This window comes from Macaca mulatta, chromosome 7 (genome assembly GCF_049350105.2).
Source record: "Macaca mulatta isolate MMU2019108-1 chromosome 7, T2T-MMU8v2.0, whole genome shotgun sequence".
Taxonomy (NCBI): domain Eukaryota; kingdom Metazoa; phylum Chordata; class Mammalia; order Primates; family Cercopithecidae; genus Macaca; species Macaca mulatta.
Window position 1 is genome coordinate 97,886,353 of NC_133412.1, and position 288,358 is coordinate 98,174,710.

At 39.4% G+C, this 288,358-nt stretch overlaps 1 protein-coding gene, 1 long non-coding RNA gene and 1 pseudogene across 4 annotated transcripts; 2 read left to right on the top strand and 1 right to left on the bottom strand.

Moving 5' to 3' along the window:
• Nucleotides 1-46,360: 46,360 nt before the first annotated feature.
• STXBP6 (syntaxin binding protein 6) lies at nt 46,361-223,672 on the bottom strand (the record flags this gene model as incomplete). Its single annotated transcript, NM_001260925.1, is given in 5 exon segments — nt 46,361-46,979; nt 53,336-53,493; nt 92,793-92,958; nt 93,776-93,906; nt 223,484-223,672. Coding segments are annotated over 5 exon segments (633 nt in total). The 3' UTR covers nt 46,361-46,955.
• Nucleotides 53,430-87,102, top strand: LOC114679542 (uncharacterized). 2 transcript variants are annotated; one of them, XR_013395373.1, is made up of 5 exons: nt 53,430-53,561; nt 56,351-56,429; nt 82,238-82,363; nt 85,419-85,524; nt 86,807-87,102. It is a non-coding gene; the product is annotated as an uncharacterized LOC114679542 (long non-coding RNA). The 2 variants fall into 2 exon arrangements; XR_013395372.1 differs by lacking the exons at nt 53,430-53,561; nt 56,351-56,429 and having other exon boundaries at nt 78,502-82,363.
• Nucleotides 108,186-108,778, top strand: LOC106999371 (large ribosomal subunit protein eL21 pseudogene; annotated as a pseudogene). Its single transcript, XR_001446176.3, has one exon. The product of XR_001446176.3 is annotated as a large ribosomal subunit protein eL21 pseudogene (transcript).
• Nucleotides 223,673-288,358: the final 64,686 nt, after the last annotated feature.

Below are 288,358 nucleotides of genomic sequence, written 5' to 3' on the forward strand. Positions count from 1 at the left end.
GATCTGGTGCCAAGATTGGGAACAGACTACAGAAAAGAGTTTTCTGGTTATATCTTGATCATTCTCTCACATTGCTACAAGCGGAAAATTTATTGCCAGGTAGAAAAACAGTTTTGCTGGCTTAGCAGCAGCTAGAAGCATCAGGGTAATGTCAGGGCAGTGTTGGAGTGCACCTGGGTGGAGAGCAGATAAAACTGGGTCAGGCAGAAGTCCTGATGCCTTCAGAGCCCGTGCTCTTCATCTTTATACTATGGAATGGGAAGGGCTGGAGAAAGGGGGACCCTCTCTCATACACTCACTATCAGCCAAGGCGGTTGATATTCTCAGGTCCCTCTTCTCCAACCCTCCCCACTCCATAGTGTAAAGATTAAGAACATGGGCTCTGAAGCTAGACTGCCTAGATTTTAATCTTGTCCCCATCATTTACATTTCTGTGACTTCAGGAAAGTTACTTTCTCTCTGTCTCTGTTTCTCATCTCTAAGGTGGACATAATATTACCCACCTCTTAGGTGGTTTAAAAGATGCAATACATGTAAAAGTACTTAAAACTGATACATACTAAGTGCTCAAGCAGTCTTAGCTACTATTCTGAAAACTGGAGGATGTAGTTTGAGGTTCAAAGTAACTTATTTGGGAGTTGAGGAGTATCTAGGAAATGGTGCCCAGAGATTTTGTGTTTTTTTTTTTTTTGCACCATGCCAGCTCCCTAACTCACTAGGGACCTGAGTCTTGGGCCCCGAGCAAGGACTCTTTCTTTCCTATGCCCACTATCAGCCAAGGCAGTTGATATTCTCAGGGTAATACAAGTCTTAGAGAAAAGGTAACAATATATCTGTACCCTCAAATAAAGCAACAAAGGGAAACCAGAAAGCAAAGACTCAGACTTAATAAACCAGACAGAAACAAATTTAAAATTAAGTATAGGAAGTACTCTATACTAGGATAATAGGGTGTAAGATAATACCCTTTACTAGGGTAAAGGAGGATTCTGGAGACAGGAAGCAAAAACAGTAAAAGAAAAACTGACTGAAGATGCTAGGCATGAAAAATATAATCGTTAACATAAGGAACACAACAGATCACTTGAGAACAAAACAGAATGCACGTAGTCACGACATGAACACGTGAAGTAAAAAATCAGGTCAAGAACCCTCCCACAGAGATTAAAACAGTTAAACTATCCAAGTAAAAGTTAAGAGAGATGAAGGAGAAAAATAGAAGTTAATATTTCTATGTTAGGGATCTCAGAGAGAGAGAGCAAAAGTAAGTGTTGGTGAGAAAATACTTGGAAAAGTCATCAAGATTTTTTCAGAATTAAAGGATGATGTGATAGATTTTGCAAAAAGGGCCCCCCCGTTGTTTCACCTCCCTAGAGCCATGCCCGTTGGCTCTCCCAGACCGCACTCTAGGCATAGTCAGGTGACTTGTTTTAGCCAATGTGAAAAGAACAAAATTGATGCCAGCAGAGATTTGAAAAGTGCGGCACACTGGGACTTACCATCTTTCATTGCTTTTTGAACTGAGCCACTCTGTGAGTGAGCCCAAGCTAGCCAGATGGATGATGAGAAACACATGGCCCAGTGGCGCTCATTATTCTATTATTCGCTGACTGTCAATTGACACTAGAAGCAGAGCCATTTATCTGACAAGTGGCTGTGAAGAGCCATCAGCAGAACCCAGTCCAAATTGCTAACCCATAGAATCACAAATAAAGAAAAGGTTGCTTGTTAAGCCACCAAGTTCTGGCTTGTTTATTACATAGCAACGGAAAGCTGATATACAATATGTTAACATCTCAGGTTGAAAGGGCTTGTAGAGTGTTAAACAAGATATATTTTTAAAATCCATACATATTTAGAAGAAGAACACAAAAGACAAAGAAAAAATTCTAAAACCTTTTGGGTAGAAGAAAAAAGCAGATCATCTTCAAAGGAAAAATAATCAGACTGACATCAGAAGTCTCAGTAACCCTGGATATAGCACAACTGATGATATTTTTCAAGTATTAAAAAGAAAAGGAACTTCAAAACCAGGATTTAAAAAAATTTTTTTTTGGTTAATGGCTGTTGGTTTGAACAAATCCAGATGTTTGGTTAGATATAAAAGTCTAGATTTGTTTGAACCAATCATTTAAATAGGATGGTGAAATAAAGATATTCTCAGGCGTACCAGGCCCCAAAAGTTTTATCATATAAAACACTACTTGAATATTTATTAAAATAATTACTCCAAGAAGAAGAAAAATTAAAACCAAGGGCTAGGGATATAAAATGAATAAGTTAGCAAATTCAAGTTATATCCAAATAAGTACTGAAAAAATGAAGAAAGAGTGGAGGGAAGAAAGGGAGTGTTGGGTATATTCTTAGTAATCAGAGAGAAAATCCTGAGTGATAATAATTAGGGAAATGCTAAATGACATTGTAGTTAAGCAGTAGGACTCTAGAGATGAACACTTTGGGTCTAAATCATGGCTCAGTAATTCTGGCTGGATTGCCTTCAATAAGTTATTTAACCTCTCTGAGCCTCAGTGTCTCACTCGCTTAAAAAGGGGCTTGATGAAATGGAACCCATATAACAGGCTTATTTTGAGCATTAAAAGGGTCCAGTTGTAAATCCTCTGGATTCATACAGTAAGCTTTCAATAAATGTTTGATGTTATTATTAATATGGGGAGGAGCTAAAGGAAGGTGGGAAATAAGTAATCAAAATCACTGAACCACATTAATTTAGACATAAATAAACACTTTAAAGATAATAATGAATATGCTAGGAATGGGGATGATGTATTAGGTGGTCAGGAAAAGCCTCCCTGCAGAAGTGACTTCTCAGCTGCAACTGGAATGATAAGAGGATCATGATGAAAATTACCAAGGACAGAACCCCACTCCCTTAAACCATTCCAGGGAGGGAGCAGGTCCTCAGTGAGGAATGGTTCCTGATTTCCAGGAGGCACACCCCAGATGCAGGGCTTGCAGGTGCAAACGTTCCTGAAAGCACATATGATGTTGCAGCGAGTCTCTCATTTTAATGGAGCTATGGAAGCTTGAAATATGACAAGGGACCAATTACCAGGGGCCTTCCTAAATAGGCTGTTCTGCAGAGGAATTTCAGGACTTTTGTGTATCCTGGGGAGATGGTAGAGAGGAGAGAAAACTCTAACAGTGACTAAAATTGAATTTCCCATCAATTCAGAGGGATGGGGATCTCAAAGTCAGCTTCATTAAAGAACACGCGACATTTCTTTCAAATTCTAGTTTGTGCAGTGAGATTCACGTGTTTACTATAAAAGCGGTTCTTGGGCTTACTTGTTTCTTCTACATTCCTTTCTCTTCCTTCAACCCAGCCTTATATTAGTCATATTTGAAGTTCCTTTAGGAAAGAATGCATATTCATTTGATGAAATTGGGGAAATGGTATCAATTACTAGAGCCCCTGGAACCACAGTTGAGCCTTTTTTTTTTTAAAAAAAAATTTATTTCGATTACTTTATTTGTTTTTTATTTTTTATTTTTATTTTTTAATTTTTATTTTTTATTATACTTCAAATTCTAGGGTACATGTGCACAACGTGCAGGTTTGTTACATATGTATACATGTGCCATGTTGGTGTGCTGCACCCATTAACTCATCATTTACATTAGGTATATCTTCTAATGCCATCCCTCTCCCCTCCCCCCTCCCCACAATAGGCTCTGGTGTGTGATGGTCCCCTTCCTGAGTCCAAGTGATCTCATTGTTCAATTCCCACCTGTGAGTGAGAACACACGGTGTTTGGTTTTCTATTCTTGCGATAGTTTGCTGAGAATGATGGTTTCCAGCTGCATCCATGTCCCTACAAAGGACACGAACTCATCCTTTTTTATGGCTGCATAGTATTCCATGTTGTATATGTGCCACATTTTCTTAATCCAGTCTGTCACTCATGGACATTTGGGTTGATTCCAAGTCTTTGCTATTGTGAATAGTGCCACAATAAACATACGTGGGCATATGTCTTTATGGTAGCATGATTTATAATCCTTTGGGTATATACCCAGTAATGGGATGGCTGGGTCAAATAGTATTTCTAGTTCTAGATCCTCAAGGAATCGCCACACTGTTTTCCACAATGGTTGAACTAGTTTACAATCCCACCAACAGTGTAAAAGTGTTCCTATTTCTCCACATCCTCTCCAGCACTTGTTGTTTCCTGATTTTTTAATGAATGCCATTCTAACTGGTGTGAGATGGTATCTCATTGTGGTTTTGATTTGCATTTCTCTGATGGCGAATGATGATGAGCATTTTTTCATGTGCCTGTTGGCTGTATGCATGTCTTCTTTTGAGAAATTTCTGTTCATATCCTTTGCCCACTTTTTGATGGGGTTGTTTGTTTTTCTTTCTTGTAAATTTGATTGAGTTCTTTGTAGGTTCTGGATATTAGCTCTTTGTCAGATGAGTAGATTGCAAAAATTTTCTCCCATTCTGTGGTTGCCTGTTCACTCTGATGGTAGTTTCTTTTGCTGTGCAGAAGCTCTTTAGTTTCATTAGATCCCTTTTGTCAGTTCTGGCTTTCGTTGCTGTTGCTTTTGGTGTTTTAGACATGAAGTCCTTGCCCATGCCTATGTCCTGAATAGTATTACCTAAGTTTTCTTCTAGGGGTTTTATGGTTTTAGGTCTAACATTTAAGTCTCTAACCCATCTTGAATTAATTTTCGTATAAGGAGTAAGGAAAGGATCCAGTTTCAGCTTTCCGCTTATGGCTAGCCAATTTTCCCAGCACCATTTATTAAATAGGGAATCCTTTCCCCATTTCCTGTTTTTGTCAGGTTTGTCAAAGAGCAGATGGCTGTAGATGTGTGGTATTATTTCTGAGGGCTCTGTTCTGTTCCATTGGTCTAGATCTCTGTTTTGGTACCAGTACCATGCTGTTTTGGTTACTGTAGCCTTGCAGTATAGTTTGAAGTCCGGTAGCGTGATGCCTCCCGCTTTGTTCTTTTGGCTTAGGATTGTCTTGGCAATGTGAGGTCTTTTTTGGTTCCATATGCACTTTAAAGCAGTTTTTTTTCCAATTTTGTGAAGAAAGTCATTGGTAGCTTAATGGGGATGGCATTGAATCTATAAATTACCTTGGGCAGTATGTCCATTTTCACAATATTGATTCTTCCTATCCATGAGCATGGTATGTTCTTCCATTTGTTTGTGTCCTCTTTTATTTCACTGAGCAGTGGTTTGTAGTTCTCCTTGAAGAGGTCCTTCACATCCCTTGTCAGTTGAATTCTTAGGTATTTTATTCTCTTTGAAGCTATTGTGAATGGGAGTTCATTCACGATTTGGCCCTCTGTTTGTCTGTTACTGGTGTATAAGAATGCTTGTGATTTTTACACATTAATTTTGTATCCTGAGACTTTGCTGAAGTTGCTTATCAGCTTAAGGAGATTTTGGGCTGAGATGATGGGGTTTTCTAAACATACAGTCATGTCATCTGCAAACAGGGACAATTTGAGTTCTTCTTTTCCTAATTGAATACACTTTATTTCTTTCTCTTGCCTGATCGCCCTAGACAGAACTTCCAACACCATGTTGAATAGGAGTGGTGAGAGAGGGCATCCCTGTCTTGTGCCAGTTTTCAAAGGGAATGCTTCCAGTTTTTGCCCATTCAGTATGATAATGGCTGTGGGTTTGTCCTAAATAGCTCTTATTATTTTGAGATATGTTCCATCTTTACCGAATTTATTGAGAGTTTTTAACATGAAGGGTGTTGAATTTTTTTAAAGGCCTTTTCTGCATCTATTGAGATAATCATGTGGTTCTTGTCTTTGGTTCTGTTTATATGCCATTTATGTTGATTGATTTGCGTATGTTGAACCAGCCTTGCATCCCAGGGATGAAGCTCACTTGATCATGGTGGATAAGCTTTTTGATGTGCTGCTGGATTCTGTTTGCCAGTATTTTATTGAGGATTTTTGCATCGATGTTCATCAGGGATATTGGTCTAAAATACTCTTTTTTTTGTTGTATCTCTGTCAGGCTTTGGTATCAGGATGATGTTGGCCTCATAAAATGAGTTAGGGAGGATTCCCTCTTTTTCTATTGATTGGAATAGTTTCAGAAGGAATGGTAGCAGCTCCTCCTTGTACCTCTGGTAGAATTCGGCTGTGAATCTGTCTGGTCCTGGACTTTTTTTGGTTGGTAGGCTATTAATTATTGCCTCAATTTCAGAGCCTGCTATTGATCTATTCAGGGATTCAACTCTTTCCTCATTTTGTCTTGGGACAGTGTAAGCGTCCAGGAAATTATCTGTTCCTTCTAGGTTTTCTAGTTTATTTGTGTAGAGGTGTTTCTAGTATTCTCTGATGGTAGTTTGTATTTCTGTGGGGTCGGTGGTGATATCCCCTTTATCATTTTTTATTGCATCTATTTGATTCTTCTCTCTTTTCTTCTTTATTAGTCTTGCTAGTGATCTATCAATTTTGTTGATGTTTTCAAAAAACCAGCTCCTGGATTCATTGATTTTTTGGAGGGTTTTTTTGTGTCTCTATCTCCTCCAGTTCTGCGCTGATCTTAATTATTTCTTGCCTTCTGCTAGCTTTTGAATGTGTTTGCCCTTCCTTCTCTAGTTCTTTTAATTGTGATGTTAGAGTGTCAATTTTAGATCTTTCCAGCTTTCTCTTGTGGGCATTTAGTGCTATAAATTTCCCTCTACACACACTGTTTTAAATGTATCCCAGAGATTGTGGTATGTTGTCTCTTTGTTCTCATTGGTTTCAAAGAACATCTTTATTTCTGCCTTCATTTTGCTATGTACCCAGTAGTCATTCAGGAGCAGGTTGTTCAGTTTCCATGTAGTTAAGCAGTTTTGATTGAGTTTCTTAGTCCTGAGTTCTAGTTTGATTGCTCTGTGGTCTGAGAGACAGTTTGCTATAATTTCTTTTCTTTTACATTTGCTGAGGAGTGCTTTACTTCCAACGATGTGGTCAATTTTGGAATAAGTGCAATGCGGTGCTGAGAAGAAAGTATATTCTGTTGATAAGGGGTGGAGAGTTCTATAGATGTCTATTAGGTCTGCTTGGTGCAGAGTTGAGTTCAATTCCTGGATATCCTTGTTAACTTTCTGTCTCATTGATCTGTCTAATGTTGACAGTTGGGTGTTAAAGTCTCCCATTTTTATTGTATGGGAGTCTAAGTCTCTTCGTAAGTCTCTAAGGACTTGCTTTATGAATATGGGTGCTCCTGTATTGGGTGCATATATATTTAGGATAGTTAGCTCTTCCTGATGAATTGATCCCTTTGCCATTATTTAATGGCCTTCTTTGTCTCTTTTGATCTTTGATGGTTTAAAGTCTGTTTTATCAGAGACTAGGATTGCAACCCCTGCTTTTTATTTGTTTTCCGTTTGCTTGGTAGATCTTCCTCCATCCCTTTATTTTGAGCCTATGTGTGTCTCTGCATGTGAGATGGGTCTCCTGAATACAGCAAACTGATGGGTCTTGACTCTTTATCCAATTTGCCAGCCTGTGTCTTTTAACTGGAACATTTAGTCCATTTACATTTAAGGTTAATATTGTTATGTGTGAACTTGATCCTGTCATTAAGATATTAGCTGGTTATTTTGCTCATTAGTTGATGCAGTTTCTTCCTAGCATCAATGGAGTTTACATTTTGGCATGTTTTTGCAATGGCTGGTACCTGTTGTTCCTTTCCATGTTTAGTGCTTCCTTCAGGATCTCTTGTAGGGCAGGCCTAGTGGTGACAAAATCTCTAAGCATTTGCTTGTCTGTAAAGGATTTTATTTCTCCTTCACTTATGAAACTTAACTTGGCTGGATATGAAATTCTGGGTTTAAAATTCTTTTCTTTAAGAATGTTGAATATTGGCACCACTCTCTTCTGGCTTGGAGAGTTTCTGCTGAGAGATCTGCTGTTAGTCTGATGGGCTTCCCTTTGTGGGTAACCCGACCTTTCTCTCTGGCTGCCCTTGACAGTTTTTCCTTCATTTCAACTTTGGTGAATCTGACAATTATGTGTCTTGGAGTTGTTCTTCTCAAGGAGTATCTTTGTGGCGTTCTCTGTATTTCCTGAATTTGCATGTTGGCCTGCCTTGCTAGGTTGGGGAAGTTCTTCTGGATGATATCCTGCAGAGTGTTTTCCAACTTGGTTCCATTTTCCTCCTCACTTTCAGGCACCCCAATCAGACGTAGATTTGGTCTTTTCACATAATCCCATATTTCTTGGAGGCTTTGTTCATTTCTTTTTACTCTTTTTTCTCTACACTTCTTGTCTCGCTTCATTTCATTCATTTGATCTTCAATCATTGATATTCTTTCTTTCAGTTGATTGAGTCGGTTACTGAAGCTTGTGCATTTGTCACGTAGTTTTCATGTTATGGTTTTCATCTCTATCAGTTCTTTTAAGGACTTCTCTGCATTGTTTATTCTAGTTAGCCATTCGCCAAATCATTTTTCAAGGTTTTTAGTTTCTTTGTGCTGGTTACATAGTTCCTCCTTTGGCTCTGAGAAGTTTGATCGACTAAAGCCTTCTTCTCTCAACTCGTCGAAGTCATTCTCCATCCAGCTTTCTTCCATTGCTGGTGATGAGCTGTGTTTCTTTGGAGGGGGAGATGCGCTCTGATTTTTTGAATTTTCAGCTTTTCTGCACTGCTTTTTCCCCATCTTTGTGGTTTTATCTGCCTTTGGTCTTTGATGATGGTGACGAACTGATGGGGTTTTGGTGTGGGTGTCCTTTCTGTTTGTTAGTTTTCCTTCTAACAGTCAGGACCCTCAGCTGTAGGTCTGTTGGAGTTTGCTTGAGGTCCACTCCAGACCCTGTTTGCCTGGGTATCAGCAGAGGAAGCTGCAGAAGATAGAATATTGCTGAATAGCGAGTGTTGCTGTCTGATTATTGCTCTGGAAGCTTTGTCTCAGGGGTTTACCCAGTCATGTGAGGTTGAGGTGTCATTCTGCCCCTAGTGGGGGATGTCTCCCAGTTAGGCTACTCAGAGGTCAGGGACCCACTTGAGCAGGCAGTCTGTCCGTTCTCAGATCTCAACCTCCATGCTGGGAGATCCACTGCTCTCTTCAAAGCTGTCAGACAGGGACATTTACCTCTGCCAAGGTTTCTGCTGCTTTTTGTTTAGCTATCCCCTGTCCCCAGAAGTGGAGTCTACAGAGGCAGGCAGGCTTTCTTGAGCTGTGGTGGGCTCCACCAAATTCAAGCTTCCTGGAGGCTTTGTTTACCTACTTAAGCCTCAGCAATGGTGGGCGCCCCTCCCCTAGCCTCGCTGCTGCCTTGCAGTTAGATCTCAGACTGCTGTGCTAGCAATGAGGGAGGATCCGTGGGCTTGGGACCCTCTGGGCCAGGTGTGGGATATAATCTCCTAGTGTGTCATTTGCTAAGATCCTTGGTAAAGCACAGTATTAGGGTGGGAGTTACCCAATTTTTCCAGGTGTTGTGTGTCTCAATTTCCTTTGGCTAGGAAAAGGAATTCCCTTCCCACTTGGGCTTCCCAGGTGAGGCGATGCCTCGCCCTGCTTCAGCTCTCACTGGTTGGGCTGCACCTGTGGGCCAGCACCAACTGTCCAACATGCCCCAGTAAGATGAACCCGGTACCTCATTTGAAAATGCAGAAATCACCTGTCTTCTGTGTCGCTCACACTGGGAGCTGGAGGCTAGAGCTGTTCCTGTTCAGTCATCTTGAGCACACCCCCCAGTTGAGCCTTTTAATCACAGCAATGTCCACATGGGGCCCTGCTCAGTTTACATCATGAGGATCAAGTCTGAATCTCTTTGGAGTGAAAAGCTCTTTCTGAATAGTAACTTTGTGGTCAGATAAGGGAATGTTTCTAGGTCTTAGCTCAGTAGGAAAGGTAACTGGCATCAGAATTCCAGACCAACTCTCATAGCTTCTTGAAGAGGTGACAATCACTACCATCACCATCATTCCTCTGGCCCTACCTGTGACTCAGAAACAGTTCTGATATTTTGACAATGCCAGTTGGCACTGAACACTTCCCTCCCGCGTTCCTAGTTTCACTAGTGACTTTATATCTCTGAACACTCTGACTGTCACGGTGGCGTTTTCGACCATCACTAGGATAGAATGGCTATGGTTTTGGGGAGATGCTGATTCACTCTAATCTCCCACTGGGCTCTCAAATGTATTACCATGGAAGAACATTACCCTACTGGTTAATTTCATAAAGATATCCTGGTTCTTAAGGTCTATGATGTGACAAATCTTGTTGCATGGCCTTGGGCAAGTTTCTTAACCTCTCTAAGACTCAGTCTCTTTATCTGTAAAGTGGAGGAAGTAATAGGATTGATCTTGAAAGGTTATTATGAGGAGTAAGTGAGATAATACATGTAAAGCACTGGGTCATAATAGCTTATAGTAAGTCCTTAACACATTTTTGCTATATACATGGTATTGGTGACAAGAGAGAAGTTTATAACAAATAGGATCCAGTCTGTAAAATAGAAGCCATGCTATGCATCCCAGGAATTATAAGTTTTGACCTAGAGAACTAGGGGTTTACACAACTACTGGAGAAGCTGGGGGAGCCAAGCATCAGAGAAACCATTTCTCAAATCTCAGCCTGAAACTCTGGACTGGGTGATCCTTATGAGCTCACCAGAAATCACTAAAATTTCTAGCAATTTCTGGGGTACCTCCACCAACAATCTCAGTCTGGGTGATGATGAGAGTGCAACATATCCAAAGCTTGCTGAGAGAGGCTGTAACTGTCAGTCTGTCTGCCTCTGGTTGCCACTGTCATTCCTCACCTCTTCACCCTGAGTAAGGCCTCAACTTCTATATTGCTTGCATGTCTCAAGTGGGTACCCCTCAGTGGTAGACTCCAATCAGGAACCATGTGGTGGTGGAGGTGGGGGTAGCAGGGGATGATATAGTTCCCAGCTCCTTGTTTGCATCTCCTTCTCATACCAAAGCATTAACCACTATTTCTCTTAAGGAGCAACCAAACTGAACTGGTTAGATTTCCTCATCTATTTCTACTCTGGATAGAGATGCTAAAGAGCAGGGGAAGAGTTCAGAGTCAAAAAGCAACCTGGGTAATTGAGTGAGTAATCCTGGAATAACTGAGGTTGTTCTGTGACCCATATTTTTTTTTTTTTTTAGAAAGAACTCTTCATATATCCCCAGGGTATATTTCTTGTTAAAATAACAACTACATGAATTTATATAACATCTTTTAGTTTGTAAAGAATTTCTATGATCATTATCTTCATTTTTATTCTCACAACAGCCCTATGAGATATATACTACTCTAGGGTCACAAGTGTGAAAACCAAGGCTCCAAGACTCTCCCAGCCTAAATGTAGACCTCCTAAGCCAGCCCTACCATCGTCTTCCTTAGCGTAATAAATATAGAAGTAAATAAATCAATAAGCAAGTATCTGGAGAGACTGTCCATGCCAAAAGTAAAAATAATCCAAGTACAACATTTAAAAACTATGTTATTGATGTTAAAAATGTTTCAACTATATGATACAAATCATAACGGTCTTTTGACAAGTCATAATTAGACCAACAGAATATTAAATTCACACAGGACCTTTACAGCCTAGTCTCCTCGTTCCAGAAGGCTAAACCACTTACCTAAGACATATGACTTGATAGTAATGGATTTAGAATGGGAGTTTATGTTGCTGAACTCCAAGACCCACTGGTGATTATTTTCATGTTGACATGGACTTGGTACATTACAATGTTAGTTTTAGTTCTAGAGATTACCTCCTGTTTTTAGTACTGTTCTTTCCCCACTGCCTATAGAAATTACGAATATCAGAAGCTTTTACACTAGACAGTAAGTCTTTGATTAAACTTGGGAGGCCCAAGCACAAAGTTTTGACTGACAATAATGTAATCCAGGGCAGGAAGCAAGCCTGAAATGGGTTCTAAGGAAGATAGTTCCGATATGCCTCAAGCATGCTGAAGACAGCTGCGCCAATTAAAAGGCAATTAAATGCGTAATAAATGGAAATTCTACAAAATTGTTCCATAAAAAACTCCAAGTGGGAACTGCTGGGGTGTACTTGCTGAGTGAGAAATGTGTGCCAAGATGAAGGTTACCCATTTTTTAGCTGATGTGCTGCTCTGCAATGCCAGCAAGACATTGTTAAAAGCGACAACTCAGAAACAGTTCTTTTTGGAGTTCCACTTCAGAATGTGAGAATGGTGCAATTTCTGCTGGCTCCATGCATGAGAGAAAAAGGAATGCAAAGCACACAAATGAAGGTGGGCAGGAGATAGAGGGAAACAGGGAGAGTGAAAGTGCTTGGCAGTTCTGCCACGGCCTGGAATCTCTGAATCTGAGCATTCTGTGATATGAGGGGCAGCACAGAAGAGGACAAACATGACAATGATGTTCTGAGCCAGTAAGATGAGCTAATGAGCTGTATAGACTCTAGCAGCCACGCCATGGTCCAGAAAAAAAGATGCCAGGGTTGAATCCTGATATAACAAATATTTATCATCCAGTCCTATATTACAGGCCTCTCGGGTACCAGATAACAGGGTGAATCATAATCATGGTCAATTTGGGAAACAGAATCATTATTTGCCATGGGATAAGGAGTTTCATATAGGAATTAGACCTAGCTCAATTATGAGAGGAGCTGGGGAGATGACGGTGGAGGAGGGAAGTGGGAGGATCAGAGGAGTCAACATCCAGTGTGACTGAGAAGCTAAGAATGTCCAGCATCCAAGATGGGACTTTGCAGACAAGAGGGTCACAGGAGGCCTCTGTGGGTGACTGTGCCTCTGCAGGTCTGCTGACAAGCATCTGAAGTAGGACCGGGGCTCTCCTTGGTCAACTGGATGAAAGGTGGGGAAGAACTGGAAGCAGTGAGGAGGAGAGTGAGGACAAACTGGATGGAGCTCCCTGGTACCTTGGCATTTTTTGGTCACTGCATCTAACCTTGATGACCTTCAGCCAGAAACCACTGCTGCCTCACTTTTGCCTTCTATATCCCATACAAGTACCCTTTTGGCTAAGTCTCAACCAGAAACATACAAGGATGGGGATCTTAGGAGGTGACTTATTGGATTTGGCACAGGACAAACTACCCACCCAGGGTGAGTAGTGATGACTGGAATGATCTGGGTTGAAGCTGAGATTCAGGTTAGCATGCAGGGTAAAGGAAGAAGAGAGAAGAAAGTGGGGACCCAGAACCCGCTTAAGAACTGAAAAGACAGGGCATGGGAAAGTTCTGTGGTCTGAACAAATACATTTCAGGGAAAATAAAACTGGCTTTATTTCACCTTGGGTGCTGAAGCCATGCTCATATTAAGCATTCAATGGACTAGACTTGAAGGTGGGCATGAGGCTCCTGAATTTTAAAAGGTTTCTCATTTATTAGAACATTTCTTAATCTGGTCTGCATAATCAAGACTAGTCTTGTTCAAAGCACCAGGACAGGAACTCACAAACATAGTTGGCTGCAGCCACCCAAATTCAAGTATTTCTCCTTAATAGAAATGTTATCTACTTCAAGTTTTAGGGTGACAGTAAAAGAAGCTGCTTAGAAGGACTCAGTTACATTCTAGATGAATTTTGTACAGGCCTACCAAGATAGGTAGGTAGTTATAAAGACTTACAGATAAAATAAGCTGTCTACAAAATAAAACTACATCAAGGATCAATTTTTCCTAAATCAGGTGTTAATTACTAACTCAGGTTACATTCTAGAAGAATTTTATACAGGCCTACTGAGATAGATTGGTATATATAAAGACTTACAGATACTTAAAATAAGTACTCTACAAATAAAACTACAATGTGTTTATCAACAACCACTTTTTCCTAAATCGGGTATTAATTACTAACTCAGGTTATGTTAGTAACTTGAGTGTGGATATATACTTGCCCAGGAATGGATAAAGAAATATCTTTATAGGGGTTTCCTGGATCTTGCAGGTAGTAAATAAGAACGCCAAACCCACATGAAGGTAGGCTTAAGGATACAATTTCTTACAGGAAACGTTTTACAAAATTTCCAACCAGAATTCATGTAAAAATAGGCCAGCTTCCTTATTTCCCTTTGCTGGTGAGCTGATTTTTTTTTTTTCTATTGTGCCTTTTTCTAGGCATAGGCCTTTGAGGGATCTGAATTTCTGTGGGGCCTCCCACTGCTCAATTTGTAGGGCTCAAGGCCTTGTCTCCTTCCTTCAGCACTGCCATTGATTCACAACCAAACCTCTTGGTTCCCGAAATTGGTTCCTGTTTTGGCTTGCAGCTCCACTTGTAGCAGGCTGTTCATCTCCTGTTCTTCTCCGGTTCCTTGAAATTCCCTTACTTTCTTCTGAATCTAACCATGCATTTAAAACTACTTGTTATATTTTATGCTAGATTTCTTGTGTTTTGTATCAGAGTTGTTCAGTGGTTTTAGAATTCCAGATTTAAGGAAAAGGAAGTTGCCAAGATGATCACTAAAATTCCTTCTGGTCAACAATGTGCTACACACTGTAGCACTGTCAGACTAGAATTCTCAGTATTACCCAGAATCCAATAAAAACAGCCCTAGCCAAGAAAGGTTTCCTCGTCTTGTCTTCTAGGAGTCTAGGGGTGGGAGAGTATGCCCATCCCATTATCCTACACTCATTATATTGTTGGAGCTCTTTGAAATAGTGAAAGTAGTCTTTTCTTCTTGGACTTTTATGCTCTTTATGTTCATGGATGGCGAGAAACCCTAACATTACCAATCTCTTTAAAGGCAAAGGTATCTTAGTGCTCAGTTGTGATTTTGAAGCTCCAAATTAGTGATCTATTGAATAATGGAGATAAACTCCCAGGAATTCCTAGATCCAGCAAACCATCTGCTCTTCTCTTTGGTGCACTGAAGATAACTCAAACTCACAAGTCAATGTGCCTTTTTCAGATTAAGAACCAGTAAGTACCTGGAATAAAGGAAGAGAAGTAGAAAATAAATGGTTTTTTTTTCACTTCTAGTTGGAAACATTAAAAGAGAGACTTGGATTTGTTTTCTTTTTCAATTATTTGGATGCTGCTTCAATGAAAGTTATTTCTTCAATTTCAATGCTGCTTCAATAGAAAGGTATTTCTTACCTGAGAGAAAGTATGAGAGTGTAGATAAAATTTGTTCACTCAATATACATTTATTGTGCAGCTTCTATGTCAGTATTAGGTATGGAAAGGGAGGCCTTCCAAAACAGTGAGAAGATCAGGCCCACAGTGTGGGCTGCTGAGACCCACCAGTCACCTCAGCAGAAACTAGACAACCAGGCATCTTTTATTAAAGGAGAGATAATGGCAGATAATGGGCTACTCTGGATCTATATTTGCTAATTGGGGTAGACGTGGCTCACAGATAAGACTGAGTGCCCCTACTGAGTGCACTCTTGCATATGTGCAGCATCAGAGAGTTGGGACAGGTATGCAGAGACGGGAGGCAAGACTGATGGGCTCTCCCAGGACAGTCAAAAGACTGGCTGGAAACCTCAGGTCACAGTCAAAAGCACATGCACTCAGGTAATGTGTGAAATAAAAGTCGTAATTCTATTCATTCTATGACAGCATAAGGAAATCAAGTCTTCATAAGGATAGAAAATAAATACAAATGACATAAATACAAAGCAGATAGAAAAGAGATACAAAGAAAGAGGAATCTTGTTCTTTTAAGTTATAACTCTCATTTTTTTCTTACCATTTTTATTCCCTAGATGTTTGACTGGTGGGTTAGTATAGACTTCTCATTTCTCCCATGCTGTGACACTAGCTCCTGTCTCCCTACCATCCCAATGCCACCATCCACTCTCCTTTTTAACTCTATCATCTTTGCTTCCATATGTGCTCAAGCAATGGTAGGTATTGTAACAAAATTCTTGGGAGTACAGACCTTTCATATTGAAGGGTTCTAGAACACTGTTTTTTCTCCTAAGAAAGGAGTACTTACGAGTAGAAACAACATCAGATTAAGCAATAGTTAGGGTATGATCTTCATGAGGGCAGAAACATATTATTTTGTTCATTGCTGTATTTCCAGGACTGTATTTCAGTGCCTGAAAGTAATAGCTGTTCGATAAAACCTGTTGCTACATAAATGAATAAATGAGGGCATGAGTGAGGAAAGGAGGAGAATTGAAAAAATGTCTTTTGCAGAGAAATCTGTGGGAGTCCCAGCCAAGAGAAATTTCTTCCCCAAGTGGGCTATTTAGGGATAGATACCTCACTTAGGGTATGGATCTGCTGCCTGCTAAAGATCGATGAAGCTCTTCCAAGTCCCTGACACCTGAGAATAGCAGGACATAATCTCAGGCCCTAAAAACCATGAACATTAAAGAATAAAAGGAATTAAAGCTGGCAAGAAGTTAAAAACAGTGAATGGCTATCAATGTATCTTCCTGCAATGTCATCAGCATCATCAGTGGTCTTAGGGGCAGCAGTACCACAAAGCAAAATGTTTGAAAAGTTTATATATTGGACTATTGTGCTGAATATTGCAGAAAGGAAAAGTGACTGGCACTACCAGTCTTTCCTTCTGGAAACTGGGAGAATGCCTCTGTCATTCCACTTGATATGGACTACAAACTCATCATCAATAGCTGTGCCTGCACTTGCCAACCCCTTTAAGAGGTATTGCCAGCCCTCTCCCTTTCCTAGATCTCAATTAAATTGTAAGTTACATCTGGCTGAAATTTATAACAGATAAATACATATAATTTACATATATAAAAACAATATAAAAATACAAAACACAAAGAGACAAACATATAAGTCATCCCTCCATATGGAGAGGGATTCTTTCCAGGACCCCCATGGATACAAAATTCTGCAGATATTGAAGTTCCTGATATAAAATGGCATAGTATTTCCATATAACCTACACACATCCCCCCTTATACTTTAAATCATCTTTAGATTACTTATAATATCTCACACAATGTAAATGCTGTGTAAATATTTGTCATGCTATATATATTTAAAATATATATATATTTATTGTTGTATTGTTATTTTTTACCATTTTTTTCCAGAATATTTTTGATCCACATTTGGTTGAATCTGCATTACAGAATCTGGGGATATGGAGAACCAACTGTATATAGTTTTGCATCCAGACAAACAAATATTTTCCAGCTGCAGAGGTGGGAGACAGGAGTGGTTTGGGGGTGCGGAGATGGAAAGGAAGAAAAGTCTCTAATACAGTAGGAGGTAGGAAACCCAGAACTGAATAAAATTTGCTCAGTCATAAAATTCCCTAATGCTGGGCTCTTTGAAATATCCCCATTAACAAAGATAAAGAGCCTACAGATGTTCAGTCAGTCTAAGCAGTTGACTAGCAGAACCTCTAAATGCCTCCACTACGAAAAGTGATACTGACTCATTCAGAAGAAATAATGAGCTATTTCTTATTGATTCCCCTGGGGGAGAATCTAGAGGACTTCAATATTTTTTCCCTCTATGTGTTATTGAATGTTAAAGTGAAAAGTTAAACGTTAATGTTAAAAGTTAAAGAGAAGCCCATTCACCTCTATCCACCTACCCACTTAATGGCTGAGGTAGCCTTTGTGCCGACCTCCCATAAATTCTCACTTCCATAAATTCCTCACTTTACTACAATCTGACTTGTCTTGATCAGTTACCTCATGAAACTGTTTTAAGATATACTAAATTGTTTTTAAGATTATTATGACCCTAACACTCACCAAATACAAAAAACCACAACACATTGTTTTGAACCTCTCTACACAATTTAACATTTCTCATTTAAATTCCTCCTCTCTTGGCTCTGTCAAATCACTTCTTTTGCTACCTCAGATAATTTCACATGACTCCTTTCAGAGGGTCTTCCTTTGCTGGCCCTTAAATATTGCTCTTCCCAGGTGCCATACTTGACCTCTTTTTTTCTCATGCTGTTCACTGTCTTCAGGTGGTCTCATCCACTCCCATTTACTCAGTCACCATCTCCATATTAGGTACTCCCACAAATTCAGCATCATAAACCCAACTGTTATATTGTTATTTTAAGCTCAAACTCAAGATATATAAAAATATGTACCATCATATTCTTTCCTAAGCTGGTTCTCCTTGCAGTATTTGCTCTCATTTTTTTTTAACCTCCATCCATCCAGCAGCCAAACTAGAATTGTGGTAGGCAACTTTTGTTCTTCCCTCTCACTGTCCATCTAGCGGTCATTTCCCTGCTTTCCAAGTATATAATCAGTACATACATGGCACCTGGTACTTGGTAGAATCCCAACAGTTGTTCCTTGAAACTAATTCCCCCTCCAGACAACATAGAAAATAAAAAATATTCTTTTTCATGGGAGAGATTAGTACCACTCTTAAAGAACTATAGAATGCAGGGTTAATGGACCCCATTTAATTCACCAGTATGGCTTTGACACACATATAAAAAAAGACAGTTATTAGATGCATGAGTACTGCAAATTCAATGAAGCGGTACGCTATAATTGTTACCATGCTGGGTGAGATGTGGTACCTTTGCTATCTAAACAGCATATTAACACAGCTTTAGCACAAGTTTTGTGTCCATTGATCTGGCAGTGTGCTCTTTTCCATCCCAGTCGGGAAGGAGAACCAGAAACTTCACATTCACATGGTATGGACAACAGTACACGTTTATACTGACATATTCATTCCCCCAACTCTCAATAAACCACCTGTATGCAAATCTCTGCCTCTGTCTCAGAATTTGTTTCCCATGAAATCCCATTCATGACAAACACTGAACCATTGGCATGACACCCACATGGATCACTGTTTATTTCTTCAGTGCTTTCTTCTGTATAGAAAACAGATATAGCTGCCCTCTTGTGATAGAAGCTGGTTTATTATATAGAAGCTGATTTATTGCCCAGATTCCCCTCAGGAATGAAGGACTGATTTCTCCAGCACCCGCTGCTGGAAAATAACCCTTAGCTGTCAGCCTTCTTTGGAAGAAAATGGCAAACCCTAAGTCACACCTCTTTCCAGGGGCAGCCCTCATTTGGTGACTGACCATCAAAGTGGTATAATGGCCAGGCTCCCTCACTCCTACTTGGAAAAACTCTGAACGGGCCACCTCAGCTCTAACCTCTCACGGGATTGGTTGAGGCCTTTGAACTGTATTACAGCTCAATTCCTCCTTCACTCCAATCCTGTGTCCTTTCCCTCCCAAGAGCATTTCTTAATAAATGTCTATGTGCTAATACCCTTTTTAGAATCTGTTTCTTAATGAAACCAACCTGCAATGTCTTTCTCTCCCAAGATAATTCTTACTTATCCTTAAAGAACTCAGCTCAGAGGTCCCCACCTCTGGAACCTCCCCCAGGCATGTCCCATACCCAATTTCCTCTTCCAGTCTCAGTTAGTTTTCCTTTGACGGTGTTTTCATAACCTCCTGTATATGCTTCCATCGCGTCTATCATAGCAGTTCTCACTTTCTTTTAATATTCATCTACATATGTGGTTTTCTCCTGCACTGAACTGTATGCTTTTTATGTTGCCCAACTGATCATCCCAGGGACAGAAGAAAGAGCACTGAAGTATGCTTCAGAAATCTGAATTTTAGTCTGAGTTCTTCTAGTTTTCTATATGTCTTTTCCTCTTCATGTGTCAATTTGCATAACAGTAAAATGGAAACGGTAATCTCCGTCTTTTTTCTTTACTCAGCGAGTTTAAAATATATCATTATAGCTGTGGTTTGGGAAACCCCAGGCAGTACTCCCTCAGAGATGCTTAAATATACTCTCCACTTAACCATGTCCACCTATTTAATCTTCCACAGGGTCAACGTAAGAGCTAGCTGCCTGCAAGGAGACTGGTGCAGAATAGGAGTTTTGGTTCTCAGGCCTGGAATACTAATGTGAACATAGCCCCGGGAATTTCTGGGGCAGCCTCAATTTAATTTTTTAATCAAGATAATTATTTAACCATATTTAAATATAATTAACATTTATGCATTTATAGCACTTTGCATATGAGCAAATGCCTAAGCCATGAAAAGAAATCCTTTATTAGGGCATGTGACCCAATTCAGGTTTGGGAAATCATTATTCTATATAAATACTAAATCAACGTAGTAAATTGGCATTGTGATTTATATGAATGCCTCTTATGAGTTTGATTAGCTGAATCAATTCCCCAGATTCCTGGTCATATCTATGAAATGAAACTTAGTTGCCAAAATTTGAAAGCTGAGGCTCTGAACTTCTTGGAGTGCTCAGCATTGTAAAGCCACTTCCTAAGGCCCAGCCTACAATGATAATATGTAGGGACAATTTATTGAGCTCCTAGGATGGGTAGGCTTTGTTTTGGTAACTTTGCAGTTATTGCTTTAATCTTAAAAATGACCCTACAGGGTACTTTGTCCTTTTTGTACAGATGAAGAAGCTGGGAATCACAGCCAGGGATGTGTTAGAGCCTGCTTATATGGGTTATGAGAGCCAATAGTACCAGTCTCTTACCAACTTTGCATTCTACCAGTCTCTTACCAACTTTGCATGCTGCATCACATGGTAGCTCAAAATCAGCCATGGTGGGTGTATTTGCATCACAGAAATTGACATGTTATAAATGAGGGCTTTATTTATATATTTTGAGATCTTTGTGTTTAGCCATTTGCCAGAACAGCACAGCTTACAGCTAATAACCAGGCCAAGATCCAAACTAAGGTCTGTCAGTCTCCAAATTCTTGCCTGTCCTCCTGTGTTCGAAGAAGCTAGAGGCTGAGTTTCAGAGCTCAGCACTTTCATAAGACTCTGAAGCTCTCTGCCCAGAGCCCCACTCCCTGCCCCACCTTCCCCAACTAAATTCTGCTAACTCAAAATAGGAAGCAAAGTTCAGCCAAGGGCCATCCCCTTTATTCAGTTTCAACTCTTGCCAAAAGAAAAGTCAAAAGATGAAGCTGCTAGAGAAAAACCAAAAAAAAAGACAAAGACAACTTGGCTCCTGTTTGTTCAGTATCCGTGAATAAATGCAAAGGAGGAACTGAATAAACCATTAGTTCCCAAATGCTTTGAGGAGCCCCACTGGAGAGCTCTTTCACTTGGCAGTGAGGAGAAGGACCCCATGGAAGCCTTAATTGACACCATCTAATTACAGGAGATGGAGTTAATCTCTGGGCCAAGTGTCCATCTGCTTCTCATTTCCAATCAGTTAGCACACATTAAAAGTGAATACAACATAAACTCAGAACAACCTCAATGATGCATTACATTTCCAAGACAGGAGTAAGACAAGAAATAACTTCAAGGAAAATAACAGCAGAATGGGCCAAGTGCCCTACTAAAATCTGGCATGGACTAGAGTCAGATATTGAGAAAATAGCCTTTAACAAATAATTTAGTTTTTAATGACCCTGGACTCCCCACTGGCTATGATGACATCATCAATCCTGAAGCAATATTTAACAGCCTTGCATATTCATTTTGCACACATTTTACAGTCCTTTTCTTTCTGTATTTGTTTCATCTTTGGTTTTTAATTGTTAATCCTTTGGGGACAGAGATAATATCTATGAAGCCTTTATGATATGGAATGGTGGTATTTACCCAATGCCTGTACTCCCATTGTATCTAGGAAGAAAGTAACTTGCTTTTGATTTTACAGGCTCATAGGCAGAAGGGACTTGCCCCGTCTCAGATGATACTTTGGACTTCGGACTTTCGAGTTAATACTGAAATGAGTTAACACTTTGGGGGACTGTTGGCAAGACTTGATTGGTTTTGAAGTGTGAGGTCATGAGATTTGGGAGAAGTCAGGGGCAGAATAATATGGTTTGGCTCTGTGTCTCCACCCAAATCTCATCTTGAATTGTACTCCCATAATTCCCACTTTTGTAGGAGGGACCCAGTGGGAAATAATTGAATCATGGGGGTGGTTTCTCCCATACTATTCTCGTGGGAGTGAATATGTCTCACAAGATCTGATGATTTGATAAGGGAAAACCTGTTTTGCTTGGTTCTCATTCTCTCTCTTGCCACCGCCACGTAAGAGGTGCCTTTCACCTTCCGCCATGATTGTGAAGCCTACCTAGCCACATGGAACTGGAAGTCCATTAAACTTCTTTTTCTTCCCACTCTCAGGTATGTCTTTATCAGCAAAGTGTAAATGAACTAATACAACCACTATCAAAAAAATTAAAAGGTAACAAGTGTTGGCAAGGAAGTAGAGAAAAAAAGAACACTTACACACTGCTGGTAGGAATATAAGTTAGTGTAGCCATTATGGAAAACAGTATGGAGGTTCCTCAAAAAATTAAAACTGGAACTACCATATGATCCAACAATTCCACCACCGGGTATACATCCAAAGGAAATTAAATTAGTATGTCAAAGAGATATTTGCACTTTTATGTTTATTCTGGCATTGTTCACAATAGCCAAGATATGGAATCAACCTAAATGTCCATCGATGGATTAATGGATAAAGACAATGTAGTATATGTACAGAATGAAATGTTATTCATTCATAGATAAAATCCTGTTATTTGTGGCAACACAGATAAACCTGGAGGATATTATGTTTTTTTTTTTTTTGTTTTTTTTTTTTAATTAATTTATTATTATTATACTTTAAGTTGTAGGGTACATGTGCATAACGTGCAGGTTTGTTACATATGTATACTTGTGCCATGTTGCTGTACTGCACCCATCAACTCGTCATTTACATCAGGTATAACTCCCAAGGGATATTATGTTAAGTGAAATGAGCCCAGCACAGAAAGACAAATACCACATGATCTTGCTCATATATGGAGGCTGCAAAGTTGTTCTCATAGAAGCAGAGAGAAGAGAATCATGGTTACCAGAGGATGGGTAGGGTAAGGGGAAAAAGGGGATTGTGACAGATTGGTCAATGGGTACAAAGCTACAGTTAGATAGGAGGAATACGTTTGGGTGGTCTATTGCATAGTAGGATGATTAGAGTTAATAATAACGCATTGTATATTTCAAAATCGCTAGAACAGAGGTTTTTGGATGTCCTCATCACAAGGAAATAATAAATGTTTAAAGTGATAGATATACTCATTACCCTGATTTGATAATTACACAATTTATACATGTATGGAAACATCATGTTGTACCCCATTAGTATGTGCAATGATTTTGTATCAGTCATAAATTAAAAAAAATGAAAAAAATGAAGGGATTGCACGAAAGCACCAGAAGGTCTAACCTTCTATGGTTCTAAGGAAAACTGCAGGAGAGAGCCAGGATGGTGGGAACTGTCCTTCTCAGTGGGTCTCAGAGACACATTTTTGGTGGTGGTGGTGGGAAACAGAACAACTACTTCTGTCAAGAGACTTTAAGCCAATTAAAGCTAAGCTCTTTTTAAAATTTTTTGAATACTAAGGAGATTTTTAGGTGGTCTAGCTCTCTTGGAATACAAACTACAATCTATTTTCTTTGGCTGCCTCTTCACCTCTTGTAAGTCAATGAGAGGATTAATGGTAAAAGACTTTGTTTCTGATCTTTGAAGGACAAGGGAAAGCTAAACAGGAGAACTACATCAATACACCATTGTTTCTGCTCAAATGGACTTAGAATCACAGGGCATTAAATATGAGAGCCTTCAGTGTCACCTGGGCCAAGTTTCATATTTTATAGCTAGAAGTACTAAGGGTCACTCATACCACTAGTTAGAGGGAGCACAGGGGTTAGAATCCAGCTGCTTTTTGGCAGGATTTTAAACTTTTCTGTGTAGAAAGAGGACTACTTTCTTGGGTCTGTGAAAACTAAAATTTGAAAAACCATTTCTGCTTTTAGGGTAAACAACTTTAGGGGTATCTGCCTTGCTCAAGAATTAATTCTTCTCCCCTTTTTCCACAAGGCTGCAGTATGGCAGTGTGGTGAGAGGTGGGACAACCATCTTAGCCAACCTGATGGTCTCCCCTGGGGATTGGGAATCAGGACTAAGTAATTCCAGCTCAGTCAGGTCTTCTCTCTAACCTTAGAGCTATACTCGATGGTCTTTAGGAGAACAGGAGATGGGAGATATAAAGGGGGCACTCTGTGGCTTCAGGGACTTTCCATAACCTGGGCTAGTCCAGCTGTCCTGCCCAGTTCTGGGCCTGACCAACTGGGCAGAACAGCTCCCGCCATCTTGGCTCTGCTGCCTTTCATCTCTAGAGTCTATGACACACCTGCATGTTAATATGTAGCACCTTCCTATTCTCCAGCCCCACAAGCTAGTTTCAGTTGAATTGTTGCTGTTACATGAAACTAACAATTTTAACTAACATGGTTCCCTCTTTTAGAAGAGTCATCTTCAGGAGTTGAACACATTTATTTCCATTTACTTTAATGGACACTCTATCTCATTCTCTTCAACTCGTTCCAAAGCCAACACATTAGAGCTGTTCTTCTGTCCCATCCAATCAGTTGCTAAGTCAGGACAGTTTTTTTTGTTTTTTTGTTTTTTTTCCACGGAGACTCCCAAATCTATCGTTCTTATCCACATCTAATGCCATTAAATTTAGGACCTTATTTCTTCATGTTGGTCATTTGAAGTAATCTCCCAATTCATTGGCTTGACACTCATCTTTCATTTTTCATCCATTATCCCTTCAAATCTAATCCTGAAGCTTGCCTTGACTATGACCCTGCCTAAGTGCTACAGTGTCAGACTTTGAACCACAAAACAGCAGAGTGCGGGGAAGGGGCTAAAAATATGGTATTACTTTTCCATTGTTGCACAACCAATTACTATAAATTCAACATCTTTAAAAAGCACCAGTTTATAGTCTCACAGATCTGTGGGTCAGAAGTCCAGCAGACTTGGCTGGGTTCTATGCTCAGGGTCTCTGAAGGCCAAAATCAACGTGTTGGCCAGACTAGACTTTTAACTGGAGGTTTTGGAGAAGATATTCAGGTTGTTGGCAGGATTCAGTGCCTTGCAGCTGTAGGACTGAAGTCTCTGCTTCCTTGCTGGCCATCAGCTGGAGGTCTCTCTGCTCTCAGTGTCTTCCCACGTTCCTTCCCACCTGATTTCCTTCACCTTCAAAGCAGCATTAGTGCATCAAGTCCTTCTCATGCTGTAACCTCCCTGACTTGCCCTTCTGCCACCAGCTGGAGAAAGCTCTCTGCTTTGAAGAGCTCCTGTGATTGGAAGAGGCCTATACTGACTGATTAATAGTTTGACATACATGCATAGGATCTCTTTTGCCACATAATAACATAGCATCATCATGGGAATAGTATCTCATCATATTCGTAGGTTCTGCCCACACTCAAGGTGGGGAAATTATATGAGGCTGAGGGTCACTGAGGTTGTCCTTAGATGTCTGCCTGCCACAAGCAGGGTTATGTATGGGATTACTCACCTAAGCAATGTGGAAGAGGTCAGAGGTACAAATTCAGGCGTGTGTAGTGTGATGGACTGTTGCATGGTCTGTGACTTGAGTTTAAGGCAGCAGCAGGGCCAAAGCTGAACACAGCAAGGAGACTTCTGCCGTGTATGTTTATGGGGTGGGAAATGCAGCGTGAGAAAGGAGAGTAGTGAGCGGGGACCATGCCACAGGGGAAGGTGGTGGTGAGTTGTTTGTTACTGTACCAGCCTTAGGAACAAAGGGCCAGATGTGTCTAGAAAGAATATTTCCTTTCTTGGAGCAGCCAGAGCTCCCAGTCACTTCCCTACCCCAAATACTCAGGAGCTTCCTCTGCTTCAGTCTGGCATTTAAAGCCCTACCTTTACAGGCTCACACTTACATTCCAGCCTTTATTATTATTATTATTACTATTATTATTGTTTTACAAATTCTTCTGATGCATCTTCTGCTAAAGTTTTAGTAGAACTGGTATTTAGTGAAATCAATACTATAGTGAAAAGATTGACGCCTTCTCTCCAGTTGTTTCCCAAGAGGTGTCAGGGGTGGTGCTGTCACCTTCGTGAATATTCAGTGATCTGAGGTCTGTCTGCAGTCTTCAGGTTCGGAAACTTGATTTTGTCAGCATGTCAAAAGCAGGCCCCTTCCTGGGGTAGTGCTTTAATGGATGCTAATTATATTTGCTGTCTGTGTTTTCTTTGCTGAATGGTCTGATCTTTGTCTTCTCCACTTGCTGATCTCTGTTAACTGTGGGCTTTCCAGCCTCTTAACTTTGGTTCAGAAAGTACTCCCTCCTGAGCCCTCAGCAGTTGTATACTTTTCCAACAGTTGAAGTAGAACCAGCTATATAATTTGTGGAATTCAGTGCAAAATGAAGGGCTCTCGTTTGAACATGTTTAATTATTTCAAGATGGTGACTGCAGAGTGTGAAAGGGAACATGGGTCCTGGGTCACTGCGCAGGTTAATGCTTATAAAGCCAGCCCTCCTTTGTGAGATCTCTCCATTTCTCCCCACTCTCACTCCTTTTCACATCCACATAGTGAATTCTCAAAAATTACTTTTGAATGACAACCAAGGATCTCAGATGTACTGAAATGATATGGAGCTCTTAAAGGCTCTCTAAATCCATACACATTGCATTAAGAGGAAGCCTTTGGATTAATGCATGCTATAAACATGATAACAGAAGTGTATGGCGCTTTAAGTAGAAAATGGCAATGGGATATTGGAACAGTCATCCAGTCTTTGAAATAAATACCGATGGGCCAGATCATGGAAGTGGTGAGTAGTAGAAAGATGAGGGGCCTCTTTTTGAATGTGCAAGAGGGAAAGAGTACAGATTGAAAATATTAAAACAAACAAACAACAAACAAAACAAACAAACAAACAAAAAACCCCTCCACCTAGCAAACATTAAGGCTTTCAGACTTTGGAGATCTGCTTTTTCTAAGGGTGCCAAAGTCCTGAATGCACTTTGTGGGAGGGGGTTGGCACATTGGGGCTGGAGGGGAAGCACAGGACAGGGGTAGGATAGGGGAATCATCTCAAAAAACAACACTCTAATGAGCTTCAATAATTAGCAAGGCTGCATTCTGCCTTCCCATCCTGGCCTGACAGGACAGTGAGAGTTATGAAATGGCTGCCAGCAGATGAATGGGGTTGCCTCCGCCATCTGTCTTCCAAATGATCCTGTAGGTACAGCTATTATTTCAGTCAGACACTGGCAGGCGAGCAATTGTTCACAGGCTCTGTGAAGAATAGCTGTTGTCAAGGGTTTGGTGAGTGTTACGACTTCCCACAGACCTGTTTTCGGCTTGTCTGAGACATTAAAACATGGAAGCGACAAAGGACCTATGACTGATAGGAATCCTTAGTGGTCTTATCCCCTCACCTAGGCCACTCTGTGCTCCTTCCCTCCCTTCCCCCTGCAACCCCTCTCCTTCAAGTTGTACCCCTCCCCACTTCTCCTTGTGCCCCTCACCTCAGGCTTCCCTCCTCATCAGTTGTTCCTCCTTTCTCTTTTTTATTCTTCCTCTCACAAAACTACATAAATATCTTATGAGAAAAGTGAGGAGGAAGTGAAAGGAAAGGGAGTGTTGAGGTAGGGTGTGCAAAGCAAAGGGAACTAGACTAAAATCACCTGCAGGCTCAACCAGAGGGCGGCCCGGGAGTCACTAGTGGTATTATCCCAGGGAAGGAGAGATATAGGAGAGATATAAGGAGGAATTAAAAAAGAAAAAAGAAGAGATGCCCAAAAAAGACATCCAGCATTAAATGTGGTATTAATACTGGTTAATAAGTTGGTCGGAAGATTAGAAAAAACAGCTGGAAGAGGGAATCTCACTTAAATCTCCCAAAGGTAGGTGTGAATTTGAGCAGATTAAATAGCTTTCAATAACTTGATGTGCTCATTTTGTCAGCATTTTAATTCTCATCCCTTTATGGATTAATTTGAGTGACATAACTCAGCCCACACCTGGTTTGACGTGACAGATAGATTCGAAGCACCACACGTTTTTCTAATCTTTACACTCCTAAGAAACCTACTAGAACAGATTCAGAGTTGAGTGAGTTGCGCCCCACTCTTTAACCTCCCACCCAGGGCATGACATGTCTTTGAAAGGACAGCACTTTGAGAATCAAGTTCAGGGGCAGAATCAGTGATTGCTCTTCAAGCCTAGTAAATATGACAAGATATCTAGCACTGTCTTTTCTTTTCTCTTCAACCCTGCTTATATTCTTATATTCTTTCTCTTAAACTCTTCCTCTTCTTTTCTTCTCCAACCCTCTACCCACTACCACCATCCTGCTCATAAGCATTGCTTAGAAACCAAACCAAACAAAACCAATCCAAAGCAAACCAAAGGCCTTCTCTCCAGCTGCTTCAGTTGTAGAAGGTGTAGTGTATTAAAACTGCTGTATCTCATTAGGTAATGTAATTTAAGTTTCCTCGCGTCAACTTGCCAGTAAGAGAATCTAAGAACTGTATGCCAATGCTATGGTTAAAATGTGTTCCCCAAAATTCATGTATTGAAAACTTAACTCCAAATGCAGCAGTGTTGGGAGGTGGGGCCTAATAGCAGAGCCCTCATGAATGGATTAATGCCATTAGCTGGGGAGTGGATTTTTTACAGTGGGAGTGGTTTTGTTATAAAAGTGAATTTGGCCCCCTCTTGGTCTCTTTCTCCCTTTCCCTTCCTTTTTCTCCTCTCCCTTCACTTATCCTCCCTTCTTGTCCCTTCTCTTCTCCTCTCCTCACCTCCTTTCACCTCCTCCTTCCCCCCTCATTTTTTCTTGCCTTTCCACTCTTCTGCGATAGAATGATGCAGCCAGATACGGTGCCTCAGTCTTAGACTTCCCAGCCTCCAGAACCATAAGCCAAATTAATTTCTGTTTATTGTAAATTATTCACTCTCAGGTATTATCTTATGGCAACAAAAAACAGACTAAGACAGTCAAGTATTATTGAAATACCTGTTTTACTCATAATCTACTGAAAGTGTTTCGTCCTGAGACTTCAGTGACACAAAAACTTGGGTATCATTTTTGATACTGGATTGAAATTCAAACTCAAAGCTCTTCCTAACAGGGCATGGTGAATCTAGTGGCTTCCTGTCTAATGCCCTATCAGAGTGACCATGGGGTTTACCATGAGGCCAGGTACTTTTGAGAATGAAAGGAATCACTACTCATGATTGCACCAAGACAATTGATACAAACCTGAACTGTCCTTTACAAACATGATGCACAGTCCCATGCCTATTGTGGAAAGGCTAAATATGAGGAGCAGCATTTTCTTGCAGTCATGCATGGCTCCATTCTCTGAATGCCTAAAGTCCTAGATGAAGTTGTCACTCTTTTGGAATTTAGCATAGTTCGTCTTAAAATTTTATTTTTCTTTATAAGAAACTATCCTTGAGATTGAGGTCTGAATTCACATTTCCATTTCCAGGAGAGATCCACAAATCCTCAATACATGTTTGTTGATCATGACCAAGGTTGGCCTAAGAGGAGCTATTGGTTCTCCCTGGTTTTGAGGGGATACCACTACCCCACAGCTTGTGAGCGAGTCCTCCTGAATGCTTATGCACTTCCCCTTGAGGGTTAAGGAATGTGTTGGTTTCCTATTGCTTTTGTAACAGCTTAGTACAAACTTAGTGGATTAAACCAACAATTTATTATCTGATAGTTCTGGACATCAGAAGTACTAAAACTAAGGTGTGAGTAAGGCTGCCATCAAGTCAGTTAAAGAAGAAAACATAAATTCTTCCCAAGTGGCTTAGACCGTCACCTGCTGGGGTTGCCTACTTCCTCTCAAGGTTTCTTCTGGCTCTTGGCTAGCACACCGTGGGGAAACTACATGCATGATCCACATACATACATCTCCTGAGAAGAGTCTAGGAGGAAACCTTCAGCGTACAATTGAGATATCTGGAATGTAAGAGTTCATCGCTGGTACCCTTTCCCAGGTCCAAGTCTTCTTCTAAAGGACCAGGCGTATTCTTCCCATTCTCTGCCCCAGTTCCCCCGAGCTGCACTCCACCTGACAGTAAGGAGGTACTAGCTGTGCTGCTGGCATCTGAAAAAAAAAAAAAGTAAAGAAAATCTGCCATACTTCTATCAGCTACTACCACACAAAGTTTCACTGGTCAAAACTGTTGGTGTCACTTCTGTCTTAGGCTCTCACTCACACCATGTAATGGCCTTCTGTTCCAGGGAAGTTATGCTTTCACCTTCTTTCTTCTTCATGACCAGTTAAGGGTTTATAATATTCTTTGGAAGACATGCATTGGCATAGGTCATAGGGGCCTATATTTTCAATCGTCTTTCAAATTTATTTCATTCTGAAAATGAAGACTTCAGCTTTCTCATAGCCAAACATACATATAACCACCATGATCAAGTTAACATGCATTGAATGCCTGCAGTATGCAAATCACCATGTTAATACTTTATACCTACTGTCCCATTGAATCCTTACAACAGCCCTATGAAATAAGAATTAATTTCTAATGTTATTAATGAGGAAACTAAGGTTTAGAGAAACGTCTTGTTTAACATGCGCATGCGCACATGCGCGCACGCGCGCACACACACACACATTTCTCAATACAGTTTAGGCTCAAGAGAAAAAACATCAAAATTAATATATAAATAGAAGCAGTAAAATGATGTTAAAGAGAAAAATAAAGTTGATCTTTTCTTTAGTTAGGGGGTATCTTAGTTCACTTAGTATTGTAACAGAACGTTTGAGGCTGGGTAATTTATAAAGAAAAGAGTTTCACTTGGTGTATGATTGTGCAGGCTGGAAGGTTCAATATTGGGCAGCTGCATGTGGTGAGGGCCTCAAGCTGTTTCCACTAGTAGTGAAAAGTGAAAAGGGAGTGGGCATGTGCAAAATGATTGCATGGTGAGAGAGGAAGCGAGAGAGAAAAACTGAGGAAGCCACACTCTTTAACAAGCCATTCTCACGGGAACTAATCCACTTAAGAGCAAAAACTCACTCACCCCGGCAGGAGGATGTTAATCTATTCATAAGGACTCCACCCCCGTGATCCAAACACCTCCCTCTAGGCCCCACCTCCCAACACCACCACGTTGGGGATCAAATTTCTTTCTTCCTTTTTTTTAAAATTATACTTTAAATTCTAGGGTACATGTGCACAACGTGCAGGTTTGTTACATATGTATACATGTGCCATGTTGGTGTGCTGCACCCATTAACTCGTCATTTACATTAGGTATCTCTCCTAATGCTATCCCTCCTCCCTACCCACTCCCCACATTGGCCCCGGGGTGTGATGTTCCCCTTCCTGTGTCCAAGTGATCTCATTGTTTAATTCCCACCTGTGAGTGAGAACACACGGTGTTTGGTTTTCTGTTCTGTTCTTTCAATAGTTTGCTGAGAATGATGGTTTTCAGCTGCATCCATGTCCCTACAAAGGACACGAACTCATCCTTTTTTATGGCTGCATAGTATTCCATGTTGTATATGTGCCACGTTTTCTTAATCCAGTCTGCAACTGATGGTCATTTGGGTTTATTCCAAATCTTTGCTGTTGTGAATAGTGCCGCAAGAAACATACGTGTCCATGTGTCTTTATAGCAGCATGATTTATAATCCTTTGGGTATATACCCAGAAATGGGATGGCTGGGTCAAAAGGTATTTCCAGTTCTAGATCCTTGAGGAATCGCCACACTGTTTTCCACAATGGTTGAACTAGTTTACAGTCCCACCAACAGTGTAAAAGTGTTCCTATTTCTCCACATCCTCTCCAGCACCTGTTGTTTCCTGACTTTTTAATGATTGCCATTCTAACTGGTGTGAGATGGTATCATCATTGTGGTTTTGATTTGCATTTCTCTGATGGTGAGTGATGATGAGCATTATTTCATGTGTCTGTTGGCTGTATAAATGTCTTCTTTTGAGAAGTGTCTGTTCATATCCATTGCCCACTTTTTGATGGGGTTGTTTGTTTTTTTGTTGTAAATTTGATTGAGTTTTTTATAGGTTCTGGATATTGGCCCTTTGTCAGATGAGTAGATTGCAAAAATTTTCTCCCATTCTGTAGGTTGTCTGTTCACTCTGATGGTAGTTTCTTTTGCTGTGCAGAAGCTCTTTAGTTTAATTAGATCCCATTTGTCAATTTTGGCTTTTGTTGCCATTGTTTTTGGTGTTTTAGACATGAAGTCCTTGCCCATGCCTTTGTCCTGAATAGTATTACCTAGGTTTTCTTCTAGGGTTTTTATGGTTTTAGGTCTAACATTTAAGTCTCCATTCCATCTTGAATTAATTTTTGTATAAGGAGTAAGAAAAGGATCCAGTTTCAGCTTTCTACTTATGGCTAGTCAATTTTCCCAGCACCATTCATTCAATAAGGAATCCTTTCCCCATTTCTTGTTTTTGTCAGGTTTGTCAAAGATCAGATGGCTGTAGATGTGTAGTATTATTTCTGAGGGCTCTGTTCTGTTCCATTGGTCTATATCTTTGTTTTGGTACCAGTACCATGCTGTTTTGGTTACTGTAGCCTTGTAGTATAGTTTGAAGTCAGGTAGTGTGATGCCTCCAGCTTTGTTCTTTTGGCTTAGGATTGTCTTGGCAATGCAGAGTCTTTTTTGGTTCCATATGAACTTTAAAGCAGTTTTTTCCAATTCTGTGAAGAAAGTCATTGGTAGCTTAATGGGGATGGCATTGAATCTATAAGTTACCTTGGGTAGTATGACCATTTTCATAATATTGATTCTTTCTATCCATGAGCATGGTATGTTCTTCCATTTGTTTGTGTCCTCTTTTATTTCACTGAGCAGTGGTTTGTAGTTCTTGAAGAGGTCCTTCACATCCCTTGTAAGTTGGATTCCTAGGTATTTTATTCTCTTTGAAGCTATTGTGAATGGGAGTTCACTCATGATTTGGCTCTCTGTTTGTCTGTTATTGGTGTATAAGAATGCTTGTGATTTTTGCACATTGATTGTGTATCCTGAGACTTTGCTGAAGTTGCTTATCAGCTTAAGGAGATTTTGGGCTGAGACAATGGGGTTTTCTAAATATACAATCATGTCATCTGCAAACAGGGACAGTTTGACTTCTTCTTTTCCTAATTGAATACCCTTTATTTCTTTCTCTTGCCTGATTGCCCTAGATAGAACTTCCAACATTATGTTGAATAGGAGTGGTGAGAGAGGGCATCCCTGTCTTGTGCCAGTTTTCAAAGGGAATGCTTCCAGTTTTTGCCCATTCAGTATGATAATGGCTGTGGGTTTGCCCTAAATAGCTCTTATTATTTTGAGATACGTTCCATGAATACCGAATTTATTGAGAGTTTTTAACATGAAGGGCTGTTGAATTTTTTTTAAAGGCCTTTTCTGCATCTATTGAGATAATCATGTGGTTTTTGTCTTTGGTTCTGTTTATATGCTGGATTATGTTTATTGATTTGCATATGTTGAACCAGCCTTGCATCCCAGGAATGAAGACTACTTGATCATGGTGGATAAGCTTTTTAATGTGCTGCTGGATTCGGTTTGCCAGTATTTTATTGAGGATTTTTGCATCGATCTTCATCATGGATCTTGGTCTAAAATTCTCTTTTTGTTGTTGTATCTCTGTCAGGCTTTGGTATCAGGATGATGTTGGCCTCATAAAATGAGTTGGGGAGGATTCCCTCTTTTTCTATTGATTTGAATATTTTCAGAAGGAATGGTACCAACTCCTCCTTGAGTTTTGTTTGGCAGGAACAAGCTGCATCCAAACCAAAGCAGGAGGGAAGAACTGATAAACCATGATGGTAGCAGGTTGCCATCAATGCATTCATTGAATCAATGAACACATATTTATCAAGTTTCTACTAATATGTGCCCTTAGATACACAGACATAATTGAGATTTAGTCTTAGTTCTCTACGAGCCACCTGTTTAGTAAGAAGACAGATCTCATCTGTGATATACAGCAGAATGTTCTAGAGTGCCAAGAAAGGCAATGAGTATGAATAGTAAGAAGTAAGTGATTACTTCAGCCTGGCAGAAAATCAGGGAGAATTTTGTGGGAAGAAGAAGTACTGAGTGGAGCCCTGCAAGGTAAGTAGAATTTGAATGAGTCTGTAGGGGAAAGCGGCCCAGGCCCAGCATCCAGTGTGACTCAAGACATGAAGGTAGGAAAAGTGGTATCTTCTTAGAGCAGATTTATTTATTTATTTATTTATTTATTTAGTTATTTATTGAGACACAGTCTCATTCTGTCATTCAGGCTGGAGTGCAGTGGTGCCATCTCAGCTCACTGCAACCTCCACCTCCTGGGTTCAAGTGATCTTCCAACCTCAGCCTCTCGAGTAGCTGAGACCACAGATGCATGCCACTACCCCTGGCTAATTTTGTGTTTTTGTAGAGATGAGGTCTTTTGTAGAGACGAGACTACTCAGGCTAGTCTCAAATTCCTGGGCTCAAGTGATCTTCCCAAGTGCTGTAATTCCAGCACTTTCTGCTTCCCAAAGTGCTGCGATTACATGTTTGGGCCCCTGCACCTGGGTCCTCAGGGTAGAATTATGATTGAGCTATCAGGTGTGAAAGTGAGGAGTGAGTTGGGAAAGTGGCTGGGGTTAGATCATGTAGGAATTTGCATGTTAGACTATGGAATTCACATTTTATTTTGTAGATAATGAGAATGCCCTAAAGGTTTTTGAGCAAGAAAGTAACATAAATGAGGGCTTCCAAACAGGCAGCCAAAGGACGAGATATTATCTACTGATGTGTTTTTTTAGTTAGGATGGTACATTTCACGTAAAAATATGTCTATCTTGGCTTCTCTTTTAAAAAGTTGGAGGGTCTGGTGGCACTGGCCTGCTTCCCTACTGCCACCCACAATGTCTGAAACAGAGCAGAATGTCCTTTTAGGACACACACATGCAATTTCAGTTTGCCACAGTCTACGCCATTCCTAATTGCCTTCTACAAACCTATTTTACTTTGTTTGATACCCTGTTTGGGCTCTGTTGGGAGAAAATTTGTGAGCTCTGACATAAATGATCGGACTGTTTTCCTGAAGTTGGACCTGATATACTTGCAGGCAGGTTTGCACAGGGGAGGTGGGAGAATGCTACTGAAATCTCTAATCTCTGGTGCAGTCCTCACTTTAGTTACATTGTATTTCTACCACAGTAGAAAATAGGAATATTCAGACTGGGATGAATGACTTTAGTATCCCTGTTTCCTGGGAATATTCTCACAAGAGTACGTACAAAATACATTGCCTACAGTAGATTATTGATAAAAGTTGAGCAACTTGAGTAGTTCAGCTAAACATTGGTGAGATTAGAGTTAGATCAGTCACCATGATGAAAAAACACACGTAGAAAAGACTGTATCTAAGAAATAGAATTGTTAGGCTTGTAACTACTCAAATGGTTGATATTAATGAAAAAATAACTCTCCTAATGACTTTACAACAAAATTTTAGCCCTACACAATCTCTTGAGATATGTGCAACTATTCCCACTTTATAGTTGAGGAAGGGGAGAGAGCTTAGGTTTAAGCTGATGTAGAATGTTAAGAGGGGGATAATAGTCCTGTAACAAGAGAAAATGAATTCAGATTTGAACATACTGAGCTACATGGAAATTTCCAGCAGCAAAGTCAGAAATTCAGTTCTGGAGTTCAGGAGAAAGGTCAAGGCCAGAGCAGTATTTTTGTATAAAAGTTAAAAAAATCAGCTTATGGAATAAATTCATTGACTTGCAAAAAGTATATAAAAACAGAAGAGGGGGCAGGATGGCATTATTCGGGAAATGTGCTCTTAGGGATTGGGGACAAGGCAAGTCAGAGAGCTAGAGTTTAGAAGCTTCTGGTGCTACTGCAGGGAACTGGCCACTGGATGTTTGACTGGGACATCCCGAGAGAGCAGTCACAGCAGTGTGACTGGGAAGGACACCAACTTGTAAGGGCTAGGGAGTCAGCACCATTCTCTCATGGTGTTTTTTTTGTGCAGAGTTGGTGAGAAGATGGTATGTTACAGATTTCACAATGGAGGATACAAGCATAGACCAAAGACACAAGGAAAGGGGGGCTCTTGTTGATGGAACAAGGTACTGGAAGCAGCAGGAAGAGAAGGGGATGAAGGGCTCTAGAAGAGGAGCCCTCCTCATTGTGGGCAGCTATTACAGTTGGGCATGCAGAGATCCAAAATAACTTAGACAAGGAAGGAAGGGAAAGTGAAATGATTTTGTGTGGCATAGTCCTGATCTTAGCAAAGTAGAAAATTAGATCATTTGCCAAAAGTAAGGGATTTGCCAAAAGATGCTCTGGTGAATGGTAAAGGTCTGGCACAGGGGCTACGCCAAGTTGACTGAGCATCTACTGAAATGGTGTATCAGGCAGGGCCAGGCAGGACTAGGAAACCATGCCAGTTGTGTTAACAGGAAGATTTTAATATAAGGAATTGTTAATTAGTAAAAGGTAGTTAACCTTTAGAAGCAGCAGGCGCAATGTTCACAGAGTCCAGCTCCAGCATAACACAGCAGGGCAAAGAAGGGCAGATCTGAAACTGGGAACGGTAAAATGATAACTGGCATAAATGAATAAAAAGATCACCCAATACAAGAAGTAACTTTGCAGCTTAGAAATCCATTATTTCTTCTTCTCTCCCAGATTTAGAATCCCAAAGAAGAGGAAAGTCCTGAAGAATAAGGGAAGATATATGGCTGCAGAAGTTGAATGGGAGCAGTGGAAGAACCTGCCAATATCAAATATGAAACAGGACAACAACAAGCAGGGTTTGTTTATTTATTTATTTATTTGTCTTGGGGAATTAAGTGCCCTCTGATGGCTGCTTTCTGCCTTCCAGAGGTTGGAGAAACTTGCTGTTACGGAGCCGCCCTAATGAGGGCAAGCTCGGTAGCAGCATGCTGTGTGGCAGGCAGTGCTGAGCGGCGGGAGAGGCTGGCGGCTGGAGACCCGCAGAGTGCAGACCCGGAGAAGGGCTGAGTCAGGAGGGCAGGCCCAGGCAATTTGAAGCCTGAAAAATGTTGATGGTTTCAAATGTTTTGCCTTCTAAAATGTGGTCTCAATTTATCCTCCCATTCAATAGCATTTGATTGTCAAGTGTAATCAAGCTTTTGAAAGCTACCTTTTACAAAATTTGCATTTCTCTATGAGTGAGGCTGAATATCGTTTCATATATTTAGTTACTTGGGGTTTTTTTTTTTCCTGTAACTCCCATTTGTGCCCCTTCTGCGTGGGGGCTTTAGCATAGGGCAGGTTTGTTCATTTAAAAAGAATCTATTAAGTGCCTGATAAATCTTAGCAGCCTGGTGAACAAAATAGACATGGTTCCTCGCCTGTCAGAGCTTAATGTATCATGGACAAAACAATAAAGAAGTAGACAAATGTACAAACACGCATTTCCTTAGGTTCTGTGGAAAGAAAGAAGGGCAGGTCATGAGGAGGGAAAGCCATGAGGTCTACTTTAGAAGTGATGGTCAGGGGAAGCCTTTCTGAGGAGACATTTAAGTGGAGACTTGATAGTCCAGAAATGATCAGCTGTGTGAAGGGTCAGGGAAAGAAGTGTTCCTCACACAGTCACAGCCGTGCGAAGGTTTTCAGGTGTGAAAGTCTCGCATGTTTGGAGAACTGAAAGATGGCCAGGCCAGGTAAGGGCTAATGAGTAACGGGATGGTGTTTGTTTATGGTCCTGATTGAACTCAGGGGCGTGGGAGGGGCATGGATCTCTCTCTCTAGGCATAAGCAAACCTGAGAACTATAATTTAAGGCTTTTTTTTTTTTTTTCCTAAAGAAAACCCCACGATAAAAAATTAGGCCAGCTGGGCGCTGTGGCTCACGCCTGTAATCCCAGCACTTTAGGAGGCCAAGGTGTGGCGGATCACTTGAGGCCAGGAGTTTGAGACCAGCCTGGACATCATGGTGAAACCCCGTCTCTACTAAAAATAAAAAATAAGCTGGGCGTGGTGGCGGGTGCCTGTAATCCTAGCTCTTAGGGAGACTGAGGCAGGAGAATTGCTTGAACCCGGGAAGCGGAGGTTGCAGTGAGCTGAGATTGCACCATTGCACTCCAGCCTGGGTGACAGAGTAAGACTCTGTCTCAAGAAAAATAAAAAAAAAAGAAAATAAAAAAAAAATAAAAATTTTAGGTCAGTGTCTCTTGTGGGTTTGCTTATGGAATTAAGGCCTGTGGGAAGTGCTGGAAGCCGTCATCTGTTGACAGACTGTTGGACGGGTTTGAATGGCTTCTGAAGTAGATTCAGCAATTTCCCCTCCTTGCCCTTTCCTGCCGCTCATGTGTTGTAAGGATAGCATTTGTTAGAGCTCCCTCAACCCCTCATGTGGAAACCTCAGCCTCCTTCTGCCTTCCTTCCCCTCATCCCACCTCTGCAGAGAGGACTTGAACAAAGGGAGAAGCAGGACAGGGACCTGTGGGAAGCCTTGTTGGGGCGGGGGGCTTCTGGCTCGCACTCCTTCCACCTGTGGTGTCCACATCCAGCAGATTGGGTGGGTGGTAGGTGCACAAGGGCAACCTTATGTAGGGAGGGTGGCTCAGCCACCATGGAGGATCATGGCGGAGCCAGAGGAGCAGAAGCATGAAGTAGACAGCTTAGACCAGCTCAGCATCAGGCTGAGGGGAGACAGTTACACCTTCTTCCCGTCCTTCCTTCTGCTGTTTCCACGAGGAAAGTGAGGCCAGGCCGGGCACCCTCACAAGGCAGCAGAGAGCTGGCGGCTGGGTCTTCTCTAGTCAGGATGACAGTGCTGCCCTCAGGGAGTGGTGTTTAGGTGAGCCGAGTCTTTATCAGAAAGGATGGCCTTGGATTGCATCTTTCCATGCGTATCCTGTCTCCCTGGGATAACTGAGTCACCATTCCTTCCACTTTTACCCAGTGAATTCCCAAGACTTCGGCCATTGGTGTGGCCCCCTCTATGTGACTCTCACGTTAGATGACCAGATGTAAGGACCTGAGTGTGCCTCAGTTCAGTCCCCATGCTGGGGGAGAGGAGGTCCACTCTCCCTGGCTGCTTTCTAAAATTTTATAGTTTGTTTTCAATAAGTCTTCCCAAGTGGGTAGAGATCAGTTTCTCCAACAGTATGTCAGACTCTGAAGAGCTGTCAGGGACTCTGGGGTGGACTGCCTACAGGCTGACCGTCTGGCATCACACTCTCCCTCAGTCCCTGGAATGCTCTGAATCTCTCCCTCCCCGGGATGGTCTCCAGTCCAGCTGTCTCCTTCCCCGAGCAGGTTGGAACTGTCTTCTACTATTGCTTTTGTTCTACTTCCCATGATGGCAAATAGAGTCCAAGTGTCAGGAGATTTTTTTCCTTTGAGGGGGAGAAGGAAGTCATGATACTATCTAGTACTTCAGGGATGAGCTTGTAGGGGAAGGGGTAGAGGTAGATAAGAGATTCCTCTAAATGTTGAGTGGGACCAGTGAAAGATCCAGGTTTTAGTGAGTAATGCACACCTCCTCAGCACTTTGGACTTACCAGAGCTCTTTCACATTCCACAATCCACTTTACTCACCAGGCCTCCAAGGCATGCAGGGTGGGGACGATTTTCCTGTGCAACATAAAGATCCAGATACAGATTAAACTGTATCATTTGCTTAAGAACACAAAGCTAGTGACAAAGCCAGGAGGCTCTCTGCTAGAAAAGATCCTAGTTAGTTTCCTTTTTCAAAAAGAAATTTGCAAACTGGCTGCAATGGCTCATGTCCATAATCCCAGCACTTTGGAATGGGAAGCAGGAGGATCACTTGAGGCCAGGCACAAGCATAATGCACAGTGCAATATTTAGAGGAGTAGAGTTTGATATTTTGGTTGGGGCAGGTCCACTATTATAAGTAGCATGATCCCCCTTGCTTGGACTGTCCTTTCCAAATGACCTAATAATAATGTTGGTCGTTAATAGCATCAAGGCAACTATGGGAGAACATGGTATGCTGACAACATAGAATTTCTGAGACCTTCCTTTTAACTGAACACCTCAAGATGCTTCCATAAAAGGTATGTTATTACAAATTTACACATTAGTGAGATGTTAGTCACTTCCTTTTTTCTCTTAGAGCTATTTTCACTCTAGACCCAGGTTCAATTTGTGGAGTAAATGGTTCTCTTTTAATTACTATCAACTTAAGTCATTTGGGAGTGGCTTATTTTTGAGAAAGGCCTTCCAGCATCCTTGGAATCACACCAGTATATCTGTAGAACAACCTTAAACATTGTTTTTCAAGGGGAGTATGAATTATTGTCCAAAAGACATGTCCAATCATCTCCCAGATCATAAAACCATTCATTTCCATCCCCATAGTTGATGACAGACATGGAGGCCAATTTGTCTCACTTCTGTCTCTTGCAAATTTAGCCTTTTTGGAATTTTTTTTTTCCAGAAAGTGCCCAACACTGGGTTCCTGCAGTCCAGGAGTCTCTCCTTTATCCCAGAGCGGGCATCTATGGGATGTCAAGGGGTCTTCATCCCTGGGCCATAAAAATGAGTGTACCTCGGTACAATAATGTCTGCCCCGTGTGTCCTATGCTAACAGGAATTTAAGGAAGGTTTGTCTATTCTACCAGCCAGCAGCACAGTGTGGCAAGCATCCAGGCCTGTAAAGTTTACTGCTTTGTTCTGGGTCCATTACAGGGAAGTAGCCCACTGCCAAGCTGACATACATGGAGCCCTTATGTGTCAGGCACGGGGCTAAAGGTTTTACATTCATTATTTCATCAATCCTTATAATGATCACCCCCATTTTAAAGAAAACAGGCACAGAGAGAGTCAGTAACTTACTCAAGGCCTCACACGTGGTAAAACTGGAGCTGGATTTCAGAGCAGGGCAGGTGAACCTAGGTCCTCATCTTAAATATGATGCAATGCTGCCTCCAGGAAATCACCACAAGGGGGCTCCCTGTCCTCATCCACGCCTGCTAAAAGGCGATGCGTTTTATTTTTCCACCCCAGGAGGTTCCAGGTAGGGCACAATTCATACATTCTTATTTCCCTCATTTTCCTTCTGTCCAAATGCCAAGGCTCCTTCAGTATTGGAAGGTTTAGGATCAATGCAAATGTGTTTACCAGTATCAGTCACTGTATCTCCAGTTCCAAAAACACAAAACATCCCCTGAAAGAAGCCACTGTACTATGAATAAAATGACATTTAATAGTAGAAACCGGATTTATCTTCCTGGGGCAGTAAAAGAAAGGAATTGTTTTAAGGAAAGCTAACAGAAGGCTTGAGGCTTCAAACACTAAGGATGCAGTGTTACAATTAAGAGATTTTCTTCAGATACTATGGGTCATCCGTGGCATGTTTTAAATCGCAGGGTTAAGCTCAGAGAACTCATGGGCTCATTTTTCTTCTTTCCATGTCATCTGACAAAGTGGCAAAGCAATTGTGATACAATGTCGTGGGACAAAGGCTCCATATCTAGTGCTGACAAGTGACACCTGGGACTTGCAGGACTAGAAATTCCTGTCCAGCTCTTGACACATCTAAGTCTGGATGTGTGATGAGGCTGGGAGCCATAGAAACAGGCATCCTTGGGCTGGCTGAGTATGCAAAAGACAGGAAAATAATGTACAAAAATATCTCCACTTTATCTGAGAAAATCAGTAGCATTTAAAATGTCTAACAGACAAAATATGAGAGCAATAATAATATACATCGGCAAACAACTCAGCATCATGTAGGTCTGTCCATTAGTCCCTGTGGGCTGAAGGAGGCAAGGCAGCTTTGCCTCATCGAACTATGTCCATCAGTGGCCAGTGAGATGGACCACGGGGGCAGACACTGTTATGCCCAGGTTCATGACTCGTGAGCAGAAAGAAGAAAATGTGTCAGAAAACTTTAGGGGAGGGAGAGAGGTGGGAAGTGAAAATAACAACTCTGGAAATCCTGAGGTTCCAGATGAGGCTCAAGGGAGAAAATAAAATGGGGGTTAAGGCAGGTTACACTATAGTAGTAATAGAGCTTAAATGCACATTATATTTAATTTTCTCGATGGTTTTTTTTTTTTTTTTTTTTTTTTGACAAGGTCTTGCTCTGTCACCCAGGCTGGAGTGTAGTGGCACAATCATGGCTCACTGCAGCCTCAACATCCCAGGCTCAAGTGATCCTCCCACCTCAGCCTCCTCAGTAGCTGGGACTATACGTGTGCACAACCACGCTTGGCTATTTTTTGTATTTCTTGTAGAGATGGGGTTTCACCATGTTGCCCAGGCTGGTCTTGAACTCTTGGGCTCAAGTGTTCTGTCCACCTCAGCCTCTCAAAGTGCTGGGATTACAGGCATGAGCCTGGCCCTCAACAGCTTTAATTTGCTGGTTTAAAATCTAGTAAACATCCGGGGAAGCCAGGTGCCAGATCATCCCAGACCTGCTGGAATTTTTTTTTTTTTTTTCCTTTAGAAAACACAACATGACCAACGACATCAAAATGGCAAATTTGGGAGTAAAATGTGTTTATTTCTAAAAGCTCCCCAATTGGTTGTGGCAGGCAGCCAGGGTGGAGGAACTGCTCTAAGAAGCCACTGTAAACCAATACTTTATTTACGGGTAACGCCTTAGGGAGAGCTAAAGCAGGATTTAGGAAGGGCCAGGAAGCAAGGAGGGCATGAACAGGAGAAAGAAGACTGTTCAAAAGGTTGGGGCAAAGGTATAAATGAAGGCAAATTTACCATCAGGTTGGTTTGGTTATACAAAACCATTTTAGATGTATTTTCTAGATTTTAAGAAAGCAAACCACAAGAAAACCCATCCTTTGCACCATCTTGTTAAAGAGGACTGTTAGTGCATTCACGTTTAGAGAATGTGAGACTTGCCTTGTGGGTGGGATGTGTCCTTTTTCCATGTCTCTTACATCTTTGCTTGTCTTCATGCTCTGATAATGGTCCACCTGTAGCACTGCCACAATTTCACTGGCACTAGGAAGTACTGTCCCCTGCCCACCCGTGCCAAGATGGGCAGGAAGCTGGCATAGAGTGACTCAGGGGGCTATGCAAGAGCAGTGCACAGCTGTCTTCTCCACGCCTGCTGAGAGTGCTTAGGTGAACATGCATACGTACTTCCGGCTACCACACAAGTTATCCTATGAAAGGCACACAGAATGGGTAGCAACAGAAAACAATACTCAGACATTTGCATCTTGAAATTTATTTCTGGTGTTTTTCACCGCGCCTCCCCTTCTGTTTCCCCACGTCTGCCCCAATCTGCTTGTTGAGGCAGATGATGATTATGATAAGTCAATCATTTTTCCTAAGCATGTTCTCATTGATGCAGGGGAAAGGCACCACCGATTTCTTATATTAATCCTCCCGTAAAATTTGAGAGTTGGTTGTGGTGTAATCGCTAATAAAAATTATATTAAAAAAGGATAATCTTTGCAGGGCAATCGGCTTATAATTTAGTTCACAAGAGCAAGTGCCTTTAAATGCATAATTCACTTAAGGCTGGGTCCTCATCTACCCAAACCATATCTCTACTCATTCTTCTCTGAAAAGTGAAGACTGCAGTCTTTCCTTTCCACCTGCACTCCTCCCAGGAAATATCTCCAAGTCCCCCTTGCTTTATTGAGCGTCCACGCCAACCCAGAGACAGCTGTTCTGCTGCAGTAGTCGCCCAAATCACTTGCCTTGAAAACAAATGGGGCGATGCAATATGTTGCATTTGCTTTCCCATAAAAATAAATTGACACAATACAAGCAAGTCTTCTTTCCAATTTAACAGGGCATGAAACTAGTTCGCTGAATGAGGGCACATGCTATAATATGAACTCGAATGGCGCACATCACTAATATCAGGAGAAAGGTAATTATTAATCAGCTTAATTGCTTCACCCAGGAGAAGGAAAAAAAAAAACTTGCTGAATAGATGCCCATTGTCTAGATTAAGGTTAGCTCTTTAGTCTTTATTACATTCCAAGCTTTTCCATTAGAACATATGTAATGACATTTTATCATCATGCTAATACTAGTTCTGAGGTTTCCCCTTAGGCACATAAGATTTTCCTATTAGTATAAAAAATGTGGTGACATGTACTTATCTGTTAGTGTTTTATAGATTTCATAAATAACTGCAAGAAACAAATTTCATCACAGAGTTAAAATATTTAATGACAAAATTAGGATTTGCTGTAATAGTGAATCAATAGAGCAGGTGTTACTTATCTCTGAATTAAACGAAAATTGTATTTGACATCTCAGAGAACTTCTGAAGAATTAATAACTGTACGACAGACATCAGGAGTGTCACAATTTCTAAAATTAAGAGCTAAACCTATCTTTAATGCCCTTTATTTAGGGCATCCTGTAAATAATTTTAAATAGATACACAACCTTTGCTAGCCACAAAAGTAGTATTAAAACAGATTTCACTGTAATTTAAGTCTAACACGTAATCTGAACTTCTTCAAAGCTTGAAAAAAGGTAACTACTGATCATGTTACATTTTACAAATACATTCTTTAATATGAAACATTAACCTGAATAACTGCATACTTTCTGTACACAGGTATCTAATAATACTAGTGAGAAATACTATAGCTATATTCCAGGAAGAAGTGGTAATACTGGAAAGTTTTTTCCTTTATGAGTTGTCCATACAGTAAGTCCTTCACAGAAATATAGTATCCCAAAATTCATAGAGAAGTGCAGAAATGAAACAAACAAACGAAATGTCTTCTGACAAGCTCAGCCAAACAAGCTGGTCCCAAATGATGAGAGTTATTTTGTCTAAGTTAGACTGTATTAATACTTTGTACTGCAGCACCTTCTACAAAAGGATAGCAAAGAACTTCACATGTGTTATCACTGGGCTCCTCTGCAAGAGGCTGGGAGGTAAAGGAGGGGCAGGGATTGCTGTTACAGCCCTCTCTGTTGTGGGGAAGCCTAGGTAGGACTTTTGACACTGAGAGGTCAAAGGTATGAACACAGCCTGGAAACTAATCATTAGAGGGGGCTAATAAAGATTCAGGTGGGCTTTCTTCTAATTCAGGCTATTTCCAATGAGACTTAGGTCTAAAAGGATAAGCAGAGAGGAAAGAGGGCAACTCATGGAATAGTTACATGTATCAAGAGTAACTATTATAATTCTACCAGGGAAGAAGAATCTTGGGTTTCACAGTATGCTTATGACCTCATCCTCAGTTACTTTAGAAGCAGCTTCCCAAACACTGTTGTTAGAGATTTGGCAACTAATTCTGTTCTTGAATTTGGCGGATTGTCAGGGGGTTTTAGATTTATCCTTTCAATTATTTATACCAACTCTCTCTCTCTCTCTCTGAAACCAGAATCCCATTTGGAAAGATAAATACATCTCTCTCTCTTTCTCTCTCTCTCTCTCTCTCTCTCTCTCTGTGTGTGTGTGTGTGTGTGTGTGTATTCTGAATTGAGGTCTGCAAAGTCTATTTGGAGTGATATTTGGGGCTTTTCCTAGAAATTAAAATAGCTTCCAACAGTACTCACCAAATGGCATGTTCCTCACTTCTTTAAACTTTTAAGACACCAAAAAGAAAGTATAAAATATTATAGTTAACTTATATAGTTTATTAAATTTTATAGAGGGTTTTCTTGAGTTGGATCATCTAAAAGGCTTCTAAAATTTGTCTCCAACAAATCTCATCTCCTTTTTAATGTGCACCGTCTGATATTTTTTCCCCCAACAGACAAACTTTCTCTCTCCCTGGGAATGCTTAGTTAGGAGAACTCAAGCTATTTAAATCAGTATTAACAATCCAAAAATCATCTTAGGCTCCTATGTAAGAGGCTGCAATACACATCGACTCAATTGGCAAAATGGATAGGATGGAATAGATAGGGGTCCTGAAGATTCAGGCAGCTTAAAAATCAATGCGCTGCAGTGGTAGGCTTACAATATGTCTGAGATGTGCAGCTTGTCTCCTTGTTTCATAAAAAAGCACGGCTTTTTTATGTTTAGCATTTTAACCCTCTAGGAAACAAAACTTCTAGACTCTAAGCCCCTTATTATCTTGAGTAATAGAAAATCACGAGGTGTGTGACTAACTGTATTGAAACTGACTGCAATGTAAAGGTTCGTGATTGTGCTGTTTTATATCAGACCAGGCAAGGTGCAACTGCCATGAAATGCAATTTGTCAAGAAACTCACAGGTTAAATTACATTAAATAAATAGATAGCAAAAACAACATCAAAACCTCCAAAATCCAGATACCAAGAAACTAAAGGCCCTTTCCCAAGGACATTATGAAGGTGTCTCTAAAATAGGCGTGACTGTAAAAAGACAAGACAAATATTTTAAATGTACTACTTGTTCACATTATCATTGACACAGACCTTTATCTGGACAAATCAATTTTTTGATAAAAATATAAGCGCTTTTCCATACCAGTGACCATCACTATGACAATGACAAGAGAAACATCTGTGAATACACAGAGGGTTTTAGGTAGGCTTTTCTTTAGGCCTTTACTCTCAAATTTTTATCCTTCATATGATAATTCCAAATAAACACCCTGGATACAAGTAGCAAGAGTATTTAAGCTGTAACTCAGGAAAGAGATTTCTATCTGTGATTCTGATTTTTTTATTTTTGAATGCAAGTGATGGTTCATGCAAAAGATTACTATGTAAGGAGCAAAATCTAAGACTGCTGTTTTCCCCAATAAATCCAATTGTTTTCTACAATGTAGAATTTTAATCTTCAAATTAAGTGTAGCTAGGACAGTGAGTGAAACTAATCACTGCTTGACTTTCATTTTCATCTAGGAAAAACAACATCTGATGTCACCACATTAAAATGTCTTCCTGCTTAATGTCAGAGAAAAAAATACATGTTGCCAGTTTAGACCCAGCGCAGTTTATCATTTGGTCCAAATTTCACATTCAAACTACAAAAAATATTTTTTAATAAAGAAAACATATTCAAAACATACATATACACACATACACACAGTGGGGGGGAGGGAAAAACCCAAAATGAAGCTGATGCTATTGTAGTATTTATTAGCAAGATCATTAGGGAAGTGTAAAAATGCAACACCTTTTCTTTCACATTAACATCTGAAAAGAAAACACAAAAACCACGCTAAGTGTCCAAATATTGGAAAAAAAGAAGCAAGCGGAGGTCCCGAATTCTTGTAAAAACTGCTGAACAAACTCTTCAGTTTCTCTTAAGAAGGGTCACCAGGATAGGCAGTTTCTCAACATTTGTGCTTCATGGCGAGCTAAGGAGAGACGGGAATGAGAAAAGTAAGACTTTATTAGCAGGGAGATTTCACTGTGCTGCTCCCTCTCCACCTCCACAATGCGAAGCAGCACAAAATTCTACTCTCTGTGGCAGATCACCATTACTAATTACAGTAGCACCTTTAAATGTGCAACATTTTCTCAAATAGTTCCTGGGACATTTCATTTGTTACTCTTCCTTATGACAGCTTTGCCGGTGTATGCATCCAGGTGGGAGGGAGTGCTGTGTGGTGTTCTTTCATCACACTGAAGGAACAAATGAAGAAACAAGTGGACAGGCAGAATGAGTGAATTACCCTAGGAACAGCTGGGGTTCCCAGCTATCCAGGAGAAGTGACACCCCTGAATTATATTTACTGGCATCTCATGAAGTATTAAAAATCAACAGCTTTTAGTGAGACAATCTACAACCATCTATTTAATATGCAGCCTGGACATTCAACCAAGTCCACAGTCCTTCACAATTTAATTGTGTTATTGACGAGGGCCAAAACACACCAAATCCTGACTTTGATTTATGCCTTTCCCATTGGTGTTTGTAAAACATAGTCTATTAAAATACTAGGTCTTTTAAATGGGAACATAAAATACCACAGTATCAGTCAATATTTTCCCAAGCCCAGCCAGCCCACGATAATGTATTTAAGGAAATGATATGCAGGTGCAGAATATAAAATTAAATTTGTCTTTACTTTTCTTAGCCAGATCTTTCCCAAGGAGTCCATACAGTGATGTGAACCAGAAGGCAGAACAGAGGCTGAACTGTAACTCCTCATGTATCCAGAGTTTGATATCAGGGACTAATTCCCGTGGTTGGGGCTGGGAACAACTGGGGTTAGGGTTCTGTGGCTCAGAAATCCTTTGAGCAAGGACTCTCTGCAGGCAATAACTTTGCAGAAAGCCCTGTCATCTGCATCCTGACCAGGCTCTCTGCCTTTTAAGAATTAGTAAGGCCGATCCTACTGATTTCACCCAGTGGTGCTCTGCATCATTTTGGAAGATGTCATTAATCCATTTCTCCAGCAAAATCCAAGGCAACCTGAGTCTTCTCTTTCTCTTCTTGACATCTGCAACAAGTAAGTTATAACCCTGGGGCTGCCATCTCAGCTAAGCCACCAGCAAAGGCAGGGTCAACACTCACAAGCAGTGCCCCCGGCCAGGTTTGCATGTGATAGAGGGGACCTTTGGACCAGTCCTCATGTTGATAAGTTAATCTCTGCTTGGGAAACCTCAGCTGAAAGAGCTCCTGGTACCTCTGTGTGGTGATGCCGGTGAAGACCTCCACAGATGTTCTGCAATGCTGAAACCGATAGTCAGTCAACTGTCAGACACAGGGCTTGGGAAGTGCCAAATGTGCCCAGGCTGTCGTGTTGAGTGATGTGGGTTCTTGCCAAGAAGGGTAGAGATGGCTAAGTACTCCTGACCTCGAAGAGTTTATAGTCCAGGAAACATATAGTCCAGGTTGGTGCAAATGGCAGAGCCAGGGCTCTAGCTTAGATCTGTCCCACTTCCTGGCCACACTCTGAACCTCATCACTGCATGGCCTCTATTTCTTGCTCTGTTTCTAGTTTTTATACATTAGTCAGCAACATGGACCATCACATCAACACAGAGCGGTTAAGTGTTGTGCATAATAAATACTGACCATAAATATTTGATCAGTGCTGCTGTCCTGGTATTCAATGAGCTGTTAACTTTCAACTAATGGGCTTGTGACAATTTACCCACAGCCATTAATCTTCAGTACTGTGATTGTGCTGCTGTTCAAACCAGACCCTGGTAACCAGGACAGTGCATCTGGAATGGAGCTAAGGGGAGCCCCTGGCCCACGACCAGCTGAGATTTGCAGAAATACAGTTACTGGACATTTTGCTATTTGAGTATTGCCATAGTCCAAATGTTTGTGTTTCCCCAAAATTGTTATGTTGAAACCTAACCCCCAAGGTGATACTATTAGAAGGTGGAACCTTTGAGAGGCAGTTAGGTCACGAGGGCAGAGCACTCATGAATGAGATTAGTGTCCTTACAAAGTGGCTGAAGCGAGACCCCTCACCGCTTCCACCATGTGAGGACATGATGAGAAGGTGCCATGTATGAACCAAACAACAGGCCCTCACCAGACACAGGATTTGCCAGTTCCTTGATCTTTGACTTCCCAGCCTCCAGAATTGTAAGAAATAAATTTCTGTTGTATATAAATCACCCAGTTGATGGTATTTTGTTATAGCAGCCTGAATGTACTAAGAAAGTAGTATCATTTTAGTTTTCATTTAAAAATTCCCTAGGAATTAGGAGTGTTAGAATATGGAAGGCAGGGAGGTAGAGCAGAAAGAGCACTGCCTGAAATGAGGTCAAGATACCTGCTGCTACAAATCTGCTGTATGACCTTGAGCTCTAAAGTCACAGCTGTTCCACACCTCAGCCTCCTCTTATGTCTATAAAAAAGTCTCCAACTCTAAATGCCAATGGATAAATTTAGGTGTCAGAGTTGTTAAAATTTAAAATTTCCTTTTGATATGTTTTGTGTTCTTAATATCTCATGGAAAGAGTTCTCTTTCAACGCTACGCATGTAACCTACTCAACCTAAAAAATGATAATAATAAAATCGTGACTGATACCAGGGAGATATAGTATCAGTATATCTCCCTGGTATCAGTCACGATTTTATTATTTATCAACAATAATAAATAATAAAATCATGTATTTTATGTATTAATATAATGTATTAATATAATAGTATTATATTATAATAATATAATAGTATAATACTATGCATTATAAGACCTGTGCTCCTAAGACCCAGACCTGAGCTCCTTAGGTAGTAAGGATAGAGGCAGCCATTCCCTCCCAGTGAGAGATATGCCACACGCCCTTTCTTCCTCCACACACATAGGCTAGTGAAAAACAGGGCGGGTCAATGTTTTTTTCTGCAAGAAATGTCATCTGAAGATGTCTGAGTGTGGGTAATGCTCTTGTCTACTGACTCACTGCCTATGGTGGGGCCGTCAAAGCACTGCACCTGCTGCAACATTGTGCTTTTCGGCAAAGGAAAGTGAGCAGATCTGATTCTGTGACTGCGGTCACTTTCCTAAGGTTAACTTTGCATGAAGTCAGGAGCTCAAGAAAGAACCACACTTCCTCAAACCAGGCTCACCAGAGTGGAGGTAGGGGAGTCAGTCTGGGGAGGCGGAGGGGAAAGGATCATTTTCTATCTGCACTGTAGACGACAAACACCTGCATATTTTGAAGTCAGGGTTGTACAAAAGTGATTCACTCACTCTTGCACCTGGGTCATTGCAGGAGTCCTGGAACAAGTTAGAAGGCCAAAGACCCTTTTCTACTGGACTCTACAAAGGTGTGCCAAACTCTCCAGCTGGGGTTGGGTGCCCTTATTCAACTGGGAGCTCTAGGAGCTGCCACCTGGCATTGCCATTTTCTGCTCAGGACTCTGCCATGTGTTCTGGCCCCCACTTGTAAGCACAACTTACTCCTTCTGAGTCAACAGAGCCATGCTTGTCTAGTGGGTAGAATGCCTGGGTTCCATCTCTGAACTCTCCCCTCAGCAGCAGGCCTGGCTGTGGCTTGTCCAGTAAAATGACATCTTCATGGTCAGCCTATGCTAGCAGGTCCAAATCAAGAGTCCTAGGCCCTGGGAAAATAACCACACCTTATCTAGAGAGGTCAGTCTGCTTGTTAGGAATACTGCCAGTGCCAGTGATTCATAGGCACACATCCCAGTTTCAGACAACTGCAAGTCTGGCCATGACGCTCTCCAACTCTCATACACATTAACAGACACTAGTAACCCCTCCTTTTCCCCCTGAGATTACCTAAGGGAGGGGAAACCAAAATAAACACAAGCTGTCCATGCCTCACCTCTCCCGAGTGAAAGCAGGTAACTGCTAGAAATACATTTTCCCACTGGTCAAGCCAGAGACCCCTTTGCCTTTGGTGGCTGCATTAGTTTCTATCCTGATAGGTCCTGTTTCAAGGGCTGATCTGTGTTTAGAAAGTATCAACATTTAGCAGGAGGCCCTCCCACACCCCTTTCCCTTTGGGTTTGGGAGGTACAAAATCTTCTCCTCCATTCCTTCCCTGTCCCTGTGTTGAGGATCCTCAACCACCAGTATCAATTCTCCAATCCCTCAACCATGCTCATTATGTGACTGAATAGGACAGGGTCAGTAAAAAAAAAAAAAAGATATATATATATAAAATATATATGAAAATGATTACAAATAATAGTAATTTAGATTTATATGCACTACATACTGTGCTAATAGCTTTGAACTCATTCAATTCTCTGAATACTCTAGGAGGTACTTATCATTCTCATAAAGAATGGTGCTCTATTTTACTGATGAGAAAACTGAGGCTTAGAGAAATGAAGCATTTGCCCAAGGTCACCAAGATGGTAAATGATAGAGCTATACTCAAACACAAGATGTTAACTACTATTCCATATTGCTTTCCCAACTACCTAGCAAACTTGGCCAGAGTATCAGGGAAACAGGGCTACCAGGGTCAAGAGTTCAGGCCATCTGGTTAGGTGATCCAATTCAGTGTTTGTACAGCCCCCTCTGGGAGGGACGCCTACGTGGATGACATCCAGGTATTGTCTACTCCACCTTAGGAAGAGCAATTTCACAATCTTCCTTGGTAACCTGGTTCATGGTTTAATCATTAACCTAAATTCTTGTTTTAGCAGAATTTTATCAGCGCACTATTGATTGCTCTATTCTGTGTAGGAAGACATGAAAGATAAATGCCTGTACTATCACCCTTCCTAGAACTGAAGATTGTTACAAAGTTATTCCCTTTAGCCTTCTCTACCCAACTCAATAACTTAAATGTTTCCCCAGATTTCCACTATCCGTTCTCCCACTGAAATCACGGAAGCTGCTGTTGTTGTTAAAGAAGCTGACGCTATAATGCCAGCATTTCCATATCATCATTATCTCTGTGTCACAGAGACTGGAGAAAGGAGGAAGGAACTAGGGAGACCTTAAATCCAAGTTCACTCTCTCTGCATCTGCACCAACAGCAGCAATCTGAGGCTCTGGCCTCCAGCAGGGCTGTCTGCATTTTCAGGCAGATCTGGCCGATTCTCCTTGAAGGAACTCGAAATGGGCCCCACAGACAACAGTGCATAAAGACCCTGTCACGACAGAGAATGAATAAGACGACAAGACAGGGTTGCACAAAGGGGATGCAGGAAGAGAAAGCAGGAGTCATCCACTCAGAGCTGGATCCCCAACTGGACCTGAGCGTGAGCCTCCAGAAGAGGTCACCGCAACTCAGCTGGGGATATTTTTCTCATTGCTTTTTAGGTTATCCATCTTTGTTTCCTCAGCAGAAGTGGGGTTTCTGTTAAAGCCAGTTACTTTTTTTTCCCAAAAGGTCACCCGAAAAGTGTATTTTAAGGGCCAGATCGTAAGTCTGACATGCCAACACAAGTCATCAGCAGATGTTGTTTCTGGGAGCCTAAATTCAAACCACTAACCAGAAAAAAACTGCCCTTTGATCTGAAACACAAGAACAGTAATAAATCCTCTTTATCACCTGACCAACAGGGCCTCTCTTTCCTTTGGTTTATGACTGCCTTAGATAGCTGGCTGCCAATAAAAACTGCCCCTTTCCCTTCTAAAAGGCGCCGTTCTCAGCCAGTATGAGAATGTGCAGAGTGCGCACTCAGTCAAGCAGGAAATGCCCTTCTCTGGATGCAGGGGCTGCAGGGAGTATTGCTGGCAGCTCAGCGCTGGTCCGGTCAAGCTCAGAGCCCCAGAATTGAGGCCCTGAAATAACAACCCACCCCTCTCAGAGGGAAAACTAGCCCCGAGGTGCATAGTTCCCTGGGACTAGGGCTTGCTTTGTGTCTGGTGAAGAGATACGGACACAATGGCAGACTCAGGATAAGAAAGGGACAGGATGGAAAAGCAAGCACGAGCAGCCTCACGTCCTCCATGTGTTGGCTAAGTGGGGCAGGGATATTCGAAGACCTGATCTCTTCTCCCCCACCCACTATTCTGTGCCTCGATAATTGAGCCCTAAACTTCTGAGCAGGAACTAAAGATGGTCCATAGTTCCTAAAGATCCAAGATCAGAATGTCAGAGAAACGGATGAGGACATCAGAAAAGAGCCAAAGAAACCAGGTACAAGAAGAAATTTTCCACGACTCAGGTGTTTAGTAAGTAGCAGATGGGAATTACATAACGGGGAAATAAAAAGCTTAATTTTGTATCTCATGACAGGAAAATACTGAAATAAAGTTTCTTGGCACTGTAGCTCCCCAACACCCCAGAGCTGAGAAGCCCGCCCCTCTCTTGGCCCACCTTGTGCGCAGTTTCTGCAAACTGCTGGGCACTGTTCTTCAGGTCTTCTGTCTTCTCCTCTGCTCGGCCTAATCTCTCTCCGCGCTCATTCAAGGCCTGGCTTGCCTTCTGCACTGCGCTGGTCACGCTGTCGGCAGCTGAATGGAGGATGCTGTTTCCTGAAAGGAGGAGAGCAGGAGCATCAGAAGCTGGCTCGGCTGACCCACAGTGACCAGACTCCTGCAGGGTGAGTACCCTGTAAGAGGAAGGCAGGTCACACTGCAGAAAGCCTGCTCCTCTAGTGTCTAGGAAACAGGCCGACGACATTTCTTTTGATTGGGTTTGACTGACGCACTTGCAGCAAGAACAGCCATTGACTGCAGGACCTAGGAAAATCCTAAATGCTTCTTTATAATCCCATCACTAACACGCCAGTTATTTCCATTCTGCCAGTATCTGATGAGGCTCAAAAGGATGGGGCCTGTCTGGATTTACAACTTGGCTTGCAAAGATAAATGAAAACATTGACAAGTTCACAGAATTAGGCAAGTTCAGTGAGACATATCTGGATCTTATGTTATTTCCTTTTGACCTGTGGTTTCGGTGAATAACCATAGGAAAACTGGGACCACAGAACTTTTCTAGACAGAATGCTCTATATATTCCTTCCAACTCTTCTTCTTCATTTTACCCCTTCATCCAGCAAGTAAAGAACACCCCAAAATGTACAGCTTCATGTACGAGCTATGATCCAGTCTCAAAGCGCAGAGTAGATGTGTCTGCTCCCAACCTTGAATTCTGTACCATGGCTCGGATGCTTGGGACTCCTTACCTCTGATCTCTAGTATGTGAAACACGGAGCCTCAGGACCATACTTAACCAGCAGGTACAAAACAGTGACAGAAACCAGCCCTAGAAGAAACGTGGCACTTCCAAACTCAGGAGTGGTGATACCAAGAAAGTTGAAAGCCATTGCATCTCAAAGGGTCACACATTCCTGACATCCCATTTGCCAGGATTGGGCAGCAAAATTCAATAGTGAAGAACTTGCCGATGCATAAATCACTGAGAAATAGCAACTTGCAAAATGACAACCAAAGGAAATTTATAGCTGTATTTTGTTAACATTAGAGTGTGAGATATTTAATGGCATTTTATATAATGGCTTTATGCCTTTGAATAAGTTTATTACATCATTTAACTTTGCACCTGGGATGGATACATCCAGCCACAGACAGCTTTTAATAGAAATGCAATTTCCACTGGTCTCAGCGGCAAAGGTTTCTTAATTTCTCCTCTTTGGGCACTGTCTGTGGTTTGTGGAAAAGGATCTCAGGCAAAGAAAGTGCCTTGACTGGAGGAAGCACTTAGTAAATGTTTTTCTATTTTTCTTCTTTAATGATGGATTTCAAGGGATTCAATTATGCACTAAGGGGAGGAGAATGGGGTTAACTCAGTGTTACTCAGTTGCATCAAGCACTACATGAACCAAGATAAATCAGCACAGATAAACAGGGAGCAGAGGAAGTGCAGGTTCTAGGTAAATCTGGTTGAATGCAAGGTTGGAATGAAAGGTCTCGGTCTTCAGAACACATTTAGGAGGAGAAATCTTGGTCCCCTTTGCTTTCATATCATACTCATAACTATGATAATAACCTATCCATATGCTCAACACTTGAATAGCACTTTGCAATCATACAGCACCTTCACAAATATTATCTCACTTGATTGTCACAATTCTACTGACAGGATTGAGACTAGCAGAGGTTAAGAGGCTTGCACGAGACTGTATCACTAGGGAAGTGACAGGGACAGAACTTGAGCCTGGTTTTCCAGTGACTTTTCCTTATTCTCTACCTTGTTCTTTGCAGATACGGTGTTGGTCCAGAGAAGCAATCACTAAGACAGAATTGTGGGCAGACTGGTATACAGATAGGTTTTGACAGGTTATTTCCCAAGGTAACGCCTGACCGTTTCTGTCCTCAAGGTACTCCTCTTGGTAAATTAAGAGTTATTACCCATGCCACATCGAAAGTCAAGTTTTCTCAAAAAAGGAAGAGGCCAATGGGGTGGAACAGGAAGATGGAGAAGGGCGCAGAGGAGTTGGGAGAGGGCACAAGAAAATCTCCTTTTTCTGTCTCCTTCCATTTATTCACAACTTAGCCACCAGGGGACTGGGAAAAGATATGGCAGGGAAGCTGCAACTTCACCACTAGGAATAGCTGCCTGAAATCAAAAGGATTTTAGAATTAGCTACTATAAAATCAAGAGGGTGTATAAGCAAGACTTGCCTTTTCCCACTGGAATTGACCTGCATGATCTTCACATCGTGCTTCTGGAATGAACCCACTACACATAAGCCTTGCTGCTTTGTTATTTGAAATTAATCTTGCACGTGATGTCAGGTAACATCACACTCAGTTTTATATGATACTGTTTAGCAGGAGTCATTATAACTCATAGAGAACTAGATGCTGTCTTCACTGTTGAAAGATGACATTGCTGACTACTGCCAATAGGAAATCCACCTTCAGTTATTTTCAGGCATCAGGATGAATTTGAACAAATTTCATTTCCTCAGTTGAAATAACCTCTTCCAGTTTCAATTCTACCCACATTTTAGGCCCAGTTAAGTCCCATCACCTTTATTAAGCTTCAGATCAATTCTAATCTCTCCCTCCACTCAACTCCCTAAATAATATCTATATCCTTCTTGGTTACTTAATTAAGTACAATCACGGGCAACTCTTCTCCTACTTGACTTTTTCACCTGTAGATACAATGACTTCCCAGCTGGATTACAAATTCTGAGTATATCATTTCGCTCTGTTGACAATTCCCTAAATCTTTATTATTTCTCTTCTATTGACCTAGATCTTCTGCTGACTTATTTTCTTCTATCTGGGATCTTCTTGCTCAAACTGTAATCCCAGGGTTCTTCCCCTCACTCTCTTCTCTTTTGCACTCTACAGACTCTCTCTGGAGCAACCTCATCCAGCTCTTGACTTCTATAACCAAATCCTTATCTTTCACTAGGTCATGCTGCTGAGCTCCAGGCCCATAGGTTTTCTTATGGAAAACTCCAACAGAATGACCCAAAGTCATCTTGAGTTCAGTAAGTCAAAACCTCATCTCATTATCTTTTCCCTTCACACCTACTTTTCCTTTGGGTCCCCTGCTTAGTGAACAACCCCAATATCTGCCCAGGTCCTTAATCCAGCCAGAAATCTGGACACCTTCCTCACAATTAAAGGTCACCTCCTATACAGCTCTCTACACTCTGCCTCTTTACCAACCTCCTGCCTCACATATACACACAATCTTTACCACATCTATGATAATAACTAGAAATAAAATTGCTGGTTCAAAGCACATATAGGCTCTTGGTGTACGTTGAAGATTGCTTCCCTGAAAGATTTATTCAACATTCAAAACCATTCATGAAGTACATACTATGTGCCAGGCACTATTATGTTGACACAATTGGCAGAATGACTTTAAGGGAGTGATTTAATTTTTCTTATCTGTAAAATGTGGGTTGTACCATTTACCTCATGTGCCTACTGTGGAGATGAAGATGTACATGCAGTGTCTGCAGGTACTCAATGGAAGTTTGCCCTCCACCCCCCCTTAAGACTACATCTTCTATGTAACTTTGAAAAAAATGGCACATCGCACCCAATTCCATTGCATGTCACTCTCTCTTCTCTACTATCTTGGGGCTAAGTGTTTTGAAGCTTTCAGGAGATACTCCTTACATACCTTTGTATATCCTGCTATGTGTAGCACAGCATGTTGCTCAGAGAGGGAGTTGAACACATATTTATTAAATCACGCATGTTTTGTAAATAGGACGCCTAACTCAAAAGTTGGGACTCATCATATTGTACTGAATTAAATCTGGAAATAAAGCAGCCTCCTGAGGCAGACGGCATAGTAATTCTTTCTAAATAGACAGGAAGCATATTAATACTCAAATTTATTCAAGCAGTCTGAGAAGCTGTCAACCACGGCAAATAAAGTCAACTACTTTTGGAATTAGTCTCTGGAGAGTACAGCAGAGACCAATCTTGCTTCATTGATCTTGCCTTCATATCAGTTCCACTTAATGTGTGCTTTTAAAAAAATATATACGCTGACATCTTTTACGTTAAGTGATTTAGAAGACTTCATTGAGAGAGCAACTGGAGATAAAGCTATAGCATTGTGTTCAGTCACTGAGAATACAATGGAAAGAAATTTAAATGTATAGAAAAATGAGAGAAAAGAGTAAAATATATTGAGAAGTGATAAGTGAAGAGAAAGGAGGAAACTTTTTAAGAAGCACATAAAATACACCAACAGTTCAATTATCAACATAATTTCATTTGATCACGCTACACATCAGGGTGTATCTTGGTAATTAAAATCCTTAATTCTATTGCTAGTAAAAGGCAATTTCAACAGAATTTTCAGCAGCTACTTCTATGAAATACACATAGAGATATTTGAAATGTAAAATATTCATCCTGTTTGGAAAATAAGGCAGCAGGAAAATAATCTAAAATATAAATAATATGCCCATCTATACTCAGTGCTGAGTCAATGTGCTCATTTAAGAACACTCTTTTAAAACAGAGATTTCTTAATAGTTTTGCTTGAACTACTTCTATTCCATAATCAATTTAACCACTTAAGAATAACTATCCAATAAACCCCACTTATCTAAACTTAGAGGAAAACCAATTTGAATTTTGGGAAAATACGTATGTATAAAATAGATAAGAGTTCTAACAAACACAAAAATTGGCAGGGAGACCTATTATATTTAATCTGTATATAGGCCAGGAACATTAGTGACTCTCATATAACCTGCCAAAAGTATTCAATAATAATTTATTCTCTGCACAGATGAAGTAAGCCCTATTCTATTCACATCTACTGAGTTATTTTTCTTAGCAAAGTTATTTTCATGGGTAGTACCTAAGGTACAATTAAGTCTTGTTCAGTATAAGTAACATGCAAATTAATTTCACAGGATACAAAAAGGTAGGATTCACCTGAGACGGTGTTTTTTTCTTTTTTCTTTCACTCTGTGACAATTTTATTGCTCAGTGTTTCTACCACTAGAACACATATTAGCAAAAGAAAAGTTACATAGAGATCTGGCTCCCTGAGAGCCTGGTCTCCTTTCAGTCCCAAAGCCACTCAGTGCCACTTAGACACTGTTTTGCTTCCTGTGATGAGTGGCTCTACTTCCGCCCCATCCTTGGTAATTCAGTTGCATGATAATCATGATGCTTCAAAGGAGGCTCTGTTTAGTACTGTGACTGTCACTAAATATTTTATAGATGAATAATAATTTAAATAATAATGATGATACTAGCTTTTACTTCTATGAACAAAGTCCATTAATTATCTGTGAACTTTGGCAATACCAAGCTCTTTCTATATTACACTGACTAATCAATACTAAATCACATTGAGAGGTGACAATGTGCTAGCAGCCTTCGCTCACTCTTGGTGCCTCTGCAGCCTCAGTGTCCACTCTGGCCACGCTTGAGGAGCCCTTCAGACCACCGTTGCACTGTGGGAGCCCCACTCTGGGCAGGCCGAGGCCGGAGCTGGCTCCCTCTGCTTGCAGGGAGGTGTGGAGAGAGAGGTGCCAGGGGGAACCAGGGCTGCATGCAGTGCTCGCGGTCTAGCCTGAGTTCAGGGTGGGCGCAGGCTTGGCAGCCCCGCACTTGGCGTGGCCTGCAAGTGCCCCTGGCCCCAGGCAGTGAGGGGCTTAGCACCCAGGGCCAGCAGCTGTGGAGGGTTTGCTGGGTTCTCCAACACTGCTGGCCCGCCCTTGCCGTGCTTGAATTCTCACCACCTCAGCTGCCTCCCTGCGGGGCAGGGCTTGGGACCTACAGCCCACCATGCCCAAGCCCCTCCACTGGTGGGCTCTGGTGCGGCCTGAGCCTCCCCAACGGGTGCCCTCCCCTGCTCTAGGACAACCGCCCAAGGGCTGAGGAGTGCAGGGGCGGCAGCATGGGACTGGCAGGCAGCTCTGCCCAGGGTGCTGGAGTGGGATCCACTAGGGGAAGTCAGCTAGGTTCCTGAATTGGGTGGGGACTTGGAGAACTTTTATGGCCAGCTAAAGGATTGTAAATGCACCAATCAGCACTCTGTGTCTAGCTCAAGGTTTGTAAATGCACCAATCAGTGCTCTATGTCTAGCTAACCTAGTGGGGACTTCCAGAACTTTTCTGTCTAGCACTCTAGGTCTAGCTAAAGGACTGTAAATGCACCAGTCAGCACTGTGTCTCGCTAAAGGTTTGTAAACACACCAATCAGCACCCTGTCAAAATGGACCAATCAGCTCTCTGTAAAATGGACCAATCTGTAAAATGGACCAATCAGCTCTCTGTAAAATGAACCAATCAGCAGGATGTGGGTGGGGTCAGATAAGGGAATAAAAGCAGGCTGCCCTAGCCGGCAATGGCAACCCCCTCGGGTACCCTTCCATGCTATGGAAGTTTTGTTCTTTTGCTCTTTGCAATAAATCTTGCTGTTGCTCACTCTTTGGGTCCGCACTGCCTTTATGAGCTGTAACACTCACCGCAAAGGTCTGCAGCTTCACTCCTGAAGCCAGCGAGACCACAAACCCACCGGAAGGGATGAACAACTCCGGACGGGAGGAATGAACAACTCCAGACGTGCTGCCCTTAAGAGCTGTAACACTCACCGCGAAGGTCTGCAGCTTCATTCCTGAAGCCAGCCAGACCACGAACCCACCAGAAGGAAGAAACTCCAGACACATCTGAACATGTGAAGGAACAAACTCTGGACACACCATCTTTAGGAACTATAACACTCACCGCGAGGGTCCGTGGCTCCATTCTTGAAGTCAGTGAGACCAAGAACCCACCAATTCTGGACACAATATCACTGTATTTCAATGTTGGATAACCTATACTATCTTCTTTTAAGATGGAGGTTCTTCCAAAAAGTTAAATTTCATCCATACTTTTGTGGTAATGACTAACCAGAAAAATTCTTTTAAAAATTCTGGTTACATCAAGCCTTTCCAAAAGGAGGAGCTGTTAACCCAAGCTGGGCAGGATACAGTGTGAACATCGGTCAATCACAATCACAGAACAGCTACCATACTAGGTGGCAGGTACTATGGTAAGATGTTACATTCCTCGAAGGGAGATATTCTTACCCTTATGTTATAGTTAAGGAAACATATGCACAGGGAGGTGAAGTAGCTTACCCAAGATTAGCCACAAATTGACTCCAAAGCTCCTAACATCTATGTCAGCATTTGCCAGAATGGTTCTGTGAGTTACAGTGCTCCAAGAAAAGCTCAGTTCTATGACAAAATGACTTCGTGAAATGAGATCTAGCCACATTCCTTTACTGCAGAACTTTGGAAAATCTTTAATGTGTTAATGTAAACTGAATGAAAAGGAGGTAGGGGTGAGAGCAGGAGAAGTATGGTATGCAGAGCTTCCAAAACATATTTACTCATAGGGTTTTTTTGGCCGAGTATCTTAGTAGGGTGAAATTCTGCAGAATTTGCGCTCAGAAATGCTACAATAGACTACACTGACTCCTAAGTTAAAGGAGGAAAAATAAATTCAGGCTGTCCTCATCAATTTAGTAATAGGTCATGTAATTACATTAAAAAGGCTTGCTTTATAGAGGATACAGAACAGATAGCATGCTCAATGGTGGTTTCAGAATTATCTTTTGTCTCAAGTTGGCTAATTTCAAGGAGCAAGAAACTTACTTGTTTGTTGCCTGGAGCTGGATGACAAAGAAAAATGGACTCAGTGCTCAGGAATACTTTGTAAGCCCATAAACGCAAAAGCCTACTTGAAGGACACCTTGGAATTATCGATTGCTGTTGTTACCAAGCGAAGAATGGACCATTCTATTAGGTCTTCTTTTAGCATTGTGAAGGTAATGCAGTGGAACCCCAGCCTATTCCCAAGTCACAAGCATGTCTGCCCTAGTGGCTAACTAAAGCCTCAGAAAAAAGCCCAATGCCCCCTCCCTGTCGTATAGACAACTATGAGCTCATACACTCCTCTCAATTCACTGTTTCACTATTCTCATTGACAAAGGTCAAACATTTAGAATTTTATTCAGGTATCTTTAAACAATTAAATTCAGGATATGCATAAACACTCACGGGTATCTTTAGGATTTACTTAACCTTGGTTGTTATGAATAGTTATAGGGTATCAGGAGAATGAATTCAATAATACTTCTTCTGTGTCTGTTTTGTTCAGAGATTATCAGACTCTCAAAAAACAGGCAACACTTGTTCTGAGGTTAAAAACCTAACGTGGCTCTAAATTTGGTAAAATGGATTTTGTTCTGTCTTGGGTTATGTTCGCTGACAAACCAGCTATGATGTACAGGTCTCTATTTTTATTACAGTTGGAAGCTAGGGACTTTTACTCTAATAACTGTAATTTCAAGTCCTTATATACACAAATTGAAAACTCTCTACACAATGCTACTGGTTAAAAAGCAAATTCTGTTCAACATACTTGCTACTTACCAGCTGTGTTACCACGAACAAATTACTTACCCTTTTGTGCTTCAGTTTCCTCACCTGTCCTAGGGATTGGTCTAGTATCTATCTCATGAGGTTGCTGTGAGGAATGAGGTGAAGTGCAAATGGGGCATTTAGAACAGTGTTTGGCCCATAGACACTGAACCTTAGCCATTGCTAATGAGATAAACTTGTTATCTGGCACTGGAGAGTCTTTCTGTTAAGCTCTCTACTTAGCTCATCTTTCTTTCCCTACTCTCATCACCATGAACATTCGTGAAGGAGGAGTCTCCCCTATTGTTACTCTCATATGTCACAATTGTTTTGAACTTCCAGTGGACTACCCTACCCCATGCTAACAACACTGTTCTCTCAAACTCACCAATGACCTATCAAGTCCATTGCCTATTTTAAGTTTCCTCCAGTTGGCCATGGGACCACAATTTGACTACTTCTGAAGGCTGTTCTTTCTATTGGCTTCTAAAACACATTATTTCTTGATCCACCCCCCAACCCCTATCACTTTGATTCTTCCTTAATTACTACCTTCCTGATTAGAGATACAAAGTCAGAAACGTCTAGGATTGAGCCTGACTTTGCCAAATATCAACAATGTGGCCTCAGATAAGTTACTTAATCTCTGTGAGCCTATGCTTTTTCATTGGTTTAATGTCAATAAAAAACAGTACCTATTTTTGGCCAGGTGTGGTGACTCATGCCTGTAATCTCAGCACTTTGGGAGGCCCAGGTGGGTGAATCACTTTAGCTCAGGAGTTTTGAGATCAGCCTGGACAACATGGGGAAACCCCATCTCTATAAGAAATACAAAAACTAGCTGGGCTTGGTGGTGCATGCCTATAGTCCCAGTTACTGTGGAGGCTGAGGTGGGAAGATGGCTTGAGCCTGGGAGGCAGAGGTTTCTGTGAGCTAAGATGGAGCCGCTGCACTCCAGCCTGGACAATAGAGCCAGACCTTGTCATAAACAAACAAACAAACAAACAAACAAAAAACCAGTATTTATTTTTCATATGAACTAGTGTGAGAAGTAAATGAAATACATATTTAGCATAGGGCTAATAACGTAGTGTGAGCTCAATGTACTCCATATCATTAGTAATAACTGATTCATTCAGCTCACTTATTATAGAACAAATATGTGCCAGACACTGTCTATATTTGTCTGCTTCACAAATTAAAAACCTTCATATTAGCCCAATCTTTTCCTTCCCGCCCTTCTTCTGACCTGCTCCTCCTAAATTCATCGTGTCAGTTAATGGCTCCTCTGTTCACCTAGTCTTCTACTCTCAATTGACCTGACTCTTAACCTCTCCATCATATCCCACATCAAAATGCTCATGGAATCCAGGACATTCTCTCTCAGCAAGGGCTCTTCACTTAGCCCTCCACATTATTTCTAGCCCCCATGGGGCTAGAATTAGGTTCTATTTCAGTCGTACTGGACAAAGACAGCAGCCTGGATGGTGTTCCTGCCACTAGTCTCTAAGTCCTCTAGTACATGATCCTCTTTCTATACTGGTAACCTGATCATGCCACTTTCTCATTTCCATGCTTTGCTGCTCACCCATAATACAACACAACCAAGAAGGCCTTTCCTAATCTAGTTCCAGGCTATTCGCTTGCCACCTCTGCAGGACCCCCAACAATTATCTACTGCCTCAATGTTTCTTGACAGATTATAGAAAATCCTTAAAGTTTTATCAGTTTCTTACTATGTAGAACATATAATAAATGAATTTGAAAACAAATCCATGTGAACAAAAAGCTTAACAAAGAACACTGCATCCAGCTTTGTCCCTAAGGGTTTTCCAACATCAGCAGTAGCACATTTTTTTTGTTTGTTTTCAGCATCAGTATTGAAATGCAAGCCTCTCACTCAGATTTAGGTGTCTAGCAATATTTTCTGCTAGAAGAAAGCAAACTTCTTTGGGAAGCAGCAGATTCCAAAACTTTGGGCAAGGAAAACTCAAATAGGCCTAAAATACCTCATTATTGCCAGACAGCAAGGATACCTCTAAAGATGATAGGGACAGTGCTAAAATGAAAAAGAAAACAGTTTAAAGGAGATCACTGGGCAAGATCACTGATGTGATATTTAGAACATCAGTGTAATAAAAGTTATCACAATAAAGATAATTACAGTAATTGTATATGACTGTGGAAGCCATAATTTCTTAATGATACATTAACATACATTAACTCTCATTAAGAGAGTTAACATAAAATGTACAAAAATGAAGTTGAAATACAAAATAAAATTGATTATAATTGGATGCTTTATTGATTTTAATTAGTAAAAAGTATTAAATATCTGGGTATTTTAAGTATTTATCTACATACATGTATGTATTTGTCTCTATCTGTGTGAGTAGCAGTGGGCAAATACACAAAACTATGAGTAAGCCAAATAATTTCAGAAAGAGTAGAAAGTTACAGAAAGCACTAATGAGCATTAATGGTCAAACATATCCACTAGGTAGAAAGAATGACAATGATGCATTCCAAAGTAGTGAATGCGTTCCCCTCTTTAGAAATTCGGCTATCTGTTCAGATCCGATTGCATCTTCCAGGGGAAGAAACTTCTAGACAACGTGACAAATTATAATAAGATATTAATAAGGCATCTGTATGTTCAAAGTAATGCTACTATACCAGAGCGACGCACAAGAATGACATAGAGGATTATGTAATGCTGGCCAAGCAACGTAAAAGATGCACCATTTTGGGAGAAAGCCCATCAAGTTGAAATCACTGGGGGGATGGATGTGAACAATACGGCTTAAACGGTGCTACCGAGGTGAAACATGAGGTTCACATGAAGACCCAGTGAGATATTCAGGGACTCAAGTTTGAATCACCTTAGAAGAATAAACCAGGCAGTGTGCCCCCACTAAAAATCAACTGATTACCAACTCAATCCTCTACACTCAGGAAATATGGAAATAAGCACTTTGATTGGAGAAGAAAATAAATAATGAAGACAGAAATTAAACCCATGGCGTTGCTAGTTCATTACAGGTTTAAACATGATATTCCTTTAAGTACTGTAATTATTATTTTTGCATATGCCTTGTCTGTTTAAAGTAGCTAGTCAAAATAACCAGTCCTATTAAACTGTGATTGCAGTTTAAATTGTTTAACTTCATGAACTAAGTTTCATAAACAATGTTTATAAAAGTTTAAGAAAATTTGGCTTTTCAAATTATTTAGTAGAAATATTTAATAAACTGAGCATGAAACAAAGTGCAAATAAAAGTGTTTCCTTTCCATGCATATAATCTCATCAGTCTCCGAGGAATATAATCAGCATCTTAACAGACACATCTCTTTTCTTGCCTCTGAGACTTTGCAGACACTGGTTACTCAACCACTGATGTCCTTTCCTTCCATAATCACCTGGTAATTCATACTCATCAGATATCATTCCGCCTTTTACATTTCCCTGCAGGTTTGTTTATTCATTGAACTACTTATTTATTTATTTATTTAGGTTACCTATTATTTGCAATAGGCACAGCAGTAGGCTGGGAACACAGTTGTAGGCAAAATAGACATACTCTCCACACACACTGTCCCCACCCCACGCCCGGCAAGGGGCTTATGGTCTAGAAACAGGAGGCAGGATGTGTATGGTTAAAAAAATATGTGTAGGGGTGTGTACGTATAAAAATTTGTTATAATAAAAAATTCAATTGCTGAAACACAATAATTTTCCAGGCTGTTAACAAACACCGCGCTGTGATAGTTTATTCAAGGGAAGAGGGACTGACTTAGAATCAGTCTGAAAGCTGTGTCTGAAGACGTAAGTTGTGTGCGAGGAGATAAGCTGGGGAAAAGTACATGTGCAAAGGCTTGAAGGGGGAAAACCCCTTTATGTGTTCTAGAAAGTGAAAGACCACCGGTGTGGCCATAGAAGGGGGAAAGTGGCTTGAGAAGAGACTGGAGAGCTAAGCAAGAGAGATTAGATAGGGGCTTATAGACCACGGTAATGAGAACTCTTAAGTGCAAGCAGAAGCCATTGGAGTGTTTTAAAATAGGGATAATCTGGACCAAGATCATTTTGAAATTATGATGCTGGTGGTAGTTTGGGAATAGGAGAAAGAAAAGAAACAGAACAGTTAAGAAGCCATTGCAGTAATTCAGGTAAGAGATAAAGGTGGCCTGTACTAGGATGATGTCAGTGGAGATGAGATGTATTGAAAGATTTGAGATACATATTAATGGGCTGAATATGAGAGGTGAAGGAAAAGGAAAAATACTGAGTGAATCCCAGGCTTCTGGTGTGAGCAATTGGGTAGATAATAGTGGTGCAATTTACAAGATAAAAAAAGCTGTCAGAAAAACAAATTTTCTTGGAGGGTGAACAGACAGGAGAATCAAGTATTTCATTTTGGATAAAGTTATGTATGCTTAAGTTGTTTATGAGACATGCAAGTGGAGTCAGTAAGTCAAATAAATATTCCTGTAAGAAGCTCTGCAGAGAAGTCTGGGGATGGAGATAAAATTTGTAAGTCATTAGCATAGAGAGAGAATGGGAATGGATCATCTGTAGGGAGCATCACGAAAGAGAGAAGGGAAGGGGTTTGCAAATCCTATCTTTAAGAATCTTAACATTTAGAGTAAGGTGAAAGTAAAGGAACCTGCTAAGGAAACTGAAAAAGCAAAGTGAATTTGGCACAATGGAAGTTAAGTCAGAACAATATATCAAAGAGGCAGCTATAAGAGTGTTAAGACAATTTAATGGGAAAAAATTGTCTTTTCAACAAATGATACTGGGACAACTAACTGCATATCCACATGCAAAAGAGTGAAGTTGGACTCCTACATTACATCATATACAACTTTAACTCAAAATAGATCAAAGACCTGAACAGATGAGCTAAACTGTAACCTCTTAGAAGAAAGCATAGGTGTAAATCTTCATGACCTTAGGGTAAGCAATAGTTTCTTAGATATGATACCTAAAGTAAAAGAAACAAAAGAATAGATAAACTTCATCAAAATTTAAAAAGAAGTTTGTGCTTCCTCATTTCCTTGGAACTTTGTTCATGTTTCTGTTACTACATTTAATACATTATATTGTAATTATCAGTTTAAGTGTCTTTTTAGCCAGTTAGACAGTTAATTTTAAAAATTTCCTTCACTGTGCCTCATCCCCATTTGTATACTTGGTACCAAGCAGAGTACAGGACCATACATCACATGTATTACGTGGCTGGTACATGAAAGTAACAAAGTTTTTTAAAATAAGAAATAAAAAGGGTGGAAAATACAGAGAGTCCTTGCCAAGCAGAAAAAGTTCACCAAGACTAATTTATTAAAACAGGATGGAAAATTAAATGGTTTTGTGTTAAGACAATAAGATGTTAAGTTGTTTGAACCTCTAGGAGTAAGGAATGAGGTATGAGGCTTACTATCCGTTACAGTAAGAAAAAGTGAATTTATTGTACTCTTTGACTTAAGAAGATATGTGTGGAACACTTAGTATGTGTCCAGCCCAAATTGGTTCTTAGAGAAGTTTTACCTCAAACATAAAATTCAAATTTTATCTGAAACCTATTGTCATGAAGTTCTCTGGGAGTGTAGCATGATTTCCTTCTGTAAAATAAACCCACATCCCCATTGTTTTAGATTGGAAAGCAACTTAGGGGTCAACAAGTTCCTCGACAGAAAACTGTGGTCAGAGGGGCAAATGAAGGATTTGCTCAAGGTCACACCTAAGGTAATAGGAGAGCTGGCCTAGAAGCCACGTCTGCTAAATTAGAGCTCAGTGAGGTTTTCAACTTACTCTAGGTCTTCAAGCCTTTTTCTTGAATATTCTCTAAAATTAAAAAAAAATACATGGAAGCTGAGGGTCTGGCAGTTAATTTCCTTAAAACCATCTGTGCTTATTTTCCCTTTGAAGGCACTATGCTTATCTCTTGGAGAACTTCGCCCCAGTGAGCATGTACACATGCACCAGTTTATGATTTCAATATACAATACTACCTAGCTTTGGTTTCATTATCATGAATCTATAAATTTCAAAGTTTGGGTCAATTATTGCTTTAGACATTGTCATCAAGGACAACAGAATTCAGCAGACAGCTGAATTATAGCTTCTCTTTCTGACTGTGTTGTGCTGGCATCCAGATGAGCCTGAGCATCACTTAATTTCTTGTTTAAATTTGGTGAATGTAAAATTGAGCATCTCACCTCATAGACAGATTGGGTATTTGGTGTGAATGAGTGGCTATGCTAACACAAATCCAATTTCTGTCGAGGCTAATAGCTGTAGGGGAATTTTTACCATCTCTCTGGTGTCAATTTTGAAATTGATACAAAATCCCAATGGATATCATGACTATTCATTAGTCATTCTATGGTCTTAATGTATCTTGTTTGGTTACTAATGAATTCCTGTGACACATTTTACTTCCCAAGAAGGATGCTCTAAAAACTCCTGCCAACTGGTCATTAAAATCCACTACAATTATCATCAATGGAATCAAATTACTATCAATTACATAGAGGAGTTAATCCACACTGAATAATTTCAAACACAAACATTTTCAATTCATATTAACAAGATACAATCCAAAGGAAAGAATGACCAACCAACTGTATATCTGGTGTCTATTAGCAAGGTTGCAAATGCAACCCATTTCCATTTGTACTATTATTAGAAACTATGATTTGCTAAGTGCCTACCATGTGCCAGGAACGATGCTAAATACTTTTCATTCATTATTCTATTACTCTCAATGGCTACTCTACAAGATAGATATTGTTATTTCTCTCTTAAAATGATGAAACTCAGAAACACACTTAAAATTACACTGTCAGTGATAGAAATCTTGATTTGAATTCCAGTCTGGTTGACTCCAAACATCAGTCTTCTCTTATGTACCATGAGAGTTTCCATGGTTTCTTAGAGGTTCACCCTGTGAGGTGAAATCTGAAAGCACAGGGAGTGGATCTGCACTCATGACATTGTCTCATGACATTGCAGTTACACTGAGGATATGAGCATGGCATTTGCACGCTCCTTTCCTCTGCCTGATGTCTCCTCCCCTTTCATGAGCTTGGTTACCTAAGTCACAATTCCTCTTGTAGGAATCTGGTTCTGATTCCCTGAGGTGGAAAAGAGGTATTCTACTTATGTTCCCCTAGCACCCTTTACATTTCTCTAATGGAGCATTTATTATAACGCATTAAAATTGTTGCTTGACTTATTTGTACAGCTCATTAAACCAGGAGCTTCTTGATTACAGGAGTAGCCCCTTCATTTTTTGCATTTTTTGTTATCCCCAGGCACAACGTCTACAAATTAGTAAGTGTACAATAGTGGCATGCTGAATGGCTAGTGAACTGATAAAGAATGGAAGATATATTTGGTTTTATAAGGACGTGATGAGGTTCCTATTTATACCTAAATCCTTATTTTCATTGGCATTCATCTTGGGTTGTGCTATTGTAATCAGCATACAGAAAGAATCAACTTCTGGACATGGTGAATAAAATTGCAGTTATGCAGCATTTTCTTTTAATTTGGGGGGATTTAAAACAAATTCTGTCAAAGATATAATCATGTACAAAATAGATCAAGTTGTGGATATTTGATTAATATGGAAAAACCTGTTTTCAATAAAAACACCAATATTTCCAAAATTGTTGTTATGGTCTAGTGTGAAAAAGATGACATACAAAATGAGTAAAAAAGCCAAAACAGATTTTGGTTTTTCCTGTGTTTATTCCATTTAGAATATAAAGGAAGGCACATTTTTCACACCTCCTCTGTTTAAATACCACTTTGAAAAAATGATCCATAAGTGAAAACTCGTTTTTTTTTTTCCTTTTGAGATAGTATCTTGCTCTGTTGCCCAGGCTGGAGTGCAGTGGCATGATCATGGCTCACTGAAGCCTTGACCTACTGGGCTGAAGGGATCCTTCCATCTTAGCCTCTTGAGTACCTGGGACCGCAGATGCGCACCACCATAACTGGCTAATTTTTTAAATTTTGTAGAGACGAGGTCTTGCTATGTTGCCCAGGCTAGTCTTAAACTCTTGGGCTCAAGTAATTCTGCCATCTCAGACTTCCAAAGTGCTGGATTATAGGTGTAAGCCATTGCACCCAGCCTAAGAGAATAAACTTTTAGTATATTCTGTCTCTAGCCAACTTACAGGTTCAAATGTTAACAGAATCACACCTAAAAGATAAATATTTCTGCCAATTTAAAAACATTTAGTGTTCCACTCATTGGGTTTTCAATTATAAATGGCATTATAAGCCATTTATAATCCTTGTTGTAGGAAAGATCCTTAGATATTGAGGAATGAAATCCTTGTTGTGGGAAAGATCCTTAGATATTGAGGAATAAATAATCCTCACACTTTTAAGGTATGTGACTCTTAGACACCATCCAATTCAGAAGCTAATGCTCCTGGGAACTTACAAAGTGGAGAGGCCACACAGTGCTGAAGATACAATGATGATCTGGTTGGGGTGGGAATAATGAGAGGAATTAAGGTACTAGTGATTAGACCATTGTAAATATTCTATGAAAAGATGAGAATGGCCTGAACTACGAGAGTCAAGATGCGAATGGAAAAGAAGAGTTTTAAGAGACACTGAGGGAGATCCCTGGGGGAGAAGGGCTTGGTAGAGATGACTTGTTTGCAGATTATGTATTATGGATTTCTAAAGGGGGAAAGCCAGAGTCTGATGATAAGATCAGATTCAAGTTACCTGATTTGAGATCGGGAATTTCAAAAAGTGCTTCTCAAGAGTTTTCCTCCATGTTACACATGAAAGGTTTGGCAGAACTAGTGCTAGGTGTTCACAAAATTGTGCCATGTTTTTCCTCCTGAATACATAGAAGGTATATATATTTAAGACCTCCTTGCAGTTAGATTGGTCATATGGCCAGTGGGCTCTAAGCAGAGGCAATGAGTGCTACTTCTAGGCTGAGGTAATAGAAGACCCTGGGTGGCCTTCCAGCTTTCTTCTTCCCTGTTTAATTTGAATCTGGAAAGCATGTGTCAAGATGTTGAAATGACAAAGATTCAAGCAAACTGGATCCCTGAATCACCACTTAGAAGCTGCTCTAGAGAGGCACTAAACTCACAGATCTTCTTGGAGTGAAAAGTAATGTTTTATTTGTTAAGCCACTGAGACCCGGAGCCTTGTTTGTTATTGCACCATAACTGAGTGTTGTTTTGACCAGCAAAAGAGGTGATATTTTTAATTTCAACACATTCTGAGGAGAGTACGCAGATTTAGAAGACACTTTTGAAAATGTTTTCTTTAACAAAAACAAATCGAGTCAATGACATTGTTTTTTTTTTTTTGTATATGAGGGTGAGAGGCGTGGAATTTCATACATGCATCCTAGAAGCATGTAATAAATAAAATTAGCCACTTAAAAATTTTTAGAATATTGTTTTAATAGCAAAAATAAACATAGATCATCTAATTTTTGAAAATGGAATATTATTTTTTAAGAAGTTCTTTCCTCCTCACCTCTGTAAGAACAAAAAAGTAGGTGCTATTAAAAAATAGGCACTATCAAATCTAATTTTGTGGTTTGGAATAAAAAAAGTAGACGGTACAGATTAATATGCTAATATAAATATTCAATTTTCTGCTTTGGACTTATAACCATAGCTACGCTTAATAACAATATCCATAGTGTCATTTTCCTTCTCTCTTACCTAAAAGAGGTGTCCATCTTTGTGGATGGAGACACCCATTTTCTACTTCCCTTCGTTTTAAAAATGTATCTATGGGTAAACGAAAAGAACAAGAAGGCAGTAAGGTAAATGTTGTAGGAAACCAGCATGACTGCACACCGTAGTCACCATGACTATTAGGGGGACCAGAAACAGCTGCAGGGAGAAGCAGGGCAGTAGCTCTCATTTCACTCTTTTCACTGCTGCTCAAGATAGCCAGTGGCAACACTAGTTAATGGGCAATAGCCTTCAGGGTGTGTATGAAATCATACTCATACTTTGGTAGTTTACTGAGTTTCAATAGGATGATTGGCAATATACCTTTAATGCTAGTAATACTTGATTCAGTACAGAAAGATATTCTGTAAGTGTAAAATATTTATTTTGGACTCAAGACCTGGTCAAACTACTAAAGATAAACAGCATTTGAAAATTTACAACTAGAAGTGAAAATCAGACTGCGCGTGATGGCTCACGCCTGTAATCCTAACACTTTGGGAGGTCGAGGCGAATGGAACACCTGAGGTTAGCAGCTCAAGACCAGTCTGGCCAACATGGTGAAAACCCCATCTCTACTAAAAATACAAAAATTAGCCTGGTGTGGTGGTGGGCGCCTATAATCCCAGCTACTCAGGAGGCTGGGTCAGGGAGAATTGCTTGAACCCAGGGGGCAGAGGTTGCAATGAGCTCAGTTCACACCACTGCACTCCAGCTTGGGTGACAGAGCAAGACTCCCTTTCAAAAAAAAAAAAAAAAAAAAAAAGAAGCGAAAATCACCACTCAAAAGGGTAGCTATTGACAGAGTAAATTTTCCTTATGTTAGTCCCTGTAATAGGAAGAAAGTAGGGTAGCAGGATGGATAAAAATCAACAAAAGAAAAAGAAAAATGAATGGAAAAAGGTATTTTTTTCTTAATTCTTTAAATCTTCAGTAAAAATCCTGCTTCAAGTAAAATTTTACATGAGTCTAATTAAGCACTTTTACGGCAGGATAGATCTATAATTGAAGCCTTACCTTATATGGCTTACTAACTTGCAGCTGCAAGCTAAATGTTTTAACATATCATCAAATTGGCATTAGTTTGACAAAATGTAGTAATCATTTCCTTTTGTGGACTAAAAGACACCAAGAACATGAATATTTTAATTCATATGTTAGCTGATACAGACATAATTATTAGAGGTTACAGGGTATATATGGCATTGCAATTTTTTCTATTCCTTTTTTAAGTAATTGAATGCTTTGCTTAGTTTGAATAAATGTAACTTGACACAAATGATCTAAAACAAGGGGCAGAAACAGCAGGGAGGATGAAAGAAAATAGGACAAATTCCTAAGTTCTGTGGAACACAGGAAAATTTGTATTTTTAAAGATGAAAAGTTGTCTAAGAACTATGCAAACTTGAAGGTCAACCAGACAACTATTTTCATCAAAATATTTAAATTCTTACTCTTGTTAAGAAGCTAGTAGCATCTATCTTTCTCTTACTTAAGTTCGGGGGTAGAATCATATCCATTATTTGAAATCTGAAATTGCTACCTAACTATCTTCTCAAACTGCATAATCACAAGTTCAGTTCTTCCTGTGGACACATTTGTGTATATGCTTCAGTCAAAAGCAGGGGGAAAAAAGGCCAGCAAAATGTTGCTCTGTGGTTTTCGGAGTGATGGGCAGGAGGAACTGTGTGAGCAGGTTGGAACTCTCAGGTCCCAGGACTTCAGGGCTGAGTACACATAGAACACCTAACACCACAGTCAAGTTAGAGCTCTGCTACAGGAACTTGTGCTCATTTCAGCAAAGGCTAGGACAGAATTAATCTCTGCAAAATTAAAAATTAAGAGTCAATAAATAGGGCATATAATACTATTATTAATTAAAAGGGTCTAGGACACAGCTCTAACACAACGAGCTGTATGACCATCTCTCAGACTTTCCCATCCTTAGAGATGTCTGCCAGACTGAGTCATCTCCAGGGAGGGTAAGTGTCAGAGATGCCCTGGTGAGCTGTGGATGGCTGAAAATAACTGGAAAGGAAGAACAACAGCTAACAATCTCCTGGAGTTTGGCTGCCAAAAAGAATCTTTCCTTCTTATTAAATTCTGATCAAAGATCTAGATTCAGTTTCCCAACTGAGAGCTTAGCCAGCTTTATTTTTATTTTTATTTTTTGAGAAAGAGTTTCATTCAGTTGCTTAGGCTAGAGTGCAGTGGCACAATCTCAGTGCATAGCAATGATCCTCCCACCTCAGCCTCCCAAGTAGCTGGGATTATAGGTGCATGCTATTCCTCCTGGCTAATTTTTGTCTTTTTGTAGAGACGAGGTTTTGCCACATTGCCCAGGTTGGTCTGGAACTCCTGGGCTCAAGAGATCTACCCAACTCAGCCTCCCGAAATGCTGGGATTATTGGTGTGTGCCACTATGCCCAGCAAGCTTCACTGGTTTTTAAACAAGCATCAACATATCTGCTGTGGTCTGTAACTGCGGAATTGAAGGAAATGTGGACATTTAAAAAAAATGACCAGGCTGGGCGCGGTGGCTCATGCCTGTAATCCCAGCACTTTGGGAGGCCCAGGCCGGTGGAATATGAGGTCAGGAGTTCGAGACCAATCTGGCCAATATGGTGAAACCCCATCTCTACTAAAAATACAAAAATTAGCCGGGCGTGGTGGCGCGCGCCCATAGTCCCAGCTACTCGGGAGGCTGAGGCAGAAGGATCGCTTGAACTCAGGAGATGGAGGTTGCAGTGAGCCGACATCGCACCACTGCACTCCAGCCTGGGTGACAGATCGAGATCCTATCTAAAAAAAAAAAAAAGAAATGGCCAGTAACTTAAGGGCCCTTTCATGTCTTATTAAGCACCTAGAGGCTAATTCATTTTAGAAATGTTCTGAGGGAGAGTGAGCAAGATTGAGCATAAACAGCTATATTCATGGACAATTCAACTGCCCTTCCTTATATAATTCCTGCTACTTCTTATCCATTTAAAACTTTCTAAGAGATTTAAATTGTGATGCTTTCTGTAGGCTGAAATTAAAAAGTCAACCAGGCTAAAGAAAACGAAACAATAATAATAACAAAAAAACCCTAAACCATTCAAAAAGAAAGGTAAAAGAAAGTCCAGATCATACAAAGTCCAACAGGCCATAAAAATGAAGGCTGGAAATGTTACAAAATCTCCCTTCTCAACTGGGAGCCTGGCCAAACAACTACACGGGAGTTGAGTTCTATGATTGTGAGTGAAAGTTGCATTGTCTGTCCCCGCCTGCCCTCCTTCTGTTCTGATCTCTAATTTTAGACATATCTGTGTTGACAGCATCCCTTAACAAAAGATCAGCAGCAAGCTGTTCAAGTCCTAATCTGACATTTCCCACACTAAGAGAAAGGAATGGAATTCCTTTCTCTTTTGTGGATCTTTGCTCTGGGGTTGTAACTAATAAGTTATCACAACTGGCTGGTACCAGCACATCACCAATTTATACAACACATGCTGTTCATTTACCTTAAAAAAATGACTATCCATGAGCAAAAGAGAATTTGGTCCATGATTGATAGATACACTATCCCATAGTCTCCAAATTAAAATTTAGAATATACAATTGAGCAATAGGATATTATACCCTATGTCTTGAAAAAAAATTCAGTCAAATTTTGATTCTGTGTTTGAATAATCACATCTCCGAGGTGACTGTCCCTAAAAATGCAAAAAGTATGGTAATCTTGTATATTGTGTGACTTGTCATTCTTGAAACATGGAAGTACTAATAGCTAATATGTACTGTATTTACTCAGTGCCAGGCACTGTTCAAAGTTCAAAGTGCTCTGTGACAACTCATTTAATCCTCCAAACAACATTGTGAGATAGGTACTATTATTATCTCTTCTTTACAAATGAGAAAACTGAGGGTCAGATAAACAATTTGGCTGAAATCATAATGGTAGGCAATAAAAGAGGTAGGATTTGAACTAGAATTCTTGCTACTGAATCTGTGTTCTTAACTACTGCTTTCTAGAGAGGAAGAAGACAAGGAAGGCAAGTCAGTTCTCAGCCCTGAGAATTCCACCTGGCTGATCTTTGTCAATCAGTAAATATTTACTGACTCCTTATCATGTGACATGTTTTAGGTATATTACGCCTAGTGTTTTAGGCATGCCTAGTGTTTTAGGTATATTATGTTATTTAATCCTCCCCATAGTACTATATGGGAGGAACTATTACTCTATTTTACAAAAACAAAAACCCTGGCTTAGGAAGGTTATGAATTGCCCAAGGATATACTTGTGTTAAGTGACGGAACCACCTCTGCTGGTTCCGTTGGGATTATCACTGATTTGAAAATAAGGTGAACAGCTATTGGCAGGAGATTCATGTTACTGAGGAGGGTAGAGGACTACCTTCCAGGCTAGCTGGCATTCTCCTTATGATGCAGGGCTGTGTATGTGACAAGAGGCCTCTTGAGCCTTTACTTTTCCTCAACAAGATGTGTACCACAGGATTGCTTGGAATTCAGATTCTTTCCTCCACTTTAGCCCATCAACAGATTAATTCCTGACAATATGGCTTTAACACTGTGATTCTTTGTTTAGCCTTCTTTCCTTGCTTGTCTCAGCACTGTGCCAATTTGGGCCCATTACTCCCAGAGCTTTCCTGGCTTCTGCTCCATTGTTCCAAAGAAGGGATTACTGACACACACTTGGGATCATTTCATTCTGAGGGCTTTAGGCTTTACCTGAGACTGCAGGTATGAGAGTCGTCTCATGGGAATCTACCTTCACCTTTACTGCATTTGTCAACCCCTCCCCACATACAGAAGTTTGTAATTAGAGACAGACACTCGTTTCATCAGAGATAGAGTTTGCACTCCTCAATTCTCTGAGGTGGTTTTGGATAATTTTCCAGAAAAGAGGAGAATATCCTTTTTTTATTCTATCATTTTAAAACTAGAAGTCTAACAAGTGTAACTGTTTTTTTTCCCCTATTAAATTAATTCAGTAGCTATCCTTCTTGGAATGAACTCCAGCATGGATTAACTATCCATTGAACATACAGCACATATTCCTTATTACTTCTGTTCAGAATTTTAGCTCCAGTTATTTCAAGAAAACATTCCAAACAATTTTAAAATAATCATTAGACAATTAAGTTTGGCAGTGCATTTTTACCACGTTTGCAATCATTACTGTTTCTTACACTCCACTCCTACCCTTTGGGTTCACTGTGCTTCGTGTTGAAGTACATCATTTAATACTTCTATCAGCAAGGGTCTGGAGGTGGTGAATAATCAATCTTTGCTTTTCTAAATATATTTTTGTATTTCTCTTACATCTATATTACAGTCTAGCTGGATATAGAATTCTAGACTGACAGTTATTTCTGGAACTTTGAAGATACTAATGTATTGACTTTTGGCATCTCTTGTTGCTGGGAACAAGCCATCAGTTTATCCTTCCACAGCAGGAAAACTGTATTTTTAATAGCTTTTAATATTTTCCCTTTGTCCCAAGTGTTCTATTTCATTACGTTTTTCTCTAGATAAAGCTTTGTTTTATTTTCAAGTGTGGCACTTGGTGATATTCTTAATCTGAGTCTTCAATTCAGCAAGTTTTAGCCATCATCTTTTCAAATATTGGTTTTCTGCCATTCTTAAACCTTCTTTAAAAATTCCTATGAGATGAATGGTAGAGCCTTTTGTTCTATCTTCCATGTACAACTCATTCTTTATATTTTTCATTGCTGTGTACTGTATTATGGGTGAATTTCTCACAATTATCTTATAGTTCATTAATTCTGTCTTTGAACCTACCCAGTCTAGAGTTTATTCTATCAAATGAGTCTATTTAAGAGACTACATTTTTCATTTCCAGAATTATTTTTTTCTATTACTCTGTCTTCTCATTTTAGTTCCTGTGTTATAACATCTTAAAGTTTTTTCTAATTTCTTCCTTTATCTTTTGAGTATCATAAATATACTTAAAGTCATTATCGGATTTCAATGTTACTTTCATTTCATTTGGGGTGAATTCAATTCTCATTTGTTATTTTTGTTGGCTTTCTCATGTAGAATTTTGGTGTGCACAATATTCTTCAGTGGGAGATTTTAATTTCTTCCTGCTTCTCCTCATTGCCTTGACCTTTTCTTCCTATGTAACAGTTTTATTATTTCCTGTGCTGGCCCCTGATACAACAGGATTTAAAGTAATGGTCTGAGGCTCTTGTTCTGGGTGACATGTGGGATATGGCAGAGTCAGTCCCAGGCTAGTGGTCAGTTGGATCCAGGTCTTGGGTGGGAGACTATGTTTGTTTTCTCTTGACTCTCTGGAACACAGGTTCTTATAAGCCACTGCCCTAGGGAGCGGTTGGTCACAGCATACCTGTAAACTCCTTTCTTGGACTAAGACGACTTCGTACCAAGCAGCAAATCTAGCTCCTATATCCATGCTTTGCATGAGTGCACTTGTAGTCCCTACAGTAGCATGGAATTCACATTTCTTCCTGCTAGACCTGGAATCCAGCAGACAACAGCTTTAATCCTACTAATTGCTTTGTGATTCTGTTATGTTTCTGGTTTATTGATACACTTATGTTTTCTTTTTCCTGAAACTGGCTATTTCTTTTTAATTTCCTCTATTTTGCATGTGATAGAGCTGAAGGAGCCTCAAAATACAACTTTACAATGCCAAACTGCTCCAATATTCAATTTCCCAAACATTCATTTTTATCAACAAAACAATCCAAAAATTCTACATTGCTGAGCAAAGGTAATACTTACTTTTCTCTCTCTCTCTTTTTTCTTTCACCAGCAAACAAAGGAAAAGATGATTATGTCTTACTGACAGATTTTCTTATTGACTCACTACCCCAAATCAGAGAGCCCCAAATGATAAATTTTAATTTACTTTTTTTAACAGGAGGAAAAAAAACGGTTGAGAAGAAGTAACAATTCAGTGGCCATATCTATTATTATCTGTATTACAGCTTAAAATCTCTGCAGTTTTACTTAATGTTAATCAGAGAGAAATCCAGCTATTTGTGCATGCATTTATTCAGCTTTTAATGGATAAAGCTGGGAAGTATAATAGGCCCAAAAGAGGGGAGTCATAATTTTGGAATTATTTTCTTAATGAAGAAAGCTTTGTCACATTTATCCAGGACTTTTATTTACAAAGAGGAGATTTATACATATTCTATTTCTGAAGGCTGCCTTACCTAGGTCTCCATTTTACTTACCCACTCATGTTGCTGGCTTGTAAGTGTTATTATACACAAGAGTTGAGGAATATAAATGTACCACACTTCACATAACATGTGTATTACTGAATATTTATGTATACATTGAATTTCAACAAATCAAATTGCATTTTACTTTTGAATTGTAATATACTTTTAAATGTATTTCTAGAGGAAAAGAAAATAGACTGAAACATTGTAAGACAGGGCAGAACTAGGAAAGTGAATTTAACACTCAAGCGCTTAACTGGAAAATAACTTAATAATGATAAGGAAGTGTATTTCTTAATTTAAATCTTATACTGAAATACATCATCTAATGTCAAGAACAATACTAATTACTAATGAAATGAGAATATACTCTAATTTTGTTGGAGGAACACTTGGAACTTTGAGACAAAAACATGCATTAATGATAGCTGCTTTGGCAAAAGAAACTATCATCAGATGAACTGGCAACCTACAGAATGGGAGAACATTTTTGCAATCTATCCATCTGACAAAGGCCTAATATCCAGAATCTACAAAGAACTTAAACAAATTTACGAGAAAAAAACCAAACAACCACATCAAAAAGTGGGCAAAGGACATGAACAGACACTTCTCAAAAGAAGACATTTAGGCAGTCAACAAGCATATGAAAAAAAGCTCATCATCACTGGTCATTAGAGAAATGCAAATGAAAACCACAATGAGATACCATCTCATGCCAGTTAGAATGATGATCATTAAAAAGTCAGGAAACAACAGATGTTGGAGAGGATGCAGAGAAATAGGAATGCTTTTACACTGTTGGTGGGAGTGTTAATTAGTTCAACCATTGTAGAAGACAGTGTGGCGATTTCTCAAGGATCTAGAATCAGAAATACCGTTTGACCCATTTACTGGGTATATATCCAAAGGATTATAAATCATTTTACTATAAAGACAAATGCACAAGTATGTTTACTGTGGCACTATTTACAATAGCAAAGACTTGGAACCAACCCAAATGCCCATCAATGATAAACTGGATAAAGAAAATGTGGCACATATACACCATGGACTACCATGCAGCAATAAAAAAGAAGGAATTCATGTCATTCTCATTCTCAGGGACATGGATAAAGGTGGAAACCATTATTCTCAGCAAACTAACACAGGAACAGAAAACCAAACACTGCATGTTCTCACTTATAAGTGGGAGTTGAACAATGAAAACACATGGACACAGGGAGGGGAACATCACACACTGGGGCCTGTCAGGGGGTTGGGGGCAAGGGGAGGGATAGCATTAGGAGAAATGTCTAATGTAGATGACATGTTGATGGGTGTAGCAAACCACCATGGTACACGTATACCTTTGTTACAAACCTGCACGTTCTGCACATGTATCCCAGAACTTAAAGGAAAAAAAAAAAGATAGTTGCTTGGAAGAATTTTTCTGTTTTCTCTCTCTAATGGGGAAGGGAGAAAGAACAGATTCTAGAGATAGACTTGGGTTCAAATCTTGACTGCCCTTTATTATGGATGTGATTTTAGGCTAGATAAGTAACCTCTCTGAGGCTCAGTTTCTTCACCTGTAAAACAGGAATAACAATAACTACTTTTTATAGTTAAATGTAAACTAAAAAATGTTGCCTGGTATATAGTAGGAATTTAGTATGGTGACTATCAGTGTTATTAGCATTCACTGGCTTTTTTCCTGGAAGGCAAGAAAAATATAAATACAAATACATATAAATACAGACAACTGCACTTCTACTGTATCTGACCTAAGGGACACTCAAAGCCATGTTTCTCTATTTCCATTATCTCCTGTGTCCAGGGACAAATCAGGTTCTATACAAATTTCCCTTAACAGGAGGGAAGACAGGACAACAGGAAGACAGGATTAAAAGAAGACATTAATTATAAGCTCCCACTGAGTGTTCACGATGTTCCATGGTACTCCCTATGCACCATGCTATGTTTTATACATGATCTTGTTTAATCCTTACAACAACCCTACAGGGTAAGCATTAGTATTCTGTTTAAAAAGAGGAAGTCAAGCTTACAGTTTAAGTAATTCATCCACAGACCAGTAACAGACCTGCTCTGTCCAGTAAGTGACAGACCAAAAATTCAAAACCAGATCTGTGTATTGAAAGCCTTTTTCTTTTTAACGACATCATACCACATCCTACCAGGAAGACACAATTTATAAACAACATGTGACATAGTAAGAATATATATTTGGTCTCTGCCCTCAGTCCCTGGCACAGAGCTCCTAAAACCCTTGGAATTCCCTAGATGACAAGAATGAGAGGAGTATCTTTTGTCATTTGTAATAAGCCCCTTTCAATAATACCTGAGTTTATGAGGTGACTTTTGGAGACTAGGGGCTGGCTGCTAAACCAGTCATAAGATTAGAGGGTTTTAACTTTTGGCCCCACCCCCTCATCCTGACCTCCAGGGAGGGGAGAGAGGCTGGAGACACAGTCAATCACCAATGGCTTAATGACTTAATCAATCATACTTAGGTAATGAAACCCCAATAGAAGCACCTAAATGATGGGGTCTAAAGAACTTTCAGGCTGGTGAACACACCCATGGGAAGGGAGGGTAGCGCACCTCAACTCCATGGGGACAGAAGCCTCTATGCTCTGGACTCTTCTGGACCTTGCCCTATGTACCTCTTCATCTGGCTGTTCACTTACATTCCTTATAATATCCTTTATAATACACCTATAAATGTAAGTAAAGGATTTCCCTGAGGTCTGTGAGCTGGTATAGCACATTATCAAACCTGAGGAAGAGATCATGGGTATCTCCAATTTGTAGCCAAGTCACACAGACATATGGGTAACCTGAGGACCCACTACTTGTGACTGGCATCTGAAGTGGTGAGTAGTCTTGTGGGACTGAGCCCTTAACCAGTAGGGTCTGCACTAACTCTGGGTAGTTAGTGTCAGAACTGGATTAAATTGTAGGGCACCCAACTGATGCTCCAGAGAACTGGAGAGTTACTTGGTGTGGAAAACCCACATAGCTGGTGTCAGAAGTGTTCTGTGAGTAGAAACAGATCCTAACAATAATAATTCAACAGTACAGTGAAGGGATTACATACCCTAAGTGATACAGAAACTGTTAAATTAACATGAAAGCTGCATTTCAGGTGCTCATGTTGAATCACTTTTAAACGTATACTGAATTAAAGAGATAACTCCAGCCAGCGAATGTGAACTTGTCTGTAATGATTATATATTAAATAAACTTGACCTTGACATCTTATATCAAAGCTGAAAAGGGAATTGTTAGTCTCTCAAGAGGAGCACCACCAAGTTATTTACAATTGGGGCATTATGATGATTTTAGAAAACAGGGAAGAGACATATCAAGGAAAAGAACGATTTTTAACAAAATCAAGTGATTTTCAATATCTCCATCATCGAAGGCCTTTTTTTTTTTTTTTGAGGTGGAGTCTCACTCTGTCGCCCAGGCTGGAGTGTAGTGGTGTGATCTCGGCTCACTGCAACCTCAGCCTCTCAGGTTCAAGCGATTCTCCTGCCTGCCTCAGTCTCCTGCATAGCTGCGACTACAGGTGTGTGCCACCATGCCTAATTTTTTTGTACATTTTTAGAGACGAGGTTTCATCGTGTTAGCCAGGATGGTCTCGATCTCCTGACCTCGTGATCCACCCACCTTGGCCTCCCAAAGTGCTGGGATTACAGGCATGAGCCACCACTCCCGGCCATCAAAAGCTTTAACTATCAAGTACCCTAAGAAATGCATAAAAAAACCCATGTAATTATTAAGGAAAACAAATCCCTTAAGTAAAGGGAAAGAGCCAAGGTAGAAGTATATCAGCTGCTAAAGTAAGGAAGTTTTTGATATTACAGAACATGGCAAGCCCTTTTAGTCACTTAAGTACTGGGTCTTCATAAAAAGTTTAGGTGCTTCTAAATTTAAATGTCTGAAATTACAACAGATTAGCAGAAGTAATATAGTCTATAGGATATATATAAAAGTATATCTTATAAAAAATTAAATGTAGGACAATATTACACAATAGAGTATATTACAGCTTTTAGAATTGTTTAAGAAAATGGTGTGGTAGGCAGAATAATGGCTTCCCAAACTTGTCCACACTCTAGTCCCCAGAAGCTGTGCATGGCAAGAGGGACTTTGCAGATGTGATTAAGCATCTCCAGAGGGGAAGATTACGCTGAATTACCTGGGTGGACCCAATATAAACACAAAGAAAGGCAGGGGTGTCAGAGACAGAGAAAGAGATTTGACTATGCTGGGGGCTTTGAACATTTAGGAGGGGACCATGAACCAAGGAACACAGTCAGCTCCTAGAAGGTGGAAAAGGCAAGGAAACACATTCTTCCCTGCGGCCTCCAGAAGCACACAGCACTACTCACTGATTTTAGGTTTCTAGAGTCCAGAACTGAAAGATAATGTATCTTAGAGCTCTTCACAATGTAAGCTTTTCCCTCTTTCTCCGTGAATGAGAGGCTTTGTTTTGCTGGGTGCCCCCAAGAGTCTATGGCAGGCTCCTTTTATTATTAACAATAAACTAACTCCTGAAAACCAAGCCAAATACATTCTGACTCAAGACTGAACTACCTTTCCGGTGCAAAACTAACCAGGAATTTGATGTTCAGTTATAAAAGTCCTTTAGTGAAATTCTAATACTTCCTACTACCTATAATTTGCATGTTACAGCATTATTCTATGTAGAATAGCTACAATACAACACTGATCTAAATTCTTTGAATATCCCTCTAGCAGCCTGTCTCATACTTTTCTTTCTGTTTGTATCTTTGGACGACTAGCACATTATGCCTTTGAGATCCCCATCTCAAATTCTCCCAAAGCCCTTATAATTGTTTGGCTATCATAAGGTTTATTTGTCTACATACCATAAACTTATTTTGTTTTCCGTATTTGTTTTGGCTGGCTACAAACTGGGAGAGTGGATGTCCATAAAGGTTACCAGACTAAACTGACATCCAGTAAAATTTGAATTCCAGCTGAATAACAGATCATTTTTTAGTACAAACATGTTGCAAGTAACATGTCCTGCATTTTTATTTGCTAAATCGGCAATTCTAATGCTCTAACTTCTTGCAATGAACCTAGTCCTGGGTAGGTATATTACAGGTAGAAGGATAAGTAAGAAATGTTTTCAACTTCAGATTTTTAAATCAATGTCTAATTTTCAAAGAACTACCTATGCTAAATCTTATAATTCAATCTTTAATGATCAGAAACATGGTTAAAATTTTTAGAAGTTTATCATATAATGTGAATGAAAAAGACCATTTTATTTACCCCTTCACTAAAGATTTTAGAAATCTCATATTCCTATATAGTTTCTCATATACTATGCTCAAATTCCTAACCTCTATTCCAGGTATGGAATAGGACTATAGTCTTCAACCTTGAAGATTAAATTCTCATCCACTCTCCAAAGAGTGTGTATTCTGAATGGCTTCCCCAGAAGTGGGGGTGAATTTGACAAATTACTAAATGACAAAGAAAAGAGCACAGACTGGATTCACTTATCCTTCTCTTTGACAGCATCACTCATTAGCTGTGTTACTGTTCTTGAGAATTTACAGCTTCTCTTCACTAAAATTCCATGTACTTTTTAGTTCTGGATGTTTGTATGTTACAGCAGAGCAACAGCTTTTAAATGCCAGTGGATGGTAGAGTTTTTATTGCCTCTGTGAAATAAGCACAATGAAGTAAGCTTTTCATAAAGGTAAATGTTTCTAACCTAAGAACAGCGCCTTTAGTCTCAGAGATTATATCCTTTTATTTTTTATTGTTAAACTTTCTTTTATGAAATTATGATGATAGTAGATGTAAAGATTTTAGAAAACATCCTTCCTTTGAAAATTGGTTGGCAAATTTATGTCTCCCAAACTTTTAAAAAAAGTTTCATATGTCTGTAAATTTAAATGTATGAGCATAATGCAGAATGCCTTTTATGTCTGTTTCAGAACTACCACTTCATGTCTAACAATGTTAAGTAATTTTACCTCTGACTCATGTATCTCCAGTTTTGGAAGTAGAAAGAGGTGGACTCAAGGAATTATTCTAGGCTGAGGACATGTTGGTGGAAAAAGAGTATTTCCATTCCCTTGTAAAGTTCAGAAAACATGTTTTAAGTTTTTTTCTTTCCTACTGGAAGATCTGAATTACGTGCCCTGATCTCTGGCACAGTGTTACTTGATATATTTTAAACATTGTTGTTTTGGTTAAGTCAGCAGTAACATGTGCACTCTATAAATGTCAAACATAAAATGCAACACACTCAGCATTCTATAAAGCATGGCAAACAATTCAGCATTGCAGACATTTGAAATATCTATAGTATAGCTCAGCTCATTCTCACTTGGAACAAAGAAATTCTTTTCCCCCCAGTTCTTATGGCTAACACAGATTAGGAAAGCTCAAGAATATTTCCTTGCTTCTTTCAGAAGAAAAGGCTTTTGATAAACATGCTGGGAGAAATCATGAAATATTATGAATTTGTAGTGTTTAAAAACATAGAATATTTAGGCATGTACTGTTATTTTTCAAAAATCCCATTTGATTTAACCCTTTATAATTTACTTTAATCCTCATGCCATCCCTTCAAGGTATATGTTGCTATCCATGACACAGAAGAGCATAGAGAGGCTGAGTATAACTTAAGCAGCTCAGATGAAGTTACATAGCTAATGAGTGATGCCGTCAAAGAGAAAGGTAAGTAGGGTAAGTGAATCCAGTCCGTGCTCTTTCCTTCTAGATCAAGTTGTATACTTATGTCTTCTGGTTGATTCTGAAAATAGGAATGGCTCTTATCTACTGCAGGTTATTTAACCATGGCATAGACAAAACATGTTTACAATCCTTGTCCAGCCAAAAATGGTATTTTGGAAGTACCTTTACATAGTCTTGGTTTGGTAGAAAATTTTGATGAAGAGATATGATTCAAAAGCATTTTAATGCACAAAGCCACTCCTAGCTCAGGATGACTAACCATAACCCACCAGCTGTTTCACAGCATGAATTTCAGTGTAGCTTACAGCCAATGAGCAATGAAAAAAAATTGCATCTGTGACCCATTTTTCTTTAGTTTCTAGTCATTTATATCACACACAGAACTGGATGGAACCTAAGGAAGTAATCCTTAGTTATTTCCAATTTTTTCACTTAAAATACAAGTACCTCTCTGGGAACAAGATGAGGTTGAATGGTTGAATGAGGAAATATGAGAAAACACACACATACAAAACATAATGACTAGTAATGTCATCCTCAACTTAAAAAATACATGAAAGATTCCTATCCAAAAACATCTCACAGTTTCTGCTAGAATGTCATGTCCCTAATAGTGCTCAGCCAATATCAGATGGTTACTTCGATGGGTCACATAGGACTATAAAAACATTTGTGTTTGATGCAGTGGGTACACTGTTGGGATCCCAATAATAAAAACACAAAACTCCCAAACTGGGTTTTTCTGATTCTATGCTTTAAATATTTGTACTGTTGTTTTTATTGATGCTTTTATTTTGTTTCTAGTCTTAATTTCTTTCTCTCTCTGAAAGAACTTTCATTTAAGGCAAGTCTTAAATGAAATATCACGCTGTCTAGGAAAAGATATATTGGCTGCAATGAGGAGGATGGAGTGATGGAAGAGTGACTAAGTCTGTGTGTGTACATGATTAATATAACTATGTAACATAATTTACGGAGAACTTTCTAACATAATTTTCAACTGAATTCACCCAAAGATCTTGTTAAATTGGTGTCATCCCCTCTTCTCTTTAGCTGAATTGACATAAAGAAAAGAAGACTTGTGCTTATTAAGGGAATTTGGAAGTCACGGTCTCCATTTAATAGATGGGGACTAAGTAGCAGGTCTTGACTGAAACACCAGCTCTCTCTCTTAATAGCTGTGGGATCTGGGGCTAGTTTCTCATGAATCATTTTTTCTCATTCGTACTTGCTGGAGGAAACTGAAGTTTATTATTTTCCCAAGGGCAACAAAAATAGTCACTGGAGGAATTATGCCATGGACTCCTGTTGATTTAAGGAACTATAAGAAACATTTCACTGCACTGTCACAACAGTGAATCAGCTAAGAAGCCTGGCCTCCTCTGCTGCTCTGTGTCTACATTCAGGCATCAAGAAGCAACCATATGGTGGTTTTAATACAACTCATCTCCGTGAATTATAATCTCTAATATGTGTGTGTGCATCTCCCAAGGATATTGAAGTTTGAGCTCTAGGGGAAAAATTATACACAACTTTATTCTTGAGAAATAAACAATTCATTACAATGCACCCCTGGTTGGAGCATGCATAGGAGTGTGAGGTTCACACTCCAAAGTCTTTATTCATTGACAGAGTTAAAACAGAAGAAAAATAACAGAAAAATCATGGTAAATGTTATACATTCCTTTAAAGTACTATATTAATATACCAGGATTAAGAATGACCACATCAATCACTTTTTTTTTGCATGCCTGGGACACGTACAAGGTGAAATAGTTGCAAACCTCACCTAGGGGTGACTTTGTATTGTTTGGAAGAAAAGAACAAACAAAGTCACACTGTGGTTGAATCCTGAGGTTCTATCCTATCCTGGGGGAATCCAGAGTAAAGCCATTGGGTTTCCTTTAGCATACCAATCAGCAGGGGCAAGCGAGGGCCAGCCTGGTATGAAGGTGACATCAGAGACATCTGTGTCCCTAGAATTCTAATAGCGCTCTGAAGTGTGGGCTTTATACTATCATCTGAAGGGCTGTGCATAGAAGCGTAATGCTTAAGAAACACCCTTTGATGATGAAAATATATGGCACTTCAAAATAGCCTGCTTTGTGAAAAAACAATCTGCCACATTTAAATTCTGAATATAGCTAACACTGAAATAAAATTGTCTGGATTAACTGTTGCAATAAGAGAGAGCTAATTTCATCCTGCCCTTGTCTGCATAACTGCTAACCATCCTTTAACCTCCAGCTCACCCATCCCCTTGCTGTCGTGGCAATGTTTCATATCTATTTACATCTGATATGTCCAGAAAGTAAGTCAAGCTGGTGAAGGTGCCTACTGTGTGGTTGGAGCTCCACAGCTAGCTTAGCACATTTACATAGTGCTGAGTAAATGCTTGTGGAATCACTGAAGGATGATACACAACAGGTGAAATAGTTAAGAGGGAACTGAATGAGTTAGCTAGGGTATTCGGCCTCAGAGTTCATGAAAAACGCTTGGATATGCTTCAGTTTATGCTTATCTTGAAGAATAAACTATTTTTTTCTTGCAAATAATTTATACCTCTTAATGAAAAAGAAAATGGGTTTGTAAAGAACCTCCTTTGTGGTTCTAACATGGAAATTGCCAGTATCACCAAAGATTTCTACAGTTCATAGCATCAGGCATATGAATACTAGGCCAACAGCAATCATTCTAAATTGGTCAACACAAATGAACCAGCAACGTGGGAGCCATGTGGGATGTGCTCACATTTAAAGAATACTGATGTAAATAAAGTAAAGTCTTCCTTGGGACCTTGACCTAATGTGGCATACCCATTATCTAAACTGACCATCTATTTGGGGCAGACCACGTCTCTTTGAAATGAATTATCTGAAAGCAAGTCCCTCCTCTGGAGTCTAATAACACGTTATTAACTCCTTTGAGGCACCTTTGAAGTACAAATGTGTCATCACACATATAACAGTATAACATCATTTCTGTTTACAGTAAACACAGAGAAAATGAAAGCTACCATCTCAGAAGTACATCCAAACCATATGAACCTAAGACTTACTTTCAGGGACCCCTGTCACTCATGAGGCTATGTCACATGTCAGCAGCAGACCTGGCTCTACACCTCTGCCTTCAGTCTCTGTAGGTTGTTGCATAGTCCCTGGCCTTGACAAAGTCATTCAAAATGGCTGGGCCTCAGTTTTCCCAATGACAGGGTTGGACCAGATACAGATGTGTAAATAAATACAATTTAAAAGCTGTTGGAACCCCCAAAACACTTTAAGCCTTGAGAGAGAGATGGCTGTGATCTGAGTCATACAGCATGTTATGCAATTCTACTTCTTAGATTATAGCTTAACTCTCTTCCTCATTGTTTTTGTTCTGTAAATGACTGCGAGACCAGAGATCGGACCTCTACCTTCCAATCACAAATCTTTGTTAGAGATTAAATGCCTTCTTTATTGTCCTGACCTATCTCCTGACCTAACTCAGACTAGATGGTTCCCTGAACAGGGACTCCATGACAGTTACATCTGCAGTAACTGCAATGGAATGTTAAATGACCTTTCTCAAAAGAGAAGGACCATCTGAACTAATCAGGTCATTGTGACTACGTATTAAGCCTTACACAGAAAGATGCTGAAATTCTGCTAAAATTCCCCAGGCTTTGTCTACATAAGCAATCTCAGACTTCTATGCTTTGTAACACTGACTTCCATTGTTAGGAATCTGTGCTTCTTGAGTGGGCTTGTCCTCAACTTTTGCATTTACACTCTCTTTAATCTAGATTCTGACCCTTTTCATTTTTTAGGTTGAATAGAGTACCTGAGAGGCCCTGTAGGTGGCTAGGGCTACACTGTCTTCCCAGTGCTTTCATCTGTTTCCTCTATTGAAGTTCTGGTGGACAAACACAAAAAACAAAAAGCAAGATGATTTTAAAGGCACTTGATGATTCAATTGTTCTTAGGATAAAAAAATAGCTTAAGAATTATCTTAAATATTTTCCTGGGACAAAACTAGGAAAAAAGTTAAAACTATCCATATAGGCGGGTTTTCTCCCACCTCCCTTTTTAATACCCAGGAATGTACTGGCTAAAATATTCCCAGCAATTCATGTACAACTCTAGAGGGCACCATTCATAACAAAGACAATGTCAATGGTGTTTCCTGGAGCCTGCCACTCAGTGGCCTTAAGGAGCCAATGAGTGGGCCTGCACTGGCATCTTATCTCTACTACTTACTAGTTATATGACCCTTGGCAAGCTATTTGATCTCTCTGATTCTGTTTCCTGCTCTATAAAATGGAGTTGATAAAGTATATTTCCAAAGTCTGCTATAAAAATTAAATTAGATAACATGTGTACAGAATCTGGTGTTAGGCAGCACACTAACACCTATATTAGTTCTTTAAAATCATAAAACTATCCTATTTCATGGTATAAGAAACAATTGTATTTAGGACTTGTGGCCCATACTATAGGGAGAGACCAAAAGATACTGAGAAATTGGCAACAGATTTCATATCCTAAAGATGTGGAAGATAACCGAAAGTTAAAGAGGTCAGAATGTAGTAGCCCCAGAAGCACCGAATTTTGAAGTCTCAGAAGTGTGATAACTGGCAGAAAAGAAGACTAATCAGCATACTAATTTATTAGGGTATGTTGGCACAACCATTATCAAGGATAAACAACTGTTTAAGACATGCTGCATTCATTAAGGTTATATGTGCTGCCAACAAATTACTATATGCTTAATTTAAACCTTTTTGTGCCTTCCTTAGTAATCCAGGACTTGTCAATATTTAATTGCACTAAATCTTTAATTGATTCTTTAGATAAGAAGCAATTAACCTACACAATAAAACTATAATTTAAGAATTACAGACTTTCAAAATGATGGAACTGAGATTTTATATAGCATCTGGTCTAACCTCTACATGTGACACCTGGGAAAACTGAAGTCTAGAGCAGCTGAGAGACACCTACAGTCACACAAGGCAAAGGCATTTCTGGCACTTGGTTTCGTTAACTTATTGTAATTTTTTCTTACTACAGGAAACCCTTATTTGGCTTGCCTAAATACACATACCAACAATTTAACATTGGACATATGAGTTCCCATCTCAACTCTGCATAATTTGGGGTTCACAAGGCAATGAAAGAAAGCTGAAGGGCTGGGTCAATGACGGACAAAAGCAGTGTGGTGGGGCTGTGTGGGAAGGTCTGAGGATATTCAGGAAGGCAAAGGAAGAATAAATTAGAGATCTATCGGTCTGGGATTTGAGTAGTGGCAATTAGGGTCTATTAAGGGACCAAATATAGAACTATTCTCTATATTCAGGCCTTATCTCAGTGACTAGCATGTAGTAGGTTCTTAGTCCTCATTTACTGTATGACTGGATAATGAACAGTAATTGAATGAATGAAAGAAAAAGCCTGTTCCTCGAGAAGAAATGAGACCTTTAAGGGTAACAGAGCAGGGGAACTGCCTAGGACAGTCTGTTAAGGGAGGAAGAGGAAGAGTCAGCAAAGCTATCCCTAACCTTAGCATGAGGGAGGTACCTCGTTTCCCTTGCAAGGACAGTGAGTGTGTGGCCCTTTTGCTTCCATCCACATTTCCATTCTGAGGAAGTGCAGTAGTTTCTATGGCACTGGGTCTGTTTCTAGCCACACTGCCCAGGATGGAACATGAGGAAGTGGAATGCTTGAGGGGAGTGTTTCTCCAAGAGCAACAGAAATTTCAAATCCATAATGTCACATTATTTTGAGAAGACAGTCTGTGCTTACATGCTAGCCATGCAAGCTACTGCCCATATGGACATGGATGAGAAAAATGCTTCATAGCAGGAACTGAAGATTAAGAAACAAATGTGATTCTAGGCTAGCAGAGCAAACTCCACCTAACGAAGAATGAGGGAAACCTGGGATTTCCTGGCCAACTTTTCATTCACTGAAAATGTGGCCATCTGTGGTCCTAAGCCTGGTGTGCTTCAACCTTCTGCCAAGTCTGTTATGGCTAGACTTTCAAAGCAGGAGTCATTTTAAGAGCACTGGTGGCACAGACATGATACAGAGCTATATCTCACTATATTTTCCAAATAGGTCAGTGTTTGAAATTCCCTTTCCTTTAAACATCTATGTCTAATATTTTTCACTTTTGTACCATAGGATGTGGCCCCTTGAAAAAATATACACCATTCATCACCTCTTGTATTTTCCTGGGATTAAACAGAGAAATTATAATAAAATAAGCTGCATAAATACCTAAGAAAGGTCTTTCAAGGTTCTTATGATGTAAGCAACTTCCTACTTAAAAGGAATGCCAACACCTCAGTGGATAATACCAGAGAATTGGATAATAACTTTTCTATATAACTTCTAGTAACTAATGGCAAAATGACAGTATGTGTGTCAGTTGCTAGGACAGAGTAATGGATTCTGCTGTATGTTCATATGAAACATATATACAGCCCAAGGAGAAGATGTGATGTATTTAATGTGATCTTTATTTAACATTTGATTAAGGCAAAGCTGGTGCATTTTTTAAAACAGTCTTTCAAAACCAAGGGAACAGGTCAGTGAAAAGAGCAATGATATAAACACTCTTCCCCAACTCACAGAGTTGTCGAGACTTTTACATTTTTTGCAGTTTCAATTCTCTAAAAAGAAATGCCACCTAAAAAATGTGCTAAGCACCCTCTAAACATTTCTCATTAGGTTGTCGATGCTGGTACTCACCCCTTTACAGTGGCTTACTATACTCATCTTAACTCAGCTCTGTATGCCATTCAGGGAATAAACACAAGTTGCTATTTGAAAGAAAGGGGAAGCATCTGTTGGAATTTTTATATTAATATTTGTAAAACATCTTGAGAAAAAATAGGAAAAGGCAACCCAGAAAATAGTGTTCTGCAATGAAATTATAGAAAAGGTAGTAAAGAAACCAAACTAAAAGATTTTTCTAATAAAGGAACAGTTTTGTTCTCATTATACAAATAATCTTAGCTAAGTGAAGGTAAGAACTAGAAGGCTAATTCTAAAACAGACCAGCTTTTGGACAAGAGTAAAACATACCTTTGTGTCTAAATTTATCATACAATAAACTCCCTGGAATGGTTCTCGTGCTGTCTAGCTCTGAGCATATTGATTCTTCTCTTGTTTTTGTCTTTAATTACGCTGCTGAACTCCTAACTTCTTAAGGAAAAGTGAGCCTAAAGAAACAGGGTGACTAAGGTCATACAAATGTCCACTCACCTCCCATAATTTTGGATTGGCAGTTAATAAACTCCGGCTTCCTGTCCGTGAGGTACCTCTGGCAGGTATGGTGGAGGATCTGGAAGAAGGTGCATTTTTCTGACGCTGTGCTGGCTACCCATTGGTCAAAAGCATTTTCAAACAACAAATCAAACTCTGCTGAATCCTGGAAAAGACAATGAAATAACTATTCATCTCAATCTAGAAAAACTGCTGTTTCTAGATTACTCCTGTCAAAAGATTTATAAAGGCTAAAACAAAGACTTTGATCGCAATCATAAGGCTCATCTTTATCCAAGTGTATGGAGAGTCTGCGTTTCTCTGTTTATGAAGCAAACCCCAAATCTTACAGTATTGATACACGTTCCTAGGAAACTAGTATTACACAAGTTGAGATAGCCTAACTAAACACTGACAAATGTCAGAATTCAGATCATGTATTATCTTCCCAATTTCCTGGAAAAGGGATTCCTTTAGGTTCTCAGCAATGACCTATATTAATCTGGCCCCTAAACTTTGGTAGGAAGATTCCCTCTTGCTATTTTAGTCTATAGTAACAATTTATATTTTATTATTCTTCATTATTAGCATTTTGTGAGGTGTGTGTGTGAGCAACGGGAATGTACTTTGAATAGATAACTATGTCAGAAAATGTTTCTCCGATTAAAAGCAAGGGAATCACAATACATACTGAAAGATACCATTCATTTACTTCATACTGAACTTTGTACTTGCTGATCAATGTTACCGGAGATCACATATCTTCAATATGCATTCTCTTAGGTTCCTCTATTAAACATGATGAAAAGATTTATAATTTCACTTAAGAAAGGACTATGTATCAGAAAGTTTTAATCCCATAATTGAAATAGAGAAATAGCCTTCTTAAGAGTGATTCAAACCACCACCACCACTACCAAGGTCAATCAGAGAGTCATCTTGTGAAAAGAATGCCTTTGCTCAGCATCGGACAATTCACTCACCCCATTAGGATCGATACCATTAACCTGGCGAAGCTGCTCGAGCATCCACTGTGATCTCCGAACAAACGATGTGGAGCCTTCAAACTGTTTGACCTTTGTAATGGACGCCTGTGTGGGTTTCTTGTTTGTCACTGCCAAGAAAAGATCACTCAGATTAGTGCACCTGCAAGTTGGTGGTTTGTTTCCACATTCAGTGCTGTTTCTACATGACACCTACTGTGTATATGCACAATAATAGAGAGAAGGCGGAGGGGGAAAGGAGGGAATATGAATAAGTATGTGTGCCTTTGGTCAGGGGTGAACGTAAAGGAAATAGATGTTATAATCTTCACTCTGAAGCAGTTTACAATATAATTGTAACTGTAAGGGCTGCTTCATTTATGTCTTTATCCATTCAAACTGAAAATGACTTAAGTGAATAACACCAAGCACCTTCAATGGAGGCTACAAGTGCACAATTACAGCTTGCAGGAAAAGAAGTATATAGTACTGACAGGCATCAGGTAGGGTTCACTGAGAAAGGCTGAATTTTAAAGGAAATGAAGGTAATTGGCTCCCCTAGAGAACTGCAAAGTATATTTCTAGTTTTATAGTCCAGTGTAAACATCTTAGGCTTCAGTGATGAGGAGTAACACCTCACTCAAAAAATCCCCAAACTATTTGGCTCTCTAATATTGTTCAGTTTGTATCTAGTTTACATCTAATTATGATTGAATCTGGTGTTCTGGGCACATCTCCACACCTGTAGGAAAAGGACAGTTTCTCCTCTCAGCCTCAGCGAGTTCTCCCCCTAAGCCTTTCTGTGCTAAAGACAGACAGCATCACCTCTCAGACTGATGTCAAGCATCAGGCACCAGGAGAGGCACTCTGAATATTTCTATACCTGCCTACTTTGTGACTTGGAGACTCAAGGGTAGGAAGTAATTAATGGTCTTTAAAGGGATTTCCTAAAAGCTTCTCCTGGACCCTGGCTGTAGGAATTAGCAAATTAGATAGAAAGGAACTACGGAAAGTAGAAATCATTATTGGCTATAATGAAGATGATCCTAATTACTGACTTGCTGAAGACTATGCATCTGCAGTGTATTCGTTCCTTGTTTCAAATCACCCGACAGATTCCACACTTTCCAATAACTATGCAGATGCTCAACAGATGGCAAAAAGAATTCTTAAGGGATGAAGGACAGAAAGCACCTACTCCAATCACCATTGGTGAGCAGGAAGACTCTACAGTTCATGCATTCCATAGCTTATTGCAGCTCATTGTCTGTGGTCATTAAAGGAGGAGAGCAGAGACAAAGGAAAGGTGGCCACTGCCTTTAGATCTAGTGAGAACCCTACTTTCCCAGTACTGAAGACCACCTTTATGGCCTAAGTACTATCTACTCTCTCTGCTTCCAACCATAATTTGGTGAAGATTTGTTTTTAACTTCAAATAATGTTTCGGTTTATCACCCATTATTTCAGTTAGATTTGCTAAAAACTTCTGAATATTTCATACCAATTACATTTACTTCTATGATTAAAAAGTCATCATCCCCTTAACACCCACAATCAGATGAATTTTTATAGTCTTCTGTTACAAAGAGGAACAACCATTCCCTCCAACTGAATTCAGGCAGTATTACCAGTCTGCCCAGGACTCTGTCTATCCATTTAATTTGATTCATTTATTTTTTTGTGTCTCCTATGACACAAATGGGATACCTAGTAGGTGTCTCTGATGACTGTGACCTGCTCTCACGTTTTAATGTTAAAGAAAACGATACACCTGGAATACAGACAGGTCTTAAAATGTGCTTAAAAGATTAAAGAAGGCTTTTCAATAACAGGAAAACATGGGTTCCTGTATTAGACACACACCCCTAAACACACAAAGAGAATTTCCTCCTGTGTTTATGTAAATCATACAACATTTAAGCCTGGGAAACATGAAGGCTTTCTTTCTAACTTTAAAGTTGTTATGAGCTCCTATTTTTACTTCTGGCCCATTTGTTTCCAAGTAATTTACAGCATTTTAAAAGCTTAAACACAACTCGAGATCACTGTATATTGCGGGCATGTTTTAAGATTCCCATCTAAGGAAGGTAAGTTCCACTGAAAGTTTGTCATTGAAATGAGGCATGCAGGAACCCCAAGTATTATGACAAATGACCCCATGGAATTCCTCCACAGTGATCACACTGCAGAGCAGTCTTTTTTAATGGAGGCAGTTGTAAGTTTATCCATTCCTGCCTTTTCTCCCCTATTAGTTTATTCCTCGCCCAGTTCTTGGAGTCTGGCTAGTTTTCCTGGGCACTGAGCCCAGTTTGGTTTAATTTTTGTTTATGGTTATTATCTCCAGCATCCTAGTTTCTATTTTGAAGCAGGTGTCTTAAAATTATATTATTATATACACATTGTATAGAGTTAAATTAAGACGTTCCCCTTCTGAAATCAAAACACTTGCACACACACACCCCACTGCCAGACTTTTTGAGTACGTACTTGAAGAAAACATGTTTTAACTATTTCATGTTTTGTTGTTTTGGGGGTCAACAGCTGATAAAAAAAACATGCCAGTCACACAAAATCCAGATGTCTAGTGAAAAACAGTGATTTACCTTCTCCTTCCAAAGGAAAGCTAATTGACAGCACACCCTGGAAAATGCAACCAAATTATCTGGATCAGTAATATCATAGAGCTGCATGCTAGAGGCTCCCAAAGTCATTATTTTGGATAACTTTAAAGGTCAGATAACCAGGGAATTTCTGTTATGCCTTCAACATTCACAAGGAAGAGACCAACACAGAAGCATTTAAAGGAATAATGTGGGCATGACTTCCAGGTAATACTGCAGACCACTCAGAAGTAGCCGATTCTCCAACTTCCTGCACCGGTATCGGAGGCAGGCAGAAGCATGGGGGCAACCAAATTCAGGCCGCTTTGCTATTAGCTCTGAAAAAACAACATAGTTTTCATAGCTCATGCCTCCTCTTTGGCTTTCGTGTAGACTTGCTACTACATTTCAGCTTTGGTTAAGAAGCAGTGACACAAACTATTATGTCCCGAATATCCAGAATATCACTGCCATCATTACTCAAGTGGAGTAACATCTCTGTCTCATGAACAAATGGTCTAAAGAGCTCTTTTTAAAAATGGCCCTTCCATGAGACATTTTATAAAAGCAAAATTCGAAAACTTGCTATACTCAAATGGTGGAGACCAGTGACCTTGCCTGTGCCCAATATGAAAATTCTGTTTAATTAAAAACCCATAAGCCAGTCAATAACAAAGACCATATCATATCAAACTTGGTCTTGCAACAAGTCAGAAAAGTAGAACTGGTAGAAGAGGGAACAAAGACCAAAGGAAAGACAGAAAGACAAGTCACTTGCGTGTTATGTGAAATGGGAGAAGAGCTCAAGATTCAGCTCTTCTGAGAGCAGACCCCCTGTTTCAAGGTCCAGTGGCTGAAAGACCACTTTTTCCAAAAAGCCACACTCTTACACCTACACTCTCATTATTCACAGCATAATCCCTCAACTATTCCAAAAAGGAAAACCAGTTTGGCCTAAGAGACAAATTATCCATTTAAAATAATAGCCTTAAAATATTATTTTAAAGGAAACAATCAGTATATACCACTTCTACATCCTCAACTATCTCATATTTGAGATAGCTGAATAACATCTTTTTACACATCTTTATATATTTACTATACATATTGAACCTGAATTATTTTATAACTTTATGTGGCCATTTCTCAAAAAGTAAAAAAGAAAGAAAAAAAGAAAAGGGGTGAAAGAAAAACAGATTGCACCCCCAAAAGCTATAGTTTTGATGCTTAGGGTAACTAAAAATAAATACCCTTAAAATATTATTTTAAAGGAAACAATCCGTATATACCACCTCTACATCCTCAACTAGCTCATATTTGAGATAGCTGAATAACATCTTTTTACACATTTTTATACATTTACTATACACATTGAACTTGAATTACTTCATAACTTTATGTAGCCATTTCTCAAAAAGAAAGGAAAGAAAGAAAGAAAAGAAAAAGAAAGAAAGAAAAGGAGCAAAAGGAAAACAAATTCCACCCCCAATAGCTATAGTTTGATGTTCAGGGTGGTGAAAAAGCAGAATTTACCACACCTACATACCTAAGATGCCTTAAACTTTCATCACGCCCAGCCCTATTTTGACCTTACAGTTAAGCGAAGGTCCGTGTTTTGTGGTATGCTTCAGCTCTCTGCTCTGCTGGAGTCTAACCACCAGACATTTTTATTTCAACAAGAGTGCTGATGAAAAATAAATAATCTGGAGGCAAAAAAAGGCAGTATTCACACAGAATCTTATCAGGGCTGCTGTGTGAATGTGCCAGAGGTGACTAAGGGAAAAGGAAAAAGCAAGCTTCTGAAATGAGGGTTCAGGAAGTAACTGACTGTGGCTTCTTGGTGCTGCTGTGGTGACAGAACAGGCTATGTGGCCAAGGTGAGAAATAAGTATTTGAAGCTAGTTTCCTTACTGCTCTTCCAAAGCTCTAATGTATGATAATTCTAGGTGGATTTCACAATATCCATGAGAAACAAATATCAGGTCTGAGGCTGCTGCGTCAGCAATTCTATCAGGCAAGATTGCTGAATGTTTATAAAGCATAAAAGCAAAAATATCTAGTTTGTTACCTTCAATGCTTTCAGAACAGGGAAACATCCTCTCTGTTGTAGTTAGTGGGAAATGGAGCATGGTGCTCTCCACACAGGATTGATCTTTCGCTTCTCATACTATTTCTCAGTGTGTTATAATTTGGGGACATAACAAATGTTTAGACCCTGCAGGCTATGTAACCCAGAGTTGCAAACCAGACCAACTTTTGAAATGGTCAAGTTTGTCTCTGTGGCTCTCCCCTTCTCTTTCTGTTTCTTCCTTCCCATCTTAGAATCTGGCTCTCTGGCCAGATTCCCAATTGGACCCAAAGGGGTCTGAGATGGGATTCTAAAAATCTGCACGTTTTTTGTTCTGTTTTGTTTTCAAGACAGGTCTTGCTCTGTTGCCTATGCTGGAGTGCAGCAGCTGCAGTGATGACTTAGTGCAGCCTCCGTCTCCTGGGCTCAAGCAATCTTCCCTCATCAGCCTCCCAACTAGCTGGGACTACAACAGATATGTGCCACTACATCCCGCTAATTTTTAAAGTTTTTGTAGAGATAGGGGTCTATGTTATCCAGGCTGGTCTCAAACTCCTGGGCTCCAGTGATCCTCCCACCTTGTCCTCCCAGAATGTTAGGATTACAGGTTGAGGCACCATGCCCGACCTAAATCTGTATGTTTTAAGGAAGGTCTGTTTCTTTTTTGTTTTTCAAAAGAACAGCAACAACAAAAACGGTGGTACTTCAGTCATGTGCACCAAGCCACTGGGGAAAAATGTAGGATGCCCTTAAACAGTTCCTGCTCCATTAACTCCAAAGGTGGAAGGAAACAATAAAATCAGTACATAGGGCTTTGGGAAGCAGATTTCCTCAGTCTACTGAAGAGATATTCACAAAGAAAAAAGTTTTCCAGACAGAAGTTTCCTGATTTTGAATCACTAGTTCCTTAGTATCACTACTTCCTAGGTATCCAACTATATACCACATTCTCATCTCCACAAGTGGAAGAAGAGACAATGGAAAGTCTAGGAAATTTTTCCAAAAGGGATGCCAAAAAGGAACCACTTTATGAAAATGTCTTCCTTTGTAAAGCAGTTTGGGTAAGTCTTTCAGTAGAAGGAGAAAAATAAAAAAAACATCTTGCTAAAATATTCTATAGGAAGGCTGCTTTAATATGAAGGTACAACACTACGTCCAGAGTAGTTAGCAACTATGCAAATAATAGAGCAAGTGCTTGCCCTACACCAACTTTGCAGGTGGTACTAGCTGGTTTTAATGCTTCCACATGCCAACAAGGAAGTGGCATTACTTTTGGAATGTGCAATTTTAATGCCACATGAGATCTAGTTAGTACTTTTAAAATCTAGTCCCTTTAATTTTAAACCTTCTTTATGCTGTTGATAATTTTATTAAGTGTAAAAATATGTAGATTTTTATTTTGAAAGGATACTTTCTTTTTCAAGTAAATGACAGGTAGTCCTGGACTATTACATTTTAACCTTAAAATTAGGAACCTTAACCCCTGGAAGGCTTGAATTCCCCACTGCCCTCCCCAGACTAGGACCATGATACGGTTGTATTATAATGGATACAGAGTACTAACTGAGGTATGCATGTATAAATCAGTGAGGGAATGAAAGTTTTTTTTTAAGTTTTAATTTTTGGCCTTTGAGCTTCTTGTGGAGAATTTAATATATTCTTGAGTCAGGTGGCTGCTTTTGATGTCTTTGATGGCTCCTCTACAAAAGGAAGAAGAGTTCCTGTGCCCATAAGAAACCATGAACTTACTTCAGTTTCAATTGTTTAGTTTCAAAATTCAGCCACAGTTTTAAGGAATTTGAACATTTTCTTACTAGAAAAGAGGAGTATCCCAAGAACTACAAGTAAGAGTAAAGAAAATGTTAATAACCAAGAAGTTATAGAAATATCAAAGACTAGAAGAGAGGAATTTAGGGGTTAAAACCTCTTACAACAATCTCTTTTCCTCCAATCCTTATTCTAGCAGCATCTCTCTTAAGTGATTCTGTTTGTTTCGGGCTTCCTGAAAATCTGATTTCAGGGAGACTCAACAACCCGAGGTTTCCCAATGTGTTTGATTTTTTAACTTCCTTAGACATTTCTCCATAGACCTGCAGAGAAAATAAATTTGCATGCATTTTGGATAAGGGGAACACATATGATGAATTATAAAACCTAGTTATTAGTTACTGCAAACTAATAGTTATATTTTATATGGAAAGTTTATATAATATGTCTGTTTCATGTAATATAACTGTGAAACAAACAAACAAACAGGTCAGAGCAAGACAGTAAATGCCCAGAGTTGTGACAACTGATGGTTTCTGAAAGGGATTAAATCCAATTCCACCTATGGTATTAAACAAGGAGGATAATGGAAGGGGTTAACTACAGTCATAAAGTCTTATTCTGTTCTTACTTCCTCAATTCTAGTAACAGATGTAAACATCATTTTTGATCTATTCTTAGGCGAGATTTACAGAGTATCAAAAAACAAAGGCTTCAAAGAAGCAGCCACTTGACTCAAGAATGTATTAAGTTTCTCCACAAGAAGCTCAAAGGCTGAAAATAAAAACTCGAAAAAGAGATTTCTTTAATGTTATGCTTTCCTTTAACATTATCCATTATATACTGAAAAGTGTAGGGCAAACAGCAATTCTCTTCAGGAAAATGTCATACATGGTAGAAATTCAATGCATATTTCACCTAGAAGAGCAGCTAAAAAGCAGTCTTAGAACTAAGAAACCCTTTACAATGAGAAGAGATGGAAGCGTTTCTGCAGCTAAGGAAGCAGGTGAGGGAAGGGCCTGTGACTATGCTCCCGGACACCACGCACCTGCTGCTGAGCATCCTCTTTCAACACATAGGTTAGGTCTAAAAGAACCATGGAAGGATGTCATGAGCACATGGATCTCCTCTAATGTGAGAAGGCCATTCCAAAGGGAAAGAAAGGGACTCAAATTTGAAGGAGAAAGAGTAACACACAGAGAATTTTTAAATGGACTAGATACTAAACATATAATATCACTAGGTTTTTGGAAAAATCAAAGCTGCTATTACTTGGCAAGCATAAGCTGTGAAATATAATTACCACTATCAGTCAAGCAAAGGCAGATTTATCTGCTCTCTTGGCTCTCCTCCCTCCTCACCACCACCACCATCCCTTCCTCAGTATTTTTAATCATACATTGTAAATGAAGGGATACAGCACCGAACTTCTAAAAAAAGTGCATGGTATCACTAAGAACCTGCCACCTTCTCTCTCTACTGTGTTCGACTGGGGAGTAAAATCCAGCAACACACTCGGGTTAAAACCAAGATCAACTACATTATAAAAATTATCTAAAATTAAAATTAGCTGAATTTATTTTAATTTAAAAAATTATTTTAATTTTTAATTTTTTAAACTCTAGGCAGTATTTACTAAAGCTAAACATGTACATATTTTATGACCCAACAATTCTAATCCTGTGGCTACATCCAATCCAGATAAGTGCTATGTCTACCCTCCTACCTGAAGTAACCAAAAATGGACAAAATATATGAAGCAATGGTTTTTAAGGCGTTGTATATCAAGCAATGAAGCATAGTGACCCCTGAGAGATGGGAAATGAGTAAGGTAAGCCCTACAATTGTTCTAGTTTACTGCTTTGAGAGAGTTTCTAGGCTGTGGTGCAGGGAGGAATAACCCACGAAGAGACTAGCAGATTCCCTGAGTTGAAGCGAGTGCTGAGAACCCAGGGATATCAAGGTGGCTAAAATTCTTAAGACAGAGTACTAGAGAAGACAGACACAGACAAAACTCTAGAAATCTGCAGAGATTTGCCCATGACAATTCAAATGAATGATTCCCATCACATGTTTGTGAGGAAACTACCTGAGGTTTAAAAAATAATCACTCAAAATGAATAGAGGATACAGTACTCCACGCTCACACAGGGCTGGCTATAGTGCCTGTTTCCATCATCCAGACTGTTAAAACCTCAAGATTCCTGGGGCACTGAGTAGAATACACAGAAAAGTCCCGCTTCATTAGTGAGGAATAATTAGCCCTAGACAAGCAATGCTCTAGTCCTGTACAACAAATGTGGTATGAAGATGATGTAGTATTGAGTTTATAAAATATGAAAAAGTAAAATGTATAGCAACAGTAGCAACATTTGGGATGGGAGAAATGAAAGTGAACTATTGGACAGTTTTCATACTATACATGAAGTAGCATATTACCTGAAGGTAGAGTTATGCTAAAGATATAGGCTATAAACTCTAAAATTACGAAATGAAACCACTAAAATAACAAGAGAGTCACAGTTGTAATGGATAAATCTATAGATTTAATGCTATCTCAATCAAAATTCCAGTGGGCTTTTTTTTTGTAGAATATGACACATTAATTATAAAACTCATATGGAAGTTCAAAAGGCTAGAAGAGCGAAAACAACTATGGGAAAAAAACGTTGGAAGACTTACACTATCTGATTATAAGACTTGTAAAACTAAATGTAATATGGTTGATGGTTATGTACTCTGCAAAATTCATGTTAAAACCTAATCCCCATTGCAAAAGTATTGAGAGGTGGGCCCTTGAGAAAGAGATCGGGCCACGAGAGCTCCAACCTCACGAATGAATTTAGTGCCTTCTAAAAGGGACCTGGGAACTAGCTTGGCCCTTTTGCCCTTCTGCCACATGAGTACACAGCATTCATCTCTCTGGAGGATGCAGCATCAAGGCACTATCTTGGAAACACACACTGGGCTCTGCGCAGATACTGAACCTGCCAGTGTCTTGATCTTGATCAGCACCTCCAGGACTGTACAAAAAATGTCTGTGGTTGATAATTGCCTAGTCTCAGGTATTGTGTCACAAGAAACACAAATGGATCAAGACACTAAACTAATCAGGACAATGTAATACTGGCATCATGACAGACACATAGATCAATGGAACAGAATAGAGAGGCTGGAAAGCCCTGTACGTATGTGGAAAACTGGTTTTCAATACAAGTGAAAAGGCAATGCTATGGAGAAAGGACAGTCTTTTCAACAAATGGTACCGGAACAACTGGATATCCACATGTACACAGAGGAACTTCATTTCATACTTTGTACTATACACAAAAAATAAATCGAAATGGATGATATATCTAAATGTAAAGGCCTAAAATTACAACACTTTTAGAAGAAAACAAAGAAGAAAATCACTATGACCTTGGGTTACGGCAAAGATTTCCTATATATAACACTAAAAGCATAATTTATGAAAGACAAAGTTAATAAGTAGGACTTCATGAAAAACTCACTCTCTTTAAGAAAATTAAAAGACAAGCCACAAGCTGTGAGAACATATTTGCAAATCATATCTGATAAACTTGTATCTGCCGGGCACAGTTGCTCATGCCTATAATCCCAGTACTTTGGGAGCCTGAGGTGGGCAGATTGCTTGAGCTCAGGAGCTTGAGACCAGCCCAGGCAACATGGTGAAACCCTGTCTCTACAAAAAATATAGGAACCAGCTGGGTGTGGTGGCACATGCTTATAGTTCCAGCTACTCAGGAGGCTGAGGTAGGAGGATTGCTTGAGCCTGGGAGGCAGAGGTTGCAGTGAGCTGAGATCATGCCACTGCACTCCAGCTTGGGAGACAGAGTGAGACTCTGTCTGAACACACACACACAAACAACAACAAAAATCTTGTATCAAGAATATACATTTAGAAACTCTCAAAATTCAACAAAAGAAAGCTAAATTAATAAGCGAAAGTGAAAAGGCAATGCTATGGAGAAAGGACAGTCTTTTCAACAAATGGTACTTCACTAAAGAAGGTGTGGATGGAAAATAAGCACATTAAAGGATGCTCAACATTACTAGTCATCAGGGAGATGCAAATTAAAACCACAATAAGATATTATACACCTACTATTAAAAATTAAATTAAAAATACTAAGGATACCAAGCGTTGGCTTGTATACAAATGTTCAGAGCAGATTTATTTGTCATAGCCAAACACTGGAAACAACCCAAATGTCCCTCAGCAGGAAAACGGATAAACTGTGGTATATCTATACATGGAATCAGAGATGAAAGCAAGTGCAGATTATGGAGACTGGTGAACAAGGCTTTGTAAACACGAAGCAGGGGAGTCAAAGATGTGACCTGATTATAAAAAATGTTCTCCAACTGCTGCAGGTCAAAGAGGTCATGGCAGGAATGGGTATGAAAGCAGGGAAACCCTTCTGGAACTTCTATGGCAATAGCCCAGGAGAGAGGTGCTGCCCGTAGCTTAGACCAGATGGTAGTAGTAAAAACAGAGAGAAAAGGGATAGTCTAACCCACTCTTCATTGCAGTTGACTCTCCAGACCAAAATCTTCAAGGTCACTCACCAAGTCCCAGGCATGTTCGTACCTCAGTGCCTAATGAATTGGAGGCCACTGCTTATTGAACATCATATTTTGTACATGTCAGGAAAATAAAGATAATTCTTTGTATTTTTATTTACCTGCAGTGCTATCAGACTGTAAATAACCTGAAAATGCAAGACTATGTCTTTGCATTCTTCAGGTACATGGTAGGGTGCCCCACTGAGAGTTTTAACTCAAATATGCATCACATGACATATCTCCATTCTGATCAGAAATAACCATCTATTTGCTGTATGTACTGGTGACTGTGATTAGCAATATTTCACCTGCCCCACTATCTTTTTTGGCTATCTCTCTCTCTCTTTTTTTTTAAATCCAGGGTCATTTAAGGCAATATGGGGAAACAGAAAAAGAATAAGCAGGCACACCTGACTACCAAATCCCGCTATGTGGTAAAGAGCAGCTTCTCTCATACAGAAAGCCGGCATCTCTGTGACTTCTGTGCAGATACCAAGGTGAAACAGATTGTTATGCACATCATTAGTATTTATGTGGCAGCCTATGAATCATTCCCAAAATAAATGATGCCACTTGTGGTAAATGATTTCTTCCTAAGAAAAATCCCTGGGGGGTCTTTCCAGAGCACAGCCTTAATGAAGATTCAGAACAAAAGAAATAAAATACCCGACTCTCTGGTGCTGGATAAGTGGTGATATGCTCAGCTTTCTCTATTCAATTCTCCACTGATACTTTGTGCCTAAATCGCAACATAATTGGAGGACAAACTGTTTTACGGAGATGAGCCACAACTACCAAAACACTTGGTCTTCTCAAAACTCGGCTGTTATGACGTCTGCACACTTCCATCTACCTGTCCCATGGTATCGTCCCCTCCCTCAGACTTACGGCCTAAAGTAGAGATTATTCTGATAAAGCCAATCTAAAGAGAACAGTCACCAGATTGAGCCATTACTCTATGACAGGGAGAAGCTGTTGCTCTCAATAAATACTAAAAGTGGTCCCTAAACTTTGTTCCATGGGGTTCAGGGATATAGCTCAGTGCTTATCCAACTTTTTGGTGTGTACACTATGAAGTATGGTTCCTTAGTTTTACTGGATGTCACTGTTTTCCACTGTGAAGGTAAGGGCATTATATTAAAAAAATGAGTAACAGGAACACCCATTATGTATAGTATGGTTTGTGTTAGGCAGAGAATAAATTTATCAAAGGATCATGCATGCCAGTAAGCAGACCTGCTAATTTTGAATTTTCAAGCCCTTTGCATAAACTTATTTTGGAACTAAAACCTCAGTTTACTTTGACTGAAATTTGAGGCAGAAATCATCAACTCTGCATTGGAAGGTAACCTATACTAGGTTTAAAGCTGTACTTAACGAGGGGCCAAATATGTGAAGCCCTTAGATCAACAAAACGCTACGAATTATAACTTCTATTGGCTCCTTCAAAAGCAATGTTTTGCATTCTTTTAATGTACAAGCTAAAGTTCTGTTCAGCCTATTACACCAATTTGACATAATTAAAGTTCACTTAACTGATTTTACATGTACAGTTTGTACTTCTGCCTATGTAATCAAGGTAATACAGAGTTATAGAGTGGGAAGATATCTCAAGATGTTTATTCTCCACTCCACATGTTACCTTTGGGCATGTTACCTTCTAAGATACATTATTCCAGTGTTATTTTTTTTACTCTCATAAAAATAATTTACAACCCATCCTAATATTTAAAAAGTGTGACAAGAAACTCTTCTTTCAGGTTATGACTACAGCCATTTGCATTTGCTTATATTTTCATACTCTTGAAATCTGTCATTTAAACGGTCTCCAGTTTTCTTCATGTTCAAATTGTCCTGGTTCATTTAGTCTTCCTAAATAGACTCCCTACCCCATCACCACCACCTGTGTGGTCCTCCATTGAACCTAGCTGAGCTCTCCATGTCCCCTTTCAGATCTAAGTGGAATGGTTTAAAAACACATCACAAAAATGTGAAACACAACAAGTTCACATTCAGAGTTGGACTGGTCAGCACTGCTATTTGAGTATGCCTGAATTTTTAAAAACTATGATGCTACATGCTCATGGCCATCTTGTTATCTGCCATGGTGCTTTATAGGCTCATTCTTTGGCCACATACTTAAAGAGATCAGAGAAAAATGTAATTGACATTTGAAACATGTTTTTTTTTTTTTCTCTAGAAGCCACACCAATATTTTGCATCCCATTATGTTCTTTTTTCACTATTTTCATATAGCAGGAAGCCCATTTTAAACTGCTTAAGGCAGAAAAAGCTATTTCCTTTCCTCACTAAAGAATTTCACACTGGAGAGGCATGGCTTCTACTTCTATGCCTTCTCCAGCTCCCATTCCCAATCAAAGTAGAGCAAGGTGTTTAGCAGAATTCTTTGCACACGGTAAGCATCAATAGTGAGTATATCCATTAAACGAACACTATTAATATTGGGTGATAGGTTGTTGGAAGTAGGAAGATGGCACGGGGGAAAAAAGATTAAAAAATGAAAGGTGTTGTGTGAAGTCTGTTGGCAGGTGTAACCGGTAGTTGCCATGGCTTGAATAACTCCCATCGAGAAAGAGTAACTTCCATGAATATGTGCTGTAGGCCTTGCTTCATCAAGCTGTACATTAGGAATGTGCCAGAGGATGCTGTCAGGGGCAAAGGTCACAAGAACACTCACAAAGCAGCAACCAGCTGAATATTTACTACCTGCAGAAGCAAATGATAAAATCTCTCCTCTCCAGAGCAAGGACTGTCTGCGCGACGTTGCCGCTTTCAAGCCATGGCCCACTACTGGATGGTGCCTGGATGGCTTGTGAGAAGAATGGAGCACATTTTCCAAATGTGAAGATCACTAACTCAGGAACTCTGATGTCTTCCCATAACCTAAACTCAAATATCATTGCCTGGGACCATGGATCAAAACATTCACCTGACTCATCAGAGCTAGTAACTTTATAAGAATCTGCCTCTCTGGGATGTGTGAGGCCACAAAAGCAATGCATCTGCTTGAGAGTCTTTACTAACAATCTGGTGCCTCCATCTGACTCCATGGGCCCAGATCTCCACGGCCAACAGACTAATTTCTTAATTAGCCTTTGCCAGGCCTCCTGCATACCTTAGCACTAAGCAGTACCAGCACTTCTATAAAGAAGGAAAATTTTTCAGGAACTAACAATATTAAACAAATAAACAGAGAAACTAAACTATGCCAAAATTCCCATGAAGACTTACTTTTTCAAACAGAAATTTTAGTCTATTAGCAAATCAGCAGATTCCTAGACACACTCTAGTATGAATAAGAAACCCAAATGGGTCTCAGAGGATAAGCATTGAGGAGTAAAATGCAAAATAAAATACAAAAAAAAGCCCTTTCGGCCGGAACTGCCATCTTCCAGTAATTTGCCAAAATGACGAACACAAAGGGAAAGAGGAGAGGCACCCGATATATGTTCTCTAGGCCTTTTAGAAAACATGGAGTTGTTCCTTTGGCCACGTATATGCGAATCTATAAGAAAGGTGATATCGTAGACATCAAGGGAATGGGTACTGTTCAAAAAGGAATGCCCCACAAGCGTTACCATGGCAAAACTGGAAGAGTCTACAATGTTAGCATGCTGTTGGCATTGATGTAAACAAACAAGTTAAGGGCAAGATTCTTGCCAAGAGAATTAATGTGCATATTGAGCACATTAAGCACTCTAAGAGCCGAGACAGCTTCCTGAAACGCGTGAAGGAAAATGATCAGAAAAAGAAAGAAGCCAAAGAGAAAGGTACCTGGGTTCAACTGAAGCGCCAGCCTGCTCCACCCAGAGAAGCACACTTTGTGAGAACCAATGGGAAGGAGCCTGAGCTGCTGGAACCTATTCCCTATGAATTCATGGCATAATAGGTGTTAAAAAAATAAAAATAAAAGACCTCTGGGCTGAAAAAACAAAACAAAACAAAAAAAAAACAAACAAAAAAAAGGATGAAAGACAAATGCATCTGAGCCTGGCAATGCAAACCTACATTGGCAAATCAGGAATTACAAATAAGATAACTGGCCACAGTTCTCCAAGTGTCTTTTTATTGAATCTTTTCTCAGCTGCTGTGACTTCATACCTGAAATCAGTGATAACATACAATGCTAGGCATGCACATTTTGGAGTTCCAAGGCACTTGAGATCCTGTATAGCGCAGACACATAGGCCATCACACAAAACCCTAAGCGCTGGCAAAATCATGCCAATTCTAAGCAGTCTTAGAGGAAGTGACTGACACAGTGACTAACAAAGGCCATTTCAGGGTGTGATGCTGTTACAAGGATAGAATGAATGCCTCTCTCCTATATGTCTCTGCTAAAGAGGTCAAGGATGTCAATGAGAGTAGGGAGATGCCAGGGTCCACCCAGTGGCAGTGCAAAGGCTGCCCTCTTGACCACAGGCCATCATCCTTAACCCTTATAGTTAGAATTCTGTGCAAATGGCTTGGCTGTGAGTCCTTATCACTGCTGTCAATTGTCTTGTCACATGTAGAAGATGTTATTCTGATGGGTAAAATTACTCAGAAGTCTTGATAGTTCAAGTCTAAATTACAGAACTTATTTCTAGAAAAATAAAGGTTTGATTCTCTAAGTAATGCAATGTAATGGATCATCACAACTGTGCCCAAATACACAATGTCTGGCTGGTCTTCACCTATTCAGCCTCACTTTCAATTCCACACCTCCATGACCAAACTCCATTAGAGGCTGGACACCGCTGAAGTGGCCAGCTCCTTCCAGGACCCAGCACATGTCATAGTTCCTCCCATCAGCACACTGCGCTGCCTGTGGCTTCTTAGCCTGGGATGCCTTCACAGCCACCTCCTCCAAATCTAACGTGTGTCCGTCCTTCACAGGCCAAGTCTAGATCCTCCCTCTGCCACATGGCTTTCCTCAGCACTCCAGCTCACACTTCTTGCCTTTCCCAAAACGTTTTTAATTTTTCTCTGTAACATTCATTCTGGGACTTTGTTGTACGAATCTAATTCAGAAACATAAAGGAAACATGCTATTTGCAAGTAAATGGTTGGTCCTAAACTGCTAGGTTGCTTTTTATTTTTAATTTAATAGGTTAAGCTGTTTTTGTACATATCTTATTCATTCTATTCATTTGCTTGGGAAGTATTTTTGCCCTACAGGTGGTGCAAAGGGAAGCTTCAGCCAAACTCGTCATGAATTTATAAAAAAATCCTAAATTCAGAATGCATAAGCCTCCCTCGAATAAGAATGTATCCCCTGATAACCTTGCAATAGGATCTTGTTTATTAGTAGTTTGGTATTCTAGGCAAAATAGAAGAAGGGACTCCTTCTTCTCAAGGGTTTTCAGGTTATATTTAGATGAAAAAAAAAGTTCAAGCAAGAAATGGTAGTTCAGGGCCAACAGAGGGTTCAACAAGCCAGAAGAGCCAGGGCAGTTTTCAGAGGAAGGCAAGTTCTGAAGAAAGACTCAGAGAAAGAGAAGAAACTGAATCCCTCAGGGGAGAGAAATGAACACACAGAATAGTCACTCTCACATGTCCCAGTGAATGGTGAAAAAGCCACATTTCCAGAGGCAACCAAGTAAAAGGTAGAGTGGAAATGGCTACGACGTGATTGGTTTGGGATTCTAAGAAATGAACAATGAAAACAGTGACTTCTATCTCTGGACTGAAGTCACTGTGGTGTCCCCATAGAAGGAAGTACGGTAACGGTCACTGCCTTCTGTGTGCGACATTTGTTTTTCTGCCTTAGTGTTAGACAACAACCACTAACTTTCTCCCTTTTCCTGAGGACTCCTTTGTAAGGAGATTCATTTTGCAGATGAAAGTCTGCACCCTGGTTCATTCTTCTCTGACTGATGGTAACAATAAGGGTGTAGGAGAAGAACAAAGGAACAGTGTCCAAGCGTAACTGAAGGTGGCTGTGTCTGCCTGAACTCCTGAGCACACTCTTTTCCTAAGACAATGTGTATAACAATGCATAGACCACTGTGCCCACCTTGGATAGACAAGTGCCTTCTTTTGCTGGTGTGCAGGTGCAAAAGCCCTTCATTGTCAATTCTGCTGCCCTACAAATGAGATAAGGGAAGCATTTGTAGTATCACAAACTAAAGTTAGTATTCACTGAGCATACCAAATGGGAACTTCCAAATTTTAAGTAATGGCAATTTTTAAGAGATGGAGGAAGAAAAAACCACTTGCTTTCTCCTTGGAAAATTTCTCATTCTCCCTCTCCTCCTTTTGAGGGTACAAGGAATATTTTCTGGCCAGTTGTCTGAATTGAGGGCAGAGTGTTGTGGGGAGGGCATCCCTATTAAAGCTAGGGGCAAGGGAGATGAGACGGATAATCACTCGGATTCTGATATCCAGTGCTTATGCCCTAATTTCACATTTGTATTATGGGACTCATTATAATATTAGCCTCCATTTCCAATCAACATTTCCATAAAGTGTTGCTCAAGTATGTTCAGAAGAGGAGTGTTGAAAGCCCCTTGCCCTAGTTCCACCCACAGGTACAGACCTCATTATGCTATAGGCTCCATCCCATCCATGCCGTCTCAGCCACTATCCTTGAAAGGCTCTGGAGAAACACAGCCAGAATCCAAATCACTCCCAAATGTAAACACGCTTTGTTCACCAAAGCGTAAAGCCAAGCAGAAAGCTAGGATGGTCCATGCATTGTCACAGGTGGAAGGTCATTGTAATTCAAAGAATAAAGCTAATTAAGTGACTTTTTCAGATATGAGAAAAAAGTTGTTTGCTGAGACAACAAAGTAAAAGGAAATTTATGTGAGAATACATAAAATGTTTCCTGCTGGGAGTCTTAGACAAGGTCCCTTTGCAGGGGTCCCAGAACTATATAGTAGCTCTTTCAAAGAATTACACATTGACCAGCTGTCTCCTGAGAGGAAGGGGACGCTCCTTCCTGACTCCCTGTCAGTGGGAACATACTCATTAAACGGCTCTCCAGTGGAAGCCAATGTTTCTACTATCAAATCACCCTATCATTCCTCACCTGCTCCATCATGGGCCAAAACAGCACAGGATTTGGCCTAGAAACTAAGCAATCCCTTCTGCAAAGGAAGCTGCTCCACATGGGGAATGACCCTTGTACCCATTAGCACTGACTGCAGCTACCTGAATAACAGCAACAACTCTAACAGGGAGGAAGCATCAGAGAGAAAGCCCCGGACCAGGAGTCAGGAGGCTGGGGCTCCTGTGCCCATTCTGCCTGCCTGTCCATGGACATTTCAGACATGTGTCTTTTCCTGTCTGGGTATCAATTTCATCATTCATAGGACAAAACCAGATGAGAAAGACCCTAAGAGCGCCTTCTAGTTTTGACCTTCCACAATTCTATGAGTCACAGAAGTGCATCTTGCATGCTGTGATGCCCTTCTCTCAAGCCTGGAGGTCTCACTGATAAAATGAGAAACAGAACACTATTTTATGGATAAAAACAGTATGATTGATCTTTACATAAAAGCTGAAAATGTATAATGTCTATTCATTTTAAAACATCCAACACACAGAGAATCTTCAACCTTTATGTCCAGGCATTGTTTTAGGACTCATTTGAGATTCTTAAAGAGATTGCCAGATGAACTGTTGGGGTGGGGGTAGCAAGGGGAGGACTCTTGGCAGGAAGGAGCTTCATGCTATGAGAAAGCTATTCTGTTGGGAGTGGAAAGATGTTATGCTCATAACTTTCCTAAATTCCCCTGGAGCGAATCATAGCCGAATATGAGACATTTATGTAAATTTTCTATTTCACTTAAGAGGAATTAAAACTGCCAACACTTGAATCATAAAGCAGTGTGACTATTCTGGAAAATTCTGATGGCACAAATAACATTCATCAAAAAATATTTACTGTGTGCATACTGAAGGAAAAGTGACACAAAGGGGTAAGGGTGGAAGAAGGGGAAATGAGTTGAGGGGTGTTAATAGGTACAAGGTGATTGAAGCGCAGTCATATTCATCAGGGGGTTCACATTTCAGAAGAGAAATAACAAGTCCCTAAGCGCTGAAATAGCAGCAGGATATGATAAATACGGCAACGTGCATTTCTTATCGCTACAAGTGTATAACACCAAACGGAGTGGAGGGGTGGGGTGAGAGGTGGGTTTTCGGTGGATGCAGGGCAGCTTCTTTATGAAAGCAGTGTCATTTGGGCTGTGGCTGGAAGGATGGGTAGGGCTGATAAGGATCAAGGAAAAGAGAAGCAAGGCAGATCTTATTTAACTCTGAAACTACCCTTGTGCTTCCATAACTAAAAAGAGGAACCCTACTAACCGGGGAAGGCCCACCTTACAGGTACAGAAATAAAACCAGCCAGAGAGCAGCTGATTTCTTTTAGAATGCCTTGACCTGGGATGAATCTTAAGACAACTCATATCCTGGCCAAGAATCCTGGATACTCTATGCTCAAACTTAATGTTTAGGAAGTAATCTTGTTAAATACATATTTATATTGAAAAGCAGAACTCCAAACTTCCTCGTCTTGTTTCCTGGCCTCAACACAAAGGCACTATTATTTTCTTGAAAAGGAAATTATTCCAGTGCCCCTGCCCAGGCTCTGACAACACGTGTTTGCCCTCAATCTCCTTCCTCTTCTTGCAAGGACACCCATAGTTATAACTCACATTAGTGTGGGGTAGCACAAGGGGTTTGACATAGAAGCAGCGATGATGTACTTGTGTTTCTGCTTAAACTGTGCAAACGATGTTCCTGAGAGAGAACATTGAGAATCTACTTCCCTTGAGATCTGCTATCTATTAGCAATTCAGCTGCAGGGCGAGGTTCACTTAATTTTAAAATGTAAGTCAAGAGCCTAAAATTGGTAATTGGGCATTTAATTGGGTCTGCGAAGGCACTTACTGGATTTTAACAGCTTCAACAGGTAATGTTTAAGAACATTAAAAATTAGAGCAATGATGAATCAGATGCAAATGGAAAGTGAATGAATTTTGGCACTATAATTTAACACACAGCTAAGTAGTGTTTTGAGCTGAAGATGTTGAGCCTGGTTGGTTTTCTTAAATTTTCTTACATGCCAGGGATTATCAAAATATTTCACTTTTTAAGCTTGGCTTACCTTATCATAAAACTCTACTTTGAAGAATTCAATTCAGCAGGTATATATTTGGCCTAATTGCAGTCAGTATTGCTTAAGCTTATAGGGAATGCTAAGAAGTATGAGCTTTATTAATATAGTGTGGTTAAACAAAACAAAGAACATCTGTGAATATAATAGAAATCTGGTCACTCACTGGGGCATCCAGTAGACATTGGCTGGACATCTGCTAATTGAATACAATGGCTCTTTTATGATGGTCTGTACTCAAAGACCTCAAAACCATTTTATAAATGCTACCAGTGCCTGCTGACTACTTGTTCTTTTTTAAATTTTATTTTAAACACATAATACATTTTCACACAATTAAAAAATAACATATTGAGACATCTTACTCCCATCTCTGTGTCCATCTACTCCTTTCCTTTCCTCTTCCCCTGCCTTCCTGTATACCTTTAGATAATTTCTTTACATGGAAATAACAATAAACAGACAGTCTCATTTCCTCCCTTTCTTACACAAAAGGTAGTATATTATATACATTTTCTTTCTTTCCTTCCTCCCTCCTTCCCTCTTTTCCTTATTATTTTATCTGGGAACTCCTCAAGATGCATAGAAAAAATCTAAATTCACAGCAAACTTCTTCCTACTTTGTATAGCTGCATAACATTTACTCCATTCCAAGGATGAAACATGAACTACTTAACGAGTCCCCCACTGATGGATAGTGAGTTGTTTCTAATCTTTACTACTGCAAACAATGCTGCATAACTAATTTTGCAAGTATGTTTTGAGAATAAAGTTCCAGAAGTGGATTGGATTACACATTCAAAAAGCAAACATACTTGTAATTTTAATAAATATTACCACTGGCCTTCTATAAGCAATGTAACATCTTGCATTCCCACCAGAAATCTATATCTATTTCCTCATATACATGCCAAGACAGTGTATAGTCAAGCTATGCTTTTACCAATTTGAGATATAAGAAGTTACATCTCAGTGTAGTTTTAATTTGCATTTGTCTTATTATTGGTGAGGTCCATTTGTATTTATTTTCTTGTGAATTATCTGTTCTTTTTTTTTTTTTTTTTTTTTTTTTGCCCATTTTTCTATTGTGTTGACCATCTTTTTCTTAATGATTTCTAGTGGCTTTTTCTATTCTAAGGGGATTAGCCCTTTGTGATATGAGTATTCTCCCAGTATGTCATTTGTCTTTTGACTTATGAGGATTTGCACCATGACATTTTGGCAGTTTTGTTTTGTTATGCTTTTTTTAAAAAAATAGTCATTCATCAATGTTTTCTTCTATGGTGTCACGATTTTCAGTTGTAGATAGGAACTCCTTCCCCACGCCAAGAATCTGCCTTAAAACATTTCTGGTTTGAAAAAACAAACAACCCCATCAAAAAGTGGGCAAAGGATATGAACAGACACTTCTCAAAAGAAGACATTCATACAGCCAACAGACACATGAAAAAACGCTCATTATTACTCGCCATCAGAGAAATGCAAATCAAAACCGCAATGAGATACCATCTCACACCTGTTAGAATGGCAATCATTAAAAAATCAGGAAACAACAGGTGCTGGAGAGGATGTGGAGAAATAGGAACACTTTTACACTGTTGGTGGGACTGTAAACTAGTTCAACCATTGTGGAAAACAGTGTGGTGAGTCCTCAAGGATCTAGAACTAGAAATACCATTTGACCCAGTCATCCCATTACTGGGGATATACCCAAAGGATTATAAGTCATGCTGCTATAAAGACACATGTACACATATGTTTACTGCGGCACTATTCACAATAACAAAGACTTGGAATCAACCCAAATGTCCATCAGTGACAGACTGGATTAAGAAAATGTGGCACATATACACCATGGAATACTATGCAGCCATAAAAAAGGATGAGTTCGTGTCCTTTGTAGGGACATGGATGCAGCTGGAAACCATCATTCTCAGCAAACTATCGCAAGAACAGAAAACCAAATACCGCATGTTCTCACCCATAGGTGGGAAATGAACAATGAGATCACTTGGACACAGGAAGGGGATCATCACACACCGGGTACTATTGTGGGGAAGGGGTAGAGGGGAGGGATAGCATTAGGAGATATACCTAATGTAAATGACGAGTTAATGGGAGCAGCACACCAACATGGCACATGTATACATATGTAACAAACCTGCACGTAGTACACATGTACCCTAGAACTTAAAGTATAATAATAATAAAAAAAATTTTTTCTAGTTTGACTTTTTAATATTTAAATATTTCATCTGTTTGAAATTTATGAAGTAGGGTCATGTATGCATTCAACTTTATTTTTTCCATATGGTGATTTAGTTATTCCAACACCATTAACAGTTTATCTTTTCCTCACTGATTTGAGATACGAATTTTATCCTACACCAAATTCTCCATAGATTTTTGTTGACCACAGATTTCACATGTGACCTTCAATCCTTTCAGAGAGCTGATCCAGTACTGGGAGAAGACATCAATTAAAATATCTAATAACCTTTTCTTATTTATTTATTTTTAAATTTATTTTTATTTATCTTTTTCAGTCCACCACTACAATGGGATAATGGCCTTTTCTTAAACTGAATTTCTTAGCAGACACACTGGGACATTCAACCACAACACACATTTCATCCTCATTAGCTGTTCTTCTGTCTAAAATTCACTAAATGTTTTCCTCTTTGACGCTGAGTTGAATCTGTGTAAACGATTTATGTCAGCAATGCAAATTAATAGAGAGCTATTATGCCTTTCCCTATTCTTACTGAAACAAAACTGTGAACTATAAAGAATTACTATAAAAGAACACAGTACCTAAAGTTCTCATTATACGGTGTTTGACCTGAATGACCACGTGCCTTAAATATGTTTAAATTAGTAAATGCTAGAAAGCCAATTGATAGCCTATAAAATGATAAAAATACATGAAGTCTAAGAAAATAAACAACAAAAACAAATGGTCAGGTGAATTTAAACTATGAGCCATGTCAACAAAATAGAGAAAAAAATAGCTTCCTTTTAAAGAAAAAGAAGGAAATTTCCATCTATTGAATTTATCATTCCTATCAAACAATGAATAATCAAATATTACATACAAAATAATATGAAAGGCCGGGCGTGGTGGCTCATGCCTGTAATCCCAGCACTTTGGGAGGCCAAGACGGGCGGATCACGAGGTCAGGAGATCGAGACCATCCTGGCTAACACGGTGAAACCCCGTCTCTACTAAAAATACAAAAAATTAGCTGGGTGCAGTGGCGGAAGCCTGTAGTCCCAGCTACACGGGAGGCTGAGGCAGAACAGAGTGAACCTGGGAGGCGGAGCTTGCAGTGAGCCGGGATTGTGCCACTGCACTCCAGCCTGGGCAACAGAGCGAGACTCCGTCTCAGAAAAAAAAAAAAAAAAAAAGGTTTTGCTATGGTCATTTGTATTTCCTTTACAGCCCAATATATAAATGTGTTTATTACATAGAAGATGAAAGCATAATAGGAGTTTTCCTTCTTTAAACAAAAGAAAAGGAAAAGAACAAAGTTATATGTAAAGAGTTTTGTACCCTAAAGCTTTTCCGGTAATCCATTTTGATACAGGAATAAATACTTAGTATCAAGATATTATTGATCGAAAGGATAAAAAAGTTTCTTGCTCTCCTCCCTGCTCCAGGCTGGCTCTCAGTGTGGATCAATATTTCTTTTCATTCAGACTCCATGATCTCATTTGGTACACTTTTATTTTCTTGCTTGCATCCAAGATAACTGACTCTCAGGGTTTGTTTGATGGCAATTCTATTATGGTCCTAAACCAATTATTTTAAGAAGAGATGAGGAAAAAAGGAGAGGAACTGTACAAACAAGTTGACAGAATCCATTTTATTCCTCTCCTTTTAATGTTTGTTGCCTTTCCACATAGCCTTTCTTTCTCTAAGCTCCGGGCACTCTTTTTACAAAAGAGAAACAGGATCTTGGTTGGCAGGACTTGCCCCCTGTGAACAATAAAAAGCCAAGCAGAGATAACAATTCCCACACAGTGGTAGGGCAGCTCCTGAGAGGCGACAGAGGGCAGCAAATGCCCGTGGAGGGTGTCTGGCTGCCTGCTCCGAACCCACCACCAATACAGGGGCAACCCAGAGATGATTTGTTTCTTGCTCCTTTTCATCCTCTTGGTGTATACTCCCTTTCATCACCTATTAAGTCATGAATCTGTTTCTACCCCTATGTTCGACAGTCATGTAGTCTGAGAAGGGACTGGCTGCCTCTGTGAGTGAAAGACTAAGATGTGACATTAATTACTGAACTGACATTTGTCTTCTCTCCTTGTCATGTCCCAAGTTGTCTTATGCTAAAGGGTGTTGGGAAAACATTTTAAAACGTACTTACTAATTCGCTATACTGTTCACAATATTCTCCAGAGAAACCAGCGGAAAGTTTCCTTAGTTAGGCACCACTAGGAATTTGCTTCCGGCGTTGAAAAAAACAAAAACAAACAAACAAAAAAACATAGCAACTAGGCACAGGAGCGAAGATTGTGAAAATTTTCCGGAGAGTGAAAAATCCATTCCCAACCTCTTGGGAGTACATTAATGCTTACTTCATGTCCACATGTTTATTGTGCCATGGGTACAAGTGAGGCTTGTCTTATCAGCCTCAATGTGCATAGAGAGGAAGACCCTCTGAAGGACGGGGAGGGTCATAACCAGGAAACGTACAGGAAGTCAGTAAAAGGACCACGTCTCTAGTGCAGAAACTGTAGGCCAGGTACATGATGCATTGCTTCCTGCTACCTGGTGCTGAGTATTTGGGCTCTGTATTGAAAATGAAAGGTAAAGGGAGACATGAGAACAAAAATCTGGAAACATCCCAGTTCCCATTAATACAATAAAAGAGACATATATTTTAAATGACCAAATAGAAAAAGAAGGCCATGCCATGGATCAATGATGAGAACATGTCATGAACTGATGATGATGATGAATCGATTCTGTATACCCCGGTACTAAAAAGGAAAGAAAGGGAAGCAGGGACTTTAGAGGGCAGAGAAGAAGAGTTATCAGAACAGCATTGTGGGGCAGTTCCAATCTCTGAAAGGTCAGATGAGTCACATTTCATAAGGTTCCGACATTCATCCACTGCAACTGGGTTTTCTCATTGTTTTGAAAATCCAGAAACCAAGGATACTTTTCAGATACTATCCTACTGTTTTGAAAGCATTATTCTCACACACTTTTCATTCCTCTGCTATCTACTTGCTTCCCCATACACCTTACTTTGCAGGTAATGTTACCTCCAGTGAGCTGTCTAGAGGTTTGATCTCCTGGTTTTTTTTTTTTTTTTCTACAAATCTGAACAGAACAGTGGGAATTCTGGGAAAGGCTCAGGCTGTGTTCAGTGTTTGTGGGCCACTAATTGAAGGGTAAAAGTCAGAGGCAGCTTTCTCTACACTTTCTTGGAACTCCACTACTTCCTGAATCTTCACTTTCTAAAGGCCATGGTGGGTGGCCAGGGAGCCAGCAAACAGATGTAGTTTACATTGGAATACTCTTTAAATAATGGTAGAAAAGCAAATCCCTGTCTAGGGAATAGACTTGAGAAAATAACTCAAGTATTTGAGACACCATTCAAAATACCACGAAAAAGGCATTTAAACTGTATGGTGGGAAAACACCTGAATCAAGAAAATGGTAAGAATGACAAGCTGAAGTAAAACAGCAGAGATGACATTCATAAATTTAGTGTATTTGAATACAAAAACACAACTTACTATGAAAGTCCATTTATAGTCAGTCATGATATGAAGGCAGCTGTGCTAGACTGGAGTTTACCTAACCTCCCTGAAGGCAGGGGGACAGACTGAAAAATCACATGAGGACTGTTCCTAGCAATGACATGCATACATTTGTAAGAAGCTGGTGATCTGGGCTGGCTTGCTTGGGAAGAATAATGACAATGTTAGGAGTAGGCCTAGCTCCAGTCATCACTCTGAAATGTAGCTGCCAAAAGGGTGGGGAATACAGAGCAACTGTGTGTACAGGGGCTAGTGGTTGGCTGGAGCAAAGATGTGCAGGATGGATTTACGAATATCTCTATGAATGGGGAAGATCCCCTCCAATTTGCCCAAAATTGGAGGCCAGTGGCCTACAGACTGGGAGGTGCAAATCAGGATGTTGGTTTTCTCCTTCCTATACCTTGGCAGGGCCCTCTTCTCACTATCACATCTTAACCTATCTCAAGACAGGTTCCTACATGAACTGCCCATCAATGCCTACCCTTCTTCTGGGTGACTGAGCATAAGAGGGACTTTCCCATGCCTATGGGACTTGGTCCTGACTTCCTTAACCTTGCGATGCTTGAAGCTCAAGCAGAACTGTGTATCTCCTCACTGGACCCAACAGGAGATGAGTACACCCATCTACAGAGCTGCTGTGTTTCTAGCACTCTGCTTCTTTTCAAGCCTGAACTGACCTGTGTCCACTCACTTCTATTTCACGTGCCTCCCTGGGGCTTTATTTATTTGGTCATTCTCTTCTAGTTCACTACTCCACCCCTAGTCATTCTCAGCAAGGCTTCATACATTCATAAATAAATTAATAAATTCATTGATAGATAGAACCCTTAAATCAGCCTAGCTCTAGCCTACCAACTCTCCACTGTAAGTTTATTTGTTCATATAATTGTTCATAGATAATCAGCTCCACTTGATATGTAATTCAAATTTATGCATCTAAAAGCTAGCAACACTTTTGAAACTTTGCAAATTCTTTCAGTCAGTAATATCATTTCTAGAAACTGCTCCTGAGAAAATAATAGTGAATGTGAATAAAGCTTTAATTACATGGTTAGGTCATGACATTGTTTATAATAATGAAATATGGATAATAACTTCAGTTTCCAATAAAAGGGATTAGTTACATGCATTCTGTTTTATTTTTACATAATTAAATATGCAACTATAATGCTATAAAATATTTAGTGACATGGAAAGATGTTCATTTAGAAAAGTAAATTATGAAAAAATATGTGTATATGTCTCATACTTATAACTACAAACACACACACAGATATGGTGTTCCTCTGACTGTTTACTTCTCTGTAAACAGAGTAATTCTCAAGTAGAGAAATACTGCTAAAAGCATGATTTAAAAAAATACACTCTTTATTTTAGAATAGGGTTAGATTTAACAAAAAAGCTGTAAAGGAACATTTGTCACCATGAATGAATCCATATTGATACATTATTATTAAATCAACTTCATTCTTTATTCAGATTTCCTTAGTCTCTACTTAATGTCCTCTATCTACTCCGGGATCCCATCAAGTATACCACTATTACTTTGGTAATTAAAAATCATATTGGTAAAAAATTGTGATCAAGGAAACCACAAAAATTTATGCCATAAACCATGGAGACAGTGCTCATGAATGGTAGAAGCCTCAAATATTAAATCTCCAACTATCTAGATATGGAAACCCCTTGGTCCCTAAAGCACCCACGTTGAATACTTTCAAAGATGGCTATGAGATGTGAAAAACTTCCCAGATATTCTGTTTATTACAGAAAAATGACCCGCTGGAATCACGGGGCTGGAATTAGTCAGCAGAGTTTCCACTGGGAAGTTTTGGTTCTGAGATCTGGCTTACTGACCAGGTTTTGTTCTTCTATAGTGTTTAAATCCCCCTGGGATTCTTCTGCAAAAGTGAATGGAAATGTCAGACTATCCTCCTCAAAGAATGTTTTCAAAACATGTTTTGAATTGGAAGTTTCCTACAACACATGCTCTTAAGTAATTGGCAAACAAAAGAACAAGCTATCTTTAAAACAAGGTTTAAACATAAGGGACAACTAAAAACATTAAATCTCCTCTTTCATATTAAAACCCCTATTTTATTAAAGGCTGCCTTCTCTTTAAGAAATTTCATAATCAATTTTCAGCATGTAACTGTATAGCTATCTCTGCACATCTTATTCAGAAGACAAAGAAAAAGAAGGCTTCGGCGAGTCATTAAGATTCAAAGGATCGGCCGGGCGCGGTGGCTCAAGCCTGTAATCCCAGCACTTTGGGAGGCCGAGACGGGCGGATCACGAGGTCAGGAGATCGAGACCATCCTGGCTAACACGGTGAAACCCCATCTCTACTAAAAAATACAAAAAACTAGCCGGGCGAGGTGGCGGGCGCCTGTAGTCCCAGCTACTCGGGAGGCTGAGGCAGGAGAATGGCGTAAACCCGGGAGGCGGAGCTTGCAGTGAGCCGAGATCGCGCCACTGCACTCCAGCCTGGGTGACAGAGCCAGACTCCGTCTCAAAAAAAAAAAAAAAAAAAAGATTCAAAGGATCCATCAGCCACCTACATTCTGTGGAGTGGGACTGGTTGCAGACTAATCTAATCCTTAAAAGGTATACTAGGAAAAAAATATAACAATTTCCTCTTGTCAAAACACATTCATATCTTCAAATATAACTGTAAAGAATTTTGGTTAAAATGACCTGAAGCACAGCTGCAAAGAGCTCCTGATTTCAGTCTTCCATTCATAATGGAAATTCAGAAACAGAAGGTACCAACATCTCCTTTTCTGAAACAACAAATTTTCATTTTAAATTTCAATGACACAATAAAGGAATCCTAGTTTGATTCATTTTCCAGGGGACAGTAATTCTAATATAGCTCACTTTCCAAAAGCAATTAAAAAAAAAAAAACAAACAAAAACCCCAATGCACTGCCTACCTGAACCAACAGTCAGTGCGAGATGGGCGGCACTCGCTGACATGGCGTTTCAGAGACTGTGCCTCTGTGTCTTCTCCCCAAGCATACACAAAGAATGACTTGGCACCAAAGTAGTTCTTCTGGAAAATCAATCTTCAATGCTAACTTTCCAAAAATATGCACATATTCAGTAAAGTATATGGATCTGTAATGTTTATGAATACCCTATTAATAATTTAATTATTTATGAATCCGTTTTTATATATTTTGCCCCATGACAGGTACATTCAGTATGAAATACTTAATTCTAAAGCTTCTCACTGTGCCTTGACATGGTTTTTGCCTTTATGTGTAAAGTCACATGAGAAATAAATACTTTTTAAGCTCTGAAGATGAAAGACATAAGGAAGCATTCCACAGGTTTGTCAGGAAACACAAGAGACTGCTTTTCTAGCTTTTCCAAAACTTCACTGCTTCCCCATTAGTGCTCTGTTCTGGCCTAGCCATGAAAAATCAAGAAGCAAGGATGATAAGGTTTCACTTATTTAGAAGGAAAATGTCTCAAGGTTTCCACCTGCCTGCTCTGGGTAAAATAAAACTTAGTGGGGGTATATCTGAAAATCTAAGAGGACCATGAAGTTTCTGTGATATTTCTATACTTTAATTCAAAAACATTGCTTTAAAAACAAAACAAAACAAAACATATCTGATACGTTGGAATTGAGAGGTTCTCTGAGGTGTCTGCCACCTCTTCCAGGTATTGCCAAAAAAGTCAGTCTTCATGCCGTGATGAGCCCCTCTATCTCCAAAATAAGTGTTCTAAGAAGAAGGTCTATTTTTCTGTACTCAAGATTTGGCATATCCAAAGGCCACAGGGTAAACTGCTAAGGCCAGGCAGGCTTGCTATGGAGAGCCACCTCAGGACTCTGAGAGTACCTAGGATAGACAGGCCTTAAAGCCCATCACACTCAATCCCCTACCTTCACAAGGGAGGCCACCAAGGGCCAGAGAAGGGCAAACTTGCCCCAAATCATTAACTCAGGCACTGCTCTGGTTCTTCTAGTTTCTCTGTTAGTCAGAACAGTTGCACTTGTTAACAATCCACAGATGAATGACACCCATTCTCTCAGTTATCAGCTCAAGGTTTGCCTTCTCCCTGAAATCCTCCCCATGCATTCAGTATTTAGTTCAAACTGATTTAAATATCTTCAATCTATATTTTTAGGTTAAAAGAACTCTAAAGAACATTGGCCATGTGCTTGACATCTATGTGACGTGATGCTACCTAGTAACAGAAAATTTGCTACTGCTTGTGGATGGATGCCCTTTTACTCCATGTACAGGAATATATGAATATGGTTTTTGAGTCTCAGAAAACAAATCTGGTTTGCCTTTCATTTACAATTCTCAGATATCTGAACTTAGTCTTCATGAATTTGCACTTATCCAGGGTTAACAAGCCTAGCTTCTTTCTCTATGTTTACACATTGTCTGGTCTCCTTATGCAGTTGCTTAATCCCCCACTTCCTCAGCTAGATTAGTATCTTCTTCAAGGCAGGACACTCCGACAACACTTTTTGTATATGACCTGCAAAACTTCTACTTGCCCCGATCGCTTAGAGTTCACAAAAAAGAGGAGGAAAACATTAGCTATTTCTGATATTTTATTCTGATGTAATTCTCAATTGGTGCCAATTTTTGAAATATTACTTAGTGGTTAAAAACACCTTGCTTTGGAGTCAAAAAGACCCAGCTACAAGTGCCTCAATTGCCATTTCTTATCTGTACGATTTTGGTTGGGATACTTTATACCTCCATGTTCTTATCTATAAAATAGGAATAATAACAGTAACTATAAATCCAAGTTATTATAAAGATTATAAATAAGATAATGCATCGAATGACCTTAATACAGGGTCTGACATATTAAGTGTTCAATAAATGCTGGTTATCATAATAACCATCTCTGAGAAATCTTTGCTATCTAGAACTCATCAACAATTCAAATTACATGTTCTTGTTATTTTATTCTGGAATTTGGTGGTATTGATTATTCTGTGGATTGCCAACAATTCTGTTCACCTTTTATGACTTGTCATTTCACATTAACTTTAACTATTTATACATTTGCCAACACTTCGTGCAGTCTGAACTTATATCTGGTATTCAAAGTAACACTCTCATTCTATATCACATTATTCTTGTGCCACATGCATTTTAGCTAACTTAGAATTTTAAAAAACAACAATAAAGCAATTGAGAAGGACTTGCAACTAATGAGCAGATAAATCCAGATTAAAATCCAAGTTTCCCAACTCCTAGTCCAGCACTGTAGAATATCTTGCTGTTTCTTTCCTGAATCCAATCCACAAGTATTGAGCTATGCCTTCTACTTCCTGAACCCTCTCAAAAGAGGCATGCAATCCCTTGCACTGAGTTTCTAAACAACAAACATGGAACTACAGAATTTCATCTAGCTTCTGTCCTACCGGAAGTGACATTAGGGCTCAAAGCATGAATGAGAAGGTATTTTGGCAGGAAAGGTATTATTTTACTTCCAGAAATGTATAAGCTCTTGATAGTTAAGGCCTTAACGAAAAGCCTCCTAAACTATTATACTACATATAACATTTCTCTACCCTTTGGTGCTTTATTTCATTATGACTTTTATAAAAAGTGGTAAAGGCAAATCATGTATTTATCCTTACTTTTTTCCTGAAAATCAGCAAAATTCTGTTAATTTATCATCACTAGCAACTAAGGAATTCTAATCAAAAAGTAAGCATCATACCTAGAACACATTCCCAACGATTAATTTTTCCACTTTCATGATTCAATTTTAATCTCATAGTAAAGATGAAAAGGTTTATGCTTTAGAGGAAATTCACTCTTCTCAGCCCTTCGTCCTAAAATCTATATTTGGATTCAACAGTCAGTGGTCTGAAACATTAATGGAGCCTTCCATTGAGCCATTACTCTTTTCTCTTTTTGTTTTGCAAACAGGGCTTATTAAATCTTTGCTGTAGGCACCAGGAATGAAGAACAGTGAGAATGCGCTGATGTGAAAGGTTTCACTGAACTCAAGCAAATCATTTCTGAGTTGCCACAACTCCCTAATAGTAAATGCCCCAAAAGTATACTATTTGGGTGGCAAATATAAATTACCATCACATAAAACACACTAAGGAAAAACCAAAACCCACCCCTCTCCCTTTGCCAGGGGTTTAAGGCAGAGATGTTGACTGCACATGCTTCCCACTAAGTATCGTCAAATCAGTGTAAATAATACAGTTCTGGTGCTAATGCAGCTTGATACAAGTACTACTAGCAGTGAGGGAAGGAAATTACTTCATATTTTTAGGACACACTGCATTTCTTTATTTTTGCTATTCTCCATTCTATTTTAAGCTTAGACACACTCATACAAAATTAAGTTTAATACACAGTTTAAAGACATATAGTCCACAATTAATTTTAATAATTAATCACGTGATGATAAGGAAAGCAAAGCCAATATACTTCTATTCTTCATGATTCATAGAAAAGTTAACCAAATTCCAGGTCAAGACCATGGTCTGAACACATGCCTTTACTTGTGGTTTCTCTTAAACCTCACTAAAGTGACTAAGGAGATTGTCTTTTAAAGGCACAAACCCAAAGACAAATGAAATGGAAGAGAACACAACATCGACAAAACTTTGCAAGCTATATTGCAAATGGATAGGTGGTTAATGACCCAAATAGGCACAAGAAAGCTGAAACCTAAGCTGGCAGTAGGGAAAAGCCACAAAGCAACCCACCCAATATATATCAAAGAATCTCCCCAAATCTATGGATTTTAAGGCATCATCACTACCTTTGGAAGCAGGGGTGAGACAGAGCTAAAATAGAAAGAATGGGACAGGTGCAGTGGCTCACCTCTGTAATCCCAGCATTTTGGGAGGCCGAGGTGGACGGATCATGAGGTCAGAGGGTTGAGACCAGCCTGGCTAATATGGTGAAACCCCATCTCTACCAAAAATACAAAAATTAGCTGGGTGTGGTGGTGCCTGCCTGTAATCCCTGCTGCTCAGGAGGCTGAGGCAACAGAATCACTTGAATCTGGGAGGCAGAGGTTGCAGTGAGCTGACACTGCATCACTGCACTCCAGTCTGGTGACAGAGCTAGACTCCATCTAAAAAAAAAGAAAAATTCTAAAAAAACAAAAACAGAATGGTTCAAAGTCTGTTCAAGAAAATATTTAGATGCCCCAATCCCTTTCTCTGCTTTTATAGGTAGGTTCCTGACTTTTCTAACCCTCTATGTACCAGCCACAGTTTAGGGTAGTGGCAATGTATTAAAAATAATTACTGTTGTTATTTTCTTCAAAGAGAACATTTGCATACTTGTTTAGAGCACCCCGCCCCCTTTCCTCTTTTTGTATTTAGCTCCCAGGACCCTGGCAGTCAGACTATACTTTTTATAGGCAGATTAGAAAAATCCTTCCCTGGGGAATCTAACCTGGACAAGGAGAAAACCGTGAAGAGGGTGACATCAGGAGCCTCCCCATTAAACAGCACAGCCAGGCCACCTTATCATGAAGTCCCAGGTAACAACACCCAATGACATGCTCAGGGTTTCTGACTTTTAAGGTCCTCTTCTTAAAATAAGAGCTGACCACCAAGAATCACTGAGCCAAGTCTCTAGTATGAAGGTCAGAGACCTAAACAGACTATCAAAAGCAACCAGGAATATACAGGGACTATGCAGGGGGAAGAAAACTTAAAACCAACAACAATAACAATGACTATCATTAATACCCTCAGGAAAATAATAGAGGATGGTCTATTCATAAAACTAAAACAGGATGCTGTAAGAATACCCAGAAAAGAAAAAAGTGTACTTACATATTATATGTATGTGTGTGTATGAATTTGTAAAGCTCAATTACTCAACTGTAAAGTTAGAAACTAAAGTTAAGAAAATATCCTCCCAAAAATAGAGTTGGAAGACAGGAAAAAAGTAAAAAGAAATTAGAAGAATAAATCTAGGAGAGTCATACTAATCAGAATCCTTTGCAGAGTAAATAATTCATGTTATTTAGTTTTAGCAGAAATTATTTCTTACAATACATTAAATAACATAATCTCTAAGACAGCTAAAGAAGCACACTTGAAGTTGAGCTTTCAGTACAACTCCCCAACTGTACTAGAGAACTAAGCCACAAAGGGAGCTTCACCTCTTCTAACATCCAGAGACTGCCTCCTGAAGTGGCAAACTGCCACTAGAGCCACTAATTCCAGAAGCATGTTATTGCTGCCAAGATCAGAGAGTCATAGGTATTGCTACGGACTGCAAAGTCAGGCTGTGCCTGCCACAATCCATACAAGCAAAATGGATGGCAAGCAGTCCGCTTCTTGACCTCACAGAGCTAGTGACCAAACACTGGGATGCCTGCTAATGCTGTCCCAGAGTAAAAAGCTTCCATGGCCATACCTGCCAACAGAACAGAAAGAAGTACAGACAAATCTAAATCACATTCAGAACACTAGCTGCAAAAGATCTTAGAAACAGTGCCTATCCTTCTAGCCCTTGCAGTACACAAAGGTAAACTGGAAGGAGGTTGGCATGGATGTGAGATAATTCACAATATTCATCACAAGATCCTCAACATCTGAATAACAAAGTACTGAATGAAAAAAAAAAAAGATGCACATAGAAAACCCAGGGGTTGGGTGGAGGAGGATCATTCATGAATTCAAGAAAATTTGAAAAAAATTAATTCCAACACTGAGGGGACCCACTGACTACTAGTACAATAGATGAAAAGAAACCACTCCTAGATCTATTACTGTGAAATTGCTGAACACTAGGGATTAAAAGATCTTATGAACTTTCAGAGACAAAAAGAAAAATGTCCTATAGAAAAGATAAGGAAATTAGCATCCTTTTGGACTTCTTGAGGATACTGGAATCTAGAATACAAAGCAACAACATCTTCAAAAAATGTATTCCTTTGAAATAAATTGAAACAGGATTAAACAAGATATTCAAGGCAGAGTTAGACCCTATTTATTCTTCAGAGGGAGCAGTGCTATGGAGACACAGGCACAAACCCCCAGCTGATTGCCGTATCCTTTATTTAATTTGGTACATTTATTCCAACTTAGAATTCTATACCCAGCCAAGCTAACAATCAAGTATCAGGGTAGGATTACATTTTCAAGCAGGCAAGTTGTTTGTGCCAGTGTACTGCTGCCATCTGGACGCTATTTTGACCTTTATCCTGAAACTTGTCTTCGCTTTTTTCCTGTGTGGAAACCCTGTTTCTTATATCTGTCTTCCTCTTGCTCAGTTATGTCCTTGTTTTCCAGGAGTTTCCTAAGGAAGGGCTCATAACGTCTTCTGTGCACAGATAACTTTGGACAGTGTGTTAATCACGGGTGCAAACAAGGCCTGAAAACAAATTAGGAGAAGAAACTGTTTCGACCAACCGTGGAGTCCTCCTAATAGACTTATGAACATTTTCTTTTTAGACAAAAAGTGCCTATTTAAATAAATAATAGGGCAGTATATTGGGGGCTTGAGTCCATCTCTCCACAATGCTGTTCCCTCTGAAGGATAAATAGGGGTTACCGACACCTTGAATACTCAGATCATATCCTGTATATGGTTGGCCTGAGTATCAAAAGACTAAGAAAATATTATTAAGATATTAGTAAATACCACAATTTCATTTCACACTAAAACCTCACCATTAATTCATTCCCTGTTCCCCATCTTGTGAAGAAAGAAAACTGTCAGGAGAACTGCCCGACCCTCTTTAAGGAAATTTACTTAGAATTCCTTATGAATACTATAATCTATCTTATTTCACTAAACAGAGGAAAACCAATATTCATTTTACCTACCACTAACATTAGCCTTGAGGGTACCCATATTTCCTTTATAACTTAGAAAAACTATTTAGATAAAGCTTTGATTTGTTCAATACATACATAAAATCTCCCACACTAAACTAACTGATAACTCCAATGGAATACTGTGTTCCTTCTCTTCTGACTTATCTATAATAAAACTCCTTCTAATGTCCTGAACATGTAATGCTTCCATCTGATGATATTGGTGCAGAACATTTCCTCTTCCTGGAATGACTTTCCTGCTCTTTCACTTTTTGTTAGCCCCATTAATCTTTCAGAGGAAAGCTCAAGAGCCACACGCCCTGGAAAGCCTTCCTACAACTCCTGGACCAGATCAGGTTCCCTTTATAAATGTTCCTGGCTTTTAGTACTTTTCTTTCCTGGTACTTATCTTAGTATATAACTATGTATTTTTGAAATTATTAGATTACCCCCAACACACATACACATTAGGTTCTATGGGGTAGTGTCTGTCTTGCTCACCCATGTATTCACAGCATCTGATGCAATGCAGACAGTCAATACATAGGTAATGGATATGTTAGTTTTTTTTTTTTTAATGGAAAGAGGTAAGTAGAGAGAAAAAAAAAGTGGAAGGAAAACAAGGAGGAAAGTGGGGCGGAAAGAGGGTAGAAGAAAAGGGAGAGAAAGAGAAAAATTCTAGGTGCAAATTCTGATTTTAGGTGGAAGTATTTATTTTTAGACTTTTTTTAAATTCATGTATCTAGCTAGCTATTCTGCTTTAGAAATTTCAGAGGTTGCCAGAGGACTTGGTAAATGAGCCAGATGTTTCTATATTCTTCAAGGGGGGAAATAACTCTGAGGAGGAAGAAACCATGGAGTTGGATGCTTAGAAAGCAGTTCTGATTCTGGGCCAACCACACCCCTTGGTTGGAGTCTTTCTTCCTAGAAAAGTCATGCAGAGGGCAGCGCCCCCCGCCCCCCCTCCATGTTGTCTTCCATGGGCATTCGGAGCAGACTGCCAGAGCAGGTTTCTGAACTCTGGTCCTTGTGTTCTGGCATCCCATTGACAGCACTGAGTTGCAATCCTCTGGGCCATGCTGTTCCCACGCTGGCTGCATCTGGCCTGCAGACCATGAGAGCTGCAATGGGCCATGTGGGAGAACATCAAATATGAGGCACATTACTAAGATGTTATCAAGCAGGAGCAGGGGCTTGGGCAGAAATGGAAGAGAGTCGAGTGGACCCTGCACGTTACCAACTATCAATTACTGTAACTAGAACTCCCACAGCCCTGAAAAGGGAGCAGAATGAGCCTCATTTTCCACATTCCGCTGCTTTAAAGTGCTCTGCCGAGAGACATTCAGCAGAAGGAGAGCCCAGAAATGGCACTCTCAACAGCCAAGTTGCAGGGGGGCTTGGGCTCTCACTCCTGCAGGTATGGTATATGCAACCTGACCACTGTTTTCTAGGTGAGCTGTGGTAGTAGATCCCAGAGACTCAGATGTCCAGAAATAGTGACTGTCTAAATATTACTGATTTTGACCTAATGATAGTAATATTTACAGACAAACTAGCCTTTCACATAAACAATACAGCTCTAATGACAAAAACAGCAATAGCTAACACTTAGGATATGAGTGCTTATTATGTGCCAGGACCTATTCAAAGTATTCTGCATATATTAACTTATTTAATCTTGGCCACAAACCTAAAGAACTTACTACTTAAATCCATTTTACAAAACATGGAGAAACCAAGGTACACAAAAATTAAGGAATTTGCCCTAGACCACACAGCTAAGTGGCAGAACAGAGATCAGAGCCTTGGCTATCTGGCTTCAGAGTCTGTGTTCTTATTTGCCAAGCAGCGCTGTCTTGCTCAGTTGGGAATACCCAAGCACTTAAGAGTGTTAGGTAATGGACAATATATATATTAAAACAAAAAAGCCTCCATCTGTGCAAAATATGAGGTACTAATGTGGGATCTGTGACTTCCAATTATGACTAAAATTTTGTGAATAATCCCTAACACAAATGCCTAACAAATAAAAATCAGGGCTACAGGGATACTCAATGGTCGATTACTTCATTTTGTTGTCTTCAAATGGCATGGTATATATATGTACCTCCCATTAACATTTTTCAGAAATTCCCAAATTAGAAAACATACTTCCTTAGTAACTTTAAGATCACAAATATCAGTGCATTTAAGGAACAGCTAGCTTTACAGTAAAATAATTCTGAGTCTGAACTTCAGTCTAGTCATTTCTCTTTTGGGTTAGTGGCATTTTACAAAAAGACCATATAACACAAATTGATAATTAAATATAAATAAGAATAAAAATCAGGATCAAGGATCATAGAAATAGGGTACAGCATCAAATCAGGGGAAAGAAGAAAACATATGTTATACAGGTTCTATGGTAAAAGTAGAATGGAAACAGATTAAGTCACATTAGGGAATTTGAACATGGTTTTAGAAAATTATGCAAGACTATTAAAATTCATCTTGCATTTTAGAAATAAGAAAGTTCTTACAGAGTTGAGGATCACCTGAATGGAAAAGGACAAAAAGACAAAGACCAATTTGGAAAGTATCTCAGGGTCTCATAAGAGAGAAGACATAGGTCTGTAATAAACCACTGTAAAATGACGAGGACTTAGTGACTATCTTGAATGTAAAAGGTGAAAGAATTGGAAGACCAAGTCTAATGCTAAGATTTCTAGCTTGGGGAAAGTGATTAGAGGGTGATGTAGTAAACCATGAAGGAATACACAAGGGGATGCCAGGAGGTGCTGTACTGGGCTGGATTTAGGTCAGGTAGAAATATTTACTAGACAACCAGGGCAGGGTAGACTAGAGACAGTCTGGTTAACTGGGGGAGAACCAGGAAAGGTTCGCATCCCCCAGACAGGAAACTTAATGCTGATGAGAAGAGCCCTAAGCAGATTCTATATCTCCCAATCCATAGAACACAGCGTTTTCTTTTGGCTATATTCATCACCTGAGAGTTTGCTTTGCTCACATGTGTTTGCTTTATGGGGTACTTACCTACATCTCACAACTCTGCTCGCACCTGCACAACTTTTCCCTCTAGGCAATGGGGCAGGGACAGAACACCCCCTCTACCAGCCTAAGGAACTCTTACATTGTGTACAAAGTGATAGCTAGCAGACGAAAGGCTCATGGAGACTGTGGCTTCCTGCTTGCACAACTTCCCTGAACCTTTATTTTAAAAGTTTTCCATTCTAACTCTTCTCTTTATTTCTCCTTGTTTTTTAAATGCTCAGGAAAATTTCTCTAGCTCCTTCCATATCATATCCCACTGGCTTTATGATATTTGCCTTGAGCTTGTCTGGCTATTTTTCTTTCTCATGTGTTAGTACTAACCTGTAAAATGAGATTTTTTTCTAAGCGAATAAGCCCAAGTCAGTATCTCTATTTTTATCTCAATCACTAACCATGGTCCACGTGTTAAGCAACTAAATGTTCCCAAGAACTCTTTTTCTCGCAGAAATCAGTCTAATTTATAGTGGTATTTTCCAATATCAGCAGCAAAGGAGCAAGGCACAGAACACAAAAGTGTCCAGATTTTTTTCATTGTGGAATGACCATTTGATTGACTGTAGCCAGGAAATAAATTAAAAACCACAAGGAATTCCAACATGTTAATGCTGTTTATCCCTGCCTAACTGTACCATTAAGGAAAAGAGATTTAAATGCAATGTGCTTACATCCCATCTAGAAGGCCCATTCTTCAGTTTTGACTTCAAACTAGGTTTACCGGCATTCATGTCCAGTGAAAGGAAGGCAGTTAGGAGGAGTCACACTAACTTTCTCTTCTCTTAAGAGCTCCCATAGCACTTAGCCACTCCTGGTGGTGTATCCTTGTGTTGGGTAAGCTACCCATATGCCAAATGCTTTCTAGTAGAGGTCCAGACACACACAGGATTGAGGTCAGAGTCATTCACAGACATTCGAAGATATGAATGAAAAAAACAAATCCTCTCAAATACACAGAAGATAGAGTAGGGCTTCCATTATAATAGTAAGTCAGAACACTAAATATTAAAAGTGGTAGCTGGAGCAATATCAGAGCGTAGGTTCTGCAGGCAGCTCACCTGGGCTGACATCCCTCCCTCCCATCATTAGTTATGTTATCACGAACACGCTGCCTAACCTCTCTGAGCATGAGGTTCTCACCAGTAAGAGGCAAAAATTATACTTCCTCTTTGGGTTGTTTTGAGGAGTCAATGAGACAATTTCTATAAAGTGATTAACACAGTTCCAGCACACAGAGCTCACTGAACAGTAGTTACATTAATTACTATGTTTGTCAAAATCATTGTTAGACACCAAAAATAAGAGTGTGGGTTGTCTTTGGAGGGGCTGTACAGGCTACAACCAGGCTCTCTCCATGCTCAGAAACCTAAATACAGCATAGGCAGCAGCATTTCTGAAATGAATGTCCTGGAAAGAGGATGATTTCTTCAGCCTTCCAGATGAATTCTTCAGCCTTCAAAAGTCCATGATCTCGTGTGGTCCCAGGATGTGTGTCCACCTGCCAGCCTGTTGGCACTTAGCCATTTTTGCACTGGCTCTGGTTCTTTCCCACACTGATATTACTAATGGCATGATAGAATCAAGTTTTGCTCTACCAAGAAACCTATATAAATGTTACTCAAAACTATACCATCATCACAGTTATCTGCTGGGGATTTCATTCCTAACAGAAGCACGTAAAGGAGATGAAATTAGGCAAGAAAAACAACGCCAGCACTTATGTGTGGATTGATGTGGAGGCCACAATTCAATTTTAGGCTCTGATTCCAGAGTCCTGGGTCCAGCTCCTTATTTCAAGAACAGAACCCTCTGTCAGCTTCCTCCTATTCAAGGAGAGTTTAAACAATCAGAAATGTGCTAATATGCAGTTACCTGGGTCCCACTCAAACCTACTGAAAATGAATCTCTTGGGAAAGAGAGAGGAACCCAGGAATCTGCATTATAACAAGCAGCATTTCATGCATATTAAGATTTGTGAACCACTTACTTTAAGGGCTCATAATTTAGTAAAGGATACACACATACTAGCTTTCTAAAATATCTGGCAGTCTCTCATAGGTACCATAATAAAGATATGGAGTACAGAGGCTGAACAAAGGAGAGAAAGTCATTCCAAACTGGTAGATCTAGGAGAACCTCCCAGACTGGGAACTTGGAACGTGGTTAGGATTAACAGCAGAAAAAAAGCTGGGCTAGGAATGAGAGGAAAAGGAACACAAGAGTTGTCATAGGTAGAGGAAACCAGCTGAACAAAAGCATCCGGAGTAAGCATGTCTGGGGTATGTCTGAGCTGGTAAGCATTAGTGGGGCCCAAGTGACTGGGCATTTGGGGAGGGGGTTACTATTTTAGGTAGAGAGAGGAAGGCTATACCACTGGGTGAGACATAAGACTCAAGGCCTTACACATCAGTCGGGGTCTGAGTTCTAGTGTCTCTTTGCACTAAATCACTGTGGGAGGTTTCTGCAGAAAAGTAATATCAGATCTTAGGCCCACATTTTAGAAATTATGGATTTCCAAAATCCAAAAAGCGATGGAAACCAAAAGGTTTTAAAATATCTCCTTTTTTGGCAAAATCTATCATGAAATGAAGTCAGGTTACTCATAGTCATTATCTATCCAACTTGTGAAAAATATTAATGTCTTTGAGTAGGGGTGCTGCATTGAACCCCACCTGGAGATGTTACATAAAATGTAGTTCAAGTACTATATAAAATTTCTGAACTCAGAAAAAACTTTGAATTCCAAAATACATCTGAGATTAAGGTTTTGATAAGGGATTATGGATCTTCACAAACAACAGGAGTAGTTTAGTAGTCTCTTGATGTTTTAAAAGTCCAAGGGAGTCTTTTAGGAGGTGACATATAAATGTGGGTAATCAGTACCATGGCTCCTTCTGTTCTATTTTCTATGACCACTTAATTGCTGTGGCGGTTTGACCAAGGGAAGTTGCCTACAGACTAAGTGGCTTGGCTCTCATAATAATTCTTAATTATTACCAGTTGTTGCCTCCCGGACCCCTGAGTGTAAATAAGCAAAGGCTAAAATGCTGCAGATTGGAAAATTGGTGGTTAAGTGATGTAGACAAAGGTTGTTTCATCTTTGCATAGCCGTCTGTGTATGCATGTGTTTCTGTACATGAAGTTTAGCAATCAGAGCTGCTGAGCTCCTTAGAAATCATTTAGTTCAACTTGTTCAGACCACAGATGAGGAAATTGAGGGTAGAGGAAAAACGTTTTTTGCTAGAGACCTCAACTAGGAAGCTTTCACAACTAACACTGATCGAGCACCCCAGGTTTGCATTCTGAGTGCAAGTTCTTACAGGACAAGGGGTCCATTATGACTAGAAATTGACTCATACAGGAAGCTTTTAATAAATACTCTTCAACTGTGATTCTCATAAGTATAATTCCACCACTGGGTAATATTACTGAACCTTACTGAACGTCACTGAACCACATGATTTTTTCACTGAGTATTGAAATGGTAAGGGATGGCTGGGTGCGGTGGGTCATGCCTGTAATCCCAGCACTTTGGGAGGCCAAGGCAGGCAGATCACAAGGTCAGGAGTTCGAGACCAGCCTGGCAAATATGGTGGAACCCCATCTCTACTAAAAATACAAAAACTAGCTGGGTATGGTGGCATGAGCCTGTAGTCCCAGCTACTTGAGAGGCTGAGGCAGGAGAAACACTTGAATCCAGGAAGCAGAGGTTGAAGTAAGCCGAGATTGCGCCTTTGGACCCCAGAACGGGCAATAGAGGGAGACTCTGTCTCGAAAAATAAAATAAGATGCCCAAGATGGCCGAATAAGAACAGCTCCAGCCTCCAGCTCCCAGCATGAGTGACACAGAAGATGGGTGATTTCTGCATTTTCAACTGAGGTACCAGCTCGTCTCACTGGGGAGTGCCAGGACAATCAGTGCTGCTCAGTTGGTGCAGCCTGACTAGCGAGAGCTGAAGCAGGGCGAGGCATCGCCTCATGTGGGAAGCGCAAGGGGGAAGGGAATCCCTTTTCCTAGCCAAGGGAAACTGAGACAGACAACACCTGGAAAATCGGGTAACTCCCACCCTAATACCACGCTTTACCAAGGGTCTTAGCAAAGGGCACACCAGGAGATTATATCCCACACCTGGCCCAGAGGGTCACACACCCACAGAGCCTCCTTCATTGCAAGCACAGCAGTCTGAGATCTAACTGAAAGGTGGCAGTGAGGCTGGGGGAGGGGCGCCCGCCATTGTTGAGGTTTAAGTGAGTAAACAAAGCCACCAGGAAGCTCGAATTGGGTGGACTCCACCAAAGCTCAAGGAGGCTGGCCTGCCTGTGTAGACTCCTCCTCCGGGGACAGGGCATAGCTAAACAAAAAGCAGCGGAAACCTTGGCAGAGGTAAATGCCCCTGTCTGATAGCTTTGAAGAGAGCAGTGGATCTCCCAGCATGGAGGGTGAGATCTGAGAACGGACAGACTGCCTGCTCAAGTGGGTCCCTGACCCCTGAGTAGCCTAACTGGGAGACATCCCCTACTAGGTGCAGAACGACACCTCACACCTCACATGGTAGGGTACACCCCTGAGACAAAGCTTCCAGAGCAAGAATCAGACAGCAACACTTGCTGTTCAGCAATATTCTATCTTCTGCAGCCTCTGCTGCTGATACCCAGGCAAACAGGGTCTGGAGTTGACCTCAAGCAAATACCAAGAGACCTACAGCTGAGGGTCCTGACTGTTAGAAGGAAAACTAACAAACAGAAAGGACACCCACACCAAAACCTCATCAGTACGTCACCATCATCAAAGACCAAAGGCAGATAAAACCACAAAGATGGGGAAAAAGCAGTGCAGAAAAGCTGGAAATTCAAAAAATCAGAGTGCATCTCCCCCTCCAAAGGAACACAGCTCATCGCCAGCAATGGAACAAAGCTGGATAGAGAATGACTTTGATGAGTTGAGAGAAGAAAGGCTTCAGTTGATCAGACTTCTCAGAGTTAAAGGAGGAACTATGTAACCAGTGCAAAGAAACTAAAAACCTTGAAAAAAGAATGGATGAATGGATAACTAGAATAATCAATGCAGAGAAGACCTTAAAAGAACTGATAGAGATGAAAACCATAACACAAGAAATACGTGACAAATGCACAAGCTTCAGTAACTGACTCAATCAACTGGAAGAAAAAGCATCAGCGATTGAAGATCAATTGAATAAAATGAAGTGACAAGAGAAGTGTGGAGAAAAAAGAGTAAAAAGAAATGAACAAAGCCTCCAAGAAGTATGGGATTATGTGAAAAGACCAAATCTTCGTCTGATTGGTGTGCTTGAAAGTGATGGGGAACATGGAACCAAGTTGGAAAACACTCTGCAGGGTTTCATCCAGAAGAATTTCCCCAACCTAGCAAGGCAGGCCAACATTCAAATTCAGGAAAAACCGAGAATGCCACAAAGATACTCCTCGAGAAGAGCAACTCCAAGACACATAATTGTCAGATTCACCAAAGTTGAAATGAAGGAAAATATGTTAAGGGCAGCCAGAGAGAAAGGTCAGATTACCCACAAAGGGAAGCCCATCAGACTAACAGCAGATCTCTCAGCAGAAACTCTCCAAGCCAGAAGAGAGTGGGGGCCAATATTCAACATTCATAAAGAAAAGAATTTCAACCCAGAATTTCATATCCAGCTAAGTTAAGTTTCATAAGTGAAGGAGAAATAAAATGCTTTACAGACAAGCAAATGCTTAGAGATTTTGTCATCACCAGGCCTGCCCTACAAGAGATCCTGAAGGAAGCACTAAACATGGAAAGAAACAACCAGTACTAGCCATTGCAAAACATGCCAAAATGTAAAGTCCATCGATGCTAGGAAGAAACTGCATCAACTAACGAGCAAAATAACCAGCTAATATCATAATGACAGGATCAAGTTCACACATAACAATATTAACCTTAAATGTAAATGGGCTAAATGGTTCAATTAAAAGACACAGACTGGAAAATTGGATAGAGTCAAGACCCATCAGTCTGCTGTATTCAGGAGACCCATCTCACATACAGAGACACACATAGGCTCAAAATAAAGGGATGGAGGAAGATCTACCAAGCAAACGGAAAACAAAAAAAGCAGGGGTTGCAATCCTAGTCTCTGATAAAACAGACTTTAAACCATCAAAGATCAAAAGAGACAAAGAAGGCCATTACATAATGGTAAAGGGATCAATTCAACAGGAAGAGCTAACTATCCTAAATATATATGCACCCAATACAGGAGCACCCAGATTCATAAAGCAAGTCCTTAGAGACTTACAAAGAGACTTAGACTCCCATACAATAATAATGGGAGACTTTAACACCCCACTGGCAACATTAGACAGATCAACGAGACAGAAAGTTAACAAGGATATTCAGGAATTGAACTCAACTCTGCACCAAGCGGACCTAATAGACATCTACAGAACTCTCCACCCCAAATCAACAGAATATACATTCTTCTCAGCACCACATCGCACTTATTCCAAAATTGACCACATAGAGTTAGAAGTAAAGCACTCCTCAGCAAATGTACAAGAACAGAAATTATAACAAACTGTCTCTCAGACCAGAGTGCAATTAAACTAGAACTCAGGACGAATACATTAAATCAAAACCGCTCAACTACATGGAAAGTGAACAACCTGCTCCCGAATGACTACTGGGTACATAACGAAATGAAGGCAGAAATAAAGATATTCTTTGAAACCAATGAGAACAAAGATACAACATACTAGAATCTCTGGGACACATTTAAAGCAGTGTGTAGAGGGAAATTTATAGCACTAAATGCCCACAAGACAAAGCAGGAAAGATCTAAAATTGACACCCTAACATCACAATTAAAAGAACCAGAGAAGCAAGAGCAAACACATTCAAAAGCTAGCAGAAGGCAAGAAATAACTAAGGTCAGAGCAGAACTGAAGGAGATAGAGACACAAAAAACCCTCCAAAAAATCAATGAATCCAGGAGCTGGTTTTCTGAAAAGATCAACAAAATTGATAGACCACTAGCAAGACTAATAAAGAAGAAAAGAGAGAAGAATCAAGTAGAGGCAATAAAAAATGATAAAGGGGATATCACCACTGACCCCACAGAAATACAAACTACCATCAGAGAGTACTATAAACACCTCTATGCAAATAAACTAGAAAACCTAGAAGAAATGGATAATTTCCTGGACACTTACACTCTCCCAAGACTAAACCAGGAAGAAGTGGAATCCCTGAATAGACCAATAGCAGGCTCTGAAACTGAGGTAATAATTAACAGCCTACCAACCAAAAAAAGTCCAGGACCAGACAGATTCACAGCCAAATTCTACCAGAGGGACAAGGAGGAGTTGGTACCATTCCTTCTGAAACTATTCCAATCAATAGAAAAAGAGGGAATCCTTCCTAACTCATTTTATGAGGCCAACATCATCCTGATACCAAAGCCTGACAGAGATACAAGCAAAAAAGAGAACTTTAGACCAATATCCCTCATGAACATCGATGCAAAAATCCTCAATAAAATACTGGCAAACTGAATCCAGCAGTACATCAAAAAGCTTATCCACCATGATCAAGTGGGCTTCATCCCTGGGATGCAAGGCTGGTTCAATATACGCAAATCAATAAACGTAATCCAGCATATAAACAGAACCAAAGATAAAAACCACATGATTTTCTCAATAGATGCAGAAAAGGCCTTTGACAAAATTCAACAGCCCTTCATGTTAAAAACTCTCAATAAATTAGGTATTGATGGAATGTATCTCAAAATAATAAGAGCTATTTAGGACAAACTCACAGCCAATATCATACTGAATGGGCAGAAACTGGAAGCATTCCCTTTGAAAACCGGCACAAGACAGGGATGCCCTCTCTCACCACTCCTGTTCAACATAGTGTTGGAAGTTCTGGCTAGGATAATCAGGCAAGAGAAAGAAATAAAGGGTATTCAGTTAGGAAAAGAAGAACTCAAATTGTCCCTGTTTGCAGATGACATGATTGTATATTTGGAAAACCCCATTGTCTCAGCTCAAAATCTCCTTAAGCTGATAAGCAACTTCAGCAAAGTCTCAGGATACAAAATCAATGCGCAAAAATCACAAGCATTCTTATACACCAGTAACAGACAAACAGAGAGCCAAATCGTGAATGAACTCTCATTCACAGTAGCTTCAAAGAGAATAAAATACTTAGGAATCCAACTTACAAGGGATGTAAAGGACCTCTTCAAGGAGAACTACAAACCACTGCTCAGTGAAATAAAAGAGGACACAAACAAATGGAAGAACATACCATGCTCATGGATAGGAAGAATCAATATTGTGGAAAAGCCCATACTACCCAAGGTAATTTATAGATTCAATGCCATCCCCATTAAGCTACCAATGACTTTCTTCACAGAATTGGAAAAAACTGCTTTAAAGTGTATATGGAACCAAAAAAGACCCGCATTGCCAAGACAATCCTAAGTCAAAAGAACAAAGCTAGAGGCATCACGCTACCTGACTTCAAACTATACTACAAGGCTACAGTAACCAAAACAGCATGGTACTCGTACCAAAACAAAGATATAGACCAATGGAACAGAACAGAGCCCTCAGAAATAATACTACACATCTACAGCCATCTGATCTTTGACAAACCTGACAAAAACAAGAAATGGGGAAAGGATTCCTTATTGAATAAATGGTGCTGGGAAAGTTGGCTAGCCATAAGTAGAAAGCTGAAACTGGATCCTTTCCTTACTCCTTATACGAAAATTAATTCAAGATGGATTAGAGACTTAAATGTTGGACCTAAAACCATAAAAACCCTAGAAGAAAACCTAGGGAATAGCATTCAGGACATAGGCATGGGCAAGGACTTCATGTCTAAAACACCAAAAGCAACAGCAACAAAAGCCAAAATCAACAAATGGGATCTAATGAAACTAAAGAGCTTCTGCACAGCAAAAGAAACTACCATCAGAGTGAACAGGCAACCTACAGAATGGGAGAAAATTTTTGCAATCTACTCATCTGACAAAGGGCTGATATCTAGAACCTACAAAGAACTGAATCAAATTTACAAGAAAAAAACAAACAACCCCATCAAAAAGTGGGCAAAGGATATGAACAGATACTTCTCAAAAGAAGACATTCATACAGCCAACAGACAGATGAAAAAATGCTCATCATCACTCACCATCAGAGAAATGCAAATCAAAACCACAATGAGATACCATCTCACACCAGTAGAGTGGCAATCATTAAAAAATCAGGAAACAACAAGTACTGGAGAGGATGTGGAGAAATAGGAACACTTTTACACTGTTTGTGGGACTGTAAACTAGTTCAACCATTGTGGAAAACAGTGTGGTGATTCCTCAAGGATCTAGGACTAGATATACCATTTGACCTAGCCATCCCATTACTGTGGATATACCCAAAGGATTATAAATAATGCTGCTATAAAGACACATGCACACATATGTTTATTGTGGCACTATTCACAACAGCAAAGACTTGGAATCAACCCAAATGTCCATCAGTGACAGACTGGATTAAGAAAATGTGGCACATATACACCATGGAATACTATGCAGCCACAAAAAAGGATGAGTTCGTGTCCTTTGTAGGGACATGGTTTCAGCTGGAAACCATCATTCTCAGCAAACTATCGCAAGAACAGAAAACCAAACACCACATATTCTCACTCATAGGTGGGAACTGAACAATGAGAACACTTGGACACAGGAAGGGGAGCATCACACGCTGGGTCCTATTGTGGGGAGGGGGTAGGGAGGAGGGATAGCATTAGGAGACATACCTAATGTAAATGATGAGTTAATGGGTGCAGCACACCAATATGGCACATGTATATATATGTAACAAACCCGCACATTGTGCACATGTACCCTAGAACTTAAAGTATAATAAAAAATAAAAATAAAAATAAATAAATAAAATAAAAACAAAACAAAAAAAAAGAAATGGTAAGGCATTTAGGTTTGAGTGCTGTCAACCATTCATATGAAGGAAAATGAAGCGAATACCAAAAAGATTCTTTTTCCTTTAAAGGCATTTACATTTATATAAAGGTATTAAATTATACATAAGTATGTGTATATGCATATGCAGACTCCTAGAAAAACCAGAAGAAAACAAAATTGACTCTTACCAAACCTCTATAGAAGGAAGAATTTCTACACTCAGAGGCTTCATTACATAGGCATGATTGATTAAACCACTGGCCACTGCTGATCAGCTTGGCCTTTAGCCTTTCTCCCGTCCCCAGAGGTTGGGGTGGGGATAAAAGTCCCAACCCTCTAATGCTGCCTTGGTCTTTTCAGTAACTCTGAACCTATCAGACAAAAAACACAATAGACAGCACTTGGAAGATCTCAAGGATTTTAGGCATTATGAGCCAGGAACGGTGGACGAAACCAATATATATCATAACACCACAAGTGTACATAAATTGGATTTATAAATCCATTTCAATAAAATTAAAGCACTACATTAAACAAAAAGTCAATAATAACTTGTCTTCCCCTTTATTCCAGAAAGAATGTTTGGAATACAGTTCCTAGGAAACAAGAAAACTCAAATTACCACAGACATTACAGAGACATCTTAACAAACTTTTCAGAGGAATTATTCCGTGCCAGGAGAAATTAGGAGTGCTTTTTTCCTTCACCAAATAACAATTAGAATCTTGTGAGGTGGCCACTATCATAATCACCATTTTACTTAGGGCACCAAGAAAGTGAGTAACTTATGGCCAGGTGCGCTGGCTCATGCCTATAATCCCAGCACTTTGGGAGGCTGAGGCGGGTGGATCACCTGAGGTCAGGAGTTCAAGACCAGCCTGGCCAACAAGATGAAACCCCATCTCTACTAAATATACAAAAATTAGGTGGGTGTGGTGGCACATGCCTCTAATTCCAACTACTCAGGGGGCTGAGGCAGGAGAACTGCTTGAACCTGGGAGGCAGAGGTTGCAGTGAGCCAAGATCGTGCCACTGCACTCCAGCTGGTGCAACAGAGCGAGGCTAAATTTCAAAAAAACAAAAAGACAAAAAACACACAAAAAAAGAGTAACTTACTCAGATATCATATGTTTGGTAAGAATTTGAACCCTGGCTGTTCAGCTCTTGAACTCTTGAATGGTGCTCTTAGACACCATGCCATGCAGTATCTCACTGACCTCTGAAGTGAGAATGTCCTTGGATATCATTAGTACCAACTCCCATAAAGAGAAGTACAGAGAAGTTATGCAACTTGCTAAACGCCACACAGCAAAATATCTAATAGGTGAACAAAGCGATATGCCTTAACAGGCTGTAATTTACAAACACTAAGAAAGATCAAAACGATAGCAAACAATCTTAGTCTGTCTGCTTAATTTTGTTCCTAACATTAGATTTTTCTTTTTTCATTTTCTTAGAACCTATACTAACAGAAAGGCATATTTCTGTGGTCTATAGAGAGCACTTACATCCGTGAAATCCTAGGGCTAGCAGATGTAAGCTCTTTCCTCTCAGTTCTTTCAGAGCCACATTTCAACCCAGGTGGGGAAACATAATCAGGGAAATGTCCTCATCAAAGCACCTACTGGGTGTGGCACTATCCCAGGCTTTGTAAAACATCGGAATCCAACAGAACTCTCTGAACTACAGGAAAGCAGTATAAGAGTCAAAACAAAATAAAACCACTTGCCAACAGCAAGAAAGAAGCTCTGTGTATGCTTATTTTCTAATCTATCATGAAGTCCAAAATAAACTCCAGGCTTCCTCATCACATCTGATATAGATTAAGGGAGTCAGATCTCTGTTGGGAGAGAAATGTTGGGAAAGCTCTACACCAAATAACTGGGCTAAATGACAAGAGAAAGCTCTACAAAATTATTCCCCTGAGCTACTGTGGCTTAGTCATGCCCAATTTTTCAGTGTGCTACTTAGAGGTTTCTGGCCCCATCTCCATGGGATCAAAAAAAGAAGGAAATGAGGTCCACATCAGAAAATGACACGGTCCAAGGATGTTGCCATTAAAATAATGGAAATGAACTGCCTCCCCACCCAGGACAGAAGCATCAGCCTGTCCTATAAGGCAAGTACAGTGTCTGCCTTTTCTAAAGGAACCAGACCTCCCAGTGGCCCAGTTCTAACTAAAGATCAGAAATAAATGATAACCAACAAAACATAAAGCAGAGATGAAGGCAGTAAAAACTGGGATGCATGCATAATTGGAAGGAGGAGAAATTCTGCTTGTAGCAGCACAAACTGTTACCGCTGGACAGACTAAGTCATGAAATTTACAACTTAAAGCAAGAAATTTAGATTTAAAAGCCAAACCTCAAAATGGAGAAGGGAATGTCTAGTCTCATTTAAAATAAAAGGAGGAAAAATAACTGTTTTATTTGAACTGCATAGACAGGTTTTTTTTTCTCTGTTTTTGTCTTTTTTTTTTTTTTTACCTACTAAAAGGCAGGACTAGTAGAAGTTATATTATTAATATTTTCTTTCATTCTACAAAATCGAAATGTCCTCAAATCTAGTGATTTACGATCATTTTAGACAAACATTCTTTTTTGAGATTGAAAAAAATAAATGAGTGGATTCCTACAACATGCCCACCAGCATGGTTCAAAAAAAAAAAAAAAAAAAAAAAAGACTGGCTATATCAAGTGAAAGCTAGGATTTGGAACAACCCTAACACTTAGACATTTTGAGTAGAGTGTAAAATATTACAACTACTGGGGAAACTGTTGGCAGTTTCTGAAAAAATTAGGCATAACATTCCTATGATGCAGCAATTCTACTCTGATCTGTGTACCCAGGAGAAATGAGCACATATGTTCACAAAGACTAATACTAGAATGTTCAAAACAACTTTATTCATAATAACCCAAAACTGGAAACAACCCAAATGTACATCAAGAGGATAAATTATGACATATCCATACAACCGAATACTGTCAGCAATTAAAAAGAAGCTATACTAACACATGAAACATGGATGAGTCTCAAAAACATACTGAATGAAAGAAATCAAAACCTAAAAGAGTTAATATACACTCTGTGATTCCACTTATTTGAACTTCAAGAACAGGCATAACTATCGTTATAAAAATCAGAATAATGTTTACTTCTGATGATAGGGGCTACTGACTGAAAAAGGGGAATAAAAGAGATTCCTGGGATGATGGAAATGTTCTGTGTTTTGATCTGGGTGGTATTCAGATAGGTGTTCACATATGTAAAATATCAAGCTGTACGCTTAAGATGTGTGCATTTTACTGCATGTACATCATGCCTCAAAGAAATGAACAAATCAAAAGCATTCGTTTTTATTACAATAAATTTTTTCCATTAATTTGATATCTGTATATCTGAAAGACAATTTAAAAATTTTAAGTAAGAAATTTAAGAAATACCTACTTTTTGCTAATGAAAGGATGAGTGCAATGATTTAGCTACAAGAATAGTCATCATAAAATGGTCTCTTCCAGGCAAAAATTAGAAAAACAGATTTAAATGTCCAATGATTGGGGATTAGTTGTGGGTACATTTATGTCAGAACTCTATGCCTGAACTAAATTAAAATGCTGTAGTAATATTTGCCATAGACATGGAATGATAAGATATAGCAAAATAAAAAGCTGGATATAGAGTGTATATGGTTGCTATGGACTGAATATTTGTCCCCCACCTCACCCTCCAAGTCATATGTTGAAGCAGTAATCCCTAGTAAGGCTATATTTGAGACTTGGGTCATTATCTTGCCTACCATAGATGCTTCGTTAAGTATCCTAAAAATGAAGACCACCTCATTACCTTTTGGGTAACATCACAGCTCTACAGACAGATAGCTGATGACTGATTATTAAACATTCACTAACATATTAGAGCTTCATGATGTACTGAGTTACATACACTATTTGTCTCTTTCTTCCCATTAGTTTTGTAGCAGCCTTGGTTGTAGTCAATTAGGCCTATTTCCTAAAAGAAGAGAAAAATGTCAGAAAGTTAAGAAATAAAATCCCATAATATCTCCTAAAGTGAAAGAGGTTGATGAGATGGGTATAGCAGAGTTTTTAGGGATACTGCTTCATTTAAAACTTTTCTGTTCATAGGTCATTCCAGTGGCTCTTTGTATAAATACCAGAGTAGTGGCAGGTCTTGGGTTAAATTTCTATATACAATAGGTGATCCCTAGAATTTTACCAAGGACCATAATAAGTTATTTAAAATTTTTGCAATATATTTGTCTTTGAATAAGATTTCACATTTCATTTGAACACTGGTGAATCTATGAAAGATAACTAATAATCACATAGAGAAGTAGCTCACAGCAAGCAAAGGATCATTTAGCAGAGGATTAAAAAATCTTTTACTAAACAAGGTTTCTTTATTGAATTCCTCTGAATTACCACGTGTGCTTGAGGCTTTGCAGTGAAATTTCTGGATTTGTTACAGCTTCCATTTTTGGTGTTTGCCTTTGATTTGATTATTCTCTGCTTTTTTTGTTGTTTGTTTGTTTCATTGAGACAGTGGTGAGCATAGGCTGGATGATGTAATCTGAGAATCAAGATCACACAGGCATGGTTAGGGGTTTGAACTCCTGTCTAAAAGCCTTCTCTTCTTTAACTGCGCAAGTACCTGGTCATTGTCTCTCTGATGGCCCTTGTCACTTACTGCTTTACATTATATGTATTTAACTGTATATTTTCTCTCTTCTATACTGTAAGCTACTTAAGAACAGTGTTCATCTTTATTTTTTTAGTACTGCCTAACAGTTTCTTAAACAAAGTTCTTAATAAATATTTGTGGGATGAGTCACAACTGGTACACAACTGAAACTCCACATTTTAAAATGCCTAACAGTTCACATAGAGACAACCAGAATAGCCAAGTGACATTTCTCCATTGTCAAAAAATAATCTACAAAATAATGGTATATTTTGTTATTTATAACTTAGGGATTTAACACAGATGGGTAAAAAAGAATATGAACTTAAAAACCCAGTTTAAAGCAAAACTTCACCATTCACTCCACTTAAAAACCTGTACAAATTACATAACATTATTGAGTTTCAATTTTCTCATGTTTAAAAATAGGGATATTACTTACTTCACAGAATATTTGCTAGGATTAAGTGAGTGCTCTTGTGAAAGGGCATCTACATGTGAATACTAGTTTTATCTTTCTGATTCTGCTGCTCCTTCCCATCCTGACCACATCTTCATTTTCTTTGCTACATTAGAAGAGTTTGGCTGACCAAACCTGGACAGGTTTTGGTATAGTCCCTTTGGAGAAAGAATGATGACATTCAGTCACACAGCTCAAGGGCTGGCTTCAGGGCCTAGGCAAAGGATGTCAGATGTTTGGCATCAGGAAAATCGCTCGTGAGTGGCCTTGTCACTCGCTCGTATGAGAACCAAAACAAGAAAGAAACTGAAGTATCTTCCCCGAATCCCACCTCTCCGATTCAAACACAGTCCCAAAGTCATTTCACAGATTTTATGTGAATAATAAAGGTGAATACATCTAGCTGCAACTTCATACCTAAGTGGTTAAGTCAATTACCCCATCTACGTTGACAGGGAACCACTGTTCTAATATATTAGGTTGCTGCAAAAGTAACTATCGGTTCTGCCATTAAAAGTAATGGGTATAGTTCTAGGAAATTATTTTTTTTTGTAGAACATTACTTTTAATGGCAGAACCCGCAATTACTTTTGTGCCAACTTAATACCTATTATATATCTGTTATGGACTAAAGTGTGTCCCCCCAAAAATTCAGACTTTGAAGCTTTAGTACCCAATGTGACTGTATTTAGAGATAGGGCCTTTAAAAAGGTTCATAAGGATGGGGTCCTAATCCAATAGGACTGATATCCTTGTAAGAGGAGGGAGAGATACCAGGAGTGCATGAGCACAGAGGAAAGGGCATGTGAGGACACAGCACAACGGCAGCAGTCTACAAGCCAGGAAGAAACGCCTCTAGAAATCATCATCACCAGCACCCTGACCTTGGACTTCCAGCCCCCAGAACTGGAAGAAAATAAATTTCTGTTGTTTAAGACATCCAATCTGTGATATTCTGGATATGTCAGCCCTAGCAGATGAAAATAGCATCCAAAGCAGTTCTATATGATTAGAGAAAATCAGGTTTGATTAGAAAATTACCATCTCATTCAAATATTGGTTATTAGAAAGGATGTTGAAAGACCCCAGGCTGAGAATTCAGGACTTGGGTTTGCTACTAGTGACAATGTGGCCTTGGGTAAATAATTTAACCTCTTTGTAGCTAAGTTTCTCATATATATAGGTATCCTTTCCAAATAGAAAATTCTGTGTTTTATTTGAATCTTCCATGGTTTGTGTAAGTTTTTCATTGGAGACCAGAAGGAGGACAGGACAGAACCATCTCAAATAGGATTAATTCAGACTTATCCATTCTTTTGGATATTTGTTTATTTCAAAGTCCCTATCATGTCTTAAATGTCAGGAGACTTCAGTTCAAATCTCAGGATGGCCTTTACACAAGATACCCTCAGGTTAGGTTATGTACATCATCAAAACTTCAGTCTGCTCATCAGTAAAATGGGTTTGTAATACCTACTTATAGGAGTCTTATATTGTCATTTAGGAGGAACATGAGAAAATTGTTGCAAAGTATCTGGAATGCAGCGGATATTTAATATATATTTGTTGAATTTGGGTCTTTCTGCACACTCTTCACTCTCAGATTCTGGTCCTCTGCTCTCCTATTCCTGCCTGTCTAATAAAGAAAACCTTGGGAATCTATAGGAAGCCTGCTATTCGGCCCTAAAAAACATGGAATCCATGGCTCTGTGACCTGTGGAGCAAAATCTGCCAAAGGAGGAAGAACAACATGAGGTTAGTTGTCTCAATCCAGTTCTGCATGTTGTACAATCCTCTCTAAGCTGGACTCACCTTCGTTTCTAAAATGCTGTCTTTCATTTACTTCAACAAAAGAATACATAAGACTTTTTATGTGTCAGTTCCTAAACAAAACCTTCAAGGGATACACAATGTAAGACCAAGATAGGATGTACTTGTAGTTGAAGCTCACGGAACTTTTTGCTCCCACACCTGTGTACCTGCATGCACATCTTTTACAGAATATGGTGTCAAGATATAATAGGAGATAAATTATGGGCCACAGAAATAATCTTTTCCATTGCAATAAGTAGTAGTTATAGAAACCTGAGGGTACAAACTTTGAGTAGAAAAAAAGACATGTAGGAATATACATAGAACACTCAGTCAAACATCTCTAATTGTTATCATTTCTTAATGATTGAATTTCCCTAGAAGATCAATGCATCTTGATTAAAGATTCGCTTCCATTATCCAAATAATTAGGTTTGAAAAAAATCATTTTCATCCCTTAATTTTTTAAAGGGTCTTAAAATGCTATTTTTTCTCAATCCAAGCCTTACTACTGTAAAAGGAATGATACTATGTGTTACTTTTCAATTTACATATAAATTTACCATATGGGCTAAAAATATGCAGAGTTAATGACATATTAATGATATTCTACAATGCATAAAAGTTTAAAACTCAGGTAGGTGTGTGGCATGCATTTTACTTAGTCTTTTACATTAGGCCATTTTAGCAATTTTTTTACATAGTGTAATTCAATCAATAGGCCAAAAATAGTCACTGTCTCAATTGACATTGATGATGATCTTCTGTGTGCAGAAAATATATTTTGCTTCCTACGTCTGGGAATTTCAAATTCAGAGTACTGTATATTTTAGCAATATTCCTTTAAAAGAAACTGTCATCTTATTTTTAAACTCATTTGATTGAGATATTTTAAAGGATTGTTTTGTTATGAAATCTAACCTGAGAATGGGACATGCGTAACAAATTTTCATTTAAAGCTGAAGGAAAATGAAGGATAGTGCTGAATTGCAAGGTGTCCATATCAAGTGGTTCCCTCACTACCGGCAATATTGCTAAGTCAAATTTCTAAGCTGGCAGTTGACTTTTTACTTTTTCTGTATAGTAAATTGATGTAGTAGGAAAATATCAGGTCAAGGAGATGAGTTGTCTACTTCACTATGTCCTCTAAGAGGAAAAACAAAGAAACCAGAAACTACTCAATGAACAATAAAGATACAGATTTGGAAGAATTTAAAAAACAAGTTTAGAAGTATACAAGCAGTGCTATCATTCATATGTGGGAACTAAAAAAAGTGGATCTCAGGGAGGTAGAAAGTAAAATTGTGGTTAACAAAAGCTGGGAAGGGTAGGGGAAAAAGGGGAATAAAGAAGAATAAGAATTGGTTATGAGTATGAAAATACAGTTAGATGGAAGGAATATGTTCTAGTGTTTTATAAACAATAGGGTGACTATAGATAGCAATAATTTATGTATATTTCAAAACAGCTAGAAGAGAAAATTTGTGATGTTCTCAACACAAAGGAATAATAAATGCTGGAGGTGATGGATATCCTAATTGCTCGAATTTAATCATTACATGTTGTACACAGGCATCAATATAACACATACCCCAGAAATATATATAATCATTATATGTTAATAAAAAATAAATATGTGAAAAGATATACATGCAGGTATGAAAATTTTATTTAGAAATTTATAAAAGGGAAAATTGTTTCCATTATAATGTACAGTGCAAAGAGCATTAAAAGAGCATTATTAAAGTACACAGTTGTCTATATATCACCTCAATTATATAAAAACGTCTTAAGGGTATTAGAAAAGACTGGAAAAACAGACCAACATGTTAGCATTTTGAAATCAGAATTGCCATGAAACAGTCTTTGAATTTTATGTGGCTTCTCTTCTTTTCCATACTTTTTAATTTATTTTCTTCTTTTGTGGCTGTTTACTCACAGATTTACTTTCTTAAGAATAAAAATATATAGTTTTTTAATAAGCATTTAAAAAAATCCTATAACAAGTAGTTACCCTGAATTCTACTTGTATTTGAAGGGACAATGTTGATAACATTCTCTTCATGAAAGAAACACTGGTATTTGTTCCCCTTTTTAAAAGTTTTTATTTTATTTTATTTTATTTTATTTTATTTTATTTTATTTTATTTTATTTTTTTTTTTACCAAACCCTTGTTTTCCATTTCCTCTGCAATGTGCTCCTCCTCCTCTCTTAGATTGCTAAATGTTGAGCACCCCAGGTCTCTGTCTTGGCTACACTTTCTTCCTGGGTCATCTTAACCTTCCAGAGCATCCCTTCAAACACCACTTCAAAGCTAAGGAACCCCAAATCTGTATCTCATGCCCACAGCAACTCCCTGAGTTCCAGGTTGCAACCCCTAAGCAATGACCCCATTCGGGTGTCTGTAACAGGCCTCTCAAAGTAACATGGCCAAACAGCATCGATGATTTGCTACCTCCTCTGTCTCTTAGTCTTTGCTAATCCACATCTCCTCAAGTCTTTCACTTTTACAATAATTAGTATCACCACTCAGCTACGTATACTGAAGAACTAGAAACTATCCTTGATTCCATTATTTTCCTTACCATTTACCCAACTCAATCTTTTAGCACTACTTAGTGCTCTACATAAATCCTGAACAGAACACTGGTCCCCACTTCAGGGCTTTCACTTGGCCCAACACACCATCACATTGCCACTGGACCTCTGCACAAGCCTCCTAAGTGGTATACATGCTGATCCCATTTGCTTTCATGAGAGCCAGAATGTAAAACATGCCATGCCATGTCTTTGCTTAAAAACTGCCTCTCATGTCCTACTACGTGTATAGAAGCTCCAGATCATGGCTCTTGACAAGGCCTTACAGGATCTGGGTCCACTACCCCTTCAATCTTGTTTATTCTCCACTTCCACTGCACTCTGGACATGCTGACCTTTCTTTGGTTCCTCAATTGCATCAAAAATTTCGTGCTTTTGTCCCTTCTGCCTGGAAAGCTCTTTGTCAGGTCTTCCCCCACAAATCGTCCTTCCCTACAACTGAGACCAAAACAGAACTGAAACTTGTCCCAATTTCCTGATAAGGCTTGTGTTGCTCCAGGAACGCCAGACTAGTAGCAGCTTTCAGGAGATCCAACAGCCTCCAAGCAGTCAGAGGCTAGGCTGAGCTGCAGCATTCGCAAAAAAGACTGGTTATTCCTTGTGGTCAGCTTCCACATCAGGCAAACCCTATCACCCACCAGCAGCTAAACTCTAGATTACGCAGCTCAAGGACAAGTTAATGGGATTTGGCAGAACATTAAAGAAGACAAGAAACTACAAAGAAAAATGCACTGAAAATAGAAATAGGTAAAATACACAGTGGTAAAATTTGTGCCAGCTAAATACATCAAACCATATTTACATTTCTGTGTTATCTTTAGGGACAAGCAGGAAAGAAGACACAGAGTCACTGAGGTATTTCTAAATTTGTTCGAATCTTCATTTGACTTTACTTTCAGTACTTTTGAAAGATCAGAATATGAACATCTATAGAATCAAAGGTGCTCGCATTGGCACTTAGGCCTGGCCTTGAATAAGGTCACTTTACAAACTTTACTCCAGCCCCAGCAACACATCATGCACGGAGTGCTTTCCAGTTCACACCACCCAATCCACCTGATCCTCTGTGGTTCTCACAACAACCTAGATATTTTTCCCTTATTTTACAGATGTGGGAACTAATGTCCAGGGACTAACTGCAATTTGATCAAAGAATCAATTATAAAGTAAGATTAAAGTCTGTTCTTCTCAGTCCTAGCACTTTAGAAAATAAAACTGTTAAGGTGGGGCATGGTGGTTCATGCCTATAATCCCAGCACTGTAGGAGGCCAAGGCAGGTGGATTGCTTGAGCCCTAGAGTTCAAGTCCAGCCTGGGCAACCTGGTGAAACCCCAACTGTACAAAAAATACAAGAAAAAAATCAGCTAGGTGTCACGACTAGTTGGTGGCAGGGCCAGATCTAGCATGTGTCCTGGATTGCAGAGCATTGTACCTACCAGATATGAGAATTTTTTTTTTGAACAGAGTCTTGCTCTGCTACCCAGGCTAGAGTTCAGTGGTGCAGTAGCTGATTACACCACTGAACTCCAGCCTGGGTAACAGAGCAAAACTCTGTCAAAAACTAAAATAAAATTTGTCATACCTGGTAAGTACAATGCTCCGGAATCCAGGAGATATCCTAGACCTGGCCCTGCCACCAACTAGCAAATGTGACCTTGAGTGAGTTACCCTAATTTGGGCCTTAGTTTCCTGATGTGTAAAAATGGGTATAATCACATTTGCTTAGCTCTACCACAGGATTGTTTTAAGCAGCAGTTGAGACCTCTGATCACACCTCCTACCACTTGTCCTAGCTCACCGCATCCATCCCCACTGGCCTCACAGCTCTCCTCAGGTAAAGCACATGCCTGCTTCAGGACCTGTGCTTGCTCTTCTCTTGATATCCACAGCTCGCCTGTCACTTCCTTCATGCCACTATTCACATAGCCCCATGTTAGAGAGGCCTTCACTGACTACCCTCAGTAAAACAGCAACCCTGCCCCCAATCTACACTCCTTTTTCATCTATGTTGCTTTATAGTTAGTTAACATATTTCTTCTTCATTTGACGTATTTGTCTCCTCACAACTGGATTACAAATTTCATTAAAGCCAGAGTTTTTGCCTACGTTATTCATTGCCTGGTATCCCTGCAGCCTGGTGCAGTGACTGACACAGAGCATACCCTTTAAACAATGATCTAATAAATGGATGAAAAATGGAACACACACTTACATGAATAAATGTGTTTGATTATCATCTTCTAGTCCCTTCTGGGACTGTCTCCCATAAGAGAGGTTAGGCATGGCATGCTTGGTCTTAAAATCCATGTCTTTAAGCAGGGTAAACTTTGCAACTCACAATTTTACATAACCTAGCAGATCACAGGACTAGCAAACACACGTATGTATATGATAATTAGTTACTAGAACCTAAGTTTAACAACATAAATCCGAGGAAAGCCCTCAAATCTTCTACTTCTAACTCGACTGCTAATATCAGAGATGTCAAAACAACCACTACCACACAGAATTGCTATGGCTGTGAAAACGTCAGAGAGTAAAAACGAAACTCACAACAGAGGAGCCTCTAACAGACAAAGTGTTCCTAAACAACCCAGTGGCCACTTGTGAGAAGTAAAGAAGGGAAAAGAATGGAATGGTGGTGGTATGGTTTTAGCTGTATCTGTAACAATAAAAGACAGAGAAGGAAGAAATATAGCAAAACATTAAAACTAGATACTCTTTTCTATAGGTTTGAACTATCTCATATTTTAGAAAACAGGCTAGGTGCGGTGGTTCACACCTGTAATCCTAGCACTTTGGGATGCCAAGGCGAGAGGATCACTTGAGCCCAGGAGTTCAAGACCAACCTGGGCAACATAGCGAGACTTTGTCTCTACAAAAACAAACAAACAAACAACAACAAAACCCCACAAAAAACATTAGCTAGGCATAGAGGCACATGCCTATGGTCCCAGCTACTCAGGACACTGAGGAAGGAGGATCATTTGAGCCCGGGAGGTCAAGGCTGCAGCAAGCCATGTTTGTCTCACTGCACTCCAGCCTGGACAATGGAGCAAGACCCTGTCTCAAAGAAGGAAGGAAGGGAGGGAGGGAGGGAAGGAAGGAAGGAACGAAGGAAGGTAGGAAGGAAGGAAAAGAAAGAAAAAGAAAAGAAAGGAAGTAAAGAAAGGAAAGGAAGGAAAGGAAGGAGAAAAAGGAAAGGAAGGAAAGAAAGAAACCAAGCAGGAGGATGTCTCCACTATAGATACCAGCTTCTCAAAGTTGGAAAGCACCTTGGCAGTCATCCAGACCAATTTATATCGAAAGCCTGAGTGTCCTCTCTAACAGCCCAACAGTCAGTCATTTGCCTGGCAGTGCTGCTTGGCAATTCCTTTACACTACCATAGTGAATGACTCATTCCATTTCTCAGAGTGTTCCAAACCTTTATTCTATTATCACCCTTACCCCAGCAGCCTGATCTGCAGCAGAGCACATAGCTTAGAAAAACCAGAAAAGTTATTCGGTTCCTCCTTGTCTTCCTTCAAATGTGCACGTGCACGTTTGTGGGCATGTTTACAAGCCCTTTATTTAGTTGAAATCATCCTGTTGATTTCTACCCATTTGTCTGTGTGTTCTCCAGTCACGGAGAGTTACTCAACTTTCTTGTCCACATGGCAGCACTCCAAATATTATAAGACAGCAAGTGTGGTATTTTGAGTCTTTTCCATGTTAAATATTACCACCTTGTTCAACTTGTGCAATGGAAAGAGAGAAACTAACTTAACCACCAAGAGTGAGCAGTATCTGTTTGGCATGAGAGTCCCATCGAGCTAGTATTGTATATAAGTAACTCAATATTTCTATGTACCCAATCTGAACAAGGAATTCAGAGAACTAAATAATTTTTTAACTACTTGAGGTCTGAGTTAGAATTTAGAGGGATTATTTTCCTATAGCCTTTAAAGCAGCCTCTTCCTTTCATTTTTAAGCAAAACCAAGGTCCTAGACTAGCTTTTCAATCAAATAATTCAAGATTTTAAGAACTAAGTTAAAATATAAAAGGTATCTTGAAAGGATGTTATTGAAAATCATCTGATAATAATGTTTGGTATTGTGACAGGGAAAGGTGGCTGGGTGAGGTTTATACAAAGTGAATGTCAAAAAAAAAAAAAAAAGTGAAATGCAGCAACCAGTGTTTGCCAAATAATTGTTAAAATCTTCTATAATGATTTAACAACCTATAGCAATTTGCAATTAGATCTAGCCATTCAAAATCATACAGCCTTCTTTGAGTGTATACTTTATTTAAAGGTTTCAATAACAATTTATTAAAAGAATAAGGTGACCTGGAGTGGTAAGAGGTACGAGTAAACGTGAGTACACTTGATTAATGCCACTCAAAGTATGGCCTGCAGACCATGCTATTTGGTGCTGTTCTTCAATAAGAACAAAAATTGATATAAGGCACTTAGAATTTTTACAGAACATGGACAGAGTAATTTCATGTCAGTTGAATATAATACTACTTAAAAAAAATACAGTCTTGCCTTTTTTCATTTTTCTAGCAATTTATTTGTATCCTATTTTACTAAAGCACTGGTCTAAATAGATAGAAAATTTAGATAAAAAACAGGAACTCCACCACAGGTATTTTCAGAAGCCAGCACTAGGTTAACTGGGATTTAACCTATTTTTCTTATTTACATTATTCTTTGCAATCCTGAGTTATGAGCCCAATCTTAATGCTGCAAACGCCTACCCTGCCAGCAGATGGGTGTAATTACAGGGTAATTCATGGACTCATTAAATGGTATGAAACTCAAACTATCTTAAAGGATGCTGAAAAAGAGACCTCCACTGAAGGGATTCCAACAAAAAGCCGCTCAACAGCTATGGTCACACATTCCTTCACTGGCCAGACAGGAATGATTCCTTCTTTGCTGAGAAACCATAGTCCTGGAGATGAGGACCAGTTAATAAAGAATGGGTCATCTGCTATAGTTAACAGGAATGTATTACATAGTTTTAAACAGCTAGAAGGAGGATATTGAATGTTCCTAACACAAAGAAATGATAAATGTTTGATATGATGGGTATAAATGTCTGATCTGATCACTATACATAATATGTATCAAAATATCACTACGCATCCCTTGAGTATGTACAATTATTATTTGTCAACCACAAAAATTAAATTAAAACAACAACAACAACAACAAAGAATGGGTCATATTGTATGTGTCCTAGGCTACTTTGAGAAGAAAACATCTGTAATCTCCTTTAGAACCCCAGCTCAGATGTATGCTGAGAAGAGGAAAATCTGTAAGACAATTAGACGTCACTAAAAGCTTTTAAATAATCAATCTGAAAAGTGAATTTGCTTTGCTATAGTATATAATTTCCATGTTTACCCTTGTGTCTTAAACACACTAATTAAAAACAACGAGAGATAAAATCTTTATAGTCTTTGGAAAAATCCTGCTGCTATCTTGGTTCACATTTTACCAACAAGGAAGTTGGAATGGAATAAAGTGGTCCCCAGAATATGGGGAAATATTCTTTCTTCTAAAGGAAGGGTTTGTGGATGTGGGGAAGGATTCAAGAAACATTATGGCTGATAGGCAGTTTGGCCTTTCCCTTTTGTCTCCTGAGCCTTGTTTTAGATGTCAATGTGTCATTCTCCAGCAACTCAGGTTTAGTGGAATTTACTGAGCCTTAAATTATGCATCATCTTTCACTGTCATTTGGTAACAGATACTAAAGCTGGTATCAGAAAGCATGCCACTGTGATGCAAGAAAGAAAGCTTTTTAAAATTAATTTCTCATGGATTTTATCTTATAGGTACCTTAATTCCTAGTAGCTGAGGTTGACATATTTCTAATTAATCTTTGTCATCCCGAGACTATCTTCCAAGTTTTGGTCACAAGATACATTTTCAAATTGTCCTTGGTTCTTCCCTTATTTTTTAGTATGACAGATTAGTACCACTGTCTTATTAATATGCCTGACACCATTTTATATACTCTCAATCACAAGATTGAGATGTGATATTTTCATCTTAACAGGAGAGTCAAATACTTGGCTTTTTATTTTACTTTTTTTTAAACTGAATTTCAAAATACTGGCTACTGTAATAATTTCTTATACAGCCTTTAATTAGTCAAAGGATGAAAAATCTATGAACTTGTGACAATAACAAATTGTCAGAGATAGGCTGGCTGCATTATCTTCCCATTTCCTAAAGAAAATATCCATTTCCCTTTTTTCCTCATTTAAAAGAACATATGCAACTATCCTGAATGCCAGGGCCGCAGCCCTTCACAGGCCTGACACAACTCTGCTGGCTCCCTGTTATAGATGTCTGTTTCTTCCCTAAGCTATCCGCTGTCATGAAGACTTCCTTTTTTTAACTTTTGTGCTTAAAATGCACATCAGAAAAATGGCTTGTGCATAATTCTTTGATGGAGATTTATGATCTTGATCAAACGATGAATCAAGATTTATGAGCTTGCTTGATAGCATTTCAGTATTTCACTCATACATTTCCAAAGGATGTAGCTCTTAGCTTTACAGATTTTGCTCATTTTCAGAAAATTATCTTCTTGACTGTTTCAAACATACAAGTGCCAGGCAGCAGGACTGCTGAGAAGCAAAACATTAGTCTCCCTCAGCTTTCACCATTATTATCAGAAGTTACTTATCACAAAGTTTGGTTCAACATTGTCTTTTTCTAAGGAGAAGAGAGAGGAATCACAGATGAGGACAACTTGTCGTGTTTCTCAGAGCTAACAAAAGTATACAACTACATTTCATGTCATTATTGTCTATACAAGTCAGACTTTGTGCTCTCAGTATTCATGTAACAACCTAAATCAGTGTCGAGATAAACAAAAATGACTAAGAGCACGAATGAGATGGCTTTGCAAATTCTTTCATTTCAACTATGGTTCAGGATTATACTCTGATATAATTCCTTCAGACAGTGGTAAAAGTGAGGTTTCAGGGCCATAGTCAAACAGATGGTCTACTGAGTTACCCAGACATTACACACATGCTGTGGGGCATGTATAGTTTCACTACTAAAACAATGGAATAACTATTACTATTACCATTGGCATTACTATTACTATTATGATTACTACTAGAGTTGTATTTCACCCTAAATCAATCACCATAAGATACTGGTTCTTACTTAGCAAAAATAACATATTAGATAAATCATTTGGATTTTTAAATATAGTTCTGTTCTGGTGAAGAAGCTAAGTATTGACATTTTTTGAAGTCATAGAAATTAGCATAAACTATGAGGTCATAGTATGTGTATAGCAATAGTCTTCCTCTCCTTTTTCTATCCCTTTTTAATCAATATGCATACCGACAACTCTGTTCAGCTAGTTCTAATCCAGCTGCAAAATACATAATCTTTATCAGGTGAAGGTGAAACAAATAGATGAATCAGTCAATCAATCACTCTCTCTCTCTCACCCTTTACTCTCCTGAGCCAAGGTATGCAGAACAAAAATAGATAAAATGTGAACCTAAAAGAAAATTGTAATGATTATTTAAAAAACAAGACAATTCACTTTGTTCTTTCCGATTTCACTAACATTTCTAACTGGCTTTTTTAACAGGGTTCAACAGACAGATGCATACCTTTTGTAAAAATCATAGTATTTTAACTATGATAGTTAATGCAGTTATAACTGATTCTGAAGTAACTACCAGAAAAACCAAAAAGACTCAAATAAATGTATGTCTTGGTTAGAACATCACCAGCCTTTTCCTGTATAGCTTAAGGTAAAATCATTCCAAAGAAATATGACACACAAAGTCTTCACCCCCTGGGTTTAGGGTAAATATGAGTTTCGTGATAAGGGAATCTGGTGATATTTGCCTAAATTGCTGTGAGAGTGTAACTGGGCTTAAAGAAAACTAAGATTGACCAGGTAGAGAAGGCTCGACTCATCCTATTTTATTCTTAAATCAGCTAGGGAAATCTATAAATCAGCCAGTTGGACACTGTGCTCATCAGAGCATAATCACATAACACCTTTCTGAGTCATGATATTGAGAATATACCAAAAGACCAGAGACATCACCGTGACATCATCAGACACACACAAATTTAGTCTTTGCAACTGAGTAATTAGCCATAGCAAAATTTCTGCAGGTTATCTTATGGAGAGATTTTATTTCTTTGAGAAGTTTAATCTCTATCTGATTGCAGCTACTGGATGGTATCTAGAATTGGTTTGTTTGCTTTGCAGGGTGTGTGGGGAGTGTTTTGTTTTATTTAAAGTATCTTTTTTGGTTTCCAGAAAATACGAGGGAGAACTCAAGGTCTGAATTAGAATGTTTCCAACTCCTGACTTCCTTCTAGGATCTAGGACACCTGGGGACCTTAGGTCTTAAAGCATAGTCCACGGATCAACAGCATCTGTAACCCTGGGTGCTTGTTAGAAATGTGGAAACTCAGGCTTCACCCAGATATAATGAATCAAAATTAGCATTTCAATAAAATCCCCAGGTGATCTACATGCACATTCAAGTTTGAGAAGAACTGATTTAGAAAGCCAGTCCTTTTCAGCATATATTCAGCTCAGAAATTAGAGGTAGTTAACTCTTGGACACAAACATGACCATTCCTAGACTATACTTATTTCCCAGGGTCAGCCTGCCATGGACAGAATAGGATTGGCACAGAATAGCCCCAAGATCTAGAAGCAGCTGAGAAAAATCTGTCTCTCCTAAGGAAGCATAGCATGAGGAAGCTAGAGTAGGAGGAAGAAAATGCAATTGTGTCCCTGGTACACTAGAACATTTCTAGCTGACTAAGGAGTTGAGGCAAAGATAATACTAAAATCCATGTTTAACATTATTCCTAATGTTAACAACTTGGCACAATTTTGTAGAAAAATCCCATACTATTAAGGAATGACACAAAAACTAGAAGAAAAGATGACAAAGTGGAGTAGGCAAACATGTGACTGGTTTACTACATTTTCACATTTTTTGGCAAAGTATTGGCAACACGTGGGGACAGAAGGATCACTGTAGCTCATTGAAGAGACGGTGAGAAAAGGCTGTAACCAGCCCTGGAAGCTACAAACATGGAGCACAGCTTTAGCAACAACCTTCCTCAAACACCAGTCGCACCACAAGCACTCAAGACAATCTCTGAGGAGGTTAACATTTTCAATTAGAAATTAATTGCATTTCAGTGTTGGGAAAACTCGATAGCCACATGCAAAAAGAAATAAGTTGGACACCTACCTCAAACTATATACAAAAATTAACACTGAATAAATTATAGACATAAATGTAAGGGCTAAAACTTCAAAAATCTTAGAAAAAGACATAAATATCAATCTTTATTACCTTGCATTAGACAATAGTTTCTAGACATGACACTAAAAACACAAAAGACAAAACAAAGATAAATTAAAATTCATCAAAATTTAAAACTTTGTGCTGAAAAGGACACCATCAATAAAGTGAGAAGACAATGTACATAATGGGAGAAAATATTTGCTAACCATACTACAACATGGATGACTTTTGTAGACATTACGTCAGTCACACATCCTTGCCTGACTTCCTCCTTCCCCAGGAACACAGCCCTCAAGGTGTGTTCCTTGAGGTGTCCAAGCTGCCTAAGTTGTCTGCCTTTGTTTTTTTATACTTATGCAACAGGTACAACGTTGAAAGAAGCCGATCATAAAAGGCTGTATGATTCCAGTGATGTAAGATGTCCAGGATAGGTAAATCCATAGAGATAGAAAGTAGATTAATGGTTGCCAGGGGCTGGGGGAGGTTGCACTGAATAATAGGTATGGATTTTTGCGTATGTGGTGGGGGGTGGTGATGAAAAAAGTTAGTGGTAATATTTGGTCTAAATATAAGGTTGTAATTTTGTTCTAAACCAAGAGTGCAAAAGATAAAAACTTTTCCCTACTTCCTGTACTGTGAAATAATGAATGCTTCACAACTTCAAGGTTGTTGGTTCAAGTTCCCATACTGGGAAGGCAGAAGAAAAGAAAGCAGATGCTTTGAATCTAAGAGTGTGCTCAAGATGGAAATTCTACTGTTACCATAATGGAGGCTCTGGGAAAATAGTGCAGTCACACATCCTTGCCTAACTTCCTCCTTCCCCAGGAACATAGCCCTCAAGGTGAGATGTGTCAGAGCTGCCTAAGTTGTCCATCTTTGTTTTTTCACACTTATGCAACAGGTACTCCGTTGAGTTTAGTACACTCAGAAATCAAGTACTTTCAGGGCAATTTCTGCCTAAGATGCTTAAAATAACCTTATTACCAAGTCTCATTCTGGCATGGATAATATGGTACTTTAATTAGTAGATGAGACTAAAGAGATGGAAGAAAGGTTTCTAAGAAAGGGAAAATTATCCTGTAACAAATACACTGGCAGAAATGTGTATAGCATTTTATTTCCTAATTCTTCAGAAAAACATCTTTGGATGTTTTCATAACTGATAAATAAATGCGAAAAATAAAAGAAAACAAAAAACAAATTTTAAGTTACCTTTAGGGTCCATTATATCCCTTTGGAGAATAACTATTTCTCATCAAAAGATTCAATAAGCACTTTCTTATTTTTTTGAAATCAAATTGCCCTCAAGTCACTTAGTACCTCAGATTAAATTCTGCTCCTACTTGGTATCTAAGAGGAGTTATTTTGCCCTATCTACAATAATTTTAATAAACCTGTGACTGCACCTCACGTGTGTGACTCTGCCTCATATCCTTAATTTCTTTGTGCAATATAGTGACTTGGTTAATTAAATAAATTAGTATTTGTTAATGAAAACAGTAGTGGGAGAAGGTGAGTTGTGTGTATGTACTTAAAGATGATGTGGGTGCATGACAGAGAGGCTAATTTCTTATAAATCTTTCCTTGCTTACAATACCAAAGTGCCTACACTTTGAAAGAATGCTTGTAATAAAGACAGAAACAGCTACACAGAGACAAGTTAGGTCAAATTGAAAATTTGTGCCCTTGTGAAGAACGTAAAGTAACAGAAGAGAAAATTTGGGAAATATTTGGCTTTCCAGAGGTTTTCATATCCAAAAATTTGAAATGCCATTGTGATTCTTATGTTTAGCTTTCCATCTTCTCAATTTAAGGGACCAGAATATCAACAGCATCAACGTATCAAAAAGCACTAAAAACATCTTGAAACTCACCAGTGTACTTGCTCCTGGTACTCAGAAATCAAACAAAGCAAAGCAAGAATCAGGAACTCAATACTCAAAACACATGTGGAGGACGATGTATAAATGTTATCGTGTTTGTATACTAGATTTTAAAAATAAAGATGTGTTAGATGTGGCAATTTTCTAAAATAACAAGACTGTCATTTACACTTCATGTTTTAATGGTTCTTTTCTGACAGTTTAAAATGTTTACTCACAAAATATTTACTCAACTATTTTTAATGTTTGATCAACAGAATATTTCTCTTTCTCATTTTCAGAAAGCTGAGGTGATTCCTCAGGGAGTATATTATACTTCCTTGCTGGTAATAGTTTATCCCTTTAGTTTGATGAGAAGGAAACTCGAGGCTGAGTAACACACATTTCTAGCTATTCCCCTTTTATTTCTTTTTGAATACAACCCACCACACTTTATTGAATTGGAAAATTTCTGTTAGCCAGCAAGGCCTCCATCCCAGTAGAGCCATAATGCTCCCAGAGGACCCTAAAAAGGATCCCCGTCTCCCTCAGCTGCCCCCATTTCCAACATCTCCTCGATGTCGCATCCTTCAAGCCCCCAAACCACCTCCCAGTCTCTTATCTTCCATGTCAAATGTTCTAAGAATAGTATGAAGGGTTTGCCAAGTAACTCCTGTGCACAACTGGAGACTGTCTTTACCCACAAACTATGGTCTGTTTCACTCGTTTCTGGGAAACAGGAAAACCAGCTGAGTGATCAGGATAGTAGCACATGCTACGACCACTGAGATAATGCAACCCAAGATCTAGAAATCTGTTGTGTTGGATGTATTGCTGACTGCACAGCAGACACAAGGCACCAGAGACAAGGGTTTAATACTTAATAAATCTAGCTTTGGGATCAGAGAGCCGGTTTCAAACAGGCTCGGCCTTTTACTAACTGCCACTTAGTAGGCAAATTGTATAATCTGTTAAAGTCTCGTTTCTCTTCTCTGTAAAATGGGAATAGTATCACTTACCTCACAGGGATGTGTGAGAACTCAAGGAAATATCTGTAAAGTAATTCATACAATGTAGCACATACAAAATCTCAATGAAAGCTAACAATTACTGTTGTTATCATTCCATTAATCAACACAAACCTGATATAAGCTATATAATCCCAGCTTCAACCAGGCATCTATTTGATCACTCTAACACTTTAATAAGGTGCTTAGAGCAGAGTGTGATCTCCATGAAGAGATTATATTTACCTTTTAAGAAGTGCAATTTTACTAACATTTTCCAATATCTGCAAACACACATACCAAAAAGTATTGGCTTCATTCCACCTATATAATATCCTTTCTTTCTGGATATCAAGAGATGTCTCGTTTGGCATTTATTTTGTTTAAATACAACTTTACTATAAGAGGGTAGGAGGCTCATCCAATTCAAGGTTTAGAATCAACTGGCATTAAAATAACAGGAGCTCAGTTACTCCTTCTAATGCCAGCTAAAAGTCTTGTTGCTGTTATTCCAGAACAAATATCCACACCACAGAGGCACAAGCACAGAGTCCCAGCATTGGGAAAGTCAGGAGGCAAATTACAGTCATTTTCTCATAAAAAGGAAATTGCCTCCCTCTGCCTATTTTAACCTATGTTATTGACTACCGCCCTTCCTACTATGTTTTTAAATAAGAACATGGCTCAAAAGTCAAAACCCTTACTTTCACATTTCAGCTATTTTTTGTTTCAAAGTTGGCCTGCACATCCCACCCTTTCTATTGCTAGGTCCCTGCACTCCTTACTGCTGACCCTTTCACCACTGCCCTTGGTAAGACACCCAGCGGACTCTCATATTCCTCAATCTTCATCCTCTCCCCTTTTTTTCAGGATATCATACATCATATTCCAGGCCTTGCCAAGACTCCTGTCATCTTCCAGGCATTTACCAGAGTCTTTGTACATTCTGACTTACTCTGTCAGCAGCCACTGCCCTAGAATGAGTCACCCTCCTACTCTTCTAATAAGTCCTCTGACCCTTATTTATCTCTTTCTGCCTTCTCCCTCATTCCAGTAAGCCACTGATGAAAAATTAGCAAAGAATTTCAGGCTTAAAGGGGGGGCTTTAGATATCCAAACCAGGCTTAAAGGGGGGCTTTAGATATCCAAACCAGGCTTAAAGGGGGGCTTATAGATATCTAACTCTGTAGATGAGAAAACTGATGTTTAGAGGGATTATGTGACCTCTCCAAAGCCACAGAGTGAGTGGGGGAACCAGGTAGAGACATCATACCACATTTTAATTCCTGATCAAATGTGTTCTTAACACGGAAGCTGCTCTCACCTAGCAGAACTATCAATACCACTATTTTTCCTTTTTTAAAAATGCAGAGCCAGGGGTATATCTTCCTTTTGCCACAGCCAGGCTATCAACTCTGATAACCTCTTTTCCCCTTACTAAATCTTTAGTGGCTGAAATTCTGCTTGCTTTCAAAATTCTTCTAAGACACCTCTACAACCTCCCAGGTCCTACAAGTACACAGGGATGCTGTCCTTTCCAACAGCAGCCTTGATACCAGGTAAATGCATCCTTCTACTTGGTGACCTTGACCTTGATACTGTTTTCATTTGCCTGCCTGCTCATTCCACTTTATGCAGACACAGATGAGGGAAACCTTATAACAATTCCATGCCATCACCATCCCCAATATGTACTTTAGATATTATAGCAACAAAGTAGGTTCTAGTCATTAATGAATTTAAATGAAAGAACGGCATGTCCAGTTCAGTGATGAACTTATTTATGCCTCAGATTTGAGCCATTTTGGATTCACTATTCTAATCTTTAATATAATTTTTCTCTCTCAATTAAGAAGGATTCCTTCCTTTTGCTTACATTTTAATGTTTAATATGAAATGTTTCCAACATTGAAAAAGATATAGAGGATAAATAATAAATACTCAAGTATCCATTACCCAATATAAGAAATAACCCATAGCAAGCACTACTGGTGTCTATATGAAACCAATCCTACACAACATAACAATTTTTGTTGTGAACTTTATATAAATTTCAGCATAGGAAATATATCCTCCTGCAACTAGCTGCTTTGTTCAGAAAGTTTGTGGCGTTTATTCAGGTCAATTAATGTAGCTTCAGTTATTTTTACTGCTGTATGGTATTCCATTTTATTTAAAATGCCACAATGTTTTCATCGATTTTCCTATTCACAGTTTCATTCAAGTTTTCAATATTACAAACAACATTTTTTTTCATGCTTCCTTATGAACATGTCAGCTTCTTTATGGGATAAGTACTAGCCAAGCCCTATAAACACACCTTACATTTTAGAAGGTTTTGACAAATGGTTCTCCAAAGTGGTTATATCAATTTACAATGTATTAGAGCTCCCATTGCTCTACATCTTCTCTTCTCTTCTGCTTACACTACAAAACTTCAGAAACGTTTTCCACTCCGATGAGAGTGAAATGGCATCTCATTTTAACTGACTTTTTCCTCATTACTAGTGAGGCCAAGTGTCTTTCATGTTTACTGGTCATTTGCATTTCCTCTTGTTTGAACTACTTGCCCCTAGCTTTTGCCTATTTTCTTTAGGGTTGTCTTTATTATTCTGTAGTAAGTTTTATATTCTATTCCCTTTTCAGTTACACAAGGTTGCAAATATCTTCTCCTTGCACATGGCAGTCTTTTCACTTTGCTTATGGTGTTTTAGTGTCAAGAAGATTTTCCTTTTAACGCAAATTAACAGTCTTTTCCTTTATGACTTGTCCCTTTTGCAGTTGTTCAAGAAATCCTCCTTTACCCTGAGAAAAATAAGAACCAATTCCTACATATTTTTTTTGCTAAAAGCTTTAAAGTTTTGCTTTTTTACATTTAGCTCTTTAGCCCATAAAATTTATTTTTGTACATGGTGTGAGTTAGAGGTCCACTTTCTTCTCATTAAGAGTAATTGAGTATTATGATTCCAGTTACTGAACATCATCCTGGATGTCATCCATGCAGGGCATCTACGCCCCACCGCCCTGTAATGCCACCTGTCAAATATTATGTTTCCATATAAGGGTGGGCCACTAACTTATTTTGTCTTTTCACTTTGCTGCATTAGCGGTTTGTATTTTTGTGAAAATGACCCAGAAAAGTTATTATTGTAGGATAAAAAAAGACCAAACTGAACTGAAGATAAAGATAATGAGAAGTTAATGGTCACACTCTCCATTACCTAAAAGACTCACTTCCAACCCAGCAATGCAATTGTTCTTCACAGAAATTACAAATCACTATAAAGACCTTTGAGTTCACTTAGAAATCAATAAAATCTCAAATGCCAAGGGAGTAGTAAGGAAAATAAAAGAAGCGTAGCAAGGGTCATGATCCAGCTTTAGTTCTTATTCGTTAAGAATAAAATTGTTTGGTGCCCATTTGGTGTTTCTCCATTCTTACTAGCCATCCCTTTCCTGCCTAAGAATTCAATAAGGCAAGCATGTATGTACCTCCTGTTATATTCTCCATTGTGCTGGTGCTAGGGTATGCCCAGATGACTAAGCCACAGTTCCTGGGGGAACTGACAATCAGTGGGGACCCACACAGGGTCATGGCTGAGTCTCACATGTTGGATTATGACAAGTGACAAGCTAGAGGTACTCACTTACAGAAAAGGACAATTATTCTGCAAAGAGAAGTTCAGGAAAGTATCCAAAGGAAGCAATACCTGCTGAACTCTTTGTCTTCAAATTTCTCCAGAAATGTCATAGCTGAAAATCAGCTACTATAAAAAGAAAAATAAGATACCGTTGTATCAAGATACTCTTTTACCCACATGGCTAGCAGGTTTCAGTTTAGTTCCATGTTCATGGTGTTGTATTCAATTTGATAAACTACTCAGTCACAAATGCACCTCACTTTCAAAACCTGTGACATGTAAAGATATATGGGTGAGACTTCATCCTACAGGTGTATTTACAATAGAACTTCATTAAATGGTGAATTACCCTCAATGCATTTTCATTAACTTATTCACAAAATGTAGTTTAGACATCCATCTCTTGACAGTCCTTCTACTGCTCATTACAAGATGCACATAGTTGAAGACAGCTGTCGCCCAAGTTTTAACTTCACATGAAGCATGTTGCAAACAGATGAACACAAAGTTCCTAGGATCAGAACATTTCCTATCATTACAACTGAGGTTAAGTAAGATCAATTTCATTTAAGGCACGAGTAATTATAGAGGCAAAACAACTAAAATAACAATGCTAGAAAACACCCTGTGAGATAATGTCACAGATACTCAGGTAGTTGGTTCAAAAAATGTGGCACTGCAATTGCCGTGTGGGGAGGGAGGGAAGCCTCTGTCCTGTTCAGTCCAACAGCTGTCCTGTCCCCAAGGAGGTACCAAGAAGAGTGGCCTCAGCATTTCTCCACTCTGAAACTTCTCAACTCCATAGGATTTTTGAGTAGTTTCTCAGAAACCAGCAATCCCACTTTTAAGGATTAACAAGGTCATATATAAAGGCCAACCAAAACAGTGATTGCTTAACTAGTTGACTTTGGAATAAGCTTATATCATGGGTTTTTTAAGTATTTTATAATCTGCAAATATCTCCCCAAAATAAATTTTATAATTTCTAACTCCCCCCCTACATAAAACTGGGAAAGAGAGAAGAATTTGACTAAAGACCGACTTCCTGATTTGCTTGGAAGTTACAACACAAAGAAGTATTTCACCTTGCGCCTGCCAGAAGTCCCCGGAATGTATTACAGTACCTAGAAAACTGGGAAGGGTAGGTGTTCCTGAGTGGATTGGATGTAAAACAAAGATAGGACAGTACTGTTAAAATGGAAATATTGATGCAGTGAGGATTCTGACATGTTCCCAAATAACTTGGCTCTGCTGGCTGCCTAGTTTTATTTAATTTTTGGCAAGGGGATTTTAAGCTTGTTTCTTTCTTACTACCTTTCTTCCCTGTACGAACAAGCATTATTTGACTTCCAAGCAGACTAGCAAAGTCCTGGTGAAGAAAAGGGAAAAATGGTCTTGCTAAAGGGAGCAGAATGCTAGGGGAATTGCAAGTAGGCTGTAAAAATTGGGACAAGAAGTGTGGGACTAACAGTGAAGAGTAAACACACTTTCTAAAACTGCTTCTCCTGATGTCTTTGGACTTGCCACATTGCTTGGACTAGTCCTGTGGATCTCTCTCTGCCATGTAGAAATGGCGAGTCCTTTATTTTGGACAAACAATTTATGTTAAACAAGTTAAAGAGTCAAAATGTCACATATTTTACTCCCTGTGATGACTGAGAAAAAAACATAAAGGCTGAGGAACTCCATTGGTACGCTGCTATCATTGTTTTGTGGTTGCTAAGATTTGTATCCATAGCTGGAGAGTATATTTGTAAATAAATAATGAATTACAATTTAAAAAAATATTTCCAATGCAGAGGCTAGTCATTTGTAGACTGGCGAGTATAGCATTATGGTTAAGAACAGCCTCTGAATCAGGCTGTGCATGTTCATATCCCAGCTATACACCTAACTACGTGTGTGAACATGGCACATTACCTAACCTTACTTGGCCTGGTTGCTCATCTGTAAAAGGAAAGCAGTAATACTGTGGCACAGAGGCGTTGGGGGATCAAATGAGTTAATATAATGCAACACTTAGAATTATACCTCAAGAAGAGTAGGTGAGTGCTGTCTAAGTCTCAGCTCCTGCTGCTGTTTAAAAAAAAAAATAAAGTTAATAATTACTTCTGGCCAAAGTTCACCCCTAATTTAAAACAATGGGGTGAAATTAAAACATTTTAGTGGACGCAAACAAGTAAAATTTGTATGTAGAATACTATGGCAGAGAAATAGAGGTATAAAGGAACCATAATGGACGAATTTCTAGTGTTCTTCTTGTGCAGAGGATAATATTCAGGTATTGCATGCAGAATTACGCACTGTGACTCGTTATTAAAGAATACCGTTTATAAACCAATGAGAACAAAGATACAACATACCAGAATCTCTGGGACACATTTAAAGCAGTGTGTAGAGGGAAATTTATAGCACTAAATGCCCACAAGACAAAGCAGGAAAGATCTAAAATTGACACTCTAACATCGCAATTAAAAGAACTAGAGAAGCAAGAGCAAACACATTCGAAAGCTAGCAGAAGGCAAGAAATAACTAAGATCAGAGCAGAACTGAAGGAGATAGAGACACAAAAAACCCTCCAAAAAATCAATGAATCCAGGAGCTGGTTTTTTGAAAAGATCAACAAAATTGACAGACCACTAGCCAGACTAATAAAGAAGAAAAGAGAGAAGAATCAAATCGACGCAATTAAAAATGATAAAGGGGATATCACCACCGACCCCACAGAAATACAAACTACCATCAGAGAATACTATAAACACCTCTACGCAAATAAACTGGAAAATCTAGAAGAAATGGATAATTTCCTGGACACTTACACTCTTCCAAGATTAAACCAGGAAGAAGTTGAATCCCTGAATAGACCAATAGTAGGCTCTGAAATTGAGGCAACAATTAATAGCCTCCCAACCAAAAAAAGTCCAGGACCAGATGGATTCACAGCTGAATTCTACCAGAGGTACAAGGAGGAGTTGGTACCATTCCTTCTGAAACTATTCCAATCAATAGAAAAAGAGGGAATCCTCCCTAACTCATTTTATGAGGCCAATATCATCCTGATACCAAAGCCTGGCAAGGACACAACAAAAAAAGAGAATTTTAGACCAATATCCCTGATGAACATCGATGCAAAAATCCTCAATAAAATACTGGCAAACCGGATTCAGCAACACATCAAAAAGCTTATCCACCATGATCAAGTGGGCTTCATCCCTGGGATGCAAGGCTGGTTCAACATTCGCAAATCAATAAACATAATCCAGCATATAAACAGAACCAAAGACAAGAACCACATGATTATCTCAATTGATGCAGAAAAGGCTTTTGACAAAATTCAACAGCCCTTCATGCTAAAAACGCTCAATAAATTCGGTATTGATGGAACGTACCTCAAAATAATAAGAGCTATTTATGACAAACCCACAGCCAATATCATACTGAATGGGCAAAAACTGGAAAAATTACCTTTGAAAACTGGCACAAGACAGGGATGCCCTCTCTCACCACTCCTATTCAACATAGTGTTGGAAGTTCTGGCTAGGGCAATCAGGCAAGAGAAAGAAATCAAGGGTATTCAGTTAGGAAAAGAAGAAGTCAAATTGTCCCTCTTTGCAGATGACATGATTGTATATTTAGAAAACCCCATTGTCTCAGCCCCAAATCTCCTTAAGCTGATAAGCAACTTCAGCAAAGTCTCAGGATACAAAATTAATGTGCAAAAATCACAAGCATTCTTATATACCAGTAACAGACAAACAGAGAGCCAAATCAGGAATGAACTTCCATTCACAATTGCTTCAAAGAGAATCAAATACCTAGGAATCCAACTTACAAGGGATGTAAAGGACCTCTTCAAGGAGAACTACAAACCACTGCTCAGTGAAATAAAAGAGGACACAAACAAATGGAAGAACATACCATGCTCATGGATAGGAAGAATCAATATCGTGAAAATGGCCATACTGCCCAAGGTAATTTATAGATTCAATGCCATCCCCATCAAGCTACCAATGAGTTTCTTCACAGAATTGGAAAAAACTGCTTTAAAGTTCATATGGAACCAAAAAAGAGCCCGCATCTCCAAGACAATCCTAAGTCAAAAGAACAAAGCTGGAGGCATCACGCTACCTGACTTCAAACTATACTACAAGGCTACAGTAACCAAAACAGCATGGTACTGGTACCAAAACAGAGATATCGACCAATGGAACAGAACAGAGTCCTCAGAAATAATACCACACATCTACAGCCATTTGATCTTTGACAAACCTGAGAGAAACAAGAAATGGGGAAAGGATTCCCTATTTAATAAATGGTGCTGGGAAAATTGGCTAGCCATAAGTAGAAAGCTGAAACTGGATCCTTTCCTTACTCCTTATACGAAAATTAATTCAAGTGGATTAGAGACTTAAATGTTAGACCTAATACCATAAAAATCCTAGAGGAAAACCTAGGTAGTACCATTCAGGACATAGGCATGGGCAAAGATTTCATGTCTAAAACACCAAAAGCAATGGCAGCAAAAGCCAAAATTGACAAATGGGATCTCATTAAACTAAAGAGCTTCTGCACAGCAAAAGACACTACCATCAGAGTGAACAGGCAACCTACAGAATGGGAGAAAATTTTTGCAATCTACTCATCTGACAAAGGGCTAATATCCAGAACCTACAAAGAACTCAAACAAATTTACAAGAAAAAAACAAACAACCCCATCAAAAAGTGGGCAAAGGATATGAACAGACATTTCTCAAAAGAAGACATTCATACAGCCAACAGACACATGAAAAAATGCTCATCATCACTGGCCATCAGAGAAATGCAAATCAAAACCACAATGAGATACCATCTCACACCAGTTAGAATGGCAATCATTAAAAAGTCAGGAAACAACAGGTGCTGGAGAGGATGTGGAGAAATAGGAACACTTTTACACTGTTGGTGGGATTGTAAACTAGTTCAACCATTATGGAAAACAGTATGGCGATTCCTCAAGGATCTAGAACTAGATGTACCATATGACCCAGCCATCCCATTACTAGGTATATACCCAAAGGATTATAAATTATGCTGCTATAAAGACACATGTACACGTATGTTTATTGCGGCACTATTCACAATAGCAAAGACTTGGAATCAACCCAAATGTCCATCAGTGACAGATTGGATTAAGAAAATGTGGCACATATACACCATGGAATACTATGCAGCCATAAAAAAGGATGAGTTTGAGTCCTTTGTCGGGACATGGATGCAGCTGGAATCCATCATTCTTAGCAAACTATCACAAGAACAGAAAACCAAACACCGCATGTTCTCACTCATAGGTGGGAACTGAACAATGAGATCACTCGGACTCAGGAAGGGGAACATCACACACCGGGGCCTATCATGGGGAGGGGGGAGGGGGGAGGGATTGCATTGGGAGTTATACCTGATGTAAATGACGAGTTGATGGGTGCAGCACAGCAACATGGCACAAGTATACATATGTAACAAACCTGCACGTTATGCACATGTACCCTACAACTTAAAGTATAATAATAATAAATAAATTAAAAAAAAAAAAAAAAGAATACCGTTTATGAATGTGGACTGATGTGTTGTGAGAGATGGAAGCTTCTCCGTGGGATTCCACACTTCTGTACTGGCCCTGTTCCCTGGCCCACTCTCCAGAGGGTCCTTCTGCACCCACCCTCCTGGGTGAGCAATCCACATTCCCTGAAATGTTAATCTTTGGTTCTCAGTGGCCGACTCTATTTCCTCCTTGGCCTCTGAGCTGTATTGACGCCTTTCTAAAATAGAGTGAAGTGGAACAAGCAACAATATTTTTGCATGTTATCTATAATTGCCAAAGGCAGAATATATTTATGCTCAAAATCCTTCAAAAACCCTAGGAGTAATATCACTGAAATCTAGATTTGCTGAGAAAGTGTTTGTAACTATCATACTTTGCAATAACCTTTCCTCTAAAGACATCTTCAAAGAACAGTTTATTTATTTTCTAAATCACTTCTGACGTTGTCTTTTTCCCTGCTTTTGTGCTGCAACAGACACATAGTCTCTCTCTATGTCCTTTGTCCAAGGGATGGATTACAGTAGCCTTCCTTCAAGTGACATTAGCAGAAATGTCAACCGTATATGTTTGGGCTTATTTTTCTTTAGGACAGTTTTTTCCCTCCCTTCAGTGGGTTATATTAACCTTTAAAGTGAAAATTTCCCAACCCTTTATATTTGCAACTTTAATAAAAAGTCTTTTTTTCCCCTCTAGTTCTGGAGAGCATATAATCAGTGAGGGATTTAATTCTCATTAATCTTAGTTTACCACACAGACAGCCTTTGAATTACTCTCCAATGTTGTTATACCTCTGCACAGAGGCAACTGAGTGGAGGAAGGGATGAGGAGACAATAGAAACTTGAAACACTGAGGTGCCCTGAAATGCCCTACCTACTGCAAAATGGTCCTTCAGAATTTAGAATAATAAATCCCTCATTAGATTGATCTGTCAGCACCCTACAAACTTCCTCTTCTCACTTTCCTTAGGAAACCAGGCCGAGTCTATACAAATGCACATCATTAACAACTGGAAATTGAAAACTGCGTACACTTACACCGGGGAAGAAGAGAGTTCAGCTCCCCCAGCACTATCATGGAAAAAAACTGAAAAGTGGGAGAGAATATACTGGGATATAGAAAGATTCCAGTTCACCTCTTATTAACCCTACTCCCTGTCAATGTTTCTAAACAAACCAAGCATCCTTGGTTTGTTTTGCTTTTTTTGTTTTTTCTCCCTCCAAGTTTTCTTTTTATTCTGATCACAGCCATATGCTAAGCTGCTCATTTAGAATTTTAATAGTGTCTCTAGTTCATAAATCCATTATTTCTTTTCCTACTAGCTTATTAGTCTGTTAACAACCTCATACTGTGAAAACAAATTAGAATTGGATAACCTACCCAGCTTTTGACACCACTTTCCAGCTCTTTAGCAACTGCTTCAGATACTGATAAAGCTAAATATAGAAGCAAGAAACACAGAGCTGAAATCATTTAGTATCTTAGTGATTAAAGCAAAAACATGCAATCACCAGCTCAAAGCCTCCAAGTCAGCCTTGCAGCTGTTCTATCTGATCATTGTTTATTTTGATTTACTCATTCCAAAGGTACTCAAGACCATGCACCCTCAGAATATAAACATTGCTAGGGTTCTAGAGCACGAATATTAAAAAGAAAATACAGTTTTTAGAGTTCTTTAAATTTACCAAAAAATAAAAGCCCTCTGGATAATCAATCCAAGTAGTTTCCTTGTGTTGGAAATTTCAGTTAAAACCCAACACAGGTACTAGATTTAAAAAAAAAAAAAATAGTGTGACATTTCACAAGGCCAACAGATGACAGAAGGTATCAGGTAGAAGTTCAGCAGAAGAACTAAGGGTAATACACCCTTCAGGTTTTCAAGCCTCACCGCTACGCTCGGAAATAGAAAGTGAAAAAAGGCCTCTAAAAAAATCTACTTTTCCCAAATTTATTCTTCAACCAATCCCAAGCACAAACTGGATATCTGAATAAAATCTGTAGCTTTCTGGAAGATCATTCTCTTTGAAAAGTCATAGGCCTTTCAGATAAACCTGTTCTAAAATCAAGGAGTTCTCAGAAGCCTTTCAATCTTCCAATTCCCTGGACACTTACCCTTGCATTTTCCATTACAACTTTCCACATGCCTACAGAGAACTGAAGCTGTTTCTCCCATAACATGCTTCAAGGTACGAAACACCTAAGCTAAAGGCCACATTTCTAAATGTCTCCATATACTTATGACAATATGTAGTCCAAACCATTCCCTTTCTGATACAGCAAATTATTTTGTCTTTTACTGGAGACTGCAGAGATTTAAAGTAATAGTTTGCAGTTCTAAAGGGCATTCATGCCCACGTCGGCAGTTTCAGGAAGTTTTATTGTTGAACTTCCAAGGAAGCTAATAAACATTTGTCTCGTTTCCTATTTAGACTTTCAGCACTAAACGAATACATAGCACAAGTGGAATTTCTTCAAATTAGATATTTTTATATCAGTAACAAAATTTTATAGGCTGCACCAGCTTAAATGGCCTAAGTAGTGAAGAAATGTTCTACAAAAGATGGTCAAGTGACCTCTACTTCGCCCTGGGCATTGATCAATGAACTGGAATAACTACTGTCAGGAGAACATGTTCCACTAACTTCTTTTCCCTTCTTCCCCTCTGATCCCAGTTCTTAGGAAAGTGTATCCTGGCATAAGGGGTAGCAGTACCACACCAAACTGGCTTCTAAAGAATCTAGAAAATATGTAGCCTCCCCATCACAAAGCAGCACTGTGTTATATACGAAAAAGAATATGACTGTGTCCTCTAGATAGAAGGCTGAAACATTTACAGGCACTTTAACTGACAAATATTCCCCAGGCCATAGCTACAGAAACATTTCATTTCATTAAATTTCGTCAAGACTTGCTATGCTTCTGTTAGCTTGCAATGAATCCACTTTTGGAGGTGAAATCTACTTTAAGTGGTAACATATTGCTCAGATGGCTCATCCCACCATTCTGCAGAGCAGACCAGACAATCACATGGAGATAATAGCCTGCACTTTCCATATCTGCACTTTCTTAGATTTGGGGAGAGTATTTTCATATGTTTTTAATTTGTCCACTGAACTTTTAGTTTTTGAAGAAAAGCCACATTTCCTTGGAGAAATAAATCTTTCATGATAAAGTCTTCACCACACATTTTTGTGATTGTGGCACTGTGCTAGTTATAACAGATTTTATGAACAACGTTTTTACCTGTATATGACATCCTTGAAAATAAATTCTTTCATGGTGACCTGTTAGGGGAAGAAATGCTCTGTACTTGATTCTCTACGAACTAAATAATTCACTTCATTATTCTGGTGATGACACCCAGGGTCTCTGCCATCACAATGAATTGATAACACTGAAGCAAAGGCCTTTGGAGGAGTTTTACTGGGATCTAAAGAGGGGCAGGTTTACTAAAATTACAACTCTATCAAAGAATGTGAATGAGGGCTAAAAAGTCTGTGTCTGTGTGATAGGAGAGACTTTGGATCTTTTATGAGAAAATCTTAAAATGGTTATAACACTGCTATTTTAATAAAAGTAATTAAAAGCAATTATCTGGATGTGTAAAAATATATAACCTCTTGTTCAAGCCTATTCTGCATCCTCAGCAAGCTACTGTTTATCCCTCACTGAGAGGAAAAAGTTAAATGTTGAGAGTTGTTATTCCTTTTCTTCTTCATTTCTCTGAGCTTCCACACAACTTTCTTTGGTAGAGTTAGGCTTATTTCGTTTTTGGGAAGCAAAAACACATTTTAAAGACTCATTCATTCATTCAACTAATTCCCTCATATTTATGGAGCACCTACTGTTTCAGGTAGTGGAGCAGTGTTGAACAAGTGATGTGTACTCTCTTCTGGAATTTATATTATAGTGAGGAGAGGGTAAAAATGAGCAAGATAATTCCAAATGGTGATAAGTGCAATGAGATCCAAGATCCAATGCACATTCCCCAAGGCTGGATAATGTGACTGTGGGCAAGGGAGGCGAAGGAGCGGCTACTTAGGTTCAGTGGTCAAGGCAAGTGTGATCCAGGAGGTGGTACTGGGTGGAGGCCTGCCAGTTAGTGGTCAGCTATACAAGGAATCAGGAAGGGGGCAGGCAGGAGACCAACAGAAAATTAGAAGGACAAACAAATGCAAAAGTCATAAAAGGAAAGTTTGGTATTTCTGAGGAATCGTGTAGAGGTCCAATGTGGCTGGAGCAGCCCAGATAGAAGAGGCTTTCAAAAAAAAAAAAAAAAAAAAAAAAAAGAGGCACTAGATAGTTTAGGATCTTGGAACCACAGCACCCACATTTGGATTCATTCTAAGATTTTGATTAACAAGATTTAGATTTGGGCTGGGCGCGGTGGCTCATGCCTGTGATCCCGACACTTTGGGAGGCCAAGGCAGGTGGATCATGAGGTCAGGAGTTTGAGACCAGCCTGGGTCAAAATGGTAAAACTCCATCTGTACTAAAAATACAAAAATTAGCTGGGTGTGGTGGCGGGGTGCCTGTAGTCCCAGCTACTCAGGAGGCAGGAGAATCGTTTGAACCTGGGAGACAGGGGTTGCAGTAAGCTGAGATTATGCCATTGCACTCTAGCCTGGGTGACAGGGCGAGACTCTGTCTCCAAAAAAAAAAAAAAAAAAGATTTAAATTTATTCATATAGCCATTTGATAGTTATAAATGGGAAAGTACGATCTAACTGATTTTGTCTTTAAAGATTCTTTGGCCTAGCCGGACATGGTGGTATATGACTATGTCCAGCTATTCAGGGAGCTGAAGTGAAAAGATGGCTTGAGCCCAGCAATTCAAGGCTGTAGTGAGCTATGATCGTGCCACTGCACTCCAGCCTGGATGATAGAGTGAGACCCTGCCTCTAAATAAATAAATAAAATAAAAATATTATTTGGTTTGCTATCTATATAATGAATTATAGTAAGTGGAAGATGAGAATAGGCATGGGAAAATCAGCTAGGTGGCTATTCTAGGTGGTTCAGGAGAGAGACAATGCTGGCTTGGAATCGTGTAGTAGCAGTTAAATGGATAGAAAGGGGTGAATCAGAAATGCATTTTGAAGGTGAACTAACAGCTCTTGCTGGCTGATGAGATGTGGGAGGATAAAAGAAATGAACAAATCAAGAAAGACTCCAAGATTTCTGGCTATGCAAGTCAACTATTACCATTTGAGGTAAAATAACTAGGGGAGAAAGGGACTTGGTGAACAAAGAGGAAATCAATAGGCTCTCTGTTTTGACCATGTTAAGTTTGGGAAGCCTAGTAGACATATGAATGGAAATGGTGACTGGGCAGCTGAATGTAAAGATTTAAAGCAGTAGAAAGGGGTCCAGGCTAAATATAATATATCAATTTGGAAATCTTGGGCATATAGATAATATTAAAGTCACATAACTGGGGTGGGCATGGTGCCTCATGCCTGTAATCCCGGCACTGTGGAAGGCCAAAGTGGATGGATTGCTTGATCTTAGGAGTTCGAGACCAGCCTAGCCAACATGGTGACACCGTGTTTCTACAAAATATACAAAAAATTAGCTGGGTGTGGTGGTGCCCGTCTATAGTCTCAACTGCTTGGGAGGCTGAGGTGGGAGGATCACCTGAGCCAGGGAGGTGGAGGTTGCAGTGAGCCAAGATCATACCACTGCACTCCAGCCTGAGTGACCGAGTGAGATTCTGTCTCAAAAAAAAATAAAAAAATAAATAAATAAAATTAAGTCACATAACTGGAAACTTCCTAAAGAGCACACATACATAGAAAAGAGAAGATTTAGCAACTGAAACAGTATTCAGAGGTCGAAAGGGGTAGGAGACAGCAAGGAGACAGAAGAAATGGTCAGTACAGAAACAGTTTCTGCATGTTCTGAGGGGCTAATCCACCAAAAAGCTTTAGTATTTTTATTACTATTATTATTGTTATTGTAATTTTTAAAAATTTATTTTTATTTACCTTTTATTTTTTGCAGTCTACACACTTTCACCCTTGGGAATTGAGATTACTTTGTAAATTTAAGAACAAAAATCATCAAGCTTCATCACATTGTCTTATCTCTACTTGAATACCAAATTTTGTTGAGTATTATGGAACACATGCCCCTATAAAAATTTTTTTTTTACAGATTTAGCAGTTTTCAACTGTATCCTACATTTTATCAAAATTGGTCATGCTTTTTTAATGTAATTATTTTTCAAAAAATCCTAAAATATACAAAGTCCAGTTAAAAGAAAACCTGTTTCTATGTAAAAACTCTTAGATTCTTGGGGAGATCAAGTGATTTTCCCAACATTACAGAGCAATTCAGGGACCCGAGAATTAGTAACTATTGGGTTCCTAGACAAAGCAATGAGAAAAAGACAAAAATAATAGTGAATGTAGTGGGGTAAAAGACCAAAATTGAAGCAATGAAAGATAAGAAGATAGTAATGGAATTCAAAGATGATCCCAAAAAGATAACTGTTACCTTAAGAAAAGAATCCAATGAGTGGAGCATAAAATATTAAGATACATGATAGAAGAAAACTTCCTGAAATCAAAACAAATTGAACTTGTAGATTTTATAGAGTATACAGGTTAATATAAAGACATCACCTTGTTAAGTTTTTGAACCTAAAATATCAAGAAATAATTTTCTAACATTAAGACGGAATAAAAGTCAGTCATTTACAGAAGGGGAAAATAAATCAGTCTGGCTCAAAGCTTCTTCCTGGCAATATTCAGTGACAGAAGCCAGTAAAACAACTAGAAAGCTATGAGAAAAGAAAGTACAATCTAAGAATACTGGACAAAACATTCTTGTTCAAAGTATAAACACAACAGATATTCTCAAACATGAAAGAACGTAAGGACAAAATGTAGCACTCTCATCACCTCTTGAAAGGATAACAGACATTCCATGATGATGTCCAGCCTATCAAGAGCTGAATAAAAATAAAGGCTAAACATGGAGAGGCCATGGTTAAAGGATCTGGGATAAGCATTAAATCCATTAACATACAGAACTAAGACCAAACAATTGTAGGAAGGAAGCATGTTTGCAGAATAGAATGTAAATATTAGAGTCCCTGACAAAGTAAAAATAAAACAACTAATAAAAGCCAAGGGGCACAGGAGGAAAAATAAGAAGTATAACAATTTGTTTATAAAATCAATAAAGTCACTCTCTGAAATCAAATTCCTAAGACAGGCATACTGACCTCTGATAAAGAATACCAAAGATGCTTTTTAAGAAGCTTAAGTGATATTAATACTCTTTTAAAAAAATCTCAAAAAATACTTGATTTACTTTACATTTACGTTAATGCATCTCACAGAGTTCCTTAGGTCTCCTGGAGCAATGGGATGGTGGAAGAGGGGAATACGAAAAGAAGGCACAGAAAACCTCTAAAACAGACTGATCTTCCCACAGAGAAATGTGCACTATCTAGAACTGTATTTTACAAAAATTGGTATTGCAATATGGCACTGAATTAAAATCCTTTAGTAAATATGAAAAAGCAGCAAGGAATCGCCATACTGTATGGCGATTCCTCAAGGATCTAGAACTAGATGTACCATATGACCCAGCCATCCCATTACTGGGTATATACCCAAAGGATTATAAATTATGCTGCTATAAAGACACATGCACACGTATGTTTATTGCAGCACTATTCACAATAGCAAAGACTTGGAATCAACCCAAATGTCCATCAGTGACAGATTGGATTAAGAAAATGTGGCACATATACACCATGGAATACTATGCAGCCATAAAAAAGGATGAGTTTGAGTCCTTTGTAGGGACTTGGATGCAGCTGGAATCCATCATTCTTAGCAAACTATCACAAGAACAGAAAACCAAACACCGCATGTTCTCACTCATAGGTGGGAACTGAACAATGAGATCACTCGGACTCAGGAAGGGGAACATCACACACCGGGGCCTATCATGGGGAGGGGGGAGGGGGGAGGGGGGAGGGATTGCATTGGGAGTTATACCTGATGTAAATGACGAGTTGATGGGTGCAGCACAGCAACATGGCACAAGTATACATATGTAACAAACCTGCACGTTATGCACATGTACCCTACAACTTAAAATATAATAATAATAAATAAATTAAAAAAAAAAAAGAAAAAAAAAAAAGAAAAAGCAGCAAGGGCAAATGTAGGATCATCAGATACACTCAGCTTCTCAAAACAATAAACCATTTTACCACAGTTAATCCTGCAGGGCCTCTTATGTGCAAATAGGTTTTGCTAGACAACATTTATAATATAGGAATCTCCAAATTATAGAAAGCTTGAGGCGATGAAGGAAAAGATAGAAAATAAAGTCGAGAGTGAAATTAAGAGAAGTGTCAAAACAAACAAAAGAAAAAGAGATAAAAAGCAACATCCCTCCCCCGACCAAATAAATCCATATACATGATTCATGTGAAAAGGCTCAGCAAAAAGTAAGAACCAAACTAAGTCAAAACAAGTAAGAATAATCTAAATTTCAACAGGAAGAAAAACATCTCCATGTTGTGGAGATATGTGTGGAGAAGTTTCAAAAGGATGATTGATATTAATAAGATGGGGTTATATGGGCTTTACATATAATATAATAGTATTTTCTAAAAACATGCTAAGAGAAAATGTGTCGGCAAAGAGTATAAAATGTCTACTTTCGAACACACTTGTTATTTCAGATTATATGACACTAAAATACAATTATATTAGATTGCTTTTTCTTTGACTTCTTTTATTGAAATCCAAGATAAGCCAACATGACTCCACCTAGAAAATCTTTCTTCTCAGATGTAGCATTGCTCTTGGAAGTAATCTTTTCCTGATGAACACATACTAACAACTTAACATCCATGCACAGACCAGACAGAGATAATTTGGCAACTCTCTTTCATATCTCCTTTCACAGGAGAAATCTAGCCCAGGAATCCAAAACAAATGAGAGAAATATGAGAATGTGTGTAGAATCACAAAGCACATGTGACTCTTCCTTGACTTAATAGTGTAACTTTAGGTTGGCTAGGACCAGATGTCTTTGAACTTAGCTTATTTTTTTGTCTGTAGCAGGTTTTTGTGTATATGGTTCCACTGACTAGAGCTCTGTATTAGATCAGAGCTAAACTTGACAGCCATTTGGGAGTCTACTCGCTTGCTCTGCTCCATCAGTCCCAGACTCTACTTGAACACTTGCTGTCTGCTTTTCAACACTGTTGTTTCCTGCTCCCCCTCCTCCTCACATATGGATCACAGGCCAAAAACAAAACCAAACAAAACACAAAAAACAAAAACTATTGTCATTGAATGCGCCAAAACCAGGTTGGCATGCTCTTTGGACGCTGAGTAATGCCACCATTAGATAGAAGAGATCACTAGCTTGAGGAAAGGAGGAGAAATGGAAAATACACACATAGGAAGAATCTGAAGAAAGAAATCTCTTCGCTTTGCAAATAAATCTATTCTTACAGATTAGATTTGTATAGAATCTCACAGATTAGATTTCATCATATCCAAGTCGTCACTGATTGTCAAAAGGTACTATTATTTATGTAACAGGTACTATTATTTATGTGACACTAAATAAGTAAAGAGACCCATGAGGAATCGCCACACCATCTTCCAGAATGGTTGAGCTAATTTATGCTCTCACCAACAGTGTAAAAGTGTTCCTATTTCTCCACATCCTTTCCAGCATCTGTTGTTTCCTGACTTTTTAATGATCACCATTCTAACTGGCGTGATAGCAATCCCATTACTGGATATATATCCAAAGGATTAGAAATCATTCCACTATAAAGACACATGCACACATACGTTTACTGCAGCACTATTCACAATAGCAAAGACTTGAAACCAACCCAAATGTCCATCAATGATAGACTGGAAAAAGAAAATGTGGCACATATATACCATGGAATACTATGCAACCATAAAAAGGATGAGTTCATGTCCTTTGCAGGGACATGGATGAAGCTGGAAACCATCATTCTCAGCAAACTAACACAAGAACAGAAAATCAAACACCACATGTTCTCACTCATAAGTGGGAGTTGAACAATGAGAACACATGGACACAGGGAGGGGAACATCACAGAACAGGGCCTATCGGGGGGTGAGCGTTGGGGGAGGGATAGCATTAGGAGAAATACCTAATGTAGGTGATGGGTTGATGGGTGCAGCAAACCACCATGGCATGTGTATACCTATGTAACAAATCTGCACGTTCTGCACATGTATCCCAGAACTTAAAGTATAATTTTAAAAAATGATATTACCAATTAAACCATGACACACTTTTTAAACACATACTTTTATACTTACTAAGAGTTCTTTTAGAATTAGACAGATATATGTTGTTGCTTTGTTCCTATGCTTTTACATATACTGAACAGCCTAATCTTTTTGAAGGCAATTTACGGGACAATTACACTCAACCTGTCTTAACTGAAGTGATGACAATATGAGCAGTTATGTCCAATCTGCACAGGCAATCATAATTATGTGATGACTGCCACCTGGCTAGTCATTTAAAGATATCATAGATTCTAAGACGCATCCCAATTTCATTACAATGTTATGTATATATATATACACACACACACACATACACACACACACACACACACAATCTTAGAAACATAGAAAATACAGTAATTTATATTATCACTTCTGACCATAGTTGATATATGTTTTAAACATGTATACCCAGCAACATGAATAAAGAAATGTAAGCAAATATTTTCTTGGTTGTGTTTTCTTTAAATAGTACTGTTTCTGACATTAAGCTTAATTGTCCACGTGTATGAAGGGATGCAGCCATTTGGCTGAGATTAAAAAAAAATTACCTGTGTATATTCAGGTTTTCAGAGATTTCATTAATTATTTTGCTCCTAGTATTCTGGGTTTTATGGAAGGAAGGTGTTTGAAAACTGCCAATCAAAAATCACTTAGCCTTTGCCACTTTGCAAATGCAGCAATGTGTTGGTTAGGTGCAAAATTATATACAAGAAATCTGCCTGACCTTATATGGGGAAGAAAACCATTCATTTTGTTTACCTATGATGCACACATTGTACAAGACAACAGAAATAACATAAAATTTTAGGCAGGGGAAAATCAGATCCTAGTATTTAGCTGTTTGAACTGAAAAACACAGAATATACTAGGCGCTGGCAGTCCCACCACCTTTTTTCTCATGCAAGAGCAATATGAACCAAAATGTGTGAGCAGATAAGCTTCAGAAGCCCTGCTTCATCAGATGCTGTCCCCTGCCCACCTAGGCTTAGGATGGTTTATCTCCTAATATCTCTACAATAGTTAACTCAGTCAGGCAAAGATTTCGTTTTTCATGAGATTCCATTTCTCCCATCTCTGACAATTTTATCATTATAATACTTAACCATGCTTCATACTTTATCCCTGCCTAAAAAAAGTAATAGTCCACTCCAAGGACCTTTTGTTTGCTGTATGGTAGACACTGCTCCTATAATAATTTCTAAGGCTTATAAAATCAACATCTACACCAAATCCCTTTCCAGATTCTAAGGCCCAGAGGAAGCCATCCTTTCACATTTTAGTAAGAAAAGAAAAACCAAAACAAAAAAAAGCCCACAAAACGAATTAGTTCATTATACCAGTACTAGACTGCATTATAAAGAATGACATTTAAAATTTTTAATATTGTTTATTTGTTTTTAATGGAGGCAAGTTGGCCCTCACCCTCCAGGAAGCAGGCCAGGGGTCCTCCATAACAACCTGCTCCCCTGAGCTTTCAAGAGGATTTTAAACATGAGTCCCTGCCCACTGGCTAGACATTCCTATCAGAAAACTCATTTTGCTGGTTTAAGGCACTTAACATATGTTCAACTTGCTCTATTAAACCATTGTGGTGGTACAACAAAGGCAGAGGGTTGATGTCCAGGGGGAAGGAAGATTATTTAAGCAGCCAACTCCAGGCACCCAGAAGGTGCCATAAACCTAAAACTGAAAAAAAAAAAAAATAATGACTACATAAGTACAAGGCATTGAAAAGCAGAAAATGAAGTCTAATTACATCTCAGAATTCAATGAAAAGAAATTAATCATTGCATTTATTTGCCTTTGTCTGATAAAATATTGTTGGTTTACATCAAGCCAAATATCAAGATGTTTTGCTACAGTTACCAACTAACATTTAAATCCCCTGCTAGTGCTCTGGTGGCCGTGGCCAAGGCAACAGAGATGCTGCATCTACAGACCACAGGGATATATGCAGTAAGTAATTACAGCTCTTGGTGTTTGAATACCTTCCTGACTTCTATTCTAGTTTGGGAAGTCTTGACTCCAATTCTAGATCTGTTAGGCAAGCTAAAGGGCAATGGGTTCCTCTGAAACAACAGAAGTAAATGAAATATTTTAGCAAAGGGTTCAATTAGATGTGGTTACATAACATTTTTTCAAGTAAATCTACATTACTTTTTTTTTTTTCCCCCAGAGTTACAGCTTTGTTGGGCTAACCTGAGAGGTGAAAACAGAACTTTCTGCTATTCTGCCTATGGCGGTGGCCATTATCTCTAAATGAAAGCTATGAAGATACGTTTATTGAATTCGTACATATACTTCACATGTACTGTATCATGATGTTGAAACTCTGTGATTCTAGACCATCGCTGTCCAATGGAAACAAAATGTGGGTAACATTCATTTTCTAATAGCCACATGGAAAACTACAAAGAAACAGATGACATAAATCATGTATTTCACTTAACCTAACATGTAATAAATATAAGGTTATTGAGTTATGTAACATTTTTTTCATACCGAGTTTTAAAATTCTTGTGTGTTTTGTAGACTCAGAGCACAATTTAATTGGGATTGGTTTTAATTACAAGTGCTTGATAGCCACACAGAGCTAGTGGCTGCTGTACTGGACAGAATTTTATAGAGCATAACAAACTGAGTCCCAGTACGCATCCTCAAAAAGAAGAGTCCTGGTGCCTGTCTGCACAGTGTCTTGAAGAGGTGTGTCATCACTGACCTCCTTCTCTCTAATCCCCAAATGTAACTCTTGTTGAGAAATCTGATATATTTGTACTTTCATAAAGCTGAGAGAGCAATGTAAACCCTACAGTGTTAACTTTGGAGAGGAACCTGCCTGTCCATCCAATTGGTATCTATAGCAGAACACTCAGCTGAGGTAAACAGGGTGATTTTACTGGAATGATTCCCAGTATAAGGTATCGTGACAGAATCTGGTGTCTAGAAGCAAAGGAGAAGGATGGTTTCAGTTATAAAACTCTTATCCTTCTGTGGGCACAGGTAACCTCAGTAGAAGTATGATGGCTATAAGAGAGAGGGCAAAGATTAAGAATTGTGACTATACAAATTCAACATTCATATTGAAAACATTCTGCCAGACAGTGGTTCCATGGGTAAGAAACCCATGAAGTATATGATATGTAATTAACATGTGTTCATTTTCCCTTTATCCTCAATCTGTCATCTGTACCTTTTTATTATTGCTCAGCTGGCTTGATGCTGGAAGCCTCTTGACCTTTCAGTAAATAGACTGACTGCAGACTGATAAGAACTGTGGGTCTATTTTTATGCTGGTATGTGTCATACACTTGTTGACCTGGATGCAAACCTTTTCCAAAATCAATCATCTTCCTCCCTGACTCCACAGCAACTTCCCCTACTCTACTCTACCTCAGCCCAACCCCAGACAGACATTAAAACCAAGTAATTGGCCGGCCAAGGTGGCTCACGCCTGTAATCCCAGCACTTTGGGAGTCCAAGGCGGGTGGATCACAAGGTCAGGAGTTCACAACCAGCCTGGCCAAGATGGTGAAACCCCATCTCTACTAAAAATACAAAAAAATTAGCCAGGCATGGTGGCAGGCACTTGTAATCCTAGCTACTTGAGAGGCAGAAGCAGAGGCAGAGAATTGCTTGAACCCAGGAGGCAGAGGTTGCAGTGAGCTGAGATTGCGTCACTGCACTCCAGACTGGGTGACAGAGCAAGACTCTGTCTTGAAAAACAAAACAAAGCACAACAAAACAAAACAAAAAAACCCAAGCAATCATGCAGGGAGGGGCTTGTATCTCAACCCAAGAGATGAAAAATTCAGCTATAAAATTTGACAACGTAGCCAGTTTCTTTTGGTTCTATCCACAAATTTACTTACTAGTACTGAGCATATGCCAGACACCATGCGAGATACTATATTCACAAAGTTGAATAATAGATGGTCTCTAACCTCAAAGTCCTACCATCTAGTGGAAGAGTAGACAAACATAAATGCAGGACAATGTGGCAAGGGCCATTATAGTGAGAGGTGATGACACACTAGCAGCCCTCGCTCTGGGCAACTCCTCGGCCTCAGCACCCACTCTGACCATGCTTGGGGAGCCCGTTAGCCCACCACCGCACTGTGGGAGCCCCTCTCTGGGCTGGCCGAGGCCGGAGCCGCCTCCCTCTGCTTGCAGGGAGGTGTGGAGAAAGAGGCGGGCGGGGAACTGGGTCTGCGTGCAGCGCTCCTGGGCCAGCAGTGAGTTCCGGTGGGTGTGGGCGTGAGCTCAGTGGGCCCTGCATAAAGAGTGGCTGGCCGGGGCCCCTGGCCCAGGGCAGTGAGGGGCTTAGCACCCGGGCCGGCAGCTGCGGAGGTTGCGCTGGGTCCCTCAGCACTGCCTGCCCACATGCAACTGTGCTCAAATTCTCGCTGACCCTCAGCCACCTCCCCACGGGGCAGGGCTCAGGACCTGCAGCCCCCCATGCCTGAAACCCCCCCGCCCTGTAGTGGGCTCCCGCATGGCCCGAGCCTCCCCGACCAGCGCTGCTCCCTGCTGGGCAGTGCTGGGTTCCATCAACTGCCCAGGGGCTGAGGAGTACAGGTGCATGGCATGGGACTGGCAGGGAGCTCCACCAGTGGCCCCAGTGCAGGATCCACTAGGTGAAGCCAGCTAGGCTCCTGAGTCTAGTGGGGACTTGGAAAACCTTTATGTCTAGTTAAGGGATTGTAAATACACCAATCAGCACTCTGAGTCTAGCTCAAGGTTTATAAATATACCAATTGGTACTCTGTATCTAGCTAACCTAGTGGGGACTTAGAGAACTTTTCTGTCTAGCACTGTGCTAGCTAAAGGATTGTAAATACACCAATCAGCATCCTGTGTCTAGTTCAAGGTTTGTAAATACACCAAATAGTACTCTGTATCTAGCTAACCTAGTGGGGACTTGGAGAACTTTTATGTCTAGCTAGAGGATTGTAAATGCACCAATCAGCCCTCTGTGTCTAGCTCAGGGATTATAAATGCACCAATCAGCACCCTGTCAAAATGGTCCAATCAGTTCTCTGTAAAATGGACCAATCAGCAGGATGTGGGTGGGGCCAGATAAGGGAATAAAAGCAGGCTGCCCAGCCAACCAGCGGCAACTCACTCGGGTCCCCTTCCACACTGTGGAAGCTTTGTTCTTTTGCTCTTTGCAATAAATCTTGCTGCTGCTCACTCTTTGGGTCCACGCCGCCTTTAGGAGCTGTAACACGCACCGCGAAGGTCTGCAGCTTCACTCCTGAAGCCAGCAAGACCACGAACCCACCGGGAAGAATGAACAACTCCAGACACACTGCCTTTAAGAGCTGTAACACTCGTTGCGAAGGTCTGCAGCTTCACTCCTGTCAGCAACACCATGAACCCACCAGAAGGAAGAAACTATGGGCACATCTGAACATCTGAAGGAACAAACTCCGGACTACCATCTTTAAGAACTGTAACACCACAAGGGTCCGCAGCTTCATTCTTGAAGTCAGTAAGACCAAGAACCCACCAATTCTGGACACAGTAGGGATGCATGAGGACACAATGGGTGTGCAGAGGAGGCCTCATTCTCTGTGAGAAACAACACAACAGCTGAAGATGGAAGGATTCATGACATTCAGCTGGGTTAGGAAATAGGAAATGTGATTAAAGGATGATGGAGGAATATGAAGATTCATCAGATTAATCAATATGGCTGATGTTGGCATGAAGGTTGTATGTAGGGGGTAGGGAAAAGAGTGGCTAGAAATGAGCAGGGGGAGGAGGGAGCAGGAGGTTGAATAGTAAAGAAGCAAGCAGAAACCAGATCATTAAAGGCTTACAAACCTAACCAGAGTTTTGACTTCTGTCCTGGGACTAAGGGGAGCAGACCCTGTACCCACTAGCTACGTCAGGTTCACTGCTGTGGGTATCTAGCCCAACAGCCCAGCATCTGCAGCAGAACCTACTCTTAGCGGTCTGCTCTTTTCTGCTTTGGATCTCTTTCTTCTTTGGCTCCTTCCTCTCCTTGAGAGAGTGCCATTGTATGTTCTTAACTCGGGGACCACCTGTGTGAGAGCATCTCAGAGACTAATACAAGTGAATGCTTCCTTTAGTTTCTGAGAGTCTGTGAGTAGCAGGTACAGGGCCTCAGACAGGAGCTGCTGGCTGAATGCCAACAGGCTGCCAGGATGCGCATCTGCACAAGTTCCCCCTCAGCAAGTCTCTCTGGGTGATGTGTTTACTTCAATTCTTTCTGTGTCTGAGAAACAAGATTGCAAATAGGTGAACTGCTGAGAAAAGAGAATGCAAATCTGTTGTTGGGGACATAGTCAACTTGTAAAAAGCAATGATTCAATGAAATTGTAGGATGGAATTTGACAAAATTCCTAAAAGAAAGTGAAGGGAAAGAGTAAACAGAAGAAAACCAGAAATCAACTTTTCTAACAGGGCCATTTTTGACCCCACCAGTGGAGGTCTTGCCATGAAGAATAAAAATGATATCAAGGGAATACAAACGGTGCTGTCTGAGCCTCATTTTTACCAGGGAAAACTAGAACCATATTTGAAAGCAGACTGGATAACCGAATGCGCATTGTCAACAACTTCATCCAGAGATGGAAAACACTGAGCCCAGCAGACGACCTGGAAACAGTTCACACACAGTGGGTGAAGGTGGGAAGGAGGAGGTTGTTGAAATCACCACATTCAGTTCTCACCACCTTATAGAACTTCAGGGGCCACACAGAGTGGAAATCAGTGTGCTGTTCAGAAAACTCATCAAGATGCATGAATGGTGTTCTCTCACCCTGCTTCCAAGAATAATCAAACAGCTGGTTATCTTGTCTCCACACTTTGCCCACTGACGGTCTGATCTTTTATTCAGCATTTATTGAACACAACTGCATTTGATCTGAGGTCAGGTAGTGCCGTGAAGGGCATGCAAAGAGCAAATCAATTACTCACAAATGGCAGGTGTCTTCACAAAAGATAATGGGGGCAGTTCATGCCCTTGTGGCCTAGTCCCAATCCCACAGACCAATATTTATGTGCATATTTAATTGCTCTGAAACTGATAGCTATGTAGCAGAAAAATCAAGACAGGTACACGTACTAGCAGGAAGAAAAGTTTCTTGGACCAGAGGAGAAAACAAACAAAAGGGGTCACAGAAAAATCTTAAATTAATTAGAATCAGTTAAGAAAAGCGAACATTCAGTTTCACCTTTCAAATTTGAAGTCAGTTTCAGAAAGGTGAAATCCCTTTCAGAAAAGGTGTATGCTCACTCTTCAGAAGTTGGCTGATAGGGTTAGCATCTTGTCCAATATTCTTTCTCTCCTCTTAACAGAACCCTGATTCTGGCACTGGGGATGGGGTGTGACACAATAAGGCTGGGCAATGTGTTTTCCATCTCACCTTACTCACAACTAGAGTGACCAATGAAATGCACTAGGAAGTCACTTGGGTTTCCAGCAGGACTCACTGAAAGCTGGCCTGATCCTTTTGTCTTCTGCCCTGCCCCTTCTTCCTTCCTGAAAGGCAGGTGTGGCCCTGCAGGTGGCCCATACCTCTTGCAACTACAGGCAACTGAAGGCAGGTAAGGTAGAGGAACAGAGGTACCCACCTGGACTCCTATGAGAAAAAATAAACTGACTTACTGAGGCCACTGCTTCTTTGGGCTTTTCACTGGGTACAGCTCAACAGAAACCTAACTGATGATTCATTCTAAGTGTTTCATCAGAAGGAAAACCTTAAATTTTCACATTTTTCAGTTTTATGTTTCTTATGAAATTTAGTAATTAAATTCTGAATTCCTTGTTAAAAAGGTAAACTTAATGGAAACTGCCAGGTTTATTTCTAAAGAAGGACATTTGAAAACATAATTGCAATAAATAATAAAACCAGTTTTTCTTCAGAACTGAACTGAATATATTTAATAAAATGTACTGCTATGAATTGGATTATAACATTCAGAAAGGAATAAAAATTTGTTTCAGTGGTTAGAATAATGTCTATATCTTGACCTTTAAATAAATCACTAAAAATTCTGAACAGTAGGAGCTCTAGCTTTGACTCTGAAGTGCCAAAGAACTGAAATAAAAACATATTTCCTAATTTAAAAAGGGTAATTTGGTGATTTGAAATAGCTACTTATTTACATATCATTGAAATTCATTGTTACTTTTTTGTATTAAGTAACATGATTTTCTTATATGCTTTGTTTTCCCTCCCCAAAAAATTTTAAACAGAAATTAGTGTTGGTTTTTATTAGTAATTTGGTTTTTGTCCTCACCTTTCGCCACATTTCTTTAGCCAGTCAAAATGTAGCATCCTCCACAAGAAGAGGCTCAGGCTATGCAACAAAAAGCTGTCAATTCAAGGAACTAACAAGTGAAAGCAGGTTGACAATTGGTTTTATCACATTCAAAGACAAAGAAACAGTAAAGCTCAGAGGAACCTATTGAGTTCTGCCACTGCACAGAAGGTATCATCCTGTCCTCAAGCTTGGGCACGCTGACCACCCAGGAAAGCAGCAAGCTGGGCAGACTCCAACCTCAGGCAGAGGTAAATAAACACACCCATTTTTCTTCTTGCTTTAAAACCTCCAAGGAAAAAATTCTAACTAAAGTTATTTTTAAACGCATCATGGTGGCAAAGCCCTTACCCCATCAGACACACAGAGCTAGGGCTCTGCTGGGAGCATATAGGGGATATGGGAGTTTCTTTGGTAGCTCATATGTTCACCAGTGAAAATGAACCTGCCTCGAACAGACTGCACTGCACTTGGCATTTTGTCATGTTCAGATGAAAACTGGAGATGCTGGTATTAGAAGGGGCTTTGGGATCTTTTTGTTCAGTACTCTGGATTTGCCTACCTAAATTGTTAATGAGTTTTAAACCGAGGTCTTCAATCCAGGGCTCTCATCACTACATTAGACTATGAAGATTTATAGCATGAAACTTAACACATAACCACTGTACTCCTATCCTAGGTTTCGGACCATCTTCTTCATCTGTTTTGCAGTAGGACGGTACCCTCCATTGCTTTATGGAAGGCATATTAGAAGAGCTTCTAGGTCATTACATGAGCATGGGGAGTTTGTTTGGCATGTGAAAAGAACAGAACTGGTCGCCAGGTAGCCTGAATCTTAGCCCTGACTCTGCCACTAGCAAACAATAAGATCTTGGAGATTCTACTCGCTAGGCTTGTATTTCCTGTCGGCAACATGACAGCAACAGACTCAGTGCTCTCCAAGGCTTTTAATTCAACAAACTGCTTATTAAGTAACTAATCCATGCATGATGTCTTAAAAGCTTTTGTGTCTCCAAGGGCTCACAATTTATTGGCTACAAAAACAATCCTCAAACTTTAGCATGTATAAGAACCGACTAAGAATTTATTTATTTTTTTAGCAGATTCCTGATTCCTACTGTCACAGATCATGGTTTGGCAAGTGTGTTGCAGTGGACCCCAGAAATCTGCTATTTTCTGAGCATTCACATTGTTCTGAACCAGTCAGCCTTTGGACCACACCCCAAAACACTACACACGGTGGCTCACATCTGTAATCCCAGCACTTTGGGAGGATTGCTTGAGGCCAGGAGTTCAAGACTAGCCTGGGCAACATAGCAAGCCATGTCTTTATAAAAACTAAACAAACTTATCCAGGTGTGGTAGCACACACCTGTAGTCCCAGCTACTCAGGAGGCTGAGATGCGCAGATGGTTTGAGCCCGGGAGTTTGAGGCTGGAGTGAGCTATAATCATGCCACTGTACTCTAGCCTGGGTGACACAGAGAGACCCTGCCTCAGAAACAAAATAAAACAAACAAAACACTACCCTACAAACAAGGCAAATTAGATAACCACTGCCAATAGCTCATAAACAGATAGATGTGCCCTTCCTTGAAGGAATTTCCTATGTTGCAAAATAAAAAAGAATTTTAAAAATATAGCAATAGCAGCTGACCTTTACCAAACATCAACTATGTGCTAGGCATTGTTCTAAGGGCTTTATATACAGTAAAAACATATAGTAACTCATTGAATCCTCTACAAAAGTAGTGTAATAAGAACTATAAGCTAATAAACTTTCTCTAGAAAAGGGAAAGTGACTTCCAGGGAGACACAATGGATTTGAGAATAGTCAAAACGGTTGAAGTCAAGAGAGTAGAACAATGATGTGGATGGATTCAAGAAAAAGATCTGAAAACGTTTATGCCAATATCTGATGGATCGAGACATATACCTTCTTAGAGGAAGTGTGTGGCAACATTAATACCTAACAGAAAACCAATTTGTTGAATATCTGAAACCAAAGGAACATAAACTCAACTATTCCTTATTTTGACAAGTCTTTGAGTCTACTCTTTATACAAATGTATGAGAGAAACAAATATGAAAAAATGTGTAACATTTTTTATGGGATATTTTTTCTATATTTATGGGATATTTTCTATATTCTGGCAGCTTATGTAAAATTTTATTTTCCTGTTATAACTACCCCACAAAGTAAATACAACAGTACTAGAAATAGCCCCTAACACTTATTGATCATAGCGTTGAGAATGTAGAAAAGAGAAAACGTGAAAGAGGGCCCAGGTGAGAGTCCTAAGAGTGTCCAAATTGAAGAATTAAGGTACAGGAGATCTGCAATGGAGACAAAAACAAAAGCACGCGGTGGGGTAGAACGATAACCAAGATAAAATATGGTATGTTTGATGCTAAATGGGAAAAAATTTAAGGCAAAGAAGGATTGACTATGTTGAATGCTACTGAGAGATTGGTGAAAGAGGACTGGAAAAGTAGCTGTTGGTTTAGGGAACACAGGGGCACCCCACAACCTCATCAGGAGCAGGAATCAAGTAGGGAGGGTCTTAGTCAGACCACAGTGGGTTAAAGGGTGAAGGAGAAATTACAAGTGCCCAAGGCAAGTGCAGATGTCTCTCCAAGAAAGGGAGAAGAAGAGAGGTTGGCAGAGGGCCTGGAGTCCTGAATAGATTATTTTTTAATGGGCGATACAGAAGCACTGTTGGTACATAATGGGAACGGTTTCATAGGGCAGATTGGAGAGAAGACAAATGGAAGAGCAATCCTTGAGAAATTAAGGGGGTATGGGATACAAAGTATTCAGGAAGGGGCTAGCCTTTGTAAAGAGGGAGAAGACCGAGATGACTGGGCCCAGGATTTTCAGCAGTTGGATGACAAGACTGGAGCTTTTGTAACTCAAAACGAAAAGCTACAGAGCACGAGTAACTTAAAAATTACTCTGAAGAAACAATCTGAGAAAGTAAAGGCAGAGTCATGGCCGAGTCAAGTGCTTATTACCTAGAAAATTGAAAGGGCCCATATATCAGTAAAAGTCTCCCAAATAATCTAATCTTGCTTAAAAAGGTGAAAAGGGTCTTTTGAAACACAAAGCAAAGGAGAAAAGTAATATTAATAGAGAGCTCCATATGTGAAGGGAAAGCAAAATAATTCACAGTTTTCTGATTCTCTGGGACCAAATGGGTTTGAATAAGAAGCTGTGGCTTATGCTCAGGCAGGAATGACAGCCATAATGGGAACAGCCCACAGAAGGGAACACAGATGTCATTTTGAAGAAAATAGGGACTGAGGAGCACAGAGTGATGAAAGAGACAGCGATGGAGAAGTAAATCAGAAAACCCAGAACAATTTCAACAGAATGCCAGGAGGCACAGCATATACATTCTTAAGAATGACGAGCAAAGACCAATTATTGATAAGAAGAGTCACTGCCAACTACAGCGGTAAGAAGTCAGGAATGAGAGGAAGAGTATCATTCATGCATCAGTTACACAAATCAGAGGTGTTTCCACAAACACAACTTCTGTGCTTAGACATTAAGCATGCTTCACACATGGGGAAAACTGACTAAAAATAAGGGCTGGGGAATGGGCTGTTCAACTTAATAGCAAACTGGCAGTGATTGGATAAGAATGTGTAATATTATAGCTAAAGTTTAATGACAAATAAAAAGCCCAAATGCACCATTTCCCAATTACAGAATGACATTATCACCTCCAAACAGTCTTCTTGAAAGGGAATGCCTTCTCTCTACACGCCACTTCTCAAGATGTATTTTTTATTTGTAAGGATCCACACTCAGAAGTATCATCTTGTTATATAAACTCATATTTCTACACAGATTGATTTCTGCCTTCACAAAGATTGCTCAGATTTCCACTAGTGACTGACCGTTTCTCAAGTCAGATCCATTTCCAATCTGAAAACAAACATTAATTTAAAACAAAACGGCAGTCTCCATATGCAGTATCCTTTGCCTTAGTATTACACAGAGGGCACAGAGTGCTACATCCATGAAGATGGGAGTGAGAAAAGGCGCCAATCCCACTTCTCTCTGGAGAAAGCAAAAATGTTTCAAAGGGACTTGCACTTTGAAATAGCTCTACAACTTGGGAAGATCCATTTTCAAACTCATAGTGGAAAAGTTTAAAAAGGCAAGGCTTCATTGAGGCTTCTAGGTAGTGGCATTGCCTGGTACCTGAACCCAAAGAACGTCCAAGGAAAACTATAATGGTTATGAAAAGCCTTGACTCTATGCTCTTTATGGACACTTTTCACCCGCCTCTCAAAGTGCAGATCTGATGTTTTGCACAGAGAATCTCTGGGAAGTGCCAGGAGCTCAGGCTGTAGGGCAGCACTCTGTGGCATGAAAGTGCCTCACACTTGGTAAGAGACTGCTACTGGCCCAAATAGGGACCACTTGACATTATGCTCACATGGTTGATTTTCTGAGTTCAGAGAACTCTCTTGAAATGGGAAAACTAAGTGAGAACTGTCCTCTGACTGTGAGAACTGTCCTCTGACCATGAGCACATGCAGCACCGTATTTAATGATTTTTAATAAAGTTTTCTTCTTTTGGTGCTATCACAGCAGGGGTTCTCCTGGATTAACCAGAGGCCACTAAGTGGTAGAGTTTATCCTTAACAACATTTTCAAAAATTAATAGCAGGTAATAGAGGAAAATTGAATACTTTGTCTCAGTATAATTTTTTAAAATGTCTGTCACACATAACAATTAAGACACAACTAGTGTGACTGATTACTAATTTTCTCTAAGTACTGAAGGAGATGAAGTTTCTCCATGTTACAGAAACCTATTACACAGCATAAAATGGAGAATAAGATCTAGGAGGCATCCTAAAATTGATCCCAATTTCTTTCTAATACCTTGGTGCATATCTTGATACCCTGTGACATCAATGGGGGAGAGAAGGGCACACACGGTAGTTGGAAAGATGAGGAAAGAATTAAAAGGAAAAAGGCATGAAATCCAACTGAATCGGTACTAAATTCAACAGGAAAGAGTAGAGAGTAAGCACCATTAGAGCAAACATTTTATTTTACAGACAAATGCTGTTTATAGCTGGATACTTCATTACCCAATGCCAGTATTTTAACATCTAATATCTTTTACTTAAAAATATTAATAGAAGTGTAAAATGCATGAGCCAGAAGGGGAGCCCTTTCTCCAAATTGAGTAATGTTTATCTTTTCACAAGTTTAAAGTTTTTAAATCTTCCTAGTTTCAGAGAAATGCAGAAACTAAAGAGGATTCCATAGAAGAGTAACAGACAACTAAAGAGATGGAAAGTGGGTACTTGAGTTAAGCACTAGGTGGCTTTGAAAGGACAAGACTGAGAGGCACCTCAACAATTGTGTTCTAGATTGCTTGGAGCTCTTCCCAAAGGAATCATGGCAAACCATGCTCTATTTTCCTCACAGTGAGAGTGAGACACACAGAAGACAGTTATAAACAGATAATTTATAAATGGAAATATTTCTCGAATGTAGAATGAGTTAGAAAATTACCTTTAATCTGGCCAAAATCTATTTCTTTAAAATTTCGGATTAATTAGAATAGTATTAAGTTTAGCCTAAAGCTGCCTCCTTACATATTTTAAGTTTACCCTAAAGGTTTCTCTTCGAATAATGAACTGTAACCTCACTGGATGTGTAAACAGGCTGTAAATTACTCTTGCAGTGTAACTGAGCCTCAGTCAATCACAGTGGCTGAGTTTCAGCCAATCACAGGCAGCCAGCTATTCAAATCACGTTCAAATAAGGCAAATGCCTCACTGTAACCAGTCTGGCTGTTCTGCATCTCACTTCTGTTTTCTGTACATCACTTTCCCTTTTTCTTTCCATAAATGTTATCTGACCATGTGGCAGCCCTGGAGTCACTCTGAACCCATCCTGGTTCTGGAGGCTTCCTCATTTGCCAACTGATCTTTGCTCAATTAAACTCTATTAAATTTATTCTATCTAAAATCTTTCTTTTAACAATTGTAACTGGCTTTCTTATACCTGTCAAATTTCAACTGCAAATATTCATTCAATAACCCACCCTGCTCAATAAATAATTTAAAATTAAAAATGATCACACATGTGGAGCAATAGGCACTCTATACACTGCTAGTGAGAGTGTAAATTGCTACCACACCTTTTGGAGATCTGTTTGGCACTACACACAGAAGCTGAAGAGGTACATACTCTTCAACCTAGCAATCATATTCCTGGTATATACCTAAGAGAGATATGTAATTATACTTACCAAAAGACATGTACCAGAATGTTCACAGCAACACGATTTGTAATAACCAAACCCTCAAAAAAGTTTAAATGTCAATCTACAATAGAATAAAATATAGTGGTATGTTTTTATGATAGAATCCTATTCAGCAATGAGAATGACAAACTATAGCTACATGCAACAATATGGATAAATAAATCTCACATACAATATCAAGAGGGAAAAATCAAGCACTAAATAGTACATATTCTAGGATTCTATTTATATAAAGTTATTAAATAGGCACATCTAAACTGTGGTGCTAAAAATCAAGATAACGGTTATCCTCTGTCAATATTTACCATGTTATCTTTATCTTCTAGTACACATTTGGCTTCTCTAGACACACAACTATTTAATAAATTTTTTTTAAAGTTATATTTTAAGTTCTGGGGTACATGGGCAGAATGTGCAGTTTTGTTACATAGGTATAAACGTGCCATAGTGTTTGGCTGCACCCATCAACCCATTGCCTACATTAGGTATTTCTCCAAATGCTATCCCTCCCGTAGCCCCCCAACTCCTGACAGGCCCCGGTGTATAATGTTCCCCTCCCTGTGTCCACGTGTTCTCATTGTTCAGCTCCCATTTATGAGTGAAATCATGCAGTGTTTGGTTTTCTGTTCTTGTGTTAGCTTGCTAAGAATGATGGTTTCCAGCTTCATCCATGTCCGTGCAAAGGACATGAACTCATCCTTTTACATGGCTGCATAGTATTCCATGGTGTATATGTGCCACATTTTCTTTATCCAGTCTATCATGGATAGACATTGGGGTTGGTTCCAAGTCTTTGCTATTGTGAATAGTGCTGCAGTAAGCATACGTGTGCATGTGTCTTTATAGTAGAATGATTTATAATCCTTTCGGTATATACCCAGTAATGGGATTGCTGGGTCAAATGGTATTTCTAGTTCTAGATTCTTGAGGAATTGCCACACTGTCTTCCATAATGGTTAGACTAATTAACACTCCCACCAACAGTGTAAGAGCATTCTTATTTCTCCACATCCTCTCCAGGATTTGTTTCCTGACTCCTTCATGAGTGTCGTTCTAACTGGCATGAGATGGTATCTCATTGTGGTTTTGATTTGCATTTCTCTAGTGACCAGTGATGATGAGCTTTTCTTCATATGTTTGTTGGCTGCATAAATGTCTCCTTTTGAGAAGTGTCTGTTCATATCCTTTGCCCACTTTTTGATGGGGTTGACACATAACTTTTAAAGTGGATGTTTACTTGAAAAATATATTCTCTTACATAGCCCTGAATGCCAAGCAACCCTATTATATTACATTAATTTACTGTATAATTTTTGGTCATTCTTCATTTTAAAAATTTCTTATGTGATAGAAAAATGTCAAGTTACATAATTATGTATTTCTATTTCTTTTTGTACAATAGCCAAACTGTTCAAACAGACCATAAGTTCTTTGCTATATTTTCACTATTTTAATCCTTCTGGTGTTATAGAATGTGTTTCATCCTTTTAAATAAAATATATTTGAAAAAAAATTTATACTTTCTTTGATTTTACATATATGAAATATAAATACACATCAGGCAATTGGGAAAGATAAAACCCAATTAATATTTGATACTAAGGGATTTATTGTTGTGATACTGGTATTTTGATTGTTTTCTTTTAAACACATTTAAAATATATATATATAAAATATATACATATAAAAATATTAAAGAATGAAATGATATAACTTAGATAAAAATAATCCAGTGAGAGGCAGTGGATAGGAAATAAATACAATATGACTGTCCAATAGAGTTAATTACATGGGGGTTCATGATATTATTCTCTCTACTGTTACATATTTCTAATTTTTAATAAAAATGTTTAAAAATAATAATTACTTAGAAAATTCCATTCAAACAAATAAGCTTATTTCAGGCTGCTCTGCTTATGGCGTAGCCATTCTTTACCCCTTAAAAAAAAAAGACAAATAAGCTTATTTCAAACTTACAGAGTTTGAAGAGGCCTATTTAAGTAAATGCACATAGTTAATATGTGAGCATGAATACAGTTACCAAATATTCACCTATCAATAGCATAGATTTTGCTCTAAATCTCCATAAAGGTCATTGCTAATATTTTGCCCTAATGTAAACCTGAGGAATATTAATCTAAAATATCATTTCGTGCTTTTCTGAGTTTTTCTAGACAAAACTAAATTTTTGAAGTGGCAGAATTATAGTCATTCATTCTCTGCAAGCAGCATTTAATACTCTTAATCATAAAAATTTGACCCCAACTCCACAATTCAAACTCTCTTTATCACTACAGCAAAATTCTGCATTGAAAGAATTTAAAGTATTGTTATACAAGGAAAAAATGGCACAGCAGGAATCAGATAAACACCTTATCTCACTAAGCATTAGGGAAAAAAGGTATGTTGTTTTCCCTCTTGATTTATTTAATGCTGTCAATAAATTTCATCAAATAAGCAAAAACAGAAAAGATGTGACCAAAGGGTATTCCAGCTCAGAGGAGGAAACCATATTAGGAAGCTTTGAGAGTAAGATATCCCCAAACATACTTTATTTCTTCATATATTCATGAGCATATACAAATGCTCAATACACAGGCATGTTCCTGCTCACATTTCTATTGAGTCTCTGATGGGGAGCATGAGGGTGAGAATGATGTCTTCTATACTTCCTATAGAATTCCTTTTTGTCTAAAGGAGGCTGTAAGGCCACACTCCATCTGGAAGCGCTAGGGGAGAATCAGTTCCTTGCCCCTTCCCACTTCTGATAGCTGCCAACACTCCTTGACTCATGGACACATCACCCCTCTGCCTCCATCATCACATCGCTTTCTCCATGCGTGTCTCATCTCCCTTCGTATCACTTGTATAAAGACACATGTGATGGCATGTAGGGCGCAGCAGGATGACGATCCAGGGTAACCTCAGCTGAAAATCCCTAGTTACATCCACAAAGACCCTTTTTCCAAATACAGTGAACTTCACAGGTTGCCAGGATGAGGATGCAAACCTATCTTTGAGAGCTATTATCAGCCTTCCTCAACATCACTCTCTGTTGGCTGAGCTGCAGTCACACTGGCCTTCTTTGTGTTGCTCCAAGCTGGCATGCTCCCTTCTGTCACAGGGAGCAGTGCTTCCTCTGACTGCAGATACCCTTTCCTGCTGCTCCCACGCTTTCCTAATGTCTCCAGGAAACTCTTTTTCAACCCTCATATCCCAGTTTGTCACTCGCTTCCTATTGAAGACATCAAGTTCTTTTGTTCTGTTTTCTTTCATAGAAATCAACTATTTCACAGCTGATTAATTTATCTCTCTCTGTCTCTAAATTTCGTGAAAACAGTTGATCATCTTAATTTTTGTCCACAGTAAGATCTCAACAAAGATTTTAATAAACGAACAAAAAGCTATCTCAGGCTAAATGATGGACATAATTAGAATTCTAAGCTGGTGGCCAGCTGAGAATTACTGATACTAATAGCAGAAGCCAGCATCTTCTTCAAAATGGGCAAAGAAGAGACGAAGAGCTTGAAGCCATGGAGTGCATAAGAAACATTACTTGCTGTTCTTGGCTGGGGTAAAGGTGACCAACAGAGGAGGTTGGAAGAAGAGGGAGAACTCCTAGGACGGGCTGAGGATCCTTGCAAAGGCTGCTAATTCATAAGAAGACACAGGGAGTTGGTCACTGGCTCTTAGAGATGAAAGTGACCAGCATTTTTCCAGAGACCACAGGCCCATCAATCATCTTTGGCATGTGTGTAAGGGGTCACAGCTCCTCAATGAAGGTAACAGGGGAAACAAAGCTATTTCACACCCTCACTGGCTTCTAAGGGGGTTGAGTCCTCCTGACTAGAGGTGGTTTATTTCTATTGTACCTAGTGTTAAAATGGGTTTGGGTAGCAAGGTTTGGTAGCAGCTGAAGAAGTCTGAATTGCTTTGCCTAAGGTGGGAGGGGAGCATGCTGAAGGGGAAGAGAAGACTCTGGCAGAGACAGATATTATTAATATATATTAATTATATATGTAATATATAATATAATTTATTAATTATTAATAAAGAGGGCTCTGAGAGAAAAGTCCCTTGAGGCAGTACAGCCAGAGCTTAGGGGAACAGAGAGTGCTGTGGTATTTTTTTTGTATGTGGTGTAAACACTCTTCCACCTATACAACGGAATCTTTACGTGCTCACTAGTGCCTTTTTGCTAAGTGAGTTACCCTTAATGGAGGGGAAAGCAGCACTAAGATCTGCATGAGAGCTGCCTTTAGTATGACCACAGATGTGGAACAGGCATGTGCAGGAGGAGCTGGGGGATGAGAGGCCAAGTGGTGTCCAGATCCCGCTGTGATTTAGGACTAAGGAGGACATGGGTCATTTTTCCTATAAAATGCGGCTGACATAAGGCAGTAAAATAGTCAACCAAAACTAGCAACAATCCCTGCTTAGCTTTCACTGACAGAGAAAATTTCTGAGGGCTGGGCCACAGCCTGACATAGAAGTGGCTTTAGGAAACACCTCTGTCCAAGAGCTAAAGATAAAGAGCTCAGGCTCTGCAGACAGGAGGATCTGGTTTGAATCCCGACTCCCATATTTACTGGCTCTGTGACACTGGGCAAGCTAAGGGCATACCTCATCTGAAGAAAGGGGGTAATGTGTCCATGCCTCTCTGAGAGCGTTGTAGAAAGATTAAATGAGATCACACATGTAAGCTGCTTAGTCTAGTAGCTGGCATATAATAAGTGTTCAGTTAATGTTAAATATCTTTATTGTTGTTCCCATCTGAAAGTTCTTTGTTGCTCAGCTATTGGTCTATAGAAATTACGTTGAACATGACAGGAGGAGAGAGTAACATCCTTATGGAGGATGCTTAACTGGGTCATCCCCTTCTAAATGGTCAAAGGGCAAGTGGGATGCCTAGTAGACTGATGTTAGAGTGATCAACCTCTTGGGGATGGCTACTCTGCTTCACCAGGGAGTCCCACATCTGATGCCCAGGTATCCACAAGCCACTCATTCACATTCTTCTGCTCCACCTGCCATAACAGTCAACTGATCTGCTGCAGCTCCTTCATCTTTCCTACACTGGTGGAAGGGCAAGGATTAAAGTATATCACCTTTGATCTGGCTACTGCGGTCCTGCCTGCCTTCCTTTTGATAAGGACAGACAGCTTGGAATATAAACGCCCCAGGTAACACAAGGGCTCTGGGCATGATTGCAGGGTGAACCCATTAATCACCAGCAAGGCTGAAGTCATAGCCCTCAGTGGAAGCAAGCTGTCCATGATGAGAGCAGTGGGTGCCATCGTAAGGAAGTGAGGGTGCTCCTCAGGGCACAGAGTATCTCAGTTGGCTAGGGAATCTGGCCCTGCTTCCCTCAGCAAGTTCTCCATGGAGACCAACACCAGGGCACTGAACCAAATGGGTGGGCAACAGGAGACAACAACCACAGTCAGAGCTGCTTCCTTGCAATAGCACCTACTGTGTGTCAGGAAATAAGTAAGTCAGGTGCTTCATATATGCAGCATTACTTCACATGTTTACAACCACTCCAAATATTCAGCTTTCGAGCTGAGGAAACCAAGGCACAGAGAGAGGGAGTAACTTGCTCAAAATCACACAGCTGGTGTCAGTGTAAGACTCAAACCCAAGTCTGTTTGATTTTGAAACCCACACCCTTTTCTCCACTGCATTGTGCAGCTCTTGGCTACTGATCCCCATACATACCCAAAAGCACAACAGAGTCAAATTTTCAAATGGTAGACAGTTGGGTAATTGAACATGAAGAAAACAGTGCCTACTAGGTATCTGGTCACATGGGTCAATGGAATTAAGGGAGAAAATAAATAACTGCACCTTTGAATAGACTGGCGTTACACTGAAAAGAAGAGGACCTCGGTAAGGAATTCAACACCAAGTTACAGAGACTGGCACACTGACAGCAGAGGGCTTTGTGGCTACCTATAGGGACACAGGGATAGGTGGTCAGGGACATGGCTGAAGCACTACTAAGTTCTCGGATAAAGGTTTTGCTTGTAAAGTTTTTAATGGTAGAATAAAATCCATATGAAAGTCATTCATTTGCATAAAAATGGGTATGAAGAAAATAAAATGATAAACCAGAAATTGGTTTTCAGAAGTTTCTTTTATATCCTTAAAGTGTATTATCAAACTGCAGGGAATTCTAGCTTTTCCGGGACTGGGCACTCAGCTTAAGCCATGCTTGCGTACAAACTGGTGAAAGCTGCCTGCTGCCTGCTGGGGTTTAAGACTCTCCACCCAACAAAGACATTCTAAGAAGTAAATAAGAACTGACAGCACATCAGCTTAAAAAGCGATAAACAAACAAAATAACTCACACTAAATAATGAGGCAGGGGTTTCAGTGCTGTTTTTATTTTTGTAATACACTGACTGACTACGCCTTCAACACCAAAAACCCAAACTTCACTCTTAACAGGTTCTAACATTCCTGCTATTTCAGGACAATGGCACTTTGGGTGTCAACAGGTAATGCAGACACAAAGCAGTTAGGTTGTGTATCCCTCTGTGTTCTTCACTTGGACATACTGCTTTTCAAGCATTCGGTGTATTCTTGTGGCTCCTAAGCTCCCTGAGGACGGAGTCACATTTTCCATAATTCTGCACTCCTCTACACATACACACTAGGCTCAGCACACTACTAACCAGCAATTCCTGAGGTCTCTGATGTGCCAGGCCCTGTGCCAGTCTTTTTGCTCGTGGTCTTATTTAATTTACACACCAAGTCCATAAGGTATGAGTTGTTCCCGTTGTGTAGGAAAGCAATCACGGAGGTTAGGTATGTTCTGTGGCCACGGAAAGGAGATGGCTGAGATTTGAAGAGACTTCTGTCTGACCCCAGTCAAGCTCTTACACCACTCCAAAACCTGGCATATTGAAGGACATTTGTAAGCATCTAGCCTTGTTTTAAATTGAAACTCTATTGGTTTGTCCTTTAGAAAAAAATGGAAAATTTCCATCTTCAGAATAGAACACTTCAATCAAGCTAGTGGCAAAACTTGTGATCACGATCCTAATGTGCGTCAAGCTCCTGGGACTAGAAACTCTCTTCTGCCCAGTGATAGAACTTTGATTCCTGTTTGAGGAATGTGCAAAGTCACCAGCTGCCTTCTCGCCTTTTCTAGTTCCATCTCTGGCAGATAACTGACAACTTTTATTCCTCAAGCCAGTAGAAGAATGCTTTCAAATGCTAGATGAGAGTGATGACGGAACTACCATTTATTAAGCATTTACTATATTCTGGGGTTAAGCCAGGCAGTTTAATGTACATTTTCTCTCACAATTTTTTCTTAAGTCCTCCCACTAGCCCTCTAAGATAGGTACTTTTAATCAACATCTTACATAAATGGAAACTATGGCTTGAAAGGCCATCTGGCCCTCTAGGTTACATAGATTTCACAGCTAGTCAGTCGTAGAAACAGGATTCAAGTCCATGTTTTTACTACTGCCAAAGCTTTTGCTCTTACACAGTTACTTCTGATGAGTTACTTTGATTCTGGAAATAAAAGAAATGCAGAATATGCATGCAGCACCATTACTAGGCCATAGATTTCCCCAGTTGGTACCTATGTATGACAAAATAAAGCCTCATATCAGAAAAGAGTGATGCAACTTCTCACCGATATGGTATATCTGACTTCCAAGCATACACAAAGTACTCTTTCTTTTCAAAACCCATTAGAAATATGGAAAAATGATGCTCTACAAAGTACCTCTCATAAAAACAAAACTTAAAGCTCTAACTGGATTCAATGCGGTTAGGCTAAAAATAGAATAATCCAACTTATAAATCTAAATATTTCAATACAAATCTCTTTTTTAATATTGCACATACCAAAGTATTTATAATGCTCACTACATTGTATAACACCAAGCCCTGTATCCTCAAAAGACTTTATGTACCATCATCCAATTCCTACCTTGAGGCAAAAATTAAACTGGTCACAGGAAAATTTAAACTCATTTCTGCAAAACTCTCCCCCTGCTTGTGACCTGTAAGGTATTTCCAGCCCAGACTTAAAGAGCTCATTTTACGGGGAAGAAGATTCCTTTCTTCCACTGACCTCAGCATTTACAGAGCTGTATTGTAGCTCAAAATAAAATTAGATTTTGGAAGGAAAAGAGTTTGAAATATTATGTAGAAAAATATTGGCAACAAGATTCCTACTATATCACAGCCTTAAAGCTAGAGAATTTTATCTGGAAGGCTGGCTACACAGAGGTTTAAAAAAACACCATAAACACACTTTTTGAAACTGAAGAAGACATTTATAATCCCAAGTGCCGTGGGTTAATAGGTCAATTTAGGAAAACGAGTAATGCAAGGCTCTTTAGTATCAAGTTGCATTTTTTTTTTCCTGTAATACTCTCCATTAGAACGCAAAAACCAACAGAAGCCAAATTAAATGAAATCAAAATCCATTTAACAGAGTATCCTCTAAATTCAAGGTAAAGACCATTACTATCTGAAAGATTCCAAGCAAGAGTCCTTAAATATCAAGAAAGAAGAGTCCCTAAATATCAGCAAAGAACAAATGAACGCTTTCAACAGACACATAAGGAAGTAAGTGCTCTAGAACAGTGATCTAAACAGGAGGTCCCAGTGTTTGTCATAATGTGTGTATCAACCCCAGCTATAATTATCCAGGAAGGTATAAAATGGGTGATAGTGGTTGATCAATAAATGTTCTCAGTGTTACTATGACCACCACCACTACCACTAGTTTTAGCAGAGTTGCCACTTTTTGCAAACACAAGTCTCTTCAAGGGAAGGGGTTTAAGCAACATCTCAGTCTTCAAAGGTTTTTGTAAACTGTATTATTTCTTTCCTAACATATCAGATCAGTCACTCTGAGGAAATGTGTTTTTAATAGTCTTGGTAAGGGAAGAGAAAAGGTCATCTTAGAGTGAGAGAACAGTGGCCAAGCACGGTGGTTTGCAAAGACAAGCCCTGGGAAGCAAAGGGCACGAGAGGCGAATGGTAGCTGGACAGGTCACCTGAGTGAGGAGCAACAGCGATGGGGACAACACAGAGCAATCTCTCCTTCAGACCATTTCAGAAACATGTCAGAAAATCAGGTCCAGTCTCAGAGCTATGTCATTTTTAAAAACAAAAGTGATATTTTTAACAGTTCCCAATTTCGTGGAAAAGGAGGATTGTGACTTCACTTTTATCTTTAGGTAAGATGTGGCACATGTAAATGTTTTTGGAGACACAATATTTGAATCCTAGTTCAAAAAAATTCCTTCCCAAAAAGCGGCATAGCAGTGCTACGAGGATCTATACAGTTCTTAAATATAAAGTATAACAACTGACAAAGGGCAATAATTATGTGCAAAAAGGTGAAGGCACTAGCCCAAACGGAATTGCTCATAAGAGAACCGAGGACTTTGCTGTATCAGCCAAGAATGAGACTCCCTTGGATGAATCCATAAATGTCAGGTCCAGAAAGGAAATGTAGGTTTCCCTTTTTCAAACAGTACAAAAGGCCAAGAAGCTTTAGAACTAAACAAACCAGGCCTGACCTCATAATAGTGTACTAAAAGCAAAGTCACAGATGTTTACATTCAGTCCAAATCAAGCCTATTATTAGAACTGAAACAAATAATTGTTTCATCCAGATTTCAGGTTCCAAAAGGAGAGCGGACAGCCTGTGAAAGGAGAACCATCATTTGCAACTGCTAAGTGCTAAGCACTGTGACAGGCCTCTTGCCTGTGTTAGGACACTTTGTCCACACAGCAGCAGAATCTCTAACCCATAGAAAGCCATGGAATCTGGGGGCAGATTGAGAGCAACGAGTGGGGGCTGAGACTGAGTCCAAAGGGTAGTTACATGCTCACTACCTCTGAAGCCAGACATTTTACAACAGTTGATCACAGGTCACTGACCAGAAGTTATTTGTACTGTAGCAAAGGTTTCTACCTCTTAGGACTCTAGCCTAGGGTCTCTAACCATGACTATGCATCCCTTCAATAAAAAATTTATGACCATTAACCCCTAGTAGATGCAAATTTTAAATTATATACATGAACACTGTTCTACTATATTATGGTAATTATAAAGCATATATGAAATATGTAAGTTAGAAAACAATTATATTTTAAATTTTAAATTGAAGTTTTAATATTTTATTCTCCTAACCCAATGGATCAGGCAGTGTATCACACTTAGAGACTGGCTTTTTTTGGCCTTTCTCTTCCAAAACACTCCCAATGGGCACATTCTGCTTCATGGGTCCCCAAGTCTAGGAGGAACTGACAGAAGTGGAATAGGTCTGCACACTTGGCCTTTACAGCTGAACCCATATTCAGTTTCTTACAATAATCAAACTTGAGAAGTGAGAGGGCGACTTCTTTGATCATCAGTAGACAGGCTCTTCCCAAGAGTGGTACAAACTGTTCTTGCATACAGATATGAAAAGGAATGTCACAGAGACACGTATCTTCAAATTCAGCTTGGCCACTAATCACATCTCTTTCTCATCTAACCCCACTTCAACCAGAGTCAAAAATTAAACTGGAAAGATCTGAACATGTTCTTTTTTCTTCTTTTGCCTGACTGTAATGATTCTGTGATGTTAGGCAAAGCATCCAATTTCTGCAGGCCTCATTTATTCATGTAAACATTGGCATTAGCTTTGAGAATGACTAAGGATTCTTGTGGACATAAAAATCTAAAGTTCTAAAAAAATTCCTTTGTCAATTTTCCTAATATGGCATGTATATACTATGGAATATTATGCAGCTATAAAACTAACACAGGAACAGAAAACAAAATACCTACCACATGCTGTTACTTTAAGGTGGGAGCTAAATGATGAGAACTCAAGGAGACAAAGAAGGGAACAACAGACACTGGGGTCTAGTTTAGGGCGGAAAGTGGGAGAAGGGAGAGAATCAGAAAAACAACTATTGAGTAATAAGCTTAGTACCTAGGTGATAAAACAATCTGTACAACAAACCCCTGTGGCATAAGTTTACCTATATAACAAACACGCATGAACCCTAAATAAAAGCTAAAAAAAAATTAATAGGAACAGATTTCAGAACTAAAAACAAAAGCAAACATAAAAGGAATACTATGCAGCTATAAAAAAGAATGAACATGGATGGAGCTAGAGGCCACTATTCTAAGTGAAATAACTCAGAAACAGAACATCAAATACAGAATGTTCTCACTTATAAGTGAGAGCTAAACAATAGGTACACATGGACATAAAGATGGAAATGACAGATACCAGGGACTCTAAAAGGCAGCAGGGTGGAAAGGAGTGAAGATTTAAAAATTACCTATCCAATACGATATTCACTATTTGAATTATGGGTTCACTAGAAACCCAAGCTCCACCAGTAGGCAAAATATCCATGTAACAAACCTGCACATGTACCCTGTAAATCTAAACTAAAAAAATAATTTTTTGAAAAGTTAATTTTTCTCACCCTGGTTTCTCTCTATGTTCAAATGTTGGCTGTGATATAATGTGAAATGTGAATCATGAATTAAATGTGCTGACCTAGAAAAAAAAAAACATAAATATGTTTGGTTGACATTTACCACTTCTCCCATCCCTCATCTAACAATAATACAGTAGAAGATGCAGATGCCTGATGGTTTCTTAACTGAACCAGACCAAATGCATGAGGTACCTCTTTTGTAGGATATAGGGTTGAATCTAGGTAAGACACCTTCTTCTCCTCTCTTTCTCTGCAAACACAGACAAAAATCGCAAATGCACAGTATCTTTATGTACACCTGCAAATGTATATGAAAATCAAATAATGGCATAACCCTAAAGTGAGCAGGCATTATATGCACCTCAAAGACCTGGTGTAGACAATGTTAAATATTAAAGGGATTGTTAACTGGTTGTTAAGCACACAAAGTACAAGATATTTTATTTTATTTATTTATTTATTTATTTATTTATTTATTTATTATTTTTTGAGACAGAATCTCGCTCTGTCACCTAGCCTGGAGTGCAGAGGCACAATCTTGGCTCACGGCAACGTCTGCCTCCCGGGTTCAAGCAATTCTCCTGCCTCTGCCTCCTGAGTAGCTGGGATTACAGGCATGCGCCACCACACCTGACTAATCTTTGTATTTTTAGTAGACACAGGGTTTCTCCATGTTGGCCAGGCTGGTCTCGGACTCCTGACCTCAAGTGATGCGCCCGCCTCAGCCTCCCAAAATGCTGGGATTACACGTGTCAATTACAATAATATTGTTAAATACAATAAAATTGATAAGATATTTTAAGAGGTTCTGGTGGACTGGGATTTTAAAATAAGTTAATTTTTGGCTCATGGCAGAGCACTAAGCAGGGCTCTGATTCCAGTCCCATCCTACCACCCACTAGCAGTGTGAATGTTTCCTCTAACAGTTACCCATGTGTTCCTTAGTTTTCTCATTGTAAGATAGGTATTCTTTTTTTAAAGCAAGACCAAGATCATTATTTCTCCTGGTGAAAACTGAAAAAAGAAATCAAGCAATAGATGAATGATTAAATATTATATGGTACTCAAGGAGACATTAAAATTATCTTTATAATAAATGTATAAAACTAAAATTCTTGTTACCATGTTAAATTAAAAATGAGAACAAAATTATACCTAGATATTATAAAAGGGGAGGAGTATTAAAAAACATGAATCCTGAAAAGCCAAAGCCATGATTTTCCCATTGTTCTCATGTTTTTTATAAATAATATGTATACATTTATAGGAGGAACATTCTCAAAAATCATGGATCCAAGAACACAGTTGACTCTGACCTGTCCACAAGATAGAAAGGATTCTGAACAGAGGTATAACCCATGTAATTACTGCTTGTGTGCATTAGCTAGAAAACAGAGGAGGGCGGCTCATGCTTCCTTTCAGGAAGATGAAAACTTGGATCTCAAGGAATAAAGACCAGTATATTCTTGCTAACTCGAAACCATTTGCCACGACCCTATACACTTCTCAGAGCAGGGTACTTGTTAAACTGATAAAAACATCAAAATGCAGGGTAGCATGAGGTCTACAACCTCAGCCACATGGGATCCACACAAAGTGGATGAAGAATAATTTGTGTGAAAAGGGTAGAGGTGAGACAGTATGAAAATCCTCTGAGAGATTAAAACCGAAAACCAAGAATCCAGTTTCCATTTTTCTTTGGAAAGCCCTCCTTAAGGAAATGTAGAATTGAAAATGGTTACAATGAGAAAAGAGCATTTGGGGAAAGTTTTGATATATTCAATGCCCATTAAATGATCACTTGTTACTACATTAAATGAACTCTTTCTTCAAGAGAAACACTCAGGTACTTCACAATTTTAAGACAACAGCTTTCCATTGTAGGCCACAATGGAAGCATTTATAAATTGCTCATTTTGAACGATTCTAAAAGTCTGAATATATTAGAGAAATCTGCATTTTCCTATTGGTCATTGGTCCAATAAGTAGAATAAAATCTCCCTTTTAATTCCCTCGGAAACCTGACGGATTCCGAGGGAATTAAAAGACCACCCAGTAGCATCTTAGTGTGAACAACAGCAAGTTTCTTTAAAAAAAAAAAAAAAAAAAAAAGCCAAAACAAGCACTAGCCACTGTAACCCAGAGTGAATGTGTGAGCTCACATCCTGGAGGTCAAACCCAGAAAGTGAGTCCAGAGCTTAGGCAGTCTCAGTTCTTACAGAGGCACAGCAGAACTGGGATTATGCCCAATTTCCCCGGCCTAGACACTTCATTTGTTCCACAAGGACGCTGTGATCAAAGCACTGGGAACAGAAAGGAGGTATCTACAACAGTCTCTACTCTCTAGAGGCTGACAGTCCACAGAAGTAAACAGAAAGCCAACTGACAAAGCCCAGCAATGCTAAGTGCTATTACAGAGATGACATGGGAGGCCAGAGGGGACACATGTTCACACTCAGAGCACAGTAACTACCTGGTCTATTCTCTATGGTATTGGACAGCTTGGCAACCTCACTGTGCTTGTGGCTAATAGTTTCTTCTGGAAAATTCTGCATATGGTTTAGCATGACTGGAACTGAGATAGAAATGTCAGTCATTTGTATTGTCTCTCCCTCTCTGTCTCTTCTTCATGGAAGTTGAGTACCTTCTATGCATCAGGCATTACATATGCACCTATAGTTCAGTTGCTCCTCAAAATACCCTGTGAATTTATTGCCATTTTAAAGATGAGAAAACTGAGTTTCAAAGACATGACAGAGCTAGTACAGTTATCATTCTCTCTCTCTCTCTCTGTGTGTGTGTGTGTGTGTGTGTGTGTGTGTGTGTGTGTGTATGTAAAGAAAGGGTAACAGGAAAGAGTTGGAGAAACAAGAACCTGATCTGGGCTGAGAAGCCGGGTCCACAGGCATTTGTATCAGCCTCTCCCACTTCTGATGTTTGCTTAACAGTGAACTTGACTGACCTCAAAGAACATTTTGTTTTATTTTGTTTTAATTTTTCTTTTGATCCAGTAAAGATAGGTGTAGGAAAATAACATCTCCCATTTCAGGGATAGGACTTTGATTGACTAACCCAGTTCTAACTCCCTGTGAAGCAGGATAAACAGGCCTAAACACAAAGGGCTTCTGCACCCAACAGTCCCAGTACTGTGCAAATATTCGTTATTAGAGTGGAAATTTTCAAACTCTAAAATAGAACAGCAGTGTGATGCCACCTAATATTCTAGCTTTGGGGAAAAACAATGTTGGAATCTAGGTAATCGAGAGTAGACCAGTTTAAAAATGGCGGGTCAGAATGACCTTAAGATTCCTGTCAGGAGTGGGACACAGACTGCAGAGGATGCAAACCAGAGAGAGAATGAAGAAAAACTGTAGGGAAGGAGAGGGAGAAAACCCCCAAGGCCAAGTCTGGGTTATCATATGATTTTGCTTTACATGACATGGGTCACAGGTGCCTGTCATACATACATATTAACATGTTTTTTTTTCTTTTTGCTGTTGTCTTATAAATGTCTTGAGTCTGTTCCTGAGAGTCAGACTTTATTATTGGATTATTTATTTATTTTTATTTCAATGGGTTTTGGGGGGTAAAGGTGGTATTTGATCATTAACATGTTTTTAAAAAGCTATAGATGAGCAATCTTTATCTGGCAAGAACCATTAGTGGGATAGTGAGTATCCCACTAATGATAAAATAATAGTATTGCTCATAAAGCTGAATACCTTCCATGTATCATGCATTACCCACACGTGTACACAGTTCAGTTATTCTTCAAAATACCCTGTGAATTTAATGCAGAGATACAGATATGATTGCCATTTTATAGATGAGAAAACTGAATTTCAAAGACATGACAGAGTACAGTCAGCGTTTTACGTAAGTCAGTCTTCTGTCTACCCTGTGTTCTTCTATAGCTGGGGTTGGGAATTCTCACAGGGCGCAATAGGTGCCTCTGACTACAGTTTACTGACAAAAGCCTCACTACCACACACAGTAAGGTGCACTAACTTCTCAAAGTGTTAACCTCGAAAATCAGCCAAAGAATGCATCTATGTGGCTTAAAACAGTGCCTTCTTGGTAGGCTGCTGTTTAGGATGTCTGCCAGGTACACAGTGGCTTGCCAGCCACATGCCAGAAGGAGAGCTGTCTTAGTTTGCAATCTCCCTAACCACCACTTGCTCTACCTTTGCAATTAGTCAAAACTAATCATAACGAACATAAGTGAGTGAGTTGTGAAACTCCTGTTCTTAACAGTGGGCTGTGTGGTGGGAGAGCACACAGATGGAGTTTCCTTTTTAAATGAAATATTTGGCACTAGCCTCTGTTAAGAGTTTTCCCTTGTTTCCATCTGGTTTTAGTATTGGAAGGCATACATGAGAGAATGGAAAAAGAAAACTCTGTTGGCGTGCTAAACCACTAGAAAAGCTGAAGTCACTGACAGCACATCCTCTAAATCCTCAGAGATTAGCACACTCTGCTCAAGGAATGTTGTCACATTGTTTTTAAGAGGGGAGAGTTCTGTTCTCCAGACCTAGCCCCGTCTTGGGGGAAAAAAAGAATGACAGTGTGTCTACTTTGGAGTCAGATGGACCCAGGCATGAGTCAGCACCCTCATTGTTTAGCCACCTGACCCTAGCCAGTGCATCTACCAGCATTAAACCTCAGGTATTTCATCTGTAAAGTAGAAATAACAAGAGAAGGCTGTTGTGAGGATTAAATGAGATGATACCCCATTGAATGCTTACTTATCTATTTTTGAACTTTCCTAATCACAAGGTTTTAGGAAAGACAAATGTTATTATCACTGGTTTTCACAGGAAGAGATCTAGAACCACGAAGGAAACTCTAAAAAAAAATTTCAGGCATCTATTTTTTTTACTACACAATGGAAGAAAACAAATTCATATGTGGCAGTGTCCCTGCCAGGAGCCTCTCCAAATTTCCCCGGGGGGTTCATCTGCTAAGAGTCAAATATATCTACTAACAGTGCCACTGTAATATGTGAATTTCTTAACAGTCCAGTTGTTGGTATACAGGAATGTTACCACCCAGCCAAAACCAACCAAAGCCTAAACCTGTAGGAGACCAGAGTAATACCGAGACATGATTATAACTAAAGCCGCATGAAAGGGTAAGAAAAGGCGTTTGGTTTGTCAAGTCTTTTCTCACACAATCCCTATGCCTACAAGAGAACGAGAGCACAGCACAGTGGATGAGGAAGTAGGCTCTAGAATCAAACCTGGGTTCAAGTCCTTGTTTTGTCACTCGCTAGCTGAGGATCTTGGGCAAGCTGACTTGCCTCTATACGCTCAGTTTCCTCATCTACAAAATAAGAACTATTATCTACCTCATAGCACTGTTATAAGGATTAAAGGAGTTAACATGTGGAAAGGGTACAGAATATGTCTGAACTCAATAAATACCACAACAACTATTATTATTACTATTACTAATCCCACAGCAGGCTGATGCCACCCTGACTGTACGAGCACTGAAGCATGTGATGGGCCATGGCAGGTGCTGCCCTGCAGGTCATTTAAAATTATACCTGGTGGCCAAACCTACTGAACTAGAAAATGTTTCAGAGGAAAATCCCCTCCTTTTCAATTCATGTAACCAATGGTTATTGTTTTACAAATGCTTTAATCAAATATGTCTGTGCACATATCCTAGAACAGCCAAATGCTCAATAAATGGTATAACAAAAGATACTGCATTTTTATAAAATTAAAAAGGATGTAAGAAAACTCACAATCAAGGCACTGAAAATAACTTTGGTTTTTTATTGCCTTGCCTTGTAGAGTTAAAGTTTTATAGCTGGATGTACACATCAAATCTCTACAGTAAAGAGACAAAAGGCTTACCCTGATATATATTCCAATGTAGGAAAGTCTATTAATCAATAACCTCAGAAATGAGATAGAATGACACTGTGGAGGCCAAAAGTGTGCCACATCTCTATCAATTGTGAAGAGCCAGAAAGGAATCTACTATTTAAAACACAGTCCTCTCCACCACACCCCTCCCAAGTGAATCAGAAGAAATGAGGTGCTGTGGCAGTTGCACATGGCCATAGGTCAGGGATCAGGTAGATGTCTGACTCTGCCACTTCCAAAATGGTGACCCCAGGAGATCATGACCTCTGATGAACACTGGTTCCTTGATCTGTGAAATGAGAACACACCACCCAATAAACAGGGATGCCGCAGGGATTAACTGGAATTAAATAATATGATATGCATAAGATGAATACTTTTTACTTTTATATAATTTTTAAAAAACTTCTTAATTTCAGTAATATTCACTATTTATATTTTATATATATAAAATTATTGTAGTTGATTTGCATTTCCTCTTTCACTGCTAATACCCTGGTGTGCCTCTGACTTCAGTGTGAATATCTTCATTTGTCCTGAGTAAAAACTCTTGAAAAGTCAACTTACCACTGCTGAATAAACCATTTCTACCAAGGTCAAATTTCATCTGCCTTGTCTCTTCTCTCTCTTCTAATATTTATAGACTTTGAGATGAGAACTGGTCTGAATTAGAAAGTAAATAAAAAGAGTTTCTCTCCTATGCCAGATCACTGACAATTAAATTTGGTTACCCTAATTCCAGTAACAACCCGTAAAGAATTTTCTCAAATGCTCATAAATGTTTAAGTGTTGATATTAACTACCTGGATTCTTCTCTACATGACATGCATGAAATAAGAATGAAATTTGGTATAAAACTTCCATGAGGGTTCAGATCCCTAGAATCTCAGAACCCACAATAAACCTGAATCGAACTACTCTGAATTTTTCAACTGAATAAACTAAGCCCAGAAAAATCAGATGTTTGACCATGGCCAGACAAGAAGAAAGAAATTAAAGAAGTTTTTAATAAAATTGAGTACCAAAAATATATCATTATGTCAGATATCCCAATAAGACAACCCAGAGTATACCTTCCCAAAACAGTAAAACTTCTCAACCTTAGCTTCAGAAGTTCTTGCATAACACTTTCAAAATACAGATTAGCTTCCCCACCAGCCCCCCATGCTGCATTAGAACCAGGCTATCTGTCCTTTGAGAAATTCTAGAGGGTATTATAAGGAACACCTAGGGCTGCCAATCACTGAGATAAAGGGCAGTATTGGCAGGTTCCATGCTCCTAATACATGTCATTACCTGCCATGGGTATCTATTTACATAAATTATTTCATCAAAAAGCATTCAGAACTTTTTCCTGAAGAAAATTTTGCTCTCCCTACAAATCTAAAACCATTTTGAAAAGATTAAGATTTTCTGTTTCAACAAAACATGTAGAAGAATGTACTAATCACAAAAATTAAAGCTCCCACATGCTCCTTCTTTGGGGATGAGTAGCAGCCAAGGGAAGATTTTTACCCATTTATGGATATAAAGGGTAGCATCATATATTACACATACATAATTAAAACAGGATCCAGAAAATAGATTTTAAACCTGAAATTACAGAATGTTTGGTAGGTAACTGATGTCTAATAACAAACTGCTTTTAACTTAGCATATTTCTAGTTTAGCTTTATAGACCCATATTATCATGGACAACTGACTATAGAAATTGTGGGTAGGGCTTACTTTACACTTTGAATGTGTTAACAGTTCTAAGTTACAAATAAAGTCTACACTATAATCAGGTACGTAGTAAACAAAAAACTCAAATAGCATCTTCCATTAAGCATCTGTTTTGTCTCTATCAAGCAATATGCCAGGTGCTATAAGGAATTTATCATTAACAAAATTTACCATTGACCAGTCTTTGAGCAACCTAATCCACATGAGTAAGCAAGAATGAAAAGACAGCACAAAATAAAGATTTTGTATATAGACAGACCATACAGATGCAAGCATAGGTTTAGATGATACACAGCTGCTTCTATCAGAACGTTCAAAAAGGCCACTGGAATAACCTCTCATGCCTATAAAGTAAAGGGTTAGTTTCCGCCCACCCGAGGAGGTGCACGGAGATAAGGAGGTTAATATTTCCCACTAGTGACTCTGTAAAAGTGCTTTTAAAGTAATCAACTTTGGCTGGACGTGGTGGCTCACACCTGTAATCCCAAAACTTTGGGAGGCTAGGGTGGGTGGATGGCCTGAGGTCAGGAGTTAGAGACCAGCCTGGTCAACATGGTGAAAGGCTATCTCTATTAAAAATACAAAATTAGTCGGGTGCAGTGGCGTGAGCCTGTAGTCCCAGCTACTCAGGAGGCTGAGGCAGGAGAATTGCTTGAACCCGGGAGGTGGAGGTTGCAGTGAGCTGAGATCGCACCACTGCACTCCAGCCTGGGCAACAGAGTGAGACTCCGTCTTAAAAAAAAAAAAAAAAAAAATCAATTTCATTGAAATACATTTACATATAATAAAATACACCCATTTTAAGTGTGTAGCCTGATGAGCTGTCAAAAATGTATACACCTATGTAATCAACACCACAATCAACAAACAGAACACCTAACGTCACTGCGAAAAATCGCCTCAGGCCCCTTCTCAGTCAATCCTGCCACTACATCTTACTCTCGTCTGTTCTAGAATGTCATATAAATGGAATCACATAGTATATTGATGCTTCTGTTTTTTTTTTCCCACAACATAATGCTTTTGAGATTCATCCATGTTGCTACATATATTGCTAGTTCATTTCTTTTTACTGCAAGGTAGTATTCCACTGCAAAAATGTAAAATAATTTGTTTATGCATTTAAATATATAGATGGATATTTGAGTTATTTCTGGGTTTTGGTTATTATGAATGAGACGGTTATGAATATTTGTGTACAAGTCTTTAGGCGGATGTATGTTTTTATTTTTTCTCTTGAGTATATGCCTAGTAATGGGGTGCATGTTTGACTTTACAAAAAACTGCCAAGTTGTTTGCTAAAGCAGTCATATCATTTTTACATTCTCATCAGCAAAGTATGAGAGCTCAAATTGCTTCACATGTTTGTTAACACTTGGTATTGTCAGTATTTTTAATTTTAGTCATTGCTGAAAAGAAAAAGCAGAAACCAATGCTTTAAGAATGTTAATCACAGAGGCGTCTCAGTACATAAGCATTTGTACATATCATTCGAGAAGTCAATCAATCCGTGATTCCAGTGAGAAACACTCAAATCCTATCCCAAGACGCCATAAAGAACTGGAGAGATTCTTTTTCTCCTTCTATAATTAAACCTAAATAAACTAAGAAAGATCATCTTATTTATCCCACTCCAGTACCTTTTTTGGATACCTCCAAAGGACATTTAAACCGCTCTGAAAACAGTAAGTCTTATGATCACAGACCTCTAACTCTGATCATAAACTGTATTAGATATTGGGAAAAAATTCACACAAAGAAAAGTTAGTAAAAGACATTGGATATATATGAAACACCCATGTCTAGATACATATTTTGGCAAGCTTTTAAAGCAGTGATACTTCTCCCTTTTTTAAAATTTAATGCTTCATGCTGTTTGAAGAATGGTTAAAAATTATTTGCAAACATTGTCCTAATTTGGACAAAGTTTGCCAGTTCAAAATGGATCGCTGGATTTCATCAACCAAACCACAATAGTTGAAGGGCCTGGCCTCCCAGAAGGCGTAGGCAGTTCACACTAATAGCAGGAAGAAGACTGTCATTCCAGGGCTCGGCTTTCACTTCACAGACTCCTATGAGAGCTGAGCTACAAAGAGGTCATCCCTACCTAGACTGAATAGAATAGGAGAAATTCAAAATCCTGCTTAGTCTTTTAATGAACCTGCCATTTCCTCTGCCTGGAATGCCCTCTCACCCACACAATCCTCTTTTCAAAACCAGTGAAGCCCTGCTTTTCTCGAAATTCTTGGTTCTCCCAACCAGGACAAATTCTCTGCATACATGTGTTTGCATCATTGTATTTTTTTTAATCTTTCACAGTTTATAACTATGTTTATTTTAGTGACAGATTAATGTCTATTGCTGCTTGCCCACCAAATGAGGTAAGCTGCACGAATTCTTTTCATAGCGGTACCCACAGAAGCTAGAATGCTTGGCACAGAAAAGTTCTTAATAAATATTTGACTAATTGCTAATTAAAACATTACCTTATCAGGGATGTAACTGATATGCTTCTAAGCTTCGCACAAGTTAAAGAATAAAGGTGGCTGCTTCTTTGTCACTTACAAGAAAAATCAAACTGCAAAAATCTTGGGTGTCAAAGTTGCCTGCCCTTCTCCTGCCCCAATTTCCACTATACTATCTGCTTCAGTGTCAGATCTACTGTATCAATATGTTCTCTCAAGATTCAAAACCATGAAAAGACTGAAGAACAAAAGATTTTCCTCCATTAGAATGCAACAGAAAACCAATTCTCACAGTTTTGGACTTTAAACCTGAAGGTCTTGGTAATTTGTAAAGGAAATACAGTTATTCCTTAAGTCCCAGGTCATTATCTTCTATGGCAGGGGAAATGAAATGGTTATTCTATTTCACTGAGATGAGGTTGTTAGAGTCCCTATATCACTCTTGGAGGCTTCATGATCAGAATTAGGCAGACAATAGCACATGCCTAAAATGCAAACAACTGTTCGTCAATTATACATATGTACTAGGCAAAATTCAAGTGGCTTCTAGACCATCTACCTTTCTTTCAACTACTCATCTACAAGAAATCTCAATGAAATATTGAGAAAATAGAGCTTAACAAAATTAGAATCACTAGGTGTCTATACTAGGCCAATGTTCAGCCCAGCCCAAATGCAAATCAATATTTATTTAAGTGTATTCTATTCATCGTTTGTGTAAGCAGAACTCTGGAATCTAAATTTAAGAATATGAAAATATTTTTAAGACCTGGGCTGGGCATGGTGGCTCATGCATAATCCTAGCACTTTCAGAGGCCAAGGAGAAATGACTGTTTGGAGCTGGGAGTTTGAGACCAGCCTGGGCAATATGACAAGACCCCATTGCCAAAAAAACGGCAAAAATGGTGGTTCATCCCTGCAATCCCAGCACTTTGGGAGGACTAAGTAGGAGGATTGCTTGAGCCCAGGAGTTCGAGACCAGCCTAGGCAACAGAGTGAGAACTCATCTTCACAAAAAAATACAAAAATCAGCTGGGCACAGTGTTGTGTGCCTGCAGTCCCAGCTCTCAGGAGGCTGAGGCAGGAGGATCGATTGAACCCAAGGAGGTCAAGGCTGCAGTGGGCCATGGCTGTCCTACTGCACTCCAGCCTGGGCAACAGAGTGAGACCCTGTCTCAAAACAAAACTAAACAAAACAAAACACACTTGAATTTCATTAATAAAATTCTAGGAAGGTATCAGGTGAGGCTACTTCTTTCTTCCACTTAGTCATTAGATATTAATTGAGGCCCTAGAATATGCCAGGCACTGCTTAGCACACTAAAGAAATACAAATGTCTTCTAACAATAACCAAGTTTTCTTTATTAACCTAATCCTTATTTTTAATAAACAGAAACCAATGTTTCAAGGTCAATTCTCTCACACTCATTTAAATAAAAGCTTTCTTCCTTTTTTTTTTTTTTTTGAAGCAGAGTCTCACTCTATCACCCAGGCTGGAGTGCAGTGGTATGATCTCGGCTCATTGCAACCTCTGCCTCCCGAGTTCAAGCGATTCTCCCATCTCAGCTGTCTGAGTAGCTGGGATTACAGGCGGACACCACCATGCCTGGCTAATTTTTGTGTTTTTAATAGACAGGGTTTTACTATGTTGGCCAGGCTGGTCTCGAACTCCTGGCCTCAGATGATTCTCCTGCCTTGGCCTCCCAAAGTGCTGGGCATTTATAGGCATGAGCCGCCACCAGGCCTGGCCCATTGAAAAATAATTCTTACCAAAGTGTTATGTTCTTACTTCATTTTTTTCGTTTGTCTGTTTTAATTACACTTTATGTTCTAGGGTACATGTGCAAAATGTGCAGGTTTGTTATATATGTATACACGTGCCACGTTGGTGTGCTGCACCCATTAACTCATCATTTACATTAGGTATGTTTCCTAATGCTATCCCTCCCCTGTCCCCCGACCCCACAACAAGCCTGGGTGTGTGATGTTCCCCTTCCTGTGTCCAAGTGTTCTTCATTGTTCAATTCCCACATATGAGTGAGAACATGTGGTGTTTGGTTATCTGTTCTTGCGATAGTTTGCTGAGAATGATGGTTTCCAGCTGCATCCATGTCCCTACAAAGGACATTAACTCATCCTTTTTTATGGCTGCATAGTATTCCATGGTGTATATGTGCCACATTTTCTTAATCCAATCTGTCATTGATGGACATTTATGTTTGTTCCAAGTCTTTGCTGTTGCGAACAGTGCCGCAATAAACATATGTGTGTTTACTTCGTTTTAATCTAAGACACAATCTTAGAAATTTACATATTCTTTCTGGTAAAAAGTTACTTTTCACTTTGGGAGGCCGAGACGGGTGGATCAAGGTCAGGAGATCAAGACCATCCTGGCTAACACAGTGAAACCCCGTCTCTACTAAAAAATACAAAAAACTAGCCAGGCGAGGTGGCGGGCACCTGCAGTCCCAGCTACTCGGGAGGCTGAGGCAGGAGAATGGCGTAAACCCAGGAGGCGGAGCTTGCAATGAGCTGAGATCCAGCCACTGCACTCCATGACAGAGTGAGACTCTGTCTCAGAAAAAAAAAAAAGAAAAGTTACTTTTACCCTAAAATAAATTCTGATAAATGATCAAAGGTTTAATTTTTTAAAAAGCTAGAAAGGGGTCCAAAAAAGTAAAGTTTGATTCCCAAAACTACAATTGAAGGAAATTTTTTACAAAGATAAATTAAAGTAAGCTTAAATCTTCCATCACTCCATACAAGAAATATTATCAAAAATATCACAAATGCCCCAGGTGTTTAGATTAGCATCGCCCATAACTCCATGAAAAATTTATCCAAATTTTATCTCAACAATCTTAATACAAATCCATTGTAAATTCTACAGATCTCCTATAATCACAAACAGAAAGAGACAAAAATCAAACAAACAAACAAAAAAAAAAAAAAAAAAAAAAAAAAAAAAAACAAGATTCTAAGCTTAATAAAACAGATGCCTCTTCCCGACCAGGCACTGGCTGTCAGGCAAAGCAATGACTTGTGAACTGAATCGACCTTATCACATTCCACGAGGTGCCAAGATTTATCTTAAGACAAGTGATTACTGATTATTGGCAACTGTCTAGAAAAACAAAGCTAATGAAAGTCAAGCTGTGAGTAATGACAATTTTCCAGATATCAGGAACTGTTCTAAAAAGAGAATTCCAGAGGATAGCCCATTCTCTGTCAGTGTCCCAGTGAAGGCAAGTATGGACAAACAAGTCTGCAAAACATTTTACAAAAGCTCTTAATGAACTGGAAAATACATCCGGATTGAACTTCACTACCTTTCCAATACATGGCAACCTCAAAAACAGAGGTGTCACCAGTAAATAGGAAGACCACAGAAACAGGGAAAAGCAGCAAGAGAGTGCAGACACCTACAAAACCTGTGAATGTAAACCTCCTGGATACCTCAGAATTAACTGTTTTAAAATAGAAGTTATTTTAATAATATTAATATCTGGTTCTCATTACCTGACAGGCAGATATAAGTTAAATATTCGCCTTGACCTCCAGTTGCCAAGAAAGGAATCTTTTTCTTTGTCCTCCTCTTGACTTGGACAGCTCCCAGCATCCTTTCATCAAGAGGTGCAAAAATTTCCTTGCTGATAGCAGATTTGGCACTCATTGTAGAACAAGCGAGTACAGCACGCAGTGAATCTTCTAAAGAAGCAAAAGAAAGGAAAGTTGGAATTGACAACATTGTAAGGGCTCATACAAGAATCAGCAGCCAGTGAATTTGCAGGTGAAGTAATTTTCAATTTGCAGTTTAATCTCATACTTGCTTGAAATGTATTATAGAAACATTAATAAGCAAGGTCTTCATACTTGCAATAACTATGAAAAAATACAAACAAAAATGGGGTACTTATTCTCCAAAAATGTCAAACACAATATGAGATGAGTAGTACAAACTGGGATCTGGAAAGTTTGTTAATTACTACCCCAACTGCACCTCCCTCTAACTGGCAAGGAGCACCCACTCTATTCCTATTCTGTAAGGAACATGATTTCACAATTCCAGATGACAAGTCTTTCCACTATCCAACAGTCCTTAGCGTCAAGAAATTCTTTATGCCCCTTCAAAACCTCCTTTAATGTAAATCCATTTCCCTAATTCCATTCATAATGGAAATAATTATATCATCTTCTACACAATAACTATACATGCTACAGAAGACCACTAAATTAATACCCTTCTTCTGCCTTTGATCACGCTAAGTAATGAATTCTTATTTATTAGCTTCTTCCAATGGGTCCTACTTTGCAGTGCTCCTCTGCATCTAGTTACCATGCTCTGTACCCTTGACAAACACTCCACATTTTCCTTCAGCCAAAATGGATACAAAATCCTAAAAACATATCTGACTAATGCTAAGTATTTTGGAAATGTTACCCTGCAGCTCCCACATGTTATGCTCCTCTGGTTAACTGGCAGTGGATGCCCAATAATTAAGAAAATAAAGCAGTATGATGCTGACTCACAGTGAGTTCCCCCCTAAAACATACAAATGCATAGCCCCCATGTTATATTTAGTTTTCTAAAAGTTGTACTTCACCAATGGTCTTAACTCTGCTTATTAATATCTATTATGTTCAAGGTCAATCTGAAATATTAAGCCTGTCATCCAAAAAGATTCAACAGCAACTTGAGTAAACTTTCTCTATTCTATCATCCTAGTCATAAATAGTCTGTGCCTTAACCATGAATAGGTATTTGTTCAGGCAATTCAACAAATCAAAATTAGAGGCAAAGAGAGGGCCCATGGGTTGGACATGCAGAGTATCAGAGATCCTGCATATGGATCAATAGCATAGCTATCTACAGTAACAGAAGCTCAAAGAGTTGATCAGACTGCTATAAAATTGAGCCAGCTGGTTACAAAAATGCCTGCTATGTGCCACTTCTATGATTAGTATTAGAGATACAAGAAATAATTAAGATATGGTCCCATTTCTCCAGGAATTGACTGCTAACTACATCAGAGGTTTCACTTAAATCCAGGTAATTTATGGTAAAAGATCATGCGACCATCCTTCCCAATGTAAGATTCATAAATGTTACCCACACAGCTGTTTACCTGTAACCTGTTCACATCTATAACCTCCTGGTAGGAAAGAGATACATTAAAAAAGAACATCTTTCTAGTCAAAGGAATTCTCCTAGTTTTTATTTTGTAATAGAGTAGGTTTTCTTAGCGACACAGAATACCTATCTATACATACACAAAGAATATGTATCTAGATATCCTAGAAATTATAGATCTCATACTCACATCTACTTGTAAGATGTGATCTAATCCCAACATTTTATCATCACCACCAGGTTCTTCATGCTGGCCAAGAACAAAATGACAACAGTGAAGGAGGACCTGTTTTTCAATATGCTGATCACTAGCTGATATGCTATGATTTCCAACAAGTTGGTAACAGAATTTCCTAATTTACCCCATGACTTTCCTAGGCAAGGTGTTATAATTTATCAGTGACTATTTATTTTTTTTTAAGAAAGAAACACATACTGGTGATCTTCCAGCTCCAAGGCCACTTGCCTCTTACTATTTGGGTACAGGTGAAAAAGAAAGCCAGCAGTAGCACAGTGGCTTCAAACCATTTGATAAGCAATGTAGAAAGCAAGCAAAGTCCTGAGCTGACTGGGCACTCTTTTTTTTTTTTTTTTTTTTTTTTTTTTTTTTTTTTGAGGCAGAGTCTTGCGCTGTCACCCAGGCTGGAGTGCAGTGGTGCAATCTCGACTCACTGTAACCTCCACTTCCCAGGTTCAATCGATTTTACTGCCTCAGCCTCCCCAGTAGCTGTGATTACAGACGCCTACCACCACGCCCAGTTTTTTTTTTTTTTGTATTTTTAGTAGAGACAGGGTTTCACCATGTTGGCCAGGCTGGTCTCGAACACCTGATCTCAAGTGATCCACCCGCTTTGGCCTCCCAAAGTGCTAGGATTACAGGCGTGAGCCACCGCGCCCGGTCTCATCAGGTATTCTCGGACCAGCATCTTCCCAGTTGTCATGGCTTTTGCTTTTTCATCTCAGGCTCACAGTTTTCTAAAACTGCAGTTAAAAGAAAAAGAAAGCTATCATTTTATCATATAAAATCTGTCAGAAAAAGGAAAGAAAGAGATATGTGGTTTTACCAAGCTTAGGAAACCTGTTCTTTTTCAAAACTGGTGAGAAATAGAAATGACCTTCTATTGTTTTTTATACTGATATTCAGTGACCAAGAACAAAAAAGAAAGAGAGAATAGATAAAGCCAGTAACTTCTTCACAGAGCACAAGTTTTAGAATCAAACCAATTCAGGTTCAAATTTGAGCTCCAACACCTAAGACACACGTGATTTCTGGGTAAACCTCTTAAAATTATAGACCCTTAGTTTGTTAACTACAACCTAGAGATGTCTTCACCTACCTTCTGGAACTAAAGAATTAAATGAAACAATACATGCAGAACACTTATTCTGTTGCCTGAATAATTAAAAAATGCTTAAAAATGAAATATTTTTATTAATTCTCCTACTATGATATGAAAAGATAAAAATCCCTCTGAACTTGTAGAAATTGAGTAAATGTAGCCATCTATACCAAAGGTATTTGTAAAAGTGAAACCCAACTTTATTTACAAATCCTCACCTTTCTCACCCATCAGTATGAGACCCTCCACATATGGATAAACAGTCTCTTATAGAGATGGTTTTGCACTAAGTATCACAAGGATGAGGAATTTATAGGCGTCACTCTTTAGGACACTTGCTAGGAGATTATCAGACTCATTCTATGTGAAATTATCAAAAGTTTTTATTCGGGGCAATGACACTAACAGGCCACTGTGGAGCACACATGTATACATGTTTTTAATTTCACCCTGGGAATGGCAATGTGCAGCTGATTAGATGGAAAAGAATCAGAAAGTAAAAGGGGTACCGTTATAGCTTCATAGCAATAACTTCTGAGTATCCCAAATCTGATTGTACATCTGAATTCAGCATGGAGAGCTTTTCAAAAATGCAGACTCCTGGGTCCTTCCTTTATACCCACCAAATTAGAATCGTGAGATCTGTATTTTAAACAACTCTAACTGGTTCTCATGCAGCCATGCATGCATGAGATCTAATTTAAATGCTGTGAGCCTAGAGAGGAGCTAAAACTTAGACCAGAAAGGTAGCGATGGGAATGGAAAGGATGAATCATTTCAGGAGAGAATATAGGAAGACAATGCACAGGATTTTTTTTTTCTCCATCTGAGCAGCTTTATCAGGCCTTACGTCTTAGTGTTGGTAAATCAATGTCCATCCCAAGGCTGAGAACCCATTGTAAGAAAGTAACATGAATATAACAGCAATGGTACACCAATGACCACTAGTTACTCCAACCTATATCACCCCATGGAAGCCTTTTCTTTTCCTGCTTCTACAGGGTATAATTACAAAATTTTCCATCCAAGAAACCAACCTACAATATGATTTGCAAGTCAAAGCAGCTGGTTCCCATAAGTGTTAGCTGCAAAAACTAATCACAGTTAGTTCTGATCTTCTCACTTTGTGCAATCTCATCCATACATACCACTCTTGTTAATGCATGGCTACTGTAGTGTGATGCCTTTCCACTGCCCAAGTAACTAGGAAATAAGACCATCCTTTAGGTTAGGAGTTGTGAACTCAAATGACCTCAGAGATCAGGTAGATGAAGCACATAAGTAAAGGGGAACAGGCATAAGATGCTTTTGTATTCCAATATCAACATTTTTGGTTTCCAGTGGAACTGGTATTTGTCTTCTGTGATCAGGAGACCAAGAGGAGTAGTAGGAACTGCAGCAAATTAAAAACCTCCATTGTTAAGGCATTCATTATCATGCAGGTGGTTCTAGGGCAGTATAGTCTACAGCCCTTAAATATTTTTCATGTGAGAAGAAAGAACCTCTTCTGGTAAGGCAACAGTGCCATCTATTTAGCTTAGTACTGTTAGATAGTTGATCTAACCTCATTAACTTCTCTGTTCTGATTCCATGTTTAACATGCAATCCTCTGACCATGTTTTGGCTTTGAGGCTGTGCCACACAAGTATTCTAGACTATGTGACAATTATACTTCCAATTGTAAATGAGTAACCGAGAATTTTAGACATCAGTCTCATAAGCTAGTTAATGTGTCTCAGCACTAAGGCAGATGAAGTCAGCATGCTGATTACAAGTTTCAGAGTCTCTGAAATTAAGAACCAAGATAATGTCACCCTGGAAGACTTTTGGGGGAAAATCAGCTAGTCTGTCCTACTTCAAGGGAACTTCAGTTTGGTGAACCCAAATAAGTTAGAAATAAGATTCTCTAAAATTAGACTTCTTTGCATTACCACTTTGTTTTTGAAATTCTACAAATTCAATTTTAACTCCCACCTATAATGTGATGACACTAATCATGCATCCAACTCAGAGTGCCTTTCTGGCTTTAAACCCATATACCTAGCTATAGACTGATCATTTCCACTGAGAGCTAACCTAGACCCTTCCTTCTCCCTTAATCCTTTCAAATCCTGATAACGAACAAATCACCAAATCCTGTGGGTTTGATTTAATATTTCTAGACTAGCTTTTCTTCATTCTCGCTTCCTCTACCTTAGTTTGGGTCTTCACCATCCCAGGCCTGAATAATTTTGATGCTTCCTCTAAAGGACTCCAGTACTGCTCTTACTTTACCACAATCAGCCCTCTACACTGTCCAATGTCATATTCCAAAGGATGAATATGATTCAAGCTTAACTGTACTTAACCATTTCTTCTCCATGCCTCAGCTATTGACAAAGAAACACAATAACCTCAACAAGGAAAAAGCCAATGTTGTAAATGTTAAAACCTAAATAGAGAAATGTTAAATTATTTCCCTTAAAAGCCACAATATATACATACTAAATGCTACAAGACACATGTTATTATATATCACTAAACCTAGAAATCTAAAAATGGTAATTTTGCTCCAAAGTTCAAAAACTTCAACAGGTAGTCAGAAAATATACAAGCTCTTATGCGAAGAAAATCAATTTTATTTTTTCTGATGTCATATATTAAGATCAAGGAGATAATTTGAGGCCAATTTAGCCCCTTTAAAAGTGTTTAATTAAGAAGGAGTTACCGATTTTTAACAAAATGTTTACCTAGATAATGTTTCTCTTTGATAAGACAGTTCTCAAGTTGAAAGCTTTAGTCTCTTCATGGTGTGTAAACATGTGAATAAACAATAAATTAGACAAAAATTTTAGTTTACCAACCAGTTTTTCCATGTAATTCAACTACTACTCTTAACTAATAGTTCTTATAAGTAGATTCTAAAAAGGAAGTCAGACATGCTACTAGAATAGACAGGCAACTTTAATCTGGTGATAACATCTGAAGTCTTAGAAGTGCAATCACTTCAAGTTCAATCACCCTTTATTGTTACAAACAACAAAGGCTATTGGATGGGCTTGCCGTGGTGAGAAACCAGATGGGAACAGCAGACCAAAAACCCATATTTAAGGCTTCACAAGTTTTACAAAATTAGGGTAAAATCAATAGATATTCAGCAAATCCTCTAACAACATACTTAAAGGAGCCAGAAATTTCTAAACATGAAAAATCATGGGAATATGAATAAAAGCTAAAAACATTATCTGTTCTGCTATAAAAATAATTGAAGATAGGAAAAAAAAAATCTTAAAGTAGAAACTCCAAACAAAGACTACACATCAACATCACCTGGGTGCCCAGCTCCTGCTCACAGAGATTCAGGGAGTCTGGGGCCAGGGCCTGCAACTTGTTTTCTGAATGACTTCTTCAGTTTATTCTGCTATACAACCAGGTCCAGAGCCACTGTCTTTGGGTTTTCCCCCTGTATGTAATGAATTATTTATAAAATAAATAAAAAGACCCCAGGAACAAGTATACATGGCAAATATTTTGTAAAGCCCTAGTAATGAATCATTGAAGTTTACATAGCACTTCATGATTTACGAAGTATTTCTACATCTAATCCCAAATGTGTAATCAAGAGAGCCACTAAATATATCTTCCAAAGTTTGCTTCAAAACTGTAAATTATATTCTTCAGATATGTATGTGAGTTTTTTTGTTTGTTTGTTTTTTGAGGCAGAGTCTCACTCTATTGCCCAGGCTGGGGTGCAGTGGCACCATCTTGGCTCACCGCAACCTCTGTCTGCCGGGTTCAAGCAATTCTCCTGCCTCAGCCTCCTGAGTAGCTGAAATTAAAGGCGTATGTCACCACGCCTGGCTAATTTTTGTATTTTAGTAGAGATGGGGTTTCACCATGTTGGCCAGGCTGGTTTCCAACTCCTGACCTCAAGTGATCCACCGCCTCAGCCTCCCAAAGTGCTGGGATTACAGGTGTGCGCCCAGCCCAGATACATGTTTTTATGAAGGGTAAACCATGTCATTTTTAACCCACCCGATTGGTTTAAGGATTATGAGGAAGTGTTACAATTCCTCTGCAACAGAGATTAATATGAGTTGAAACCTTTTGAGCCAGCAATTCTACCATTAGAAAAAATGGTGTGAGAATGCACACACCATGTGTTACAAATCCATGCTTACCTCAGATTCATTTTTAAGAAAAAATCATTATAAACAACCTAAATACCCATCAATCTTCATTGGTTAAATACAGTATAGCCCATCCACCCAACAGAACATTACACATCCTTTTAAAATTGTGGCACAGACCTATAGATATTGACTCGGAAAAATTGCCAAGAAATAATACAGAGTGAAAACAAGGAGGTTATAAAACAGAAAATGAATCCATGAATTTGCAATTTTACATGTATATTTACATGCATAAAGATCTGTCTGGAAAATAGTTTGCCAAAACATTAATATGATTATCTCTGGATTTTGAAACAAGGAAACAGGTCAGAGATTCTGCAGGGCAGTATTCTTACTCCACTAAAATCTCAGTGGAGTGCTCCTTGAACATTGTGGTTTTAAGGCACATTCTTTCCAACAAACCTGGAAGACATATCAAAATACATTTTATTGAGACCCAATTATAAGTTGGCCGTATTCTCTTTTCAACTCTAGTCCAGGCATAGTGTTGAGAACCCCAAAGTAAATTAGTAAACTCCCACCCTCAAAAAGCTGTGAGGGAGGCGAGCAAATACTGTGAATAATTACAAGGCTTGGAAGAGAATTTTGTAGGAAGAAAATGGTACGCTTCTGTCCAGTTGCAGCTCAGTGCTGGAGCCTTCAACCTGGTGAAGGGAGCACCAGCTGCGCATTAGCCTGTGCTTGCTCTCTTACATGAGTAACTCTGGAACAATGTAAAAACATCACAACCATACACAACAGCCCTGGTCATACTGTTTAATTCTTTAAGGAAGGAAATGAGGTATTGCTTTTCTGCCATCAGACTGTCAAACACTATGAGACCCGACTGGCTTTCTTTTCCTTGTATATACTAACTCTCCCTCTGTAAGAGACATTATGTTCACAGGATTCTCTGAGCCCATGACTCATGTCTACTTCAACTATAAATCTAGACTATTTTCATCTCCTCTGTCCTTGTTTATATGTTCAGTATACACATTCTTCTTGTAAGTTTGATATCCAAAGAACCCTGACTATAAGATCTGTGTTTACACAAGTTTATTTACATTGTGGGTGCACTTTTTAACCTTCTTGTCAATTACTACATCCTAACTTTCACAAATGATATGACAAAGCCAAAAAATACCACCACCACCAAAAGTTACATAGGATATGTCATTTGTCGATTTACTGAGGTAAGACGAAGATTTCATAAGGATCACTCATTCCAAGGGATTCTGTTAATAGGATCTCCACATTCACAAGTTTAAATTCCAAGGACCAGTTAAGCCAGTTCTACAGTATCCATGTACTCTTTCTACAGTAATGGGTAGAAATAAAGAATCATAGTGAAGGCCAGGCTGGAGTACACTCATTGGTATATTATGGATTATGACAAGATTATCAATCTAAAACATAGAACAAACCTTGAAAAGTGAATTGAACCACATCAAAAAAGGAAGGTAGTAAGAGAAAAAAATATAAAAGAGCTCAACTTTTTGACATTCCCCAATTTTTACTGAGCAATCATGTCATTGTGGTATCCAACAACTAGTTGGCAAACTAAGAAAATGATATGTTGACTTGAGAACATCACTGATAGCAGACAGCATTGGAAATAGCCAAATCTATTCCAACCATGTTCGAATACAGGCAAAAGCCACATAAAGATTGACTTAACATGAAAATAAACATTTTAATTATCTGCTATTCTGCACTACCTGCTGAATTAGTTTGTTTCTTTTGCTTACACTGAAGAAAAGACAGAAGGAAAAAGCTCTAAACCCATATATGAAAGGAAGTAAAAAGTTTAGGTAGTAGGTCAGATGTTTTCCCCTTAGGGGAGGGTATGATTGATAACAGAAATTGCAGATTAAAACAAAACAAAACAAAAAGATCTATCTGCCACTAAAAATAAACAAACAGAAACAAACTCTCCAGCAAGCATAACATGAGCTTTTTGTATCAGGTATTTGTTGACTCAAGCTTTAGGTAAATTCTAAGTTTTCTAGACTTAAGCTAATTCTATTTTGGAACAGATTTAAAATATAACAGTAAAAAAATAATGAGCCTTTAAAGAAAACTCCATTTTTTAAGAGTTTGAAACCTATAAAAACCTAAAATATAGTTGAAACAAGTTTGTGTGCTTTCTAAAATTTTTTAAATCAGAGCAAAACTTCTTTAAAATATTCTCTAAATCAAACATCAATTTTGAAATATTCCTTATTTGTTGGGAGGTCGAGGTCAAGAGATCGAGATCCTCCTGGCCAACATGGTGAAACCCCATCTCTACTAAAAATACAAAAATTAGCTGGGTGTGGTGGCACGCACCTGTAGTCCCAGCTACTTGGGAGGCTGAGGCAGGAGAATCGCTTGAAACCGAGAGGCAGAGGTTGCAGTGAGCTGAGATCTTGTGACTGCACTCCAACCTGGCGACAGAGCGAGACTCTGTGTTAAAAAAAAACAAAAACAAAAACAAAGAAACCAAAGAAAAAAAAAGAAATATTCCTTATTTGAATCGCTGAATTGGAGAATATCACCACTTTACAATTTCTTGGAAGAGCTTGAGTGAGTTTTCTGTAATTGATATATCATAAGTCTTATACTCCAATACGACGTCTTCACAGCAGCGAGGGGCACAGAAGCAATGTGACACTCTGAGGGGATATTTTACACATACCTACTTTGTTTAAAAGGCAAAACATTGTGCCCTTCAATGCCTCAATTTCCAAATGAAATTTCCAGCAGGTTTATGAACACTTCTGATCTCATTAAGGATCTGGCCAAGAACTGTAATTCCAACTTTAATTGATCTCCCCCAGGGTCAACTTCATGAATTTGTGCCAGTGCAGTACAATCTGAATGGTGATAGAAAGGCTCCCTTCTCAGCCTCCAAAAGCACTTTCCCCATCTGTCAGCTACCTCAAATTCTGACACAAGAGATGTATATACTTAGATATGTGACTTTGGCATTCAAAATTCCTTATTAATATGCTTATACTCTGGGTGGAGAGACTTTTACAGATGAGGAAACTAAAGCTCCGTGGTTAAGTAAATTGTCCTACATCACACAGCTCAAGGGCAGAGCAGGGACTTAAACCTAAGATGCATGACTACAGAAGCCTTTGCTCTTCCTTACTATCTCATATTGAAGAAATGAGAAAAGTATGGAAAGGTGAGGCTGGAATGCATTCTAGGTAAAACAAGACAAATTCAACTGCTTTGCACTTTTGCCTCTGATTGGCCACACTTTCTGGTGTACAAGATATTGTTATCAGCCCAGCCCAGCAGCTACAAAGATAACAAATCAAGCTGTAGTTTGAAGTCATTCTTTCTGGATATCTGTTCATCTCGTGTGTGCATATCATGCTGTTTCATTGGCAAAGGAGTCACATAGCCTTATTAGGATAGAGCTTGTTTTGATTCTACAAATGAAACCGGGAGTTGACATTAGCAGAGAGATTCTGCAACAGATCTCTACCTCCAAAAAGGGGACAATGTCCATGGAAACCTCATCACAGCTGCTCACCACCATCATTTCGAGACCAGCAGTTTGCAACAGGAGTCAACTCTTGAGATCTTGGATGGCTGCCACAAGGCAGTTTTATGAGCCTTGCAGGCTATTTTCCAAACCGGAAAAGGCTTAAATATAAAGGGCACATATTTCAAAGGTTTCTGCTGGTTCTCAAGGGAAGTCCTCTTCCACTTCCTTTGCTGTATTACCCCCACTCTGGCATTTCAAAAGCACAATTTGGACCCTCCCTGTTACCTCCCTGCTCCCACTTTTTCTGGCCGTTCCATCTTTTGCCGACAGTGCTTCAAAGGAACCTTAGCTTCTCCAGCAGTAATGCCTTGAGTTTCACCAATTTCAAAGGTTCCGCAAGGGGAATTTCATCATTTTACTTTATTGAGAAGGATCTCAGCAAGACGTTCACAAATAAGCTAACCAACCACATTACTTGACACCCTTTTGGGCCTTACCCACCAGGAGCTTACACTTCAGTTAAAAAGTGTGGGCACAGCAGAAATGTGGCATTCTAAAGCTTAAAAGTTTAATGCCTGGAAGTGATTCTAGTGATGGTCTATCTCATCCAATTATCTCACTTAACACATTAGGAAACTGAAGTCCAGTGGGTGATTCTGAAGTCACATAACAAGAGTAGCAAAACGAATATTAGGGTTAAATGTTGCTCTCGACTTCACTGCAATGCTCTTTTTAAGTAAAAAACAGAGAAACATGAAATGATAATGTAAAATATTAGAGCAGTGCTGAATTTGTGGAAGGTGAGAACAGGTGGTGTGTTGGGGGAACGATGAGAACAGAGAAAGAGAAAACATGATTAATCACAGTGGGGACTCTTCTCAGATTAAATTTTTTTTCTTGGGAATTGGCCTGAAATTAAGTGCTGAACTAGAAAACCTCTAGCCCATAGAGTTCTAAACCTTGACTCTTGGCTATCACCTTTTTCCCTTTGAATTTTCACAGCTTGTTTTCTCCTTTGGTGATTGAGGCCAAAAGCAATGATGGTCTGCCCAAGCGGAACAGCCCAGGATAGTCCAAGAAGCACAGAGTAACTCTGGCCAAGCTCCAACCCACAGGCCTCTGTGTTGACTCCAACTGAGCCTCTCCTACAGTCTCCAGGCTCTGAGCCACTGGCAGGAGAATACACCCTGGGCAAAGTCACATGTACATTCTCGGTTTGGGAATCAATGTGCTGGTGTTGGTGGTCTCCTGAAAGCACACACTAACCACACCATGAGCCTGGATTAGCTGTTGACAAGGTTTCTCACTACCTATTCCAGGCCCTGGTAAACAACAGGGTGGGAAAATAGGAATCTGTCTAGCCCAGTTCTTGTCTTTGGAACTGCACCCTTCAGCCGCAGCACAAAAACACCACCAGGTGCCTGCAATCTGTAATCAGTGCTCTATTAAAACACTCTCAGAAACACTGGAATTATCCTGATTTCCACACACAGCTGCACAAGGTCCTGTTGGGTAACTGGAGAGTCTTTACAGGTTCACTTAAGCTATAAACTAGAATGCCTTGGTTAGGACTGAGCACATTCAACAGTGAAATCTCCATGTGAGTGGAATGGGTGGATAGGTGGTCATCTCTATTCTATGTCTTGGGATGTAACAAAATAACTACAAATTCAGGTCAGACTCAAGGTCCACATGCAAATTCGGGCTCTGCTCTATTCAATCAATTCCTCTGTCATTCAATGTCAACCTCTTTTTAATCAGCATATTCAAGAAAATAACTAACTTCTGACCTAACTAGCTGCGCAGTGTTTGATAGGAAAGAAAAAAAAAATCTATCAATTGAATACTACCCTAATATGAACTCAATTAACACTAGTGCAAGCTTAATGGTACCCACATTAACACATTACAAAGACATTCAAACAAATGTGATCAGGATCACCATCCAAAAGCTGGAGGCCAAGATACAGGGGTCACTTCTTGCCTGACCCGACCTGACAGATGTTGGATGGTGACAAGAAGTTTACATCTGTCATCACAGGACCTAGGTCTGAGCCTGTCTTTGCTTTTACTCAATGAATAATACTTGGGCAAAAATCCTACATCTCTGAGACCTGCATCTTCACCTTTAAAGTAGGATAGTATCACCCACTTCCTAGGACTGTTGTGAAGAATGAAGGAGGTTATGAAAGTCAGCTCCCTGGGTCCAACTGCTCCCACTTGCGGTGCCCTGATCCTTGAACAGCAGACAAGCAAATCAGCATGTCAGCTTCTTATTAGCAAAAGCATGTTCATCACAGAGTATTTTACAAAGCCTTTCCTCAAGTGCCATCCTATTTCATCTTCCACACTTCTGAGGGAGGTATGATTGTCTCTCCTGACACATAAAGAGAAGGAATGAGTCTTCCTTCTCCAATCCCATCTCATTTCCATTGCTACCCTCTGCCTCTCCATAGGGAATGCCAGCCTAAGCAGGAAAATAATGGCAAGAGCCAAGTGAAGTCTTCCCCATTGTGAAGTGTTGTTACCCAAGGGAGATGCAGAGTGGTGTGAACATTTTCTTAAAAAGGAGAAAAACAAACAGAAAATGGACAAAGAGCAGAGCAAAGCTGGAGTAAGATACACACTTACTCATTCAGTATCACTGCACTGTCCTAACACTGAGGATACTGAGGAGAAGAAGAGCAACAAAGTACTTTCTCTCATGGAGCTTACATTCTAGTGGGGAAGAAGAACAATCTTCTTCAAGAAGATTAGTCAATCAATGCAGAAGTTAGTCAATCAATGCAGCAGTTGAGAAGAAATCAATATAGACAGGTCTTGTGTGCTCAGCAATTAGGCAAAGGAATAAAGAATAATAGTCGCTGTCATTCAGCACCAACCAGCAGATAGAGAAATCACATAACGCAGGGCCAAAGTGCTCCTAGCCTTCTAGGAGGACATTCATCTGGCCTTGATGAATATTTCTGTGCCTGAGAAAATCCATCTAGGAGCAGGACCTATCCTTCTTCATTCAACAAACATTAGTGAGTAATTACCACAACCGGGGCTCTGTGCAGGGATGGAGATCACAGACAAATCAGATATATTCAAAGAAAAAATTGTCTTGTTGAGGAGAAAGACAAGGAAAACAGGCAACCAACTAGACTACATTAAGAATCTGAAGTTGCTGCTTCACAGCAGCAGAAGGGGCAAGTACTGTTTAATCCTTCAGAGGCTGGTGATCAGGAGATACTTACTCTATTAAGTCTACCCTTGAAATGTAATTTAAAAAATTAATTAAGTCTACCCGCATGGATTATGCAGGTAGATCCACTTCAAGAAAAAGCCACGCAACATTTCAATAAGCTGTTAGCTCTGTGTGAGTGACCTAGAATATATGCCTGCTCCAGCCTCTGCTTCCACCTGGGTTCTGTGCAATGGGTGTGTCCTGAATTGCTTCAGCTGACAGAGACAGCCACCAATCTAAGGTGGAAAGCAGAGAATACTCTGCAGGGAACCATTTCTGCACAGAACTTGAACCCTTGCAGAAGAGCAAGAAAAAATAAACGGTCATGGAGACACAACAGGAAAGAGGTGTCTGAGGCAAACAGGTACTCTTCAAACATCCATTTGGTACTAAGTGTTCTTGAAGTGGGAGAAGTAGGCAGAAAAATACTTTAAAAATGTTCATCCCCACCTATGTAGAGAAGTTCACTGAAGTGGGAAGGAACAGGCCTGAGGTTACAAAAGGAAAGTTTTGCAAGTATAAGTTTTCTTGACTCATGTATATTTCTAAAAATATATATTTCAGGTAAAACATATTTCCAGTTTCTGTTGAAAACTGGGAAGACCTGGCAACATTAGGCCCGTACCCCCCACCATCTCTACAACCTCCAAATCACCAGACCCCACTACTCCCTATTCCACCATCCAAACTGAGGCTGCCTCTCAGGTAACCATCCTCCAGGTTGTTTTATTTTTCTAATAACTGGCCTGTTTACTAATTCATTACTGTCTGGTTACTGAGGATACAGAAGCTGGTGTAGATACTAAATTAATTAGCATGACTGGGAAAGTTGTAAGAATATATTTTCAGGAAGTTAAAGCACAGTTTAAAAATAAAAAAGTACTGCCCAATGGGGCAATAAAGCAGAGCTCAAGAAAACATCACAGCGATTTGGGGAAACTGAACTAAGGGCATCAAAATAAACAAAAAACAAGTCATATATTCATATCACATAGTCATCTTAGAATTTTATAAACACTTCATATTCTATCCCTCTCCCAATATGCCAGCTGCTCTGATAAAGTGCCACAAAGCAGGCCCTGAAGAAACAAATACAAAGAATGTGAAATGCGTCTTCGTGGGGAGGGGGATGGCAGTATGGTATACACCTAATGTATAAAGGTGAGGACTGTCTTCATGCTTAATTAAGATCCTCCAATGAACCTATTTCCCAGCATCTGGCCTCAGAATGCCAGCAAGGAGGCTGCCAATCACCAGTGTGGGCTGTTCTACTAGACAGAGCATATGTTGAGCCAGTGATCTAGGTATGATGTGTCTTTCTCACAGTCAGACTGGGAGGTGGAGGCTTCTCACCTTTTTTAAATGAGTATTAAGACAGTCCTCACCTTTATACATTAAGCATGTACCGTGGTTACATGTGCCATGTAGTCTATGAGTTGCAGAATGGTTCAAATGGATCATGACAGAACTAGAATTGTGACAGAGATCATTGAGAATTGTGGCTTCAGAAGGAGATGATGCTTTTTAAATGGTCCCACAGTCAGCAAGAGCTGACTATGACTTTGGACACTTCCTGTTGGGGAAAGGTTAAGTGAATATGTGGTTTTACCTATAAGGATTGGCTTACATTAGAAGAGGAGATCCTTAGAACTGTGTGTAGGAAATGAGTTACGAGCCAGGGCGGGGTAGGGTCATGCCTCAGAATGTCTTGCTTCTCACCACTTTGTGCTTCTGAAGGAAGCTTCCAACTTCCTGATCTTATGCACCACATGGGTATGCCTCCCTGTTCCAAGCTGAGTGGGATGGGGAGAGTTGAGAAAGGCTGGACTTAGGAAGAATCAATCCGGCTACAATATGACCTTGCTTGAAAAGATAAGCTGCGCAGCACACAGTGGCTCACACCTGTAGTCCCAGCACTTTGGGAGGCCGAGGTGAGTAGATCACCTGAGGTCAGGAGTTTGAGTAACATAGCAAAACCCCATCTCTAGTAAAAATACAAAATTAGCCGGATGTGATGGTGCGTGCCTGTAATCCCAGCTACTCAGGAAGCTGAGGCAGGAGAATTGCTTGAACCTGGGAGGCGGAGGTTGCAGTGAGTAGAGATCACGCCATTGCAATCCAGCCTGGACACGAGTGAAACTCCGTCTCAAAAAGAAAAAAAAAGAAAGAAAGAAAAGAAAACATAAGCTAGGCCAATTAGATCCTGAAAGAAAACAGAGCAATTAGTAGTGGGAGCTGAAGCTTTAAGGTCAGTTATGCAGAAAGAGGCTGAGAGAAGAAGGCCGATCACATACAAGCAAATGCCAAAGAAAATTGGTCTGTCTGTAGATTGAGGAAAGGGTGATGCAGATATGCAGAGAGAAGAGGAGGGAAAGAGAGGAAGAAGCAGAGAGGGGACAGGGAGCAGGAAGGTAGGGGGGAGGATGGAGGAGAGAGGAGAGGAGGAGAGAGCAGAGAAAGAGAAGAAAGGAGAGAGAACATGAGAAAGGAGGAGAGAAAAAGGAGAGAGTAGGGGGAGAGAGAAAGAAGAGAGACAGAAGAGAGAGGAGAGCAGAGAGAGGACAGAGGAGAGGCAGCAGAGAGAGAGGAGAGGAAAGCAGAGAGGAGGAAGAGAGAGGAGAAGGAGATGAGTGAGAGAAGGAGGAGGAAGAGAAAGAGGAGAAGAGCAGAGAGAGAAGAGGAGGAGGAGGAGGAGGAGGAGGAGAGAGGAGAAAAGGAAGCACCCAGAACTTCCGCTTATCTAGTCATCCCCCCTTCCAGTTCATACGCAGGCTTATGAAAAACTCTTCTTTTCCTAAAGTAATTGGAATGACCTGCTGTTACTTGCAACCAAAAGAATCAACAAAAGCAACGAATATTGGCAAAAAATTAAAATCTGCAAGTATTTGTCTTACTTTCTTTATTCATACGGTAGGCCTAACAGCTGCCCCAATCAGTTTATACAGGTCATTGAGAGAATGCAGATTAATGCGAATGTGTAATTTGATGTTGTTAAGGGGTATGGATAGTAAAATGACAGCCAATTCAGAGTCTTAAATACACAGAGAACTTTCATTGCCTGTTAGATGCTCAGTTCACTGAGCTTTTATCATCCCCAAGAGCAACATAAATACAGTCAAAAGACATATTAATGCAAGATGACTTTTATATTTTACATAAGGGGAAAATCAACCAATTCAACGTTATGATTCCCACAAATTCAAACCACACTAAATATGTCATCTAACAAAAGAAGAAAGAAAATGAAAGAATGCCTAGAAGACAAACTTTGGTGACAGATAAGTACATCTCTCAGAACCGCCTTTTCTCCATGACTACACAGCCTCGAGGGTTTGCTTCTCAAACAGGAATTCTGACTAGAGAACTGGTAGATGCCCCACCAAGCCTCACAGCCCCTACATCCATTTCCAGTTCGCATGTGGCAATATGGAACCCAGACTCCTGGTGGCCCTCCTCCTAATATGATCATTCTCCTTCCTGCTGCTTCTCCCTGGGCTGGGCTAGGTGCCACTCTTTTGCCCAACATTCCAACAGCTTTATCACTGTGGCAAGCACATTGCAGGGAACTATAAGATTCTGCTTCTTGGTCTGTTTTTCCAACCAGATTCTGAGCTACTGAAGAAAACCCAGCACTTAGCACAATAGCTAGGAAATAGCTCCACATCACGGAGCTGAAGAAGCATGTCTTCAATGCACAGATCCATCTTCCCCATCTTGTTCCACTTTCCTGGCTCTAGCCTTTCCTTTTAAAGGTACTACTTAGTCCCATAGTCACACTGAAAGAGAATACCACAAGTACCCATGATCTTTGCTTTCCCTTGGCTCTGCTGCCTCCTTACCACAAACAAGACCATGACCAATGCTGCCAAGGCACAGTCTACACTCCACGTCTTCCCTAAATATCCCAAACAAATCTGAAGAAAAAATAAGGGTGGTGGGGGTGGGGAAAGGTCAAAGACACAATCTTACCAGCTGACATAAAACACCTAATGCAGGACCATAATCCAGGGGTCAGCAAATATAAAGGACCACTTAGTAAACATTTTAAGCTTTGCAGACCACAGTTGGTACAGCTACTCAACTCTGCTGTGACAGTGTGAAAGCTGTCATAGACAAGACATAAATGAATGGACATCACTGTGTTCTAGCAAAATTTTGTTTATAAAAACAAGTGGCTGACCCACAAGCTGGAGTTTGCTGACCCTTGATTAATGTAATGCAATAAGCACCAATCAAGAATATATGTATGTGCAAAATATCAATGCTAGCTGCTGAGGCATATACAGCACAGCATCCCAGCCCTACCTGATACTAAAGGAGAATCAACCATAAGTAACTCTGAAAAACAGGCAGACTTGATGAGTATGATAACAGAAGCACAAATAACACTGAACAGTCAACTTTAGAGCATCTGAACTGTTGACCATGATCTCTTCTTCCAACATTCCTCCCTAGTTCTGGGACTCCACACACTCTGGTTTTCTTCTAACGTCTCTGACCACTCTTTCACAGTCACTGCAAACTTTTCTCCACTGCTTGTGTTCTTTCCTAAAACGCTGTTATGCCTCTTGGAATTAGCTTATGATCTTTTCTCTTTGCACTCTATAGTTTCCTTTGGTGATCTCAGTCATTTCTAAGACTTCAAGTACCACCTACAGGCTGAAAATGCATCACATCTACTTCTTCAGCCCACATGTTCACAATGAATTTCCACCTAGATGAGCCACAGGCACATCAAACTGAGCAGGTCCAAAACTGAATGAATCATCTTCCTCCAAACAGTTTCCAGTCCTATGTTCCTATCTCAGTAAACAGCACCACAATGCACCTAAATTAAAAACTCAAGCTTTCTCAGTCCCTCTCCCTCCTTTATTCTCACTGATCCCCATCCCTCACAATAAATTACCAATTCTATTCAACTCTACTTTCTAAATCTCTCCACATCTACTCACTTCTCTCTTCCTTGCCATTGCTCTAAACCAAGGTGCCATCATCTCCTGCCTAGATTACTACCAACATCCTCAGTACAATGAACAGTGCCCAGTTTTACCTCCTTCCAACCCGCTTCCCACAGTACATAGGTAGAGTTACCTTTCTGAAATGCCTGGGGTAGATTATTTTTCAGCGGTCTGTCAGCCCAAGCCTACCCTCTGTATTCTGCTTTATGATGCTGGCACTAGAGGTCTTCAAACCACGTATGTTTTCCAGACTCCTTTGCAACTGGAAGGCAGAGGCAGAGAGAAGGAACTCTCTTCCTGTTTTCCAGCTCCCGTCAGCCTGTACAGTAGCAGACAGCTCCAGATGCCCGTGCTTTAAGCACTCTGTGTACCAGCCTTGGACCCTCCCTTGATAGTCTGCGTACCAGCGAGAAGGAAATCTTCCCCCAGAGATCCAGTACCTCCTTAGCAATCAGCACATCAGCTCTATGGTAGCCCCTATGAGTTTCTTGGTTTAGCTAACATCACCCACTCCTTCTTGTCCCTCCCAGCTGCATGGATGGCAGCTGCTTCCTGGAGTTACCAGTCTCTCTCTATATAGCCTCTGCTTCCACTATTTACATTTTCGGCCAACAAATATCCCAGGTGCCCAATTCCCTATGTTAAATCACCTCAGGTAGTATCTGAAATACATACTTTGCTTCTCTTTTCTGACTGGACCCTGACTCATGAAGTACTTGGTACCAGGAGTAGTTCTGAAGAAACAGACTCTAAAGATGGGATTGTAGGATTGATTTTTTACCTCTGACCTTTAACACTGATGACCTTCTTGCTTCCATCTAACACATTCTCTACGTGGCATCTACTCTGATTTTTCTAGAATGTCTGTCATCAACTCAATAGCTCACCACTGCCATCAGGAGAGTGGTTTTGATAAGGCTCTCAGGGTTCTAGAGGCACTATTTGTCTAACTTTTCTTCTTGACACTACTTCCTTCTCCCTCACGCGCCAAGTTCAAACCACTCTGAATTTCCTTTCCAGCCTTTCAATCCTTTCACAAAGCTATTTCCCCAGCCTTGTATATTGCCCCTAGCCATCACTGCTCATCCAGTTAACTACTACTTGGCTTAGATAGCACTTTCTCCAAGAAGTCTTTCCAGATGTGCATCCAGCCTGAACTTCATCCATTATAACAGTAATAATACTACCTGTTAACACTGTGTAGTTGCCCCATACTCCCCCATGAAACCATGAATTCTAGGAAGGCAGGTGGCTTAGTCCATTCTGGTTGCTATTACAAAATTCTACATGGCCGAGTGTGGTGGCTCACACCTTTAATCCCAGCACTTTGGGAGGCTGAGGCGGGCAAATCATCTGAGGTCAGGAGTTTGAAACCACCCTGAGCAACATAGTAAAACCCTGTCTCTACCAAAAATATGAAAATTAGCTGGGTGTGGTGGCACACATCTGTTGTCCCAGCTACTCGGGAGGCTGAGGCAGGTGGATCAATTGAGCCCAGGAGGCAGAGGCTGGAGAGAGCTGAGATCACACCACTGCACTACTCTAGCCTAGGTGACAGAGTGAGACTCTGTCTGGAAAAAAAAAAAATCCATAGAGTAGGTAGCTTATAAACAACAAAAACTTATTTCTCACTTTTCGGGAGACTAAGAAGTCCAAGATCAAGGCATCAGCAGATTTGGTGTCTGACAAAGACCCATTTCCTAGTTCATAGATGGTGCCTTGTATTTGTGTCCTCATATGGTAGAAGGGACAAGGCAGTTCTCTGGGGCCTCTTTTATAAGGGTAACAATCCCATTCACAAGAAATCTGCCCTCGTGACCTAGTCACTTCCCAAAGGCCCCACTTTCTGCAACCATCATATTAGTGATTAGATTCAACATACAAACTTTGGGGGAACACATTCAGACCATAGCAACAGGAACTATGTTTATTTTGCTCACAGTTTGAATCCCACATAGCAAGTGCTCAATAATAGTTTTTTGTTTTTGTTTTTGCATGAATGGATGAATCCATAAATGAGAATGTATAGATTAATTCCTACTAGGGAGATTTGGAAATACTTCTTAAAGAAGGTGGGATTTTTGCAGTGAGCCACTAGACCCAATCTCCAGCATAGTAGAAATGTTAAAGAAAATAGCATTATTCTTACCTTCCATGGACTTCCTAACAAAACTGGTAAAAATATTTTTCTTTTAAGGGTATCCAAATTATTCTAGCTCCTAGAAAATAAACTTCTTGGGAATAAAACTTCTATCTTTGGGATTCATTCATGGGCCAACCACATGAGCAAAGAAACTACCTTAGAAACATAGTAACTAAATACCCTTGAATGTTTACCAGCCCATATCCTTCCCTTTTAGAGGACTAGTCTAATTCAAAGTCTGTTCTAAAGTAAGCTGTGTACTGAGATCCCAATAAACTTACTTTATTACTGTCTTTTCACAAACCTTATACACTAGATTTTAGGAACTGTATATTACAAATCTGAACACTGCTTTCAGAACTCAAATAGAAAGAAAAGTGCATCAATTAGGTAAAAATCTTTATGTTGACCTATATATGTCGATTTACTATATAAATTGTAGAGGGGATTCCATATTTGGAACTCATTCTCCCCCTCCCCACCCCAAGTATTTGAAATAATAAAAGAAATGGTTGAATTTTCTTGTAGTTTTATAACTTCATGGGTAAAAGTAATAAACCTACATATATTTTGTTGATCTAAATATAATGTATACCTTCCATACATTAAATTTACTTATGAGACGAATTCTAGACAAAAGCTCCTAGATTAATTTTTTAATGCTTCTTGGCTATTTACTAGACTTATTTGTGCTGATTAGATCGTAACATTTTATGGCTCAAGGTTTTAGTCCTTAGGAATTTCTTCCTCACACCAAATTCCTTGGTAAACTTGCAACTGTCAACCTAACTGGGCTTCCTATACCTGAACCTCTCAGCTTTGTTCTCCTCTGCTACCGCCCTAGAAGCTCATTCAAAACAATAATTCCCAAAATCACTTCTCTAATAAGTAAGTTTCAGTGAAATTTCAACTATCTCATTCTTGACATCACACAGGGTCTCTTTGCTTCTCTTGTTTAAAAAAAAAAAAAAAGGCTCACACCGGTAATCCCAGCACTTTGGGAGGCCAGGGCAGGTGGATCAACTGAGGTCGCCATTTCGAGACCAGCCTGACTTACATGGAAAAACCCCGTCTCTACTACAAAAAAAAAATACCAAAATTAGCCGGGCATGGTGGCACATGCCTGTAATCCCAGCTACTTGGGAGGCTGAGGCAGGAGAATCGCTTGAACCTGGGAGGCAAGAGGTTGTGGTGAGCCAAGATCGTACCATTGTACTCCAGCCTGGGCAACAAGAGAGAAATGAATGAAACTCCACCTCAAAGAAAAAAAAAAAAAAAAACCAGAAGGGAATGCAGGGGAGAGGGAAATTTTGGTGCCGAGACTTAGCTCCAGAGCATACAAAGACACAAGAATGAATGGAAATACATGCTTCCTGAGAAATGACAGCTAAAGAAAGGGAAAAAAGTAAAAGTATAGGACGCCACTAACCTAGTTCAACCTCTCTCATTTTACAGATTAAGAAACTGGCATCCACAGAGGGAAAGTGACTTTATGGAGATTCACACAGCACGCATATGTCAGACGCAGGAAGGGGCAATTTCCTGACTCACAGGCCAGAATCCTATCTACTCTTTCCTATGTGCGTAGCCCTCACCATTTCCCCAACAACACTCACATACACAGGTGCTCATGAACTGAAGCCAAGTCAACCTTCTTGTACTTCCAAAACTCAAACCTGACACCATCGTCCAGGCCTTTACTCTCTCATGCTCCCTCTGCCATCTATTCATCCATCAAATATCACATTTTTCAAGGTTTGGTTCAAACCTCTTCTATGGCAGCTTTCTTATTATCTTTCATGCCCAGTTCGTACTCAATCAAACTAATCCTTAATCCTACCAAATGTTTTGCAACTTCTATAAGTACCCATGGATATTACTGTATATATTTGTTTCCCTGTGTTCACTGACTAAGCAGTAAACTCCTAGTGATCAGTATCAAGTCTTATTGTGCATCTTTGCATCCCCAATCCAGAGCTAAGTGCCCCACTCCTAAAGAGCACTGAATAAGTATTTTAAAATATTTATAATTCTTTTGTTATATAACCAATACAAAAATGCACAAAGTAGAAAATAAAAGTCTGCTATAAATCCACCCTTCAGAGATAACTATTGTTAACAGCATGCCGTACAATCTCCTAAACTTCTTCCTATGATTATATAATTCACACACATTTCAATGGAAAAATGGAACATTATTAACTATAACTTTTCTTTTTACCTTAAAAAATTATATATATTATATCGTTTGTGTGTATATAAAAAGAAAGAACATATCCTATTTTTAAAAACTATGTATTTCTTTATACAAATATGTCCCATTTTACTTGACCATTTTCCTATTAGTGGATATTCACACTCTTTCCAATTTTTCAATGGTAAAATATATAACCACCATTGTGTATCTGTGCAAATATTCCTGTAGAAGTTGTTAGAAATTGATACATATTTAAAATATTGATAAATATGTCCAATATTCTTCCAAAATGTAATTTTAATTAACCCTCTACCCTAGTGTATGAGACTGCAGTTTTTCTGTCAAATACTAGGTATTATCAGTCATACTAGTTGTTGCCAATCTGATAAATGAAAAATAGCATGTTATTAAAATGTGCACTTCTTGGGTTATTATGTTGATCATCTTTGTATTGGTTGTCTAGGAAGTGGGAAGGGGTTATTTTAAGCAAAAAAGTAATTTTTTCAATAAAGTCAATATATTCTTATGCATGAATTAGAGATGAGAAGTCTGAATTTTGGTGTTTTTGTTTACTGGCTGAGCTAAAGATTACAGAAATATTGGAAATAAAAGAAAAACTGCCCGCTGATAGCTGGAGAAATATCAGACCAAGTTCAGGGAATAACAAAAGCTCTTTCAATCAAATTAATGTTACTAGAGAATGACTACTACTTGAATTGGGAGCATGACCTCTTGTGTAGGACTCTATACAGGAGGTAAAAAACAAAGCTCAGCTACTTTGGCCCAACTGTTACAACGCATAAATGTATATGTATCAATCTAAATTTACTGAACACCTACTGCAGTCTTGGCAGACACTGAAGATATAAGTGTTACTATGATCCAGGCCTTAACCTGGAGGGAGTTACCTTTTTTGTGTTTGTTTTAAAAGGAAACTATTTGGGCAATATCATTTTACCATACATAAAAACTTCAATGAATTCTCCTTAAAAAATCAATAGTCTGTCTTCAATATTCAAGGAATAACAAGCTAAACCCTGGCCATTTCCAAGAAATTGACAAAAATATTATTCTTATGGGAGAAAATAATGCCTTCAACCTTAACTAAATATTTTCCTTGCTCTCATACCAGTGAACACATATCCCTTCAAGTTACATATTATATACATATATACATACATTTTTATAATATACAGATGCTCAACTTAAAATAGAGTTACGATCCAATAAACCAACTGTAAGTTAAAAATACAGTAAGTTGAAAATGCTTTTAACACCCCAATAAACCCATTGTAAAGCTGAAAAATTGTTAGTCAAACCATGGTAAGTCAGGGATCGTCTGTATACATTTCTCACTATACCACAATACCCCAAAAAAAAACAACCTTAGGCATATCTTATTCAGACTGCAGAAAACCAAGAAGGAAGTGAAAATCTGTAAAGAAGCCAGAAGGAAAAGAATATCCTACCTACAGAGGAACACGAGAGCAACTGACAGCAGATTGCTCACCAGAAACCATGCAAGTAAGAAAAGCATGGAGTACAATCTTCAGAGTGCTGAAAGAAAGAACTTTTTCATTCAAACCAACAACATGTATTGAGTGTCCATGCTATTATCTAGGATATTAAAAAAGACAGACTAAAACATGAATGCTGCTCTAAAAAAGCTCACAGACGGGCTAGGAAAGAAACTGTAATGGGATGCGTACTACGTGACGTTAGCGGATATGAATACAATGTTATGGGAATCCAAAGGGATTAAGTCTGATGTGTGGGTAGAATGGTCACAGGAGGTGACCTCTGAAGACTACAGAAGGTACCACTTTTGGGGGGTGCCACTACCCCCAAAAGACTTCAGTTTAATAACAGAGGATTACAGCTGAAAGTTGTAATATATAGACAGTGTCCTCGGAGCAGTATCAGAAAAGTCCAAAGCCCAGAGGGGATACAAAAACAACATTACGGGAGTAAATAGAAGTTTCTAATACCTCTAGCTACAACAAATCGTGAACACAACCCAGATCCTAGCAGGAAGAATAGTGTTATGTGCATGTGTCTGTGATTTAGCTATTTGGACAAGGATGCTAATATGTTAGCTTGTTTTTGTTACAAATTATGAGTGTTTTTCTGCTTATAATCCCTGGGGACATCACCATATTGGCCTGAGATAATTCATTTAAAGTTTTGTAGGACATGCTTAAAAGAATTTTTTTTTTTTTTTTTTGAGACAGTCTTGCTCTATCACCCAGGCTGGAGGGCAGGGGCGCAACCTTGGTTCACTGCAAGCTCCACTTCCCGGATTCATGCCATTCTCCTGCCTCAGCCTCCCAAGTTGCTGGGACTACAGGCTCCCGCCACCACACCCAGCTAATTTTTTTGTATTTTTAGTAGAGATGGGGTTTCACCGTGTTAGCCAGGATGGTCTTGATTTCCTGACCTCGCGATTTGCCTACCTCGGCCTCCCAAACTGTTGGGATTACATGTGTAAGCCACTGCACCCAGCCTTTTTTTTTTGTTTTTTGAAACATTAGGACTGGGTTAGTCTATGATTTGCTAATGGCTAGGACTTGGAAAACAATACCCCAAAATGAAGGTCTCAGAAGCAAAAGTTTTTCTGTGACCTCCTCCTGCCCTCCGGTCTTCTAGTCCCATTCTCCCCGTAGGCTAGCCATAGAAACTGGCATTTCTCCCTAAGGCAGGTCATTAAAACCAGAACCTTCTTCCCCACAGCCAGCCAAAACACCTAATTATCTTTAGTCAGATAATTCCTTTATGGTCAGTTTTACACAGAAATGCAGAGGGAAAGTTAGAGTTTAACATCGTACACAAGACCCCCATTCCAGAGAGAACCCTGCCCCACCCAGAAGGAAGGAATGCATGATCAGAGAGGCCAAGAAGAATCCAGACAGCCAGGCCTTGCTGGGTTTCCCCACTCAGCCTATTAGCATTAGATCTTACCCTTTTTGTCCAGTTCTATTTTACTACAGTGGTCTCTACTTTGTTGAACCTAAGCACAGAAAGGGACAATTTCCCCTTTATCTTTGGGTCTTCATTCTGAAGGGTTCTGCTTGTTCATGATAAACAAACTTGGATGCTTTTTCTCCAATTAATCCGCCTTTTGTGAATTGATTTTTCAGTGAACCTTCAGGAGAAAAAGGGGCAATTTTCCCTTTACCTCTGCATAACCATGGGAAGAATGTGAAGACAGAGGCTTTTTCTCTTGGAACAACAAATATTTGAATGTCTTTTTGCCTCTGCCTTTGATGATTAGATCCTTCTCAACAAGGACTTACTGAGTGATTAATGTGCTGAATAGAATACAAGGAGACTTAAGGTCCCTGCCTTAAAATAGCTCACCATCTAATGCATAAGATTCACAAGAATTCATACATACAGGGCATTCTGACTATACAGTCCCTGGCATAGATCTCCTAAAACCTGTGGAATTTCCTGAATGATAGCAGTAGCTTTTAAAATTCATTAAAAAATCGCTTTCAACCATATCAGAGTTTATGCTAACAAGATGACACTTTTGGGTCCCTAGATACTTTCAGAATAGGGGCTGGTTGCCAGAAGGAGGACCAAGGCATGATTAGAGGGTTGGAACTTTCAGTTCCACCACTCTTCATTTTGGTAACCGTGGTTTTTATTTCTAACATTTTCTTTTGATTCTTTCTTAGAGTTTCAATCTCTCTGCTTATATTACCCATCTCTTCTTGCATGTTGTCTATTTTTTCCATTAGAACCCTTAATGTATCAGAGTTCTTTTAAATTCCTTGTCTGATAATTCCAACATCTGTTTCAGAATCTGGGCTTGATCATTACTTTGTCTCTTCAGACTGTGTTTTTCTTGCCTTTTGGCATGCCTTGTAATTTTTCTTGCACATGGGACATGTTCACAGGAAGTGAAGTAAGCAGGCCTTTGGTGTGGCAATTTATTTTTGCATCACAGTGAATATAATGAGGGCAGATGATAGCATTATCTTCTACAATAAAGCATATTCTTCAACTTATCCATAATTATTTCCTATTCAAACATGTACCTTCTCCAGGTCTTTTGTCTAAAATATATATGTAGAGTCACTAGGCTAGAGTCTCAGGCTATTACTTGCAACATCACTTAAGCCACTATGAAATATGGACACACAACACTAGTCAAGGTTAGAAAGGGCATCAATTTACGTATATTATAAACTAGGTGCTTTTCTTGTGAGCCAACATATGGACACTTCATGAGGACATTCTCTAAAATTATTTCACATACGTAGATGAGGCTAGACTAATACTTTCAGGATACTATAAGTGAATTAAAATTCAGACAAAATTTAACTCCTTCACTATTGATCATGACAGACTATTTCACAAGTTAATAAACTTCCTACTTCCAACTTTAACAATTTTTTAAAGTTAATTTATGACAGAGAATACCATACAGTTAAATTCTTATGACTTTTTTTTTTTCTTTTGAGATGGAGTCTTGCTCTGTCGCCAAGGCTGGAGTGCAGTGGCGCGATCTCGGCTCACTGCAACCTCTACCTCCTGGGTTCAAGCGATTCTCTTGCCTCAGCCTCCCAAGTAGCTGGGACTACAGGTGCGTGCCAGCATGCCCAGCTAATTTTTTGTATTTTTAGTAGAGACACGGTTTCACCACGTTAGGTAGGATGGTCTCGATCTCCTGACCTCATGATCCACCCTCCTCGGCCTCCCAAAGTGCTGGGACAGCGTGAGCCACCATGCCTGGCTATTCTTATGACTTTCTAAGTCTTGTTAAAGAAACAGTAATTTCCCCATCTTTGTAAATTTGGTCAAAGTTAAGCAACAAGTTAGCACTGAAATGTTTTCAAATATACAGATTCTTTTTTTTTTTTTCCTCAGAGTTTCACTCTTGTTGCCCAGGCTGGAGTGCAATGGTGCAATCTATGCTCATTGCAACCTCCGCCTCCCAGGTTCAAGTTATTCTCCTGCATCAGCCTCCAGAGTAGCTGGTATTACAGGCGTGTGCCACCATGCCCAGCTAATTTTTGTATTTTTAGTGGAGATGGGGGTTTCACCATGTTGGCCAGGTTGGTCTCGAACTCCTGACCTCAGGTGATCCACCTGCCTCAGCCCCTCAAAGTGCTGGGATTACAGACGTGAGCCACCGCGGCCGGCCTAATGTATAGATTCTTAAATATAAATGTCAAGGAATCAAAGATGTGAAGATGATCTTCTGCTTCACTGACCTTTGGCAAAAGAATATTAAACTGACAAGAGGCAAGAAGAGCAAGATCAGAGAAAAGCTCTGGCCAGTTTGTTTCTAAATGACCTTTGAGTTGGAGGGAAGGAGACCAGTTGTTAAGCCTAAAAACAAAGGAAGCTGTAGACAGGAATCCCACAGGTGCTCAAAGGAGCAAGTGATGAAACTTCTAATACCAAGGAGAGTGGAGCCTCTTCCTGTGAAATACGTTCTCTCCTAGCCTTTAGGGTAATCCTAAATCACCATTCTTTTGTCATCATTATTGAAATGTGCTTTTAGGAAGAAGCATAACAAGTCCTCCAGGGAAAGTTTTCAGCTGTAATTTTATTAGGGAAACAAGCCAAATTATGCATGTGCATGCATCCCTTTTCAGAGAATTCTCTGGAACCTTCAGTGAGTCAAGCAGGACCTAAGGTACAAACCTAGCTACCGGGCAGGAAAAGATTAATCTGTTGTTCTTTTATTAGATTGAGTCATACAGTACATGTAACATAAGAAAATTCTTTTGCTGAGAAAAGCATAAGAACGTGGTTTAGTACCATCCACCAGACATGCCCACTATAAGTACCTTTTGGATCACATCCTACTACACTGATATAGCAACCACTTAGCATGTCATCACTTTCCTTTCTTAAATCTCATGCTGGGTGACTCCTGTTACTGGCCAATGCCAGGCCAGTGTCACAACAACAAGACAAAACATCACATGAATTGATAGCAACAAAATGGCAGCAAGAAATGATGTTCCCCAGGGAAAGACCTATTCACCGAGTATGAAACTAGCTTAAGCAGCTCTCCCAGTTTAAGAAATTTAAGTAATTCATTCATTCATCAAACATTTATTGTGCCATACATAATATATAAAGCACTGTTTATGTTCTGGAGTAAAGGATTAGCAGAAAGAATACAAAGACAGTTGAGACCTGGTGCCTACTGCCAAGGAGTACACTAGACAAGCTGACATTAACAAGAGCAAACGTGAGTGATCATGCAAACTGAAGAGGGAGACTGCTAAAAAAGAAGAAGGCAGCTGATCCTCAAATTCTAACTTGAAATACAGTGATAGGCGAAACGAAGGGAGCAACTGAATCTGCTGAAAGTAACAACTAAAACAGCTGAGTAGGATTTTCTCAGGCTACACATGCCAATCCCCTCACCTCACTATCTACCATTCCCAATATTCAGCAAAGTAACAATTTTGCTTCTTCCATGTGGGCCCAGCTCCATGGAATTCAAAGGGAAAAGAGCACTCAATCAACTTTCTCTGGACAATTTGCTGCACTGCTCAAGGGTCTACATGAGAATTACAGATATCAGGGAGGGAAGGGCAATACTAAGTATGGTTGTGTACCGGACTTTGTGGTTGACCACCTGAAATAAGTTTCAAGGGCAAAACTGACTGGATCAGGAGGAACAAAGAAACAGCACCTGGAACCAATATACCCCTAGTTCCTGATAAAGTAATTTATTGTTTAAATAAATCGATTTCAGTGGGAGTCCCACTTGGGGCAGTCTGGTCAACTAGGGTTGTTAGCTCTTTGAGGGCAGAGTCCATGTTTCTTTCATTTCTACGTATCTCAATACCACCTAGCACAAGATAGGGACTAAAATAATTGAGGAAAAGAGCTAAAAAGGAAGAAAAATTAAGGGTCAGTTCACATTCCCGAGATTCTACACTCAGCTACTGGGGAGTGCACAGCAAGAAGCATAGCTTTCTATAAGCAATTAAGGTGAGTGCAGTAATAAATACACACACAGCCTGGGCCTATGAGCATAACTACCCTCATCCATGAGCACTGACTCTGCCATTCAGATGGAAACAACCAGGTGCAGTAAACTGATGAAGACAGATCTCAGCTCTGAAACTGTCATCTTTACTGCTCTCACTTACCACACATGGTCACAGTATTAGTCAGGAAAGACTAGTCACTGCGGGAGCTGATCATAATCCCAAAAGACACAATCTCAGTGAAATCTCAAAATCCTGCAAACATAATTCTTAAAAAAATAAAGACTCATTAAAAGACATTTATTTACCTTTTTAAAAGGGGATTTATTTAAGAAACAAAGATATGACAGAACACTTCCTAGGTCACTTAACACAATAAAATGGGCAATAACAAGATACATATTTTTGAAAGCAAAAACACTCAGACTAACAACAGTTGCATGGGTATAACAATTATGAGCAGACAAACCATATCCAAAATGAACTAATTCAAAAGGGGAACTATATAAATGCATATCATTATGGTTGGTCATTGTTTTCTGATGAGATTGATGAAAAACTACAATGGGTCACCACCACTTATGCAGTCATCCAAAGAACTGAGATCAATAAATTGTATCCTTCACAAATGCAGATGTACAAAAAGAACATCTCTTTATGTGCTGAGAAAGTTGCAACATTTTCAAGTGCACACAGAATGCTTACACACAAACTCAACATGGTGATAATACACTTTTGTGGAGTCAAATTTGCAAAAAATTGCATAAAAGGAATTAGAACTCTCTAAAGTCTCTACACAATTTATAATTCCAGTATTGGAAGTGATGCAAAAATGAAATACATAGCATAGTGAACTATAAAAAATAATTCTACAAATTTAAAATAGTGGGAAAAAAACTAAAAAAAAGAGAAAAGAAAAAAGCTAAATAACTAAAAAGAAAATTCAGCATATAAAAATGTATATTACAGGGAAAGATTTTGGACAATTGTATAGAGATAGCCCAAAAGAGCTGGCCTAACATAAACATCCTGTGATTGTGATTTTCAGAATTTTAGACAAGAGGGACTTTGGACTTTAGGGATTTTGATCTTTTGGGATTTCGATGTTCAGAATTTCAACATTCAGGATTATGACACTCAGGATTATGATCCAAACTCATCACTGTCAAAATAGACCCCTGACTTCTTTAGAATGGCTCAAACACCTCCGACCTTTGTTCTTGCTCCCATGACAGAGAACTGGTGAATGAGGTGTTCCTCTTCCTCACACTGAACTAGGGATTCAAGCTGTTGGGCTCAGCTGTCTTCACTGTGGTCATCCCATCGGCTGGAACTCAGGCACGTGGCTGTACCTAACTGCAAAGGAGGCTGGGAAATGCATTCTTGCTGTGGGCTCAGGAAGAGGAAAACATGGATTATGCTGAGAAGCCATAGCCTCCGCCATGGTATTTTACGGCTTTTCCTCCCTCTTCCAAGCTTTCTCTTGCCTTGTTTCTAAGGCTGCATATGTATATGTGTGTGTATATATATGTATACATACATACATAAAAAACTATGTTTCTATGGTAGCAAACTTTTGGTCCCATATAGATAATAAACATGAGGAACCCTAACATAAATATGCTTGATGCTTTATTTGTCAAGGAAAGGGAAGAATCTGATATTGGGGCCCAGAAGACACAGCTCTGCTTCAAGCAAGGGAGATAAATTCTGCTGTGTCCACATTCCCATTAGGGCCTTTATCAAGATCTATCCAAAACATATATTCACGAGGGGTTCATGTCCAAGCTGGCACACACTAGTACAGCATAAAATTTCCCTGACAAAGGCAGCAAAATGCTAAGTATTTCCTTGAGGCCCTCAATGGTTCCATGTACTGACCAAGAAACATCACATCTTAGATTCAGCAATTCCATCACCAACTCTAGAAGCTGGCTTTCTTCTCCGAGCAATTTTTCACCAAAAAAAGGCATATTTTACTTCAAAGGCATTTACCATATTCAGCAATAGGTAGAAACAATTCCTCACTGAAACGTAGACACAAGGAAATGTCTAAACACACACTCCTACATTAGTTACCCCATACCAGCCTCTCAAAGCAGTTGACTCAAAATTATGACTCGGCAAAAATGCGAAATCAGCATATGACATAGACTTTCATGGTCTATCTCAAATGTTAAATCACTGACATGCAAATGACCTGCTCTATGACGCTACTGAACTATATGCCCCTTTGGCAAGATACATATGTGATTTATGTATCTCCACAATGCCTTGTATACACCATCATTCAATAAACATTTGTTGAATGAATACAATTGTTGGAATTTCTATTCATCATTAGTAAGTTATCTGCATGTGTACACATAAGGGCTGTCAGTCTTGAGGACAAACACTTAGCTATATGACTCATTCTGTATAAAACCTTGTTAAGAGGTGTGGGGTAAGTGCTTTCTGACGGTGACTGTGATAATGGTGGTAGTAACTATGACAGCACAATCAACCACAATATGTAAATGACTGTTCTATTTCATGCCTGTGGGTACAGTCAGTCACCATAGGTAGTACAAGACCCCAGGTCCTGACATGGTTCCCTTACTCCTTGGCACAATTCCCATCTCCTTCCCAGTTTTAGTTTTCCCAATAGCTCATATCACTGTCTGACATATTTAACTTCTGTGTGTGTCTGTCTCCTCCACTGGAAGCTCTGTGAGGCCAGGGAATTATGTCCATGTTGTCTGGTATCCAAATCAGTGCAGGGCATATTAGAAATGCTCAATAAACATTTGCGGAAGGAATGGATGAAATTAATACAATTATTTGAATTCTTTCTTCCAAATCTAAAGATTTTGGAACCACAGAAGAAATTATTTCTGCAGTGTTCCAATATATTCACATTCTTTTGAACATCTCAAAAGGAGGTCTCACAGACAAGCCACTAACTGTACTAAACACAGGGTTTCTAGAAACCTGTCGTTGTTCTACCACCTTAAAGTCTCCAAATAAACTGAGAATGGACAATCTCCAGGACTGGACATGCTTCTGCTAAGTCTTCACCTAACAAGAACCACATCTGCAGGCCTGGCTCACTTTCACCTGGCTCCCACTCCACTACAGAGTCCTGCAGATGGCTCTCTCAGCTGGCACTGGCACCCATGGCATGAAGCCAGAAACGAAGACAGGAAATTCCTTTAATTCAGAAACAAATCTGCCTGATTCCCACGTGAACAAAATGTTAGCTGCCAGACTCAGCTCTATTCATAGGAAGTAGACACAATTCATTAAAAAAAATTTTTTTTAAGTTTTAAAAGTGTATCTTTTTGGCCAGGTATGGTGGCTCACACCTGTAATCCCAGCACGTTGGGAGATGAAGGTGGGAGGATAGCTTGAGCCCAAGAGTTCAAGACCGGCCTCGGCATCAGAGTGGGACTCTAACTCTACCAAATATTAGCCAGGTGCGGTACATATGCCTGTGGTCCCAGCTGAAGTGGGAGGGTTGCTTGAGCCCAAGAGGTTGAGGCTGTCGTGAGTCATGATCACACCACTGCACTCCAGCCTGGGAGACACACAGAGACCTTGTCTTAAAAAAAAAAAAAAGAGTTCATCTTTCCGAATGTAGTCTGGTAAGACAAATGTACCTGATAAATTACTTTAGGTTGTTAAAGACTCACTGAATGTTATAATTAATTTGACAAGCTGTTGCTTGATGGAGCTTTAAAATTCATGTTTTATTTAATTTTTGGTGTATGGAGAACGGTGTCTATTGGCAACAATAATTCCTATTTATTCGTTTTTCTGTTGACTCTCAAATAGCAATTACATAATGCTCTCAAAGTAATGGTAAAAGAGACGACGAGCCTGAGAATGTGTAACAAAAAAGGCATTTTACACATCAAAGGGTTTTATACCTCTAGAATATTCTACACATCAGAAGCTTTTAGAATAGGAAGCAGTAGCGTCTAACAACTCATAGAAGAATGGCTAAGCTTTTAAATCCCAAAACGAAGAGTCATTCTAACATCTTCCACCATTCTTCTCAAAGCTTCCACCAAGACTTTCTTCACAAATACCGTGGTCAAAAGGTTTAGGGTTTTTTAGCAAATACTATCTCAGCCAGCCTACCAGTCAGTCAGTGTAAATTATGTGCTAACCCCACGAGAGGCATGGAGAATTCTGAGAGCAAGATACGACTTTGATCACAAGTTACTGGATTCATTAGCAAAATAAAAAGGATGGATGGGATGATAGCTAAGATCATTTCTAGTTAATTTGTTTGGTTTTCACTTCAGAATGGTCTCACACAACTATCAAACTGCATTATAAGACATCAAGTTAAGGATGTCTTAAAGCAATTAAAAAATGAAATTTCAAAACAGTTCAATACATGGAGAATTCTTATCACTGGGTCCTAATATCTGATGTTCTAAAACTTAAACATACAGCTTTGAAGCTTCAAATATTATTTAATTTCCCAGGGACTTTTCTCTTAAGCTCATTTGCTGATTACTTGGGTTCCTTGTTTTTCCATTTTCCTACTTGCATCTCAAAATGAGGTGTAAATTATACAAATTATACAAAACTATACAATAAATAATCAAAATACATTTCCTTCCCAGACCCAAAGCCCAAAATGTTAGGTTGCACAGTATCATGTAGCGTAATCAAATGCACAGAAAATCTCCTCCCTCAGTGAACCAGAAACCCAACAAGCCCAGCCCGACAAACTGAGGAGCACGCCATCGCCACAATGTCACCTAGTCTTTGAGAACTTACTCCAACTTGGTGCTGACCCTGCTGACACTAAGAGATTCAGGTTTTCTAGTCCCGCTGGTTTCTGTTCCGGGGCATCAAAGCACCTACATGTAGCCTCTTCATGCAAAACAACATCACACACACACAAACTGCATTTAGAACCAAGCCAAATACCACAAACATTATATGCTACCAAATTTTCAGCAATGTGACTGCCACTGTATGAACTACAAATCGTTCGAAGCCATTATTTACTTTTTCTAGAGTGAGTGGCACTCTCCAGGGAGAAAAGCTAACAGGCTACCCCCAATCTCCTCATCAGCCTAACTTCAGTTGTTTTTTCACTAAAACACCTGAAGATACCAAACACAACTGCTATTAACAGTGGCTCACTGAGATCCCGGGCAAAGGAAAAGAGGTTTTCAGAGCTTCAAAAGCACACTTGGAGATTCGGACACACCCTCATTCCTCTTTGGGAATCACTGATCTGAGAGATTCCAGCTCAACACGCATTCCTAGAATTCTGAGTTCTCACCATAGAATCTTTAGCCAAGGCAGTCCTCAGGAAGAGCTGTTAAGTTATGGCACACTTTACGATGGTGAGGCTCACTTTAGATTTGAAAACAGATTTATGGACTAGCCCAAAGTAGCCTGTAATCAGACTCAGAGGAAGAACATGTTTCCACTTTAATAAAACTTCTTCTCCGGTAAACCTATTCAGGCAATTAAAATGTGTTCCAATTTCTACTTCCCAAGCCTTTATATTCTTTGCTCTTAGGAAAAGAATTCAATAAACAAAACCTGAATTTTAAACCTGAATTCTAATTGCCTGAGGCTATTTTATACTTAAATAAATAAATAAGTGGCATAAACTAACAAATGTTTTGTATTTAAAATATGTTTTTATAAGGTATTTACCTACCTTTAACGCAGCCTTTTAGTTGGGACTGCACTTTACGGAAAACTCCACACACAAAGCACCTTTCCTCCTAGTACTTCAAGGTCCTTATGAAGGAGCAGAACTTTCTAAACAGGAAACTAAAGCACAGAAAGGCAGAGCCTTAGTGACACTAGAACCCCAAATTCCTGGCATTCCCCAGCCTTAAGTTCCAGGCTCCTATCATTAATCATCACGTACTACATGCTTTGCATGTGGAGACGGGTCTGTTTGATGATTTTTTTTTTCCTTTCTTTTAGGGGGAAGGATTTGGTAAAAGTGATAAACATGAAAGAAAATAAAATTTTGACAAGACCAATGGTGGTGGTGTGGAGTTTCAAAGCCCATCCTATGAAAGAACCACCTTTCTACTTTACATTCTGACTTTATTCAACAAAGTCAATGAGATGACTTGCTAGAAAAGCCCATGAAAATGACAGTCCAAGCCGGGCGCGGTGGCTCACGCCTGTAATCCCAGCACTTTGGGAGGCCGAGGCGGGCGGATCACAAGGTCAGGAGATCGAGACCACGGTGAAACCCCGTCTCTACTAAAAGTACAAAAAATTAGCCGGGCGCGGTTGTGGGCGCCTGTAGTCCCAGCTACTCGGGAGGCTGAGGCAGGAGAATGGCGTGAACCCGGGAGGCGGAGCTTGCAGTGAGCCGAGATCGCGCCACTGCACTCCAGCCTGGGCGACAGAGCGAGACTCCCTCTCAAAAAAAAAAAAAAAAAAAAAAAAGAAAATGACAGTCCAAATATAGAAATCTAAATGCAACAAATCAGATATTGAGATATTGAGATATTAAATCAGATATTGAGACCTTTCCACAATGGTAGATTTAATGTTGAGAAAAATAACAAGCAAGGCTACAGTTCAAACTGAATTTGTCTGTAACTACAAAAAGTAGTTTAGTATTCAAGATCTACTTTCCAACAAAGAAATTTATATTCCATTAAGAACCCTGCAACCTTTGACATAGTCTTTGCTTCACTCCCCACCAGAACCACAAAGTAATTATGACGCACCTGAATAGTGACACAGGCTCTGATCCAAGCTTCCTACAAGATGACATTTTTCCAGATGGCACCTGAGGCTGTCAGGTACCGTCAGGTATTTCCTATGTTGGAAAAATACTCAAGGATATTACGTAAGACTGCTCCTCTCCTGTATATGCACTAACTTCAGAAAGCCACTGATAACTGTTCAGGAAACACACTTCCTTTTCTTACGATAGAAACTCTTCTATACCTGGGAAATAAGAGCTAATGTTGTTCATTAGCCAAGAGAAGCTAAGGTTATTGAGAATTGTGACAAAATGGCACGTTACTGGGTTCAGCCCAAGAGAATGAGACAAAATTATGCTTTCCCTGAGCCCCAGAGACTACAAAATCCAGTTATATTTTAAGTAGCCATGTTTTAGAGATTTATATACCGTTCAGTGATAAAAATAAATGAAAGTCCCAGGCTTAAGGCACCATTATTCAGTTTTTAAAATTGCAGAATGTTTTCTTGCAGGATTTGGTTCAGCCAACTACAGGATGAAAGAAAAGTATGTCTAAGCTACACAGGTGAGCGATAGATCGGATCCTGGATTCAGAAATTAGTGGAAATATATGAGCCATTAACGAATTCCACAGGCAAGGCAGGCTCTTCTCCGGATGACTGAGATCTTCAAAAGTCAATACTCTAAGAAACTATTACTACATTTTGAATTTCCTACTGTGACCAGAAAAACAACATATTCAGAGTACTAGTTGTTTTTTGTTTTGTGAGACAGGATCTCGTTCTGTCACCCAGGCTGCAGTACAATGGAAAAAGAGCAGCTCACTGCAGTCTCAGATTTGACTAGAGTCAAATTCTAGTTTTGCCACTTATTAGCTGTGAGACTTGAATCTGATCACTCAGGCATACACAAAAATTGAGTTTAAAAAAAATGGAACTAATTTAGAAGGCCACAAGTGATTATATGTATATAGCACGAAACATAAAAGATGAGCCTAGAATAGTAGTTCTCAAGTTTGTTGGTCTTAGGATGCCTTTACACTCTTAGAAATTATTCAAGACTTCAAAGAGCTTACCTTAAAAAATTCTACGAAACATGAGAACATGCATGCACACAGCCGGGCACGGTGGCTCACATCTGTAATCCTAGCACTTTGGAAGGCCGAGGCGGGTGGATCACTTGAGGCCAGGAGTTTGAGACCAGCCTGGCCAATATGATAAAGCACCAACTCTCCTAGTGCCAGTAGTCCCAGCTATTTGGGAGTCTGAGGCAGGGGAATCACAATCGCTTGAACCCAGGAGGTGGAGGCTGCAATGAGCTGAGATTGCACCACTACACTTCAGCCTGGGCAACAAAGCAAGGCTCTTTCTCAAAAAAAAAAAAAAAAAAAACCCAGCATACATTCCAATAGCCAATATATGGTTTCTAGAAAACTTCACTTTATACATGTAAGAGAATAAGAATAAAACAGGTAAATTATGTCTTATTATTATGAAAATTGTTTTGACCTCACAGACTCACTAATAGGGTCTTGGGAACCCCTAGGCATCCCCAGACTATACTTTGAGAACCATTGGCCTAACATACAAAAAGCAGGGAAGCTGTCAAAGACTATTAAGGTTATAAATGAAAAGGATTCAGGAGACCACACAAAGGGATTCCCATTGGCCAAAGATGAGACAATTTTAGTTTCGATAAGAATAAATGAAATGGCCTGGAAGGTGGCTTATGCCTGTAATCCCAGCACTTTGGGAGGCTGAGGTGGGAGGATTGCTTGAACCCAGTAGTATGAGGCTGCAGTGAGCTACGATAGTTCCACGGCACTCCAGCCTGCATGACAGAACAAGACTCCACCTCTTAACAACAACAACAACAACAAAAGAATAAATGTAATGGTTTGAAACATCAAATATTTTAAAATTAATGAATTCTTAATAAGCCACCAATTTCTCTTTCTCTCTTTCCCCTGCTCCCCAAATTGGTTATCTTTGGATTCTAGGGAGCCAAATATTTTGAAAACTGGTAGATAAATGGAAAGAATCGAGCATTTTTCTTGCCTTTTCTATACAACTGTACCTCAGGATAGCCAAACAGATTATTGGATTGGCTAGATTATTCTTTATAAAAGTAGTCTAGCTAATAAATGGAGAAATGATGGACATGAAATAACATTTTAAAACCCCTAATGAATTGACGGATTTAGGCAGCACCAATCAGCACTGGCTATCAACATCTCTCTTTCACACACACACTGTAAAGGTAAGAGTCTTCTCATGGGAATACTTAACACTACTCATGTGGTACTTTTGACAAAAAATTGAAACAGAATTCAATCTAGCCTCTAAATGTAACTACCAGTTCACAAGAAATACAGAGGCTAGAGGAATATGTTAAACAGAAGAACATTTAACATTTAACTTCATGGGATGGAATCAGCAAAATCCAGCCAGTGGGAAAATTTACAGAATAAATGATCCCGTTTGACAAAAAACAAAACAAAACAAAAAAACAGATCACAAGGAAAAGACAGTGAAGGGTAAATCTACAGATTAAAAGGGACTGAAGAGGCATGTCAACCAACTGCAATGTGTGGACCTTATGAGGATACTGTTACAAACTAATGAGAAAAACCCAAACAAATGTGAACACTGACTAAATAGCCCATATTTGATTATGTTAGAGATTTTTTTAGTGTAATAATGGTATTATAGTACTAAAAGAAAAAAGAGTCCTTATCTTTTAAAGATGTGTATCCAAATATTTACTAATAAAATAATAGGATGTCAGGGATTTGTTTCAAAATAATCCCTGGTAGAGAGAAGAGGCTGAGATCTAGATGAAACAAGATTGGCCATAAGTTAATCATTGTTGAAGCTGAGAGAGAGGCACATAGGGTCTGCTATTATATTCTCTTGTACTCCTGTGTATGTTTGAAATTTTCTGTACCAAAAAAGTCAAAAATATGGCTGGGCGTGGTGGCTCACGCCTGTAATCCCAGCACTTTGGGAGCCTGAGGCGGATGGATCACTTGAGGCCAGGAGTTCAAAACCATCCTGGCCAACATGGTAAAACCCCTTCCTTACTAAAAACATAAAAATCAGCTGGACTCAGGAGGCTGAGGCAGGAGAATCACTTGAACCTGGGAGGCACAGGTTGCAGTGAGCCAAGATTGCACTGCTGCATTCCAGCCTGGGCGACAGAGGGAGACCCTGTATCTAAACAAATAGATAAAATTAAAATTAAAAGCAGCCATGAAAATGTCTACTTGTCTTCTCCAGCTATACTGTGAGATGCTGAGAGGCAGGCCCTGCACATTCAGCTACCGTGCAAGGCACACAGTCCGTGTCAACAGAGCACTTGATAAACAAGGCTATCAGCCAAAGATCTGCAAAGTTGAACTGTGACAGGGTATGTTCTGCAAAGAAGTTCTGAGTCAGTTGTCTCTGAACCACAGACATCTCTCCAATGAAGCAGAGAACAAAACTGTATTTATAGTATGATAACCAAGAAAGACAAACAAAAACTTGACACTGAAAACTGTGTAAAAAGCTTTTCACATAAAAAGAAAATAAATGAAAACAGTACTTTTTTTTTCCTTGGATATAGGGACTATGGGTATTTGATTTTCTTTGCTTCTATTTCTCTGAATCTCCCAAATTTTCTGTAATTACCATATCATTTTAAATGTTGGCGAATACCCTAACTTTTCTACTTTTAAATCACTTATGTCAAAGTTCTATTGATGGCTGCTTTTACATAATAATGATATTTCATTTGTTATATTTCTATGATCCTTTTATGACTTGGATAAAGGAAGAATATTATAATGAAGAAAATACTGAAAACTATCACGGAGGGATTTTTAAATTGAATTGTAAAAGCAGTATGAGAACACCCTTATTTATATTGGGGAAGAGAAAGATAACCATTATCTTTTTCTCTACAAAATAAAAGAGAACTACTTTTAAAAAAATCACATTTGAATAATCTGAATCAAGGGGATTTCTCTGGTTCTTCTAAAACCTCAGTTTCAGTGCAGGAAGCTGGAGACAGAGATATCTGGGACCTAATGACGGGGCCTCTTGTGCACTCCTCTCTACCCCTGTTCCAGGGTATGTACCCTGCCCTCCCATCCCGCCCTCTCCACCCCTTCCATCAGCCCCAGGGAGGCGGAAGATAAAGCAGTTTAATTTAATGTCGAGATTCCACACCTGACAAGACAACAGAAATGGATTTACTATTTGTTAGAAAAAAAAAAATCCTTTTCGATAAAGATTCTTAAAGAACCAGGCAATAGTGAGAATCCCGGAGCAAGTTTCAATTATTCCACTTAGAAAATAACTGAAAGAATATGTGCACCAATGACTATTAATAATTGAACATGAAAAAAGAAAAATGTTAGAAATTTGGTATGGATAATTGTTATGTTTTCCACACGGGTCTAATTAAACTTGATTTAGACTCCATAGTGCCTTTTTTTGTAACCCTGTTATTAAATAAACAAGCGACAACAAGAAAAGAAAAAAAGCTCAAACTGCTAGTTCGCCTGTGTTTTACATATATTCTGGGAGGCTGAACTCAAAGTGAGGAAAAAAGTCAAAACAACTCAATATATGGCAGCGTCAACTTGTAGCTAAGAGTATGAACTTTGAACCAGATTGCCAAGGTTAAAACTGTTGATCTGCCATTGATTAGCTGTGTGACCTTGGAGACACTGTGGAGCCTCTCTTGCATCATGGGTTCCTCAACTAAAAAATAAAGTGATGAGTGGAAGTGTCAGAGGGCTGTTGTAATAGCTAAGATGAGAAACAAAAAATGCTTAGGTGAGTGCCTAACACCATGCCTGCTCAGTAAATGCTACCTACTATTCTTATTTATAACCTATTATACTTTTTTTCTATTTTCCCCTTTTATTCTTCTTTTTCACCCAAGAAAAAAAAAGATTTTACAAACTTCTATTTGTTTAGCCTCATCAGTAAATACTGTTATCTATTTTAAAGCTTGACTCTCCTATTTTCCCCAGGGTAGAAATTTTTTCTTTAAGAAAATAAAAATAAAAATAAAATGGAGTTAGCTTCCTCTTTACTTTGTGCTAATCAGAAATGGTACCAGATTCCTAATTCCTTGAAACTAGAAAGAATCACAGTTACTGAGGTCCTAGGCAATCCTTAGAGAGTGACTATTTCCTGGCCTTGCCCACTCAAATCCTTTGTATTGGGGATCTATTTTCCAGTTTTACTAAATCCTTCATAGCTCTTTTCAAGTGTAAAGGAATCCTGAAAATCCATGCCAAAAAGATCATAAGAAATTCACATTCTAGAGAAAGGAATCCAAGTCTTAAAATGGCTACATGTCATATACAACTTTTACGCAAAAGAAAATGATTGATGTGTTTTTAGTATCAGGGAGACTCCTGGTTTGTGAACTTACTAAACAGGACATGAAAAGGATTGCTGGCATCAATCATAAAATTGAGCTAGGAAAGCATACAACTTAAAAAAAAAATAAACAAACAATATATTCCAGGCTACAAGGAAGCACGTAGCAAAGGAGATATGGCATGGCTTCACACAATACTTCGGGCTCTAATTACATGGGTATTTAGTACGAGAACTAAAAGGAAAATTATAAGGCCTGCATTGAAGAAAAGAAGTGGAGGATAGAAGAAATAAATAGAAAAAACTTAGGTAAGTGCTGTCCAGCTATATAGTACATGGTGCTGAGTATGCAGGTAAACGCTTATTAGAAATTAATACAAATAGTCCAGTAATGGGATAATCAGTAGCCTAGTCAACTAGATGTCAGGTATAAAGTAGTATCTCTAATTTTACATATTTGCACTTAAGTACAAGGGCATGTAATGACACAATTTTTTATTCACCAAAATTCTTGGAAAATAAACAGAATTTATTTGTGCTAGTTGGTAGAGTATAAAGGTAAGTACTTCTCACTCCTCTATGGCTGCCCCTATGTGGGTAGAACTTTGATTAATGTTTAAGGGAGAAAGAATATGAAATAGGGATGGAATTGGCAGAGCTGGTGAAAGACCACCCATGTCAAACTGTGACTCTTCAGGTGTTCACTAAAGCCTATCTGATGGGACTAGATTCCCTACGGAAACTGGTATGAGAGAAATGCTGCATTCAGAATCTGCATGACAGATGCAGAAACACCTTTCTAGGAAGCAGAAGCTCAGAGGCAGAGGAAGTATAAGTCACTAGAAGGCTTTGGGTTGATCCAAAGGGCAGGGAATACCAGTTAATACTTGGTTACCAAGATAAAAGCTTGACAGTATAAGGTAAGGATACAATGTATTCAAAGATCAGAGACTCCAGGGGAACCTACAAGTTGTGATCATTTGATTAAGGGTGGCCTTGGGCCACAATACATCCCAGTGACTTACTTGGCTCTAAGTAATCCCTGGGGAACATTAAAGAGCAGGAGTACTTTCAAGAGAGTTTGCTTCCAACTCTCAGAATAAACATGGGAGGCAGACAGCATCTGGAGCCCTGAGGACTTACTGGACCTGGTTGTTTCCCCACGCCTTGGTTCACAGTGGGCAAGGTAGCATAGTGGTCGGGAGCTCCAACTGCAAGGCTAAACTGCCTCACGGTTGAGTGTGAATCTCTGCTTGCCATCCAGTAGTTATCTGTTTGCTCAGGCATCTATCCTGAATTTTCTCTTTCCAAATGCTTTTGGTTATGGATTACCCATAGGTCTTCTCCTCAAGTAAGCAATCACAAGACTTCTCTATAACACACAATACATACACTGCCCCTGCCCCTGCCTGCTCAGCACATCCAGAAAACACATTCTTAACCTGATCTTTGTATGTCTTCCTTTCTGTTCTATCACCATTGTGTTGTACCGCTTCTTTAATCTTCCCATTCTTCCTCCAGTGTGCACAAATAGGATTTCCAGAGATTCTTAATACATTTGCAATGCCAGCCATTGCCCATGGCTTCTGACTTGACTGCAACTAACTCCTAACACAGCTAAATACTGAGCATGGGTGCCTACCCCAGGCCTAGGCAGTAATGCACTAGACTCCCCTAGTTCCCACACAGTAATCTTTAATAATGGAAAACTAGAATTATCCCTAAGACCCTAAACCCTCCCGGTTTTACAAAGTACCAACCCAGAATTTACTAAAAATACAAGAGGTAGAGAAAACCATCTGAGAGGGGTAATGTAATAAAATATCAGGGGGGCCAAACGCTATATTCTATGCTATTCTTTGGCATTACCGCCCAGGGTTAGGGCACTCTGCTGACACTCTATCTCTTCCTCCCTGTCCTTCCACACTCCTTCCTCAAGGGTGATTTTCAGAGTCATGAACCAGAGAAAGCCTGGTTCAGGAACCCAGAGAGCTGTGTCCTGGTCCCAATCTGCCAATATATACAATATGGCCTAGGACAGTCACCAAATCTCTCTAGACCACTGCTTCCTTCTATGTCACACTGTAGATGCTGAAATCTGTTTCTAGCCTTAACCTGCCTATGTGATTAGTTCTTAATTTATAAAATTCTTCAATGTAGGATCTTTCAGATCAACCGCCCAGGCCCAATAAGAATAGCTACCACCAATTAAGAACCCACCATGTGCCAGGCATTATTCTTGGCAGTTTACAATCTTAACTGACACTTACTAGAGGATCTTAAGGAGGCTAGGGCTCCTTGGCTGCAATTTAACTCAATTCCTTTCTGCTCTGCTGAGCCCAAGAAGCAATGCTAGGTGGGCTTCTACCTCGTCTTCCACATTTACAGGTTTATTATGCCTGGTGAAGATGTACACAAAAGCATGGGAGAATAAGAAGCCACAAGAAGGCTTATGTCCAGAATGAACTAATCATTTGTCCATAGAAACATGCTGAGAACAAAGCAGATAATTCAGTTATAATGCTTATCAGAAACTCTCTGTTCTTTCTAGAGACAACCGAAGCACTCCTTAAAGGCCTGAAGCCCAAGATAGGAGAACCCAAGTCTCAGGACTCTAGAATATCCTGGGGTCTAAAGGAACTTGTGGATTGTTAAGCCTTGAGTTGTGCAGAGAAGTGATTCTTTCCTTGGGAATAGTTTGAGATAAAAATCCAAGATTTTTCACAACCTTAAGAATCTATCAAAGAGCTAACTTAGTAAATTACATAGACAAACGATAAATGCAAAAGAGTCAAAAAAAAACAAAAACAAAAAGGACAATCTGTATCATGTTGGACTTATGCATTCCTCCTTTTGCCTTTACTTTTCCCTATCCTAACATAAGGAGATAGATTTAAAGAAAACATAGTGAATTGCCTGGTTGGCAGCATAGCTGCTGTAAGCTATAAGACATTTCATTCCATAGCAGATATCTTGAGTGCTGAGGGACTGCTGCCATCTTTGCTTATCATCCTCAGCCTGAAACCTGGACACTATTGCCCCATGCCTTGTTATTTACCTAATCTTTCCAGAATCAGTAACAAATAGAGCTGTATCTAAAGACTCCATGCCAAAATTCTTTTTCAGATTATAGATTTCTGCATATTGATTAGGCAGTATGCATTTTTATCACAACTTTCAGAAGTTTTGAGATGATCAGATTTAGTATCTTATTATAAAATACAAGTTTTGTTTTTGTTTGTTTTGTTTTGTTTTTTTCCCTCTCAGTGAGTCTTTTAAACTCCTTTCCCTCTCAAGTATAAAAAATGCTGGTTCTGTCCAATGCCTTGCCATTCACAGAAGTAATTTTTGAGCTCTAAGATTACTGTATATAAACTACAGACTGGTGGGCCTGCTTGGTTTCCGTTACTGCCAAAGCCTGATATACATGACAACAGATGTCTCTAACATAGCTTCCTACTTACTCTCCAAAGCTCATCACAGTGAGAGCCACAAGGGATTCAGTTAAACTTGGCCTGTTCTTGAAGGTTTGATTGCACTGTCGGTCACCTTCAGAGGCAATAACCATGTGAGGCAAAAAGGAGAACCAAATTATCCCAGCAACTAAAAACTGTAGGAACTCAAGAGTTTTAAATGACTTACATTTTCTCTAGTAACAAAGTGATTAAAGATACATTTTTTTTTCTGATAAAATAGCACTCCCAGTATATATTTTGAAAACGGAGAGGTGAATCCAAAACCATTTACATATACTCCTCCAGCTGAATTTCCAATGAAACAGAAGGTAAGGAGGTTTAGAGGAAAAAGAAAATCTGTTGTTAATAAATAGCCAATCCAATTACATCATGTGAAACCTGACCAAATTCTTCCTCTCATCCCCTAATCCTGCAATCAGCATGGGCAACCTCAATACCCAAGCCTCTTGAAACTCTGGTTTCTGTTTTCTGAAATGTCTCTGAATGTCCTCACATTCAATGACATTCTCTTCCACTCCACCTGAGACACCTACCACCCATCAAATGGTCTACCCTTTGACTACAATATCCTCAGCTTCAGCTTTCTTATTAAAATCCCCTTCACTCTGATCAACCATTTGGGCCTCATCAGAAGTGTCACTGCACATCCCTTCTCACTCAGCTTCCTTTCTAATGGTCATGGTTTTGATAACATGCTTTCTACAGCACTGTTGCAAAATGCCCTAACTTGCCTTGCTCAACCTCCCTGTGTCTTTCCCCTTCCGCCCAACCCCACTCTTAGATGATGCCTACTGTATCTCTGTCTGTCTACAGCTGTGCACCCGGCCACTGGAGAAAGCTATACGCAGGCAGATTCATGAGTACCAACTGCAAATGCATTCTCAGCCAGGCTGGGCAACCCTACCACATTTCTCTTACCGAATCATTCTCACCATTCTCTCACTCTCCTCAATGACTAGTTCACTCTTAAACCTCCACCCAACACCTTCTGACATCCACACCACCATCACCCCCATTCCCAAATGGCCATTCTCAGGTGGAGGCCATCTCATCCAGCAACTTCCCGCCATCAGACTAATTTACAACTGGAGCAGCCTTCCACTTCTTCCCTCTTGTTGCATCTTGTTCTCTCCTCTCATCTTAGGCCAACCACTCCATTTGGGCTTCAGATTCCACTCCATCCTACCTTCTCAGGCTCATATGATCAATTATTCCTTTCCTCTCCTGTTTATACAATCAATTTCTCCCTTTCAACTAGATCCTTCCCATCAGCACTTCAACATACTCAAGTCCTGCCTTTAAAGCACTCAAACTCAACCTCACATGACTCTAGCTACTTATCAGTTTCCCTTTAGAGGAAAAATAGAAGAATAGGGTGTCTTCATTTATTTCACCTCCTATTCATTTTTCAACCCATTGCAATCTGGCTTGGCCATATCACTCACTGTAACAGCTCCAGTTCAATTCAATGACCACTTTGTTGCCAAATTCAAACCAGTTGACATCTTGATGGTGTTGGCAACGTTGACCAATTTCTCCCTGAAAACTCCTTACCTTGGCCTCCATGACCAATGCTTTCCTTTCTACTGCCATAGCTCCCTTCTCATTATAGACCTGTCCTCTTCTACCTATTCTTTAGGGTTCAAGCTTCTCAAAGCTTGAACCTAGGCCCCCTTTCTCTTTTCATTCTATACAAGGGGTCAAAAGCCCTGCTACCCATAGGGGAAAGAAACTAATACAATTAAGTGAAGCAAAATCAACTTTCATTTCCCTCTCAATGCTATTACGCAATTTAAAACACAGTAGAATGAGCAAGATAACTGGCAACAGATCCTAGGCATCCAGGGAAGATGACAATAGGGAGTGGAAAAGGCTATAATAAAGTGGAAAGCCAATGCTCCAACTAGAACAAGTTACTCAGCTCAAGACAAAAATCCTGATTTCTATGTGAAAACTCACAATTTTAAAAGTCTTGGCAACCATGTCAATTAAAATTCTTTCTGGTACAAGTAAAAGAAATCTTGTTTCAAAATGGGTTACACTAAAAAGAGAATGTACTGGCTCATTTAACTGAAAAACCTAGAAGTACATAATGACTCAGGTTAATCAATATGATGAGGGCCAGTCTCTCCATCTGGATTCCACTTCTTTGTTGTCTTCACTCTCAGATAAGCTCTACCCTAGGGTAGCAAGGCAGTTCCTAGACCTCCAGCCCACATTCTGCCAAGTTTAAGCAGAAAACAAGAAAATCTCTCTTCCTAGAGTTCCTCCACAGGCTCGAAATTCCCTGTAATTGGGTCAACTTGAATCACAAGTCCATTCTTGAACCAACCATTTGACTATGTGAGTTGGCGAATGATTGGCTCGCCCCTGGGTCACATACTTCATTTGGGGTCAGAGGTAGAACTTGATCTAAAATACAAAGTCTGAGATTGGAGGATAGGTAATTTCTCAAAAGGAAATTAAGGTGCTGCTACCAAAAAAGAAAATAGATTTTGGGCAGCCAAAAAAACATAAACATATGCTATAGCAACTCATTCAAATATTTTAAAAACATTACACAGGCCAAATAAAACAGGTTTGCTGGCTGATGGTTTCTTGTCAACCTTTAGTTCCAATCCTCCTTTCTCTACTTGTTTCCTAGGTGATCTCATCCAAGACTGAGTCTTCACCTACCATCTCTATACTGAAAATGCCACATTTTTATCTGACTCACAAATTCAACTGCCTACTCAACATCACCACTTGGATGCCTCAAACTCATCTCCAATTCAATTTGTCCAAAATGAAATTCATGATGTTCCTACACCTCACCCCTCTCCTACCCAAAGCTGGCCTTCCTCAGAGCTCTTATTGCAAGGGAAGATGGCGTAAGGGGATACTTATTACTTTAGCATTAGCAGCCATAAAACATGGTCCTAACCTGAATGTTGGTACTACAAGTCTCCAAAAAGCATTTTAAAATCTTCAACAAGGACACTGAACACTTTTAACAGAATTCCAAGGATACAAATGACTACCTCACTTATAAACAAGTGGGGATCATTAAGATATGCTCTTCTACTGTCTTTAATTATTAACTATGGTTTGAACTTGGTAGAATTTTATCCTATTAGGTGTAATGTCAAATGGGAGTACACTTTACTATAAATGTATCACAAGTCCACAGAAAGTTTTTTGGAATAGGATAAACATGACTGAGGTATTGTTTGAAAAAAAAAAAAAAGCCCGTCAGAAAGTCAACAGTATGACTATTGAAATTTTGTTTTCAAATATTTTTTACAAATTTGATATATTGATTCATCTAAATTTGCAGTTGCCATTTTCCATCTCTTCCCAATTTATTTTTAAAATAACAAAAGGGGGAAAGGCTGTCAAGGGACATCCAAAGGTGCTTTTGTGGCTGGGCGGTGGCTCATGCCTGCAATCCCAACAGTATGGGAGGCTAAGGTGAGAGGATTACTTGAGGTCAGGAGTTTGAGACTAGCCCGGGCAACACAGCGAGACCCCGTTTCTTAAAAGAAAAAGAAATTAAAAAATAAGCCAGGTATGGTGGCTACTCAGGAGGCTGAGGCAGGACAATCACTTGAGCCAAGGAGTTGGAGGTAACCTATGATAACACCACTGCATTCCAGACTGGGCAATGGAAGAAGGCTGGAATGCAGTGGAATGCAATAAAAAACAAAAAACAAAGGTGCTTTTGCTTATCTGCTTCTTAGTACAGCCATAGTCATTTAGCAAATATATTATCTGATTTGATCCTGACAATAACCTGGGAAGTTGATAGGGCACATATCTCGCAATATAAGAAATCACTGATTATAAGATGCACGATTATTTTATGTACCACTATACTAGGAGGAAAAAACACCACAAAACCATAACACACAATGTACTATAAAACACATCTTGGCCGGGCGTGGTGGCTCACACCTGTAATCCCAGCACTTTGGGAGGCCGAGGCGGGCGGATCACAAGGTCAGGAGATCGAGACCATCCTGGCTAACACGGTGAAACCCCGTCTCTACCAAAAATACAAAAAATTAGCCAGGCATGGTGGCGGGCGCCTGTAGTCCCACCTACTCAGGATGCTGAGGCAGAATTGCTTGAACCTGGGAGGTGGAGGTTGCAGTGAGCTGAGATTGCACCACTGCACTCCAGCCTGGGTGACAGAGGGAGACTCCGACTCCAAAAAAAAAAAAAAAAAAAACTTGTTTTCAGATTATGTTATGTTTAACATATTTTTATGTTTAACATATTTCATATGTTAAAATGTAAAATAAATAAAAATGTCTTAGAACCTGTGAAAAACTATCAGAAGCCTCACATCACAGATAAGGAACCAGAAGCTCAGCGGTTATCCAAAGTTAAAAGTGGTAAGTTCAAGAATGAACTTGATCCTGTGGGATCAGTTTCCTAATTTGTTTTTCCACCAGTCCAGCTCCTGGGACTGAGTGGTCTCTAGAGTTCCTTCTGGGGCCCCAAAAACTTTTCTGATACAAAGTTAGTAAAGGACAATCATCAACAAATCATTTCAATAAATGCTTTTAAATTGACATGGATTCTAATACTGAGAATAACTTAGAACTTGACTTTTATTCAACTCCTAGACAGTCTAGCAATACTGCTAGCATAAATAGTAACAGATGCCAGGTGTGTTAAAAGAATTAAAAAAAAAAAAAAGATTACATCTTTAATTTCATTGCTAACTCAGTAGGGGGCAGGTTGGGACAAAAACTTACAGTTGACTATTAATTTTAAGTGTGATTCACAAGATGACTTTCACTTACGAAGTGTTATTACTAGGCCTTTGGTCAGCTAAAACTTTCTTCTGTAATAAACATTGTCCATTTAATGATTTTTTTTTTGTTTCTGTGTTTCAAAAATACCCACATGGAAAGGTGCCATATATACCTCATTATTGCACAAACTAATGCAAAGTAAATGCGTAAGCCTAATAGTTCTAATCAGCCTACGCAGAAGGCCTTTTGATTTCAACATCCAACATTCATTAAAAAGAAAATGTGTTGCAAAAAGCCAAGAAATTTTGGTGTATGGGATTTGAATAAGACAGATAGGCTTAACTCATGACAGGGCTTTTTTTTTTTTTAATTTAAATCTAATTATTTTACATTTTGTATTCCCCACAACACTTAGAGCAGAGTTTTAAACAAAGAAGCTGGATAATAAGTGCACATGATGAGATATACATTACGGAAAATGACATTTTCCTAAACGTTCCTTCTTCCTAGCCCTGTGCTGGTTCTGGAGAAGAAAGTCTGGCAGATTCTTGGTGGTGTCTGCTCTAAGGCTGCCTTTGTGTCAAAGGCACATCAAACGGAATACTGGAAGTCCTCAGGGAGCTGACAGTCTAATCAATGGGCAAACATAGCAGATATGCAGGTCGCAGATTATCTTTAAGTGTTCTTAGTGACTGAGCAACATACTAAAATGTTTTAACATCATGTCCAAACAGTGTAAGATGTAGAATTAAGAGACCTGATACAGCCAGTGTTGCTAGATATGACCTGGGGCAAGTCAGTTCTCTGAGCCTGTTTCCTTACTCATCGCCACCCCATCCCTCAGGGCTACTACAAAAGAAATGAAGGCAAAAGACAAACTTTTGCAAATCTGAAAGCACTAGGCACTGTTAAGTATCATGAGGGACACTCATAAAAATGTCCTGTTTCTCAGAATACAGCAGTGACCTCCTCTTGGAGTCCCTTAAAATGAAGTCAGAGGATTCTTTCTAAAATCTAAATTCAATCCTTCCATTTCCAGGCCTAAGGACAAACACTCAACTGTTTAACTTGGTAAATAAGGTCCTGCAAAAATTGGCTCCCCAACAGCCCTTTGCATAGCTTTACTCTTCAAAGACCACAGCAAATACACAGCTGCTCCCTGATCACATTGTCTTCCATAGTTCTTTGCCTTTACGTTGACTTTACATTGTTGGTGGAGTTCCTGGCTATGATTATCCTGCCAAAGTTAGGACTCCACCAACTGCTATTATAGCACCTTGCACATTATAATGGAGCACTGAACTTCTGTAGGACAAAGAGGATAAACGTCTTATTCTTATCAGTAGCCCCCATCCTTAGTATAAAGCCCAACCTACAGCAGCTCAGTAAATGTTCCCTGAGTGACAAGCAAGGGAGATACTTACTTGCATACCTCAAAAAGATGGTGCCAAAAAGAGAATCTCAAGGGAAGGCTGTCAATTGAAAAAAAAGTTTAGAGACCCAAATAAAAATATTACAGGCCCACATCTCTTATCCAAATCCCCTAAAGCCAGGTGTGCTTTGGAATTCAGCATTCTTGACATTTTAGAAAGGTAATATGGTACGTATACCATATGGTCCAAGTAGGATCTAGGTCAGCACCCCATAATCAAACACAGTAATACTGCTGCAGCAAAACTTACAAATGATCCCACTAAATTAGATAAATGAAGAACATAAATAGACTCACATTTGTTCAAGTCCAATCATACCACCAAATGAGTTAGAAAAGCTTTCAGAGCCTTTAAGATGTTGGAATTAGAGAGAGAATGGTGGCTCCATACCACCTTATTTGCACACATTGCTTTTTCACATCCCTTTTCTTGTTTGCTCAGAAATTCAGTATGGCAGAACTGACCTGTATTTAGGCAACAAATAAAAGTGGACACACACCCAAACAGCAGTAGCAGACAGGTAATAAAGTATTCTGAGAAAAAGGGATTCAGAGGCACATTAAAATAGCCATCATTACTAGCAACTATTACAGCCTCTTACACCACTAAAAAAAAATGTTTTTTTCTAAATCTAGCATGGAACCACCAGGTGAGAAAAGCAGTGAATACACAGAGCAGGAAATGAATGAAAGACTGATTGCAAACATGCATACAGGGATACACACGTAAATATTGTTAGGAGCTAACTCCTATCACTGATTTCTAAATGGCTTTCCAGTTGTGGAGACAGAAACGTACACGTACAAACAATGGCATTCAGACACAAAAATCAAGCTGTTGCAGACCAATTTGACTTGCTTGATATCAAAATAGAACCTATAATGCACAGATATAAACATAGTTTGTTTAGTGTGCTTTATTGCACTTCACAGATATTTTATATTTTACAAATTGAAGGTTTGTGGCAGCCCAGCGTGGAGCAAGTCTATCAGCAGCATCTTTCCAACAGCATGTGCCCACTTAAAGTCTCTGGGTCACATTTTGATAATTCTTGCAATATTTAAATATCTTTCATTATTATATGCTACAGTAATCTGTGATCAATGCTCTTATATGTTTCTATTGCACTTGTTTTGGAGTGCCGCAAACCATGCCCAAAAATGACAGTGAACTTAATCAATAAATGCATGTATTCTGGTTGCTCCCCACCATCAGCCCTGTCCCAGTCTCTTTCCCCTCATCTGAACTCAATCAATAAATGTATGTATTCTGGCTGTTCCTCCCACCAGCCATGCCCCTGCCTTAGGCCTCCATATTCCCTAAGACACAACAGTATTGAAATTAGGCCAATTAATAATCCTACAATTGCCTCTAAGTTTTCAAATAAAGGAAGATTCTTATGTCTCTCACTTTCAATCAAAAGCTAGAAATGATTAAGCTTAGTGAAGAAAGCATGTCGAAAGCCAGGATAGGCTGAAAGCTAGGCCTCTTGCCCCAAACAGCCAAGTTGGAAATGCAAAAAACTTCTTGAAGAAAATTAAAAATACTGCTCTGGGGCATACATTAATAAGAAAGAAAAACATCCTTATTGCTGATACGAAGAAAATGTGGCCAGTCTGGATACAAGATCAAACCAGCCAACCAGCTACAGCATTCCCTTAAGCCAAAGCCTAATTCAGAGCAAAGCTCCAACTCTCTTCAATTCTATGAAGGCTGAAAGAGGTGATGAAGCTGCAGAAGAAAAAAAGCTGGAAGCTAGGAGAAGTTGGTTCATGAGGTTTAAGAAGCCATTTCTATCACATAAAAGTGCAAGGTGAAGTGGTAAGTGCTGATGTAGAAGCTGCAGCAAGTTATCCAGATGCTCTAGCTAAGATAACTGATTAAGATGGCTACACTAAACAACAGATTTTCAATGTAGATGAACAGCCCTATGTTGGAAAATGCCACTTAGGACGTCCATAGGTAGAGAGGAGAAGTCAAGGCCTTGCTTCAAACCTTCAAAGGTCAGGATGACTTTCTTGTTAGAGGCTAATGCTGCTGGTGACTTTAGGTTGAATCCAGTGCTTATTTACCATTCTGAAAATCCTAGGGCCCTTAAGCATTATGCTAAATCTGTTCTGCATGTGCTCTACCAATGGAACAACAAAGCCTGGATGACAGCACATCTGTTCACAGCACGGCCTACTGAATATTTTAAGCTCACTGTTGAGACTGACTGCTCAGAAAAAATAAATTCCTTTCAAAATATTACTGCTCATTGACAATGTACCTGGTCATCCAGGAGCTCTAATGGAGAGGTACCAAAAGATTAATGTTGTTTTCATGCTTAAACATCCATTCTTCAGCCCATGGATCAAGTGGTAATTTCTACTTTCAAGTCTTATTATTTAAGAAATACATTTCATTAGGCTATAGCTGCCATAGACAGTGATTCCTCTGATGTATCCGGTCAAAGTCACTTCAAATCCTTCTGGAAAGGAGTCACCATTCTAGATGCCATTACAAATATTTGTGGTTCATGGGGGAGGTCAAAATATCAACATTAATAAGAGCTTGGGAGAGGCTAATTCTAAACCTTATAAATGACTTTGAAGGGTTCAAGATTTCAGTAGAGAAAGTAACTGCAGATGTGGTGGAAATGGCAAGAGAACTAGAATCTGAAGTATAGCCTGAAGATGTGTCTACGTTGTGCAATCTTATGATAAAACTTGAATGAATGAGGAGTTGTTTCTTACGGATGAGCAAATAAAGTAGTTTCTTGAGGTGGTGAAGATGCTGTGGACATTGTTGAAATGACAACAAAGGACTTACAATATTATATAAACTGAGGTGATAAAGCAGCAGCAGCAGAGTTTGAGAGGACTGATTCCAATTTTGATAGAAGTTCTATAGTGGGTAAAATGCTAACAAACAGCATCACAAGCTGCAGGGAAATCTTGCATGGAAGGAAGAGTCAATCAGTACAGCAAACTTCACTGCTATCTTATTTTAAGAAATTGCCACAGCTATCCCAACCTTCGGCAACCACCATTCTGACCAGTCAGCAGTCATCCACGTTGAGGCAAGACCCTTGACCAGCAAAAATATTACTATTTGCTGAAGGTTCAGATGATCATTGGCATTTTTTAGCAATATTTAATTCAGGTATGTATTTTTTCAGACATAATGCTACTGGACACTTAATAGACTTCAGTATAGTGTAAACATAATTTTTATAAGCACCAAGAAACAAAAAATTTGTGTGACTTGCTTTATTGTGATACTTCCTTTATTGTTGTGGTCTGGAACTGAACCTGCAATATCTCTGAGGAATGCCTGTATATAAATATATTATTTTAAACAACCACAAAGACTCCTATATAATGCTTCATGTGAAAAATTTCTTTTAGAAGCAAGGGCTGGCGGGAGTATAAAGCTTTCCCTGAGAAAAGACTTTCCCTTCTGAAAAGACTTAACACACAATTAGGAAGAGGAAAGAGAATGTATAATCCCATTTGCAATGAATCCTAACACCTGGACACTCATTTGGTAGTTACCCTTAAAGCTGAAAGTTCTTATTTCAGAGAGCAGGATAATTCTGCCTCAGAACCTTTATAACAGACACTACGTGATTCTATCACACACCAGAGGCCAATAATAATAGCAGTAGCTACCATTTACCCTACTGAGTCCTCACTGTATGCAAGGCAGGGAGGTGAACACCTTGAAAGTCTCAATTAATCCCCCTATTAATAATAGAATGTATCTCATAAGGTTATCATCCCATGTTACATATAAGAAGCTGTATCTTTCAGGAAAGCTCCCAGAGATTTTAAGAAGGAAAACCAAATGACTACAATGGCATCCCTTGCCAATTAGATAGCATTGGGATTGCAATTAGATGGCAATTGGATGGAGCAATCCAATAGGCTGGAGTAACAAAGGTGAATAGCCCTAGCCCCCAAAGTCTGGTCTTCTATGCCTGTCTAATCACGGCATCCAAGACAGTATCCCCTGCCCAACGTGAGGGAAAAAGGCAGGGCCCGGGCCGCTGAATGGGAAAAGGAAGCCAAGGTGCTCATCAACTCACCGGGAGAGCCTGGCCGCTTCCTTCTCTGCACCCTTTATTCTACTACAAGCCCTGTGGACTCTAGTGACTGTCTTTTGCCCTTTTTTGAGGCCAATTTTGCTAATTAATCAAGACTCTAAGACCCTGAGTGGAGGACAAGACGGTATTCCCTCAAGGGTTCTTCATCTTGAGGGGAAATACAGAAAACAAAATGCTTACTGTGCTGGGCAACGGAACGACAAAACTGACTTTAAACAGACAGATTTTAAAGGAAAATTGCTAGCTCACAGATCACCAGTTACATATATCTTCAATATCCACCTAAACACCAGGGCACAATAAAGACTGACACCACTGATGGGTTCCTATCTGCTCCTCCTCGGCCTTTAAAGCTGTAATCCTCATGCTTTCTGAAATTGCTATGGCCTGGCTTCATGAGAGTCATAAATTCCTACACATTGCTATATAACATGTTATTTTTAATTAAGGTAGATTTAAATTAACTGTTATGGAAATTTCCTAACACTCTATTTAATAACCAATTAGACACATCCTAATTTCCTTTACAAACTCAGAATGAAAAGAAAAAAAAAATCACAAATTCCAGAATTCACCTCTCATAAAAACCAAGTTAAGAAAGGACAGTATGTTTCAACACAAATTCAATCTCTTGCTAGTGGAAATTTGTCCAGACCAGACCAGACATAAAATATTGGTACACATCAAAATTATTTATTAATACATACAATATTGCCAAATTCTGTAAATATTTACAGACCTATAAATCTTTACATTGATTTTAGAACAAGACAAAGCCATCACTTGGTTATACCCTTGTACTGAATCAATTAAAGCTTTGGTTAAGAAAAAGCAAGAAAACAACTTCTAAGAGAGAATGACCTTAAACTGAAAAATAGGCTTTAATATGAAATGTATTGGAAATATTTTAAGTTGTAGAAAATCACAATGAGCTGAAGAATCAAGAGATTGGAATTAAGAATCCTGAGTTTACTACGGATTTATGGTAGAACTGTACTGCCTCAGCTTTCTCACCTGCAAAACAGAGGCAGGCAGAAAGATGAGAGTACAGGAGGAAGAGATGACAAAGGGGTTAGATATCCAAAGCCTCTTCCTGCTCAAAAACAATTGATATTGTGATATACATAGAATAGATTATTTCTAGAGACAGATGACTCCTCTGTTTCAACTAAAAAACAAAAGCTTTTTAAAACATCAAAGAAAATAAAGATAGAAGATAATAAATTGGCTTTAATCATCTTAGCATGAGTGTAAACTTTTATTGTTACACAAATGCAAACTTACAAAATGAGTGGTAAGAAATATTTTTGAAGAATGGCTGTATGTATCTCCCAAGCAATATTTTTTTTTTTTTTTTTTTGCTCAGTTTTATATATCCTAATGCACAGGACAAATGAAGATAATTTGACACATGCTATTATTGCCCATCATCTCTAGTTATTTTAAGACAGTAACATGTTTATCAACAGCATGCTTAGGACAACAGACCAGCACAGCAGAGCAGAAATATTCCGAGGTCACTCTTGGACCCCAATGAACAGCCTAAGAAATGCCCTGCTTCCGACTAAAGGAGAAATGGACAATAGTCTCACTGAATTCCAAGAGAAGGTGGAGAGTGGAAAATACAGAAGAAATACGGTAGGCCGGCACGGTGGCTCACGCCTGTAATCCCAGCACTTTGGGAGGCCGAGGCGGGCGGATCATGAGGTCAAGAGATCGAGACCATTCTGGCTAACACGGTGAAACCCCGTCTCTACTAAAATACAAAAAAATTAGCCGGGCGTGGTGGCGGGTGCCTGTAGTCCCAGCTACTCAGGAGGCTGAAGCAGGAGAAAGGCGTGAACCCAGGAGGTGGAGCTTGCAGTGAGCTGAGATCGCGCCACTGCACTCCAGCCTGGCGACAGAGCGAGACTCCATCTCAAAAAAAAAAGAAAAGAAAAAAAAAAAAAAACAGAAAGAAAAAGAAATATGGTGGTAAATACAGAAAGAAATACAGACAAGAAGATAGAATGTTTGAAGTGACAGAGATGGAAAAAAATAAAGAGGCGTGAAATATAAAACCTTAATAAAGACAACAGACACACACAGGAGGAAAAAAGACTGACTAGCCACTTTGCGCATGGTCTCCAACACCGCGAAGGCATTCTATTCTGCAGAGAGAAAGCACTGCATCAGATCAGATTGTACTGATTCCCAGGACAATCACCACACTGGAACTAGCTTCTCTCTGGTTTTAAGGTTGGTGGTGAGTTCCATCATCTGACATTGCTCAAGGCAGAGGATCAAGATCAAGACATCATTTGTCCTCAGCCCACACACAGCCCTGGGATTGTGACTTGCCTTGAGCACCCCAAGACCTGAAATGTAAAACAATCTCAAATAAAAAGAAACTAGACCTAACCTATCTTTCACTCGTCTCTCCCCCAGTCCTCAGTCACATTAACCAAAAACTCATCCACTGACTCAGTCACTTTATGGAATGATCGAGTAGGAAAAAAGAAACACAGACATTGACCTAAGCACCAGCACTCACCCTGGGGGAAGGCTCACCTACCAAGAGCCAACTGTCACGACAGGGCCTGTGCCCTCTGAGCAGCAGCTCCCACTAGTGGTGGGGAGGACAACAGGAGAACATAAGCACAGATTCACTGAGTCCCTCGATTAATGTAAAATCCTCCACATTTCACAAAGTTATTAAATACATAACCCTCACAGACACCCCAGAAGGTTAGTGTTACTAGGCTCATCATACAGATGGATAAAAGGAGGATCAGAAGGGTCGAATGTAGCATAAAGGGAAAAAGACACATTTCTAAGTGCTGACAAGTTCAAAATAACTTGTGAGTGCCTCCTGAAAATTGAAGGCACATCTCTATCCGATGAAATGCATTGGAGGTTCTATTACAACTAAGGATCTTTTCTCTTGCCCCAGCCACACTCATTGGTACACTGACTGCTGTTTCCCATCAAGCACACATACCACTTTTCTAAAGAAACTCCTCCTAGTCTAATCCATCAAACAAAGGTACTGAGTGGCTATTACAAGTAATACTGTGAGGATTCAAACTTCAATTGGAAAAAGACCTTGACTATAGGCTACCTGGGGAGGCACGACTGTCCATGCAATGACACAACCATCACACAGTCATGCAAGCTAGAGACTGAAGAGCCAATTCTGGCATCTCCCTGTTTCTCACCCTGTACTTCCAACCCATCACCACATCCAGTCACATCACTTCTTTCTATTTCTCCATACCTCCACCCAGTTTGCTCCATCTTTACCACTCTGGTCAGACTACCATCATTTCTTCCTAAACTACTGGAAAAACTTCTAAACTGGTCCACTATATCTTCTCTTGGACTTCTACAATCAATTCATCCATTTCCTTTACTGCAACAAACATGAATCTTGTCAACCTAATCACTTCAAATTCATGTTAGGAACACGGGTGACTCTTGAGAAAATACTGTCTCACACCCATTATCCTCCACTTCCAGCCATAGGGGCCTTCTGCCCTTTGCTCATACCAAGGTCTTTTCTACCTCAGGGCCTTTGCACATTCCATCACCTCCAAAATGCCATCTCCCTCCCTCTTTTTTTTTTTTTTTTTTTGAGATGGAGTCTCGCTCTGTCGTCCAGGCTGCAGTGCAGTGGTGCGATCTTGGTTCCCTGCAAGCTCCGCCTCCTGGGTTCATGCCATTCTCCTGCCTCAGCCTCCCAAGTAGCTGGGACTACAGGCACCCGCCACCACGCCCAGCTAATTTTTTGTATTTTTTTTTTTAGTAGAGACGGGGTTTCACCATGTTAGTCAGGATGGTCTCGATCTCCTGACCTTGTGATCTGCCCGCCTTGGCCTCCCAAAGTGTTGGGATTACAGGCATGAGCCACTGTGCCCAGCCCTCCCCCTCCCTCTTTAACTCTACTCATCCTTCAGATCTCAGCCCATCATCACTTCCTTAGGAAACTGTCCTAATTTATTTGACTAGGCCAAATTCCCTCAAACATGTACCCCCCTGGAGCACTTAGAACAGTTGTCATGTAACATTTTATGCAATTAGTTTAGCTTCTTTAAAAAAAAAAAACTATAAAAGCAGAAACCTTGTCTGATTTTGCTCACCATGAAAATCGGTTACATACAGTAGACTCTTTGAATGAAAAGACAAAGATCTAAGTTTAATACAAAAGAAAATGAAAAAGGTGCCTGAGATAATGTCGGTATATGGTCCTGAAGGATTTTAAGCCAGGAATTTCCTGGGGTCTTTTCACCCCAAAATAGCACTATGATACAGCATCTATGTGAGGAAGGGGAGAGAAACTATAATATCTTTGGCTGTCCTTTCTCCTGTTTTAAGCCTGGACATGAAATGACAAGGAAAGAAGTAGAGTGTTGCAAAGAAGCTTGGCCCTGTATGTTTGCTTTTGATAAAGGCAGGGGAAGGAGGTACCGGTAATAATACCCAAACACTTATTGAAAGAAAAACCAACTGAACCTACTGAAATAGTTGTTCCAGGTAACCTTGCCCCCTAACACCCCCAGAGAAGAACCATATCCCTCTGTGGAAGCCTTTCCACGATGTAGGTCATCATCCTTACACAAAGCTGAGCATCTTTCCCCTCCTTTAAACGTCAATGGCATTTCTCTCCTTCAAAACCCAGTTTCTTCTCAAAATTTACTACAATTTCCCCATCCCTCACCTAAGCTGAGCGTATTTAAAATGCAGAGTCTTATTAATAAAATGCAGAGTCTGATCTTCTTTCTTTTGAAATCCAGTTTCTCAAGAATGGCCCCAGATTGTGACCATACCCTCTAGTCACGCACTGCCTCAGTACAGCATAGAGTGGTGGTCAAGAGCCTGAACTTGGGAGTCACATAGATGGGATGTGTGACCCTGGGACCAAAGGACAACTTCTCTGAGCCTTGGTTTCTGACTGAAAATAGGGCTAGTAACAGCACCTACTTAAGAGACTTGAAAGAATCCACAAAATGTCCTTAGCACAGTGCCCAGAACACTACATATGTACAGCTATTAATTAACATTTTAATCAATATCACATAGAGGAAGCCTCAGGTATTCACTGAAGTGAGCTCCTTATTCCTAAACCAAGAAGCTTATTAAAAACTTCTTAGAAAACCTCTTGGCCGGGTGTGGTGGCTCACACCTGTAATCCTAGCACTTTGGGAGGCCAAGGCGGGCAGATCACCTGAAGTCAGGAGTTTGAGACCTGCCTGACCAACATGTTCTCTACAACATAGTAGAGAAACCCCATCTCTACTACAAATACAAAAATTAGCTGGGCCTGGGAGCGTGCACCTGTAATCCCAGCTACTCAGGAGGCTGAGGCAGGAGAATCACTTGAACCCGGGAGGCGGAGTTTGCAGTGAGCCGAGATCACATCACTGCACTCCAGCCTGGGTGACAAGAGTGAGACTCCGTCTCAAAAAAAAAAAAAGTTCTCATAAAAAGAACTTTAGACAGTTGTACCTGTGAGATAACACAGCCGTCTACAGGGAGGCAGTGTTTACTGCAGATGACAATGGGACCTGACCTACATCCTAGTTACGTATCCAGGAACTAATCATTAGCTACACCCACTCAAAAAATAAGGATGTGGGCGGTCCTTTACTCCTCCTGTCACAATGTATATTTTGTGTTTACTCAGCACACCATGAAATTCAAAGTACAAAGCACCATTTATATGTTTCTTTCTTTTGGCAGGAAGTAAGTTCAAATGTCCACCAGCCAAGTCCAGATCTGACATGAACAACCTACACACATGTATAGGCTAATATAATCTGATAAGAAAATGAGTTTAGATGGCCAGATATTCACAGCCACTGTGTTCAACTGCTTCTTGGTAACACCTGGAATTCTTTATAGGAATTAAATGTGGCATAAAAATGAATATCTTACCAGAGGAAGTTTTCATTAAAATGTCCTCAGAATTTTTTTTTCTCAGCTACCTCATTTTATCTAGGGAAAACTATGTGAAAATGAACAAAATAAAATTATAATCCGTATAGGAAATTAAGCTATCTGGTTACCCATGACCAAGTACTCTGCAGTAAAAACCAAGACCATGCAGGATTACAGGTGTTAAAAATAAATAAACTACCAAATGAAGAAAGCATTCTACTACGTAGTCTCAGGAGAAACACAGAGGTTTTTCTGCTACTACTTTGAGCCAGAAAAACAGCCACCTCAGCCTCCCCAGCATTTTGGGAGGCTGAGGTGGGCAGATCACCTGAGGTCAGGAGTTCGAGACCAACCCAGACAACATGGTGAAACCCCGTCTCTACTGAAAATACAAAAATACAAAAAGTAGCTGGGCGTGGTGGTGTGTGCCTATAATCCCTGCGACTCAGGAGGCTGAGGTGGGAGAACACTTGAACCCAGGAGGTGGAGGTTACAGTGAGCTGAGATTGCGCCACTGCACTCTAGCCTGGGTGACAGAGCGAGACTCCATCTAAAAAAAAAATACACACACACACACACACACACACACATACACATACAGGTTGTGGATTGCAGCTTTCTACATCCCCAGCTTGTAGACAACATTCCCAGTGTCAGTGGAAGAGGGCTAGTGTGGTGGGGTCCATGATCCAGAAAGGCTGAGAACAGGTTTCTGGGATGGTCAAGCACATGTGTCTTTCTTCTGGGCCCTTGGGGAGGCCAAATGCCCCACTGTCCATCTGAAAGCTACCTGCCCAGGGCATTCTTTTCAGGAAAAATTTCTGAAAGTCTTTACTGCACACCAAAGAACATTAACCCACTGGGGCTTGGGGAAAATGAATAGGAGACTTTCTTTTAAGTTCAGGAATAAATGAACATTAAAGAAATCAGCTGGTCGGGCACAGTGGCTCACGGCTGTAATCCCAACACTTTGGGAGGCCGAGGCGGGCAGATCGTGAGGTCAGGAGATCAAGACCATCCTGGCTAAAACGGTGAAACCCCGTCTCTACTAAAAAACACAAAAAAAATCAGCTGGGTGTGGTAGCAGGCACCTGTAGTCCCAGCTACTCAGGAGGCTGAGGCAGGAGAATGGCGTGAACCCAGGAGGTGGAGCTTGCAGTGAGCCAAGATCACACAACAGCACTCCAGCCTGGGCAACAGAGCAAGACTCCACTTCAAAAAAAAAAAAAAAAAAAAAGGAATCAGCTATACCCTTCTTCTACTGGTCAGATTTTATGTAAGTATCCACCCAGAAAAAGACGTGTTTTTTACAAGGAATATAATTTCCAACAGTGACATTACTCATCAGCATGTCTTGAAAGTATTTTCTGGGTAGCTATTTGCCAGTCAGGAAGAAAAAGGAGCAGACACAGCAAGGCCTACAGGTAAGACAGTCCTGGCAGAATGTGGCAGGACCCTGAAAGGCCCTCAAGAGTTCCCAAGAACAGCAGGACCGCAGGAACCAGGTTTGGGAAACAGGAGTGTCCTGACGCCTGACACAGGCCACCTAGGACTCCTGTCTCCACAGAATCCCATTTGACAGAGGCCCGGGGAGCTCCTGGGACTCTGAAATAGGACAGGAGTGGAAACCAGAACTTCATTATCAGCACATGTTTTTCTGGATGCAACAGAGTTGTGTTAATTCCTCCAACACTTGTCAGAGGAAAGGCAGGGTAGGGAAAGGAAAAGGCAAGACAGTAAGGTTTGACTTTTCAATCATGTTCTCTTTTGCTCTCTAAACCTGACTTTTCATCTGTATAATAAGAATACTCAAAACAGATTAAAAGACATCATTCAAGTGGCACCTTCTTCCTGCCTGCTAATGTCTTCAGTCTTCACTCAAGAAAGGAAGTTGCATTCCTTTACAGGCAAGTCTTATAAATAACGCTTAGGGTTTTTCGTTTGTTTGTCACCCATGGCATCAGTCCTTCCTTCCAGTGGGACTGGACTCTGAGAAGTCTTGCTACTTCCCAAAATCACTGTACATGCTCAAAGGACATTTTAAAAGCACCCAAAGTATCCAAAAGTATATATGCTTAGAGCAATTCCAAAAAATGTTTTTCAGCAATACTTTTTAAGGTGGTTTACTATCTTCCAGAGGGACTTCTACAAAAGGCAAACTCATCTGGAGATTAAATGGTTTTAAGTTTTCAAGTGGTCTCTAACTTTACAATTGCCCTGGGCCATCTACTCTGGCTCCAACTCTTCAGCAAGTTTCCTTGCTAAAGGGTTTTATACCTCTATATATCACTTCATGTCCTCCTTCCCCAGAAACATTTTAGGATAAAATCAGATATCAGTGACTGGTAAACCTCCATGACTACAGATTTCAAGACTTTTTACAAAAGTTCTGTGGAACTTTCATTGTGTTTTTAAAAATACCAACACACACATGCACACTCACATACACAGCTGAAACATAAACGAGAGGCACAGAAAGATACGAAACTTCAAATAGTGATAAGAGAAAGATAAGCTAAAATCATAATGATAGACCCCCATACAAACATCCGAATGGCTAAAATGAAAATGACTTATCAAACTAAGTGTTGGCAAGAATGTGGAACAATAGAACTCTTATTCATACCTGATAGGAGTGTGAAGAGCCACACTGGAGAACTGTCTGTACTCACTAAAGCTGAACATATTCACATCTTAGAAATTAGCAGTTGTAGCCACACACCCACAATCAGAAAAGCAAACCCATGTTCATCAAGAGACATACACATAAATGTTCACAAGAACATTATTCATAATACTCAAAAACTGGAAACAATTCAAACATCTGCCATCAGCAATTTATGTTCACACAAAGGAATACTATTCAAGAATGAAAATAAATAAACTACTGCTGCATACACAATGTGGATGAATCTCACAAAATCAAGGGAAAGAAGTCAGACATAGGAACCCTTAGAAGCAGAGATTAAAATGGTTGTTACAAAGAAGGAACCACAGACATTGGGCCAACTTGAGGGCAGAAGGTAGGAGGAGGAAGAGCAGAAAAAATAACTATTGGGCACTAGGCTTAGCA